This window comes from Excalfactoria chinensis, chromosome Z, assembly GCF_039878825.1.
Source record: "Excalfactoria chinensis isolate bCotChi1 chromosome Z, bCotChi1.hap2, whole genome shotgun sequence".
Classification (NCBI taxonomy): domain Eukaryota; kingdom Metazoa; phylum Chordata; class Aves; order Galliformes; family Phasianidae; genus Excalfactoria; species Excalfactoria chinensis.
This window is the reverse complement of record NC_092857.1, coordinates 25,883,990-26,166,109: the sequence shown is the minus strand read 5'-3', so window position 1 is coordinate 26,166,109 and position 282,120 is coordinate 25,883,990. Positions and strand designations below refer to the sequence as shown.

General features: G+C 38.5%; 4 protein-coding genes across 10 annotated transcripts; 2 read left to right on the top strand and 2 right to left on the bottom strand.

Moving 5' to 3' along the window:
• The first annotated feature begins 38,658 nt into the window (after positions 1-38,658).
• RFX3 (regulatory factor X3) lies at positions 38,659-157,105 on the top strand. 6 transcript variants are annotated; one of them, XM_072358975.1, is made up of 18 exons: positions 38,694-38,892; positions 71,335-71,446; positions 99,524-99,648; positions 108,171-108,268; positions 119,544-119,802; positions 128,353-128,427; positions 133,713-133,894; positions 134,441-134,560; positions 139,235-139,356; positions 140,002-140,114; positions 141,230-141,345; positions 141,847-142,001; positions 148,167-148,264; positions 148,566-148,715; positions 150,836-151,044; positions 151,998-152,151; positions 154,229-154,271; positions 155,074-157,105. In XM_072358975.1, exons 2-18 carry the CDS (start codon positions 71,425-71,427, stop codon positions 155,310-155,312), a joined length of 2,280 nt encoding a protein of 759 aa, XP_072215076.1. In that variant the 5' UTR covers positions 38,694-38,892; positions 71,335-71,424; the 3' UTR covers positions 155,313-157,105. The 6 variants fall into 6 exon arrangements, with proteins under 6 accessions (XP_072215082.1, XP_072215077.1, XP_072215076.1 ...); XM_072358976.1 differs by lacking the exon at positions 71,335-71,446 and having other exon boundaries at positions 38,661-38,892; XM_072358980.1 differs by lacking the exon at positions 128,353-128,427 and having other exon boundaries at positions 38,803-38,892.
• A 12,324-nt stretch (positions 157,106-169,429) lies between these two features.
• Positions 169,430-194,921, top strand: PUM3 (pumilio RNA binding family member 3). The gene is made up of 18 exons (XM_072359526.1): positions 169,430-169,557; positions 169,888-169,994; positions 172,225-172,407; positions 173,433-173,568; positions 174,270-174,345; positions 175,001-175,094; positions 175,290-175,356; positions 175,914-176,088; positions 177,630-177,733; positions 178,218-178,296; positions 179,466-179,564; positions 180,571-180,624; positions 184,243-184,323; positions 186,129-186,271; positions 186,886-187,108; positions 188,346-188,433; positions 190,282-190,372; positions 194,675-194,921. The coding sequence occupies exons 2-18, from the start codon at positions 169,898-169,900 to the stop codon at positions 194,802-194,804; spliced, it is 1,920 nt and encodes a 639-aa protein (XP_072215627.1). The 5' UTR covers positions 169,430-169,557; positions 169,888-169,897; the 3' UTR covers positions 194,805-194,921.
• Positions 194,922-212,848: 17,927 nt separating this feature from the next.
• KCNV2 (potassium voltage-gated channel modifier subfamily V member 2) lies at positions 212,849-218,328 on the bottom strand. Its single transcript, XM_072360393.1, has 2 exons — positions 216,886-218,328; positions 212,849-213,127 (listed from the first exon to the last, which is right to left on the bottom strand). The coding sequence occupies exons 1-2, from the start codon at positions 218,326-218,328 to the stop codon at positions 212,849-212,851; spliced, it is 1,722 nt and encodes a 573-aa protein (XP_072216494.1).
• Positions 218,329-262,773: 44,445 nt separating this feature from the next.
• Positions 262,774-277,245, bottom strand: VLDLR (very low density lipoprotein receptor). 2 transcript variants are annotated; one of them, XM_072359181.1, is made up of 19 exons: positions 277,007-277,240; positions 272,899-273,018; positions 271,824-271,946; positions 270,833-270,955; positions 269,128-269,499; positions 268,890-269,012; positions 268,687-268,809; positions 268,199-268,318; positions 267,998-268,123; positions 267,429-267,600; positions 266,859-267,083; positions 266,575-266,693; positions 266,030-266,169; positions 265,776-265,917; positions 265,317-265,463; positions 264,351-264,440; positions 263,882-263,956; positions 263,608-263,777; positions 262,774-263,131 (listed from the first exon to the last, which is right to left on the bottom strand). In XM_072359181.1, exons 1-19 carry the CDS (start codon positions 277,122-277,124, stop codon positions 263,096-263,098), a joined length of 2,664 nt encoding a protein of 887 aa, XP_072215282.1. In that variant the 5' UTR covers positions 277,125-277,240; the 3' UTR covers positions 262,774-263,095. The 2 variants fall into 2 exon arrangements, with proteins under 2 accessions (XP_072215282.1, XP_072215281.1); XM_072359180.1 differs by lacking the exon at positions 264,351-264,440 and having other exon boundaries at positions 277,007-277,245.
• Between the last annotated feature and the right edge of the window lie 4,875 nt (positions 277,246-282,120).

Here is a 282,120-nt window from a genome sequence, read left to right as displayed (position 1 = left end):
TAGAACGATGATAGCCCTATAGAATGAAAAATGTTAGATTTTTAACATTGCTGTGTCTTCTTTCAAAAGTTTTATTTATACTTTGTGTCTGTCTTCCCTCAAGTATAATGCTTTCAATTAGAAGGAAGGTATGAAAAATCGTTCTACCACATCTTCCCATGCCGTTAATAGATTTACAGCCAAAGTAAATTTACCCGGCAGTCAGTATCATTAATGATTCACAAATGAGATGGGCTAGTTCAGTGAACTGTAACAAAGAATGCCTTTCTGTGTCTAGTTAAAAGTTCCTACATACCTTTGTTATAACTAGAAAATACAAACCTCATGCATGGTTGCAAGTAGATACACAGGATAAAGCATTACCTCTAGGTAGACAGATGGAAATGCAACTATTTCCTCAATATTATACATTTTTTCTTTCCACCAAGAATGTACTTGGACCTGCCCATCACTGGGCCCCTGCAGGCTTGACTACACATGTAAATCGCCCAACTTCAGCTATTCCAGCTATGGAACCAGTGAGATTGATTAAACTGGAGGAAACAGAGGTGACCTGACCTTCTCATTTCCTTTAACATTCTCTGAAAATATCAGCACAAAACTATTGGGAGAATAATAATAATAATAATAATAAGAAGAAGAAGAAGAAGAATAGAATAGAAAAGAGAAAGGAGAAAGAGGAAGAATGGAGAAGAATAAACAAACAAACAAAAACAACACACCAAAACCATCAAAAATACATTAAAAAAATACCTCCTAGAATGTGACCCACATACATACGATCATGGCAAGACTGAAAGCACTGTTATTTTTCTTGCTAGCCCTCCACTCTGTGTCATGCACGGGTGTAGTTCTGCCATAGCTACCTGCAGTTGGAGGGAGAGGATATAGTACTTTAGTGCAAATTAAATTAATCTTACCTAAGTGATGATCCTTGGCAAAAGTTAGTTAAAGTAGCAAAAATGGAATGGCTTATTCTTCAGGGAATACTGTTAGATGGTGATATAATAGCACTAAACCTTTACTCAGGGTTAGTTTGATTTTTACCCAGTGAGGAATCAAAGAAGTCCTTTCAAGTGGGAATTTTAACCCCAGCAATTTCAAGTCTTTTGAAACTGCATTCTGCCAGACACACATTTTTCAGTCCTTCTCAGAGGCCAAGGTAAGAATGTCAAGCTTCAGCTGCAGTTTTCTGTTGCTACAGTGAGACAGTCAAGAAAAATATTACATATAATGATGATCTTTTGATCTGAGTACATATTTAATAGAAACCATATTAAAATTATTAAATTTATTTTAGAGAATCTGCTGAAATAGAATCTGAACAATATCAGTAATTTCTACTGTAAATACTCTGACCAAACCTGTACCAACATTTGCAACAAAGTCAGATTACCTCAGAAAGGGAAATACTGTTTGAAGTTGCTAACAAAAAGGAAAGGGTAGCGCTGTAATCCAGTGTTACTCTTAATTGTTTTTACACTTTTTTGTGCTATCTACAGTTGGTTTTAGATATTCTGCTGAAACTGTTAGATGCAGAATTTGCACTGGAAGTTGGGCTTTACAGCTTGGTAGGACTTCCTCATAGAAACCAAATGTTATACATATTCCTGAGTAAACACACCTTGGATGAAGAGGGGGAGATCGGATAATTTTAGCTAAATTCCACAATTATTCATTTTTTATTTTTTTTTTCAAATCCTTGTTGAACAAAGGGACATACATGAGTAAGTTTTGCCAAGACTAATTGACCTAATCCCTTTCCCATGCTTTACTGATGGAGCTGTGAAGTTTTTCACTAAATGAATTATAGCCATATGCAAGGCTATTGTTCTGTTGCTCAAGTCAGTATGCGTGTTGAAGACCGTTAGCTGAGAAAAAAAGAGATCCTTGGTTAAAATTATGACTAAATGTGATTTTTATGTTCCTTTGGACGAAGGAGTTGCCAGTGTTAGGCTTGCTGGCTGTTGTAAATGTAGATAAATGTACCTCCTCTCTGCTGGAAGGGAAGAGAAGGGAAGGGATATATAGGATAACTGAAGTTGTCCAAGGATGTATGCCCTGACTGAAAATAATACAACAGAATTTGCACTGAAGTTTGTGTTTAACCCAAAAGAAATAAAAATCACTCACATTTCATGTACTTTTTACTACTTTGCTCAAAAGATGCCATAGTCTAATCACCTGAAGGCAGGCAGGGAATCTATATCCAGTTTAATCTAATTGTGGCATCAAGATAGGAGTGTTGTTTGAAATCCAGAGCATAATGCATAGGGTTAGTCTGCTTTTCCTTAAACCTGTGCAACACTATGAGTGGAAAGTAAAAACTGTGGCTTGCTATGCTATGTAGGAGGTGTCACTGTTCTTGTAAACACAATTGCATTGTAATCACACACTCCTTTAAAAAATCAAAGGGCAAACAAAGGAAGCAACAGATCTAGAGCCTAGTTCACCACCTGAAAAGAGCATGAATGTTCAGCCTGGAATTAAAGGGTTCTAATCACTAGTTTTAAGCAGAAGCAGAATTGTAATTATTTCAAGCTAGCAGAAAAAGGGAATTGATTATAAACAACTGAAATTAGCTTTAAATGTTAGTTTGAAAGGCTCAGGAGCATGACTTCTTCAGGACAAATGACTCAGAATAAAAATGTTCTTAGTACAATATACCTAAAATACCTATGTGGTATGTATGTACAGACACACATTAAGGACACACAACAGTTGAAAAAAGCTTTTTCTTTTCAAAATTCTCACAGTTCTTTCCTAAAACAAAAGGAGAATGCAAAGTTAAACTTAATTTGGAGTTGCAGCTCCCAGCAATATCTGTAAGAAATTTATACAGTTTTTGCAACAATCATCCATTGCAAACATCATCAAAGCACAGAAGATCCTCCAGTGGTTGTTTGTTGCCTTCTCAGTTTGTTCTAGTCACAGTGATAAGCTCACAATGCCTGAGAGCCTTGTTCCCACTTGATCTAAGCTCTTAATAGATTCTCAATGGCACTGTACCGTATGTACCCATTTGCAGCAAGTTACCATGGACACTATTATTTTGACAAGGCAGAGTTGTATATCTTCTCTTCTCTGTCTTAACTGACTGTGACCATTATTTAATACACTGAGATTCACTGTGAAACTTATTCTTCATGAGAAACAGGGAAAACCCCACCACAAAGAGTCAGGAAGAACGTCATTCTCTCTTTCTTTCTTTTCTTTTTTTTTTTTTTTTTGCTGGAGTGCAGAATAATGGAAGTATATAAAAACATGGTGTAAAACTTAATTCAGGCCCATCTGTACTGAATTGAGCCAGGAATGATTATGCTAAGATCTGTATGGAAAGAACCTGGCACAAGCATGAATATCATGTGAATCCTAATATGTGTCACAGTAAAAGCTCATCTAAATTTAGTATACTTGTGCTAGGGTGAAAAGAAGATAAATGTGAGTAAACTAGTATTTTTCCTCTCAGTTCTGCTCCCTGCTACACTACATGTAAGACTACAAAATGTTGGACTTAATGCTATAGCCTTACCTCATGCTGCAGGCATTTAACAAAGCAGTATTACTGAGTGCTGAGTTTCAACTAATTATCAGAAGTGAGAGAAAAAGAACACCTGATATGATGCCATGTTAATAATCCACCCAGACATCTGTGATAACGTAAGATTTCTGTCCAACGGCATTTCATGGTCTCCCATAGTAAGTTGTTTTTCTTTGAGAGGCAAAGCACTTGATGAAAAGTGATAGCTAATAACTGTGTTAGAAATATATCACCTGTTTATACATCATTTAACCTGTGTAAGTATGTGATGCCCTATTACTGTGGCACTGTACTTTACAGTGCAAGAGTCAGGAGGTTATTTGCTTCACTGAATCTCCTTAGAGTCTCCAGTAATTAATTCTGAAAAGTGTACCCAGGAATTCCAAACATGCATCTTTTCATGATGACAAAATGTAACAGAGTGCAAGGGCATTCCAGAAACAGCAGGGTGAAAAATGATGCCAGACCACACCTCTCCAATAAGACACATTCTAAGTGAATTCTTTGCATAACTTAGAAATTATGACCTCCCAAAATATATGCATACCATAGCTTGAAAAATGCTTGAGAAACAGAATCAAGTTAAGTGCAATGTCTGAGTAAAAGCAAAGTTGATTTCCATTTGTGATGGTGAGGTTATTTGTTCCAATCCTCATGCTCAAGCAAGGACTTCTACAGAAGTAGTGTCCAGGAACCGGACACCTCAGAACAGAAAGGACAAAGATGTGCTGGAGCAGGTCCAAAGAAGGGCAACAAGGCATGTGAAGGGCTTGGAGAATCTGCCCTATGAGGAGCAATTCAAGGAAGTGGGGCTTTTTAGTCAGGGGAAAAGGAGGCTAAGAGGAGACATTATTGCTCTCTTCCAATATCTGAAAGGTGCTTACAGAGGGAGCAGAACTGGTCTCTTCTCACTGGTGGCAAGTGACAAGATGAAATGGCCTCAAGTTGTATCAGGGTAAACTTAGGTTGGATATCAGGAGAAACTTATTTAAGGAAAGGTTTTTTAAGCACTGGAATAGGCTCCTCAGGGAGGTGTTTGAGTCACCATCCCTGGATGTGTTTAAAAACTGTTTGGATGTGGTGCTGACGGACATGATTTAGTGGAGGGTTGTTGAGTTAGGATAGTATGGTTAGGTTGCGATTGGACTCAATAATCTTGAAGGCCTTTTTCAATCTGAGCAATTCTAAGATTCTGTGTTTCTAAGACCATGTCCAGATGGCTTTTGAACAGAGAATGGTAGAAAAGATAATTTAAATCCAACCTCCCTTCTGTGGGAGGAAGAGAGAAACACTGCCGCTACCTCCCTTTAGAAGTGATAGAAGTAACCAGAAGAAAGAGATAACACTGAAAGATGGTTTTAGATGGTAAAGAACCACTCTAGAGGCTTTACGTTGCATCCTAAATAGAATGGCAGCAACTTTTGTACATGCTGCAGTAATAAAAGCAAGGGATGTAGCAAGAATGTACTGAATACTTTGTCACTTCTTTTGATTTGCACATACAGTATTTTGTCTTCTATAAAGAAGCATCAACACAATTCAAAGCTGTGTAAGCAACTATCATTGATACCTATGGGACAGAAAACTTTGGGAATCATGGAGTCACACGATGACAGGGATCATCAAGTCCAGCCACCTGCTAAAGCTGTTTCCCTACAGCAGGTCACACAGGTAGGCATCCAGGCAGGTCTTGAATATATGCAGAGAAGGAGACTCCACAGAATTTCTGAGCAATTATACAGAATTGGGTACCAATTAGTACCAAGGTTTTAAAATGTTCTTTGGAAAGACAGAAAAGGCCACTTCATTCCATTTTGAACTCCAGGATTAATCTTTGTTTTACAAAACAACATTAGAAACTCATAACAATGAGATCAGGATGTCCCTCTGAACCAGTAGTGGCCACTGAGTTACTTCAGTAGCATCCTGGAAGTGAAAAGTGAAATTAGCAACCAGCATGTTTTTAGTAGCATTTCAAGCATTTGCTTGTTCTGCCATTCAAGGGATTTTTTTTATTTAAACAAAACCAAACAGTGGATAATGGCCGTAACTCATCGTTTCAGAGCAACAGTCTTAGAAACATGTGGCAGCTGCACAAAATGTGACAACATACAAATTCTTCAAAAATTCGACATTATGCCAGCCCAAATAACACTGCTGACTCATACGAGTGCAAGAAACTGTGCAGCAATTCCTGAAACTGTTAATGTGTTTCATCTTGTTGGTATGTGATCTTTACTATGTTTGCTGACCCTCTCAGTCTTGTGTGCTGCTCAACAATACTAAAGTTGTTTGCTGGCTTCCTCTTTTAGTATCTAATAATCCTGGTTTTGAACTAGCACACCCTTATTTATTTATTTATTTATTTAGGTATGTCATTATGCTTCCTTGGAATTTTTTCTCTGCTTACATGGGAAAGACATAAACTCACTGTGTTTAGCATAGCTGTGTTATGTTCTTTATTTATATTCAAAAGGTTGTAGTACCTGTGTGAACCAGTTGATTGAAATATCAGTTGTCTTCTTTGGAAATAACTTTTAGAAACAAGAAAAAGCATAGTTCAGGTTCAGAGGACTATTAAAGTAGTCTAATTTATTTATTTATTTATTTTCTTGTCAAACAGTTTTAGCAAGTCAGAATCAGGCACACAAACTCAAAGGGGGACTGTTGGAAAGTGTGTGCAGATATCCTCCTTTGGAGAACTGATTTCGAGAACTTAAATACTCTTTCTAGTGTAAAAATATTTGGATGAAATTCAATCTTTAAGATGTAGATAATTTTCTTTGAGAATCTTCTCAGTGTCACTAAGGAAAGCAACAATGAGGAAATGAACCAACTACAAATGGTCTTCAAACAGATGCTTAGAAATCTGACACCAGTGCCATGTTATTAACTTTCTAAACCAAACCTGCTGCAAGTACACGTGGCAGCATAAGGTGACCTCAAATATGAATGAACTGAGGAATTTATTGCATGATCATATTAAAGGTTGATTACATGAGGATAAAAAGGATTTCACAGTTTCATGTTTCCACAGTGAAGCTACAGTAGAGTCTGGACTGAGATTATAATGATAGAGGGAGCCCACAGTAACACTGATAGACAGTAATTCTTCACAGATGCAGGCACCGTTTACTGGTCCTTTATATGGATAGATAGACAGATAGACAGACAGACAGACAGACAGATAAATAGATAGATAGATAGATAGATAGATAGATAGATAGATAGATAGATAGATAGATAGATAGATAGATAGGAAAGTATATAGATACATATATTTATATAAGTACATATAACTTTATATAGAGGGAGATATAAATAAATTTAACAAATAGATTCTTACATTGATGATATTTATCTTTTATTTCTTCTCTTATGATGACCACTGGAAAAGGCTACTAAAGTAAATATCAGGAAAAAGTTTTGCACAACTCTCTGTTTTGAAGTATCTATTAACCCATGACAGAAGATTAGATTATGTCAGTGGTTACTCAAGAAATTACTTGCTAATCCATATTTTGTCATTTCTTGGTGATAGCTGACTTTATGGAGAAAAAAAGAAAATGCAAGAAAGCAATGAAGATTTGTTTGTTTGTAAGTTTTCATGTAGGAACAATTTGTTGATATATATGTTTCTAATGTATTTAAGGTCCCTTCCAACCTAAACCATTATGTGATTCTGTGATTCCACATACGTTCTCGATTCACAAACTGTACTACATCGGCTGTGAAAAACTAAGGCACACCCATCTGGATTAACTACACCATGAATGAAAAGCTGAACTAATCTTTCTTATTCAGAAGGAAGGTACGAAGATTAATCATACATAGATGTAATTTTATCACAGAAATGCACGTAATATTAAAAGTGTTTAACTTAGACCTACCTATAAAAGCCAAAATTATTTCCATTTCATATCTAAGTTTAGCAATTTGTTAGATTGAAACAACATAGTTGAATTCTGAAAAGTCCAAACTCAATTGTCTGATGCACAGTACAGGATGGTCATAGAGATTTTCCAACCAAGTAGCTCATATGTAGAAGACACGTGATTTACTGCTGTCTTTAAGCTGATGCAAAGGACTATTTTTGCACCAGAATGAATGGGGGAGCACTGAATCACCAGAGTTTAGTCATAAAGATTCTATTCACCAGTCGCATAATTAAACATTAAGATCAGTACAGGCACTGAGGCGCTTTTTAATGTCTCAGTGGTACCTTTCCTGACAATGCTGATTTTTGCATATAGTTTTAAATTCCTCCTCTCTATCTTCTTTCTTTTACACTCCAGTCAAAAATTTTGAATATCTAACTCATCAGAGCCAAATAAATGTAGTTCTGACTAGATCTATGTCTTTCAGAAATCTTGGAGAGATCTAAGGAACAATCTGTGTCATAATTTAATCAGATCAGGCAGGCAGGGAATTGGAAAGGGGAGAATTCACTGGTAAGTCCAGGTAACATTTTGAAACACATGGAAAATAGTTCTTCTTTCCAGGACTGCATCCACAAAACAGTAGTGCAAAAGCATACTCCCTTCCAAACCTGCTGAACCATGAGGACTGTGAAGACATGAGTTTCACACATCTGTAGAGAAATCTAGGCCTAACTTGGACCTTTCTGTTAAGTGAGCAGCAGTTCTAGGAGAACAACTCTAGGGATCACAGGAATACTTTATTTTTCTGTATTCATCCTATTTGCAAAGGGCTTCAGACTCAGAAAACCATGACTTTAAGAATGAAGCCATCATGAAGCACACAGAGAAGTCTTCTTCCATCTTGTGGATCTGTCCAGTTTGATAAACCATTGAATATTCAGCTTTGAGGGACAATTCAAAGAAAATATGCGACAGCATGTATTCGTAACTCAACACCAGCACTGGTATCTTAGGATACCCATTATCATGATCGAATATTATTGGAAAAAGCTTTGCAAGAAATTCCCATCTGTGTTCTGAAAACAGATCAGTAACATTATAAAGGTTATGAAGAAAAACATTATTGTTATATTTAATGGTATTACTAGAACTTTAACTTGTTATACTATGTGACTTAAAGCACTAACCTACCGACTTTGTTACTGTGGAGGGGACGGGCAATTGGAAAGTTAGAAAGTGTTTTTTATTGGTCCATTACACACCAGTATAACTAAAATGCAAATATAAGGGCCTTAGGAAAGAACCTCTACAGTTTAAACTGCACTATGATTCAGTCAGTGGATTTAGATATCAATCCACCACTGTCAAGATGTTTTCCACATTTACGGAGGTAGATATTGTCTCACCTGAGTATGACAACTAAATTTTGAGGTGAAAATGACTTTGCAGTTTTTCAGTATCTCTAGGAAAAAGGTAGGTCTTCCTTATATGTAAAATAGTGATCCCATCAAAACAGAATTATAGAATGGCTGGGAGTGGATGAAACTTTGAAGATCACTTACTTCCAACCTCCCTGACATAGGCAGGGACCTGATTATGTACCTCAGCCTTCTCCATGTCTGTTGTAACCAGTTGTCCCATCACATTATGAGTGGGTACACCCTTACCCTGCCTCTTCTGACCACTGAATCTGCAGAATCTTTTCTTGCTATTTTTTCACATCCCTTGCCATGTTCAGTTCCATCAGTGCCTTAGCTTTCCTGATTCCTCCACTGCCTGTCCAGACAGCATCCCTGTGTTCTTACCAGGCTACACATCCCTGCTTCCACTACCTGTGCATTTCCTTTTTATCCCTCAGCTTGACCATCAGGCTCATCCATGCTAGTTTCCTGCCTCCATTGCTTGATTTCCTGTACTGAGAGATGGAAAACTCTTGCGCACCTGAAAGGTGTCTTTCAAGAGCTGCCAGCTCTGTTCTATTCCTCTGTTCCTAAGAACAACTTCCAAGAGAATATCATCCAACGATTTCTTCCCTGAAGTTCACTCTTCTGAAGTCCAGAGACCTGACTTGGCTCTTTGCCAAGCCTGTATTCCTTAAAATAAGAGACTCAGTCAGGACATCACTGCAGTCCAATCTGCACCCAGTCTTAACCTTTTTAAATGACCTTTCTGCATTGGTGAGGTCCAGTAGCATGTCTCATCTTATTGGTTTGACTAAGACCTGGACCAGGAAGTTCTCTTCCATATGCTCCAGGAGTCTCCTGGATCACTTGCAGCCTTATGCGTTGTTTTCCCATCAGACATATGGATGGTTGAAATCCCTCATCAGTGTAGGATGAGTGCCTGCAAGGATGTTTCTTGCAGTTCATGCCAGACATCATCAGTATCATTAACAGCCACCCCTTGACCAGGCAGCTTGTAGTTGATTCTAGCAACCAGATGTCCTTTATTGTCGTGGTCTTAAAGTTTTACCCACAGTCTCTTAACTTGATTGTGTCTGTTTATCAGAGGCAGCTCTTTGCCATCTATCTATTTCTTAACATAGAAGGCAACACCCTCCCTTCCTATGTCTTCTAAAATGCCTATGGCCCTTACAGAATCATAGAATCAGAGAATTGCAGTGGTTGGAAGAGACATCTCTTGATGTCAAGTTGAACACCCATGCTAAAGTAGGTACCCTCCAATTGGTCACACAGGCAGGCTTCTAGATGGGCCTTGAATATCTCCAGAGAAGGAAACTCAACAGCCTCTCCGGGCACCTTGTTCCCATGTTCCATCACCCTTACAGTAAAAAAGTTCTTCTGCATTTTTGTGTGAAATTTCCTATGTTCAAGTTTTAGGCCATTACTCCTTGTCCTATTGCTATGTACCACTGAGAAGAGCCTGGCCTCATGCATTTGCCTCTCACTTCCCTTTAGATGTTTATAAACATTAATTAGATCCCCTCTCATTCTTCTTTTCTGCAGGCTGAACAGACACAGGTTACTCAGCTTTTCCTCATACAGGTGTTCTAGTCCCTTTATCATCCTTGTGGCCCTCTGCTAGACTCCTTCTGGGAGGTCCCTGTCTTTTTTGACTGGCCTTCTTGGCTGCAAGAAGTGCCCATGCCTATGATTACAGTGTTCCAGTTGTACAATTTGTAGGTCAAAGGTTTCTAATTGCACTGTGGTTTCCACCTCCTGCTGCTTATATCTCATGGTGTATGCAGTGATGTAGAGGCACTTCAGATGGGCTATTGACTGCATTACCTTTCTGGGAGAGCCCTCCCTAATTCCTCTGAGAAACTTCTGAGAATTTTCCTTGCTGCTGTGTTGGTGTTCCCAGGGTTTTCTTCACTCAGAAGTATATCCTTTGCCGCTGTAGAATGTGACTTAATGCTCTGCTATTCAACCTAGTCAGTTTGCTGCCCAGAACATTCTTGCTCCACCTGGTCAGTTGCATTTCACCTGACATCAACATACCTGGTTTCTCAAAGGTGTGACTGAGATCACAGAACTCAAAGACAAACCCAAACACTGAGCATGTTTGTGTACCAGTTATAAAAGGCTGATATTTCTGGAAGTTGAAGATACTGCCTGAAGTTTTGACTGTGAAGTTGTAAAATACTGGTTAGGAAAATTTTAATTAGCAAGCTTGTATATTCAGCACCACAGAAGGGAAATCTTGACAGACCTTAAGGAAAGAACTAACATGTATAAACTATGTATAAACAATGTCAAATGAACAAAAAATTTACAAGTGGTTTCCCCATAAAAGATCTTTGATGCTGGGAGTACATTATTTCATTATCAGAACTAACAAGGAATTAAATGTAGAAATAAAATGTTAAAAATTAGGAAATCTAACAGTGAAGATTAAGAATAGTGAAGAGTTAAGAAATTTGCTCAAAAAGAAGAACATGAATATCACTAATTCCTTACAAGTGTAGGCCTTCCTACAAGGACTTGAAAACTCCTTACAGCAGAGCTAAGGTAGCTGCTGAGGTGAAGAGAGGACTTGATTTTTGACCCTGAAGATCTTCATTCTTGCAATACAGATAACAGAGAATGTTGAAAAGAAAATTTGCATTTGAAGAAAGCATTTAGGAGACTCTATCACATGCTAAATACCCTATCCCAGAACACTTCCAAAAGAATACTGCATTCAAAATATTCTGGGACAGAACAGAAAAAAAAAAGTCAAGATTTTACATTCAGGTGCAGTGGGTTCTCTATAAATAAACAGAATAAGCTCACTTGTGGGGTTTGTACTGAACTTGCAGTTTTTCATTTCTCAGATTTGTGGCTGGATTCACCATGAAAAACTTAGAATTAACACGGACAGTATTGGTGTAACAGCAGCATATTAGAAAAGATTTTGAATTTCCCAATGAGCAGTTTTTTAAATTTAGACTCAGTCGTCTATAATGCAAATAAGGAAAGACGCTGGAAAGCTGCAAACAGCAGAGTTAATTGTTTATTTGAAAAAATCTTCAAACGGAATCTTCTGTAGATTCTAGCAGAAGCGCTATTTGGAAGCAAGGAATTGCTACTTCTATGTCTTTACATTGCACAAACAATAAAAGGAGATTTGGGAGAGAATGGCACAAACTCAGGTTCCAGCTACACTGACCATCTTAAATTACAGCTCTAGAAATGGGAGAATTTTGAAGGTGGCTGATGTCTTGTTATGAAGGTAGAAATTATAGATAGTTTAGAGATTACGTGGAAAGAGGCTAATCTATGTGACACAGGTGAAGAGTGGTGGTCACTAAATTTACATGTAATATACTACAAAGAGTCTCAAGGATTAGGGCAGCTTATGTTGAGGTGCTTGACATCAAGAAGAAAATGATTTTCAGTTCACATCTGAAAGTCTTTGAAGATTAGAGGAGAGTGCCCTTTACTTGATATTTCAGTGCTGACAAATCTGTCAACACTGTATGTCAAACACACTTCTAGTGACCTAAACCTAGAAATAGCAAGATCTCATTCACATTTTATTGTGTATTTTATCCACAGCAGCACACGTTAGCCAGCACTGAAATATAGGTACAGGAAGTGCATCATAAGGATGTATTCTTCATTTTTCTGGACTTTGCAAGAGGTTGCATGGACAAGAATTCTGATTTCTACTTTAAACTGCCTAGATTGCATAGAAAATCCAGATTTGGAATGAATTCAAGTTTTGCTTTTTAGCCCTCTGTTTGCTTTTACAAACGTCTGCAGGGAGCAAACAGCTCTGGCTGCACCTGTGTGTGCTGAGAGATTCTTTTAAATAGCACAGAAGGAATGTTTAAACTTGGGAAAATAATACTGCATAAAAAAGTGATTCTCAGACTATATTGTCTGCTGAAACAATTTCAGAATGGTGTTAAATGTTTGAAGTAAGTCTTCAGAGTGCTTTGTACTCTGAAGCTGAGTAATAGGGTTGTAGGAGGGATACAGGAACATTTCCAAATGCCATCCTGAAGAAAACTGTGAAATTTCATCATTCAGTACATCTCACTGAGCAAAGAAAATCCAGACCTTTGATGACCCCTGGTGAATAAACTAAGCACTGCATTGAAATGGTAACCAAAGATGTGCTTGGAAGAAGAGCCCAGTCAATTTTCACCATAAAAAGATATAAATAGGTTAAAAAAAAAAAAAAAAAAAAAAAGAGAGCAGCAATTCCTGCAAAAAAAGTAAGAGAAAAGAAGACAAGGATCTTTTATGTAATGATAAGGATAACAGCTTTACTGCAGCAGGAATATCACAAAGCCTAAGTCTGTTTTATGCAGATACGATGAATGTAACGAACTTTTATATTTCTGTATCTGCGTAAAAAAATAAAAAATAAATAAAAGGAGGATCAACTTATCACATAGATAATGATCTTACACTGAAAATATCGTGTTTCATTTATTGGCCACAGAATGGTAAGCTTTCAAACATATGGCAGTCACAAGGAGCACTGTGAATCTGGAGACTTCTTGTATCTCTGACTGTTCCTGCTCATCTATGTAAACATCTTTCTGTATAGATTTTGTCTTAAACTATTCCTTTTTGACTAGTGATGGTAAGACTCGCATTAGACTCCATGTCTGTATGTAAAGCTGTGAAACGCTCTACTGAGGAGTATCTTTGTATCTAAGCAAAGTGTAATAATAGACTTGATTATTTACTGTCAACTTTTTAAATAAACCAGTGACTAAAATAACAGAGAATATAATCTTCTCTTTAAAAGAAATGCATCATGCAGAATGTTGCTTTGGATCTGGAAAACTGTGATATGATTGTTGTTATGGAAAAATGGTGAGACAGCTTACAATACTTGAGTACTGCAGTGGATGGCTATGAACTGTTCAGAAAGGATACATGAGGAAGGAGAAGTGGTGAATGTGCCTTGCTTTGTGCTGTCACTGAAAAATAACAGAGAGAAGTTTGCGAACCTATGTATGGTAGGTATCTACTATAGGCTTCCTGGTCAAGATGAGAATGCTGATGATGAGTATCTCTTTCTCCAACTACAGCAAGCACGTCACTTATGGGCCCTGGTTCTGCTGAGGGACATCAGCAGCAAGAAAACAAGGTGACAGTTACAGGACAGTTTCTTAACTCAAGTGATTCCCAAAAGGAAAAAGCCAGTCAAGGAAGGCAGGTAACCATCAAGAATGTTCATCTATCTCTGTAATGAACTGAAGAGCAAGAAGAAACTGCAGAGGCAGTGAAAGCAGATGATTATTCCCCCATCCTCTGCTTTCATGGGGCCCCACATGAAATACTTAACACAGCTCTGGGGTCCCAGGTACAATAAAGACATCAACTTAGTAGTATCGACTTAGCTGCACCTAGGTTGGAGCCAGGAAAATAATCTGAGTTGAGGAGTACTGAAAAGAGGCAGAGAGACGGGCTTATTTAGCCAAGAGAAGAGTTGGCTACAGGAAGATCTTACTGCAGCCTTCCAGTTCTTAAAGGAAACTTATCCAAAACATGGTGTAAGGCTATTGTCAAAAGCATTTAATGATAGAATAAGGGGAAGCGGTTTCAGATTGAAAGAAGTTAGATTAGATGTTAGAAATAACTGTTTTACAGCAAGCACAGTTAGACACTGGAACTGATTGCTCAAAGAGGGTGAAGATGCCCCATCCTCAGAAATGCTGCTCCATCCCTAGAAGTTTTCAAGACCAAAGTGTTTGGGGGCTTTGGGCTATCTGGTCTAGTGGAAGGGGTCCCTGCTTCTGGCAGGTAAATTGCAACTAGGTGGTTTTTAAGGTCTCTTCCATCCTAAATCATTCTGTGATTCTATAATTATGTGATTCCACATAAGTTCTCGACTCACAAACATCGGCTGTGAAAAACTAAGGCACACCCATCTGGATTAACTACACCATGAATGAAAAGCTGAACTAATCTTTCTTATTCAGAAGGAAGGTACGAAGATTAATCATACATAGATGTAATTTTATCACAGAAATGCACGTAATATTAAAAGTTTTTAACTTAGATCTACCTATAAAAGCCAAAATTATTTCCATTTCATATCTAAGTTTAGCAATTTGTTAGATTGAAACAACATAGTTGAATTCTGAAAAGTCCAAACTCAATTGTCTGATGCACAGTACAGGATGGTCATAGAGATTTTCCAACCAAGTAGCTCATATGTAGAAGACACGTGATTTACTGCTGTCTTTAAGCTGATGCAAAGGACTATTTTTGCACCAGAATGAATGGGGGAGCACTGAATCACCAGAGTTTAGTCATAAAGATTCTATTCACCAGTCGCATAATTAAACATTAAGATCAGTACAGGCACTGAGGCGCTTTTTAATGTCTCAGTGGTATCTTTCCAGACAATGCTGATTTTTGCATATAGTTTTAAATTCCTCCTCTCTATCTTCTTTCTTTTACACTCCAGTCAAAAATTTTGAATATTCAACTCATCAGAGCTAAGGAAATGTAGTTCTGACTAGATCTATATCTTTCAGAAATTGTGGAGAGATCTAAGGAACAATCTGTGGCATTATTTAATCAGATCAGGCAGGCGGGGGATGAGAAAGGAGAGGTCCAAGATTTTGCACTTCGCTGAACTTCATGATGTTCACTTGAGTCCACTGCTCAATCCTGTCTAGGTCCCTCTGGATGCCATCCTGCCCCTCTGGGGTGCTGACCACATCCGACAGCTGGTGTCATCAGCAAACTCGCAAAGGGTGCACTTGACGCCCCTGTCAACATCATTGATGAAGATATTGAAGAGCATTGGTCCCAGCACTGACAGTCATTACTAATCTCCATCTAGACATTGAGCCACTGACCACTGCTCTCTGGACTTGACCCTGCAGCCAATTCTTCAGCCACTGAACAGTCCACTCCCCAGATCAATTTCTTTCCAGTTTGTAGAGAAAGATGTTGTGGGGTACCATGTCAAAGGCCTTGCTGGAATCCTGTTAGATGATGTCAGTGGCTATTCCCTTGTCTGTTGATCATAAAAGTCACAAGTTGTCCAGAGAGGATTTACCCCCAGTGAAGCCATGCTGGTTCTCTCTCTCTTGTTGTCCCTGGCCTTGTTGCAATACATCCTCAGACAGAGATATTCAAACAGACGTTTTTTATGTGTAGCATGCAAAATTCCAAGCCAAGACTCCGGATTATCTAATTTATTTTCAAAAATCAACTTCAAATTTCAAATTTTCTTCTGAGGCAAATGATTCTAGTGATGCAGAAAACTGCTTCAGACACAATTTTACTATTTAGTATAGAATCTGGTTTCAGCCACAAGCCTGTGTAAATATTCCAACACATATAAAATACTTTTAAAAGTCTCATTTCTTTATCTCTCATTTGCTATCATTCCAGTTTGCTTTCATGAAGTATAAACATCAAAACATGTACTAGAAGAGTGAGTGTACCTCTAAATCTGTTTTTCAAACTAGCGCAAAACTTTGTTCCATGTCGAAACCCTGGAACTGTCCATCATGGCTCAGGGGATTTCAGACTATATATTGTAAATATATATTATATGTATTATAAATAAAAGATGCAGTGAGTAAAATTGAGGGAGCTGGACTCCTCTCACTGAGATATATTTGAACTTGACTGGACACGGCCTCATGCAACCTTTTGTAGCTCACCCTGATCAGGACTGGGACAGTGCTGGGGGATCACCAGAAGTAACAAGCAAACTCAGCAGATCTATGGTTCTGTGATTTCATCACATTCGCCTGCTACACCAAGCTGTCTCTTCTCTTATTAGACTGTGAACAAGCTGAATAAACTGTCTATACATTCACTCGTGTTTTTGACCTTCAGTGTGATTAAGAAATACAATCTTCTCCTACCACTTCATGTAATGTAGACATGAAGACTTTGTGAAGAAAAGTTAGAAACAAACGAATGGGCCACTTACACTCTGAAAAGAACTTTCAGTGAAATGACTCTTGTTTACAGATTGCTGATTATAAAATCTAACTGGAAAATGGGTTAAAACCCAGAGTGAAGTCAAATGACATTTCTTGGATGATGCACATCCTCTAAGACTACGTTGTTGAACCAGTGCACCAAGTTTTGTGGGATCCAGCACAACTTTATAAGTTCCCTCTCCAGATACACCTAGAAAGTCACTCCCAGAAGGGTACATTTCTGAGGCTGTACTAGACCTCGACAAAAAAAAAAAAAAAAAAAAAAAAAGTATACAATTTTAACAGGAAAGTAATACAATTGTTGTCATTTTGTTCTTTAGAGAAGTTGAAAAATATCTTTACCCTAATTCATGAACTCTTATGTAATAACATAACTAAAAACTACTTTCATGTTTAAAATAGCCAGTGACCTCTGGGCTATTCAAAATGAATGACTTCCAAGTGAAGATTAGAAGAGGAAAAAAGCCTTCAAAATCACACAGAATTTTATTGAATAACTATGTTTTTAAACAAACAGCAACCTCCCTATATTGTTAAAAGTTCAAGAGAAAATGTTACAGATAAAACAGCAGATGACTTAGCAGACAAGATAATTACAGAGCATTAAGGCCTCAGATTTATTTTTAAGATGTTCAAGTTCTATTTAGAAAAGCTCTTTGGTAACTTTTGTGAATCTAAAAAGAATCTTCACATATTGATAATGTGACTAGTGATGTTAAAGCTTCATTGGACCCTGTTATAAAACAGGCCATAAAATTGCTGGCCACGGTATATTTCATCAGCACAAACAGGAGATAACAAGACTAAAGGGGTGATAGTTCAACAGAATCTCAGTATGCAACAACAACAACAACAACAAAAAAATAGATTTTTTTATGCTCTGTGCTTTCAATGAGGTGAAGTGAATGAAGTGACAATGGACTCCTAACTTTTATTAATTAGTTAACATGCATGTGATTCCTTGCACAGTCTGCTCACAAACTGCCATTTCACTGCTGTGGCACAAGAACAAGAATGCTAATTCAATTCAAGAGTTGAGAATGTGCAAGCTGAGCATACAGTTCTGTGAAATAGAGACGCACAGTGTGATGGGAGATGGAGGAAAGCAAACGTAAATTTTATGTTTATAGTTTTAGAGGCAAGAAAAGTGCCTGTAACTCAGTCAAGAAATAGACAACTGGACAGTGGAGAGCCAGACACTAATTTCTTAGGGGCCAAAGCAGGAAAGGGCCTTTGAGTGATGGTGCAGGATCAGGGCAGGAAATATCTGTAGTGACTCTGCATACTTGCACTGGTTTAGTTTCGAGTTTGCAGAGCTGTCTTGAGATAATCCTGGATTTGTTTCACCTGTCTACGAAAATGAGTACAGAAAACAAGCCTGCCTCTTTTTTCAAGTCATGCTTGAATAGCTTCTGTTACAATTACACTACTGCAATTCTACCTCCTTTTGAGAAACAAGTAGTCTTCTATTTAGGAATACTGCTCTATTTTATTCCTTGTATTTTTACTACCAAAAAAGGAAAAAATAAAATAAAATAAAATAATAATTAAAAAAACTTATTTTCCTTCTACAGTTTTTCTTTTCTTAGATTTTTTGTTTTTAAATTTATATATTATTTAAAACTGAACATAATTAAGAATAAATGTAGGTACGTATTTTAGATACGTGTATTTATATACATATATACTAACAATACTAGATAGAAACATGTATATATTTCATTAAAGTTAGATAAGACTCTTAAGATCAACAAGTCCAACCATCAGCCTCAGCAAGATCACCATTAAGCTGCATCCTGAAATGCCACATCTGCACATTTCTTAAAAACTTTCAGGTAGAAAAGCTTCACCTCTTCCTTGGGTAATGTATTCCAATGCTTAACTGTTCTACACATTAGGAAATTCTTCCTAATATCCAGTCTAAACCTCCACTGATGCAAATTAAAGCCATCTTTCCACCTGTAACCTGAGAAAAGACGGACACCCTCCTCAGTACAATTTGCTTTCAGGTGGCTGTAGAGAACTATGAGATTTCCCTTCAGTCTCCTCTTCTTCAGACAAAACAACCCCAGGTCCCTCAGCCACTCCCCATATATCTTGTTTTCTGGTCCCTTCACTTCCTTTGTTGCTGTCTTCTGAATGTATCTGCACCCCTTTTGTAGTGATGGGCTCACAACAGAATGCAGTATTTGAGATAAAGTCTCAATAGTGGTGTGCACAAGTGGGCAATCACTTCTAGAATCACACTCTAGAAGTTTCCTTACTTTCTTGAACTGTGGAGCTCAGGATTGGACACAGTACTCCAGATGTGACCTCACCAGGGCAGAGTAAAGGTGCAGGATTACCTCCTTTGACCTGCTGGACATGCCATTTTTAATGCATGCCAGGATACCATTGATCTTCTTGGCCACAAGGGCACTCTATTAATGCATGGCCAATCTTTTGTCCCTCAGGACACCTAGGTTCTTCTCTGCAGACCTCCTTTCTAGAATGTCATCCCCTGACATATATACTGATGTATGAAGTTATTGCTTATAAGGTTTAGAACTCTACACTTGCTCTTGTTGAAGGCTCTTCTCTACCCAGCTCTCTTGCCTGCCCAGGTCTTGCTGAAAGGCAGCAGAGCCTTCTGCTGTGTTAGCCACTCCTTCCTGCTTTGTTTCATCAGCAAATTACTGTTGGTGCATTCAGATCTATCAGTCTTGAACTTGAAATCACTATCCCAAGATTGCCTCCAATTAACAACACATCATCTGTGATACCTTCCCTGGTCAACTGTGACCAGGTGCCCCCTTGGTGTGCCCCCGGTGGCGCAGTGGTATAAAGTGCTGCTTGCAGCACCGGAGGCCCGGGGTTCAAATCCCCCCTGTGGCACAAGTGGTAGAAGTGCCGCTCTGCTACACAGAGGGCTCGAATCCCGGGAGTTGGACTCGATGATCTCTAAGAGATCATCTCACTGAGGCCTATGGTACCACAGTGCTGAGACTGGACTGAAAGTTCCAGTTCCCCATTTATTTCCTATGCTACGTAGATATGTATATAAAACACAATTTTACACAGAGATGGAATACTTGTACTTGACAAACCACAATAGGATTCAAAATATGGAGTGTAGTACAAACCATGAAATGATCTTTTTGCTTTCTGTTATTTGGTGCCTCAAATGACAACAAAATTAAAATATTAATGTTTAATAGTATTTTTTAAATGATGAATGAAGAACAGTTCCACACAGGTTCTTGAAGATGCCCTTGTTTTTGTGGTCACATTTGCAAAGGAGATGAGCCCTATGGATATTTACTGAAAGTTCTGTCTGAGCATAATCATAGAATCATAGAATCATAGAATTACTCAGGTTGGAAAAGACCTTGAAGATCATCAAGTCCAACCGCAGCCTAACCGGTAGCCTATCTCTTAAAAAACAACCATGAAACAATACCACAACAACAAACCTCTGCTAAATCATATCCCTGAGTACCACATCTAAACGGCTCTTAAACACATCCAGGGATGGCGATTCAACCACCTCCTTGGGGAGCCCATTCCAGTACCTAACCACCCTTTCTGTAAAGAAGTTCTTTCTAATATCCAACCTAAACTTGCCCTGGCACAACTTGAGGCCATTTCCCCTCGTCCTGTCACTTGTCACTAGTGAGAAGAGACCTGCCCCACTCTCACTGTAAGAACCTTTCAGGTACTGGAAGACGGCAATAAGGTCTCCCCTCAGCCTCCTCTTCCTCAGGCTAAACAGCCCCAGCTTCCTTAGCCTCTCCTCGTAGGGCTGATTCTCTAAGCCCTTAACGAGCCTCGTTGCCCTTCTCTGGACCTGCTCCAGTACCTCCATGTCTTTTCTGTGCTGAGGTGCCCAAAACTGGACACAGTACTCAAGGTGAGGCCTCACCAATGCCGAGTACAGGGGCAGGATGACTTCCTTAGTCCTGCTCACCACACCATTCTTAATACAAGCCAGGATGCCATTGGCCCTCTTGGCCACCTGGGCACACTGCTGGCTCATATTCAGCCGACTGTCCATCAGCACACCAAGGTCCCTTTCCGTCTGGGAGCTTTCCAGCCACACCTCCCCAAGCCTGTATGGTTGCCTGGGGTTGTTGTGACCAAAATGCAGGACCCAACACTTGGCCCTATTGAAACTCATTCCATTAACCTTGGCCCATCGATCAAGTCTATCCAGGTCCCTCTGTAGTGCCCTTCTCCCCTCAGGCAGATCAACACTCCCTCCCAACTTAGTGTCGTCTGCGAACTTACTGAGGGTGCACTCAATCCCCTCATCCAAATCATCAATGAAGATGTTAAACAGAAGCAGCCCAAGCACTGAGCCCTGGGGGACGCCGCTTGTGACCGGCCACCAACTGGATTCCACTCCGTTGACCACAACTTCTGGGCCCAGCCATCCAACCAGTTCTTCACCCAGCGGAGCGTGTGCCCATCCAAACCACGGGCAGCCAGCTTCTCTACCAGAATGTTATGGGGGACAGTGTCAAAGGCCTTACTGAAGTCCAGGTAGACCACGTCGACAGCCTTTCCTTCATCTACTAAGTGGGTCACCTTGTCATAGAATGAAATCAGGTTAGTCAGGCAGGATCTACCATTCATAAATCCATGCTGACTAGGTCCGATCCCTTGGCTGACCTTTAGTTCATCCATGATGATACCTGAGATTATCCTTTCCATAACCTTCCCAGGCACCGAGGTGAGACTGATGGGCCTGTAGCTGCCAGGATCATCTTTCCGGCCCTTTTTGAAGATAGGCGTCACATTCGCCAGCCTCCAATCCACCAGGACATCCCCAGTCAGAAGTAGTTGGAATGTATAGTATGTATAATGAAGTAGTTGGAAGTATTTATTTGTAAACTTGAAAAACATATAGCCAAGGTTACTACTATGGGCAAAGTAAAGGAAAGAGATGACTTTCAAAGGGTGAAAAATTAAAATATTGTGAAGTTAAAACTGAAAGGAGCCATGAATATTTTATGGTTGGTCAAAGAGAGATAGAAGTTTCCAGAGGACTGCACATCACAGGTAGGTTATTAACACCACAAGTTAGTAAAAGTGTATTTGCATCAGCACACTGAAGAAAGATTAATAGAAACAACATTTGCTTTGCTCAAGGAGAAGAAACTGTTGACATATTTACAGACAAAAATGATGATATCTCAGATACCAAAAATGCTCTTTACCTGTGTGAATAGCTAAGACAGGCCATGCCTCACAAATGTTACTCGGGAAGAACATGTAAGTATTAGTCCTAACAAAACTTCAGTCATCAAAAAAAACCCCACACTGTGTTGAAGATGATGCCACATTACAGTGCTGAACAGCAGTTAGTATGATCATTTGTTCTACTGTAATTAAAATGGTATAAAGAAGGGTTTCCCTCTGAAAGGCTGAAAAAACTGTAGAAAAGAATCAATTAGAATTTCCATGGCAACCACCAACAATCTTCTGTGCAAAATAATAATAATAATAATAATAATAATAATAATAATAATAATAAAAAAATAAAACAAGGAAACAAAACTGAAAATCAAATGAGATTTTAAATAATGATCGAGCACCCATTTTGGAAGGTTATTCTGTCACGTATTTAAAAATATTTCCATGTTGTGTCTGGTTTAAAGATGCTCAAGAATCCTGGTAAAGCAGGATTACAGAATAAATAATCAAATGTATGTCTTTTATTTATTTTTTTCTTGGGAGGGGGGAGGGGGGAGGGATGGGGGGGGGGGAGAAGGAGGGGAGTGGAAGGAGGATGGAACAGAATAAGATTTGTATAAGCTAATGCAGAAATGATTTTTGCCCACCCTGTTTTTGACATGTAAATGAATGTACTCATAGTTTAAGTTTTCATTATTTCTCTTCCCCAAATTTCCCCCAACTTCAAGAATTCTTCAACAGTTAGTGATATAATGCTGTGCTTTCTGAAACTTTCTGAAGCTGCTGAATTAAATTTTTGTGGAGAATAGACTGCTGTCCATTTTTACCACAGTCTGCACTGCAAAGGAGAAGGCAGTATCTTCTCTGAAGCACTATCTTCTGTGGGTCAGCGTACCTACAGTAGCTTATTCCACTCTGTGATTTAATAATAGCAGAATATAAACCAATAACAAAATTCAAATTGTAAATGGTCTCACTCAGATGGCAGAGGATATTGTAATATTTGACAACAGAGGAAGGGGACAATAAACTATAAGGTACACAGACTAACAGAATTATATGGATGTTAAATACATCTAATGTTTCTAAAATCACTGCTGCTCAGAAAGCATTTGCTAAGGTTCATACGCTTTATTCATGTAAGACAAAATCTTCAGAGATTCATAGGTGAGTCTGGTTTGCTCAGAAGCCAGTTAAAGAATTTTGTACACATTTGTGAAATTAAGATATTAAGATATGCAAAAATCCTATTTTGTTGAGCAGTGGTAGTAGTGGACTTAACACACATGAATTCTATGTATGGAGGAGTAACATTTCTTTTTTTAAAAATAGCTCTATAAATTTATTTTTTGCAAAATCTGCCTGTCATCTAGTTCTGTCTTCCAAAAGCAATTAATCCCTAGTTTCCTGACTTGATCCATGCTGAAATTGTTTTGAACATCAACCTTACCTCTATGAAACTGCTCAAAAATTGAAAAGAAAGCCAGCAGTGTTTTGCCCACCTGAATATAAGGGCTTTAATTGAATCAATAAACTCAACGCATTTATTGTACAGGGACACAGATCCTTTATAAAGGAGTTTCAGCATGGTTGTGTTTTATTATCTGACCCAAGGCGTACCTTCAGTAGCTTTGACTTGCTTTATGGCAACTGGAAGCAATTCTTGTGATGCTGAAAACCAAGTTTTGCTCAGAATTTGAGAGTCATTCACATACAAACCCTGATTCCATCCAAGTCAAGTGTGCTTCCTGAATGCGGTTGAGCACACATTAGGTACTGAATCAGAAAAAAGAAAGCCCAATGTACCAAGTATGTTAATGTTGCTTTGTGAACTAACATTACAAATTCTGTGCCATTTCTGGAAAAATGATTTGGAAAACATAATACGCTCTATGTAACATATCAAAATATTTGAGTATCTGCAACATAGAAAACATGATGATAAGAAGTGAACAGACACAACACTTTAGAACTGAGAAAGGCCAGAATCAAATTAATAACTCACTATAGCTGTAATTGAAGGTGCTTTTTTTAGTAGGCATTCTGATTGTAGACTTTCTGATGGCAGACCTTCAGATAAAAGTCTTGTTTTAAGGAATCTACAGAACGACTGAGAAATCCTAAAAAAGAAAATATACACTTCTCTCTTTCCTTCCCCATCCCAGACTCTACTCAAGTTGAACACAGGACGATTTGATCTTTAGTTTTTAAACTTAGAAATACCTTCTCAGTATTTCTGGTATTCACATTTCCACTGGGAATACGGAACTAGATGCCTCTTTTGAGTAATTCCTTCAAAGGTCTTTGAAGAACAGACAGACAGAAATGTCAGTAGGTGGAGCTGGCTTTTTCACAGTTGAGAGAGAAGTTTCTATGCAGGAAGAAGTTGTGTTTGTAGGCACTCAGCTCTCACCAGTCCCTGGCAGATGGTTCCTGAACAAAACATGAACATGCAAGAATGTGGCTTTTACATCTTGTTACCAAAGTGCTCAAGGGAGAAGAAGAAAGAACACAGAAATGACAGTGTTTGTCAGCGCAAGCTGTATGTTTCTTCTTCCCTGTTTTTTTTGTTTGTTTTTTTTTTGTTTGTTTGTTTGTTTTTTTTTTTCTCTCAGCCGTGAGGAATGGTATCATTCTGAAGTGATACACGTAGCTACAAAGTGTCGTGTATGCAACAGTAAAGCATCCTATTATTCATGCTTGGACTGAAGGTGGTGCTAATGTAAATATGTCTATTTCCATCATCTTTCATGCTGAGATATCTGAAGTACATCTTTGCAGATGACAATCAGGCTGACAGTTTTTTTTCTTTCATCATTGTTCTGGTGAAATAAATATGCAAATTATCTATTTAAGTGATGTGCTAAAGAGTACTTAAGCTTTGTCTCTCAACTTGAAGTTATAGAGGACATATAAGAAGGCTGCGATCAATCTATTGTCTTCATTATTTTAGAAAAGAAATTCATGAATATGATTAAAAGGAAAGTGCACGTGCCATAAAAAACTATGAGAACCACTCATATAAGTTGAAGAATTATCACAAGAAGAATTTACAACACATGCCTGAACTGCAGTTCACTTCCTATGAGCTGTGTCATGACTACTGTGTTGATTTGTTTTGTTTTGTTTTTCCTGATATTTTGGATAAGCATTTCAAGGAAACTTCTCTGAAGACTCTCTAACTTGCCACCTTAATGCTTGACTCTGGCTGAGTGACTGCAGCTCTCCATCTTTTCTCCTACACTGCAGGCCACAGACCAGACCTTTAATATTCAAGTGAACAACTTCAGCAGACTCTGCCCTGTGAGTGACGGACATCATAAAATCAGCTCTGCTGAGTTGTTAGTAGGCAACCAGAACATAAGTCTTCTTCTGACTTTATACAGATCCTGATATCTTTCCCAGCATCCCAATTTCTACTTTTTTCTCCAGTGTATCACAAATCCCAGAGAGGCTGATAATCACATATTCATTTCTCTTTCGTAGGCTATATGCCATACAGTTGACTGAATTTCTCAGACATCTAGGGGCCCAAGTTCCTGAGATGTTTTTGTTGTCTTTGTTTTAGGTAAAGTAGGAATTATACCTTCCATCCTTTCACGTAATCAAAGTTAAAAAATATCATTTCAATGACAGTCAAGCTTTTTAAGTCATTACATGATTGCAAGTGCAGAAACCATTGGAAAGCACTGCTGGAAAACACAACACATTACAAATTTAAAAAGCAATCAGTCAAAGTCTCTGAAGATTTCCTCATTGTTCCATGGAAAAATTCTTACTTTCATGATGGAGAGTGCTCAATCCTTGGCTATGAGAAGTAGAAATATGCATAGAATGCTTCTTTATTTCATTGTGCTTGTTACATGTTCAGTTCCTTTGGTTTGAAATCTTCTAATACCTTTTTTACTCTTCAGTTTCTAAAACAACCAAGAAAGACACTTTTATGAGGATCTGGCGTGCAGAATCATGCGACAACAGATGGTGCTTGAAAGCAGCTCTGAGCAGTTAGACCAGCACTCAAAAGACTGCAAAGGTGCACGGTTGATCATGCCAACTTCAGAGTGTTATTCATCTGCTTAGGCTTGGGAGACATAGTAAGACACCTTCTATTTGTTTTGCTGAACAATAACCCACAGCATTCCACACAGGACAGGGTTTACGAGGTACCTGTGTATGACTGTAAGACCTACAGGCAATACAACATCACTTACCTAAGGCCTGGTCCAACTGAAATCAGAAGTAATGAGAACTACATGGCTTTGCTATGAGAACTACATAGCTTTCCTATCATTTTTCTTATAGATATCCTCTTTGAAAGGAAAATAGACACTCCAGAGCAACAGCTCTGTCACAGCCAATGGACACTGCCTCTGATCATCTTTGCCATCTCTTTTAATCATAACAGTCATTCCAAGTTTTGGCTCTTCTTGTGAATCCTTCAGAACCAGAGGCATCAGCTTCTTTCAGCAGAGTTTCCAGCCAAAACAGATTTCACTAAACACCACAAAGATTAGTAACTGTACCACAGATGGTTCCTTTCAGCCCAGGAGACATACCTTTATTTTTGTTTTGGAGTACACTCTAAGAGTTGCTCACTTTTGAGAAGGAACTTCTGTTCCACATTTAACTTCAATCCAATTAGCAATTATTGAAAGTGTCATAAGGACAAGATGACAGCTCAAAGCCACTCTTTGAGGACACTGATTTACCACATTCAAATTGTTTAGCTGGTTATTTAGTCTACACAGACAGCATATGATTTCTCTTCTGTTTCAGAAGTTGTGTAGCAATTTGTTAAATGTATCTCTTTGAATCAAGAACCCCACAGTAACATCCTTTTAGTTATTAATCCAAACACAGGCAACACATCAGGGCAAAACAGAGACCATTTTCCATTATGTCTGTCAATTTCTTCTGCCAAGGAGATGCTGTGGCTGGCACCACAAGTTGCCAGTCAGTCATACCTAAAAAATATGGATAAATCCAACCACAGAATTACAAAATATCCCAGGTTGGAAGAAACCTACAAGGATTACGAAGTACAACATCTGGCTCTGAATAAGGCCAACCTGATTTGTTGGTAACAGAGTTTTTAGCAGCTAGAATGGGCAGAATAAGCAGAGGTTGATGGCTCTCTAAGTTTCAGTTTTAACTGGCAAGGTTAACTGCATTCATATGGAAGCTAATTGCCATATTGTTACCTCCTTATATCATGTTTCACAACAGAAGCTATTTTCCGTATTTAGTCTTGTTTGTGAACAGTTGTGTAAGGTTGGATACCAGTTAGCAGTGTGCTATGAACACTTCTGATAAGTGTGATGCTATACATTCCAGAGTTGCAGATCGTTATAAATTATATATATTATATCATTATAATATATGTATTATATCGTTATAAAAAAGCATACTTCTAGAATTAATTACAGACAACTAGAAATGAAAGTAGAAATTAAATATACTAGATGTATTTTCTGACTGCAATTAAAATACAATCTAATGTTACATTTTTACATGGAAGGGAAGGTAAAAATGCTGTCGGGCCAAAAAATGTGTTAGAAAAGGTTTAAGGATAAATTCCTTTATTTAAATGTGGAAGAAAAGACAAATATGTTTTTTTATATGGCTACAAAGCAGTCAACTGGGCTACATGCCTGGCTCAGCTGATGACCGTTTCCTTTACACATCATAAATAATAATGGATGACATGAATCAAGTGCTGAGGTAATCACAAAAACCCTAGAAAGCTGTAGAAGGGCTTCCTCCAACTCAAATTTCTGTTTCTTTTAGTATATACAAAAGAAAACTTTATTTTTTACTGCACAAGCACTGGTGTGCTCATTTTAGAATGCAACAGGCAACATTTCTTTCTTTTTCTTTTTTTTTTTTTTTTTTCATTTCTTTAGGTTTTCTGTCAAATGTTCACTCAGTCCCATTACACACTGAAGGGTTAAAGTCAACTGTATGGACTAGTTTTCTGTCTATTTCTCTAAAACTCATGCTTGCTTTCAGGTTGCCATATAAGCCAATCTAGCTCAGCTGAAAACTAAGAAACTGCAATAAATAAATAAATAAAATACAGAAGTTAAATATAAGAATTGCCCCGAAAATATCCCAACTCCAGATACCACATTATCTCAGCAACATTAATTATAGTCTCATAGAATAGACTGGGTTGGAAGAGATCTTAACAATCACTCAGTTCCATCACCCTGCTAGGATTGCCACCTACTAGATTACCAGCACTGGCTGTCACTCTATTTATGAGGAAAAACAGGAGGTATAAACATGGGCACTGTCAAATACTCTTACGGGTTATAAAGTGTGAGGAATAGAAGAAATGCTGGAAAATGTATGCTGGGAATCTAATTCAAAAGCAGAAGTTCTGTAAAAGGGATAAAAAAACACAAAAAAGACTGGAGCAGTAAATGAGGCAAGACAATGAAAATGTTGCAAAAAGGCAATGGCATTCAATAGAACACAAAAGCAGAGCCCTTATCTTGAAATGGCTGGGAATTAATACAACTATCTTTGAGCAACAACAGGAAATACTTTATACGTATTTAAGGCTGAAATTTGGCCTTTAAAAGTTACATTATGTTTGGGGTCATATGGCTCACATTTTTCTGTGGAAACAGACTAGTTATTTTCACTTGGCTAGGCTGGTTGAAGTCAGCACCAGTGCTACAGTTGGACTTGGTTCTGAAAGCATTTTCCAACCTAAATGACTCTCTAACTCTATGAAATCCATCATATTAAAAACTAGTGTTCAAAAGATGTGAAAAATCATTTCCTTATCATCTGTTTGTTTCACCTCACTTTTTCTCCACAGTTTGTGACATACTGCTACTCACATGAAAGAGGAGATATTACTACTGAATTAATATTTTCCTATATTGCACACATTCTGGTTGATTAACATGTCAAGAAAAACATGACGATGCACCATCATGTTGCTAACTGTTTCTTCCTACATTAGCTTTTCAACGGTAAAAATACATAAAAAGTTTCTAGCAGCACCAGGACTAAATGAAGTGTCTCAATTCATGTTTCTGGAAGTCTCATAAGCCCTCTGCCACTAGTCATTTATACTTCACTAAACAATGTAAAATATATTTTACATTGGCTCCCATGAATGCTGCTAGGAGGGTATAAAGAAACCAGGTGTGCTACATAAACACTAACCTGCCATGTAGCTGAAGCCTCATGGCCACTGGCCTTGCCAAACAGAAATGATTAGGAGTCGGTTTACCCTACTTCATCTTGGTGAAGAAAAGAATCTGTATATCAGATTTCCAAGGCTGACAGTCACTATCAGTCTACATCTTTTGATAAGTTCCCTACTCTGTCATTTGACAGACAGGTGCTTATCCTGGGTGCTGTTGCAGCATTATTTTGTCCAGTATAAAATAGATAATGAATATTTTTCTTGTATGTTTGTGTTGACAGACAGTCTTTGTCCTTAGGGATTGTTTTCCTTGGTTAAAGCTGCACATGCAATGGAAGCTTGATCCTGAAAGCCTGACAATTTTATGTTTATTTTGCTTTGGACTGATATAAAAACTCCAGTTTTCTCATATTTGAAGATCCACTCGTAAATGTCAGAACAGCTTTATTAGAAGTCCCATGGGGAGGCTTTGTGACACTTCTGAGCTGGCTCCCCTGTTCTCCTTTTATTGTTCCAACAACTAGAAATTAGAATATGACTGCTGGGTAGCAGTTACTGTCTGTACAGATTTATTCACAAAAACATACTTTATATAAAAAGAAAATTCATGTGTTATGCATTCAAAAGTTCTGTACATCTTGGATCTCAGGCACTGCAAGGTAGATTTAGTTGGGCAGTGGAAGATGTGAGAAGAACAGTGCCTTCCCTAAACTAGTACACAGCTGCTGCCACACTGACCACGTAACTGACCACCCCTGGAATAGTTTAAGTGCTGCTCAGCCACTGCTTTGCTGCTACTCATGCTTTGGTTGTCCTTGTCATTGTGTTTTCAAAGGAAGTGTAAATGCGTGCCAATGAGGACAAAAGGCCAAGGAGCACTGGAGAAAGTCAGTGCTTGGCAGACTACCTTCTGTAATGGGCAACTGCACTTGTTCTGGCCCCAAATCACTTGCTTCCTTCTGAAGCAGAAAAAGAAGCAAGCAAACACTAGAACCTCAGGCTCTGCCCTTAACTCTTTTATCTTTACGAGAAGCGATTTCTAGGCTCTAGTGTAGGACAAAAACTCCTACACTGCTTACACAAAACTGCTAAGGCTAGTTTTTCCTCATGTCTAATTTAATTCTTTCCCCACCTCCATACTGCTTATGAGATTTCCAGGGCTCACCCCATATCTTTATCTTGTCTGTACACACAGAGTCCTTGTCTAATAAAAAAGTAGTCACTTTTCAGGTAGGGTTGTACATTAATTATTAGTATAAACTGAAATTTTATTTGGTGTGCAGTGAAAAAATAATACTTTGAAATTAACTATGGTGCTAAGTAAACTAATAACTTCATAGATTTCCTAACAATGAAGCCTGGAGACTTAATCAAAAGGGCCAACACCAGTGATATTACTTTTTATATTTTTATTAAATCTATTTGAACATAGAAAAGGAAAGTGCAATATAAAAGGAGCGAAGAATCCAATAGAATAACAGTGATTTTGCATCATGTATTAAAACAGAAAATGTGGAAAAAATTATTTTCAGCTGAAAGTGGCCGAGATCTCTACGGAACTGACACACAGACCTCTCCAACAGAGAAAAAGGGAAAAAATGCAATCAAATTTTGTGAAACATTTTGTGAAAATTTGTAAAGTTTCTATTGCTGTAAACACATTTTTAAGAAAATACATACCAGCATTAATACATATATTTTTACAGTACTTACATTCAAGAATCCCATTCCTAAATATTTCCATTAACTACTCTCTCAACTATTAAGGAAGTACACAAACCATTACACTAAAGCTGTCTGAAAGCACTCTCCTGGCTCTGAGGGTTTGCAGACAAACAGATAAATACACATAATCATGAGTATGTGTCCTAAAAGTCAAAGGGAGTTTGATGTTTTATGAATATAAATGACAATAGAATTAGCTTTGATGCTTATTCTTTTGAAATTCCCTACCAAAGAACAGATTGAAAGAATATTAAATTTATGAAGTTATGCTTAGAATTCCAGAAATGCCATGATTAAACTTTCATTTGAAACACGGAGCTGTCTCTGAACTACACTTACTGTGCTGCAGTCTTTACATACAAAATGTGTGGCTGAGTATACTGGGACATCCCATCCCTAATCTTTGCACACTGCCACAAATCCTTCCTTTGCTGTACAACTCAATAGCAAGATGCAAGGAGAGGTAACACATAGTAAACTGGTTTCACATAACAAAAGAGGCAAGGTGTAACAAGATAGTTTGTAAAAATGTGTTATGTGTAACAAATATTTTATGATATTTTATTCTTTTATGATTCTTGCTTGAAGTTCTACTTACTACAATACTGTCTGCTAAGATGTTTAATATTAAAAAGCATCAGATGTGCAGCTGCTAAGACAACTTAGCTCTTAACAGGATTTTTTTAGGCATTTATTTAGAAAATACTATCTCCTTCTTACAGTGCTCTTCAATCTTATTTGTTGAAACATGCCTTCATGATGCTGCTACCACCTTTTCCCACAGTTTTGCTCTCAGTGACCCAAAGAATGACCATTACTAAGTGGAATCAGTCAAGTGCCTTGTGACTCTGATTGTCTGCACTGTGGATTTATCTGGAGAAAAAGTTTGAGTGCACAACACAAGCACAGGGAACATTCAGAGGGTTACAAGTGTTTCAGCCATCAAGTGGGACATTGAATCTATCCCACACCAAGTAAATCTTCCTGTAAGTTGTATGGACACTCTCCAATGTACAAGCCAGGATCACAGTTCTAGTTTTCAGTCAAATTCCTTCTCTTCCATCTATACTGAATCAATTTTATAGAGCTTTCAGAATACATGCTAAAATTGCTTATTGTCTCTCTGCCACTACTGAACATCAACCTGCAGATGGTTCTCTTTGAATGATAGTAAGGTGCCTGATCCCTGATAGCACAAAGCTCAGGATGCAATTCTGACATGAAACGCCTGCTTTAAAGAGATATAAGGTTGTGATACTTACCAAGTTACAGAAATCAAATATTCCAGTCACAGTTCAGAATACGAGGATGCAAATTTCTCATTCTTCTAATGGCTCAGTGTGCGATTCTACATAAAATCTTCACACTTGATGCTTCCATTCTCCTATTTTCAAACAAAGTATTTATTCTCCTTTGGATGATAATGTTGTACTTGAAGATACATAGAAGCTGGCAATGAGTAATACACACAATCTAGAATTTACAGTTCCCTCTATATCTTGCAAAAAATAAAAGACAAAACATGCTACAGTTACTTAAAATAATTCCAATTCATGATACATGCATTTAATCATGACGATTTTAAAATATGTTCATCTAAAACCTTGAACAAAATTCAGAAATTCAACTCATTTTTCTTAAAAGTGTTGAAAAGTAAGATTCAATTTATGCATATATTGCTTTTAATACCTTCTGAAATATAGACCAAGTTCTGAAGTGCAATAGGATTTCTGTGATTCACAACAAATTAAGGAAATACCTTAGCTGGCACATAGCAATTAATGCTCAGCCTGAAGGAACAGGACCTGAAATTTATGTTTACATTTAGAAAACAACAGCTCAATGGATATAGCAATATAAAAGTTTTATGGGAATCATCTGCTAAATTATCACACTTAGGTTTATAATTTATTTTTTCATTTCTCTGCGCTTAATATCACAAATTGATAAGTACGGGCATCCTGTTATTCTTCAGAATGCAGAAACGTGGTTAACACTGTAAAAATCTCTTGTCAACAATACATAGTTTATTCATAATCATATGAACATGAGCATCAATACCAAGTACATAATCTTCATCATTATTTCAACCATTTTCATCAATCATTAGTTCAAAAGAGGTGTTTGTTTTTTTTTCAGTTATTTCTTTTAAGCTACATTCTAATAAGACTACAATTAATATTGTATATCTTTATCTAAAAAAAATTCCTGTATGAGTAATCAAATGTTTAAACTTAATTCTAAGCACATTATTCCCTTCTTTGAGTAATTTAGTTATTTCAAGTAATTCCTAAGCATGATGAATTGAAAGGCCTTTTTTAAAATAAATTTTCTTTTTCTTTACTCTTTTCATAAAATCTTCAAGACTCGCAAATCCAAAATTAACTTTTATATTCCAGAGGCATTTTTTTCAATAACTCTCATTAGAAAGAAAAAGAAAGTGACTACCAGAAACTGGTAACATTTAAATTTTTCACATCCCTCAATTTTTGAAAAAAAGCTCTTCTTTATACTCTTCATAAAGTGTTGCATTGAATTATAGAACATGAGACAAAAATATTTTTTTTTACAATGTACAAAAATACAAAAGTGTTTAACAGATTTTAACACAGTAAAATTATATATAATTATACATATACATATAAACTATATTGCCTCTTAGTTCATAACAGAGAAATTTTAAAGCCTGATGTGAATCCAGACAGTTGGACACCTTCTCTGATGTCTGTACAAAACAGTGCTTAGACTAAGGAAGCTCTGGCTCTGCCACATCTACAAGGTCACATGTTTGCAATCTCATCCTGACGTATAGAGCAAAATTTTAATAGAAATTGTTTAAATGACCAACTCCAGGATCAGGGCTGGATATTTTAGGCATTTTCATATAGGAAAGTGGATTCTCAGTGGTAATGTAATCTCAAATTTCACCTTGCAACAACAACAACAACAACAACAACAAAAAATCTGTATTTGTTTCTTTACAATATTACGTAGTTTAACATACACCTACTCAGTGCTTTCACATTTGTTATATCAAATAGTGAAGAATGGTGAATGCCTTGTTATTACTGCTATTACTCAAGTGATGGAAAGAACTGCAGTGGGGATTTATCTTAATGTCATTATAAAAATCATTATTGATACTTCTGAGTTCTATACTGGTCCATAAGGAACTTAGTGTAACCAAACTGTAACAGACATTAAAAACTGATTAATGTGTCAGATTTCCAAACTAAGGATGTGACTGCTGTACCATTTTCTCTCATACCAGCAGTGCATGGCCAAGGCAAATCTCTTATTATCCCCGCTTGTGCTTTTATACTCTTCACAGCACAGTTTTGGTGCATGAAAATTTCACTTCCCTTTTCAATGTACCCTTCCAGTTCAAGAAAACTGGAAGTTGCATTCATTGACTGTGCATATTATGTTGTTAATACGGACCCAAGGGCCTAAGCAACTCTGTTAAATCCTCCCTTTAGTGTGTTGCAAGTACAAAGGTACCAGCAGAAAGATTTTAAAAGGTAGAGTATATCACACTTTTTGGAGTACTTCTCATGCACATAAAGCCAGCTGTCATCAGTTTTATGTTTGCCCATCACTGTGAGCCTGCAGTTCTTGCCATCTTGTTCCTTCCTCATCCCTGCAAATGATAGTACTGTCAATGTGTTCTGTCTTAGAATTGTCAACAGAGTGCCTTATGGGAAAACAAACAAACAAACAACAGGGATCCCAGGAAAGCACATTTCTTATAAAACCATGTGGAGAGAATATTAGCAAGATATCAAACTGACAGTCAGCTACTGATGGTCTCATCAATTGCTGATGAGAGGACAAGAAGCTAGGGTACAGTGAAAAGATACAAACTCATCTTCGTCAGAACCTAGGGCTTCCAGAGCAGTATTGCAATAGAGTCCAAATTATAGAGGGCCTGAGAAACCACAGGGTGGATATACCCGCTGATTCTTCTGACCATATAGGCAGTATGGCCAACAGCTTTCACCCTTAGGGCCAAATGTGCAATCTGTGCTGGCAGCTGATCTCCAAGCAACGAAGAAGTCCCCATTCCTCAGCAACCTGTTACAGACTGACACAGATATTAGTCCCAGACAAATGGCGAGGACTCTGTAGAAAAATTAGCACTAAAAAGGAAATGCTGTTCACATGAACAAAGAACTGAGATTATGGGCCAAGCTAATCCCATCTAAACCTATAAAAACCCAATATATTAACAGGCATTCAAAGAACTTCTGCTACACATAGCTGGACTACAGGCATCCAGAGCGCCAAGCCAAGAGGACATCATAAGGGAGACAAAATGCTCAAGGATCAGTGAGTGACTTGTTATGGCTATAAGAAGGCATAGTATAGGTGTTTAATAATATTTACTTATCAGGTAATAATAACAAATTTACCTAAGCTGAACTATGTTATTGTCTGCATACTTACATGCATAATCAAACAAACATGACAAGCAGCCAGACAGCATAGCCTATGCTTCTGTACTAAGCTGCCTAATTCTTTATTACATTTGGACATATCTTATTCACCTTCTCCCCATGGTATTCACTAGAACCAAGAAGACAGAAGACAATGTCAAGACTTCAGAGAATGCAAAATGTGTTGGTTTTTTTCATACACCTTTAACTATACTGCATTTATTCTTACAGCATAGCTCTTCTTGATAAAAGATAGCATGAATGCACATGTTTTACGGAAGATTTGACAAATTCAGAAGATTACAATAAAGACAGATCATGAAGGTTTTAGAAAATCCCAGAGACACAGAGTGGCAACAATACCTAATGAAATACATGTATGTGCCTGTTCTTGCTCTTCTTTAGGTATGCCCTTCTATGGACTGGGAAGAAGCATCCTTGGTCTGAAACCATGAATGCTCTTACCTACATAAGTATTCCATATTGCCTTTATACTATTTCATAAGAGACATAGGTAATTGTTCTGTACAATATGGCCGAGAGGAATGTGTTGTGGTACTTCATAGATATGCCACAAATGACAAAATACATCTGAAAACCATTTGGAAATATATATTAAAAAAAAAAAAAAAATGGATTTAAGAAAAAAAATTGACTTCTTCAAAGTACAGGGGACATGTGTCTAATCTTGTCTTAATTCACTAATTCACTATTGAAAAGATGTTAATTATTTTGATTATTACTTGCCTGTGTGCAAAGCCACAAAAATTACTTTGAGAAATACAGTGTATTTTGCATAAATAAAGATTACAAAGTTTTTAGCAGTACCTTTAATGAAAAGATTTTTTCATATTTTAATTTGAAAGGTTGTTTAATATTATTATTAGTTACAGTATCCATATGAAGTGATTCAATGTTTCTATTGATTATCTAGAAATACATAACTGTTGCTAAGAAAAAATGACACTTGTTCAAATATTAAGATGAGATGCGTGCACTTTGATAAAGACCAAAAATTGAAATTCTGAAGTTTGAGAAAAATCTATATATACATATTTGCAATGTTTTGAAGCAGAACTTTGGTTTCTGTTAGGCCCTGACTGAGTAATGCAGACAGTTCTGCAAACAAATTTCATAGATGAAAGGGTCAAAACATTGAAGTGATTCAGCGATTTCCCAGAAACAAAAGAAGCTATGGCCCTCCTTCTGACAAAGCAAGTGATTATGTATTTAAAGACTGAGATGTTAATACAGACTTAAGTATTCAGCAAACACATTAATTCAAAGATAGTAACAAATGTATATATATATATTACATTTATGCCAAGGCCTGACTAGGTTTGATATCATTTTTCAACAAGGATAGAAACATAAAGTTCCACAGTTTAAGAATGTAAATCAACAGCCAAGAGATTTTATCCTTCAGCTTTATGACAGGTCACCCTGTTCATCTTGCAAAGCAAATACACATGCAAGCAACAACCTGACATAAGAGAAAGGACAGAACAATATCAAATATTAAAATGCTTGAAATAAAAACTTTCTCTACCAGCATGGATAGGATGAAAGTTCCTAAAGCATTACCGTGGAATTAGTCACATTTTTCTGGCAACATTCTTTTTTTTCTGAAATTACTCAGTGTCCCCTCAGTCCTTCATATTGTTCACAAGAAACTGATTAGTCAATGAAAGCGCAAATCCTCCAAGCTTTCAGTGCATTGCCATCTAAATAAAACAACTTTTATTTGCTGGATAGATAGGGTGTGAGATGCCTACTGAAATACAGTTTGCCTTAAAATGAATATATATATATAAGACAACACTATTTTTATTAGACTTTCTAAGGCTGTATCTCAGTGTTTCTAACTGCCAATGCTACTGTCATAGATAAGTGAAGGTAAGCTTTTCAGTCACCCAGAGATTCAAAGGTTAAATATCCAAATGGAGTAGTTACTGCTATAGCATTTCAGATTAGCTTCCCCAGTAGAGGCAGAAAGATCTAGTTTCGTCTGTAAAACTGCACCATTCTACTATTCAAGATTGTTCTGTTGCAGACATAATGCTCTGTTGATTCAAGTTTGATTTTAACATACTTTCAGATTTCCCTGTAATTTTTTGTAGGCAGTTGTTGGAGCTACAATGGTTACACCAGGCCTGATCACAGTACAGCTATCCATGGGTTGAAAATACTTCAGTATTTAAGGGCAATTTCAGTCTCTAGGAACAGCTGTAACAGAGTAGTTGTAGGGTTTGTGAGGCAAATAGGAGGTAGTTACAGGGACTGGTATGAAAAATGTCAATTGTCAAGCTGTGCAAAGATAATAAGAAGATGAAGGGACATGGAGGGGTGCACAGAACGTGCAGTTCAGTTACGTGCCTTCCATGGCTAACAGGCAAGCACTGATGGCCATAGATTGCAGGCGCTTCGCAAAGACACTTCACAGGCTAGCAAACAGCTGCAGGTGGGGATTCACCAGGGCTACAAAGAAACACTACTCTTCCCACTGGATGTGCTGGAACTGTATACGGCCAGAAAACGGCCACAATCTCCATATCTCGCCTGTTCCCTAAACATACATCCCAACGCAGCAAAGGCGCGGGTTGTTGGCAGGGTGGATTCTCAACCGCTGTTCTGCACTCACGGCCACCCCGACCCCACCGGCTGCGCACAGCTTGAGGCCGGGACCGAGATAAGGTTGCTGGAGGGAGACCGAGGGTGCCCCAGGGAATCGGCCCCACCGTGGCCCGACGTTTTGCCAGAGACGCCCGGCTGGGGCCGTGACGGACGGTCGCAACCCGGCGGGCTCGGCCCGCGCCATCCTCCGCGCCTCAAGATGGCGGCAGCCGGGCAGCTCCCCTACCGCCGGCGTTGGCTTTTCTTTCTTTTCTTTTATTACTTTTTTCCCGAAGGAGGTGCGGGGTGCCGCGACAGGCGGCCGCAGGGGGCGGCGAGCAGCCGCCACCGGGCGTAACTTCCCGACGGTTCCTCCGGCAGCGGCCGCCTCTCGACCGGCAGCGGGCGCGGCACGACCCCCGCGGCGGGCAGCGCGCCGGGGCCGCGCTCCAACCCCCCGCCCGCCGGATGTGGCGTCAGGCAGCTCCCGCGGGGCCACGCCCCGGGCCCAGGTCCGGTACCGCCGTTGCCTTACCGGCCCGCGCGCTGCGCCGCCGGCACCGCGTGCCCCGCACAGGCGGTCCTGGCTCGTTGGATGAGCGGGGTCGCGGTGGACGGCGCCCGGCCCGGCGGACGGAGTAGGTAGCGCTCGGCCCCGCGCCGTCAGTCAGGGCAGGCCCCGCCTCTTCCGGGCCGCTCCGACTGGGCCGCCGCCTCCTCCTCCCTCGCTCGCTCTCCCTTTTGTGAGTTATAGCAACCGTTGCCTTGTGAATCAAGCGCCATAGTCACCGTAGTCCTGGCGACTGTTACCCATCAACAACAACCGCTCCTCTCCTGCTCCTCCTCCTCCTCCTGCTGCTCCTCACCCCCATCCTCACCCCCTTCCTCATCGTCACCCACAACAACAACAACAACAACAACAGCCGCCTCTAGCAGCAACGACAGCCGGAGCAGCACCGCAGCCCGCCTCAGCCCAGGTGAGTGCTCTCGCCGGGCGCACGCCGGCCCTCCCTCCGCGCTCCTTCCCACAGCTTCTGCCTCCCCCCTCCTCGCAGCATCCGGGCCGGGGACGCTCCGCTGCGCCGAGTGACGGCGGAGCGGCGGGGGAACGCGGGTCGCTCGGCCGGCCCCGCCGCCTTCTCCGTCGCCGTCCCTGTCGCCCGGCCCCGCTGCCTCGGCGTGGGAGCGCGCGGCGGGGGGCGACGGGATGGGGGTGTCCGCGGGGCCGAGGGGAGCGCGCGGCGGGGCCGGCTGAGCCGGGAGCGGGGCTCGGCCGTGCGGGGACGGAGGCGCTGCTGGGACCTCCGGGACAATCGCGTGGATGCGGTGGGTACGCGTCTTCCATCGTCTCCCGTTCGAGCGGATAGGGGTGGGGGTGGGGGAGGGCGAGGGAATTTTGGGGAACGAGACTTCGGACATAAGCTAAGATTGCGTTTAAAATAACAACAACAACAATAAAAATGCAACACCTTGGGGGTGGAGGTGGGAGGAAAGAAGCAGCGGAGATGGATCCCGTGGCACAGCGCGGAGCGAGGGGCCTTGTTCTGGTCCGTGTGGCTGCCGGAGGTGCAGGTGTTTGCCAACTTCCATAGCCTCCAGCGAGACTCTTGTGTATGCGATCGGACACTCTCTGTGTTTTTTTTTTAGCCAAACATTTCTTTTTCTTTCTTTCTTTCTTTCCTTTTTTCTTTCTTTCTTTTTTTTTTTTTATTTTATTTTCCTTTTTTTTTTCTTTTTTCTTTTTTCTTTTTTCTTTTTTCTTTTTTCTTTTTTCTTTTTTCTTTTTTCTTTTTTCTTTTTCTCCTTCATTTATTCATAATTAATGTCCTTTCTTGTTTTAGGGCAAACTGCATTTTCTGTGTACTGTGTTTTCCTGTTTATTTGGTACCCCCACCCATACACATAGTTGCAGGCTATTTTTTTCTTCTTGGAGTACTTCTAGGGATTATTTTTATTTTTATTACTATATTTTTATGTTGCCAGCATAGTGTGCTGTAGTGCACTTGTAGATGTAGCTCATGCACACTGAGTTACGTACATGTGGAGAGGATCCTTTTGGTGAGTTTCCTTAAACTCTCCATGATCAAAGAAATCTGAGACATTTCACTGTCACTGTGAGTTCGTGTGCTAGGCAGAAGGAAGAAATTAAAAATGTCTTTGTGATTTTTTGTTACTGCAGCTGCATTTCAAGAGGATGCTTGGGAAAGAAAGGAAGAGGCATCTTTTTACCTCACAAGAGGTTGAAGTAAAAATTATGTTATTAATGATGGTTTTTGTTTGTTTTTTTTAATCCAAAATACCTGTTTGTTTTTTTTGTTGGTTTTTGTTTGTTTGTTTGTTTGTTTTTGTTTTTGTTTTTGCAGTTGTTTATTAAGATCTAAAGACTTGCATTGCTGGAGGTAGGAAATCATACTTAATCTACCTTTTTAGGTTTTTTTTAGTTCCTTAGGGTAAAGTATGCTTCTGGTATCTATCTTGGCAATTAAAATTATCATTTAACATCTCTATCCAGTTGCACTCTTTTCCTTGACATGTCATATCATCTTTTGGTGTGGCAAGCTTTTTTTCTTTTTTTAAATGATGACTTACTTATTTCAATTATTTAATTAAATTGTTAAGGGAAAGCATAATCAAAAGATGTTCTTTTTTATTATTGAAAATCCTACAACTTATTTGTGTTTTCACCTTTTCTATTTGTGTACCTTTAGAGGAAATCTGTTCAAAATATCATCTGTTCTTTACCACTTCAACAAGGATATGTTGTTTTATCTCATGTTGGACTTGCCAATGAGTGTGACAGGGTCAGTTTTTCCTAGTGGCCATCAACTATGAGATGTCTTCCATTTATATTAATATTTCTTAAGGCAAGGCGGATTGGTTTTCTTTGTCATTTTTTGTTTGTTTTTATGTTTTAGAAACCAAGTATTTGAACTAAAATGATTTTATCTTTGGTAGCTACCAAAGATCTCTATGTTGTTATCATTTTATTCAAGACAAAACCATCAAGCGCTAATTTTGTATGTACTGCTATGAAATAATTTTGAAAGATATTAAGAATATTTAGAGTGACTATCAAGTCAGTTATATCTGTATGGGGTCAGAAGGTTATTTTACTTCATCAGTTATATGGCAGATTTAAATCTTAATTTCATTGTTATTACATTATGTATGTGATTCATCAGTCACTAAACCATTCCATGCATTTTTTGATGCTGAAAAGTTATCAGCTCTGTGCCATGCCTCAACTGAGTAGCTCTCTTTCAACAGGACAGAGCCCTGTCCAAGATGCCTTCCTTCCTGGATGTTGAGGTCTGTCCTTGAAGGACAAGCATCCAGATCTGTGATCTCAAAGGAAAGTGCACAGACCGTGAAACAAGTTTTATAATTTTCTTTTATTTTTTATTTTTCTGTACAAAGAGTTATTTGGAAGTGTTTTAAAAGTCACCTTAAAGTACATAATTGTATCTAAAATGAAGACTTCTTTTAATGTTACTTAGCTACATTTCTTTAAGCCCATGGCTTGAAAAACTGTAATAAGGCAACCGTAATCAACTCAGTTGATATTAGGGACCTGAAGGGGAAAACTTTTGAGTCTTTATCCTTTCTGAAATATTTTAGTGGTCACAGATGATATCTGCTTTACGCATTTTATTCCCTAATGCCCTCAGCTGTCAAAATAGTTGGTGTTTGTGATGCTAACCAGTATTTGAAAATGAACAGAGATTTATTTTATTTTACTCATTCATGTTTATGACTTACACTGTGTAACTGTCTGTGTAACATTGTTTTAAATTGTTTCAGCGTACCCTATTGAGTCTTCGTGGATCATAGGCTTTGTTGTGCTGCTAGCTAACTTACACTGTACTGTGGAGGAACCCTTCAATGATGCAGTGAAAGTAAATGAAATGGGAATTAAAGGTACAATGCTGTTACAAAGTTAGAAGTCAGGGTGCTTTATTTCATAATTAAGTTCAGCTTTGTTAGCTCTATCCAATTTCTTGTTTCCACCTGGTGCTGTAGTTGTGTGGTAGCTTGTTAATTGCAAAACTGTCTACAAAAATAAATGTTAGTTTAATTTAGCTTATTAAACTTTCCATTGAGAAGGAAGACTTTTTTTTCGTCTCTTTTCTTTTTACTTGAAACATAACTAAGTATCTAAAAAGTAGCAATCTGTTCTAGCTAGCATTTCTGGTCTGGCTTCATGCTTTACTTTGTCCACTTACAAAAAGTTTCCTTCTTAAAATATTCTCTACTAATTATGTCTGGTCTTCAAAAACTTACCAGCTGTAGTTACTGTTATGTGCAATACTCTCCCTTTTAGAAGTTTATTTTTTAACTTTTTCAATTATTTCAATTAATGATGTGTTGTGAATGTATCACAAATATAGGCAGTGGTGCTGTATTGTGCCTGTAGGTGAAGTTTTATTTTTAAAACAGGGTTGTTACCACATAAACACGTTAGAGCAAACAAAGTATATTTATTTTTTTTAATATGAATGAGTTTTTGTTTTTTTTTATGTTAAGGATTAGAAACGACAAATTAATGAAGATTTTGATATATAAGCTAATATTGAAGATGATACTTTTCTGTTAGCCACACGTTTGACATTTTTGTTTTTGCATTTCTGGTAAAGGTGTTTTTACTTCTCTGTGCTCACAGGTTAGCACCTGTATGCTTATATTTTGTAAATTTAAGGAGCAGTACATGCTCTGGTTTTAGCTAAATCTAGTTTGCTAGGGACAGATGGCTAGTTTAAACAGGTGTCACTTTCATTCCTTGTGCATTGTGTTGAGACTTCCAGAGGTTCACAAAAGAGCTGACTAAAGCAGGTGGTGTTTTCTGCTTTTGTGATTAGCAAGATTTACTTTGGTAGGAAATTTTTTTCCCAGTCACTGGATCTATTTTAATAGTTAACATATTGTATCAGAGTTTGAAGTGTTCAGTGTATATCACAGTTATATGATACTTCTAAAAATTATGTTATCATCAAACTGCTTGCAAGATGAAGAGCAGGAATATAGCTCAATGCAACATTTTGTTCACTAGATAACTTATTTTTACCTTTGTATCACTTAAGATTTTATTACTCCCCCCCCCCCCCCAATAAAAATGACGTATTAAAAATACAGAATTAGTTTCAAACTTTTTTGGTCTTACTACTTTTGCCACAAAAGTAATTTTGACAGACTTTTTCTTATTCTGTAACATTTGTAATTCTGCTGAGAGTAGGTTTCAGTAAACTAGACTCTTTCCTTTCTAACACTTCTTAGGCAGCTCATTTTTATTATTATTATTATTTATTTATTCATTTTTAACTTGGAGCTCCTTCTTTTTTCTTTCTTTGTTTACTAACCATGTGTTTTGTGTAACAATGACTGGCATTTATTCAGTTATTTTCTTTACAGTAGATGCACCAGAGGGTGCTATGCTATTTGAAATATAAAAAGAAAAATGAAACAAAAAAACAACAAAAAAACAGTGTTTTGTTATTGAAATACAATGATACTTTGTATAGATTTAAATAAAACTTACTGATATTTTTTTCTACTTTTTTTTCCTAAGGACTGTAATATAGCAGGCTCTTAATACAATCCTTTTGCTTTGTAGGACAAACAATCTAAATCTGCTGCAATGAATCATAGAATGGCTTATGTTAGAAGGGACATTAAGATCATCTAGTTCTAACCACCTGCTAAGGGCACGGCTGTTAACTAGGCAGGGCTGCCACTCAGATTGCCCAAAGCCCTATCCAACCTGGCCTTAAATGCTTCTAGGCATCCACAGCTTCTCAGGATGACTTGTGCTAGTGCCTCACCACCTTCTGAGTAAACAATGCCTGCCTAACATCTAACCTCTTCTAGTTTAAAGCCATTTTACATTTTTCTATCAGTATCAGGCTATGTAAAAGGTTGGTCTCCCTTTTGCTCATAAGTGCCCTTCAAGTACTAGAAGGCCACAGTGAGGTCTCCCCGGAGCCTACTCTTCTCTTAGCTGAACAAGCCCTCAACACTTCTTCAGAGGAGAGGTGCTTCAGCCCTCTGATAATCTTTGTAGCCTTCCTCTGAACCTGCTCCAGCAGCTCCATGTTTTGCATTGTGGACATCAGGCCTGTATGCAGTACTCCAGATGAGGCCTCACAAGGACAAAGAATGGTGCTCAGTCAGAGAACTTCTGTGCCCTCAGAAAGATGTTTTTAAAGATGAGCCAGCTCTGCTGTTTTCCTAAGGTCAGTTTCCCAGGGGATCCATGTGCTTTCCTGAAGTTCATGGTCTTGACTTGCTCTTTGCCAGTCCCATAATTCTCGGGGTTATGAACAGTGTCACAGTGTCACAGCCTGTCTCCAATCTCAGACTGTTTAATTACCTCCTCTGTGCTGTTGAGCACCAGGTTTGGTAATGCTTCACCTCTGGTTGTACTTGGACTGAGAAGTTTTCCCGAACTGACTTGAGGAATCTTCTGGGCAGTTTGTAGCCCACCACGTTATATATTGGATATATTTGGATATATATTGGATATATTATATTGCATATATTTGGATGATTGAAGTCCCCTGTCAGGATGAAAGCCTGGAGAATGTGTTTCTTCTTGTGGCTGAAGAAAGAAGGCGTTATCAGCAGCTCCTCTTGATCTGGCAGCCATGATGTCTTCCATTGGTCTGTCCTCCATTGGTCTGGTCCCTAATTGTAACCTGATTGTATCTGTTTCTGAGGTGCCAGTTCAAGATCTATCTCTTAGCAGAAGGCGACTCCTGCTACTTCTTCCCTGTCAGAATCTTCTAAAAAAACTTGTAGTCCTTGAGTGCAGTGTACCAGCCGTACAGTTTGTCCCACGTTTCTGTGATAGCAATTAGGTCACAGTTTTCTAATAGCATCGTGGTTTCCATCTTCTCTGGTTTATTTCCTGTGGTGCATGCACTGTTGTAGAGGCATTTCAGCTGGGCTTTCAGCTGTGTTGGCGTATTGATGGAGCTCTCCTGAATTCCTCTGGGGTAAATCTGAGGACTTTCCCCAGTGATTTCTAAATGAACAGTATTGTTTGTTTGTTTGTTTGTTTGTTTGTTTCTTTAAATGAATGTGTTGTTGGTTAGTTAGTTTGTTTTCATTCTTACTGAAACTTTCTGTGGATAAAATAGTTGTTAAAACTTTGCTGTTTACTTATCAACTGTAGAAGGGACAGAAGTATTAGTTTATTAGAGTCATTAATTCTAGAATAGGAGAACAGTAAAAAAAAGTAGTAGATTTCTGAGAACCACTGCTTTTGATTTCTGAAAATTCTCACTGCATATGAGACTAACGGATTAGAATTTCTTTGTTGTACGTTCTGTAGTTTAATAATATTTATTGTTTGTCTATATACTCTAAGACTAACGAAGCAGTGCTCTTTTTTATGCACATGGATAAATAATGGCATCTGGTTGAATGTAGTTTACTTTTAGAGGTGTGTAAAAAGCTTCAAGCTGAGCTGGGATGGTACATCTTAAGTTGATTGGTTTTGCACTGTACTTTTAGTTGTTTTTTGTTTTGTTTTGCTTTGTTTTGTTTTCCTGTTCTACTATGATAAGTTGTTTTTATTTGATCCCTTACCTTTAGATTTAGCTCCCCGAAATTGAGAGATGGTGGGTGGAATATGTTGTAAGTTGAAATTAATGTAGGAATTTTCTGTGTTGTAATAGAAATTTTAGTGAGAATTGGAGGTTTAAATTCTAGCAATTAAGAATTCTTCTTTAAATCCTAATTTATTTTTAATGTTTGTTTGTTTTAATTCTTACATTTTCATCCATAACAATGCTATGTGGATATCAAAGTTTGTATATTATCCACTAAATACTATGTAGTGTACTTGTAGCATTTTGTGACTTGTATTCATTGGTTAGCTAAAAGAAGGAAGTACCTGATGGTATGTTTAGAAGTAATTTCAGCCCCACATGAACCCAGTACACTGAGTATATTTTAGCTTATTTAGTCTCTGAGAAAACACGTAACACAACCATTCTCTAATGCATGTAGACTTTATGATAATGTAGCACTATTTCTTCAGTTTTTGTTTGTTCTTCTTATTGAAATATCTTATTTCAAATTTAACTTGTAAGCTCTTTAAGGTAAAACCATGTGTTTAGATTTCAATGTTGTTCAGGTTTTAGATGCTGCCACTACAAATAATAAATAACCAGAAGCTATCTTTATTGTTAATCTGCCAAGTAAACGGTTTCTATCTTCTGTTTTTTCATTTCATTATAATTTTCTCTTACCACCTCAGGGACATTTTCTAAGCACTTGAACAGTGGACATTTAAGTTAGTGATATAACATTGCTAAACAGAAATAGAGATGAGCAAATCCATGAGAGGTGAAAGATGTCATTTTGCAGGTGTTCAACATCAGTTAAGACCTTCTATTTTCATATTCTTTCTCTGTTAACCACACTTCCCTTAGAACGGATTGAAAAAATGGAATACAATTCTGAGCCATAACTATTTACATTACAGCTATCGAGGTTACAGTTAGTTGCTTATTATGATTCTGTAGAGCTAAAACTGTAAAATATATTTGTAGCTAATATGAGCTAACTCACATTTGCTGAATTTTCAGATGTGTACAGTTTTCTATATAGTTTTGGTCTGATTTTGTTTTCTTAATGTGTCTATATTTTCATGGAGAAGGGAGAGGAGTTATGCATATATTGCTCTGTTGCTCTGAAAATGATATTATATGTTTATGGACTGTATGAAGGTTTTACTTCCTAGTGGGGTAGATGATCAGGACAGTGAATTTGAGCTAATGCTTCTTGGTATGGCCTGCTGTACACTATCTGTGAAGCATTTAGAAGAATTGGCATTGTACTTTCTTTCTCTCCCTCCACCTTCTTCTTTTTCTGATAAGATCTGTGCTATACTGATACAACTTTATTGTTCTGCTGCTTGAACAAGCAGAAGAAGCAATCTCAGTGAAGAAAGGTTATTTCCTTCTCTATGTTCTTGTTGATGAGATTTACAGCATAGAAGAACCACAAGGAGTTGCTTGTGTGTGTGGCTGTACAAAAATAGGGTCACAAATTCATATTCTTAGTGAAGTTTTTACAAGCGAGTATTGGCATTTAGTGTCATTTTCATATTCTTAGGAAAGAAGTTGTTCAGTAATCACCACTTTGAAACTAAATGTGCTCAAATTTCCTGAATAAGATTCTAAAATAGTTTAGTGATTGAAACATACGTATTTTTGTGTAAAGTTGTAGAAAGTTAATCAATATTTGACTAAGTATATGTTGCTCTACAGGGTCTGTTAGAACTGTTATTATAATGAATAAATGGTATACAAGAAGTATTTAAATGTCATCTGTTGAAAGGTCTGAATGTATTTAAAGTTAGTCTAGCCTTTGCTAATGAGGAGCAGTTGAACTACAGGTGTAGTAACTGCTAGCTATGAGGTGAATTTAGCATGTTTATTAAGTAAAAGGAATTTAAGGTTATGTCAACATACAAGTGTCTGTTTAACATTCAGTTTACTATTTTATGTGGTCCACTCTGTATTAAACCACTTCATCTGAGTTGCAAGTTGCAAAAGAGTTGATAAATAATTCTTCCATATTTGTTTCATTGTTTCCTATCAGATTTAGTAAATGGAAGAATTTAGAATACAGTATGTTTTTAGCTTCTTAGAGTTGATTCTGATTAATAGCAATTCCCCATAACTTCTAGGAAATTTGTTATTTGGACTGTCTGAAATAATACTGTCCAGAGGAACTATTATGAAATTACTTCAAACAGTGTTCGAATTCAAAAGGAACAATAATGTGCAAGCAGATTTGTAGTGCACTGGATCTGTGGTGACAAGAGGTGAGAGAAGTATAGCATCTCCCAAATATTTGGCTACTTTGTAAAAGGAATTCAAAAGTTTTTATGACTAAAGTATGCTTTATGATCGAAGTTAAGTCAAAACAAGTGAAGGTGTGTGCTTGCAGCCAGGAAGGCCAACTGTATACTGGTCAGCATCAGATGATAGGTGATCCGTGGGGTGAGGAACATGATTGTTCTCCTCTATTCTGCCCTCATGAGGCCCCATCTGGAATATTGCATCCAGTCCTGGGGCCCTCAGCACAAGAAACATGTGGAGCTGTTGGATCACGTCCAGAGGACTCTGATGATAATCAAAGGGCTTGAGCACGTCTGTTGTGAAGAGAGATTGATAGAGCTGGGCTTGTTTAGCTTGGAGAAGAGAAAGCTCTGGGGAGAACTCATTGCAGCTTTCCAGTAATTAAAGGGAGCTTATGAGCAGGATGGGGACCTACTTTTTACATGATCTAATAGTGATTGGACAAGGGGTAGCAGCTTTAAACTAAAAGAGAGGAAATATAGGCTAGATTTTATGAAGAACTTCTTATTCAGAGGATGGTGAGGCTCTGGAATGCATTACCCTGCGAAGTCATGGATGCTGTATCTCTAAAGGTGTTCAAGGACAGATTCAGTAAGGCCTGGTCTATTGAGTGGCAACACATTCCACAGCATAGTGGTTGAAGCTTGATGATCTTGATGTCCCTTCTGACCTAAGCAATTCTATGATTTACTGCAGTAGATTTAGATTTAGTGTTAGTCCTGCAAAGAGAAAGTGTAGTTTATCATACAAGTAGTGATTTTAATTTGAATCACTACTAATATGGAATAAGGCTTCTAGTTTTTAAAAAATTGGGTTTTGTTTTGTTTTGTTTTTGCTGGTTCAGCTGCAGCTGGTATGTGTGTTTTAGAATTTTGCTGTTTCGAATCATCCAAATGGTTAGTAGTCAGATAATATAACTTTATAAACTCGTGTCGTCTGAAGTACTTCAGTTACCAAATTATATCAATAGTTTATGGGGGAACTGGATATTAGTAGGATTCAAATTTCAGATACTGAAATTACCTTCCATAATTCTGGTCCAAATCACTGAGTGAAGTTACCTGTCAGCATTGTAAGTACAAGCTGCATGTACTCTTGTGTCAGCGTAGTAATACTGCTCGATACATGCTATGATCCAAGGATGGTAGTTTCACTCCATGTTGAATGGCATAAGAGCCTAAAGTCAGTCAACATCAACATGCTGGCCATGTGTGATATACTGAAACAAGGTAAAGCTGAAGTCAGCACTTTTTTTGTTTGTTTTTGCTTTTTCCTAGTGTCATATAATTACCAATGTTCTGGATTAAGTATAAGATATTGTTCCCACATTTTGTAACATGAGAAAAGCTATAACATTCAAGGCAGATATATCTAGCAGATAGGAAATTATAAGCTATCTTTTGATTGTCTGGTAAAGGAAGGTGTGCATGAAAAAGAACCCCACTGCCTTCATCAACATAAACAACCAACAACTACAAAACACAAAGCTTTTGTCCAGGACTGCTGAAATAGAATCATATGATTGTTGAAGTTGGAAGGGACCTTTAAAGATCACCACGTTCTACTCCCCCGCAGTGGTCAGGGACAACTAGCTATAAGCTAGATGAAGTTGCTTAGAGCCCAGTCACAAAGTTTATTGTGTTTGAAGGGCAGTGTAGTTGGGTTCAGCCATTTAAAATTGGCTTGAAAGTGTAATTGGATGTTGTTAGTGGAGATTGAGAGGTTGACTGATAATATGTTAAGTCCTCTAATGTAATTAGCTTTGTCATCTCTGTAAACCAAGCTGCTTGGTCACAAGTAGAACTTTATTTTCCCCACAATCTGTTCTTATCAGCTAATGTTTATGTTTTGCGTTTTTTTTGTTGGCTTTTTTTTTTTTTTTTTTTTTTTTTTTAATTGAACTACTTCATATTGAACTACTTCATATAGAATAAGCTTGCCTTTCAAGTACTTACTGAAAAGCTTTTTTATGTACTTCGGTTACAGTATCTAACCTACTAGGATGACAACTATTAAGTTTTCTGTAAAACCAAAAGGAATGAAGATACTTGGAGCACTTGATGCTGTGCAGTGTCCTTGTGTTTGGAAAACATAAGTATTTTTTGAAAAGTAAAAGAAATTTGTAGCAGATAAAAATTATAACACATCTTTGTTTAATCAGAGTGGTTCAGCTGCTCCAATTGGATGTACGTGCATTACTGCAAGGAGTAATACTGATGGCTTTCATACCACTGGTTGTTCTCATTTAATTTCTATATGAAATGTATTTTCTCATAAGGCTTTCTCAATCGGTCTGTTAACCGTACTTCATGCAGTGTTAGGAAGTGCATCTTTTCTTACAACAAGTATACAGATTATCTGTTAGGAACATGGTGTTTTTGTGCTTTTTTTTGTGACATCTAGTGTAAGAGCAGAAATGGAAAACAGACCCTCTTTTGACCTACTTCTACATTACAATAATGTCCAAAAGGAAGAGGAATATCAGTCCTGTGCAGCTGTCTAAGGTCTTCACTGATCCCTAGCCAATAATCTGTAGTTTACATAGGATCTTCCTAGAGAAGTTATTTCTGTATGGGTTGGATAGGCAGACAGTAAGGACAGACTGGAGGGAGTCCAGTGAAGGATTGTAAAGATGATGGAGGGATTCATCCAGCAATTTTTAGATGATATCTACATCCTTAAGTTTTACTCTTGCCTTCACAGCACTACAGAAAAGACATTGATAATCTGGAGTAAGTTCCGAGGAGTGTCACTGAGACAGTCAGGACTGCATGTGTTCTTCTGAGAAGAAGTGGAAGGATTTTGACAATTTTGAGACAGTAAAGATTCAGTGGTCCTAACAGCAGCTTTCCCTAATATCTGCATTGAGGTCTCCTTGATGTAGCCAGGTTTTTCACAGCAGTGCATTGTGGGATAACTAGAGCTAATGTTCAGATATTGAAACAAGAGCAGTTTACACAGGAGATAATAAAAATCTTTTTTTCCTGTGACAGCATCCCAGCAGTGTAGCTGTGGCCAAGGGAGGCTTTGCATTCTCTGTCCTTGGAAATTCTTAGTCTCTGACAGGATGAAGCCCTGCAGATTTGTTCTGGCTGCAGAAGTGAGATGTTGAGCTTAGGTCCTTCTGAGATCACTGGCATCCTGAACTGCACAATGTTCAGATGGATCTTCTTGTGTTCAGTTTGTGCCTGTTGCTCCTTGTCCTGTCACTGTGCACCACTGGGGAAAACAAACAAACAAACAAACAGCCCTAAATGATCTAACATTGATTATTTCAAGTATTCAGTATTTGTGTTGTGTTTGTCATAGCTTTGATTTTGATGTTCTCATGTTACAAAGTGGATAGCTAGTGGTAGTTATTTAATAATGTTAATTTGCAGTTACTTGGTGTTTCTGAAAAATAAATGAAACAAATACATATTCATACATAGTAGTTGCATAGCCTTATGTCCTTTTAAGACTTGCCAATCAAATTCAATTTCTGCTCTTCATGGCATAGTCTTTTAGTGCATATTGTCAGTATGTATTCATAATGTTCTTTATGTGTTAGTTGTTTTCTGACATACGTCCTACATATGCACCATTATGGAGTCTAATGCAGCAGAAATTTTATTAGACAACTATAAAAATCAATTGCTATTAGCTTTCATTAATCTCTCTTTTAAAAGGAACAGTGTTTTTATTACCTAAGCACGAGGCTCAAGGTTGGTTTGTGTTTGTTTGTTTGTTTTGTTTTGTTTTGTTTTTGTCAGATTATATAAAAATTTGTCAGGAATGTTCTGTAACAAACCAGCCAACAAACCACGCTTTGGATCTAACTGCTCTGCAGTTCTGAATATTCTATTTGTTTTGTATTTATAGAACTGTTGTAAGTATAGGAGTTTGCTACCTACCTATTCACTACTTTATTGTGCTAGCTGAATTCATAGCATTCTTTTCTTTATTATAACTAATGGATTTCCCATAGTAATTTTTTTTTCCAGGTCTGTTTCCTGGTATGTTGATCAGTATTCATTACTTCACTTGGGTTTAGGGCTGTACTTTCTGTTTGTTCTACTCTCAGTGATTTTGGTTTTATAGATTAAAAAAGTATGCCAGATAATTTCCATTGTAAAGTGTATTATCCATATGTGCCTATTTGAAGCAAGATTTTAAATTTTTTAGTTAAAATTGATTTTTTTTATTTATTTTTTTTTTTTTAAACTTTGAGTATTTCTGCTGAAAGAATCATGAGTATTTTGTTTGTTTTTGCAGTGTTGTATTTTGACAGGATTCATTGAGTCATTCGTAGATAAGAGGCTGGAGAATTGTTTCTCTAAGGAATGCATTGATAAGCATTTAAGAATTCTAGAATATTGTCCATGTGTTATATTCTAAAATGAAACACATTGTAATGTTATTTTTAAGTCATACATAGAACAAAAAATATTGATATATATCCAAGAAATACTGTCTGAGATTGCCTTCTGAGGTGCTGAGTATTGTTGGGCTGGAAAAGCAGTCTAGAACACATTTAGGAACTCACTGCAAGGTGAGAAAAAACCATGTGGGAATTGCTATTGGGTTTTGCGTGCTGTTTTCTGGATTATTTGGCTTTTGGAGCTTTTTGTCTTTTTTGTTTCTGTATGCTTTTACATTAAGCATATGAGGGCTGCTCTGAAAATGATACCTTCTGTATCATAGCTCTAAGGTCATATCCAGTCCAACAGTCCACCTATCATCAATATTTCTCACTAAACCATATCCCTCAGTACAACATCTAAACTTTTGTTGAACACCTCCAGGGAAGGGGACTCCACCATCTCCCTGGACAGCCCATTCTAGCTCCTGACTGCTCTGTTAGAAAAATATTTTGTAACATCCATCCTGAATCTCTTCTGCCACAACTTAAGTCCATTCCCTCTAGTCCTATTGCTAGTTACATGGGAGAACAAGCTAATCCCCACCTCACCACAACTTTCCTTCAGATAGTTGTAGAGACTGATAATGTCACCCCTGAGTCTTCTCTTCTCCAGACCAGATAATCCCAGCTCCTTCAGCTGCTCCTCGTAAGACTTGTGCTCCAGAACCCTCACCAGCTTTGTTGCCCTTCTCTGGCCATGCTCCAGGGCCTCAGTGCCTTTCTTGTGGTGGGGAACTGAAAACTGAACACGCTACTCAAGATGCAACCTCACCACTGCTGAGTATAGAGGATTGATCACTACCCTGCTCATTCTGGCAACACTATTTCTGATGTAAGCCAGGATGCCATTGGCCTTCTTGGACCTATGGGCACAATGCTGGCTCATGTTCAGCCAAGTGTTGCCCAATAACTCCAGGTCCATTTCCTATACACATTCTTCCAGCCACTCTGCTACCAGCCACTCTTTTACCCCAATGGCCAGGTTGTGTTCAAGCTGGGCTTCTGCCTTTCCAGTTTTCTCCATCTGAATGATTTGCTCTCTCGAGTTGCCCAGCCCTTCTTCCGCAGGAGATACGTTCTCTTTTTCTCCTGGAGACACAGGAAAAGCTCCCTGTACATCCAGGCCAATCATCTTCCCTGCTGGCTGATCTTGCAGCACACGAGGCCAGCCTGCTTCTGCACCTTTAAGACTTCCTTCTTGAGGAGCGACTAGCCTTCCTGGACCCCTCTGCCCATCAGGACTAAATCCCAAGGAACCCTCCTTGCCAGTGTTCTAAGCATTTCAAAGTTCACCCTCTGGAGTCGAAGGTAGTGGTCTTGCTGGCCCCTCTCCTGACTTGACCAAGAATTGAGAACTGTACCAATTCATGGTCACTGTTGAGGCTGATCTCAACCTCCACATCTGCCATTAGTCATCTGTGAACAGCAGGTATAGAGGAGCACTTCTCATGGTTATGATTTTTGCCCATGACATCAAAAGTGTATGTTGGTGGTACAGCAGTAGAAGTTTAACCTTCCCACCAATATTATGTTCAGTTTTGTTGCTGTGTGACAGGTAGTGGCAGAGAGGCATATGGAGAGAATGGTGTCTGTCATGGGAAGTGTGGATGGAGTAAAGGTGTGGAATTAAATTCATAAGTGAGGAAAAAATGGCACCCCTCAACACTCACTGGTGCTTACTGATTATTTCTGGAGACCAAACAGTGGATATGAGAACAGTGAGGTGGTGATACATTTTGGCAGTAACAACTGTGGGTCTTCTCTGCTGGTGTAGACTTTCATGTTTACAGCATGCAGGCTCTTGTTCGTTCATGGTGAAAATGCACAGCTAGTGGTGGTGATTGTGTTTTAAAATGGGAAAATTCTCAAATTAAAACACTCTATCAATAGTGTTATTGTGCTCTTTGTTACAGTGTCCACAGAAATAAATAGGAGGCATTACTTTTGGAGCCACCTACTTGTCTCATACAGTATTGAGACACCAGAAATGATCTTTATTTTTTCAGTCTTTTATGGTAATAACAAGGTATTGTAAATAAATGTGTGCTTGTTAAAGATTATGTAATAGTGAAGAAGTCAGATGAGAAAGCCAACAAGGTTAAAACAAATGTTGTCTAGCATGATTCTGAATGTCAGGCATGTGTCGTAAAATATTTGTTGTCATCACATCTGGCATAATATATTTCTTAGATGTATAATTGCTAGCACTGATATTAATCTATTTTTTGATGTTACAATTCCCTTTTTAGGATATTTTGTACTAGTTTTCAGTTATTAAGCTCCTCAGTTCAGCATTTAGTTGTTTGTTCTTTTTCTTCTGTTCTTTGCTGTATGCTTAGCTTGTATGTGGTTTAATAATTAACACTTTACCTGAGATACTGGGCTGTGACAAGGCTGCTAAGCATCACACATGAAGTATTGCTGACATGCATCCAACTCTCTGGGCTGTGGGGATAGCCTACAGCTACTAATCTCCACTTCCAGATTTTGTATGATGCTTTCTTTGGCAACAGCTGCTTGTTTTCTTCTTTGACAATCTTCGTCTTTCTATCATAGAATCTTTGAGGTTGGGAAAGACCTCTAAAATTTTGAGTACACATTCTGAGGAAGACTTGGCTAAATTTATATAACTGCAAAGAATATGTGTTGTGAAGTTAAGGCTCTTTTTCTTACTAACAGTCAGAGAGTGTTTAATCTCTCCAAACTGGGGAGAAAGTGATATTTAGGAGTGGGAGGGTCTGAGGGCCCTCTCATCATTTTTCATTGTTGTTAATGATTACTTTGAACTTTAAGTGTGCTCATTTGACACCTGCTAAGATTTCTGCAGTACTCATTGGTAATTGCCACTTCCATGGCATCACAGTGTCAATCTTATGATACTTGTTGGGGATGGCTGGAGAACATGAGAGATTGTCAGAATGTTTCCTGAAAAAAAATGTGTGCTCTACTAAAGCAATAAGAGGCCAGCTTTTGAAAACCTTGTGCAAGTCATCACAAGATATGGGCTGTTTCACTGATTACAAACATAATTTTCATTACTAATTTCCATGTCTGTTTGTTTCTTAATCAAAGTTTAGACCAGTTCATTCAAAGTGATTTTTAAATATTTAAGTTGGTCTAAACAAGTTGATCAGCTTTAATGATTAGTGGCCCAGGTTTCCTTAACAGTTTTTCTGGATTTTCTCAATCCCTTATTTTCATATGAACATCAATAATCTGTTATAAGCGATAAATTCAGATCTGATTTTTCAGGTTTGATTTACGACAATAATTTTGTTTCCTGACAGTTTATTGCTTTGATAATATTATTAACATAGGTAGTTTAGACTATGATTTTCCTGCTAAAATGACAATTCAAGTTTTCAATGCAGTTTTTGTGAATGAAATTGAACTTTTTGGCAGTTGTCCTTTAGAGAATTTTCAGGTCATATTTCAGACCAGCCTTTTGTGCCTGGAGATTTAAAAAGGATAACATCTCCTTTCGTATAACTCAAAAGTATTCCTGAAAAACCTTTTTTAACTTTAATTTTGCTGCAATTTTTAACAGTTAGCTACCAGTGCATTAGTCTTACAGCCCATCATATGTTTACCTAAATAAATATGAAGTAGAAAGTACATTCTTTTTATTTCCCTGTTGTCAGTGTTCTTGTGTGTTCTTCATTCTTATCTACTCTTGCTATTTCTGAATATTAATTTTTTTAATCTATCATGATCTTAAGCATTAAATGTATTGGGAAAACAAGTGATGTGATTGAGCACAATAATGCGATTTTGAAAAAGGAAGATACTAAAAATGTTTATAAATTTCATTAAGGATTATAAACAATTTACTGAAGCATATCCAATCTTGTTTAAAATGAAGTGAAATATACTTTTTTGCTGAAAATTTTTATACTTCTGTTCTTTAAATATGATCATTTAATTCTTTGTATTAGGGTTGATCACATTTTTTTCCACAGTTCACGTGCTTTCTTCTTTACAGTGCACCAATTTTTGTTATCATGTACAGAATTTATGGATGGTGTTTTTAAAAGTGTTTTTGCTTCTCTCTACTTTAAAGCAGGATAAGTACAATTTTCAGAAAGCCTAGAACCATTAGTTTGTATGCATTATTTCCAGCTATCTTCCCTGCTTTTCACTACTAACTTTCGATCTTTTCTCAGCCTAATAGCAGGTCCTTTACATATCATTTCCATTTTGTCTCCTGATTATTCTCTTCTGTGCTTGGCCTTTTCCGATTACTCATCCATCTTCCCTTTGTTCCTTTCCTTGTCTACCACTTCTACTTGATGCTTTTTCAGAATTGTCTGTGGGAGTGCTGGAGATACAAGTGGAGCAATTTCTCAGTTGTTGACTTAAGGCTAAACACCTTAATAAATTTGTAGGGGAGCAGTTTTCAAGAAAATTTTAGTCACCTTCATCTTACAGATCTGAGGATGTAGTGTCAGTAATCTGTATACAGAAGATGATGATGTGAGCAATTCATGCATTGTTAACTACTGTCTCCTGAGAAATTTAGCACAGTCACAGTTAAAAAGCTTGATATTGCCAATTTCTGTTAATGAAGTTTCATGGCTGTGCCACATTTAAGATATTGTTCAAGTTTGTCCATTTACTAAAACTTGGTTTTGTTGTAATCACGTTTTTGGTATCACAAAATGTTTGTATTTCAATATGTTCAAGCAGAATCTTTTTTTCTGTGCCTTATTCTCAGAATTGCTGAAGTCCTTAATCTCTGAAGCTGCATATGGGTGAGAGGGTAAAAGCTACAGTGAAATGAAAACAAATTTGTAGTGGAAAATGTTTAGTAGTGTGAAGTATGGATAAAAACATGTATGCTGCTTAGTTTGAGTAGATGAGTAGCCGTTTCTGAGTTTATATATGTGTTTGTTGGAATATGTTTTCACATGCACGCATATGCAGAAAAACAGTATGTATGTAATATGTTTGTGTATATAGTCAGTTCCACTAGCATTCAATGATTTGACATCTAGAAAGCATGACAGAGAAACAGGAAACATGAGGGAGCAGTTCTATGTTCATTTGCTCTGGTATAATTGTGATAGTGAATTATATCCTAAGAATAGGAATTACAGAGTTCCAGAAGATAATATTAACTTCAGCTTGGTGATTTGGCACTGTCTCTTAGAGCCAACTTGCTACTTACAAAGGGAGAAGCCGGACCTACAGGTGTAAGATCTTCCATAGCAGAGGATGGAAGTTGAGGCCTTAGTCTCACTGGAACTGGATTCTAGATAAAATTATTTTATTGAGCTGTTAATGAGGACAGCTAGCATGTTTCACTGTCCTTAGTAAATAGAGGCCCTATCCTGTTCTATGTAAACAAACTTTGGCATCTGCAAGGTTCATCCGCTTCGGTGACATTGAGAGGAATATCATACAGTGCCTATGAAGGATTTTTTATTGAAAAATGAGAACTGGACATAGCTTCGGATACTTGTTCTTTCTGTCAGAGTGCTTCCTGTCTCTAATGTGTCCTTCTGCAATATGAAAGCACTTACCAAGCTCAGAATGATGATTATGAAACGTAGTTCAGATAATCAATATTTAGATTTTAATTACAAACAAGTAAATATTTCTACAGCAGAACATACTTAGTTTCTTTGTTGTTGTTGCTGCTTAATTCTATGTTTGTTGATGTTTAACAAGCTGCCTGCCGTCTTTGAGATTGCAGCCATTTATTTAACTTAACACTGCACGACCTTTTCTTTATAAAATTATTAAAACTGAAGTGCAGTGGTCATATTCAAGAGATCTTTAAAGTTTCAGTTGTAAAAGGTGATAAAACATGTTTGACTGCAGTATTTTAGTTGTGGTCTCCCTCAGAGTATTGACTATCTCCTTTTCTGGAGCTAAATCTTCTTGATAATGCAAACATAATACAAATTTTTTCTCTTAGAGATAAGGTAACTTTCTTGTGGTTTGGGTCTGCGGTTTCACACTGATGGCTAGTTAAACTCCACCACATTGTTTCACCACTTACACTCCTCAGAAGAACCAGGGGAGAAAATATGATGAAAAGGGACTTCAGGTTGAGATCTTGACAAGGAAATTGCTCACCAGGTACCATTATGGGCAAAACAGACTTGGTGCTTAATATAATTTATTGACTATTACTAAGAGACTAAAAGTGAGAAAGTATAAGTAAATGAAAAACACATTTCTTGCATCCACCACCCTTTTCTATCTCCTTTCCCCATGTGGTGCAGAGGAGTGAGGAATGGGGGTTGTGGTCTGTCTGCTTCTCTGCTGCTCCTTTGTGGTTACTCTCTGCTTCTGATCCATGTGGGTCCCTCTCATGGGATGCCATCCTTCTCAAATTGATCATGCATGGGCTTCCCACGGGCTGCAGTTCTTGAAGCACTGCTCCAATGTGGCTCATACCATGGGGCCCATCCTTCATGAGTGAAGTACTCCAGCATGAGTCCCCGCTATTTGCAGTTCCCCCAGCCCTTCTGACCCTCTGTGGACACCTGTCCACGGGATGCAGCTCCAGCCTTCAGGCTGTCCACAGGTTGTGGCCTCCTTCAGTCACTTCAGCTTTTTCAGCGTGGGCTCCACTATGGGTGCATGTGGAGATCTGCTCCTTGTGGTGCACCTGGGCTGCAGGAGGGCAGGCTGCTCCACCATGGACCTCTCCTGGACTGCTGAGAACTTTTGCTCTGCAACTGAAGTACATCCTGCCCTGCTTCTGCATGGACCTTAGTCCCTGCAGGTTATTTCTCCCATTCTCACTCTTCTTTCCTACCTGCTGTTGTGCAACAGATTTTCCCTTTCTTAAATCCGCTCTCCCAAAGGCACAAGCAGAGTTGTTCATGGCTCAGTTTGGCATAGGCAGGTCCCTTTTATAGTAGCTGTATCTGGCTCAGATTTTCTATGGAGCAGCTGCAGGACTCAGCTTACAGATGCCACCCCTGCCCCCTGCAGCCCTCTGCTGTCAAAACCTTGACATGTGTGCCTAGTTCAAGATCTTATCCCAATGTAGATAAAAAATTTGCTTTTTTATTTAGAAGAAGATATTGAAAGCTTATGAATTCTGGAGAACTCCTAAGTACACATTCCTAAGAAGAGTTCTTTATTTACCTATCCATGTGTGATATTTCTCTTCAGAACAGGCTTTATATTTGTCACTGTTTTAAAGTTGTTTTTTTTTTTTCTAGAAAATTTCAACCACTAAGTAGCACACAGCAGTTTGGGAAGAAAAAATATCTTTTCTAACTTCTGTGGTCTGTTTTATGGCTGACTCTGGCTGCTATGACTATTGTGTAGACTATTAGCATGTTGCTTTCTTAGCTCTGAACCATTAAAGAAATGTTGGTGGTGCTTTGTTTCTTGTTGATGTTATTTGGTTTTTGTTTTAATTTTTACCTGATTTGGCAATATCAGGGGTAGACATTCCAGGAAAACATATATCAACAACACAGTTTGTTTGCAATGATAAGTCAAAATGCGCCCTAGTATTGAAAGAAAGGCAGTTACTACTCAGTTTGTACTCTCAGAAGCCTTCTGAGTCAGTCAGCAAACATTTCTCACCCTGTAATAGAGTGCTGCAGTATGGGTCCACAAAAGTACCAATCTGGAGGAAACATGTCTTTCTTAGTTCTGCTACTGAAGAATGACTTGTTCTGCAGTACAGGCTGGAACAGCTTCAAGTCAGTAGAAACAGTGTAGAAAAGACACAATATTGAGTCCTTCTTGATATTATTTTTTAGGTGTTCTCCTGCAGATTTTGAAAAATTTTGTTGAAGGAACTGAATCTGCAGAGTTGTATGTAGACATCTAATTTGGCTTGCAGGATCTATGTAACTGAATATGATACTGAAGGGCAAAAGAGAGCTCAGTTTAGTAGTGACATTTTGGATACAACTTACAGGCCTTCTGGACATACTCCTAGAGAATTAATATTAAGCATTATTTCATCATCTTAAAGTATGAAACATAATGTACTGTTCTGTTGGAGTTCATTATAAAATATCTGTGAGAGCACATTGTGCAACTCCATTATATTAACAACTGAAACTTAAACTTGAAAGGTATTGGTGGAAGTTGTAGCCTTCTGCTTAAATTGATGAATGAAAGAAATTATTGTTTACTTTGCATTAGCATGCAGTGGAGAACAGATATATTGCTTTTGTGTAATTTTTCTGGTTTTGTGTTTGTTTATATTGTTGCAGCATGCTATTGTAACTTTTTTTTTTAAGGATATGCCTGGAGTTGGGGGTTGACTGAGAAGAGTGTTAATCTATTTAAACAAACTGTGTAGAACCATAGGAGGAGGCCTGCGGGGCTTTTAACGCTTCTTAGCCTGAAAGCACTGCATAACCCTTTTAGGTTGCATAGCAACAGACTCCTAGCAACAATAATAGACTGAATTTCCAATAGTGACCAGGCCGGATGTAATAATAAAGCAAGAGTACAAACAGTTGTCATGGTTTTCTTTTCATAATAAACCATTCTGAATTTAGGGAGATTCTGTTTCTCAAAGTGGTGAACCTTTTTGCGAAGTCAAGGTATTTCTGAAAAGTTCTGGTACCAAAGCCCTAACAAAGCTGCTTAGAGGGACTGACTTTGAAGTAGTAGTTTGAAACCTAAGAGGAAACAAAGGAACACTGAATGGATTATCAGGTGAAGAGGATATTTAATGCCTGCTTTAAATGGCTTTTAAATCTGAACATTTTCGTAGAAATTGATCTGTACAGAAACTTCATAGGAGACCTAGCTACTTGGGCACTTGTGTTTTGTGGGAGAAATAGAATGAGTCAGGATTGAATTAATGAAGTTGGAAGGCGGCTTTCCTAATGGAGGTTACACTATAACTGCCTGCTGTTTGGATTCTCCATCTGTATTTGGAGCGTGTGGTGTCAGCTACCACTAGAGCGTGGTTGCTAGTCATAGTCAGGCTTTTCTGAAGTTGGTATTTGCTCTGTTATCTTTTGATTCAGCTAACAGGTAGTATGCAGTGGTTCACCTATTTTATTATTATTATTATTATTATTTTAGTAGAGGCATATGTAGTTAAAAAAAAAACAAACAAAAAAACTTCATAAGATGAACAATAAAATGTGTTCCTTTGAATTGTTAGAAAACCTAACATTGTTTCTAGGCAATTATAAAAATGAATGATGAATAAAACGGTGAGAAGCTGGCAGTCAAGTTTATTTTGTGTCTTTCAGAATATCATGTTTTCAAGACCTGCGTTGTGTGAGGGGTAGAAATACGAGGGCAAGCAGGAGATTTGGAATTAGAGACAGAAATTTTCTCACAAAATAATAATTATATATGTTTGTGGATGATCACATCTAAGTGGACCTGGCTGAGTTGATTGCTGAGGTAAGACAGAGATCTATACTGTACACTAGATAAAAAAACTTTGTTTTCTGTCTCTATTTTAGGGAATGGCTGAACTGCCTTTATGATAAAGTCCAGTTACTGTAACTGAAAGCCCATGTTAGTTGTTAGCTGTTACATTCCATTAAAATTGAACTTTTTTTTTTTTTTTTGAATCACTGAAAGTTGTTCTAAAGATCTAGAGCATCTTTAGCTGCTGGAAAAAGTGCCCACAGTCTAGTGACTGCACATTACAGAATGAGAAATAATTAAATCTTTCACATTGTAATGTTACTGAGTTTTCGTGGGATATTGTACTGGATTCTGCTATTTCAGTGGATTCCAGTGCTGATCAAAAGTATTCTTGCTTTTGTCACAGGTATTTCATATATTGAATTCTGAATGAAAAAGCTGCTGTTGTGTTTTTGTTATTTGGTTGGTACTTCTTAGATATTGCTGCATAGAGTAGCCTTCAGCATAACTGTTCATCTCGGAATGTTTTTCTTTGACATCATTTAATACTGGAGTTCTCACCGCAAAGGGTATTAATATAGTGGCAGAGAGGTATTTTGAGATATATTCAATGAAAAATGATTTCTTCTATGATTGTATTTAAAAGTGATATTCAAATACTTCAGTCCCAAATCTAGAAAATGGTTTAAAAAACAAAAAAAAAAAAAAAAAAAAAAAAAAAACAAACCTTTTATTTATTCAGTAAAGTGTAGACATTTTTAGAGGAACCTGAACCATCTTCATCTTCCATAATAGGAAGCAGTATCCACTTTGCATTATGGTAAATGTGAATTCCCCTAATCATGTCAATTCCCTTATGATACTTTCAGAATGTATGGATGTAAGGATGTAAGGACTGCTTTCCAGAACTGCAGTCATTTTCTTTGTTCAACTACTCCCATGCCCTTTCTCAAGTAGCTAGATTCCTCTATTTTATTTATTTATTTATTTATTGGTACTTATCGTTATTTCTAGACCAGAAGGTGTTTCATAGAATCAGTTAATGTGTTATGGCATTACATGATATTCTTACTCCTGTTTTTTTAATCACTGTTGTTGATATACAAATTTATTTCCAGAGTTTTCTGTTATGTAAACGTGTTTTATTCTCGTGTTGTTTCAGTGTAAAAGCACGTGAATTGAAAGTTTAAAGTGTTATGTTTTTGTTTAATGTCCATTTACTGAAAAGCATAGGATAAAATAATCAGCTGGACACCAATTCTGACAAAAAACTTAGTCTCCATGAAGTTTAATTTATGTATTGAAATAGTCCTTTTTTCAATATACTAACCAGAACAGAAATAACAAATACAAACAATAAAGTTACTTTATTTGGTGCTACTGAAGTGCTTTTTAGAATTACAAGGTATTTAAGAGTTAAATTTATTTTATGAGTATAGAGTTTCCAGTAGTGAATGTTTTCAAGTGAAAACCAATATTGGTGTTAAATTTACATGTTTTGTGAATGACTGCAGGATGTAATTAATTTTCTGGGAACCAGCTGCTATTTGTGTGCTACTAGAGCATGTATAGTAGCATTCCTGAATGAATTTACCCATATACAATTTTCGCAGTGGGATCATATACTGTATTTATGGCACAATTATCTGCCAAGAAGAGTGAAGAACATAAATGCTTTTTTTTTTTTCTGCTTAATTAAATACTTAAGACCCAACTTAATGAGCCTGAATCACATAAACATAGTGTTTAATGGGATATAAGTACAGAATGTTCTTTGAACATTGATGCTATATTTGTGTATATTAGTGTGTCTCTTCCTTGTGTGCCCATGAACATTTTAAAGCTAAAGTGACCTGTGTGGAAAATTTAGGTGTAAAAGGCTACAATGCAGTTTCTGTGAATCAGTCTTACTTTTATCTGAACAGGATGAAAGTGTACAAAAATAATCTTTCCTGTTGACCCGTTGAAGAGATGGAAGAAACTGTGAAGCTGATAGATTAATATGTTATTTCAAAAATGATAGATAATGATATATACTATTACAAGAAATTGACTAAATTAAAATGAATTTCCTCATTCTTTATATTCTTCACATAATTTTCAAAATGCCATTGGAGATTTGTGCAACTAAAAATTTTGAAAAATGATTTGTGAAATTATTTTAATTTTCTTTTTTTAGGTTATAAACAAAAAAATGCATATAAAATGTGTTTCCAGTTCTCTGGAAGATAGCAATTGAGAAGCTGGAAATACTAAGAAATGACCACATATTTCAAAGACTAATGGAGACAAGAAGTTCTGTTGTAATATGTTACCCATAAAAAAACTAGTTTATAGTATAATGTGAATTTTGTGTTTACCGTGCTGACTTTAGAAGGGGAAAAGGTAGTTTTGTATGCCACTTCTGTGTTATCTGAAAAAGGAGCACCGTTTATAGCAGTGATTTCGTATTTCATTTTGTGCATGGTGATGTGAACACCTTGAAGGCTCATATCCCAAAGTCATGAGCTTTCCCTTGACTTTTCTATATTCTTGGGAATCTATGTTCAACCATCATAAGTTGTCTCAAAGTTTAGTTGTGAATTCTATTTATTCAGACATTAGGACACATTTTGAAAGTAGTGTTGGAGGTATATATTGTACTGGAAACAAACAAACAAAAACTCCTACTAATTAAATTAATCTCTATGTTTTCCCTGGTCACCAAAGATTGTATCATCCACAGAACAACATCTTATTAGATGTACTAACATTCTTGGTGTACATTGCAGTAAAAGGGAGAAGTTGTTCTGATTTTTGTCATTTGAAGTCCTTGTTTTGGTCTTTAGCAACATAAAGCTAAAACAGACAAGAATAGCTGCTATAAACTAGGAATTGCTATCTTAACCCATTTTCTTGATTTTTATGTTGAGGAGGGGTATCTGTATTTATGTGCATGCTTGCTTGTGATTCCTTTTCTTCTTGCTCTCCCTTCACTCATCCTTCAGGTACTTTTGACAGTGCTGCCCTCTGAGCTACTGTATGATCTAGTTCTTTCTTGTCAGCTTTTCTTTCCTCTTCCTTCATTTACGTTCTTTGAAAGGCATAATGTGCTTTATTTTTGTTACTGAGGTTTTCAATGCTGAAAAAACCTAAAATACCCAAGCTATATAGATTTTCTTTGGTATTTAGAGATTCCTTTATTTCTGGCAGTTGATAAGCTCAGGTTTCTTTAGATATCAGAAAGGAAAATGCTAAGTTAGATTGAAAACCAAATTGCAGAAGAATACTAGCAATTTTTGTAGTTACCTATTTTGTATCATCTTATTATTGATCAGTGAGGAAGTTGTCAATAGGGAGTTCTTTTTAAAGAATTCTTCAGATATTGTGTGTTAACTGCCATCTTTCAGAATTTGATTGTGAGGAATACTAGAACTAGGGGATCTGTGTTTAGAACTTGGGTTGTTTATAGATCTTCTGAGAATTACTAATATTTCCTGTAGTAATGATCAAAGGTGCTTACCTCTGGCAAATTTTATTCTCATTTTCCCTCAGTTTAAATAATGAAATATAAGTACCAAGCCAAAATCAGAATCAGTAACTAAGGATTATTCATGTCTTCAGAAAGTATGGTATGTCTGTGTGTTTGTCAGTAGCAGTGATACCATCTTACTGTCACTTACTTAGTTGAAATAGAATGAATTTATCTTGCAGTTATTAAACAGTACTGTAATTACTATTGTAATTGCAGTAGAAATACAGGTAACAAGGGCCATTCTTTCCTTTTCAGTAGAACACACGTGTTTTGAACTTGAAGGTTGTGTCAGTGCAGTTCCTTTCAGTAAGTAAACGGGTATTATGGCTCTCAAATAAGAAAGAATGAACACAGAAAGTATGTGATGCTATTTCAAAATAGTGTTAGCATGGAAATGCACATAAAGTAAATGTGGTGATGTCCAGTGAAATAGACTGACATTTGTCAGCTCTATATTACTTATTCTCTAAACTATCCAGCTGAGTTATTAAGTCAAAATTTATTAATATGCAAATTGTGATGTCTTTCTGTGGTGTTTTGGGAAAAAAAGAAAACAATGACAAAGAGGTTCAAATACTGATTCAGATTTCTTTGTTATTGCTGGCTTAATGCCTGAAATGAAACAACTGTAGTGTTGAAAACATATCTTATACTAGGTAATAATGCTCTAAATGGTAAGCATTTGGTTTCCAAATTGTACTTAGTCACTTTTGTCTTCGTGCTGCAGTCCTTTTGTATGCTTGTCAGTTTAGCTCTGTTTCTCTACTTAAATTGAATTGTTTAGGTTTGAACTATATAAGCAAAGTATCACTTGTACTGTAACTGCATGACTTAAACATTCATGGTTTTCACAAATCTATGCACTCCACTATAACTTTGATCATAAGTGAATAACAGATTCTTATGTGGACTAAGTTAACTTGAGCATACTCTTGAAGAACTATTTTAATATTTGAAATCTGTGGAAAAGAAAAGAGGGAATTAAATGCTCAGACAGTAATTGAATATAAGTTCTATGAGTGCATTCTGAGACAGTAGGTCTGGTGATAAAAAACATGAAAGAGGCCAAGGTACTCAATACATTCTTCACCTTGTTGTTGTTTGTTGTTGTTGTTGTTTTGTTTTCAATTTCTGGCCCCAGGAATCATAGTTCCCTGAATCTAGTAAGAGAGCCTGGAGTGAGTAAGACTTGTCATTCCTGGATAAGGGTCGGGTTATAACTGCTCACTGATGGACCATATGAAGGTTGTGATTATACTGTGGTGCAATTTAGAGCCATTAAATAGACTACATGTCCCTCAAAGCAGTGCTGAAAGGATTAGGTTTGCAGATGGTGGTCTCTTGTACTTTCCTAGTCACAAGGGATTCAAAGAGTAGGTGAGGGAGTAAATGCGTAGCTGGTGCCACTATTGAGGTTTTATGATCATAGATCTACCTTTGAAAAGCTTTTAGGAGATGATGAGATTCACTTGGTCAAGGTGGTCAAGAGCATCTTTGACAAGTGGTTGGCCAGACATAAAAGAGATTTTTAATGGATTTAGCAGCTGAATGGAATGGAGTTTCAAGCATCAGAGAAAAACCAAGAACTGCTGATGGTACCAACAGGACAATACCCCTACAATAGTGGGCTTGTTCCTCTGAAAAGGTGACATATTTAATAGTTCAACTGAAGTGCCTCTATATCAAGGCACATATCATTTGTAACAAGCAGGAGGAGTAGGAGTTAACAGCACAGCCAGAAAGCTACTATCTAGTCACTGCTACTGAAACTTGGTGGGATGAATCGCATGACTAGAGCAAATGTAATTAAAGGAAATGCTACATTTTGGTACCTCTGGAGAAATAACTACATGCATCAACATTTGCTGCAGGGTGACATGTTGGAAAGACGCTTTGCTAAAAAAGATAAGAGGTAATTCAATTGCAGAATCATGGGTATTGTAAGGAATCTTTGGAGATGGTCTTGTTCAACCCCCGGCCAAAGTGGTTTCCCTACAGTAGACAGTGCAGAAAAGAGTCCAGGTGAGTTTTGAATATCTCCATAGAAGGTGACTTGGCAACCTCTCTGGGCTGCCTGTTCCAGTGCTCTGTCACCCTCGAAGTAAAAACGTTTTTCCTCATGCTTGTATGGAACTTCCTGTGTTCCAATTTGGGCTCATTGCCTGTTGTCCTTTCACTGGACACATGAGCCTGGACTCATTTACTTAACACCTACCCTTTACAAGGCTGGATAAGATAACCTCCAAATCTCGTCTTCTCCAGGCTGAACTCCAGGTCTCCTGGACCATAACTTTTGCTCATAAGAGAGATGCTTCAAGCCCCTGGTCACCTTCTTGGCCTTTTGCTGGACTCTCTCTGGAAGTTCTCTTTCTTTCTTGAACCGAGGAGTCCAGGCCTGAACACAATATTCTAGATATTGCCTCACCAGGACAGTGTAGAGGGGGAGGAGAACTTCCCTCTACCTGCTGGCCATGCTTTTTCAAATCCATCTGGGATAACCTTGACCTTGTAGAGTATTGCCCAAGCATAGTCTTCTGAAGAAGGGGTGAGGTCATACAAGAGCAGAGAACTGGATGTGGAGTAGGTCCAGTAGCCAACTTCTGGTCAATAATGAGAACTGCCCATAGCCTTGAAGGTCAGATAAAAGACTGTAGCTATTTCTGTGTCACTCCACTTGCTTTTGTCTGCCTCCACTTACCTTATATATGCCTAACAACATGCAGTCTGGTACTCATTTCAAGGGCCTGAGCTACAACCAGAAATTGTCAGGGAAGTATGTGCTGAGTTTGCAGAAAACTCCGAGACCATAAAACCATGTCATAATTACCCATGGAACAATCCCTTACATTTTTGGAAACTGAAAACCAGGTCTTAAGGAACCAATGGAAGTTTATCTGCTTTTCTACTAAGTCATGTGTTTTTCATACCCCTGTTTGTATCTTAGTTTGCATACATTGTAACAGTTTGCCTCCCTCTTGTTTACCATGGCAAAACTCATGTAAAAAGGGTATAAAATCAGAACACTGAAGGACAGCTTTTGGAGCTCCCATCAGCCAGCCTGAGACCTCATCCCGTGTAACCATCCCCCCAACTCTCCAATTTCATACCTCAACTCATGACAGAAATGTTGACAGACTGTATAACCTTTTCTATTCGTATTTACTCCCCCCAGAATTTGTATAACCTACTCAATTTACCCTTACTTACCCTAATTTACCTTCCCCTCCCCCTGGTATACTGATTAATCATAGGCTAATACAATGCTGTGATTATGTTTTGTATGTGAAACAGCTTGCTTGGAATATATTTAATAAATTGCTTTGGTGCACCATAGTTACTGTCTTCTTGCCAAGCAAAATAAAGCAGGGAACAAGGTGGGACAGGTATCTTGGTTACAGAAGTACACTGCTGGCTCATGCTCAGCCGTGTCTACCAGGACACCTAGGTCCTTTTCTGCAGGGCGCCTTTTTGACAGTCTGCCCTTAACCTGTTCTGATGTGTGTATTCCTCCCCAGGTGTAGGATTCTGTGCTTGCACTTGTAGAACCTCATCAGGTTCTCCTCTTCAGAACTCTTCAGCCTGTTCAGGTTTTGCTGAGTGGCAGCCCGGCCTTCTGGCATCAGCTGTTCCTCTCAACTTTTGTATCATCATCAAGTCCTGATGGACAGTGAGTTGACCATGAGCCAGGAATATACAGTTGTTTCTGCTTCTTGCTTTTTTCTTTTTCTATCTTTTTATTGCTACCATCTCTAGAGCTGAAATGTGTAAGTCATTTTCTTATTGGCATGTTATCTGTATAGTAGTTATTTTATTTTTCTTATACTGTATCTCAATGAAATGGATATAGAGAAAAAAGAGTGAAAGAACGAATTATTTAGAATAGAGCAGTTAGCTGTCCCTGCTCTTTTTGAACTACCTTAGGCAAAAATATAGGAACATACATAACCTTGAACAAGGTATGTATGTGTTCTTTTGAAAACAGATCATTCCTGCAGCTAGTTCTTTGTTATATAATGGGAAAATATTGTTGTTGTTGTTTTTATTTGTTTGTTTGTTTGTTTTGTTTTCCTACTTTAGAATTAGAAACTTTGAAAGAATTTTCAGCCTTAATGTGTAGAAAGCTATTATATGTGTGCATAAGTAATACATGTGTATGCATGTATATACATCTGAAATCACTTGTCTTAAACATATTTTCATTTATTCAGTTTCTTTCCTTTGAAAGTCTACTGGAATCTCTAGGTCCTCTGCCTTTGACAGACAGTACTGATCTGTGGTCCTGCAAAATGGTTCGGACTTCTTGTTGGTTCACGGGATAGAAGGCAGAGTGGAATGTTTTATCAGTTTTCTTTCTTGATAAGTGGAGAAAAGAAATATTTATTTTCTAGATCCCTCAAGTTTTCTAGTAAGGTTTCCTGAAAATAATAGAAATATTAATACTTTCATGAACAAACAGTTTGTAATAGCAATACGAAATTTGTTTTGACATCTTTGTTGTACAGTGCAGAGCCTGTTAGCATCAGCAAATTCAGTGTCGAGTTGCATGGCCCAGAGAGACTTAATGCTACCAATCCAGATTATCTTTCAACTGTAAAACTTTGTATTAGCTTTTTAGTATTTCCGTGCTGGCCTGGATCTTTTAGAGATATTAAATGTTTTTACTACTGTTTTTAGTGGTTTTCTTTGCAGGATGTCAGAAATTATTGTATTCTACTTATTGTCTGTAGTTGCAATTTCTTCAGACTACTTCTTGGAGGTGTCTTTATGTACTAGTGTGAGGCTAACCTTTCAGTGGTAAGCCTTTATGACACTTTTGAAGATACATTGTTGTGGTTCAGCCCTGGTAGGCATCTAATTACCATGCAGCTGCTTGCTTACCCCAACCACCCCATCCCCTTTCCCAAATAGACTGGAGGGGAGGATCCTGAAGGTAGAAGTGAGAGAACTCATGGGCTGAGATAAAAAACAGTTTAACAGGTAAAGTAAAAGCTGCACTTGCAAGCAAAGCAAAATAAGGAATTCATTCACTACTTTCCCTTGTCAGGCAGATACACATGCTTTTCCAGAAAAGCAGGGCTCATCATGAATAAAAATCTCTTGGGAATATGTCATCGTTCCCAATGTGCCCCCATTTCTTCTTCTTTAGCCCAGCTGAGCATGAAATATGATGTGGAGTATCACCTTGATCACTTTGCACCAGGTATCCTGTCTGTGTCCCTTTCCAGCTTCACGTACAATCCCAGCTGGCAAGGCAGCATGAGTAGCAGAAAAGTCCTCACCTTTGTACAAGCACTGATCTGCAACAATTCCAGATATTGTAATTATAATCAGTGTGTTACCACAGCTATTTTCATCAGAAATGCAAAACACAGCATAGCACAATACTCTGAAGAAAATGAACACAGTCTCAACCAGTACCATGACTTATACATAGCACAAAAGAGAAGAATCAAAAGGAAAACAAATTCCCCTTGAACATCTTACTTTAGACTTAGTTGAATGTTATAATACTGTGGTTTCAGAAGCTTCATAGGCCTCTTAGAAATTTAATAGTCTGTGAGTTGTGAAGAACCATTGCATACATTTCAGGCTGTTGATAATGTTCATAAATATTACTCTGTAGACTAGATTCTAAAACAGATTCCATGGATTCCACTTTTGAATTTGCATTGATTCTGCTGAAAACAGAAACTAAATATTGAGTTTTCTCAGTAGGGACGCTTTTGAGTTTTCTAAATGAGTAAATAACATACAGTTATTTGAAGTAAAAAACTATTAGTTTTACATTAGAAATGTTTTGTCTACATCAATTCCGGTGTATCATTCTGCTGTCTTGCCTTAAAGAACTAAATTTTAATTGACAAAAAGACTGAAGGGACACCTCTGCATGAAGTTGTTCATGAGGGCATTTATAGCAATCAAAAAACATCATTTAGCCATCTTTTGTGTACAACACATTTTGAAAGATCAGGTCTTTGAAATGAAATTATAATGTAGCTCTTCCATTTCTGTGATTTCCACACACTTGCATGCATGCCTGGCTTACAAATGAAAACAGTACCAAAACAGTATTCTGTAGTTATTTTCAGTGGCCCTGTTTGTATACTGTTTCTGCTCCAAGAGCTTTCTGCTTGGCTTCCATACGATGTTGCAGCTAGCTCATTGTATTCTTCCATTGTTAATGAGAATTGCTAGTCTACTTAAATGCCTGTTCTGGATGATACTTGAATCAGTCAAGATCAAAGAAGTCTGCACTTTTCATTCACCTGCTTCCTGATATCGAATCTGAACATATTTCTTTTATGGCATTCAGACCTCCCTTATGGCTGGACAACTGAGGAATGCATCACATCCCATTACCAGCTGGAAACTTAGATGCATTTAGAAGAAATCTTGATATGGCATGACCACAAGGGACATGAGGGGTAGGTCGACTATGCACTTGCTGCAAGGTGATAAATTCTTCTGTGAAACTGTTGACCTGGCTGCTAATATTTCATAGTTAGGGGGTGGGGCAAGTTGGAGAGAGTGGTAGGAATCCTTAAATGGTGGTGATTCTTGCATCTCTGAGATAGTAGGTAATTTCATATCTTCGAACTACCATCTCTGATTTTTAAGTGTCAGACACCAAGTGCATCTCTTTATGATCATGGAAGAGTCTTAGAGGCGAGATCTGCTTGGACCTGATAGAGTCCACCTGTCTTGACTGTGGCCTTGTTTCTTGGCTCTTAAACTGGAAAGACTGCCTAAGAGGGCTTTATGCTAAGATCTTTGTGGGAAGGGGGTATTGTTAGGAACACTGACTATAAGCCAAGGAATGAAATAGCATGATCTGAAAGTGGTAAGACATCTGCAATGCTTCAGGGAGCACTGAGGATTTACAGGTACACATGAAATGCTTGTATACCAGTGCACTGAGTATGAAGAACAGTCAGGATGAACTGGAAGCTTTGGTCCTTTCCTGAAGATACTATATCATTGATATTAGTGAGACATGGTAGAATGGCAGCCTGGAGGGCTGGTATGGGGTGCTGTTGGTTATTCATGAGGGGTAAGCAGAAGAGTTTAGTAATCAATGAGAGATGACTGCTTAAAAGCTTAGCAGCAGGCAATCTCATTGTATTGCAAGCCAAGCAAGTGCCATAAAGGACTAGTTAGGCTGAGCAGGGAATTGCTCTTAGTACTAGGACAGAAAAAGAAAATATATGAACTCTGGAACAACGGCTGACTTCACAGAGAAATTGAAGATCTGCCTATGAAGATTAAAGGCAGATCTCTTGAATTTACATTAGCCAGTGTGGTGTATAAACAAGGCACTTTTAAATATGTCAGCAGCAAGAGAAATTCTAAGGAAAACACTGGACTGATACTGATGCAGACAGTCAGCTAGCAAGTATGGGTGAGGAAATTCAGAGATTTTTTGGGGTTTTTTTTGCCTCGGTTTTTAATAATAATGATAGACATTGGGATGCTTGGTGATCTCAAGTAGAGGACCATGATTTGGAGAGCACTGGCCTTCCATTTGCAGCCACCTAAAATGTAAGGGACCATCTGTATCAGTAGAATGTTCATAAGTCATTGTGCCTTGACAGGATTCACCCCAGACTGATGAAGAATTTAGTGTGTGTTGCAGATGGATCCCTCTCAACAATTTACCAAAGGAATATGAGGAGGTCCCAGCAGAAAGCTAGCTAATCTTATGTTGATCTAAAAGCACAAGGATAGACAAAGGAAACCCTAGAGACCTGTTAGTCTAATCTCAGTCCCTGGAATAAGTTATGGAGAAGACTACGCTGAGTACTAATGAAAGACATTTTAAGAACAAAGCTATTGTCAGTATCAGTCAACATGAGTCCATGCAGCCTAAGTCTTGCCTTAGTAATTTGATCTCCTTTTATGGTAAGACCACTCACTTAGTGGTGGTAGATGTAATTTTTTGGGATTTTGGTATGGCATTTGATATCATCCTTCATAGTTTCTTCTCAACAAATTGTCCAACTATGAGATGAATGGGTTCACACTATGCTGAATGAACTGGCTGAATGTTGGAGCTCAAAGGATCATATTGAATGGAGCTACATCTGGCTGGTGGCCAGTCACTAGTGGTATTCCCTACAGCTCAATTCTAGGGCAAGTAGTGTTCAGCATTTTTATCAGTGATCTGGATTCAGAAGTGGAATTTGTTGATGTTACTGAACTGGGAGATGTTGTTGACGCCCTGGGGGGGTAAGAGGTCTTGAAGAGGGATCTCGCTGGATTGGAGCATTGCACATGAAATTCAACAGGTGCTGCATATAGAATAGAATAATGTAGGACATGGGTACAAACTGGGAGATCAATGGCTGGAGTGCAGCTCAGCAGAAAGGGGTCTGGGAATGTTGATCAACAGGAAGCTTAATGTGCCCTGGCACCCAGTAAGGCAAACTGCATTTTGAGTACATTAAACACAGCATAGTCAGCCAGCCTAAAGAGGCAATTCTACTGCATTTATTGTTGGTGTGGCCTCAGCAAGAATATTGTGTGCAGTTATGTTCTCCATCGTATAGAAATGATTATATAATCCTTAAAAGTGTTCAGAGGAAGGCAACAAAGTAGATAAGAGGGCAGGAAGGCATGTACTGAGAGGAGACACTGGGGAACTCAGATTGCCCAGTCTGGAGAAGAGGAGGCCAAGAGGGTGACCTCAGTGCTCCCTGGAACTCCCTGAGGAGAGGAAGCAGAGGGAAGTGCCTGGCCGGTTCCTGGGAACTGGTGACATAACTGGAATGGCACAGAGCTGCCATCGGAGGGTCAGGGTGGGCTTTAACAAGCATTTATTTATCATAAGAGTTGTCAAATGCTGGAGCAGGTTTCCTGGAGCAATGATTGATGCCCCATGACCATCAGTGCTCAAGAGGCATTTGAATAATGCCCTTATTGTGCTGTAACTTTTGATTAGCCCTGAAGTGGTCAGGCAGCTGGACTTGATCTTTGCTGGTCTCTTCCAGTTAAAGTGCTCGCTTGTTTTTCTGCTCCTTTTTCCATTCATTTGTAGTTCTCCATAATCTTGAGAACTTAAATGTGTTTTTATAAATGAAAGTTGCTGTTTTGGAGAATGTTCTCTAATGTGTATAAGAGTCCTGCCTAAGTAAATGATTTAAGTATATGAAGCTCAAGAAGTGCATTTATAAGAAACTAATAGTTTCATCTGTACCTTCATGTGGATCAGTTTGTTAAATAGGTAGTGTGAAAATGGATGTGTGTATATTAGCTTCATTTTTAATGAATGCCATTTTCATATATATTTATTACAGGAGCATAATTGGTTTTCTTATATTCTCACTAAAAAAACTATACACTTCTTTCACATACGTTTATATTTTATGAACTTTTCTCCAATTAATAAGTATGTATCTAGCATTCACTTTTGCCTAGGATGGTATTTACTGTCTAAAGAGAGAGAGCAGCAATCTTGACTGTGATGTGTTTTATTTTCTTTCTTGCTGTTATAACATTGTATTGTTGAGTTATTCAATTATCAATTGAATTATCAATTAATTTATCAGGTGGCCCTGCCAGGCAGGGGGGTTGGAACTTCATGATCCTTGAGGTCCCTTCCAACCTGGATCATTCTGTGATACTGTGTGATATCAAAGTTTGACAATATTGAGGTTTGTTCGGAGTGTAACAAGATATGATTTAGAGTGTTTTCAGAGCTGTTTTGCTATTTGGTTTCTGTTTATTACAGCTGCTCTATGACAGTTTATCCATTGCTAGTAGAGGGTTAATTTAAATAAACCAAGCTGTAACATTGTCTATAGTATGCTGATTTTTAAGAATTTGGTAGGTTTTGAAATCTGTTGAACTGAATCTGGTTAAATGACAGAGCTTTAAAGCAGAGCACAGAGGTTGTCAGGATAGATTTTGTGAGGAATGCTTCTTTGCTTTTCATTTGTAGTAATTTGATGGGGGGAAAGAAATACAACAAAAATACAAAAACAAAAACAAACAAAAAACAAAACAAAAAACACCCCAAACAACAACAACTTCTCAACATGCTGAAGGCTCTATCATTAGATGCCTTACTAAGCAATCTGCTGCTCAGAAATAAGTTTATTCCTCTTGCCGATTAGATTTTTAAAAGGATATTCAAGTGTTACAGATTATATAATTGTATTTTTTGTCTGTCTAGGACTATTTGAATTTAAATAACAAGGTACTTGAGAATGGATTTATCAATCCACAGCATTAACCAAAGCATACTTCAATAGAAATCTGAGAATAATCTACTTCATGTGCTTTATACTGTCTTCTTATATTACTATTATTCCAGAGTCTCACTGTACTTCTTCAGACATGTCTATGAGAGAATTATACTTGTCTTCATTTCAGAGATGAGAAAGTAGAAACACAGGCAGGCTAAGTAATATTCTTCAAGTTGTGAAAGGAAGAACGTGGGAGATCAGGAGGCTGATTTTAAAGATCTCAAATCTTCTGCAGGAACCAGTGCTCATGGATTATCTAGCCCAGAGATAACACAGGGAATGAAATATGTTATCTACTGGATATATTTATAATTACCTTTCTGCCTTGAAACCAGTGAAATGCATAATGTTATATATTCCAATAAGTGATTTATGTAAATGAATGCTGGTTATTATTGCATATATTATTAAGAATATAGAGCTGACAAGTGGAGACTGCCTCCTGATACTAGTTCAGAGCTCAGAACCTGGAGATGAACATAGTCTCTTCTGTATCGTCCACTAGAAAGCTGAATTCTAAACTTTCTGATACCTAACTTTCTAGAAAGTGATCAGATAAACAAGTTGGTTAACATATGACTTGTATTTTAGCTAAGTTGATTAAAATAATATAAATCTTTGTAGGAGATTTAGGTATTTACTTTTATTATGCTGTAGGTGCACCCCTTTTAAAATTATTTTACAGCTCTGTAAACTAGGGATTCAGTTGGAACAGGAAGTAAGCGAACACATCTTGTCATAAAATGAAGTCAGTAAACAGACAAAATACAATTTCCATGGACTAGAACTTCCAGGATTATCTACAGCATGCAAGGTTCTTAGTGTATTTGTGTCTCTTTAATTCACATGCTGATAAAAGAATTTCAAAAGTTAACATTAATAATGAAATGCTTGAAAATTATATTTGCCCATGATCCCAACATGTTTTAGGAAGAGCTAAATCAGTTCACAGTCCTCAGTGATACTATTGGAGTTGACCTGTTGACATCTTTATTAGAATTGGGAGAAGTAACTTTCATCTGCTTAGCCCTGTGGGTGAACATGCAGTGTAGTGTTTTTTTCTTGATGGGTAGACAACCAATTTAGCAGTATGATCAAGTCTTGAGTGAATTACCTTCTCAAAAGCATTGGAAATAAAATTTGAATATGAAAGAGTGACTGGATTTTTTTGAAGACCAATGTTTAAGTACATTTTATTATGGAACACCTGTTCCGTGTATTTTAAGTAACTTCTGCATGCTGCCAAAAAAGAACTCAACAAAACAATCCGAATTAAATAAGTATTTGTCATATGATTCCATGTCCTGGGGTAGGTACAAATGTGTCCTTATTGGTAATCTTTAGAAGGTGAGAAAGTAGTGAAATGTTGAATAGATTTCATGCAGAATGCAGTTGAAACCATCAAAGTGCTAGGTGTATTAAGTGCTTCTAGAAGATGATAGTGTTAGAAACAAGGGGTTTCTAATCTAACCACTTGAGTGTAGAGGAGCCTGTGGGGAGCCTGTTTTCAAGTGAAATCTCTCCATTAGTCTATTATATTTTTCAGCACTTCATATTTATGGTTTGTGAGAGCATAAAGATTTCTGTCCTTTCTCACCACAGTTAGATTATAGATGCTTGTTTGAACAACTATCCTTCTATACTTAGATCACCTAGATACTATGAGGATATTGAGTTAATGTTAAGTTTTATGTTAATTTTTTTTTTTTTTTTCCCCCCTGTTTTGTTTGAAAACATTTCGACTCCAGTCCTGATGATTTTTTGAGGCTGAACTAACTGCACTATTATTGCTATGTCGGTACTAGTACTAGAAATAAATTTCTCATTGTAATGGAGATGTATCAGAAACCCTGGAACTCAGAAGTGTGTACCTTTATTGTAAATGCATCACAAAACACACTTATTTTAACAGCTGTACTTACTAAACTACATGTCTGGCTTCCTACTCTATGTAGAAACTGTACAGGGAGAATTCTTGCATTGTGTTAGTATGTTACAATGTACTTCCTCACAATTTTTCCTATGTGGATAATTTGGTACTTTCATTTTTTTTTCCCCTCATTTTCCCCTTTTTCAACCTACTACATCAAATGTTACTGAAGCTAGATTTTTTTTCTGCAAATATGATTCAGGTATATATTGGACTTCTTTTCTGTCTCTTTTCTGCCACCCTGTGGACTGATTTTACTTGTAGAATGAGTTCTTTGTTTCTTGAAAAAACAAACAACCCAATTTTTTTATTTTTTTTTTTTGGGGGGGGGGGTTGGGGGGTGGGGGTGGGGGGTGTTTGTTTTCTCTGACATGGATTGTTCTGCAATTATTTTCTGCACCTATTTTCAGATGTAACAAAACTCCTCCTGGCATTTTAAATCTTGGATACGTTTTCACAGAAAACTGATCAATCCAACTTCATCGGACTTCATCTCTGTCCTTTTGTTTTTGAATTCCTCTAAGCAGATCATCAGGAGAAACAGCTACATCTACACATTAAGATAGCGCAATGTATTCAGTTTAATTCATTTACAGTAATAACATTTAAAATGTTTCTTCACCCTTTACTTTTACTGAAAACCAACCTGAAATCTTTAAGTAACATAAACAGTTTTTAACAGAATAAGATGTAGATTAACTTAAGAATGAGTCTGAACTTCATACTGAAAATATTCTATAGTCATGAAATTGTTTCATAAAAAGGAAAACCTTTAATTTGCTGATGATATTTTACTCTTTTCCACCCACTGTGGAATGAAAAGTTTATGTTCCTCTTGGTTTCAGCGAAGACCAAGTGTTCCAGCAAGAATTAATCTTATCATTTTAAAGTACGTATATAAATTTAGAAAGTGAAAAAAAATGAGATTCTAGTTCAAACAGTCTGTTCTGGCATCAAGATATTGTCCTGCAGAAGTACTGAAGTGTCATTTCAATATAAGATCTAGTCAATCTTCAGACTCTTACATTTGCATTTGATGCAAGTTAATCTGTTCTTTATCTGCCAGTGTAGACTAATCTAAATTACAGTTAAAAATCACATGGTTGTTAGTTTTAGGTCTCCCTGATATTCTTTTTCCCCTAGACACATCAGGGTTTTAATTAACTTTTCCTTTAATGGAATTCAGCTTAAGAACATTTCACATACTTGATGTACAAAATAGCTCTGAATTTTGTGTGTAAATGTGCACACCATCAGAAGAGCAGCTGGGAGGTTTGGGAATCTCTTGCTGATGAGCTGTCTGAAAAAAATACATAGAAATAAATGATGAACATTTTAGCAAATCTGTCAAACAAAAGACCTTTAAGCCAACATTCCTTGACAGGAGAACTAGGGGAAAACTCTTTAAAAGAGGAATTTTACTGTATCTTTTAATCTTTTACTCCATCAGAAATGAAAGTATTAATGGAATTTCAAATAATTCCTGTTGGATTTTTTTTTTTTTTTCCATCTAACATTTAGTAAACACTATTGAATTAAAAACAAAATTTTAAAAATAGCAAGAGATTAACTGATCGACTGGCCTATTCATTTTTAGTACTGTATTTTGATAACATCATGTACTGAAGAAAATGACAGGGTTTTGAAAAGGGAAGATTCCTGTTAAAAATATAAGTTTTGTACAGAGGGATCAATAATGGTTGGTGGGAGCAGTGATCACAAGGGAAGGTGAAGCCAGTTGGCAGACTTTAAGCAAAGAGAACTGAGGAAGAATATATGTTAAACTATGTATTATAGATGAAAATGGAAAAGGGTAACAGGATTAAGACATTCCGGATAATAACAGAATGAAAGTTTGAGCATTGACTGGTGTAGCTTAGATGGATTCTTACAAACTTTGTTTTTGACAAAAAAATGTAGGAAAAATTAATGAGGTTTCTCTGGAGCTCTAAATTTGACATTTTCTGTAGCTTAACTTGTTAGAAAAATGAGAAGGAATAAACATAAACTTTTGCCCTTTGCCTATTACTTTGTTGGTTTTTTGTTTGTTTGTTTCCTTATCCTTTGCTGGGGAAGGGTTTTGATAAAAGAAGACAGTGAAGTAGCCATTCTTAAAAGCTCCCATTTTGTATGAGTGGCCTCTAAACTCTGTAAAATAAATATTCTTCATACATTTCATAGTTAATGAGAGTTCAGGATTTTCTTTGAGATTTGAATTTAAGTAAAAATTCTAATATTCTCTATTTTTGTGAGATTCACTGTCTTTCTAATTGAAAAATTGAACAGTCCCATGCAAAGTATAATTTTGCAAGAAGAACTATTTATGTAACTTTAGATTTTATTTTTACATAGAGGTTCTTTGACAGTTGTAAAATGCTAGGTAAAATAATGAAAAAATGAGTATTCTCTCTCAGTGTACCACATGCATCTTTAAAATAATATAGGAAATTATTTTTGAAAAAGGAAATGGTTACAATTTTTACCTTTGATGTGCCTTTATTCACTCATCTATATATAAATAAATAATACATATTAACATACATTTATTACATAATAAAACATATTGTTTTATAATAAAATCATACTTTCCAGGAATGGGAAAAAAAAAAAATAGGAAAAAAGAAAAAAAAAAAGAAAAAAGAAAAAAAAGAAAAAAAAAAAAAAAAAAGGAGTTTAAATGTGATAAATATTTTAGCTTGTCCAAGCCTAATGTTGATTTAAATAGGTCTAGGTCTTCATGGTTGACAGCTGCAGATAATTAGCTTTTTCTTCCTTAACAAAGAAAGCAAATGGAGCTGCAAGACATTTGTTGCCTTTTCTGTCATCATAATAATAACGTATATATTTAAATTCAGCAGTTTCTTAAATTGATTTAGTGCTAAGCTGCCTACATTACATGTAATGGGAGTGACAAGTAAAAGCTGCAAAGAATATTTGTATTGCAAGGGAAGGAATGATAGACATTAGCTGTTCTTCTTTACAAGAAAAAGCAGTATTACAGAGCCTAAAAAAATTGTTCTAAATATATAATCCTTAACATTTCAGACTGTGAAGCTTAATTTTGAAAAATGATTACCACTTTAGTTGCTTTTAGTATGGGAACAACAATGGCTAAATTATTTTTTGAAAAGTAGTTCTTTTTAGAAATTTGTTAGCATTATCAGTAGTAGAAATTATAGAGAAAAGTATGTGTATTTTACTTTCTAAGATAGTATTTTAACCCAAATTGAAAGAAATCACATAACAGTGTCACAACTAATCCAAATATATACCCTGGAATGAAAAGACTGGCATATTAAACTGGCATATTAAAGACATACCATTTTGATAGGAAATAATTTAAGATTTGTGGTTCTATATTGTGAAAGATTATTAAAATTTAAAAGTATAAATTATAAATTGGATGCTTATCACTAGTGTGTGCCATTTCTAGCTGAAAAGATTCAGAAAGAAATGTGTTAATCTAGAGTCTTAGTCTGTTCTGTGCTGTTGATTCTTTGTTTTGTCCAGACCAAGCTATTAATCCGTAATTACATTTTTCAAGTGTTAGTTTAATTATTTTTCTCAAGAGTATGTTTTTTGTTGTTGTTTTTGAAGTTTGTCAATGCACTTAAATGAATTCATATTCTGATTTAGCCTCCCAGGCATGTTCTTGCATTTGAATGGAAATAACTAGGAGTTAAGAGACATGAGTCTCACTGTCTCTTCTTCCATTAACTCTTATGCATGATATATATATATATTTATTATTAAATTGAATAAATGGTGTACTGGTAAAAAATTGAGAACAGGTTAGTTAACAAAGAATAGTGTTTAGAATATTTAGCTTAGAATAGCGTACAAGAAATATTTTGGAACTCAGACATCTTTATCTATTCCATCTATTTTACAAACATTGATCCTTTTCTGTTAGTCACAGAATCACAGAATTGTAGGGGTTGGAAGGGACCTCTAGAGATCATCAAGTCCAACCCCCCTGCCAAAGCAGGCTCCCTACAACAGGTCACACAGGTAGGCGTCCAGGCGAGTCTTGAATATCTCCAGAGAAGGAGACTCCACCACCTCCCTGGGCAGCCTGTTTCAGTGCTCCATCACCCTCACTGTAAAGAAGTTCTTGCGCACATTTGTGGGGAACTTCCTGTGCTGAAGTCAATGCAAGAAAGTGAAAATTTAAAACTCACTCAAAAAGCAGATCAGTCTGATCATATAACTTTCAACTGCCATCTGTAATCCACTTCTAGCAGTTTTGTATCAGCTTCAAGCTTGCTGAGGGTGCACTCTGTTCTGCTGTCTGGGTCATTAATGAAGACTCTAAACAATAATGAACCTAGTTTTCAGTCCTTTCAAATATTCAACTGGTAGACAGCGTACGCTTGGACTTTATGGCACTGATGACAAACCTTTGTTGTTAAAAGCTAGTCAGCTTTTCTTTTAAGGGATGTGTACCAGCAGTTTTGTTATCTTACAAATTATTCAGCTAGCAATGCGTAATGAATATATCTGATGTACAACTCAAAATTTAGTTTCCTCTTACCATGGGCTTCTTCTGTAACATATCTGTCTAAAATGATGCAGAGATTTGCATGCCTTATACTTCTTAACCTGTCTTACTCTTGATCCAAACAATTTTTATTAATATTAATTTCAACAAATCTTGCATTTAAACAGTTTGTTTTGTTTTGTTTTTAATTAATGACAGACAGCTGTGCTACTGTATTCCTGAACATGCAGTAATACCAAATTTTGGATGTTGCACTGAAAAGTTTGTCTGTGGGGCAGGAGGTCCTAAATCTTTGTGGGTTTTTTTGTTGATGCGCTAGACTGATATTATCCAAATCCATTTCCTAGCTAGATTAGACGCAATCCTTTCATTAACTTTCCCTTTCCTTACTTATTTTCTCATCTATAGCAGTATTTGCACCTTTGCTTTTATTGTTTTATTTATCTATTAGCTGTTATTCTTCTTACATAATTATAAATCAGATGTGAAAACTACTTTAATCTTTCCAAGCATTCTTTCCTCTTTTCTTATTTTGAAGCTGTTAATGCCTCACATTAGATCAAATCACAAACTCAGATAGAGTCTGATTTTTTAGAGGAGTGCTTAGATTCAATGAATTGCTCATATTGATCACACATAATAGAAACTTGATAGAACCATCTATTGTGTCTTATTGTACTATTCTTCTTCCTCTCCAAGCTGGAAGAATCTCAGTAAAATGTGCTTCCTATTGTTTAGAAACGAAAACATACTTCATGTGGTACAGTTGCGTTGCAAGACAGAGGCACTGCTGTCTGCAGAAGTGGAAACTGAACGAAATGCCAACTTTAGAAGAATGTGTTGAGGGGTTGAGGACAATAAGGAAAAGCCTCAGTGGAAATCCTAAAAAAGATGATGCAAAGACAAAGAATCATCTGATGGACCTGTGAATCAGAAACATTCAGTAAAGTTCCATAGCAAAAGAGCAAGTCCAAATGGGAGCTCCCTTTGCCCACTACTTTGGGGGAGTCGTAATTACAGCTCCCAACACCACATAGAGGCCTAGGCTTGTGTTACATATGTTTCCTTATCCTTTGGTCAGTGTCATTACTTAACCTTTTAAAAAGTTGCAGCTGTCTGGGAGGAGACACAAGTCAGATTTGTTCGCATCCAGGCCTGCAACAGTATAACGAAGAAATAGAGGACACTGGCTTCTAAGGAGAAGTAATCCGGAGATCTCATCTCCATCATAAGTAATTAATAAAGTTTATTTGTTCAAGAATTAAACCATGGCCAAATGTTCAGTTTCTCATATATTTGTAATATCACAACAGCAGGTATTTCCATGTCTCTACATCCATTCACTTTTCCTTTGCTCCTCAAGAGGTGGGAGGCTTTAGAGGTAAAAGACCAATTTTATCCAACTGTTGATACAAAGTAAAGCCAAAGTAAAGCCAAAGGACAGGTCGGCTTGCTAACTACAACACCTGAAATTTATTTAAGCTGCCAGGCAAGCATTTTAAAGGGAGCAAGGTAGTTGTTTTGGCGAGATTCATGCTCAGTATCAACAGACACAGTGCATGTGCATGATAGCATTCCAACTATGACAGTGCTGTTAATTACAACTAACGTACGGTGATAGGCACATTTTCCAAGCATGCTTCCACCATTAGTCTAAAAGGAAAATGGATTTTCAATAGCTGGGAGTTTTAAAGGAATTGTTTGGCAGGGATTGCACATGCCAAAAATTACAGACTGATGGGGAAACAAATTTTTAAACCAGCCTTTGAAAAAGCTGTTAGAGCAGCATAATGCACAGCATCTACTTACTAGTAAAGAACTAAAAGCCTTTGCTTCAGAGTGTTTTAATGGGATGCTTACAACTGAGAAATGGAGATATTTTGGTGTGCAACTGTTCTCACTGAACTCATGTATTATCAGAGTTTATAAAGGGCTATAACCATAGTTATAGCTGCAGAGCTATCAGTGCCATGCCTTTGAATACAATCCTTTTAAACTCTGTGAGGTCTGAGAAAATCAGATCCTGGGGCTCATTTAGTTAGTTGAAGATTATGCACTTTTACTCAAAATGCATATCACAATGTATATGACAAAAGTCTTTTGAGAGAGGTTATCAGCAGTTGTTCTTGGATGAAAGTTTCATGCTAGCTTGGGCTGTGGGAACAGGTACCCATGCATCTGTGAAGTTTAATGAGACCTGGTCATGAAACAACTGAGAAGACATTCTGAAGGACTTTAAAAAGTGAATTTTAGTGAGGACAATCTACCAAATGATTGCTGTGAAAATTAAAAGAAAGAAGGAGCAGCCCAAGTTCAGAATATGTAGTTATTAGAGTTCAAGTAAGGTGAAAATAAGGCTGGCAGATGCTACCTCATACTACCCAGCAAGGCCAGCTCCAGAATTTTCCCAACAGCATCTGCTTGATCTTCACCATAGACTTGGTGAGGATTCTGGAACTCTCTTTGAAATAGATGGTGAGACTGCCAAAAATACAATACCTGCACAGCAGGAATAACATCAGTGAAGACAATACATTTGCATGTAGCATGGTAGAACATGGCAGGGTAACATAAAACAGTATAGTTTGAATGAAATGTATTATTACAGTTCCTTGCTATGTTGATGAAATATAGGAACTGTTTTACTAACCCTTATGACAGAGTTTCAGCCATTGACTGTCTAACCATAGACATTGCTTATGTGCCTGTCATGAGGTAGATAAAAGGTAAAATGGGTAAAAATTCTTACTGCTATTCCTTATAATGATTTTCATAAGTGTGTTAAAAGACAAAACGAAAACATAGAATCCATCTGAAAGGTCATGTGTGTTTTTAACTAGCCCACTATTTATTTATTTTTTTTCAACCTTAAAGAGGCATCTGAAAGAAAGCTTCTTACTAAACTGAATAAACTGTCCCCTTAATAAAATCTTCTTTGTATAAAAATATAGAGGAAGAAATATGGTGGTTTTTTTTCCTAGTTTATGTAGGAGAGTTTATGCATTAATTTTATACCATTGGTTGCATATTATTCAAAAAAGAACAGTGTTAGGGGCCTCCAGAGTCTCAGGTATCTTTTCTACTTCTGTCTTGTTTTGCTCTATAGGAGTGAGTTATTTTCTGCTTTCTGATTGTTCTGTTTGCATTTACCACATTTTTTTGCAGAGCAGCATTAAACACTTCAGCTTTTTTTGTATGATACCTGCCATTTTTTTTGAGAGCTTCTGAGAACATATTTTGTTTCATCATCCAGACAGTGGGCCACAGAAGCCCTAATGCCTTCCCCAGATAATGGTGGCATCCTACCATTAATAGTTAGAACTGTATTTTGATCAGGTTAAGTAGCCCAGGATTACATTTGATTCAGTTTTAAACCTTGATTAATTTCACTAAATTGTTGTAATGAATGTTTTTTAGTATTTTCTATGTGTGTTTTTAAGGTTAGAGAATGATTTAATGTATGAAGCTTTACACTATATATGTTTTCTATATATAACTTTATGCAATCTATAGAGCCATTTATGTATAAACACATAAAAAGTATAATTAAATTTCTATGTATTTTCTGTGAGAGTTATGTCAAGATTTCATATGAATACATATGAATGCAAGAATCCATTCATATGAATACATGCTGGCTATTCCCACCAATGCTGAATCCAGGAGTTCTCCCGAAGGTACAGGATGTTGTTTCAAATGTAGTTAACCGTAAGCTTTGCCCTTGTGAGACTTTGTGGATCAAGCAATAACTAATTTCACTAATAAAATGGTATATTTGTAAACCTACTTGAATTTTCTTTGTTGCATATATTTCATTCAGAGAAGTAAAAGTGGAGCGTATTGAATTTGCAGTATACTGGATCTAAACAGGTTACTGTACTATGAGTGTGTGCACTGTTGCCTATGTAGATTTTGTTCTTTATGAGTCATTATAAAAGGGGCACTGCATAATTTTTTTGCAGTCAATCTCTCCTGACATAGTAAATTATTTTTATGGAATGGTTTATGTTGTGCAAATCTAACTGTTCTCTTTTGAGCTCAGGATAAAACTACTCACACAACCCCCTTCCAGCATAGTGTTTTCATTTACAAGGTTTTTCCTGATATGTGTAGACCTAAGATTAAAACTGCTACCATATCTTTGTAAATCTACTAGGGAACTAAGGATAGGGCTCCACACTGTATGGTCTTTTTGGTGTTGTAAGGTTAGTCACTTATTAATAAAAATTTTCAGCATAATTGTTCACATCTTTGAGTGAAAATACTGAATAAAATCTCATGGCTGTAGTTTATGGAATTTCACTGTCCATACATACTGATTTTATTTTATTTTTTTCCCCCTGTTGACTGAAACACCTGTCTTTTTGTAGTTGCAATTTTCCATAAAATAGTGTTAGTTTCAAGACAGTTTGTTCTGGATGTACTTCTTAGTATTTCATCCCTGCTAACAGCAGAGGGTTAAGAACTCATGGGTCTAAAAGGTCCTTCCAGCATAAGCCATTCTGTGATACTGGATTCTGTTATGCATAGCATCTGCATGCCTGTAGTTTAGATGTGGGAGTGTTCCCCTAGTACAATAAGGGTCCAGGTTCTGTGGTGTTCTACTGTATCAGTGTTTGGTTTAAGAATTCAGTGTTGTACAGATGAAGAAGGTACAGCTCAAAGTATCTGGGTTATCTTATTTTTTGTGTAAACATTAGTAGGATGCAGCTTACAAAATAACTCCATAAATTTGTTTTGGCTTACAATGTTGTACCTCAGTACATATATAACTGTTTATTTTACCTGTCCTACAGTGCAGAAACAAATTTTTACTATTTCTGCATAGAATTTTGTGTTACTTGTTTGTATATTAGCATGCTGTGTAACACCTGATGTTATTAATGGTACATAAAATAAGTTGGTGCAATGGGTTTATATTTTAAAGCAAAATATTTGTTCTACATAAAAGACTAAGACCTTAATTTTATGATATATTCTTTGGATTGAAGACTTCAAGTATTTTCTTTCACCTTAACATGCTGTGTCTGCTTAAGTGATAATTGTGCAGTAATTTCATTGCATGAACTATCTCTAAATGGAAACCAGGCAAATAATGATTTTTTAGTATTGATATGAAATATGACTCAGAATTAGCAATGTTTCTGATATTAAGAGGGAAAATATGAAATAGGTTGTGGGTTTTTTCATTTGTTTTTCAAAATGCAAAACTAATCTATTTTTAAAATTTGAGTTAGGCAGTGAGTAATGTACTGGTAGTTTTCCCTGGGATAGAGAACTTTTCTCCAGAAACTTGAAAATCCCGGGAAGGTGGGGAGGGAAGGAGGATGGGAAAGAAGAAAACACTGACTGTAGTAGGAAATCACAGAGTTACAATTAGTATACTACTGTGACTTTATCATTTTTAGGAAAAGCGTAGTGTTTCTCTTAGTAAATAATTTGAAAGTCAGGAAGAAAATGTCATTTGTATTTCACAGTGTATTTTCTTGCAGTATGTGTTAAAGCATACATCTCATTCTAGTGTTCTACAGTTGTATAATTTGCACTTCATAAAGAAATTTTGTTTTGCCTGATGTGCTTAAATACAGTAATTGAAGTAGCAAATATGACTGGCTGCACTGATTAATAAGCAGCTTTGACAGTTCAGTTGTGAATAAGCCATTTAGACTTGGCTTATCTGTAAACATGTTCATTATGGATATAAAATGGGTGCAACAGAAACCAGAGCATGAATATGTCCATTTTTAAATGCCTGTAGGTATTGTCATTGTGTTTATTTTATATCTCATCTCAGTTGAGCTACCTTTATTTTTCCTGCCTTTCCAAAGCAGTTGATATAATTGTGCATTATCTTGATTCACTTAAAATGAAGAACCACTTGGAAACATACTAGATGTTGACATTTTAGCTGACTGTGAGAATTTTAATTATGATGACAGAGTTTGTATCTTTTTTCTTTCTTGGTACAATGGGAATTATGTTTCCATGTTTTTTATTTTAATACAGGAAACTGTTTAATTTTTCACTTCCACAGTTACAACTAAAAGAAAATATGGAGCAGAAGGCCATAAAGTATTTGGCACAGGAGGGAGTATTTTTATACATCAGAAGAACATTATGAAATATATGAAATCAATGTTTAAAGAAAAAATATTTATGGAAAAAATAAATCTTACACTCAGTTCACGCATTATTGTACTCTGTAGCAGAAAGTTGAATTATAGAAATAAAGGAGAGCAAAATTACTGCAGTCCTCCTCGCCCTAATCAGCATTTATCTAGGCTTGATGTAGTCACTGCTCTACATATCAGTTGATCTCACATACTAAGACATAAATACCATATCTGGATTGATATTTACACTGGGAGAAGTGAATCTTCAGTAGGCTTTTTTAAAACATATAATTTTGCAGAGTCTGACTATTGGGTCAGTTTTCTTTTGCAGCTAAAATTTTCTCCATACAGTGGTTGAATTTTTGCATGTTTGTGTTGAAACTTGGCAGAACTACCTGTAGTATTTATCCACATATGCTAAATGAGTGAGTAGTTGAGAGCACTTGGTGCTTTTAGCTGTGTTCAAATGATTTGGCATGTTCCAGTTGCTGTCCTTAAATTATGATATAAAGTCCATAGTGATTTGTGTTACGGGTAAAGTAAGAACTAGATATTTCTAGAAAAGGTAAGTAGTAAGCTCTATGAAATAGTGGTGGAATTGCATGTTTGGTATATTGGTTCTGTAAGAATTAAACTGACTTCTGTACTGAAAGTTTGTATGTATTCCTTTATGTCAGTTAAGTCAGTTCTAAATAGTGACAGCAGTGTGTTCTTTCCGTATGAAAAGAAAGTATAGTATAATTTGTGTCATTTCTGCAATGTAAGGAAGACTCAAAGTAGTTGTAAAACGTTCTATGGAACAAAAGCTACAAGACAAAAAGTCTGTAGAAATCAAAAAGGACAGCAAGAACAACAGCCATGCTAGTGTAACCATGCAAGGTTCTTAGCAGAGAAAGAACAAGTAATTCCCTGTCTCTGTTAGCTGGAGTCAATAAGGTATCATGATGTAATCCAGTCAGGGTGAATGAACAAGATGGTGGTGAAATTCATTATTAATAAGAGGAAGTTACACGAAGTGTACTGAGTATGTTATTTCATATTTCCTACCTTTTTTGAACTAGTTCTCATTATTTCCACTTGTCAGGTGATGGAGAAATTTCAGACATATTTCTGTTTTTCTTTAAGAGTATTCTTTTCATCTTTCATTTGTTAAGACAACGTACAGATCCAAACTGTCTTTTTTCCTCTGTCTTGTTTATTGGAAATATTCTTACTTTAAAAACTCAACATCTTTGTCTTCTAAAGTTTTGTTTCAAACTTAACCTTCAGGTCTACTCCTCTTATTCTTTTGCATTTATCACACAACACAGTGTATCAAATGCAGAGGAACAGTTTTCACTCTCAACATCCCAGCAGTCAGTACCTTCTCTTAGTTTGATTTTCAATATGTACTCTCTTTACACAAACTTGTCAGCTGCTGCAGTTCATTAGTATGGTTCTTCACTTTGTCTGTACGTTCTCCTGAAATGTAAAGCTTAAATAAAGCCTAAGGAAAGAACTTGAACTGTCCAGATTTTCTGATTATATCAAAACCCTTTTGATACTGAGAAAGTAGCAATAACTAAGAGGCATAGTGGATGGTTAACCCAAGTGTAGATTAATATAACCATTGGTTTGGTATGTTTGTCTCCATTCAAGATGTTGGATGAGTTAAGAACAGGTAACTGAGATATGGAAAGGATATTGATAGGATTTCTTAGATTGACATACCTTTCTAAATGAAATTTTGTATTGTTTTAGACACACAGTGCTAGATTACTGGTGACTTTTGAGAATTTGAGTAACTGTGCTACAGGATAAACATCATCACTAGCATTTAGAAGACATATCCCATTAAAACAAAACCAAAAACAGTATGATTGCAAGTGAAGGTCTTCTCATAGTTTGTTAATTAGTAATTTTGAATTATAGCACACTGACTAGATGTGAAATTTGTTAGCACTGTGCTTAATCTGTTTTTTAGCAACACTACCCTACCATATCAACAAATGAGTGAAAAAATAGGAAATAATTTAATGCAGTTAATTTTTCTTTGGGGTGGACTGTGCATCTCGAAAATGCCCACTGGGATTTTTCTGCTCCTTGGAATCCTAATGTTTTAAGACTTCTGTAAGGAGGGGAAGTTGACTGGAGTGCCATGTGACTTAGAAAAGTCTTGCCTTTCTTCAATTCTGAAGGGTGAGGAGACATGGACAAGTGACTGTTTCTCCATTATGTATTATTTGCTACAACTGTCGTGTAGAAAATGCTGCTTCTGATTGCTGAGCTTGTGAGGAGTCTGTCCCATAGCAATAAACTCCAGTAACTAGAAAATAATCTTGTTTATCACAAGAAGTACTTTGATGCACTTTTTCTGAAGTTATCAAGGTATTTCATAGCATTCAGAAAGGAAGTAACTCACCTGTGCATCTTCTATTCAAGAGACTCTGTATTTAGTTCAGAGATGGACATGTTACCCAGAGAAATTGAAGGAAAATGTTTAACCCTAGAATTACAAGAGAATGAGAGTTTAGGAAAGGCTAAGATGGTCTAAATGATTTTTAAGTAGGCTAATTTTGTAAGCTGTTATATCTCCAATTTGATAGTGCTGGAGGCTCTGAAAACCTATAGGGCTTTAAATGACATCAGTTTTGAAGTATTTTATATTACTCAACATTGCTATTTATTTCAAAATTAAATGCAATAAAAATGTATTTTAACACTTCTGCTCTATTTCAACTACTGGGCTATAATCTTTAGAAATTGCATCACAAAATAACGTGGGCTGGATTGGACCATCTGGTCTATCCCCTGCTCAAAGCAGGGTTAAATAGATCAGGTTGCTCAAGGCATGTCCAGTTCAGTTTTCAGTACTTCCAAGAGTGGGAATGCCAGTTAAATCAGCTGTAGCATTGTTTCACTACTCTTCTAGCTTATTTGTTCTTTCCTTGCATAACAGTAGACTTCTCAAATCCAAACAAATCCATTTTGATTGATTCCTTTTCCCGACCTTCCCCTCCCCCCAGAAAAACAGATTTCCAGAGTATCTACAAAGATACTATACAAATTCTATTCTACTGTTAGCAAATGCTTGAATGCCAGGAACAATCTTAAGTGGCATTGAAAATTTGACAAGTATCATTGGTGCATCAGAACAAGGTCTTGGATCAAGCTAGGAATTATATCTGAATCTGATATTAAAGCAACTATACTGCATGGAAGTACTTAACCTAAAATGACCAGTTTTTGTTTTCAACTGCTTTTTCAGGATCTGTTAATGTTAACAAAAACATCCAATTGCAGTTTTTTAATTAAAGCTGTAGCCTATGTCCTTTGAGAAATCCAAGAAGATCTGTAAAAGAAGCATTATATAAAGAATTCTGTATATATGCAATACTGATGATAGCCCTGGAAATGCATACAGATGTTAAACTTCTTTTCATTGTTTCTCATGCTCTGAGCCTTCCTGTACAAGCCCTTCGGAGAAGCCACCCAGCCCTGAAGGGGTGTAGGTAGTTTATCCATTCTCATGACTTGTAGGACTTTCTTGCTTATGTGCAAATACTTGAGGCTGCACCACTTAAGCCCTGTTTCATTGATTACATATTGCCTTTCATTCATCTCACCCCAGGCCCTTTGTTCTGTCCACTATTCCCTTACAAAACTGCTGGTAACTCTGGCCCCACAATCCTTATAAAATGAGCTGTCCTGGTGGCAATGATACTTTTGCCCCACTTATTGAAATGGATGCTATCTCTAGTAAGCAGACAGTGATCCTTGGAGTCCAGTGGTCATAGAACCCAATACCTTGTTGTCACCGTCTGTTTTACAACCTACTGTTGACACACAGTATCAGCACCTTACTCCTCACACTTTTTCACATTGTTGTCAGAATCAAGAACATCAGCTGAGCTTTTCCACTTACAGAATCTCTGATCGAAAAATTAGTGTCTGGTAATAGAATTAAAATAACTGATGAGTTGGTAGATTTGTTTTCCATAACTGTTGTACTTGCTAATATCATTTCAGTAAAACACCTCTTCATGAGTTTTGTTTTGTCCTATTGATTGTGAAGGTAATCTTGTTGCTAATGTGTATTGATACGTTTTGAAGTGTTCGCAGATAAAATTAGTAGATAGATAAAAATGAAAGAATTATGACAAGTCACTCAGCTTGAGTGTCAGTGTGCTTGTGCAATATTATCTTCTGGAAACATGGAATTTCATTATGACAATTGTTGACTAGTATTTTTCTTAGATGCCTAATAATTGTCCTGACATAGTTTTTGATTTTTATTACTGTGCTTTTGGTGGAGTTAGTTAGCAACAGTAACCACTTCTACTGGTCCCTTCCTGTGTGTGTATGTGTTTCCTCTTGCTATTACTCTGCTATTGAAGCATTATGTTAATGTGAATCATATGTGAACACACAGTATCTCTTTATTTATTTTATTCTGTGCCATTCAGTTAATCACTGCCCATCCTATAGATCCTTAAAAAGATTAAAAGATTAACAAAATCTATGTTATTAACTGCAATATTTAGCAACCTACCCTTAAAGCAGCAGTGTTCATCTGCTTTCTTTGGTGTAAGAATCTTAAGGCAAATAATCAAATAGTGTTTATTAAGAACCTGATTATTAAGAACATGGAAATATATTAATAGATTATACAAGTACTTATAATATTACCTTTTGTCACTGTGAATAGCATGTATAAACTCCCTACTTTACTACTAATGACTACAGTTGGCTCCATTCAGCATCTCTTGTTTGAAGGCTGATATTCATAAAATATTTGTTTACACAAATATTAAAAAGGAATGCTTATCTAAAACTCTAGGATATTATTAGTACTTGTTTCAATTTATGCTGTTGGTCAAGAAACAAGTGTTCTGGGTTACTTATTGAAAGTTGATGTTCTAAGAAGCTTTCCTTTGCTCTGAAAACACATTAAATAGCCAGAAATTCTTTATCATATCATAGTATCATAGTATCGTGCGAGTTGGAAGGGACCTTAGAGATCATCGAGTCCAACTCCCGGGTTTCGAGCCCTCTGTGTTGCGAAGTGGCACTTCTACCCCCTGCGCCACAGGGGGGAATTCGAACCCGGGCCCTTCGGTGCCGCAAGCAGCACTTTATACCACTGCGCCACCGGGGGCACACGATGAGTGTGATTATGAGTGTGGTTATGAGTGAACTGATGATTCTTTATTGTAAATGCTTAAGATAGGAAGATTAACTTTTTATTCTGACCATTAAAAGCATATCATTACTGCATGTTATTACAAGGTCTTGGTCACTTTACCTTCTGATTTGTTTTATTTAGCCTTCAAGAGGAGAAAAAAGAAATTTCCTACCACACTTAAAAGTAAATAACACATTTCTATTTTCTGCTTTGCTGCATTACGTTTTGTAGACAATAAAGCATACGTAGCTGAACAAAACTTTTGAAAACTCTTTTTGGAAAAAAAAAAAAAAAGAAATAAAAAGTAAATTAGTTCAGCATAAAGTAGTCCAGTAGAAAAATAAACAGTAATCATTAATATGACACATTTTACCAATCTTGTTTGATTAGTAATTGATAAGAGTTAGACTCCTCAACCATTTAGACTTGATGTTTCAAGTCTAGAAAACAGAAGGAAATCCCATTAAATCGGAGTGCATAAAAAAATTGCTAGGGAACTTAACAGACAACATGAAATTATACAGAATGTGCAGGAAAGAGGTAATTTTCCTCATAAGAGCTTTGCTTGTGTTCTGTCTGCCAGACTGAAGAATTACTAATCTCATCACATTCAGCAGCTGGGCTTGGGCAATATATTTTTCCCACTCAGAGGGGTTAATTAGCTTTCTTTCAAAATGTGCCCTATGTAGCTTCCATTCTGGCTATACAAAGCAAAATCATTAACAGGTGGGGGTGTCCAACTCTTTAATTAGCCAAAATAAAAAGAATCCTTATCAAACAAGCATCTGTTACTTGTGATACACCTGACTGCCATTAGGCTAGGATGGTATCTTTTCTGATGAAATATTCAATACTGTTGCTTATATGTAGCAGAGGTGAGAAATGCAGAGACCTAATCTAGATAATCAAAATGTGTTTAAGGAACACTGAGGCAGTGTAAAAGAAATATGTTGACTGACTCAGGAACATTATGTTAGATAAATTAACAGTAAATAGGAAGACAGTAAAAGTTTACTTTCATACTTTCTGTGTGGTATCTGCAGGAATAAATCTGTAAGGTGTAATATGCCATAGTAAATAATTGCATTTATGATAAGAATTTAGAGCAGAAAGATGATTCAGTAAATGAATATTAAGTTGTTAGGTATATTTCTGCTAAAGAAAAACTGTCAGCAAAGTTTATCTTCCCCAGATAGTCAGTATCCATCCTGACCTACTTTCTGATAAATCTGAATATAGAGCTACCAATTAGCCTATCAGATTATTAGTCATAGAATCATAGAATTATTTTAGTTGGAAAAGACCCTTAGAGGTCATGCTGTCCAAATCCCCTCCAATGAACAGGACTCCTGCAGCTAGAGCAGGTTGCTTATAGCCCTGACCAGCCTGACCTTGAACATCTCTAAGGACAGGGCTTCCACCGCGTCTCCATGCAGTCTGTTGTAATGCCTCACCACCCTCACTGTAGAAGACTTTTTTCAGAAAATTCTACCCAAACTACATCTCATCTTTTTAGATTTGTAACCATTTCTCCTTGTCCTGTCACAACAGATCCTGTGAAAGTCTGTCCTCTTCTTTCCTGTAGCTTCAGTTTAGATACTGAAAGGCCATTATCAGGTCTCCCTAGCTCTCTCAGCCTGTCCTCATAAGGAAGGTGTTTCATTCCTTGGATCATTTTTGTGGCCCTCCTCTGGGTGTGTTCTAATGGGTCTTTGTCTCTCCTGGACCGATGACTCTGCACCTGGATGCAGATCTCCAGGTGTGATCTCAGCAGCACAGAGTAGAGGGATCACACTCTTGACCTTCTGGTCACGCTTCTTTTGGTGCCTCTCAGGATAAAGTTGGCTTTCTGGGCTGTGAGGGCACTTTATTAGATTGTGTCCAGCTTTCTGTCTGCCAGTACACCCAGGACCTTTTTGGTGGGTCTGTGCTCCATCCTTTTGTCTCGCTCCAATTTATAGGAGGGAGAAGAGGTTCTTTTAATATATGTATACTTGTCAGTGAGATTAAGACACAGTGGGTCAAATGTTAGCCCAACCAGTTTATTACAAATCCTGGTTGCTCAGGGATATGGGGAAGGGAAGATGGGTGATAGAAAGAAGATAAAAGCAAGGAGTTTTTGTAGAGCGCAAGAGAGAGATAGTCACCACTGTGGGTCCAGCATTGTTCATAGTAGGTCTGTTGATCTCAGGAACTCGTCCAGTCACCATGGGGGATGGAAGTAAGCCAGGAAGCTCTGCAGCAGGCAGGACCAGGGGGGTTCTCCCAAATCGGTTTTTCCTCTCTTTGGGAGTTCTTCTCCAAAGTCCTTAGTTTAGTGATGGCCTTTTATTCTCCATTTCTTAGTTGTTTTTTCTTATACTTTTCTCTCTGTTAGTGTGACATACCTGGCCCGACAAATAAGCCAGCAGGGAGTGGTGCCTTCATAACTATGCACAAGCATTATCTCCTTTTGCAGTGGTCAGATCCTTCAAGCTGCACCCCGGAAAAAAAACTGCTTGTCCCATTTCTGCTTATCTTTATAATCATAAGCAGAGGTACTGTGGCACAGTGACATCCGTCAGTTGCCCCCCTATATAATTCACAGTTGTCAGTTAAATCTTACTACCAGAAGGTCCTTAGAAAGCAAGCTTTGAGACAGAAAAGAAAAACAGTTTTGTCTTTCACACCTTTTCATACCTTGATAGAAGTGTGACTATGAGGTAGAGCAGCACATCACATTGTATGGGCTTAATGCTTAAATGCATAGCTGGCATTAGACTGGCAGTGTGAAGATTAAATGAACTCAGTCACCAGTGCATTATGATCACCTCCTCTGGCTCAACTTAAGGCCATTACCCCTTGTCCTATGACTGGTTAGGTGGAAGAAGAGGCCAAATCCCACGTCAGTACTACCTCCTTTCAGAGAGTTGTAGAGGGCAGTAAGGTCTTCCCTGAGCCTCCTCTTCTCCAGACTAAACAATCCCAGTTCTCTCAGCTGCTCCTAATAAGACTTGTGCTCCAGATACTTCACCAGCTTCACTGCCCTTCTTTAGATATATGCTCCAGGACCTCAGTGTCTTTCTTGTACTTCTGTCATCAAAACTGAACACAGTACTTGAGGGCAGCCTCACCAATGCTAAGTACAGACTGATGAGATGACAAAATCTGTCATCAAAAAAAAGTTTGTCAGATCAGTGTAGCAGTGCTGGCTGTACTGTGGGTTGTCTGAGGATAGGCCATGGGATTCCAAGAGGTGTCTTCAGTTCTTCATTGGAGTTCTCTCCCCAAAATCTCTGGATTTACTCTCATGTGTCCCTTTGATGTCTTATATATGATTACTGTGGACACTGCCTTTTATAGGACTGGGTTCAAAATACTGGATTCTTGACTACTGGCATTTGTGGTCTGCCCATCTCCACAGTAACTTATGACTGACTTACAATCTGGGTTTCCTCTGTTCTTGTCACAAAGCTATCATCTTTTTCTACACTAATGTCAACCAGACAATTGCCCTGACAAGTGCTGCAAAGACAGGAACGTATGATATTCCACTCTTAGACTGAAGAACCCCAGTCTGATATTTTGAGCATCTTGAATTGCAGTTGTAATGATCAAGTACTGTGTCTGCAATGTGTTGTGGTAATTAATGTAGATGTGGTAATATGGAAGAGATTCTTACCAGTCATAATGATATCTGACTATAGTTAGCACTCTTCCTCCCTTCCAGTGATTGACATGTTTGTACACTGTAACTGGGAAACAGCATGTAATTACAAATAATGCTAAAGGGTGTTAGGAAATAAAGCCTTTTAGTTCTTTTTGATTGCTCACTTTTTCTTCCTATCGGAGATGCAAAATAGTATATATATATATTTTTCCTAAATAATTTCAGTACAAAAAAGAGTTTTTGCTAATAGTCAACTTTGCTTTCTAAGTAGTAAGAATATTTCTTTACAAAAATATTTGACTTTAGTATTTAAAAGATGATCTGCAAGGAGATTAAATGCAAATTGAAGCTCACGGTTTCCTGTAACAGCCAGTTTCATTGCTTTTCTTCTTTTAAGAATTTCAAATTTCTTACCTAGTTTTTCTTATTTGCTGTGGCTAGATGCTGAGGAAGAAATGAGTAAAACTCAAACTGTTCAATTTAGAAAATTGTTACATTCTCTAAGTAAAAGTTAAGTAAAATGTTAAAGCAAAAATACTCATTAGTATTCCATTGGGAATGTTGTTATTGTTACGGCAATTTTTATGTTTTAGTACCCCCAGAAACACTCACTATCCCATTGTGCTGTGCTGTAATTCTCTTCAAAAGGTAATCAGTGCTATATATAATATTTCCATAGGTAACTGTAGGCATAGTTACATAAAACATAAATTCCCCATTTTGCCTTTGTTTGCAAAAAGTAGTTTTCTAACTCTCTAACTCCATTTATTCACAATGTGGAGAAGTCTGATTTTGTGCATCTACAACTCATGTTGAGTTCTATGATTGCACCAGAAAACAGAATTTTCTTCCAGGACTGTATTGCTGGAAGTTGACTGTTCTTGTTAATATTGTTCAGTTAAAATAGACTGATATGTGAAATGTGATGTTCCTCTTCAAATTAAATAATTTTATTTTGGAGTTTATGTTGTGTTTTCTATAAACACACAAAAAAGGGATGGAATTTGCTCTTTCACAGTAAATGCATTTATCCTGAGGACACCCATTTTCAATTAGAATTTTAAGTTCTTATTTAATTAGGATTTTTAACATTTCAGTAGTCATCTGTGAAATCTGGTTTCTTTCTGTGTTCTGATTTTTTCCAGGCATCCTATAAAGAAATATAGAGGTCAGACATCATAGTAACTTGATTTGCTTCAGACATGTTTGATCATCAGTTTTTCAGTCAGAATATTGCAAAAGCAGTTCAGTCATTCATGTACCATAGGCATGGATCCATGAAGTTTAAGCCAATGTTGTTCCCAGCAGACAAGGTCCTACCTCTGTCCCTTACCCCATTCCAAATTTATATGCCTATTTTCTGCACAAGCTAATTTGCATGCAAAGTGAGTCAGGGGGAGGAGAGACTGCAGAAACCTGGCCTTAAATCAGGTTAAACTACTATGGAACACAGCCTTTTAAGGAAGGTCTGTTATTTCAGATGGTTCAGTAGTCAATCAAGGAGAATATTGAATTTGCTGATCAATTTTCTAGGTTTAGTTATGCAATAACAAGTTCTTCCTTCTATGAATTAGTATATCCCCGAGTCATTACATTTTCAGTGGTGGTTTTCTTTCATAAAATACTGTAGATCTTCCTTTTTTTTTTGGAGGGGGTCCTTTGGTGGAGATTAAATGGTACTTTCTTCCCTGCTAGCCACCTGTATCTATACAGTTAAGCTAAAAAATCATGTAATGGTCTTGTAAATATTTGTAGACTTTTCATAGGAACTGTGGATTTAGTATGGATTGTAATAGTACTAATGTTTAGTGATACTGGTCCTCAGCTTGACAAAATACACTGGTACCAATATAGATGAATAGGGATTAAGGCAAGTCAGATTTTTGGATACCATTTAAGTTAGAGACTACTACTATGTATTTGTTCACTGTAATCCTTCACAGATGCACACGAGCTTCCATTTTGAATGTATTAGGCAATGAAGTAACTGCCTCATCTGGTTATTATTTATACTGGTTAATACAGTAATATTAACTGCAGTTATTATTAAGTTTTTAATCTACTTCCTGATTTTCATTTAATGTTGATTTGCCTTCCAGTCTGTTGTATAGCTGTTTCTGCTACACAAAATAGAGGGATCCCATAGTTCCCTGTATACTACCTGTAGAGCAAAAGTCTTCCTCAGTTGTCTTTTTTTAATAAATTTTCTTCATAAGGAATTTTCCTTATCACCATTTTTGTATTGAATCCAGATTCCAGTTGTTCCTTTTAAAATGTCAGTGTCACAATTCTTGCTGCTTTTCTACTACTTACATACCTCTGTGTGGCTTTGTTGGCAATGAACTTATTATTATTTACAACTACAGTGATTGATTTAATATTTTCTACTGAAGGTTATTTGATTTCTTTTTCACTGTGACTCATTACATGCTTTTCAGAATCTTTCCAGATTATATCCCTCCACTCTGTAGTCTGGTTTATCTTTGAATTTCATGCAGACTTTTTAATGTAATTCAAGAAGACAGACAAGGAAAATATTTGAATATTGACCAGTTATCTACAAGTCTAGAGAAGACTTTGCTTACTGCTGAGTTGTCCCCAAAGTGACAAAACTTAGGTATCTAAGTGAGATATTTCTGTTTTATATTCAAAAGACATTTTGAATGTAAGTAAGATAATGCTAAGATTAAAAATAAATAAATAAATAAATAAATAAATTGCAATATCTTGTATGCTATTAGGGGAAAAGCCTTTAAGCTAACATCAAACTTGTGTGAAAAACTGATTTTATGATCCAAACAGGGTAACAAAACCCCCAAATTGGTGTGTTATAGTAAGTGCCAAAGTAATAAAATAAATAGATGCACTAACCTTTTAATTTTGCTTCTTAATTTTCCTCAGAGACCACGATGCAGACATCAGAAGCTGGGTCGGATACAGGTTCAACTGTGACTTTACAGACATCTGTGGCTGGCCAGGCAGCAGTGCCCACACAGGTAGTACAGCAAGTTCCAGTTCAGCAACAGGTAGGTTGTGAGCCTTGGGAAGATTAAAAAAAGTCAGGAGGGGAGTGAAGAGCATGTTATTGTAGCAGACTGCTAAATGAATTGTTTTGCTTCACTTTAATGATTTTATTTTGTTGGAATTAAAATATCTATCTAAGGAGGAAAGCTGTTTTCAGAGTCTGTTCTTAAGCTAAGGCATCTGAAAAGCACCAGTAATACTCCATGTGATTCTGGCAGTGGTAGATTATTGTATTCTTTATGGAATAACTCATCAAAATTAAATTAATTTTACTGAATATTTACACTTACAGCTTTATATGAATAGATATGCTGCTTATATGATTCTTCTTTAATTTGTGGTTCCAAGCAAGTGCAATATAAATGTGAAAAATGCATCTATATGCTTGATTCACTGCAAATCTTTACATCATGAAAGTATTCATTATGTGCATGTGTCAGAAAAGTAGGAAGACTTGTGTAACAGCCAGCACAGTTCATGTCTCTCTCATATGAGTTGGTTACTCACACAGTGCCCAGAAGCCTGATGAAAACGGGAGGGAAAAAGGAAAATTGGAAGTTTGAAAATAGGAACTAAATATGAAAAACATGACTGTTGTCCAAGATTTTTCTCGATTACAGAGAAATTAGCTGTCCATGTGACAGGTAATCTGAGTGATATCTGATGCTGGTTTTCATCAAAAGTTGACTTGACAATTTCAAAATCACTAATATGGAAACAGGAAGTAATTTATAAAACAATGTAATCTATTCTCTAACTTGACTTTTCATCATTTTATCAAGTATGGTTCTAAAATCCTACTGGATTCAAATAGAGACCTTTTGGTAGATGTTAGTCTTTATTTGGTGCTCTCTGGATGTTTGAATTCAGTAATTTTTGCAGGAGATTTTGTCTGGTTAGTTATTTTTTAAATTCTGTAAAGTATCAGGAATTTTTTCCTTATGAAACATGATCTATATAATCTGTCATATTTTTATGTTCTTGTATTATGACAGATCTTAATGCAATTTATGTGATTTGCTGTTTGTTACTTCTGTACTTCAGCTTTTCAGATAAGAGATGGCTATACAGAGTGATACAGACTTGCCTATTTAATCAAATATGTTACCTTTATGGTCGTCTAATTCACATATCGAATTTGATCCATTTATAGGTCTGATAAGTGTGATGGAAGATCAGTAACCAGTTAGTGGCATATAGGGAACTTCCTTAGTTCTAATCATTACATTGATTGAGCTGTAAAGATGGGATCTTTTATGCATTTCTCTATTGTCAGATAAAGAATGAGCTTGGCTTTGTGCAAAATTACTACTTTTCTGAAAACCTATAGTATATATTTGGCTCTATATTTTTCCCACAGTATTAATGCATTTAGCTATATAATCTATTCTCTATTGGATGTTATTCCAATTTATCAATGTAAGAGTCATATCAAAACTTTGAAGTCAAGGAGTGGATGACTTTGTTTGTTTGTTTTTTCCTGGCTTGATTAGGCCTTAGATTTATTGTTATTGCAGTGTGCAAGTTTATAAAACAGTCATTTGCTACATCTCCCTCATTTAATACTACTGCTTCAAAGTATTCCCTTTTAATTCCATATTCCATTGGTATTTTGCATTGTTTGTGTTTATGTTACATTATATTTTTAGATGTTTCTAACAGTAAGAATCAACATAGTGTTCCAAAAAAGAAAGCTGAATGGATCAACTGAGACAAGAAAGAGAGTTTATTGAAAAATATTGCAGGGATCAAAGAATAAATGATTATGTGGAACAGTCAATGCAAACTGTATTGCAATAATTAAAACATGTCATGTGGGAGATATCTATTTAGAGAGAAGGAAACAAAATGGCTGATATTTTCTCAGTAAATCTGAAATCTAAAAGATATTTATACACATCAGCGAGGGTGAGGATAAAAGAAAGAGTGAAGGTATGGACATGGTGTGCCATTGGAAAATGTGAAGTTATAGGCTTACAATTAAAAAAAAAAAAAATTAAAAAAAAAAAATTAAAAAAAAAAATTAAAAAAAAAAAAAAGAACATCGAACACTGAAACAATCACTTTCAAATTGTAGATGTGATCTATGCTGAAGAATTTTCTACATGTGAGTTTTGTTTGCCAAAAAAATAGTCTTTGGCTTCATGTGTATTCTTTAAGAGCAAGCCAGTTTGCCTAAAGAAAATAAGGAGGAAAAATGCTGGTTTCAAAAATCATTTCACTAATGGGAGACAGAGGCTTCACTATTTCTACATGCTCAGTTACAAATGCTGAGAATGCAATGAAAGGTTTTGGTTGAATATCATATAAGCTGTATTTTTTTTCGTATGGCTTATTTAAGATATACTTGATAATAATGTTATCTGTATCCACAATATATGTACATGAATATTCACATTCAGATTATATTCTTAAATTAATATTATTTACTAAAACAATAGATCATATTTGGAATTTTACATGTTCTAGATACTGTAATGTGTACTTGTCTATCTAGAACAGCATGGTAGTTTCTGAAACTTCTGTATTTTCACTTGTATTTTTATTTATTAAATTCCTAGTTAATAGGGCCATTTTAGATATACTTTTTTTTTTTAAGTCAATGTTAAAGGCGTACCTAATACTTCGTTTTTTCCTGGTGAAGTTTTTCGTTTTAATGTTTGCATTCCCACTAATATACCATGCTTAAACGTCATCATAGAAATATGAAGTTCTTATCATGGTATCGGTGTCTTTTTTTTAAATGCTCAGAAGATATCACAAAACCATAGAATCATAGAATTATTTGAGTTGGATGGGATCCTAAAAGGCCATCTAGTACAACTCCTTTCCATGAAAAGGGCACCTACAGCTAGAGCATGTTGCTCAAAGCACTGTCCATCCTAACCTTGAGTGTCACCAAAGACAGGACGTGCACCACCTCTCTGAGCAATCTGACTCAATACGTCACAGCTTGTATCATCAAAACCTTTTTTTCTGTCCAACTCAAGTTGTCCTTCCAGCTTGAAACTATTTCCCCTCGTCACATCACAACAGACCCTACAAAAGAATCTGTTCCCTTCTTTTTTGTTGCTCCAATTTAGATACTGTTATCAGGTCTACCTGGAGTCTTCTCCAGGTATCAGACTGTCCTCATACAGAAGGTGTTTCATTCCTTGAATCATTTTTGTGGCCCTCCTCTGGGTGTGTTCCAATGGGTCTTTGTCTCTCCTGGACTGATGACTCCGCACCTGGTTGCAGATCTCCAGGTGTAATTTCAGCAGCACAGAGTAGAGGGATCACACCCCTGACCTGCCTGTCACGCTTCTTTTGGTGAATCTCAGGATAAAGTTGTCTTTCTGGACCTTGAGGGCACATTGCTGGTTTCTGTCCAGCTTTCCGTCTGCCAGTACCCCCAAGCCCTTTTTGGCAGGGATGTGATCCATTCTCACATCCTCCAGCTCGTACCAATAGTGTGAGTTACTGTGATCTGGGTTCAAGACCTTGCACTTTGTTGAACCTCATGAACTTCACCTGGGCTCACTGCTCAAGCCTGTCTATACCTGGATGGAATCCCATCCCTGACATATCAACCTTACCACACAGTTTGGTGTCATCTGCAAACCTGGTGAGGGTACGCCCAATCCCCCTGTTGATGTCATTGATGAAGATATTAAAGGTCATTGGTACTTACTCCTGAGGACACCACTCTTCAAATTATGCTGTTTATATATGCGCTATATCTTTTGCAAATATAAAATATTGGCCCAGAATAAGAGCTAACTGCATAAGGATGGAATAAGAGCATTTCTCCTCTTCAGCTGTATTGAAGCACTGTGTCTTTTGAGCAAAAGAGTGCCTCCTGATATTTTCAGCTAAAACAAATCCCTAATTTTCACATAGCTAGTATAAATGTGGATCTCATAAAACCCTACTAAAACAGAAAAAAAATTAAAATTCAATTACTGAAAATCTCAGATTACATTTTACTCAATACTGCAGTGTTGGCAGTTGGTTTTGTGCAGCACAGCTATAGTCACTGTTGAAATATGATGGAAGAGATTGGTGACAGGACAAAAATATATGCATGCAAGCAAAAAGCATCAATCACAGAATCACAGAATTTTAGGGGTTGGAAAGGACCTCTAGAGATCATCGAGTCCAACCCCCATGCCAAAGCAGGCTCCCTACAACAGGTCGCACAGGTAGGAGAGTCTTGAATATCTCCAGAGAAGGAGACTCCACCACCTCCCTGGGCAGCCTGTTCCAGTGCTCCGTCATCCTCACTGTAAAGAAGTTCTTGCGCACATTCGTGCGGAACTTCCTATGCTGAAGTTTCATCCCGTTTCCCCTAGTCCTGTCCCCACGCACTACTGAAAACAGACCAGCCTTGCCACTATGGCTCCTACACCTCAGGTATTTATAAACCTGGATCAATTCCCCTCTCAGCCTTCTTTTCTCAAGGCTAAACAGACCCAGTTCCCTAAGTCTCTCCTCGTAGGGGAGATGCTCCAGGCCCTTCACCATCTTTGTGGCCCTCCCTGTCTTTTTTGTACTGGGGAGATCAAGATTCAAGATATCAATATTAAGGCCAAAGTGCTGAGAGAGTAATTAAATTGTCTTAATAGTTGGAGGAATCTTTTCAGTTTACTTCCTCAAATATGAGAATTTTTTCATTAACATATCATTGCTTTTTCAACAGGCGCTTAAGCACAAAGCAGCAAACTTCTAAAGATTAAAAATTAACTGCACTTCGTATTTTATGCCATGAAAAGTAGAAGGACTGGAGAAATAAAAAAAATAATCATATATAATAATCAGTTTTATAAATATATATCAATGCATCTAAAGTAGGACAAAGCAATTACTGTAGTCAACATTCACCGTGGCCATCACCTCATGAAGTAATTGTTTCATTAAAGTAGAGATGTAGACTTCTGCTAATCAAAATTAGTCTTAATGCAAATTCATGCTCAGCATAAGAGAAACATAATCACAACCTCACATCAAACATTATATACATATGAATGTGCTTAAAATATTACAGCATATGCTATTTATATTTTGTTTGCCAAAAGAATTCCAGACTAATGAGAGTACAAAAATAATTTTTATAGCTAAGGACAGAAAATAATGCATATGTAAGTATTTGCATAGGCACTGTGAATATGTACTCTTTCAAATGAGGTTTACGATTCTTTATATATTTCACTCTGATTTTCTGTTCTTTGTTTACTAGTGACTGAGCATCAGCACTTAATCAAAATTCTCTCTTGAATTTCCTTTACTCTTAAAAGTATTTTCTGCATTTCAGTATGCTTTTATTCGCTTTCTTTTGTTGACAAATTCTCATAGATACAATATGTTAGTCACTCATTTGTTCCTTTCAGAATTCATAATTAAGAATATAATTTATTTTTCTTCAACTAGTGATTATAATTACACATGCATATTGAAGTAAGTTTTCATATTTCTCTTGTTCTCCTGGACCATTTTAGCTGCTTACTTCTAATCCTTTTCCAGTTATTTCGGGCTAGAATCACTGAAGCAAGAGGAATGAAAGATCCTCTGTTTGACCTTATTTAACCCATTACTTCCTATGCCAGACAGCTAATATTCTCTCCTCTAGCTTGTCAGTAACAACAACTCCCATGACCCGTCCACCACATGAACATACAGTTATTGAACTTAAGTATTGATACTTAGATACTTAGTAATAAATAATTCATAACTGCTTCATTATGTTTTCAATCTGGAAGAATTAACATTCTTGGAGGAGTTTTGTTGGGATGTGGTTGGGTTTTTTTTTGTTTGTTTGTTTGTTTTGTACAGTAAGGGCATTTTGGTTTAGGTAACAGTTAAATGTTTAAAAATAACAAATAGAGGAAAAAAAATATTTTTTTATTGTTTATATAAATACTGTTTTTTCCTGTGGTGTTTTCTTTCCCCCTAGCTAAATTCTTCTAAAATACTTTTCAACCCATGGAGAATATATGCATATATACATATATATATATATATATATATATATATATATATATATATATAGTAACAATCCAAAGGCACTTAAATTAATTTAACTTTCATGGACACGTTTTTCCCAAAATGAAGTAAAATAGGAAATAAAAGTGGAATTTAAAGCATTGTATAACAAAGCTCCATAGAACTTTTAACTTGAGCAGTACAAAGAAAGCTTATTTTATTAGTCTAAGCAGATAATATTAATAATGGTAGTGTTTGCATATTAGGCTAATAGATAGTGTATGTAAAAATTGGTGAAAGTTTGTAATTGCTGAATTATTATTATTATTTTTAATATATTTTCTTCTATAACTGTTTGAATAGTTGGGTTGTCTCCAAATCAGGAGTAAGACAAGTTTTGAAAATTTTCTGTTTCCTAATAGATACTGCTCATCTAACAGATGCTAAGCTTTAAAATCTTATACATATTCTAAACACTTCCTCCTTACAGTGGCCTCTCTTTACTTTGGTATTGGTTTTGCACAGTGCTGTATCCAAAGTTTTTGAAATGGTAGCAGGTTGCATCCAAGAGTATTATATTCTTGCTATAAGAAAATAATAGCTTGTACAGAATGGGAACATGACCTGCATTTGCTGACAGGAAGTGTGCAGGTTGTGGGGAGGAAATCAATTCATTTTATTAATAAAATACAGTTGTATTCTGTTGGTTTTTTTCATAAGGAGTAAGCCACATTCATTGCATACGAACAGGGAGTGAAGTGATTTTTGGGAGAGGCTGAATGGAAACATTTTAATAATGGCATAATTTCACATTTTCCCAGCCTTACTACTGGGACAGAAAATGGAACAAATCCATTACATAACAGGTTACAAATTACTGGTTCTAAGAACAAAGCCTGCTTTAAAGATATTTTCTCCACATATGGGTTAGGAAAATCAGTTCAGTGCTCTGATCACTATTCTATCAATTACAGGTCATTGTAGAACTAGAATCACCCAAAAAGAGAAGATACTTTTAGAGTCAGGCTTTGAAACCACTGTGATCTGTGGCATATGTTTCACAGTGAAGAAGATCAACATTTTACCTTAATATTTAGAAATATTCATAGAGCCTTCTTTTTTAGTGCAGAATTTGTATTTCAGATTTATATGCCAATTATGTAATGATTTATGTGACAAATCAGAAAGCTTTAACTTTTAACAGATAGTTTAACCATGGTATAATGCATCAGCATATCTATCATGCTAATGAAGCTGGATTCAAAATACTGTTAGTTTTCTGAATTTGGGTTTTAATACAGAACAAAGAAAAATTTCCTGTGAAAATCTAAATTTTCCTTTCGCATTCTCAGTCAATACTGTCATATGCTATGCAATTTATGACTATTTTAAAACTCTTCAGATTATTATGGAGTTAAGGTATTAAAATGAAGATATTCTTAATGAGCTCTGGGAGATGATCCATCAAGTGTTTGAGATTCAAATATATCTGATGTTTGCAATTCTCAGGAGCAACTGGATCATGATGAAGTTGCTTCCTAGCAAAACATCTGAGAAAAACAGCAGTCATTTACATATAGTTTACATTAAATCCATTGCATAAATGTACGCACTGGCTCTTCCTTTATTCAATTCGTACTGCAAGGTTTGCTAGTCTGTGAAGTCTTTCAGTCATTTTACTTCCTTTAGATTCTAGACTGCACTTGAGCTAAAATACAGCGTCTCTCAAAAACAGCTCATGTAAAATATGGATTTCTTAATCTCTGCTATAGCAAAAGACAAAAAATTAATACTGGACAGGAAATATGCATAACTTGAAACTGCTGTACATAACATATGAATCAAAGGAATTGTCTGATGATATGCTTAGCAAGGCAGACATGCTATCTTAGCAATGTAGATGAAAATAATAGTATCTTATTGCTTCTTTTTGTTTATCACATTAACATTAGAAGCAGGTTTCCTTGGAGTGTGTTGTAGCTTCTGATATTGTGGAAGAAGAGTTACTCAGAGTGGAGGTTTTGATCCATTGATGTACCTCTGAGTCAAAATACTACTCAAAAAAGCCTCTTACCACTGTAGTTTAACTCCAATTAAGCAAAATGCTGAACTGTTTTGATCTAAACCTTTATTCCTGAATTTAGTGGAGCACACTGTAGCTGTGTGGGTTTTTTTTTTGCACGTTAAGCTGTATATTAAGATTTGTATTATTCACATTTGAATGGAATAAGGAAAAGCAATGCGTGGGCAAAGGATACTTTTCTCTTTAGTAAATGTAATTCCTTCTTGCAAAGCATAATTATGCTTTACTTTATACTTTTATTTTTTTTAGTTAGTGCTGTCTTTAGTAGTGAAGCATGCATGCTGCATGTACACACATTTTGAATGCTAAGATTCTTTTTACTAGACTTGAAATGTAGATATCTTGTAAAAGCAATATTCTTCTGTACTATGTCACAGCTTAATAATTACGAGAACATTGACTTTTAGATGCCAGGAAATGCACTGAAGCTTTGGTTCTTTTTATTCTAGTATCTCTGTTTTATGATGTTCCTGTTTTCAGGTGCAGCAGGTGCAAACTGTACAGCAAGTACAGCATGTCTACCCAACCCAGGTTCAGTACGTTGAAGGAAGCGACACAGTCTATACTAATGGAGCTATGTAAGTTGGCAAATGATTAACATATGAATGTGTACTAAAATGTAAAGTTAAATATATATCATCAATGACATTCTTTCAACAACTGTATTTTAAGCTAGAAAGAAAAATGACTGAATCAAAACTATCATGATTTGAAAGCTGAATTCAGTTTATTATGATACAGTTGTTGTGTAAAAAGAATTCTTGTGATTGTTTTAGTTGGTCTCAAATGAAATTACACATCCAGCATAGTGCTGTTTGAAGAACCACCTTTTAGGTCTATGAGTAAGATTTGCTATTATAGCAATTACTGTCTTAGTAGAAAAGGTCTCTTCCCATAGGCTTTCTTCTTTCTGTCTTCTTGGCTGCAGTTCTAGCGGTAAATACATAAAATCCTGCAGTGGCTGGATTTTTATTTGTGAAAGTAAATAATGTAAATAATAATAATAATGTATAATAGTAATATAATTTAATTCCTTTATTTAATGAAACAATAAAAGTATTTTTTTCTGGAGGAATAAGAGGGGCAGAGGGAGGAGGATAAAGCCATTTTATTTTGCTGATTCTTTAGCCTCTTTTCTGGATATTACTTCCTGTCCACCTGAACATGCTTTTCTTCCATCAAGTTCTTTTCACCAATGTGCTAGTTTAGATACATAGAATGAATAATCTGTGGAACGATTGAAAGTTATCTAGTTTCATTCCTGGCTTGAAGCGGGACAACATGAGACAGGAGTGTGTGCTTGCAGCCCGGAAGGTAAACTTCATCCTAGGTTGCACTGAAAGAGGGGAGGCCAGCAGGAAGAGGGAGGTCATTGTCTCCCTCTGCTCATCCCCCATCCATGCCTGGAGCTTCCAACACAGAAAGGGTGTAGAGCTGTTTGAGACGGTCCAGAGGAGGGCCATGAGGATGATCAGAGGGCTGGAGCACCCCTCCTTGGAAGAAAAGTTGATTGAACTGGACTTGTTTAGCATGGAAGAGGCTCAGGGATGACCTCATTGCTGCTTTCCAGTACTTAAGAGAGATGATAATCAGAATTGGGACTGACTTTTTACACATTGTGGTAGTGATAGAACAAGGAGGAATGGTTTTAAAGAAGAGAGGTTAGATGTTAGGAGGAAATTTTTCACTCAGTAAGTGGTGAGGCATTGAAACAGGTTACCCAGAGAAGCTATAGATGTCCCATCCCTTGTAGTGTTTAAGGCCAGGTTGGATGAGGCCCTGGGCACCCTGATCTGGTGGGTGGCAAACCTGCTAACAGCAAGGGAGTTGGAACTGGATGATCTTTAAGGTCTCCTCCCACCTAAACCATTCAAACACATATCTAAGAAAATACAAGATAAGTGGGTGGCTGGGAAAAATAAATATTAAAAAGCTATGAAGGGACAAACAGCCCTAAAATACTGTTTGCATACAGGAGTCTATACATTTATACTGATGTTGATGATATAGCTAAAAAAAAAAAATAGGTAGAAATAGGTACTTGCTTGTATAACATAGCTTGTACTTCTTTAATGAGTGAATCATTTGTAAGTGATGATTGTAATGTTTCTGAACTTGTTACCATTTGTTTTCCATGAATTAAAGATAAACATTTTTCAACACTGGCAAGCTTTCATTAAGTTAATATTTAATGTAGAAAAGTTTTCTAAAAAATAAATGATGCCAACATTTCCTCTTTCCTAGATGACAAAGGGTAATTTGAAAACTAATTATCAATCTTGTATTGTGGGCCCTTTTGCTACATGCTTCCCTCCACTGAATGTCGTTGCCTCAGAATGCATCTTCCCCTGAAAATAATAAACCTTCAGAGGACAAAGTAATTATGGCCCTTGATAAGAATTTTTAAAAAGAATGAATCCTCTACATTCTTGCTCCTGTTTAAATAGAAGAGTTCAAACTTCTAGAATATCCTGAAAGTGAACCAAAAGCTTACCACATCCCTAAACAAAGCTGACACAGGCTGTGTTGAGTTCTGCTGTGACAGAAAACACAGAGGCCAACCTCTCTTAGACTAAAAATATTTAGGCAAGTGTTTAGATTGCAGTTCATCTTTTTCCGTCCATCATACTGAGATGTGTGAAAGACAAGTTTCGTGGATCCTGACAAATTCACAGAACTATGCTAGAGCCAATTTGTCAACATACTCCTACTCTAGAATGTCTGTTATACTTTCAGCAAACAGTTAAGTTTGTAGATGATGTGATTGACAGGAGTGATCACTAGTTTGTCTTTTAGGATGTTTTTCTATGATTATATATTTATTTTTTGACTTTGCTAAATCAAAATCTGAATTATAACTCAAATCAGATGTAGGATACATTACAAAATCTACCCTAGTAATGAAACTCATAATCTGCAGCTCATCGTTAATGTGAAGACATTAATTAAGTGTAGGGTTTTACTGGAACAAAATTTCCAGTCTGTCTGATGAGTTTCCCTTTATTGCAAAATAAATTACCTGTAAACTAGCGTGAACCTGTATACAATAGCAACAAAGGATGCACTTTATTTAGGAGAAATATCTGAATTAATTGATTCTTTATTCTAATGGTAGGAAGTTAGGTTTCATAGAATCATAGAATTATCCAGGTTGGAAAAGACCTTGAAGATCATCAAGTCCAACCGCAGCCTAACCAGTACCCCATCTCTAAGAAAAAAAAAAAAAAAAAAAAAAAAAAAAAAACCAACCTCTGCTAAATCATATCCCTGAGTACCACGTCCAAACGGCTCTTAAACACATCCAGGGATGGCGATTCAACCACCTCCCTGGGGAGCCCATTCCAGTACCTAACCACCCTTTCTGTAAAGAAGTTCTTCCTAATATCCAACCTAAACTTGCCCTGGCGCAACTTGAGGCCATTTCCCCTCGTCCTGTCACTTGTCACTAGTGAGAAGAGACCTGCCCCACTCTCACTGTAAGAACCTTTCAGGTACTGGAAGACGGCAATAAGGTCTCCCCTCAGCCTCCTCTTCCTCAGACTAAACAGCCCCAGCTTCCTTAGCCTCTCCTCATAGGGCTGATTCTCCAAGCCCTTCACGAGCCTCGTTGCCCTTCTCTGGACCTGCTCCAGTACCTCCATGTCCTTCTTGTGCTGAGGTGCCCAAAACTGGACACAGTACTCGAGGTGAGGCCTCACCAATGCCGAGTACAGGGGCAGGATGACTTCCTTAGTCCTGCTCAGCACACCATTCTTGATACAAGCCAGGATGCCGTTGGCCTTCTTGGCCACCCGGGCACACTGTCGGCTCATGTTCAGCCGTGCATCAATCAGTACCCCCAGGTCCATTTCCTCCACACAGTCCTCCAGCCACTCCGCCCCAAGCCTATAGCGCTGCCTGGGGTTGTTGTGGCCGAAGTGCAGGACTCGGCATTTGGCCTTGTTAAACCTCATTCCATTGGCTTCAGCCCAGCTCTCCAGCCTGTCCAGATCCCTCTGTAGGGCCTCGCTACCCCCAGGCAGATCCACACTCCCAGCCAATTTAGTGTCATCTGCGAACTTACTGAGAGCGCACTCAATGCCCCCATCGAGGTCATCAATAAAGATGTTGAAGAGGACAGGCCCCAGCACCGACCCCTGGGGAACACCACTTGTGACCGGTCGCCAGCTGGATTTAACTCCATTTACCACCACTCTCTGAGCCCGGCCCTCCAGCCAGCTCCTTACCCAGCCGAGAGTGTACCCATCCAAGCCACGGGCTGCCAGCTTCTGCAGGAGAAGTTTCAATTAACAATACTTGGTTTTACTGTATTTGTGGGCATCATGATATTACTGGGCTTGCACTGTGAAGCTTATCACATGCTTGAGAATATTTGATGATATCTACAGTTGTTTATGGTTCATAACACATTTGCTTGTCAAGCACATCACTTAAGCTTGAAGCTAAAATGAATTGTTGTTGCATTGACATGTGCAGATTTGTCTGAATTGATACAGATAAGGAATATAGTGGTTGCACGTGTATTAAGAAGCCGAGCAAGGCCCCTGATCTAGACATGAAATTTCATCTTACTAAAACTGTAGTGTTTAATAATGTATGTAATGTGATTATTCTCAAAATAGACATTTTTTTAACCAATTCTTGTATAACAAAGAAAGTTTACTTGTTGAAATTTCCTAAGAATTGATAATGCTGTTGAATCCAAATTGTAGCCTATATTCCTCACATTATTCACTATTTTGTGGTACTACAATTTTTATAGTTTATATGGGTAAACACACGATTTATGCAAAAAACAGTTAACTTTTTCTCTGATTGAAGTATTTTCTTTTATCTGTATGATAAAAAGAGTTATTATGAATACAGTTCAAATCGTTATCTTCCTGGAATCTTTCTGGTACTTGCTAGCATCTATCCCTTCTTCACTGATGGTCAATAGCTTCCATATGAGAAAGAATTACAGCAAGTTATCACTGTCACAGTTTCTATGCCTAGAGAAATATGATCAGTGATGGAGTCCTTCTACTTACACTGAATCCTCTGAATCCTCTTGCAGCAATTTTGTGTATGTTTTCTAACAGAAAAGCATTCATTTGTCTGTGGTTTCCATTTCTGTTCTGCACCTTAATTTACCAGATATGACGTTTTTTACATTTGCTGGATTCTCACTGAATACAGTTGTCTCATACACACAGTGCTCTTTGCTACATTTTGATTCTAGGGTCATGGATTGTTTATTCTGCACAGAATAGCTATTTTACATTACTGCTTGTTATTTAGAGAAATGCATCAGCACTGGTATAACAATAGCTTCCATACTGCATAACAGTGCCAAGCTAAACTAAAACTGAAACAGGTTACATAGCATTTACCTGATTGCAAATGTTACAGCAAAGATAGAACAAAGGTCTAGGCCACTGTGGATATGTCCAGACAAAGGATGCCTGACAAGCTGAAGTTTTGAGGTCTACTAGATTTAGTACAAACCTTGTAATATTGTATATTGAATAATGCAGCCCTATTTTAGGTAAATTTTATGAATCTAGCTGATACATTTTAAATTTCCAAACACATAAAAAATAAATGTGTAAAGAGAGTCAAGTTTTTATCGTTATGGAGCAAATTGCATACTTTAAATTTTTGTTCTTTGGTTACAGATGCGTCACTTAGGACTTCACAATGTAGGTTTTGATCTTTGTAAAAGGAGGATTGGTGGAAAGAAACACTGTTTTATTAGTACTTCTATCTATGGCTGTCATTAGTCCCACTGAGGAGGCTTTTGTAGAAGAAATTTATTATTTCATTGTATTTGATCTGTTGTGAAAAACCCCCGAATTAATAGTCTGGTTACAAGAGGGGACTTTTTTTTTTTTTTTTTTTTTTTTTTTTTTTTTTTTTTGTGGGGAGGCAGAAGACAGAGTGAAATTGATGACTTAGCCCACCCCACTGTCATTTGATTGCTATGTCATGTTCCATTGTATAAGGTGTTAGGGTGTACAGAACTTTCCCTTCTTCACATGCCGTATCACACACAGCCTTCAGAGGCTGCAGCATTCATTGGCTTCATTGAGGCCTTCTCTCCATGTTAGGGAAAAAAAAAAAAAAATCTGTTCTCTGTAGTTTTCATGAAACTCACTATCAGCTTTGGGACCACAGGAATAAGCTAACATGTTAAAGAATACAGTATTTTTTCTGATTGGAAATTGCCTTTCTTGTTGTTTTTGTTTTTGTTTTTTGTTTTTTTGTGTTTGTTTCTGTGGGCAATCCATCCCAAAACTCAACTGAGTTTATTAGTAGATTAATAAGATTATTATTATAGCATTCATTTGAAATAGAATTAGGGAAAAATCAAACATTTGACACTGAGAAGTTGTACAGTCTCTGTGGAGATCTGCTAATATTTCAAGTTGTACAGTATAAAGGTATACATCTTCAGCATCTTCAGCTAAAAAAAAAGTGCATTTTATGCAGTCCTTTTTTTTTTTTTTCCTAGTTGGTGCCTGTAATAGATAATGAATGCAATTCCTAAGGACTTATCTTGCAAGACACTGAAGTTACTGGTATATATTTTCAAATTGAAACCTAATTAAATACACTGAGTACACTTGAGTTAACTTACCTGATATCCTAACCAAATCCTGGTAAATGAAATAAATGTGTTTTTTTTTGTTGTTGTTATTGTTGTTGTTGTTTTTACTAAGAAGAAGAGTAACGAAAATATCCTTCAGCAAGGTAGACATCTCTAAGACATAAACTGGCATAACAGTGTAGGTGATGCTTTCTAGGCAAAGATGGTAAAGGTCTCATCAATTATTTGCTCTAAGACAATCTGGAGCTGTGATCAGTTCTTGTAAATACTGAGACACAATGGGATGGCAGAAGCACATATTTATAGTAGTAAATAAATCAGAGTCTTGACATATACATAGATCCAAATAAGAGATGCAGCTTGGAAGAAATTATTTCCCATGTGCATGTGTACAATGAAACCTAGAGAAGAGTGAAACTAGAGAAGATAACTACATTTACTCCTTCACTGTTGTTTTTAATTCTTTTCTCAAAGTGAGAGAATTTTTGAAGGGACAGAATTGTCCTTAAAAATTAAATTTAATAGTAGTATGTCTGTGTCTGTAGAAAATGCAGGACACATATTTCAAAGGTCAGTGCAGAGACACGCGTTTTATTTCTAGCATTTCATTTTACAAGACATGATAAAGAGGGAGGTGATTCTGGCCCTCTACTCTGCTCTCGTGAAGCCCAAACTGGAGTACTGCATCCAGTTCTGGGGTCCTCCAATAAGAAGGACATTGAGCTGTTGGAGCAGGTCCAGAGGAGGGCCAGAAAGAGGATCAGAGAGCTGAAGCACCTCTTCTGTAAAGACGGGCTTCAGAGAGCTCGGGCTGTTCAGCCTGGAGAAGACTCCAGGGAGACCTGGTAGTGGGCTTTCAGTGTCTAAAAGGAAATTATAGGAAGGAGGGGGAAAGACTCTTTAGCAGGATCTGTTGTGAGAGTCAAGGGGAAATGATTTCAAACTAAAAGATGGGAGATTTAGAATGGATATAAGAAAAAAGTTCTTTGTGTTAAAGGTAGTGAAGCAGTGGAACAAGCTGTGAGAGGTGGTGAATGCCCCATCCCCAGGAGCTCTGAGCAAACTGACCTAGCTGTAGGTGTTTATTCCAGGGGAGATGGACTATATGAGCCTTAAGGGTCTCTTCCAACTCAACCAGTACCATGATTTCAGCCCAGAAGGCCAATTTTATGCTGGGTTGCATCAAGAGAAGTGTTACCAGCAGGTTAAGGGAAGTGATTCCGTCCCTCTACTCTGCACTTGTGAGACCCCACCTGGAATGTTGCATCCAGTTCTGGAGCCTCCAACACAAAAGGACACTGAGTTGTTGGAGCAGATCCAGAGGAGGGGTCACAAAGAAGATCACGGAGCTGAAGCACCTCTCCTGCAGGGGCAGGCTGAGAGAGATGGAGCTTTTCTGTTTGGAGAAGAGAAAGCTTGGGGAACTGTATAGCAGCCTTCCCATACCAGAAAGGTGGAGAGGGACTTTTTATAAGGGCATGTAGCAACATTATGAGGGAAAATGGTTTTCAACTGGAAGAGGGTGGATTTAAATTAGACAGTAGGAATAAATTCTTTTTTGTGAGGGTGGTGAGACACTGGGAAATGTTGCCCAGTGAGGTTGTTGGTGCTTGAAGGTGCTAAAGGCCAGACTGGATGGGGCTTTGAGCAACTTGATCTAAGGGAGGTGTCCTTGCCTGTAGCAGCGGGTTGGAACTAGATGATCTTAAAGGTTCCTTCCAGCCCAAACCATTCTGTGATTCTATAATAAAATCTATGAAATAAGGTAGGATGGGTGAATTATAATACCTTGCAATCCTATTCCAGCCCATGGTAGTGTCATTAACTTCCAGTGTGGAATCTTGACTAAGTGTGACGTACTCTCTATTTAAATACTGTCTGGTTTGCACAACTGTTTGGAAGCTAGGATGTTGTAGCCTTATGTATTTGGAACTCTGATGAACATTCTGATGCCGCTTTTTAATAAATACTGAATTTCACAGTCTTTCTGTACGATTAACTGTTAGATTCTCTTTCCTAATGTGTATTTCAAGCCATGGTGAATCACCAAGGTAATCTCCATAAAGATCCAGAAGATTTTACTTCTGCTGAGTTTAAATATGCAACAGTACAAGAGAATAAGAGATGGTGCTGTGGCAACATTTGCAATGGGAAGGAAATGACTGTATTCCAGATTATTTGGGGATGTATTACATTTTTGTGCTGCAAGTGCTGTGGAGAAGTAGGATGTGACTTCCTTATTTCAGTTTATCCTTTGTGTGTATCTAAGGAGTATAACATCATATTTTTCTCTTTGCACAGTTTTATGTTGAAAGCTCACGTTGTATTCAATGACGTTAAAACCTATGAGTTACTGGTTTCCATAGCATCATCTCATCCGGTTGGTATAGCCTGCCTTTTTGGTTTCCAGATTAATTCATTTTTACTATAGTTAGTTAAAAAGCTCTTTGCTGAGTTGCAATTATCATTGCATGTAATAATAACACTTTTATCTCACTTTTAATTACATCATTGATCTCTGTTGCTGAAGATTTGCTTTATCATCTCCAACAATCAGGTGTATTTGAAGAACCTGATGTAAACCTGGTTGTTGGAACAAAGATGTTTATCTCAAAATCCAACCCATCTGTCTACCCCAAAGATTACTCTTGGTCCAGTCATAAGAAGTAGTTAGAAACTGATTTAGATGTTGTAATACAACCAGTCCTTACTTAGACACTGTACATGATTTGTAGATTGGAACAAGGTAAAAGAAAACAGGTATTTCCTTTTCCCTACCCTTTCCACTCAGAGTAGACTTTTCATATGAAACATTGAGTACTTTCTAGACTTTGCATTTGTCCACAGTACTACTTCTTTCATTTCATTTCTACAAGTGTGGTATGTTTTGCTCATGTCCTTTGGAAAGTCTGTTTCTTCTAACTATATCTGCTTTTACCATCAACAATGTCTTCTACTTCTAATATACTTCTATTTATTGCCATACTGTACTGGTATCTCATAGAATATTTCTCTTTTGGGAGAAATTACAGTTCTCCCTTCCCTCGAAAATACTTTGCTGAAGTGTTTATTCTGCGCTTCCACTACTGTCTTTTCCCAAATTGACCTGTACTCCATAGAGGTAATTTCTGTAAATTCAGTATGTTTCCAAGGCAGATGCAACACCAGCTCTGCTAGCAGTTACCTTTCTCATTACAAGGTAAGCAATATTTCAGTGCCATCACAAGGTATCACAGTGATACCTTGGCTTGATAAAATAGGTGAATAAGGACCTGCATGGTACCTAAATACATGAAAAGGCTACTACAATGCAAAGAACAACTGATTTTACTTTTCTAAATAAATATTAATAGATTAGCTGTCTACTTTAGCATTGTTCCCAAATGAACTGTTTTGCTGTTTTCAAGAGACTGCAAGCCATTTCTTGTAGATTAACTTCCAAGTTTCTTAATGCTGATTTTGAAGCTTTTGAAATAACTCAAAATAAAGAAAAAATTGATTAAGTAGCTTAAAGAGGGGTTAGAAGAAATAATATATTATGAAGCTTAAGAAACTTTCAGTATTTGAAATCTAAAGTTTTGAAATTTTTCAGTCTCTGAAGTCTGCAGCAATAGTAAAAATTCTGACTTTGGTTTTTGATAAGGTGCCATATGTTCTTCACTTGTTCTAAAAGTGATGATTAGCTGAAGCTAAAGAAGGAATCGTTATCTCTGTGTCTACTGTTTACGGATTGATCTTATGTAAGCTTTCATAATCTAAAAAAAAAAAAAAATCAGAACAACAAGCAGTAATTTTCTATCCCCTTTTCTCTGTTTTGATAAGAAACCAATCCTTGTCTAGGTAAATGGGAAAAAAAACACACTGTCTTCTAAGCCTTGGACAGATGCATTAACGACCTGCCAACTGCATAAATACTGAATGCTGCTTCCTTCTGTAATCTTGGATAGAAATGTCAGAATTTTTTTGTCGTACTTACTTAGTTGCATGGTTTTGCATGATTTTGTGCTTTGTACAATTATAATAAACTGTAGGCTTATGCAGAAATTTGGCAACCCTTTTCTTTTCTCAGACTTGTATTAGAGTTAAAGTGTGTTTATTTGAACAGACTGTATCACAGTTAATGAGGAACTCTGACATTCAAAATAGTGTTGTCAGTTGATAACAAGCAACGTTACAGATTTTTATACTTAAGGAATCAAATTAATGGTTAGGTAAACTGATTATTTCTATCCTTTAACATTGTTATTGTCTTGCGTGCCAAAATACAAATCTTAGCTGTTGTGAAACAAGGTAAAATTTTCAGGCAGACCTCAAAAATAAGGAATTTTGCTTTGAAGTAATGAATTTTAAAATAATAATAACTAATTTCATAATTTTAAAATATATTTTGGTGAACAAAGCTAGTACACAGGAGAGAGTACATATTCAATAACTATGAATAGATTACAACCCGTGACAGGTAATGATAAGTGATTAAGAATTTGAAACATGATAAAAAGTTTCAGGAATTGAATAGCTTTAGAGTATACTCATTAATGGGTCATGAATGTTTCATGTTCAAAAGTAATTTTTAAAATGTTATTGCAGCATACCTTTTCTTTCATCTTTGTAAGATTTTTACATGTCATAGTTCTAATTTGGTTTTATTTTTTCAATGCACTTTTTCATCATAGTACAAATACATGTCAGATTTTAAATTCACCCTGTAAAAATAAACACATTGAAATGCCATAGATATTTGAATTTCAAGCTTTAACCAGGAGGTATTAAACATTTAAAATCAATAGCTAACGTGGAATTCCCGAACACTAGACTCTCTTGGCTGAAATTTATATTTGTTTGCAATTTTGCAGCTTATAACACAGTATGACAAGTATAAACATATGATCGAAATTCTAAATTTTAGTGCAGGATTTTAAAAAGTTGAAACAGGTGGAGCCTTACAAATTTTTTTTGCAGTATGTTAATTACCATATGAGCTCTTCCTGTCCATCTTCTCAATTGTTGTCATACTTCTTTCTCTGCTCCTCTTCAGGTAAGGCTGACAAACTTTTCTGCAAGGTTTGGTGAATACTGGGTTTAATATTTTTACTGGATTAGTTATTTGTTTCATTTATTTGCAGAAATATTCTCTGACAAGGGATTCCTTGCTAATCTTTTTAATTTGGTTATAGGAGTTGCACACACATTACTAGAAATACATTTCCCTCAGCTAAATGAACAATACAAATAATTTCTTTTCCTTTTGTTTTCTTTTCTTGAAGCCGATCAACAACTTACCCTTACACAGAAACCCAGATGTACAGCCAAAACACTGGGGGAAATTATTTTGATACTCAAGGAAGTTCTGCGCAGGTGACAACAGTGGTCTCCTCTCATAGCATGGTGGGCACTGGAGGGATTCAGATGGGTGTCACAGGAGGACAACTCATTAGCAGCTCAGGAGGGACCTATTTGATTGGCAATTCAATGGAAAATTCTGGTCATTCAGTGACTCATACAACACGGACTTCCCCAGCTACAGTAAGTATTTCAGACTGATGTGAAATCTTTGGGACTTAGTCATTAAGATGTTCTTTCAGACTGATATGTTTGTTTTGGTAAATACAGCAAAGTTATGCTAGCAGAGTAAGTACTACACAGTACTTTTTGGTGAAATAAGAAATAAATATATGTATAAACAAGATACAATCATGAAACTTAAACACGAAGACAGAACATTCCCAAGATGGGTTGCAGATATTTACATTTTATAGGTGAAATTTTTGCACGCAGGTAATACCTATGAATATTTTGGGAAGGCTTGCGTAATAGCTTTACTGAGCTTAGTATTTTTCAAAAAGAAGCAGCTTTTCTTTGTTTGTTTGTTTGTTTGTTTGTTTGTTTTTGTTTTGTTTTTTTAAATAAAGAAACATGTTGAGAATATTCATGTTAATATCAAATGTATGTAAATATCAAATAATCTAGCTTACAATTAGTTGATTATAACTTCCTGCATTTTATTTTACTTCAGTGTATGTGTGGCAGCATTTTTCAAAACATTATCATACTTTCAGAATTTTGGCTTATTTTTTCCTTTTAACATTTGTTACTCATACATGGTACTTTCCAAAAGTCTGCTGAGGAAGTATCTTATAATTCTGTGGGAAGGTGCATGCTATTAGAATTATGATAAATACTGTTCTGAACACTTAAATGTGAATGTTAACTATTCTCTTAAGTGCTTACTCAATTATTTCATATTCCAGTTTAGAAAATCGGTTTATACATAGTCTAGCTTTACTGCGTAGCCATAATGAATGCTTTTACTCAGTTCTTCTGTGTATTTTGATGCAGTTGTAGAGATTTGAAAGTAATGGGGAAGAGAACTGGGATACATAGAGTAAAAAGGCATAATAAATATATACTTTAATCATTACTCTGAGTGACTATTAAATTAAGAGACTTTATTTTTGGGAACCAGTGTAACAAGTAGAGTGTAGTATTCTTTTAAATTTTATTTGGAATAATTATGAATATTTACAGTAGCACTTAAATGATCCAATAAAGTATCTTGATTTTGATTCTTAAGGCAGTTATATTATATATAAAATTTTTGTACAATGTATAGATGCATTATTTCATAAAAACTTGCAGACTACCTTACTATGTAGTATTATTTTCTGAGAATAAAAATTGCAAGGACTCATAGTGAATGAACTGTATACCTATCAGTAGCATAGCAGAAGTCTTCAGCTGGCAATAGAGTGTTTTGTTTCTATTTAATGATTAAATAAAAAAGAGTGGGTGTTGACATTTATATATGTTTAAAATGATTTTAATCAGAAAAAAAAAATCATTTCTGAATTTTAATTTAAATATAATCAAGCCTTTTTTTCTTTAAAATAGTCATTAAAGATATTTCTTGACAGTTTTGAACATGAGTTGTAATTACCAAGCAGAGATAGAACAACAGTAGTTTTCTGTGGTCACAAGTAAGAAGCAGATTTAGATCAAATAAATTTTGAAAAGTTGTATTACTTTAAATATTTAGGTACTGATGATATTTTCACGCTTTTATACTTCTTTTAAGTTGTTCTGTGTTTAAATACAAATATTACCTCTGTAATGCTAATTTTCCACTTATACACTTACGAACACATGAAGTTTAATGTTTTGCTTATCATGTAATAAATTCAAATTTTTGCTATAGCAGCAAAAGTCAATCATGAAATGTTTATCTGAATTTGAAATCAAATGAAATTTGAATTTGTCCAGTAAACCGAAGTGTTTAGTTTGAAGTTGAATATCCTGAAATTACTTGAGTGATACCAAAATTCTATGGTATATTTTATAAATTAAAAACAATTTAGATTTTGTTGTCAAATTGACAGAATTTAACAAAATCTGAAGTTTGTTCTTTAAGCAACAACTTTGTCTTGCTTCATGTATCAAAAAACCAGCCTCTTAGTTTGAGTATCTTCTGTACTTCCATATCAACTTACTTTTAGGAATATTAAAAATACTGCTAATCAAATCACAGTGATTAAATTGTATTTTTGTCAGTAAAATATTTTCTTCTGTTTTTTTATTTTTTTATTTGTTAATTTTAAGTTACTGATTATTTTGCATAGTATAGTTCTATATGCAAGACATTTAGAATATATCAGAAGTGGATTTCTTGCTGTTTAAGTGGGCCACAAGTATTAGATTTTATCATTTTAGGATCTGGATACTTATCATGACCTGAAATATTCGGGGATCAGTTGAAATGTAAAAGATTAATAAATATTAATCACAGTCTAAGCTGAATCTTTTATGTTTCAACATGATCTAATGTAAAACACCAGGTATGTTTGAATTTCACTATGCGAAATAGACCAATGTAATATTTTATTTGGATTGACCCTTAGAAAGCTGGATCTCATTTCTCTCATGATCCTCATTTGATCTTAACCTTTATAGCATTTTTCATTCTTATATAGGGCATTTATAGGAGATATTGAAATAGCATATATCTTGACTGGTTTGCTATTAAAATTTTCAGCAAATATTTCCTAACATTGAATTAGGAGAATTTTCACATAGAGATTCACAAAGGATTTACAAATAAGCGAGGCATTACTTATTGCCACATATGGCCATCATTCACGTTGTTTACTCTTGCCATAAAAGGTAACAGTTTTGTGTACTGTTTACAAGAGAAAACTTCATTTGTTTTGTTGTTATTCACCATCACTGATGAAGTCATGACCTTTCAATAGTAGGTTTTATGTTAGACTTTCCTGATGTATTTGGCTACAGGTTAAAAACAAACAAGCAACAACAACAACAAAAAAAACATTTTGGGTTAAAAGTTCAGTGTGTGAAATTAGTACATATTATTAACCGTGTCTTAGATGAATGAAATATAAAAATTCAATTTTATTTTGACCACTTAAAAAGAACTCTTCTATACATTGATCAATAAATATACTTATTGTGTATGAAGAAAAATTGTTAACATTTTATCCAGTTATTTCATTTCTACTGATTTAATCATTTGTTCCTGTGGTGTCCTTGGCTCGTGTATTAAGTTACTCCTCTACTTCCTAAAAATGATTTTTTTTTTCTCCCAAAGTAGAAAGTCCTTCTGACGATAAGACTTGCCTGTATCAGATTTTAGGGAGATAAGCAAATTTGGAAAGACAAACAACATAAAAAATATGTTTGGATGTGAATACATGTTGACTGAGATTGTGTTGAACAAGAAGTGATTCAGCTTAGCTGGTTATCTATCTGAAATTAATTTAGATGTTGCAACTTGTACGAAAGGTGAATCTCCTTAGTTTACTGGTAGTCATCATTCATGAAGGTGCATCTATGCTTAGGGGTCTAACAAGAGAAATTAATTTCATTAATAGTGAAATTTAAATCGTCTTTCAATCTTTTTTTTTTCTTTTTTTTTTTTCTTTTTTTTTTTTTCCCTGTATATATCTGCAGGTTGTTACTCTAATTAAACAGAATGACCTAGTCTACATATTACGTATTATTTTAAGTAAATACAGTTTTTAGTAGTAAAGATATTGTTATGCTTGCCAACCAGTGACAGGCTCCTGTTTGTTAGTGAAGATTTTTGTAACAAGCTTTAGTACTGACCTGTAATTACAGCTGTCACTTATCAGTCATCAGCAACTATGGGAAGTCTCCACTTTTGCTGTTGCAGAAGTTTATCCTCTTTCAGGGTACATATAAGTGTATATGAAAATAAAAGCAGAATTTTTATTGATTGTTTGTACCACCACAAATTATTACTTCTCTTAGTAAGTACAGTATCAAAATATGCTCCTAACTTTAAAGTAAGGATGATACCTACCCAAAATGTGCAATTAATTGAGAGAGAAGAAGTGACGAAGTTAGGAAGCCTAGTGTAAATGTCATACTTTGATAATATAATCTTAGTAGAGCTACTGTAATTATTTTAAGAACAATAAACAACAAATGTTCTGACAGGGTTATAAGTTGGAAAGTAGTTGAGATTGTATTAATTACTCTCTTTCCCACTAGAGAAACTCCTTCCAACTCCATTCCTCATTTTTTCTGATAATCTGCTGTAGAACTTTTAGTTAGCTGGATCCGCTTTATATTTTTTAGCATAAAACAAACCATTTCTGATAAAATTAAAGATGCATAGACATTTATGCTGCAAAGGAATACTAGATCAAATACTCGGACCTCTTGCATTGTAATGTGTCTTGTGGAAAAAGAAGCATCCATTTCTAGATGAGAGAAGGCAGATAAACTCTTTTCTTTCTCCTTTTAAATTAATTGTATTAATGGTTAATCACTACCATTGATTAAAAAAAAAAAAAAAAAAAAAAGAAAAAGATTAAGTGGTATGAGTTAGCTCAAGGGTGAGAAAACTAGAGGATCTGATGACCTTGTGCCTATATGTACTCCCTTCTCTAAGACTTTTTCTTCTTTGATTTCTCCTTGAGAACTCTGGAGCATCACAACTCTCTTCCAGAACAAGAGATAGGTTTTTGTGATGCAGTGTGACTATAGTAATTATTATTTCTCTACCCCTATGAGTCATTTGCTGCTCCACTGTATTTCTTGAATTGATGCTGGGCCCCTGGCCCCCTCCACAAGAGCAGGATAATGGCGAATGACCTGACAAACCTGTCTTATATCTGGCTTCACCTTGTTTCTGTTCTGAGTCAATTTCACTTCATTTTTCAGTGATTGTCTCTTGTGTTTTCTATCTAAAAAGCCTTGTAGCATCTCATGGTTTGTTTCCACCAGATATTTACTCTTCTATCTTTACATAAAAATTGGAGTGTTGTTTGAAACAAAATTTTGGTCAATGTAGCATTCCAATTATTGATTAAAAAAAACTGCATAAGATAGTTTTTTTGTTTTGTTTTGTTTTTAATTATGAAATATTTTATATAGATGTCTTTGAATCCAGGAGAATAATTTTTATTAATTCATTTTCTTTCACTTTAAATGCTTAAACTGGGTGCAAGATGACTTGTCACTCATGTTATTTTAACAGTCATTATCTCTGGAGTGCAGGCATCATTTTTTTATTCTGATTAATTACCTGTTTATTCTAAAATAGTCAGTACACCTGTCTCTGACTCTGTTTTGCCATAAATGCTTTCAAATTTAATTTCAGTATGTTAATAATAATTGTAATCTGAACGCAGTTTTTCTTTTAGCTACTCACTTTTTATTTTCTTATGTGAGAAATGCGAAGAATATATATGTGACATTTCCACATGTTTTTTAGACTTAAATAGAGGACTTTTTTTGTTTTGCATGAAAGCATTTGTATCAAGTATGGGGAAACTACCAGAAAGAAAACCAGCTTAGAATATGTTTGGAGCTATATATAATAAAGATTATATGTACGAAGAACTGGATGATCATGGGGAGAGAAAGTGGAATCGGTCAGTTGGTCTGACTGTGTATGTCTGAGAACCATGAACAAAGAAGATGGACAGCATTTTCTCATTGTCAGCTTTAGGAAGGAAAATGTCATCTGATCTGAAAACCATACCTTTTGGATTTTTACTAGCCTGTGGCTATTCTGCGTGCTTTTTCAGATCAATCAAGTCAGGTCTTAAACTTCTGCTAATTGTCTTAATATCCTTACCACCTCAGAACAACGTATTATAAATTCTGTTCATTAGTTGAATCATGAAAAAATCCTGATACTTTTGCCATTGGCTCTTAGGTAGTTATTATACCTATCTGGAGCCATTATGTATATTATGTTTATCTATTAACATGCTAATGAAAACTAAGGCATAAAATAACAAGAACATTTAATTACTTCTGAATCAGTAGATCACATAAAGACTGAACAGTGTGGATTTCTGGATGCCCGCATTGTGATCAAAGTATTGAATTTATTATCTCAAGGGAAATACCCTTAATCATTAACAACTGTGTCCAAATATAAGGCAAATAATCTAATTGAGGAAGATGTCTTGAATCACGGTTTTCATGATCATGCTCTAATTTAATCCATCAATCCTCCTCCTTCCCATTGCTTATGTTACTATGAAAGGTGATCATCATGCAATATTTATCATGGTAATATTGAAGTTATTGTGAGAATGATAGAATTATAGTGTACATCTCAGTTAGTAGTCAAAACATTTTAATAAAGAATTTTTTAGTCTTGTGCCTGGACTCTCTCAATGTAAATTGTTAAAAATGAAAAGATATTAGTCTTTTATTTGTATTCATGCAAAGAAGTTGAGATAACTCTCACATTCTAAACATAATAAAATAAAAATGAATACATTACCTGTGTAATTAATGTCCATGTATGTTTGAATGCTGTGTCTTAAAAATCTTCCTTCAAATTAAACTAATTTATGCTCAAAACTACTGAAGATGTGATTGTATGGCCTACATAGGAAGGTTCATTTTATTTAAAAGAGAGGTGTCTGTCAGATAAAGACAGAAGTTCACCTTAAGAAAATTTAGATTTGATACAGTTATCAAAATATTTTTTGTTGTGAAACATGACTCCCTAGAGTGTGATGATGACTTATTTTAAATACAGAACAGGTATCTTTCTGAGCCTGATGAATTAACTAACATTTTAGTAGTGGCCCCTGCTGCTTGGCTTAGATTATGCAGAAAGCGTGGTCTAGATGATTCTAGCACTGTAAAAATCTTGTTTTAAAATCTGATCATCTCCAAGGACAGAGTCACTATCCTCAGTGGCAATACAGGTGAAAACTACTTTAAAAAATAACCTCAGCTTTAAATTCTCACTGATGACATATTTGGTTAATTTCACTGCTCCACAAGACATTGAAGAAATATAGTAGTGAGGAACGAGTGTCATCTATAATGACTCTTTTCTTTATAAGAACAATAATTACTACTTTTAACCAGTTGGTTATCTGAGCAAACAGGACCACATGCTGCAGCAGCATAATGAAAGTATTGCAGTAGCAGGAATGAGGTGTAACTTTAGTGTTGTAGTACTGTTGTCAACCAAGCACTGTTGAACAAGTGACTTGAAGATTAAAAATTAGGACTTATGTATGTATGCATACTTTGGTTGTAGAATTGCATTAGGAAGGCAAATTCTTACCATATGTAGCAAATTGATCATGCTGTAATAATGTTTAAACCTGTAGTTTTTATCATGCTACATGCGTTTAAAATTTGATTTTTTCTATGTGAATGAGTACTCTAATCTCATAGTATTTTCCATTGAAGCAAGAAGAAATCAGAATATTCAGGAAAGTTGTTGTCATGTCAGAGTTCATTTTCTTACATAGTAATCATATGCTCAACACACTTCTATGAAAGTTTTATATATAGCTGATATTAAGCAGTTATAGGAAAGAAACAAGAAATGATCTCTCTTAACTGTTGGAATAAAAATACTGGTCAGTTACAGTGTAAAGAAGGGAGAAGCTAATTTATTATGTGCAGTAAATTTGAATATCAAATAAAGTATGTTTCTTTCTCTGGTATTCCAAGAACAAATTAGTTTGTCACTGATGAATTATATGACTAAAATCTTTAGATAATACTGTGATATTTGAAGTAGAATGGGGAAGACTAATTTTAAATGGTCTACAGGGAAAATGATAAATGGTTTTAAAAATCTGAGTGGCATTTTCCATTGCTTTTGTTTTGGCCATTTAATGTAGCTAATTATATGCCTTTTCTTACTGCACATCCCATTGTCTCTTGTCATTTTCAGTGTTGTTCTTGCTTGGTTAAACTACAGTTAGGTTCCAATTTTACACTTTAATGCTGTTGTTATAGAACATGAAAAGATCCATTGATATTCAAGTGAAAAAATTGGGAATTAATGTGTGCTTACACATTTGCACTTGGAAAATACAGTATATTTAATTAGCAGTGTGTTGTTCTTTTCCATTTTAAACACTGAATTATGAAAAAATAAGCTATTTTTCTGAAGGCTGGATCCTGCTGTCTGTGTGACTCCTGACTTTCTATTTACTTTGTCAGCTGGGGGTACTTAGTGCTGTAGTAGTCAGTGATGTCTTGTGCTATTGAAGCTAATGTCAGAAAAACTATTAAATTATTTGGGGTTGAGATTTGCTCATTGTTGCAGAAAGAGGAAGTTTTGTTTCTAACTCAATTGCTTTTTCAATATGGAAACAGTTCTTCCTGTTGAAGGGAGAATGTCTGGATGCCTGTCTTAAGATTCTGCTTGGAATAATTTTCTTGGTTATTTGTGATACTTTTGTTCAGTCATGCATTACTTCATCAGTTGTCTTTACTTAGGTTTATTTTGTTGGGGTTTTCTTATGTTTCAGTGTAGCTCTCCAGCAAATCTGCTCTCATTTCCTGAGCAAGGAGGAAGGTAAATTGAATTTTGAGGCTGTGATCCTGCAGTATGTATGCAAGCAATGTGCTTTCTGACCTCACTGGCGAGGTTTATGTTCACTGAGATTCTAGAATGACACCATTTAATAGAATATATGTCCTAGCCAGGAAAAAAACTGGGCATTTCTATTGATCTGTAAGCAACCTGTCAAAACTTCTCTGATCAGGCTTTTTTACTATCTTGTCTTGAGTCCTTTTTTTAATGACATCTATTATCAGATTGAAATGGCGATTGAGACACTGCAAAAGTCTGATGGTCTGTCCACTCACAGAAGCTCTCTTCTCAACAGCCATGTAAGTTGTCTCTTCTTCACATACACTCTCTTTTGCTTGTTCTGCATGCTTTGCCTGCCTCTGAATGTTTGTTTTATTTTATTACTACTTTGTGCTCTTAATCTTCCCATCTTAGTTGCTTGTAATTTTATACTGCGTCTCTCATGGCTTTATTTTGTAAGACTGAATGTCTTGATGGTATCTTGCAGTGTATTATCTGTTTCTAAGGTTTAAAACCTGTGTTAACCCAAGTTATTGCTTTTGTCTGTTTTGCAAACTATAGTGTAAATGGTGAGGTATTGTTCAAAATTATGCTTAATTAGCTGGCTTTTGACATTTCAGTAAATTTGTCTACAAAGAACAGTCTCTGTACCTTATAGTATATATACATATAGTATATATACATATAACCATAGTAACTTATGGTTATATGAAAAGGAAGAGGCAAGCAGCATAACTAAACAGTGTCTCTAGATTATTTTTAGATGTTTCTTCATTCTTTTGGAGTAGTGAGCTGATTATGTAATAACTTTGGGATCCTAAAGATTCTTATGACAGCATGGAAAAGAATATAATATTAATCTAAGGTACACATTTATGTCTTAATTAACTTAATCTTACTCTTTGTTCACACTGTGCAAATCTTAACAGATAAGAATTTTCCATACAGAAGGTTTGAAGATACATGTGTAAGAACACGATCTCCAGACACAGTGATAAAAACAATAAGTATATCTGTGAAATGAAAGGAAAAGGGCGCAAAGTTAATTTGAAAATTATTATATGAATAATATTATTTTGTTTGTGTCTAGTCTTTCTTGAAATGTTTGGTTTTATTTTTCAGTTTATATTAGTCATTTTATATTTGATATTTTTTCCATGTTGACTAGTTTCTATTCTCCTTGTCTCTTTTTAATCTTTCCAGTGTTACTAATGTAGTTACATACAAATTATTTTACTGTTTTACAGTAAAAATTTACTTTTGCTTTGTGATTTTAATGTAAAAATACAAGGCTGTCACTCAGAAATCAAATTAAAAATCTATGTATTAATTGGTTTTGGATTTTTTTCTGTATGTTCCTGATAACCTCAAAATCATAGCCCAGATTGTTCTGGGTTTTGTGGTTTTGTTTGGTTGGTTTTGGTTTGTGTGTTTTTTTTCATTTGAGGCTGTCTTTGTTTCTTTTTTAAGAAAATGCCAATATTTAATGAGGAAAATCATACTACATTGTTATGCAAAATATTGTACAGAACATACTTATATATTTTAATATTTCAGATTTTAATTCTTTTGTGAACATCTTTGATGTTTTTAGAATAATCACTTTGAAGACAGGACAACTGAGCAATAATAAAATTACTTAAATATCATAGTAAAAGGGACCATAGCTGCTTTTGACCAAGTGTTAGAAATTTCTCTTAGCATTTGAGCTTATCCATTAGTTGATAAGTTTGTCTTTAATCCTACTTCCAGGTCTAGAATTTTGGTACAAGACCAAAAAGAATTATAAAATAATATCCCATGCCCTCTGAGATATTCCATGCATTCCTGTTCCACTGTCTTACTTATAGTATGTAAATAATATCTCTGTAGATTATTACAGAGATGTAATCATGAGATTTATACCCATGTGTCACTGCATTTTCATCATGCTATTTCTTTCTTGATTGTGAAGATTTGCAGAATTATTTGATAGGAATATATCTTTGATTCTGAGAAGAAAAAGAAAAACGATCCCTCTGCATATTTTTGTGGCAGTCACATTTTTCTTTCACTTCATTCAGTTTGGAAGAAGTTGCTACAATCTACATCAAACTTACTGAATATTGTACCTATTTAGAAAGCAATGTTTATTGACATTGAACTCGAGTAAGGACATTATGGAGAGTATTTAAGTTCAGATTTGCTCTAAGTCTCTTGAGTTGTTCTTAAATTTGTCATTTAATCGTCTAGTTGGCATTTTTAAAAGAATTATCCTTAAAAGTTTTTAAAATAGAATTCTAAATTGAGTTAATTTCAGCTTTGCATGTGATATTAATTTGTGGAAAATACTTGGAATTTCACACTATGATATCTATATTAGATTTTCTGGGATTTTATTGTTATTGTTATTATTTTCCTAGATGTGCACTTATCTTAAGGAATTTCCCATCTCTATTTCATTTCTTTTTTCTTTTATGATTGATTTCAACATTCACACTTTTGTTTTTAAAGCATTGCAGCTTAGTTGCAAATATTTCATACTTTTAATCATCTTAGCCATACGGTATAGTCTATATTAAAGCCATGATTTGAAGCTGAATAGCTCAGTTTTAGAATTATATAATTTAAAACTTGTTTAGAGTACTTTTATAGTATTTGTAAATAATGATCCTTTAACAATAATGTACTAACTTCACTTTTCCTTCCATGCTATTATCTAAAAAATCACATAAAACCATTATTACTGAAGTAACTCCTGCAGCAAAAAAAATAAAAAAAATAAAAAAAATAAAAATAAAAAAAAAATCTGATAATGCACATATCTTTATGTCAGATAAGGTGTTTGTTTTGTTTTTGGTTTTTGTCCAGTAGTTCGGTTTTTTTTAACAGACATTTTATGGTTGCAATAAGATATATTAGAAATCCATAGAATTAATTAAGTACACTTAAATTGAATCATCACAGGTTAGAAGCCATCTGGAAGAAAATATCTGTGATAGTATATAGTGAACTCAATTGGAAAAGGTTTTTTTTGTCAGTCAGATTTTCCATTTGGGTAAAGTAATTGTACTTAACATTCCATATCTGTTCTGATTTAACTGCAGATCTAATAGTATATAACCTATTATATACATATGTGTAAATAAATATAAATATGGTCATAGATTTAAAATAGAGATTAATTGCAGTCAGTAAAGAGACAGTTACCCTATCTCTAAGTTCAGATGATGGGGCCAGGCTATTGTTAGTGGTGCCCACTGGCAGAACAAGATGCAATGAACGCAAGCTGAAACACAGTAAGATCCATCTGAAAATGAGCAAATAATTCTTTCTTGTGAGGGTGACAAAGCACTGGAACAGGATGCCCAGAGAGATTGTGGACACTCCTCTGGAGCTATGCAGAACCTACCTGGGCACTTTACTCTGCACTTACTCTAGGTAACCTGCTTTAGGAGAAGGGTTGGAGTTGATGATCGGGGAGGTTACCTTTAACCCCTATACTTCTGTGATTCTGTGTAAAATTATGTTATATCAGTTCATTAGTGAAATAATACATCCAGACTTAGTTTTATGTTTACAGTTATATTTTCCTTCATTTCTGTTTCCAAATGACAGATGCTATATGCGGAAGACATCTGTGGTTTGTGAGACTTCTAAAATAGTTTCCTATCAGCTGATAAAAAGATGATGAATTACTTTTTCATTTTGTCTATTTGAAATGCAATATTATCTGCAGACATAGCAAAGCATTTTTTGTCTTGGAAGCATTTATATATTTACATTTTTCTAGAGCTTATGCTCAAGAAATATGGACATAGGCAAAAATAGGACTGGTGTTTAAATGTTCTAGAGTAAATTTAAATAAAGTTTTTTCATTTGCTTTTATAAGTTGCTCAAAGTGATTAAAGCAGGGGTAAATGCACTATCTTTGTTGTAATCTACATTTTAGTACAAAATGGTTTTGTGATGATGAAAAAGTCAGAACTGAAACATTGCATAGCTGCTGCACGCTAAAATACCATATTTTTAACGTGATCAATAATTACACTGGATGGAACAGAGTTTCTGCAGTGCTCTAGCAGGAAATTATTCTGCAAAGTACCAAATAACACATGGACTTCATAGATCTTTTAATGTAACTTTTATTTTAGTTATTCTATTTACAAATTTTAAAATTAGAGTGGCTGGAAGAAAGAATGGGACAGACTCTTTAGCAGGATCTGCTGTGCTAGGAGAAGGGGAAATGATTTCAGACAAACAGAGGGGAGATTTGGGATGGATATAAGAAAAAGTTTTTTATTACAAGGGTGGTGAGGTGCTGGCACAGGTTGTACAGAGAGGTGGTGGATGTCCTGTTCCTGGGACATTCAAGGTCAAGCTGGATGGGACTCTGAGCAACATGATCTAGCAATAGGTGTCCCTGTTCATTATAGGGTAGCTAGACTAAATCACCTTTAAGTGTCTCTTCCAAATGAAATGATTCTTCGGTAAGATCCAGTGTCCTTGATCTGAGGTTTCACTGGATGATCAGATTAAATCCAGAGTTCTGATTAGTTCTGTGACCCTATCAGTTTTAAATGTTCACACAGAATTACTTTGGTTTAAGCAGAAGAAAACAAGAAAACAGAAGTTGAAAACAAATTAATCATCCAAGGTAAATCTAAAGAAAATTTCAAGGAACAGAAAACAGAGCAATTACTGGAGAAAGATTTTAGCAAGCACAAAAACTAAAATAGTGGAATTTAGGTGTGTCCTCAAGCTCTACTATTTGTAATTTCTTTCCTTGTTCTCCTGTAATGCAAATCTAGCAGTACTAAATTGTCATTTTCACTTGTTTTATATATTACAAACAGCTAGAGATGTTTTGTGTTTGTATACCGTGAAGTCTAGTGATGTGACATGAAAAGTCTTATATTGCAATTTTCCAAAAATATCTAACTTGGTTAGATGAAAAGATTCTTTTTATTCTTTCCTCCCCTGCATTTTCAAAGGCAAGAAAGCCAGAACTTACTACTTTAGCCCTAGTGCTATACAGTTATTGCCATTATTTTCAATGTTAGCTAGGTTGTTCTTTGGCTTATATGCAATAGTCTTTTTAACTTTTGTATTTGAGAGAAAAAAAAAAATAAAAAAAAATCCCATTCAGTTTAATTTTATAATGTCTTCTAGTGCCTGACAAAGAAAAGCAGTAAATTCTTACATTTTCTAATGTGTTACCTAACTCTTGTTAATCCAAGGAGTTTGTTTTGTGAAATTATCTGAATTGCATTCTCAGTAATTTCTTTGTAGTGCTAACAATTGTTTCAAAAGCATAGATGGTATGTGGTACTGAATCAAAATATTTTTAAGAAGTGGACACTTACCTGAGATCTAAGTCTAATAAGTTCCAGTATTTCCTGGTAATTCTGAAGTTCCTAAAGCAATATGGTATAGCTATCTCTGTTCAGTAGACCCAAAAAGTGACTTCTACACTGTCATAAGTTAATGTTAAGATTTTCTTAATAAAGTAATAATTAAAATTAATTTTCTTTATCTTTTTCCTTTTTTGTTTGTTTGTTTGTTTGTTGGTTTGTTTTGGTTTTTTGTTTTACATATGATATAGCTTCAGTGGCTTTTGGACAATTATGAAACTGCAGAAGGAGTAAGCCTCCCTAGAAGTACCCTTTACAACCACTACTTACGACACTGTCAGGAGCACAAGTTGGATCCAGTCAATGCAGCATCCTTTGGAAAACTCATACGGTCAATCTTCATGGGGTTACGGACAAGAAGACTTGGAACTAGGTACGTGTTAGTGATATCTTCAACTATAATAGGAAGTGCAAGCAATAATTATGAGTATGAAACTTTTCTGATATTAAAAACTATATATAAATCTGTATGTAAAACTACATAGGTTCTATGATAGTTATGTTTATTAATTTCAAACATGTTAATGCTTTTCCAGATGTTGTTATTATTTTTACTTTTCCTGATTTTGACTGCTTACATTTTGATAAATACACTGCAACATAAATAAAATGAAGTCTGTTTTTTGGAAATTAGGAAGGATTGTGTTTCTTCACGACTTTGATAATATATAGAGAGAATCTTGTTTTGTTTTGTTTTCATTACAAAGTATAAAATATTTGGTAATATTTAAGAGAGTTAATTAGTTTCCAAAAGGTGCTAAAATGATACCCATTTATCATTATGATACCCATGGCATGTATGAAAGGAGAATTAGACCTAGTTTGTACATAATCTTTTCCAGTCAACATAAACTGTAAATGTAATGAATTTGCATAAAACTAATGTGATTTTTCTTTCAATGCTTGCTCTTTCAAAAAGGGGGAACTCCAAATACCATTACTATGGGATTCGTGTCAAGCCAGATTCTCCTCTTAATCGACTACAAGAGGACATGCAATATATGGCTATGAGACAGCAGCCCATGCAGCAGAAACAGAGGTAAAGACATGAAATGAAGATGAGTACTTATTAATATTTCTAGTTCATAAGTCTTTCCCCTGAAAAGATGAAATTCTCATGTGAATTATGTTCAGCTTCCCTACTGTGAAAAATAAAGTGTGCCAAATATGCAGTTAATGTCACTGAAGTCACATACCAGTCAACATGAAAGAGTATTTACCTAGGAATGTAAATAAGTTTGCAAAGGGCAGCAAAACTGGTGGGGGTTCTGGAGCACAAGTTTTATGAGGAGCAGCTGAGGGAGCTGGGATTGTTTAGTCTGGAGAAGAAGATCTTCAGGAGAGACCACACTGCACTCTACAACTTCCTGAAGGGAGGTTGTGATGAGTAAGGGTCTGGCCTCTTCTCCCAGGCAACAAACAGGACCCGAGGAAATGGCCACAAGTTGTACCAGAGAGGATTTAGATTAGACATAAGGAAAAATCTTTTCTCTCAGAGTGTGGTCAGGCACTGGAATGGTTGCCCAGGGAGCTGGTCCCTGGCAGTGTTCAAGAGGCATCTGGATGAGGAGCTACAAGATATGGTTTAATGGCTTGTGGTAGCAATGGTAATGGGAGGATGGTTGGACTAGATGGTCTTCTAAGTCCTTTCTAGCCTTGTGATTCTATGAAAATTAATAATAAAGAGCGAGATGTTGTATGAACGAACTCTTACTATCTTGAGTTATTTTACCACAGTCTGAAGAAAATAATTAAGAACTTTAATTTCAAATGTTGATATTATAACCACATTACAGTTTTATGGATAATCTGCATATAGCGAGCTTATGATTGATGTTTATTTCCTCTCCTTGAAAGAACTAGTATGACCATAATAGTTTTCCCATAGGCTGGTTGAAGTATTTGCTCTCAGCATCTGTTTTTGCTGAAGATCTGTGTAATGGCAGAAGTATTTGGAAGCAGTGGTATTTTCTGGGAAGAGAGAAGGATATATATTTTTTTTTTCCACAAAGGTGAAAGAGATGACAGAGGCACATGCTTTTGGTGAAAGAATGTGATTTGCATATAGAGAAAACTACAAACAGACATTTTTAGGGGGAGAAAGGGGGAAGTAGGTACACTTCCTTGAAATTACTTTGTACTTGAATTTTATCATTATCCTTCCATATTATACCAAAGAGAAATATCGAAGATGTCTGATTTTATAAAACATATTTGTGGAAGGGGAGCATATCAAGCAAGGCATCTTTAAAGCTGTTAAAAAAATTAAAGTTCAGTCTTACTGTGAAATCTTTCTCATGATCTATATGTCTATTTCAGACAGCTGGCACAGGCATTCTTGTATTTTCCCTAGGGCATTCTTCACCTGTTTTCAGTTTTATTTCCATAAGCAGTTTTCCAGTTTTCCAAGTTAATTTTAAATATATCTCTCAGTTCTTGTACACACTAGCCATGTGTTTGTGCATTCATTGGTGAGAGCTGAACATGAATTAAGATATTTTTTTAATAAATTCGATAACTGATAAAGATGCTTTTTTTTTTTATCTTGTGACTTTGTCAGTACAATTGTTCTGTCATAGATTGTTGGGTGTTTTGCATTTTGTTTCTTGTACTTCACACTAAACAGATACATTATGATTCTTTCTGCCTCACCTTACTACTTAACATAAATTGTTTGAAGTGCATGAATTTGAGTTAGGAAGTTATTAATCCTTTCTGCAGTGGAAGATGATGTTTCTGTTAGTAATGTTTGATCAGAGTTAGACAGTGGTAACCAATTAAGTTGTATTATGAATTAGTTACCTCAAGAGGCCAGCATCTCACTCTGTGTCATTTCTGAATTCCATGGTCCAATTTCAGTGTTGAAGATTTCTGGATTTTCATGGCTTTTCACGGACTGATAAAATTTATGTTGTTGACCAAAAACCTCACAAAATTTTGCAGTTTATCTTAACTGATATAAATATTTGGACAGTGTCATTTCTGTGTCAAACACATTGAAAATCTGAGTGTTAATCTAAAGTGTATTGTTCTCAGCCCCCAACCTTCTGGCACCTTATAGTTTAAAAGTAAAAAAAAAAAAAAGAAAAAAAGTGAAAGATGAAACAAGTTGTAAGTCAGTAGTGAGTAGTTTTGTTCGTTCGTTTGTTTGTTTGTTTGTTTTTTTAAAAGTGAATTTTACCTGTTAGGAAATTATAACCACTTTTTTGTTTGTTTGTTTGTTTTCAATGCATAGAAAATATTTGTCATATAACTAAAGATTTTTGGAGAATTTTTTCTCATCTAAAGATGAGATGTCCACCTGCACTTTAACAACTGCAGATCTTAAGTTGTTAACTGCTCTTTGCTTATGTTTCATGTGAAGCTTCTGAAAATAATATTTTCTTTTCTTTTACATTCATTGGTTTAAGTGATTTTCTAATGGTGTTGGCAAGTGTTAATTTCTATGACAAGGTACAGAATCACAGAATCATCTGGGTTGGAAAACATCTTCAAGGTCATGAAGTCCAACTATCAACCTGATCTACAGAGTTCCTTCACTAAACTGTGTTTCTTACTGACATATCCCTATGTCTCTTATTTTCTACCAGGTACAGGAATTCCCTGGGCAACCCATTCCAGTGCTTAAATTATTTAACATCTTGAGTGAAGATTCTATCTAGCATGCTAAATTTCACTGAAGTTTAATTGAACATCTACATTGCTTGGCACTACGCACTTGTATCTGTCATAAAAGTAAATGAACCTAAACATTGAAAATGGAGTTGCATCTAGCATTTTAAATTCTGCACTTCATGACTACAGGATTTTACACACAAACATTTGTCATGAAGTTACGTGATAAATATAATATCATTATTAGACTACCTTAACTGACAGTCACTAGCCTATGTTAGGAATGGACCTAAATACTTTATTGGAATGAGAAGTCTCATCTCGAAAACAGAGTTACATATAGCCCAGACTTTATTTTTGAAAAGATTCATCAAGGTTGGGTTCTTCATGGCTAAAATACTATGGAAATATTTCTGATACAGTAATTTAGAAAATGAATTTTGAATGCTTTCATGATCCGTGGATTATTTTTTATAGCCAGCACTGTCTCTGCTGTGTGGCAAAACTGTACATCAATATGCCAACTCTATCAGAGAAGCTGTTGCTGACAACTCTTTATTTTTAATATTGATGAAGCTTTATTCTCTGGCATAAAAATGAGTGAAAAATTCACCCCCTTCTGTCTGGTACCAGTTCAAGTGTACAAATCAATCCTGTATTTGTAATACAATACTAAGCTTAGCCCAGATTTAATCATATTCTACTTCTACCCCAACCAGGTTTAGAGTTACTCTGTTGTTGATGCAGAACAGACTTCACGCTAATAACAGTCATCTTGAGATAGGGGGAAGAGTCTTTCTTCTCTCCTCCTCTTGAATATGGCTTGTAAGACAAAATCAAACAAGTGCATTAATTCTTAACAAGACAAGACTATCTAACATCACAATCTTAACACAAGCAGTAACACTAAAACATAGAAGCTACAGTGCAACACGTCTGCTTCTCCCATAAATACACAAGAAGTTAGTTATTTCTCCTCAACAGATAGATTATCTCCTACAAGACATTCGTACTCTCTGTACACACTGACTAGACTGGGGAAGCCAGAGTCAGACTCTTTAATACTATTCAGCATTTTCTGTTCTTTCAAAACCTTTCAAGAACTTAATTAAGGTCTAGTGTCACACCATTTTGCCGTAATGATGGCAATAAGAAACAAGTTTCAGATACAAAGTTGTCTAAAAATACTCATCTGAGTGGAGGTTATATGGTAGATTATGTGGTAGGTTACAATCCTTAATCTTGGCTAGAGACATCAACCTCTTTTTGTACATGCATCACAGTTAAAGGCAAGCATGATATAGTTTAAGGGAAAACAAAAACACAGCACTGCACTAGCAGTTATATAATGTACTATATATATTATAGTATATATATTGCAACGAAAGTAATGCCTAATACATATTTCCATGAAAACTACAACAGGTACAAATAGCACAATAGCGCTTTTTGATACAGAAAATTCTCAACAATGAAACACTGTTTGATGACATTTTGTTCATTTTTGGTGTTCCTCTTCCGCTGACTACAATTCTTTTTCAAAAGTGCAAAGTAGCCAAATTGTTGCTACTAAGAGCTGAGAATAAACTCTCAGATGTTTTTCAAGTAATGAGCATGACCTGTTGCCCATCAGATGTCTTACATTTGACCATCCAGTCTAACACTCCTGTTTGAAACATTGTGACTTTTCTTTTTAACTATACCAAAGATTATAAGAAGGATTTAGAAGGATTTATGTGTTCAAAGTCTTTCATTTTCATTGTCCCCAGATAGCAGCGTTATCTTTCTTATTTTTCTCAAAATGGTGTAAATTAACCAGTCTAATGATTATATTGTTCCTACGCTAAACTCCAGAAGAAATTAGTAGTGGTACTTTAATATCACTTTCATAAAATTTTAATTAGTAATGTACTGGCTGCCCTTTCTAATTGTGTTTCTTCTGTTATTTGCAAAGAAAATAAAAAATTGTAAATTATTTTTGTACTTATCTGTAAATTTTTTATTTTGAAATGGAGAAATCAGGGTAAACATAGCCTGTATGAGCTCATCTATGAAGAAGTTAACAAAAGGGATAATTTTGAAATTGATATTTTTGTAGGTATAAGCCTATGCAGAAAGTGGATGGAGTTGCAGATGGCTTCACAGGAAGTGGTCAACAGACAGGCACATCTGTTGAACAAACTGTAATTGCCCAAAGTCAACATCATCAGCAGTTTTTAGGTATTAAAACATGTTTGTTTTATTCTACTGTAAAAATAAACAAGATGAACTCCACTGCAAATATCGAGTCACACAAGTACAAAAATTGTTTCTGAACTTTTAATGGCTTCTTTAAAATTTCTACTGACAACAGAACAAAAAGACACTTGAACTACAGCTTTGTTTGGCAGGTTTTATGAAATATTTAATCTGCATCATGTAAGTGTAAAAAGAATATGCAAATTCTTTGTGTGGTATATCTGATATTATGTAAATCACAACACAGTTGCTGTGCAAAGTTATATATAGACATGCTTATTGATATTTTGTGATGACATTGCCTGCTTACACATTTGTTAAAGTACATTTTGTTGATTAACAATGTCGGTTAACCATCTAGTGTTCTTTGAAAGAGTACTGTAGTTTCGTTAAGTGGGAAGAAACAAATAGTTGCAACTGTTTTGTTGTGTTGTTTTTTTCCTTTTAAAAATGCTGTCAGAATTTCTTCATGATTTTAACATAGAACAAGTGTGAACGAATCTTCACTTTGAGCGTTGTGACATTCTAGAATTTATTTATTTGTATCATCCTTAAGTCTTTCCCTGATCATAAGGTAGTAGGCACTGTTCATAACTGTGTTTTCTCATTATGTTCTTACGGAAACAGATGCATCTCGAGTACTTCCAGAGTTTGGTGAAGTTGAAATATCTTCTCTACCAGATGGTACTACCTTTGAGGACATCAAATCACTGCAGAGTCTTTATCGAGAGCACTGTGAGGTATTTCCTATAATTCCTACAAATCTGCTCTTTGGGGTTATTTTTAGGTTCATTATTTCTAGTGAGCGAGAATTGGTGCAGGATAGTACTGTTGGATATGTTGCAGCCATACCACTGACTTCAGGATATTTTGCTTATTTCATTGGAAGGGACAGTATCTTGCTAACTTTACTGGAATACTCACTAGGAAAAATGAGTCCTTCATCAGGACAAAAATATATTCTAAAAAGCAATAGTCTTTAGAATGTAATTATATGTATGCCAGATTTTTTAGAGAAGCTGGACTTAAGATTGTGTATGCAGATCTTTGGCTTTCTCAGTAGTGTTGCCGTGCGCAATTATAATCCAAACCCCAACTTGCCCAGGTACTAGCAAAACTCTTCGCTAGGGCCAAAAAGACCACCGTGACTCATCAAGAAAGGTGGCAAAATGGCGTTTATTAGGAGTAATCAACACCTTATATACCTTACTACTTCGTCTACGCCCCCTAGGGCGCCACTGTCATGTGACATCTCGAAAAGCCCCGCTACCGCCTATATGTTTACAACATCTCCCCCCCTCCGAATACTGCAAGGTTCAGCCTCGTTAGCATCTACAACAAGTAGGAAATGTAAAAAACAAAAAAAGTTAAAATACCATTTAATTGTTTACATTTAAAAAGAAAAACAAAAACAAAAGCATCTTTTTTTCCCATTTTGAAGAAACATTGGGAAGGTTAAAATAAATTTAATATTGAAAAAAATATATTTTAAAACGTTATAAAAAGTGTTTTCAAAACTATATTGAATAACCAAACTGAATAAAATGGTGAGTTTGGAGTGGTGTTAACTATCTGTTAATTTCTGTGATATTTTTACATAATTTGTGTTCCTTTCTGGAGTCTCCTGTGCATGTACACTTGGTCTTACTCTCTATGCACAGCAGCTTATACTGCTGGATAATACATCGATATTGTAAAAATAGTATTTATCATTTCAGAAACGATAAGTTTGCCCTTAATCCATTACATAATGAAAAAAAAAAAAAAAAAAAAAAAAAGGCATTTCTTTATTTGGACTTGGGACTAGACGGGGACTATGTAAAAGACAATCTGTATTTATGTTTTATTTTCTCAGGCAATTCTGGATGTGGTAGTGAATCTTCAATTCAGCCTGATAGAAAAGTTGTGGCAAACTTTCTGGCGCTATTCTCCCTCTACTCCACCTGATGGTACTACTGTTAATGAACCAAGGTCAGTGAAAGTATTGTCTTTGTTTACTGATTATTATAACAACACAATAGAAGTGTCAAACAACAGCACAAAATTTACTGATTTTAAAAGAAAAAAAATCTTTTTTTCCTATGATACATTTTAAAAATTAATTGGTATTGTCTGGCATATTAATATTCAGTGTGTGTATGGCAAATTGCAGTCTTGAAAGAATTTTGTCTTTTTTCTTTTTCTTCTTTTTTTGATTAGATAACTATCATAAAGGTATATTTTAACAGTATCCTATCCATTTTTTTTAAGATTATAGGATTCATACATCTATATAATTCATGGGCTATACTATATCTGTGCAAGCTTTCTAGTCCAGTTTCATGTGACACAAAGTGAAAATAATTTCTGTTGGCTGTAGTTGAGATATCCACAACTTATTTATTAAATAATGAATTTTAACACCAATTGCTATTTTTTATAAATGCATTTTCATTTATTCATTTATTCCTTTGCTGCATTTGTTCACTCCAGCAATCTGAGTGAAATAGAAAGTCGACTTCCAAAAGCAAAACTGATTACTCTGTGCAAAAATGAATCTATTCTGAAATGGATGTGTAACTGTGATCATGTGATGTACCAGGCTTTGGTGGAGATTCTCATTCCTGACGTCCTTAGACCTATTCCTAGTAAGTTGAACACAAAATGTTTTGTAAGGATTATTTTTATTTTTTTTCATATGTGTGTGGTCTTACGGCTCATGGGGAAGTTTTAGGCATTATTTTTAAGGCTAGAGTACTATTTTGGATCATTTTTCCCTAAGACTTCTGGGTAGAAAGTTGTCCTGAAAGTTGATGTATAAATGCCATATCTTTTAAAATGAGGATCTTGCTGCAGTTGAAAGATCTGGTTTTTAAGATCAAGTTTTGAATGAAAAGTACTTGACAGGTACTGGGACCCCCAACCCAATGTAAGCTAATGTCAGTGAGTATTTACATTAAAACAGGTAGTTTCTGATTTATAAACATTACAAATTAATATTTAATCAGTCCAGAAAAATATATATATGTGCGCCTTAAGCTTTCATTTTTGGACATTTTGGTTTTTGTTCCTTATTTAAAAGAATTAACTTTAAAGGCTGTTATGGCAATGAAGAGTTAATTCTGAATTTTTTAGACCAATTCAGTATTTTGATCTACTGTTTGCTCTTCATATGTCCTACAAGAAAGAATCATTAACTGTCTATTCAACCATTATCATGATATAGCTTTCTATTGTATGTTAATTTTACTAGAATCCATCATTGCTCCAGGAATGTATGTATATGGCTATTCTTGGCTGAAAATCAATTTATCTAAAGAAAGTTAGCTCCTTTATAAAGCATCTGCTGTCTAACATATATTGTGCAAACTACTGAAATGAAATAGTTTTAGTAATGAAGTATAATTCTTCTAATGCTTAAGTATCACATCCTTTCCATGAAGTAATCCAGTCACCATATAAAATTGGATTAATGTATTTTTAAAAAGTGGGGCTTGAAGTAGCTTTGCAACTGACAAAGCTATTTTTTCCTACTGTAAAGCCACGTTCCTGTATAGTAATTCCAGCAGTGATAAGCAATTCATATAAATATTTGGAGGTATTGCCTTCTAGAGAAGTTTTATTGACTTCTTGCTTGTCAGTGAAACAAAATTAGTTTTCAGTAAACTATGTATGATAGAAAAAAATTGAAACAGGAAGTGTGTAGAAGATCAGCCATTACAAGGGTAGAGGGGACTGAAGGAAAGAGTGAGGTATGACAGAGACAGACATAGTTTGCCTATTCATCTGTTTAGCGGAATGAAGGAAAAATATTTTGTAGTGTATGTGCAATTATTGACAACCATTACTTGTGTCAATTATTTCATGTTTAAATTTCATGTTTTACTTCTCTATCTAATGAAAGTGTAAGTTGATGGGATATTAGAGTATAATCTATCTCTAGCAAATAAGCAACAATTTAAAAACTCATAAATCTGTTTATAACATTTAACAGGTTGAATTAAATTTCTCACACACTAAAATGGTGGAACAGCCATTAAAAATTTAAGTATTTATAACTCTATAAGGCTTTTTTGTCAAACCTGCTTTTCTCATTGTCTTTCACCTTCTTCTGCAAAGCCCAAGTGATCTCTAAGCAAGTTTTTATATGGTGTCTCTTTAGTTTTTCTTTTTGATCAGATTCATTGGGCATTACCAATAAAAGATATCAAGAAGATGGGTTGCAATCATCTCATGTTAGTAACAACAGACAACAGGTCCCTCTCAGGCTGTTTTTTTTTTTTTTTTTCTTGCCTGAATTAGCTGTCATATTTTAAAAATTGTTACTTACTCTGTTTGAAATTATCTCTTTTGGGATTGCACATCAGGTTTATTCATACATAGCACACCTCTGTTCCCGGGACAAAATCTTCCCAACAGATTTCTGCTCTTATTTTGTGACATTCCAGTGATTTCTTGCTCAGAAAGCAATCACAGAGTTGGAGTCATTTAATACTTTACAGCTGATCCAAAAGTAATGTCTCCTATTTTATTATCTTGGCCCATGACGTCACTGGCAGATGTTGCTGGTATGACAGTAGAGGTTGAATGCTCTCACCAGTATTCTATTACATGTTGTTGCCATGTGAAAAAATGGCCCCCACGGTATTCACTGGTGTTTGTTGAACCTGTGTGGAGACCAAGGAGCAGAATAGTTTCAGGAATAGTGGCAGCAATGGTGGGTCATCTCTGCTGGTGCAGATATACAGGAGTGCACCATGCAGGCTCTTATTCATCTCCATGAAAATGCACAGTAAATGGTGATGACAGTGTTGACAAATAGAGTTTTGTTGCTGGGTTTTTTTTCTATCAAAGTGTTATCATGCTTTTTGTATCTGTTGTAGTTACTATGGAAATAAATAGAAGGCATTGCGTTTGGATCAGCCTTTCTTGGTTTTATCTTCAGGACCAACTGCTTTTTTAGTCAGCTTTCCTGTAACAGTGATACATAAACATTCTCTCTTTACTATTTAAAGTATTAGTAGTACTTTAACTCGTACTTTTGAATTGGAATATCTACAACCATTCCAAGAGGATGAAAGAAAACTTAGAGATTGTGCATTATGATTGAAATGACAGGAATGGAGCAGGGTAAAGTATAGAAATTGAATATTTTCTGTGGGAAAATATTAGTTTATAGGAAAGTTTGAGAAAGTGTAGAGAAAAGGACTATAAATGCTTTATTAAAAAAAAAAAAAAAAAAAAAGTTCATTACTTTTTTTCAGAGTAAATGAAAAAATAACTGCAGCTGCTGAAAACATGGGGGGGAAAAAGCCAACAAACAAAAAAAACTTAGTGCTTAAAATAAACATGATTCTTTAAATTTTTTATTTATTGATTGGTTGATAGATTTTTTGTGCTTTTATTCCAGAAAAAAATTTCATGCTACTCATCTCTGTAATATATACTACTGGAGTAGAAAATATAATTGAGAAAAATATTGCTTATTTAGACTTATTCTCTGTGTTAAATTTGTTAGCTGAAATGTTCAGTACCCACAAAGTGAATGAAAAATGTGCTTAAAATGTTTGAATTCCTTTTCTTAAGAAAAACAGAATGCTGTCTGAATCAGGAATAAAATGAATTACCTATCTAATGACCTTGTTAACATACTTGAGTTCTGTATTTTACTGGCAGTGGATCTTTTTTTCTGCATGGTAGACTTTTTGCACCTGCATCTGTGACAGAATGGGCAGTAATAAAGTTGCCTGGGAGTTTCTGTCATAGGAAAATAATTTATGTTCAATGTATTTCCAAATGATATTACACAAATTCAGGCAGACAGAAATCTAAAGTACTGGAGAGACTGTAAAGCTTTGCAGAAAAGGACTGGGTTTTTTGTGTATGGTTTTTTTGTTCATTTGTTTTTGTTTTGGGGTTTTTGTTTGTTTGGTTGGTTGGTTTTTTTTTAGATTTACATGTTAGAGGGCTTTCAGCTGAGATTCAGACTATGGATTCTTAGGTTCTTATGCAAATCAAACTTTCTATCAGTAACTCCTATTGCAAAATCAGTTTGTGTGTATGTAGTAACATATGACTTAATTCAAGCCCTTTACTTTGAAGTGAACTCACTGTATAATTCATTGAAAAGTTTTTGTTCATTGTTTTTTCTTGGTAACACGAAGAAGGCTTTGAGGATGCAGGTACATGAGTTTTTGAGAATGGCTGGATGCACATTTAAAGATGTAGTGCAAGAAAAATTCTGTATTTAACACAATATCTCAAAAATTCATTAGAAATTCACCATGCAATACTGACACCTGATTATCTAATATAGCTATAAAGAAGGAACATTTATTCAAAACTTAGAATTCTTTCTATTCCACTATATTTAATCCTTCTATTCCTTCTATATCCACTTCCTTCCTAGCTAAAGCTCATGTAACTGAGATGCATTTCTGTATTTATTTTTAAGGGAGATTAACCTTGCAATGGTGAAAGCAATTTCATAATATGTAGCTAGGTGAAAAAGAATAGTAAGAGAATTAGAAGTGGTAACTGTAATTTAAGTTACTAAATACAATTCATACAGTATTGATATTATTCTTTCCACTTTGCATTTTCTTTCTCTGTAGGTAAGAAATAAAAGAAATGAAATCATAGTTAATTAGTAAGAGCTGAGAAAGAATTTACAAAGTAGCAGAGGTTTGCAGAATAACTGATAGGACTGAAGAGCCTGTTTTGTATGTGAAAGCTTCAAGGGAAAACAGACAATCATTTAAGCACTGGAATAGCCTCCCTGGGGAGGTGGTTGAGTCACCATCTCTGGATGTGTTTAAACCTGTTTGGACATGGTGCTCAGGGACATGATTTAGCTGAGGATTGTTAATTAGGGTAGTATGGTTAGGTTGTGATTGGACTTGATCTTTAAGGTCTTTTCCAACCTGAGCAATTCTGTCATACTGCAGTTCTAAACACATATTACCATAGAATATTTACCTTATTGAGATACTTTGTAAAACCAAATTATATTCAACTAAGCATCCAAATCTGTGGGCATTTGTATAAGTTACTAATAGGATTTCTATGTGCTAATAGTATAAATTCAAAGAAATTTGAAAAAGATCTAATGAAGTACTTATTTTTAGTGAACTGATCTAATCTTCTAGTAATAGTTTCCCTAAATAGAGGGATCATCAGTAATTCAAGAAGTAAAAAAGAGTATTTCTCAAAGACAAATTCTTTCAGCCTTAGTCTACCAGAAAGTATTCTGCCCTATAAACAGAACCTAGGCTTTAGTTGTACAGTCTTTTCTCCATGTAGCTGAAATAATTTGGAAGTAAGTGTAGTTTCTTTTTTTCTAGTGTTCTTACTCTTCATTTTTGCAGCTGCAGTGGTTCTCCCTTCATTTTTAGGAAACTGCAGTTTTTATTTTTGTCTCCTTTCCCAACTGTTTGGGTGGACACTGTTAGGTCTGTGAGCAAGTGGTAAGTATTAGGAAGCAATATTTTTACTACTCAAGAGAAGGTTTTTTGTGGTTTTTGTTTGTTTGTTTGTTTTGTTTTGTTTTGTTTTGTTTTCCATTTGCAGTTCCTTATGTAAAAATTTTGTTTCCTCTTTCTTTAATAACTGCATAGGTTGATCTGAAAATAATGCCTTCTGGTTATTTTTCATGGACACTTCAACAGCTATGAAGACCACAGTAGCACTACTTGGTAGAGAAAATTTTAAGCTACCGAAACTTTTTCAACTTAGTCACCACCATTAGCTGTGCATTTTCACCAGCAATGAACAAGAGCCTGCATGTCGCACTCATAAATGCATGACTTGAACATAGCTTGTCTTTCACATCGCTGTCAGCACTGCTGCAGCATACCATCCCCCACCTCACATTGCTCACATCCACTGCTTGATATCCAAAAAGGTTCAGCAATTATTCGTGAGTGTCAGTAGGTGTAATTTTTTACACATGGAGGAATTCAGAGACACACCTTCACGTCATCCACACTTCCACATCAGACTATGTTTTGTCAGACTTCCCCTCTGCTGCCATCTGCCACACAACCATGACATGTAATAGATTGTTGATGTGAATTTTCAGCCTCTACTGTCATATCACCAATGTCTGCCACTGATGTCATGAGCCAACATCATAAAATCAAAGGCATTACTTCCAGAGTAACCCGCAAAAATCTTTTTGATTGCATTACTGATTCTTGCAAAAGCTTCAATTTCTCTCAAAATCCTTGTCATCCATCCAAGCAGTTCTATGGGTGCTGTAAAAAAAGGAAGATGTTACAGCTGTTTGAATGATATTCTTATATTTTGCTTTTTGATTATATCCTTAAGCACTACTTACCGGGTTTTGTTCCAGTGGACATAATCAGCATCATGACAGTGGTTCACACTTCTTCAGGTCTATTTGAGAAAACTGCAGTTTTCCAATAATAGGAATTTTTCAGAGATTTGCCCTTTAAAAAGAAGTATTTAACTGAAATAGAACACTGAGAGTTCGTGATAGAAATTTTCAGTGTATAGGAAACAACTGCTGCAATTACAGATGTTCTTGTAAGGAATGCACAAAGCAATACTGTTTGTCATCAGCTTCCTGAAAGATTAGGTGAGGAAGTTCAAACTATTCATTGAAACAAAACTAAATCCATTATTGCATAATCTGAATTTGAATTAGGCATTTTGAACCCTAGTTTGTTTCGTCTTCCAGTAAGTAAAAGTGGTGGATCCAAATTACTGAGCACAGAGGTACTGAAGATGTGAAACATTTCCAAACAGGTACTTTGCTTTCTTTTCATTGCTTTTCCTTCTTCATTGTGCAGGTGCCTTGACCCAAGCCATTCGCAATTTTGCAAAAAGCCTTGAAGGTTGGCTTTCAAATGCCATGAACAATATTCCACAGAGGATGATACAAACCAAGGTAGACAAAACTATTGTGGCTTTATTCTTGCAATGACAAGCCCAGTGTGCAGTAGTATATAATAGCAGTAGTATTTTAACTTGAATGCTAAATTTCATGTTTAGCATCACATCAAATAATGGAAGAGGAATTCAGTTTTGTCAAAAGATTAAAAGGAAACTGCTTTTGACCTGTTACATGAATGTAATTCACATATTATGGGTCATTAATATGGAATATTAAAATGAAAGTAAACAATCAAAGGTGCATTAATCTACAGATAGAGAGTACAAGATTTTAAAAGAAATTAATTTCTTCATAGGTTGCCGCTGTAAGTGCCTTTGCCCAGACTCTGCGAAGATACACATCTCTAAACCACCTGGCTCAAGCAGCTCGTGCTGTTCTTCAAAACACTTCTCAAATCAACCAGATGCTCAATGATCTTAACCGTGTTGATTTTGCCAATGTTCAGGTAAAATTTAGCTTTAAGCAACAGGCTTTGAAAATTAATCCAAACATTTTGAACTTTTGCATTTTCTGTCATTATTCTTTCAGGAAGAAACAAACAAACAAAAAAAACAAAGAACACAATAATGTTTTGAGGATTCACTCAAACCTACTTTAGGAAAGTAAGAACTTGGAGCCATTTTCCATTTCCAAGTGCTTATTTATTTCAAGTACTCATATGTTTCCAGATTCTCTGAAAACATAGAGCCTGTGCATTCTTTGAATGGTCATATCACAAATAACGTCTTATTAATAGCATCAGTGATATTGCACAATTAGGTCTTAGAAAGGAACACAACTCCTGAATGTCTCTGAAAGCAAATAAATGTGCAACATTGTTTTTAGAAGAGACTGTTTAGTTCGTTCAAATGCAATTAAATTAGCATGCTTTATCCAAGTATCTGTGCTTTAGTGCATGAGATCTCCGGAGTAGTTATTAGATTAGTAAAGATTAGAATTGGTTTCTAGTTAAACTTCAAAAAAGGTTTCTCACATGATTCTACACCTTTGCTGAAGTGTTGTTTTCCTTTTGCCCAACAAACTGAAATATTCTGGATGACTGGCAGTTCTGTGTCAGAATCTTTTTGTGAGGAAATAATTTTACATATAAAAATCAGTTTGCTAGTGACAGTTTTATTCTTTATGCTTTTCTCATATACTTTTTAATAAATATATTTTAATATATGTAGTTATATTATGCAACAATATGTAAGCTAGAAATGGTGGCATTCGAATTAAAATAACTTGTTATAAGGATCAAGTCATGCTGATTGCTTCAGGACAAACTGAAAGTTAAGGTGTATTTTTTAAGGCATTGTCCAAATGCCTCTTGAACACTGGCATGCAGAGTGTATCAGCCACCTCTCTAGGAAGACTGTTCCAGTGTTTAGACTACATCTCATGGCACAGCTTTTTCCCATCCATCCTCTCACTGATGACCAGTGAACAGAGCCCAGTACTTTTCTCGGTACTTTTCCTCCTCAAGGAGCTGCAAGGAGCGCTAATGTCCTCTCAGCCTCCTATTCTCCAGGCTGGGCAACCTGAATGTCCTCAGTCTCTCCTCATAGGAATGCCCTCCAGCCCTGTTACTAGCTGTGTTGCCCCCTGCACACATTCAAGTATCTTAACATTCACTGACAACCTGTTTATTTCCATCACTCTTCCCATTACTGGGAGGACTGCAGAAAACAGTATCTGTGATTGTGAATCCTTCAGATATCTTCCAAGAACCTTCAAATCTCTTCCAGTTTACCTCAGACTACTTTTTGGAACTTCACTGGTATCAACATGAAAGAACAGGAGTGGGTAGTGTACTTGACCAAAGATGCAGAATGTTAATTATGCTAACATGTTAATGTAGACACAGCCTGCTAATGTTGAGGTATTAACATGGCACAAGGTAGCTAAAGCTTAAGAGCATGGCTTGAGTGAGTCTCCATGTTATCTCTTAGTTTTTGAAGTGTCCTATTAAATTCATTTAATCTTGATATTGCTGATTAAACTGTTCATTGTTATATGCAAGCATGTTTCTCCATTTCTTTGCAGTTAATTTTGTACTCATTGTAACATACAGTCAGCAGATAAAGCAATTCTTGCTTATATACAAAACTTTCTTTTATAAGATGGTATAACTAAAATTGTCTTTCTCACACCCAAAGGAACCTTGCACTTCATTTCTTGTTTGTTCTTTTATTATTTTAGACCCCCACTTAACTGGTATTTCTGATTGGCATGCCAGCAGTCCCATCAAAAACTGACAATTCCCAAATATTTCAGTAGAAACATTATCAACAAAGAAAGTAAGAGATATCTTCTGAAAACAAATGGGGCAAACTAAAACATGCTTGTGTCATTTCCACTGTTCTTTCTTATTTCTGAATTTGACATTTAAGTGCTGCATTTTTCCCAGCCACTTTCTTTGAACAAAATTGTGACAGACATAAAAACAAAAACTACGTTTTAGTTTGTCCTATAAGCATTTTTTATCCTTTTCCTCCACAGAATTGCTTAACCTTTAAGAATGAATTGCATTCTGTGCTTTGGTCTATGTACTGTTACTTAAAGGGTCGCTATTTGCTTTAACAGGAGCAGGCTTCCTGGGTGTGCCAGTGTGACGACAACATGGTTCAGAGGCTAGAAACAGATTTCAAAATGACTCTTCAACAGCAAAGCACTCTGGAGCAGTGGGCTGCCTGGCTTGATAATGTAATGATGCAAGCATTGAAACCATATGAAGGAAGACCCAGCTTTCCTAAAGCAGCACGGCAATTTCTGTTAAAATGGTCTTTCTACAGGTAGTATTTAATACTTATAAAACATTTTAACTGTTCTGTTATTTGCTGAATTGTTCACTGTAGTGAAGTTGACAGATGCAACATCAAACTGTGAGTCATCAAGTCACCGAAAGTATGTGGGTGGTTTTTTTTCCAGAAAATTACTGTTAACATCAAACTTGGGGACACTTACAACTTTGTAGGGACTTAACTAATACTCTTGCTGTCTGGAAGGCCATATGAATGTATCATGAGTTAGAAAAAGAACTTGGAATCATTGGGTTGAATAACCAACCATACAAGCCACTGTTTTTAATTTTATTTATTAAAACACTATAGTATCTGTGATCATTAGGTAAGGTAAACTCTTTTTACAGTATATAAAGTGGATTAAAGCAAGCTAACACTCCCTGCCTGCTGTTTATTGAATCAGTTGTGAGTGTAAAGTTGGCTCTTTGAAAACAATTATGTCAGCTACTTGGTGAAGATACCAGAATTTGCCAATCTAATACATACACGGAAGTCTTTTTCTGATCTAGTTTGGACTTAGAATTATTAGAATCATGGTAATTAAAACCTTTCTATGGGGAAGTGGGCTCAACAGAATTTATTTAAGCATTAGTTTATCTAAAATGAAAGTTTGAGTGTAGTTTTTGTTTGTGTTTTTAGCAGTTTTCCTTCAGGTTAGGTTTTACATATGCACAAATCTTGGTGGTTATGCAGTTAGGAAAGCAAAGGGAAACAGGAAAACAAAACAGTTATTTCTTGGTGGCCTGCAACACCTTCTGCAAAGAGTGAGAAGCAAATAATTGCTTTTCCTGAACTCCTCTTTCCAAAGACATCATTAGTCAGACACTGTGGATAATGTTGTTTTTAGGACTATTGGTTTTGAGCTGAAATGTCTATATGGATAAGCATTAATGTGACAATGACATATAACACAGTGTTGTTTTTTTTTTTCCATTTTTGAGTAGCTCAATGGTGATTCGAGATCTAACCTTGCGCAGTGCTGCTAGCTTTGGCTCTTTTCATCTGATCCGCTTGCTTTATGATGAATACATGTTTTACTTAGTAGAACATCGTGTTGCTCAGGCCACAGGAGAGACACCTATTGCAGTTATGGGAGAGGTAAGATCATATGTGAGAGACTAGATTTGGTAGATGTAGTGATGAATTTGAGTATGTACCTTTGCAAATTCTGTAAACTTTGATGTGTATCTGTAGGATGTTCTACAGTGTAAGAATAGACTGGGTTATGAATACATTAATAGTTTCACATTTGTTTCATTGATTGTCAGAGTTCTAAAATCAAACTGAATTCTAACAACCAATGATTTGCAAACAAACTTGCTCCTTTTCAGATCTGTTCACATACATGTACAGGTATACTGAAGAGATCTGTGACACAGTCTGTTTTCATATGTTTCAAAAGTTACAGGCTTAAAAAACACAAAGAGCCTCAGATGAGAACTATCTTTGTACTTGACTGTGGCATCTGCAAGGCGAGGTTTATTTCATCCCTCTTTTCTCCAGTACTTCATCTAACCTTTTGAGTGAGATACTGAAGAATGCATACATTTTCATCATGAAAGTGATGGAAAATGGATACATTTGAAAATGCAGTAGATGTTTAAAGGCACAGCTTTATTACATTTTCATATTTGGGAGTCACTGTATGATGTTTGTTACAGATAACTTGCAAGTTACTTTGCATGTTGATTTGACATCAGGTTTCGTTCTTCCTTCAAGATACACTAATGGTATCAGTAAATACTGTAAACTGACTTTCAAGAGAAATGGGACATGTCTCACTATATTTGTCAAATGATTTCCTACCATGTGGCATGAGGTTTTAGACAAATTAAATTTCAGTGTTTTCTCTTAGAGACCCACTAATAGTATATTTCCTTTGTCTGCCCTACATACGCAGTAAGATACTCAAAATTATACAGTTATTTCATTCTTGCCTTCTTAATGCACATCCTATGTTTATGCATCAGTTTTTAGGGGCTGTGTAGTTGTTTATTTGATGTAAACTGAAGGTGGAGATATTATTGGAAAAAAATAACAAAACTTTTGGAGGTGGGAGATACAGGAGAAAAGGTGCAAATGGTTGTTCCAAGCTCAGCTACAAGATCTCGTTTAGTGGTTTGCTGTAGCTACAGTAATGGGAGGATGGTTGGACTAGGTGATCTCGAAGGTCCTTTCCAACCTTGTGATTCTATGATTTTATGATTAAATGTATGCTTGTTAATGGGTTTCTGTATTCAATGGCTGTGACAGAAATAACAAGAGGAAATCTAAGACCACAGTCTGACAAACATTGCAGGACAGTAAGCTAGTGTTGCAGCTGAGATTAGCATGTTCATTTTCCTGCCTTCCTCTTCTCCCAGCTTTGGGCACAGGTGTTAGCAAAAGTACTGCCAAGTACTGCAGCTAACTGGATCAGATTTATTCAAATAAAAAGCTGTGAACAAATAATAGCTGTGTGAACACTTCATGCACAAAGCCAAAGTAGCATAAGGATAAGCATGAGGACATGAAATGATGGCATTGTTGCTCATTGCATTACTGTTCCTTAAGTTACTGTTTTATTTTACTATGTTTCTGAAAAAGGCTGGTATCGTTACTTATTGTCAGAACTGTATAACTGAAGTAAAACTCCTTTGGGATTCATTGATGACATTCTTCTCTGCTAATTTCATTTAAGAGAGTTAGAGGATTCAGGAAAGGAAAGGAAGGAATGATATATATCTAGAATATGAACAACGTTTTTGCAAATATATCTTTTTAATACAAGTAAATTGGTTACCATGTCGTAAACTTTTCCTCAGAAATGCATTTCATCTGCCTTCCAGGTAAATCTGCAGTGTTATAGCTGCACTTAGAGATACACCTTCATTTTTCTTCTGGCTTCTCTGAGAAATTCTAGAAAGACCTTTTGGATAAAATACTGATAGTTCAAAATGTCTGTCGCATTTTCTGACTTACTCAACACAGAAGTAGCTCACTTCTTAGTGATAACTGTCTTACTAAGTACAAGATGGAATGGAAAATGAATTGATGCATGATGGATGTGGCTGAAGCCTAGGCCATGTGTTTGCATGCCAGCCTCAAACCACTGGAGCACAGTCTGGCTCCATCACAGACACTACATAACTATTTGCATAGACTGTGCTCAGTTTTTTCACTGTTTGTTTTGCAGTTTGGTGATTTAAATGCTGTGTCCCCTGGAAATATGGACAAAGGTAAGTGTTTCAATCTTTCCAGTATATAAATCAGTGTAGTGTATAAATCATGTGTCTTTGAGCAAAATAAGTAGAATTTAGAGCTGTATCATGCTATAAAATGCATGTGTTTGTTTTGTGTATACATTGATTTGCAGCATATAATAATTTCTAGAATATCATAGGTATGTTTGCTAACAACAATTTATTTTAAAGATATTTAGCATTTACGCAGGAAATATTCCCGTTTGAGCCTGGAATTTGTGTCTGGTAGTACAGAGAAGGGGGACCAGCAGTGGGAAGAAAGACAGGAGTAGTCTTATGTAACTTTATCACTGCTAAATGAAGATGTTAGAATTGCATGCAGTTGCTAAATAGCATGCCAGAGAAGATGGTAGGACAAAATAAGGTCCTTATGAGCTCTTCATGCCATATTTTGTCATACATTTTACACTGTCAGACTGTACAATTTCATGTCACATCTCAACCACCTTTCACTCATTTCCCCATCTGTAACAATTCTTCAAAAGGTTTATCCGGTCTTGAAGATGAAAAGGATTTTGCAGTAGGAAGTTATTGTTGCTTGTTAGATACTGTTTCTGAGATTGGTAATTGCTTTTCCTTCTTATTTTATCAATAGTACGTAACTGGTGTGATCAAAACAATGGGAGTCTATTAAATCTATTTGATATAATCATTAGCTTTTTCCACTAATGTTTTAAGTTTTCAGTTTGTGCTTTATCAGATTGCTAATCATCACAATAACTTTGTATTTCAAACATTATTTGCAAAATAAAGGGAATTTTTTTCCCCCTTTCTGCAGATGAAGGCAGCGAAGTTGAAAGTGAAATAGATGAGGAAATGGATGAAAATGGAGAGCCGCAAGCAAAGAGAGAGAAAACAGAGCTAAACCAAGCATTTCAGGTGGGCTGCATGCAGCCAGTGCTTGAGAGTGGAGTGCAGCAGAACCTCCTGAACCCAATTCATAACGAGCACATCGTTGCAACTACTCAGACTATCAGACAGTGCAGTGCTACTGGAAATACATATACTGCAGTCTAATGTGAAACTTCTCCCCTTTCCCCATCTTTACATTAGCCCTTTGGGTTTAATAGGAAAAAAAAAAAAATAAAAGAGAAAAAAGGTCTGAAAATCGACTGTTGTCAAATTTCAGCTGTACTGAACATTATTTTATTGGAGTCATTAAATGGTGTGGGTGTAAGCATTTTGCCAGGCCTGTTTAAAAAAAGATTTTTTTTGTAAACAGGATCATTTTACCTTGGCCACTTAATGTGAAGAGTTTTCTTATAATCAAATGCAAGAAAGATTTTTGCAAAGCTTGATGTTAATGTTTTTGTCCTCTTAATAATAATTTAATTTTTTTCATAGTTTTTTAAAAATATTTTAATGTTCATTATTGGTTATAGTGATGATTTCATATACATAGGTTTTTAAATAGATGCACTTCTGTGAAATATCAAAAGAACTATTTTCTTTGATTTACACTGGAGGCATACTTATTTGACAACAGATGTATCAAGTTTGTTATAAAAGGTGCTTTTCCGTGGACAACTAAAAGACACTATTTTGATAAAATTGTGAGTATTCAGGGGGATTTTTTGTAATAATGTTGAAGAGTTGAGAAGATATACCAGTTTCTTTCTGTGAGAAAGAAGAAAGTTTAAATGGCGGAATTGTAACAATGTGATAATGTGTACGTAACAAACGTACCTAATTATCTGACCATCATATTAAGAATGCAAGGTTCATTAAAAATCAACAGTTCCAGATATTATTTACATACCAGTTCCTCTGTTTTGAAGACTACTGATACTAAACGTGGTGCCACTGAACAGGTGCTTTTGGCTGTTGAGTGGTACTATAGTTGTTAGAAGCTGAAGCTGAAAAAGAAGTGACTTAATTATTACTGTTAATTTTTAAGTGTACGTGCTACTTAAGCTGGACTGGACATACAGGAAAATATTCCATTTGGATGACTTTCTTCTATTCCAGGTCTTTTCATATTAGTGGTTCAATCTGCTGCTCTTAGAAAAGAAAATTTATAGAATGCAAGGAATGTAGCAACCTGCATCATTTTCCTTTCAAAAATATTTCCTTGTTGTTACAGTGGATTTAAATTTTTACAAAAAATTAGGTAAGGCAGTGTAACTGGCACACCTCACTTTTACTTATTCCCAGTTGTGTAGAATTTGAATAGGTGGCTAGATGGACCATTGCCATTTAAGAATGTACATCAGGGATCATTGTACCTCGGCTATTACATGGTGCCTTAAACAGAACTGAAGCTAAGACTTAGTACTTTTTGTTATTCTTAACTCTTAAATTAATTCAACAAGGTGTGCCTGTCATTTTCAAATTCCCTAAGAAGTAAGGACAGGTTACATAGCCTTCAAAATAATAAAATGATTTTTTATTATTAAATGATTTTAATATCCCTCTTAGAATGACAATAAACCTATTTTTTCTCGTTTCTAGCTGGATTTCACTTTATTACAAATAAAAGTTGCTTGGGAATCTGGAAGGCAAAACTAGCTTTAATACCACATTCAGATGTCAAGATAGATTGACCGTAGTCCCAAGCATGATTATATATATTTTTAGACCCATGTCTACTTCTAATTTTGAAAAGTAAAAATGAATAAATGAGCAGGTACATAATGCAGTGCATGTTTTCAATTTGTATGTTTTGTGGGGTATCAGCCTGATTTTACATTTCAACAGCTTGATCTTATGTTGACAGTTTATATAGCATACATTAATTGCCATCTTTATTCTTAAACATTTCATTATGCAGACACATGAATTTGTTACATTAAATAGGGAATTGAATAAGCAAAAAAAAAAAAAAAAAAAAAAAGTCAAAAAGTGAAGGAGAGCACAAAAAAATCAACTTTATACAAATGACTGTGTAAACAAATTAGGGGTTCTTTTATTTTGGCTTACCTACTGTGTCTGTAAAATGACTTTAATGTAATATATACCAAATGGGAGAAGAATAGCGAAGAAACGGTGTATTTGTAGCAAAGGAGTTTGATGCTATGGATTACACGTGCTCCAAATATATCTACATATCATCTGAAACATCCTAACATTATTGGTGCACAAAATTAAACTTAAGTTCCTTTGCAGAGTGGGGGGGGGTGAGCCCATTCTGCATAATTCCTACTTGATGCTAGCAAATGGCTTTCACCTCAGTAAAAAGTGAACGTGAGGTTTATATTCATTATTTCTACACTCATAAATGCACTGAATCTCATAGATTTTGCTCTCACATACATTGCTCAGTGTGTCCTGATTTTTCCTTGGAAATCAGAATAGCTGTACCCTTCACCAAAAATCCTAAAACTAAGCTGTGATAAATATTTTCTCCCTTCATTGTGCATTATAAGATGTTTACAGTTAAAATAAAGTGAAATAATTCTTTTTTTTTTCCTTCATTTTTAACTTCTTTAATACTGTAGTACTACTTTCAGTTTTTGTGTTGGCGAACGTGATAGCGTTCTCTTATTGTGTTACTGATTTTAGTGTTGTATTTGTTGTTGCTGAGAAAAGAGAATGATTGTAATAGGTAAATTTAGATCGCTGAAAGACGTGGGACCTGAGAATCTTTAATTTCCCACTCCCATCCAGTTGTTCACTGTTCACAAAGTGCAAAAAAGAAAAAAAAAAAGAAAAAAAAAAAAAAAAAGAAAAAAAAGAAAAAAGAAAAAAAGAAAGAAAAAGGAAAATTAGAAAAATTAATACAAAGATAGAATGTATTTCATAGCTTCTACAAAACGATGAGTTATCAAAACAAACTGGAACTATCCCAGATGGAGAAAATTAAACGGCGTCTGTATTCCTATGCTTATCAATGGATTACCGTTCGGAATTTTAACATGTTTTTGTTTTTCTCATCCTTCTTTTCTTACAAGATTTTTAGAAGAACTAAGTTGCTGTAAGCTAGTTTGTATAGTTGCAGGTTTGGAGGTCTTGTGTTTTTACATTTAATGAAATCTTAATCAAACACAGGTAAAACATTTTGCACACTTCTGCTATCTTTAATAGTTGTGTTTTTAGTAATGATTAAACTACAGAGATATGAATACCTCAGTCCAGAATCTATGATGCGCAGCACGTGGTTGCCACACCAGCTCTGAAGTCTGTTGTCAGTACTCTGGAGAGGTTTAGCATTTATCCACAGGGTAGACGTTATGAGGGCTGATAGTGGTTTATGTGAAATGGAATACAAAATAATGATTTAAAGGCATTTTCCCTGTTAGCACAAATATCACAGTGAACAGTGTAGGGGAATGGGTATTGTTAAACTACCTTTTCAAAGCACAGGGCCCAATTTTCAAAAGTTTTATATTTGTGATGATTTGTTGGTACATTTCCATCTTTTTCATGGTAAATCAGTTTTGAAGCTTTTGTTTTTCTTTTCTGTTCTCAGTTATTATTTTTGTGTTCTTCTCATGTACTGTAGCATGCTATAAGCACCTTCTTTTAAAAGAGACTTCCCTAAAAAGCTGGAAAATAGATTTTAAATTATTTTCCCATAGAATAATGATTTACAGAATCACAGCCTTTAGTTCATAAATAACAAAATAGATAATGTTCTGGTGTATTGTCATTCAGGAATGTATAGGCATATATACAAGTTTAATTTAAAGCGAGGTATTTTGAAATATCTAAAGCCTCTTTTTTCACCTTTTTTTTTTTTTTTCATTTTCTTTCTGAATATCACTAATTGATATTTGCACTGTTTAGAAAAACCTTTTAGATCTAGAGTCACACTGGATTCAGTTCAGAATGGCTTTACAAAAAGAAAGTAATCATTTTAGCTATAAAAGTAGGGAAGGAAAACGAGATTTATCAGTAACGTAAGTATGGCCTACAACAGTACTTTTGGAGTTTAAAACATTCATTTGAGAGAACTGCGTGAATTTCTGAAAATTGGGCCCTTGTCTCTCTAACAGAACATCCTCTGTGTGTGTGGTTTAAAATCAGTAAATGGAATTGTAGTATCTCTGATAATTTGCTTAGTGATTTAAGAGAAACAACAAACAAACAAAAAACTGGAATAGGAGCATAAACATGCAGTGCTTATTTCTAGTGTTAGAGAATTAATTAATTTAATGTAATGCCTTGCATTAACCCTTTGAGCATTGTAAATCATATGATGGGAATAAAGCATTTTTAGATCATTTATCATACACTTCAAAATAGCTGATGGATAGCATTGTAGTTTGTTGTGGTTTTTTGTTTTTTTTTTTAATAGTTCTAAAGTAAATACTTGCATACTATACAGGATTGGTTTTGTGATAGGTTTGATAGATTTAGCCAAATATTCACTGCCATTGATGTGTACTGTATAATGGAAAATAGTTCTTCATCTCCCTTGTTTTCATACATGCAGAAATACGTGAGGAAAATCCAATGTGTTTCTATAGACATGAAATTGTCTAATATGATGCCTTTAGAAGATGAAGGTTTAGGGAAAAAAATATTTATCCTTCTTTGAGAATCTCCATAGGTAGGCTAGCATTGGAATATTCCAATACTGTAAAAGAGAATCATTAGGAATACAAGAAGGCTTAGAGAAAAAGAAAAAAAGTGACAGAATATTTGGTATGTTTACACTACAGTTTTCTGCCGTCTTTTTCATAAACCAGAACACAGTTGATTATACTCCTCCTACCATTCAGTCACTGCAATAATAACTAATGCTAAGATGAAGGTATTTTGCTCAGCTTCATCTTCAGGGGTACAAGGGATGGCCCTTGTTGAATGTGAGAATTTTAAAAGCAACCTAGAAAGTGCACCAGCCGTTTACCATGTTAAAAAGCCCCTTAGTTCGTACAAGTACTGCTCATAAGAGCAAGGCAATGACTGTAGTAGCAAGTACAGATTCTTTGACATTAAAGAGAGAAATACCATCTTACTAAGTGACAGTACTGTAAATTTTCTACTGGTTTCTTGCAGTATCAATCAGTCGGCAAACACTGAAGTGCAGCTGTACTTATTTAAGTCTATCTGAGGGCAAAAAACAAAAGGTCTCATTTTAAGTTATTTAATGCAATTACGTCATTAGTATAGTGCAAGTAAGCTGTAAACATTTTTAGTCAGTTATTGCAAATTCATGCAGAATTAATTATCATAAATGCAATACTCAAAGGGTTTTAATTTAACAACTTTTTTATTCATAATTTAATGTAAATGCTTCTGAGTTTGCATGCCTTGATCATTGCTGCTAGTGATTTTATGTGCCGGTAGACCTGAGTTTAATTTACCAGTTTAACTTGAGAAATAGTAAAAGCCACTTACAAAGTGACTGCCTAGTGTTTGTTTTTGAAGTAAAATATGCCTTAGTTTGAAAATGATCATGTTTTATTAATTTTTTTTTTTTTTTCCTTTTAAAAAAATAAATTAACATTTTGGGATTGGAAGCCCTGAGTAGTTAAATATTCGGTAAGAATTGTTCTTGAAGATTTCTCACTAAGGGTAAAATTTACTGTAGAAAATAAGGCCCAGAACAAGACTACTAGCATCAAATGAGCCTCACTTAAATCTAAATCGGGATCTTTCTATCCTTACGCGCTTTTCTTGATTCGGGTGCAAACATCTTAACAAGAGTTTTCAGTTCTGGATGAATTTTACTCTGAAACAACAAATGTCTCTGTTAGAGGAGTTTAGGCTTTGGAGGGACAGACAACCTCACATGGATTGGTATTTAGCAGGAACTCACTTTGGTTCTTTTTGACTCGCTGATGTCACCAAGAGCTTTAAGAATACTAAAGGGTTCCCCAAACGAATTCTTCTTCAATACAATATTAACGTGTTTGCCTTGCATTGAAACATTATATCCATCTTAACGCAACCCAATTAAGCAATTTAAAGGATGCCAGAAATATATCACTTTGTACCAAAGCAAGTTGCCCATCTCCACTCATCATCACTCAAAATTTGGATTTACAGTGAATAACCAATGAGGCTGTTAAAGAAACTTTGAGTGCCTTTCAAAAACTTGGAAAATTGTGCCTGAGGTGGTAAACTTTAATTAGGTTAATTCTAGAGCTACCAATCAGTAATTTTGTCATCGCTCAGGGCTTTCTTACCTTCTAGGAAACTTCCATCGTTGCATTTATTTTATAGTGTATTTTTTTAAGTGCCATCATTTGAATTTCACTTAGTAAGTGGCAGATTACATTATTCAGTCCCACAGCACAGAAACATCATAACACTAGGATAGATTCAAACTTTTATTTTCCAGTTGACTGAATATATTATGTAAATGAGGTAAGCAACTTTTTGTAGATTGTATGTGTGAGATAATGTAATGTTCTTTTCCAGTTTTTGGACTACAGTTGAATATACTTTTTAATTATTTAAAGAAGACATCTTTACAGAATAACGTGATGGTTTTTTTGTATAATGTATTTGATTTTGTAAATACGTATTTCCTGATGTGATTTTTGTGAGAAATGCTAAATCTTTTAGTATATCATGTCCTCTCAAAACTGGCAGGAGCTAAATAATAGTTTGTGGGCAATTTGTATTGTGTACTGTACAATAACTGGGGAACTTTTATAATTATAAAAATATATATTAACTTTTAGTGTGTTGTTTAAAAAAATGACTGGAACATACTAAAGACAGTAGGATTTTTCTGAATATTTCAGACTTGAACTCAGGCTAGCTTTTTGTGTTTTTCAAAACAAAATTGTGTCTTGTCTTTTAAAATCAATAAATTTGTTTTCTTGTTACAAACATACCTGAATTGCTTCCATTTTTGTATAAACAGCTATTTTGAACCGTGACGCCATTGGTTTTGAGGAAGATTATTTGCACTTGTGTGGATTTTAAATGAGATTACACATATTTAGAGCAACAGAAATAAGCAACGAGTGTGTCTCAGCCTCGCAGTGAACACAGATTGTAAGATACTTAATAACTTAAATCTCAACAATGCTTTCCCATTACCAATTTTTTCAGTTTCACAAATCTTCACTAATGTTATCAGGTCGTGTTTCTCATGGATCTCAAGCACCTGTTCCGGGCACTCTTCCACGTAAGGTGCAAAACACTACTTTAATGAGGAGGACCCACCAGGTAATGGATGCTAAAATATCAAAATGATTACTGGATATCAATTTTAAAACAGGTATTTCTCATGTAAATATGGTAAAGATAGAAAAGTTTATTGGTCCCAAGAAGTTGAGCTGTAAGCTTTTGTCCAGACATGAGTATAATTTCAATACAGTACTGGTTCCTGCAATGCATCCTAGCAAAACGGACTCCAAATTTTCAGCAATATCTACATTTTTGACACAGCTATGTTTACAGAATAGTCCTAATTCACCCCTAATGAAGACAAAGAATTCGTTGCTAGTTGGTGTCTTATTGACACTGACAAAGTCTTGCCCCAGTACACACACAGGAGAAAAGAATACGTAGAGAGAGATTTCTCACATCAAATACCATTTGATACAGCCAACAGGCTGCAGTTTTCAGTTCATTTCCAGTGTTAACAGGAAGACCCTGCAGAATCCATCTTTTGCTGCTGTTGGTATCAACTGGCTTCATTAATTAACCAGTGTAAGTTTAGTGCAGCATCCCAAAGTACCACAATCCAGAGCTCAAAGAATGGAGCACAGCAGAAGTATAGGAGGAATTCAGACACTCTAGTACCAAAGGAGACACTAGAATGACAAGGGTTAAAAATGAAACTTATTACTTCCATATTTTTTTTGCACAATGTTAATGATCAAAATAAGTAAGATAGATTCCATATCAAGTTATTTAAGTGTCTTTAATTTGACTTATCTAAAGCACTAGCTCCAATTACATAAAAAGTAATAGAGTCTGCAGCTATAGCTTAAGTGCATATCAAGGTCTAGACCAAACATCAACTGAAATGCAAAGTCAGCCATTCCACAAAGACATCTGACCAAGGCAGGTCAGAAACCTTGATCCATTTACAGCATACTGACAGTACACCAGAGAGGATTTTTGTGTTTACTTGATTCTGCTGTTCTGATTTCATTCTAAACTTTGCTAAATCCCACTTCCTTAATACCTGAATTAATATAACCAGTAGGACAATTCTATTTAAAAACTAGAACTACTTGCTGTCCTTGAGCACAACATGCTGATTAGGACAGTTTACTCTTAGTGATTTTATGAGCAGAACTGTTGCACTAAAAATCTCTCTGCGTGCTGATATTTTTTCACTGGCACACTGCACACAAAATCTGCTCTGCTTTCATTATCAGAGTTGAGGGGAGGCATAGTAGGTCAGTGCTCATTTAGTAATTAGCAGTTAATAAATCAGACGTGCTTTTACAGATGTAGCTGGAAGTGGCATAAAAACTGCTGCCTCGAGCTGCTCCCTTTGCAGCTGAATGTAACTGCTGCACACAGTGGAGCCACACTAATGGATGCTGTCCGGACACAACAAGAGCTGATGCCTGAAGCAGCCACACCTCTTCCGTGGAATACTGTGAACTTCCGATGGAGCTGAGAAGTAGCAATTCTGCTGGTCAGTATTGCATCTTTCAGCTGACAAGGCTGCAGTCCATTAAAGATACACATAAGGAAAAATATTATTGAGTCAACATGTGCAAATTTAAACAATTAACCCCTCCGAACTACCCTTCCTACCTTGTTTTCTAGAACATTATGAAGAGCAGCAACATCCCAATCCTCACTACATTGTGTTACTTGTGTGTCATCAACTCAGTGTTCTTCAGGCTCTTGAGCTTAGGAGAGGCAGAACTGCTCTGTTAACACTTCCATGCTTATCACTGGACAGATAAAACTGGAACAGAGGAGAGACTTGGAAAAGAAAAAAAGTAAAACTGTTTCTGGATCCACCTATGTTTGCTAAAACAGAAAAAGAAGAGAGAAGTAAGAATAATAACTAAATACATGATTGTATACATATATATATAGCCACACACACACACACATATACATACATATGTTTATATAATCATATAAGCTCAACTATTTTCAACCCCCTGCTATAGGCAAGGACATCTCCCTCTGCACCAGGTTGCTCAAAGCCCCATTCAGCCTGGCCTTGTGCACCTTCAGGGAGGGGGCATCCACAGCCTCACTGGGCAACCTATTCCAGTGTCTCACCACCCTCAGAGTAAAAAATTTCTTCCTGATATCTAGCCTAAATATACCTTCTTCCAGTTTAAAGACATTTCCCCTCACCCTGTCACTACACACCCTTACGAAAAGCCTCTCCCAAGATTTCTTGTGGGTCCCCTTCAGCTACTGGAAGGCTGCTATAATGTCCCCGTGGAGCCTTCTCTTTTCCAGGCTGAAGAGCCCCAGCTCTCTCAGCCTCTCCCGATAAGGGAGATACTCCAGTCTTCTGGTTCTAAATCTATCCTCTTCATGTTTAAAAACATTTCCATTCACCCTGTCAGTACATGCCCTTACAAAATGTCCCTCCCCAGCTTTCTTGTGGGCCCCCTTCAGGTACTGGAATGCTGCTACAAGGTCCCCCTGGAGCCTTCTTTTCTCCAGGCTGAACAGCCACAACTCCCTCAACCTGTTCTCATAGGGCAGGTGCTCCAGCCCTCTGCTCCTCTTCATGGCCCTCCTCTAAACCTGCTTCAACAGCTCAATATCCTTCTTGTGTTGGAGCTCCAGAACTGGGCACAGTTCTCCAGGTGGGGTCTCATGAGAACAGAGTAGAGGGACAGAATCACCTCCCTTAACCTGCTGGTAACACTTCTCTTGATGCAACCCAGCATAAAATTGGCCTTCTAGACTTAAATCACAGTATCGGTTGAGCTGGAAGAGTCCCTTAAAGCTCATATAGTCCATCTCCCTGGAAGAAACACCTACAGCTATATCAGTTTCCTCAGAGCCTGACCTTGAATGTCTCCAGGAATGGGGCATCCACCACCTCTCACAACTTGTTCCACTGCTTCACTACCTATATCATAAAGAACTGTTTTCTTATATCCATTCTAAATCTCCCATCTTTTAGTTTGAAATCATTTCCCCTTGTCCTCTCAAAACAGATCCCCCCAGTCTTTCTCCCTCCTTCCTGTAACTTCCTTTTAGATACTGAAAGCCCACTACCAGGTCTCCCTGGAGTCTTCTCTAGGCTAAACAGCCCCAGCTCCTGTCCTCAGAGAAGTGTTCCATCCCTTCGATCATTTCTGTGGTCCTCCTCTGGGTGTTTTCCAGCAGGTCCATGTCCCTCCTGTACTGAGGCAGCACTCCAGCTGAGGTCTCACCACCAATGAGTAGAGTGGCAGGGTCACCTCGCTCACCATGCTGGCCACAATTCTTTTCATGTAGCCCAGGATATGACTGTCTTTCTAGGCTGCAAGGGCATATTGCTGGCTCAAGTCCCATTTGCCATCCACCAGTACCCCTACATCCTTTTCAGTAGGGCTGTGCTCTCTTCTTATATCCCTCAGTTTGTACTGACAGATTCGCAGACGTGCTGACAGCGCACTCAATCCCACTGTCGATATCATTGATGAAGGTATTAAAGACCACAGGTCTCATTACTGACTCCTGAAGGATACCGTTTGTAATCATTCTCCATCTGGACACTGTGTCATTGACCACCACTCTCTGAGAATAATCCCGCAACCTGTTCCTCACCTACTGAACAGTACACCAAACTCAGTCAAACCCACATGGTCCCAATTTAGGGAGAAGGATACTGTGGAGGACTGTGTATAAGGCCTCACTGAAGTCCAGATAGGTAACATCAGTGGCTCTTCCCTTGTCCACTGACACTATTACATCATCATAAAAGGCCACTAGTTCGCTTAGGCAGGACCTGCCCTTGGTGAAACCCTGGTTATCCCATATCACTTCTCTCTTTTCCATGTTCCTTATCTGTCATGGGTTACCCTTAAATCTACCTGCACCCATGACAAGGGGGCAGTCGGCCCACAGGCCGCTGGCCCAGAAGGAAAAGAAAACAGGGAAAAAGGAAATACATACAGTGGCAACGATCTAAGAAGGCACACTTATTTACTAAATACTATATCAGAATGCAGAATAACACAATATAATAGGAATTAAGGCTAACGAATTAAAGTAAAATAAGAGAGAGTGAGTCCCGAAACCGAGAGGCCTACTGTAACTCTAGGCGAAACGGCTGGAACGCTCCCACACGGCTCCCCCCTGGCTGGCAGGATCCAAGAGAGCGAGTCCTGCACTGAAGTGAGATTATATAGTCCTGGTCATATGACTGACCGTGGTGTTCCCCGGGACATTCAGTCTTCTTTTGTGAGCAGCAGATTCATCAAAATTATCTATGCTTAACATGATGTTATGATGTGGAATACTGAGAGCAAAATTACAACATTGCAAAACCATGACATTATCAGAGCTTCCTGGAAGATCTGCTTAATGACATTTCCTAGCACTGAGGTGAGACTAACAGTCTGGAAGCTTTCCAGGTTGTCCTTGCTATCCTCCTGAAAAATGGGTGCTATGATGTCTTTTTTCCAATTACCAGGACTTCAACTGGCCTCCATCACTTTTCAAATATCAAAGAAAGTGGCAACTATGTCAGCCAATTCCCTCAGGATTCCGGAATGCATCTTATTGGAACCCATAGTCTTATGGATGTACAGATTCCTCAGGTGGTTGCAAATCTGATTTCTGCTTACTGCAGGAGGAACATTACCTTCCCTGTTCTCATCCCCCAGTCCATCTGCCCAAGGGCTGTGTGTGAAGAGCAGTCACTAGTGAAGACTGAAGCAAAAAAGGTGCTAAGTACCTCAGCCTTCTCTTTGTCTTTTGTTACCAGACTGCCTGTGTTGCTTCACGGACTTCCCTTTTTGGTTTGTGTACCTGTAGAAACCTGTATCTTCTTTTCTTTCTCAGAAGGGTTAATTAAATCCGGGCTGACAACCATGCTATTGCTGTGACACAACTGTGTTGCTTTTGAGAGGACATCCCAGCTATCAGTGCAAACAAATGCTCAACTGTATGTGTGCAACTTTGCCACATTTTCATAGAATCACTAAGATAGGAAAAGACCTCTAAGAACATCCAGTCCAACCACCACCTCCTCCCCTCCATGCCCGCTAACCACAAACTAAATCTCACATCCGCACATTTCTTGAACCCTTCCAGGGACGGTGACTCCACCACCTCCCTGAGCAGCCTGTTCCAATGCCTCACCACTCCTTCCGAGAAGAATTTCCTAATATCCAACCTGAACCTTCTCTGGCACAACATAAGGCCATTAACTTTCATCCTATTGCCGTTGCGTGGGAGAAGAGGCCAACACCCACCTCACCACAACCTCCTTTCAGGCAGTTGTAGAGATTAATAAGGTCACCCTGGAGCCTCCTCTTCTCCAGACTGAACAATCCCAGCCCCCTTAGTCACTCCTCATAAAGCCCATGCTCCAGACTTTGTAGCTTAAGGGGCTCAGTAGAGGGGTATTTAGGAAACGGACCGTCTATGGACCTCAGGTCACAGTGCAGAAATATAAAAGACATTCATATTGCAGTAATGTCTGGCAAATGAGCTGAGGCTCATTTAAGCTTTCAACGGCATTTTACACTGAGAGCACTTCTCAAGCATTCATTAATCAAACCTCGCAGTGTTTCCTCAACACGGAGGCAAACAAACAGGAACAACCAGGCGGTTCTTCCCCCACCTCGGCGCTTCAGAACAAAACAAACCCAAACCGTTGCCAGAAAAATCTTTGATGGGGAAAGAGCGACACCTACTGCTTAATGCTGCACCCAACACCATTCGGCTTTCGGGAAATAAAGCGGAGGGCGGAAAACCAACCAAACAATAAAAACAATCAAACAAATGAAATAACAGCCGAACAGCCCAACTCATTAAGGAACTAACGCCGAACTGTCTGCGTCTCAGCAGAAATCCCCTAAACATCACCGCCGCACAGCTCGCCCAACACGAGGCTGGATACGAGCAGGAGATCGCCCTGTATGCACACCAGGCACGCTGCGCTTCCTCCGTGCCCGCAGCCGCCAACCAGTCGCTCCGGACGAGCCGGCCCAGCCGGCGGGGCTGTGGTCACAGCGGCTCCTCCCTCCGCAAAGCCTGCCCCGCTCCCGGAGCTCCCCCGTCCCGACCGCAGCGGCCCGGCACAGGCACAAAGACCGCAAGGTGGCGCTGTGGGACCGTGAATGCCGCGGCCGGGACCGACTTGGGGGGGGAGGGGATGCGGAGCAGCGCCGGTGTGGGTGAGCGGAGTGGATGAGCTGCTGCAGGCAACGCGAGGTTCAGCGCCCCGTGCTTCTCGTCGGAAGGCTCCGTGTCGCCACGCTTTGGAGATACGGAAGGGCAGCTGTCGCAGTGCATGAATGGGCTGCACCAGGGGAACTGCGCACCTGTACCGAAGTGCAAGCTGCTTTCTTGCATCTCCTTCCCATTGTCTGTGCTCACTATTCAGGTTTCTGGGTTTGCCATTGACTCGCCCCATGATTCTCCGTGGCGTTTCTTTTCCAAACCCAATTAGAGGCAGCCCTCTGAAAGTTCGGTAGTACTTGGAGCTGCATCACTCACTGTTATCGTGATGGTGGGATCTAAAGGGTTACTTAAGGCTTGAGTTCCCAGTACTGCCTTCAGTACTTTGTGTTTCTCTATACTTTTATTGAGCATTTCTATGGGAATGGTGGGGCTTTTTTAGCATTAGCAGTTTAAAATACTGACAGGTACTGATTCCTGGGAGGGCAAATCAAAGGAGGCTGGAAGAAGACCAAAGCTTCCTGTTTTTTGAGCAACCTGTAATGTGTCAGTGTTCTAGATGAGTGAACCTGGGCTGTTTTCTTTCTAGTTAGAATCAACGCTCAACTGTTTAGATATGATCTGCTAAGTTTGTTTCCTTACGTGGGCGAGTAATTGAACATGACGTGGGGAATTTGACATCTCTCAGTCTCTACACTCCGGTCTGCCGGCTCAGATGTGTTCAGCTCCTGTTCCAAATGGAAAGGCGTATCCCACTTAAACAACAGGAGGCGGGTGGACCTGTCTGTTCGCCCGATGTGGCCTTCTGGTTAGTCACGGCCTGGCCTACCGTCACTTGGACAGCTGAAAGGAGGCACGAAAACATCCCCCCCCCAACTCCGAACACACGTGTCGGCACATCCGCGTGGCGCTTTACGGCGGGGCGCCTCCTGTTACGACACTGTCGCGCGACATCGGCCTGGAGAGCCAATGCGGGTGGCGCGCACTGCCTTAAAGCACGGCGGCGGCAATAGCGAGGGGCGCACGTGAAGTTAGCGGCTGCGGACGGGACCGGGCAGTACAGTACAGTACGGGGAAGAGCCAGGTGAGTAAGGAGGCACAAGCTGTCTACAGTCCTCGATACAGCCCTCGGGAGTTGGGTACCGACGCGGATGTTTGCTGTGTGGGAGCAGAGCCGAGGGTGTGCGGGCCTAGCCAGATACGGCCTTGTCTGTCCGAGCCCGGCGCTGCCCTGCGGGCATCTGCCGCGGTCCGGCGGGGGCCAGAGGGGAACCGGCTCAGCCCCGTGGCCGCTGCCCCGTGCGGGGTCAGGGCCGCCGCGAGGGAGGGCTCGGCGCTGTGTCTTCCGGGGTCGTGATTCATCTCTTCCCTCGGTGTAGGCTCGGCGTATCACTGTTTATTTCTCTGTTTCCAGTATCGTCACGATGAAAGCCTGGAATAAAAGGAAGTTTCCAGGGAAGAGTGGGAAGGTATCTCGTGGAAAACAGCTGCATGGGAAAAAAAGGTTTAAGAAAGATGACGGTGAGGAGACAGAGGTTCTTTCTAAGTGATTATGGTCTTGTACGTGGGAACTTTATTTCTGTCTTGACCAAATTGGTGAGCTTTTGTGATGAAAGAGTTGGCCTGGTAGACAAGGGGAAAGCAGGGCCTGTGTTATGTTTGGGCTTAGTAAGGCACCCTCTTCCATGAGATCCTCACAGATGATCAGAGTACTGGACGAGCAGTGAGGCGCGTTGAAATGTAGCTCAGTGCTGAGAGCAAAAAGTGGTGATCATTACAGAATCACAGAATGACCCGGGTTGGAAGGGACCTCAAGGATCATAAAGCTCCAAACCCCCTGCCTGGCAGGGTCACCAAACTTCCATGTTTACTAGATCAGGTTGCCCAGGGCCCCATCCAACCTGGCCTTGAACACTTCCAAGGACAGGGCATCCACAACCTCCCTGGCAGCCTGTGGACCTCACCACTCTCCTAGTAAAGAACTTCCCCCTAACATCCAACCTAAATCTTCCCTCTTTCAATTTAAAACCATTTCCCCTAGTCCTGCTATTATCAGCCCTTTTAAAGAGTTTGCTCCCCTCCTGGATATACGTTCCCTTCAGGTACTGAAAGGCTGCAATGAGGTCACCCCGCAGCCTTCTTTTCTCCAGGCTGAACAAGCCCAGCTCCCTCCGCCTGTCTTCATAGTCTGGTTGGAAATGGAGTGCCCTAATGTCTATATTGAGTCTGGGCCTGTTCAGCATTTTTGTTAATGTGGATGATGTGCTAGAGTGCACTCCCAGACTTCGCAGGTAACACAAAGTCAGGGGGAGTCACTGATTACTAGCAAGCTGTGCTGCCATCCAGAGGGACCTGAACAGACTGGAGAAGGGAACTGACAGGAACCTCGTGAAAGGGGTGCAGACTTCTGCAGATGCTGAGGGACAACATGGGAATGTGCTGGGGCCACACTATTGGAAGGCTGTGCTGTATGGAGGAAGTACTGCTGTTCCATTTGGCAGTAAGTTAAACTATGAGCCAGCTGTGTGCTCTTGCAGCAAAACAAGTGAATGATATACTGTGCTTTGTTAAGCAAAGTGTTGTCAGCATGTCAGGAGACATGCTTCTTCAGCTGCTGTCTTAGAAACTCTGAGAAGTTCTTTGTCTACTTCTAGCCTCCCATTAGAAGTGAGATGTAGGCACACTGAAAAGAATCCAGTGAGGGACCACCACAATGGCAAAGACTGGAGTACTTCTACTGTGAGGAGAAGCTTGGAGGGCTAGGACTGTTTAGCCTGGAGAATAAGAGGCTTGGAAGGGGTCTTTTCAGCACCCATAAATACCTAAGGGGACAGTGCAAAGACGAAGAGCCATGGTATTTTCAGTAGTGCCTGTACAAGAGGTAGCAGGCAAAAACTGGATCACAGGAGGTTCCATCTGAACATTGGGAAGCAGTTCTTTACTGTCAAGTGACAGCACTAGCACAGGCTTCCCAGAGAGGTTGTGGGGTTTCTTCCTTGGGCATCTTCAGGAACTAGCTGGACTTTGTGCTGGGCACTGTGCTCTGGATCACTCTATGTGAGCAGATAGGGCAGATGACCCAGAGGCTCCTTCCAAGCTTAGCCATGCTATGATTCTGTGTTGCATTCAAAACTGTACTAATGGTAAGATCAGACAAACAGCTTGGAAAAAATAAAGCTGAAGGATTGTAAGCCCTTCAGCTGTATTTGGTTGAGCTGAAATACTCTTGCTAAAAATAAGAAGTAAGTTGTTGGTTTTTTTCTTATTCTGTTCTATGCTTGCCTCCATTTAAAAAGCAAGAATTACTAGTGAGTTGAAGCTAGGGTGTGCAAAGTACTATGGATCAGTGTTGAGATGGTATCTATTCAACTAACTATCATATTCAGATATGGTCAGAACTGATGTCCAAACAGCTGTGATTGTAAACTGTGAAGAAGAAATTCTGGCACTCGTGATTTTTGATATCTTTAATTCAGATTCATCCTTTTTAGGCTTGGGCCATTATGCTGTAGACTGAAAATAATGCTTGGGCAAGGCAGATCTTTCTGGGATAAATGGAAGGGGGGGTAGAAATGGGACATCTCAGGAACTGCCAAAAAACAACAACTAAACACTGGCTTTGAGAAGCCAAAAACACTGTGGTATGACATATTTTAAGGTAGTGTGATTCCTGTTTTAATAACTGTTTGTTACTTTGAAGCAACAGTGGTTCTGGGGTAATATTTTAATTTGTGGACTTTCTTTAAATTAGATTCAGTTCCTTCAAAGACTTTTCACAGCAAAGGAGATGAGGAGGAAAAGCCTAAATTCATTTCCAAAAAGCCTCTGAAAGGAAATTTAAGACCTGGAAGGGCTGGTGTCAAACAAGTCAAGAATAAACAGCAATCAGAAAAGCTTGCAAGGAAGAGGAAATACCAGGATAGTGCACAAGGAGGTGAGTAGATGGCCTTTTTTTTTTTTAAGCCTGACTTAAATGGAAATGAGATTTTGATATTCAGTTTATTCACTTTCGGTGTGTCTTCCTCAGCCAACATCTTGTAATTACCTTTTCTAATTGACTCAGTGACTCCAAGTTTACTTTTAGTCCCTCCTGTGTAATCGTTTATTTCTCCTCATTAAATGTGGGGCCAAAGTTGTGAAAACCAACAGTTATGAGCTTTCTTGAAATCAAACAGAAAGGCGCAGTATTGAGTTTAAGTAATTGGTATGATATCAGAAAGCAGAGAATGACCTGGGGGTCCTGGAGGATGACAGGTTGGTGATAAGCCAGCAGTGTGCCCTGGTGGCCAGGAAAGCCAATGGGACCCTGAGGTGCATTAAAAGGAGTATGGCCAGTAGGTCAAGGGAGGTGATCCTCCCCTCTACTCTGCCCAGTTCAGGCCTCACCTGGCTTACTACGCCCATTTCTCTGCTCCCCGGTACAAAAAGTATACATGCATTAATTAATAAATTTGTTACTCACAGAGTTGTGAGGCCCTATCACAGGCTGCCTAGAGAAGCTGTGGATGCCCCATCCCTGATGAAGTTCAGGGCTTGGTTAGATGGGACCTTGGACAGCCTGGTCTGCTGGTCAGCAGCCCTATCCATGTCTGGGGGTTGGTCTTTAGGGTTCTTTCCAATGTGAAGAGTTGCATGGAAGAGCCAAAGTGAGAATTAAGTGGGCCCATACAGTCACAGAGTGGAAGGCACATGTAGGGTCAATGTTCAAGCTGTGAAGAGGTTTGTAATGTATCCTTTGAGTGACTTTGAAGGGAAAATCATTGTTTGCCATGTTCTTCTGGCATTCTAAAACTAGAAACTACTTGGTTAGCATGTGTATGAAATATTTGTGCTGGGAAAATGCAGACAGAACACCTGGTGTATTAGGAATTGAAGTCAAAGAGCTACCAGAGCTCACATGTGAAGGGTTCCCTTGCCCCTCTTTTTTTAACTGTAGAAAATAAATGTTTTTGTTTTCAGAGTCAGATTCTAAGAAGCCTAAATGGGATGATTTCAAAAAGAAAAAGAAGGAATTAAAGCAAAGCAGACAACTCAATGATAAAAGTAATTATGACATAATTGTAAAATCAAAGCAAATATGGGAGAGTGTGAGAAGGTAATGTTGTTTTCTTGTGTGCTTTTTTTTGTCTTTCATTGTCATAAGTTGCAGTACTGTCTTTTGGTAACTTTTATGCAGCTATGTTTTTGCTGTGAAACTGTCACTGAATGACACCATTACATGCAAGTCTTAAGTAAAGTGTGACCTTCCACAATTATAGGAATATCTAGATTTTTCACCTTCATCTTAGGTGAAGATGTTTAAGGATTTGTCTTATTTTCTGAGTTATAAACCACAGGTTTCCTTGCAGTTGGATCACTGCAAGCTTACTGAGGTTTTTAGTGTTTTGTGGAGGTTAGTGTTCTTTGGGCACGTGTAATTCTGGACCGTGGCCTCATGACAGAAAGAAGAGTTAATTTTGCTGTGCTCTAATTGCTTGTTTTCTAGATTTGGCTATAATGTAGTTAGGGATCTTCTGTATCTTAGGGACACTAACAGTTGTGACTGTAGAGTTGAGTTTCCAGGCTACTTATGTTGTTACTAAGAAAATGACTTTAAAGTTTGAGTATCTGGTTTGGTTTCTAGGCGCTGAGACCACTTAATTATGCCTCAGCTTTAATTAATGGCAGTGTAAATGTGGATTAGCAGGAGTTCATCTCATACCATGTTTAATGCCTTCCTTTTTAATTTAGAGATAGAATTGAGTCAAACTATGAAAATGTGGTTTCCTTAGGATTGCTTCACTTCTCTTCTTGTAGGAAGAAATGTGATAAGGAGAAGCGGGAAAAGCTGATGAATGAGCTACAAAAACTACTTCATGGAAAAATAAAAAATGTAAGGAAAGCCAATGCCATTTAACAAATGCCATGTGAGTCTTCCAAAAAACAAACAAACAAACAAAAACACAACAAAATCAACCCAGGATTTAAAGGCTGCATTTGGCTCTTAGATCTCTTAGATTTGAGGACAGTAGTGCAGGGATGCTTTGTCAAGTCTAATGAAACTCATTTAAAGTGGAGTTTGCAGTCAGCCGCTCAGTGTTCTCGTTGTTGCTTTATGATAGTGCCTTGCAGAAGTATTGTCTTGATCTTTAGCAAGAAAGTTAATTCACAGAATATGTAATTTTGCCTGGAAATGTATGATGCTGGCTTCTAAAGTGGTTCTTGGTATGCCATGCAGAATTGGATCAGTATGGTAACCTGAAATTCCATAGGACAGAAGAGAAAATGAGTTTTTATTTGGTATTAAATATTTCATATGTGTATCAGGTGTTCTTAATTGTCAGCAACTGCAAACATTCTATAGTTCCATAGAATATTTTTAAAGCAATAAAAACGCCTTAAAATTAGTATGCTTTAACAGGTAATCATTGTAACTGGCATTACGTGCTGCATGTGGCATAAAGCTCTGTTGGAGATAAAATGTTAAAATAAATTTGATGCATAGTCATACAAATGCTCCAGAGTAATGGGACGTTTCTGTCCTGCAGCTAGCGTTCGCGCATGATTCAACTCGAGTGATCCAGTGCTTTATTCAGTATGGTAATGACAAGCAAAGGCAAGAGACGTTTGAAGAGTTAAAAGGTATTTTTTCCCATCCGCCTTTTACCTGTATGATATTGTGCTGTTTTCTTATAAATACTGCTAACTTTATGGTGACATAATGTGTTATTCCCACTGAGGGCTTGGAAGGTACTATAAAACCCAAAGTCATTACTTAAGCGTTGATATAAAGAATAAATCAAAGTGATCCTGAATGTTTTTTTTCCCTTCTCCTAGATAGCCTAGTGGAGCTGAGTAAGTCAAAATATTCCAGGAATATTGTGAAAAAGTTTCTTATGTATGGGTGAGTATGAAGTGAATTTGCTTGTTTGTCTTGCATTTTTTATTTCCAGTATGAGTGCTCCTCCTCATCTGTAGTGCATCAGTGATTTTTTAAAAAGCCATGTCTCTGGAAATGCGTTTGTAACAGTGATAAGAAAGGAGTATTTGGTAATTCTTATGGCTCTTTCCTTCTTGCCAAGAAGTAAAGGTACAGCTATACATATCACTGAGGAAAACATGCCAGTAAAGCCCTCAAATATGTGCTCTTTGCCCTCTACAAGTAACAATTGGACTGTAAAGACTGTTTACTGAAATGTTGTGTTTCAGGAAGGTATCCTTCTGTAGAGTTATCCACAGGTTTCTTATGTATCCTTCATCATCTTTTATAACTTTTGTGGATGCCTACCTTTCTCTATACATTTTCATTAATATCATAAAGGTTATCCATTCTGTTCTTGTATTTCTTCGTTTGACTGCTAATACTTTTTACCTGCTTAAGCTTCCAGAAATGAAGCTATTGCTAAGTCCTATCTTCCCTAATGTTTCAACTCCTGCTATCAATCTTTCCCTGTGAAACAGGACAAAACAACAAATTGCTGAAATCATAAAAAGTTTCAAAGGTCATGTTAAAAAAATGCTGCGTCATGCTGAAGCATCTGCTGTGGTGGAATACGCGTATAATGACAAAGCCATTCTAGAACAGAGAAATATGCTGACAGAAGAACTATATGGAAATACTTTTCAGGTTTACAAGGTGATTTATTCCTTACTTTTGTTATAAGGTGTTCTGTCATCTAATGCCCTGTGTTACTGGTACCTTATTTATCCACAGTATTCTCCAGTAAAATTCCTTTGTATGTCCTGATGCATTCTAATTTATCATATGTAAATGCATGAGTAAATTGCACGTTTCTGCTCTAGGTTAAGGTTGTGTTTTTCAGCTGGAGCTATGTGAAATTCATTCATGTATGAGCTTTTTCTGCAGTCCAGTGTTTATCATAGAATCATAGGATGGTCTGAATTGGAAGGGGACCTCAAGGGTCATCAAGCTCCAACCCCACTGCTGCATGCAGGGCAGCCAACCTCCATATCTGCCCAGTGCCCCAACTTGGGCATCCAACTTGGCCCTGAACACCTCCAAGGATGGGGCATCCACAACCACTGGGCAGCCTGTGCCAGCACCTCACCACTGTCTTGGTTTTGTTGGAGTTATTACAGTGTCTAGCCTGAAGTAGTCATCCTTACTGAGATAAGATTTGGATTTAATTCCCCATTAATGCTGTAGATGGCTTCTACATTAAAACTATCTTATACTGTGAGAACTGATTGTGAGTAAGATGCACTGCATACAGCATGCAGTTTTGGCTTGTTTTCTTTTTCCAATGAAGACAATTGGATTTGAATCCAAACTCTTGAAACCATTTAGATGCGTATGCCTAGCAAATAGTGGCAAATAGTTTAAAAAGAACTGCTTCCTTACTTCTCACCTAGTATTTCTTTTTCCTTGCTGACTTATAGAATTTTGTTTCCTATTAATGGATAAATAAGTATTTCCTACTAAGTACAGAATTGTTTTCCCCACTTATTAACAACTTTTGAGTGACTTTTGTATCTCACTGTGTGTGTGTGTGTGTGTGTTTTGTTGTTAAAAAATTCAGGGGATTTTAACAACAACTTCTGAACTGTATTATCTTTTTTATTTCAGGTTATTTTGAGTTTAATTAAAACACTTAACAACACTTTAGCACAAAAGGCTTACTTTCTCTGTTTATGAACTGTAATTTTTCTGGGAGCATACAGTCTTAGAAATTATGGCTTGCAGTGTAAATGTTTAGACTAGATACTGGGAAACTAGTACATAGAAGACATATGTAGTATTTCTTTCCCGTGCTGTTCTTGGTCTGGAACTTCTTGGACCTCTAATTTAGTTCCTTGATGCATTGCCCTCTGACATCTGTGTCTGCTATCCTGCATTTTTTTTCCTTGGAGAAACACTGCCAGTCTAGTGTGATTTTTACCAGGTACCTGCCAGCCTCATGAAGACCTGGCTGTAGTTGTCAGAAAACAGTTCAGACCATAGAAGTAGCTTTGTTTGCTAATAACAATTACACAGATCTGTAAATGTATTTTTGTGTATAGTTTGACATACACAAAGTAGCTACACTGATAGTTTGCAGACAATTGCTTGTGATATTGTTAATGAATTGCTGATTAACAGGGAACCTGAAGTATTTTCTATGAACTCTTAACATTGGGGAGGGTATGATTAAAACTCTGAATGAACATTCATTTCAGACACCGATTGTCTCAACTCTGGATAAAGTATTAGAAGCTCAGCCTGAGAAGAGAGAGGCCATCCTGGATGAAATGAAGCAGATACTTACACCAATGGCACAAAAGTAAGAACCAAAACTGACTCACAGTGTCAGTCTAGCATGTGTCTGTTCCTGAGGCGGAGATACTTGTATATGCCTGCTGATGTAGAAGAATAACACTAACACTGCTGCTTTTTCATGTGTAATATTTCTGCATTGGGTAGTCAGAAACAATTTTGTCCTTAGCGCTTTGATGCGTATCTTAAGTTCTGTGAAGTACCTGCCCAGATTTATTGGTCAAACTCTAAAGAATGTGTGCCTTTCTATTTTGATACTGAATAAGCTTCTTGAGTGGTCTTTAAAAGAAAATATCTTGCTAGGTTTTTGGATTTATTACTATTGGTAGAATTTACCACATGTTGTCAATACTAAACATCGTACACATCACCTATTTTTTCTGCACACCGTGCTTTTTCTTTTTTTGGAAATACAGAGAAAGTAGCATTAACTTGTGTTAGGACTGTTGCTCTCGGAGGACGTTTATTTATTTTCCTCTTCCCAAATACAGAGAGGCTGTGATAAAACACTCACTGGTACATAAAGTATTTTTGGACTTCTTCACTCATGCTCTTCCAAAGCAAAGATCTGTAAGTATTTTTTCAATAGTTTGTTTTCTTTTGCCTTTCAATGAAATGTTTTTAATTATGTTGTGAAAGCATTGCTACTAAAAGAAAACACCTTGAAATGCCAGCCTTGTACATCTGATGATTCCAGATATGTGACTGGGGAGTGTTGTTGTACAAAGGCTTAGTTACAGTGAGCTTTCACACTAATGCAATAGTATCTCACTTAGTTTGGCCCATCTCCAAGCGTAGTCTGTCCTTGTTCTGCAGCTCAGTGTTATCCAAATCCAGGCTTTTTGGAGCTTTCCATGCTTGCTGTGTGTCTTCGATTTTCTCCTAGACCGAACTCCTTGTTATCATGAACAAAGCCAAAGATAAGAGTAGTGAGGTAGATTATTTGTGGCCTTGTCTAAATCAAGATTTCATCTAATTCAGGATTCTTGAATACAGTTTCCTATGGTAATTCAATAGAAAATAGTTCTGAATTAACAGTGCTTTTTTATTCCAAAAAGTATGAATGTGTCTCTTCATCTTTGTTTTTATTTTTGTGCAGTCCTGGTACCACTTGAATAATCTCTTAATGCAAAGTTTGTTGAATTTAATTCTGTTTTTCCACAAATGTCATCGTTTGGAAACTCCTTTTGTAGAGCTGCCCATGCCTTTGCACATAGCTCATGATGCCAGTTATGTGAATGAGCACTTTCTAGGGAGCTAGCAGCTGCTACGGCTAGCAGGACAGATGGATGGAAGTTTTGATAGTTAAATGACCTTTAGTTCTTCATATTCTTTAACTGATGTCCTTTGTGCATTAATAAACCGTATGCCCTTGTGGTTGTTTTTTTTCCCCTAAATTCATAGTTGTATGTAGATGTCTCTTTTAATTTCCGTCAGTTCTGAGCACCATTCTGAGAAATTTCACTAATAGGACAACTGACAAGCTTCAATATGGTTCTAGTTCAACACAGCAAGTAGTGTAGTTTTGGAGGGGCAGGCTTGTGTCATTAATCCTGTGCTTATTTGTGCTTGGTGCTCTTTTGGAGGCTGCTTTTCATAAGTCAAGTCAGTGAGTGGTTCTGCAGGCCTAGTGATATTCTTTCTAGTGTTGTGGGCAGAAATTGATTTGATGTCTCCTCATGAAAAATTCCTCAGATTGTTCTTTTTCCTTTTTTATTTAATCACATTTTCTTCCTCAGGAAATGATAGAAGCTATCAGGGAGGCTGTTATCTACCTGGCACACACTCACGATGGAGCCAGAGTAGCAATGCACTGTTTATGGCACGGTACCCCCAAGGTAATGTTCAGTTCTTTTCTGCCTAACTGTATTTGATAGTAATCTGATCTTAGATCCGGTCTGCATTACTGTTCGCATAGGTTCTTCTATTTACAAGTAGCCCTGTTTCATATACACAAGCAAGTGTATGCAGTAAAACTTGAGAATTGGATGCTATTGTGAGAATTCATAAAAGGGAAGCATCTACTTTTCTTTTCAGAAGTGTTTTTTGGATTAACACATAAAACTCTTATTAGCCATTCATTCATCCTGCAGACTTCTTAATGCAGGTGGAACTGGCAGTAGGGAAATGGTTGTAAGGAAGAAACAATACTTGGTTTTAGAATGTCAAGACTTTTTTAATTAAAAATAAAAATTAAGAGGAACTGTTTCTGATGACACAGTCTCTTCAAGTTCCTCAAGGTGTGTCCCATCAGTTGTTGAAAATGCTGTGACATCTCCATCTTTCTGCTTAACAAAGAAAGCATGTACTTTATAAAAAGACAGTTAAAAAAAATTGCTAGATACTGGAGATTAGCGATGACTGAGCAATGATCATAATAGCTGACAGAAGAAACACAGAGGAATCTTCCTCCAAAAATAAATCTTGCTCTGAGGGGTTTTGCAACTAGAATCTCTGCTTCAGAGTTTCTGGTCATATTGATTAGGCTTCTTTCCAAAGAGTTGAAGGGCATTCCTATTCTGTAAGTAACTGACAGAAAATAAGTGGTTGTATGTAGATTTTTTATGAAGTTGTTTCCTTGTGGGATCTCCCCATTCCTGGGCTAATCATGTAGACACCTCACAGAATGCCTGTGAGACTGTAGTGTGAAATAAAGCCTCATATTTAACCCTTTACATTGTTTTTTGGGTGCTGACTTATATTACAAATGTTAGACTTTGGTGACTATTCATTGTTTTAGGAAGCAAAGTGGAAGTTGTCTTTTTTGAAGGAGTAAATAACAGTACACTTGTTCAGAGTTACTGGCATTATGGACTCACTTGAATTTCTTTCTTTTTTGGATAGGACAGAAAAGTTATTGTAAAAACTATGAAGACATACATTGAAAAAATAGCTACGGTGAGTGTTAATTAGTTGTAAATAAAAAATGTATCAGAAACAAATATTGTATGGTTAAAGGCTAGTTTTTGTGTACTCTGCTATTGGAAGCAGCTGTGATGTCCCAGAATTACATTTGCAATACTGATGTTGTACTAAATAGTCTGAAATAATCAACAGCTTATACTAATACATTTGAAGACACGAAGAAGCTTCATTGTGTGCACGGAATTATTCCTTCAGGCAGCAGAGTTAATTGTAATTATTCTTCAATTCTTTTTTCTTTAATTCATGTATAGGAGAATTAGTTGTTTGAAACAGAAAGAAAACAAGTATCTTCAAGTTTATCTTTATACTGTGTCTTTATACTGCTCCTTGGTCAGTTGGTTGCGACTAAAATAGTTCCTCTTCTGTATACAGATTAAAATTAAGATGTGCTGTGGGGATGTAATTGGTAAGGTTATTTGAGCATATTATTTTAAAGAAAAAGCGTTACAGATTTTTATGTTTGGGAGCTTCAAAACGAACTAATCTTGAACTGATATACAATGGAGAAGGTCTGTATTTACTTTGTGTAAGAGTCATAAAATCAGAAAATAGTTTGGGTTGGAAGAAACCTTTCACAGAATCATAGGGATAGAAAGGGACCTCTAGAGATCATCGAGTCCAACCCCCCTGCCAAAGCAGGTTCCCTACACCAGGTCACACAGGCTGGTGTCCAGGCGGGTCTTGAATATCTCCAGAGAAGGAGACTCCACAACCGCCCTGGGCAGCCTATTCCAGTGCTCCGTCATCCTGACTGTAAAGAAGTTCTTGTGCACATTCATGCAGAACTTCCTATGCTCCAGCTTCTGGCTATTTCCCCTTGTCCTGTCTCCACACACTGCTGAAAAGAGTCTGGCCTTGCCACTTTGCTCCCCACATTTTAGATATTTATAGACCTGGATCAGGTCCCCTTTCAGTCTTCCTTCCTCAAGGCTAAACATACCCAGTTCACTTAACCTTTCTTCATAGGGTAGATGGTCCAGGCCCCTCACCATTTTTGTGGCCCTCCGCTGGACTCTTTCCAAGAGATCCCTGTCTTTTTTGTACTGGGGAGCCCAGAACTGGACACAGTATTCTAGATGAGGCCTCACCAGGGGCAGATTAGAGGGGGAGGAACAGCTCCCTCAACCTGCTGGCCATGCTCTTTTTAATGTACCCCAGTATGCCATTGGCCTTTTTGCATGAGGGCACACTGCTGGCTCATGGCCAACCTGTCATACACCAGGACAGCCAGGTCCCTCTCTGCAGAGCTCCACTCCAAATGATCTTTGAAGATCATTTGGTTTCAGGCCCCTTGCTGTGGACAGGAACGCCTTCTACTAGACCAGATTCCTCAGTGCCCCATCCAGCCTGGCCTTGAGCTCCTTCAGGAATGGGATGTGACTGGAAGTTGTGGCACAGAATACATTTGTAGTTTTGCACAGCACTATTGCTACACCTGCAAAAAATAAAAAATAAAAAAATCAGATTTCTTCCCTTACGGATACTGTAGTGTTCTCTTTACTAATGGCATAGTCAGTATGTCTCCAGCCTTTTTTGGTCGTGCAACCCTATCTTCACTGTGTGCATTTATTTCTTAATAATATACAGTATAACTGTAGTGATATAACAGATACATAATAATGTACACATTTAAAAACTAAAAAAGATGAGAAATGCCATTTCAAAAGTATCTCTTACTTTCAAATGGTACAAGAACATTTCTCATATCCCAGTGGATTGTCTTGAGCACCCCACTTTGAAGACCACGGGCCTAAGTAATCTGATTTTTCACATATAAAAAATATGTGTATAGAAATCAGAAACTGGTTGAATATCAGCTGAAGCAGTTTCGGAGTAGTGAAGGTTTAATGTCACCCTCATATAATCTCACTGACATGCAAATGAATTGGGTTATGCCTATGCTGTGTAGATTTGACTTTGTTAGATACGTGCTCTACAGAACTATATTATGTACTTCTTTTCAGTTTTAAGCAAATGCAGTGTAGAAGACTTTTCAGTCTCTTCAAGGATCTGGTTGTAAGGCATGTTGGGATAAGTTAGGAAGTTAGACAGAAAATGTCAGGATGCCCTTTCCAAAAGAGAACAGACCTCTTTACCTGGCATACAGAGAAAGCTGGAGTGCTGAACTGCTTTTTGCCTCAGTCTTCACCAGCAAGTGCCCTAGCCACACTCCTCAAATCCCAGCAAGCAAAGGCAGGGACTAGGAGAATAAACTATGGAAAAGGATCAGCTTTGGAACCATCTGTGGAACCTAAGTGCTCACAAATCCATGGGACCTGATGGTTTGCATCCCAGAGTCCTGAGGAACCTGGTGAATAAGCTGTATGCATCATATTTGAGAAGTTCTGGCACTCCAGTTAAGTTTCTCGTGACTTGAAACGAGAAACATAGCCCTATTTTTAGAAAGGGGAAAGAAGGAATATGTGAGGAACTAAAGACTCATTAGTCTCAGCCCTCTGCCTCCTGGAAGCTGTGCTATGGCATGTAGGATAGAGTGATAATTGGTAACAACCAGTGTGGCTTCACTAAGGGCAAAACAGTTTCCTGAAAATTTTTACTGTCTATGACAGAGCTTACAATGTCGGTTGATAAGCAGATGGTGTCATCTGCCTGTACTTGTGCAAAGCATCCTTATCTTCAAATTGGAGAGACATGAATTTGATGGATGATCCACTGGGTGAATGAGGAGTTAACTAGATGGTTACACACATTCAAAAGGTGTGGTTATCATCTCAGTGTCCAAGTGGAAAGCAGGGCTAATTGCATTAATTACTGGGACCACTGGTACATATCATGTTTGATGGCAACCTTGACAATGGAAGTGAGTGCTCTGTCAGCACCTTTGCCAACAGTACTAAACCAAGAGGTACAGTTGATGTATTGGAGGGAAAGAGGTGCTAACTAGTGGAATATTTTCAGGTTCAAGAGATGAGCATAAGTGAATGTGATTCAGCAGTATAAGTGCAAGGACATACACCTGTGCTTGGACAACCCCAGATGTGGGCAATGAGTGGGCAGATATTCACCTTGCAGAGGAGTCCTTCGTGTATGGGTGGATGAAAAGCTTGATGTCACCTGGAAATAAGAACTTGGTAGCCTAGAAAGCCATTGATGACCTTGGTTGAATCAATTCAGGACGGGTTCTCTGGGGCTCTGGGCATGCTTGTCTAGGTGGGAAGCATCTTTACCTATGACAGGGGGACTGGAACGATTCCAACCCAAACTATTCTGTATTTCTGTGAAAGAAAATCTGTATACAATGTTCCAACAAAGCGAATCCTATGATTTCAGATGATGATTATACAGTCAGATCAAGTTAATAGCTAGCATGTGATAAGGCAATATACCAGTGTATAATGCAGATCAAATTAATCTACATTTTCAGAAACAGGCTTCTCTTAAACCTGGATTTCAGCTTTCTGAAATCTGAAAGCTTTCTGGCTTCTCATTCTGTGTCAGTAGAAAGAATTTGCTTGTATGCTCAGATCATGTTGAACGGTCTTAAGTGTTGGTTCAAAATGAATTATTACAAAATGAAATATTCACAGAAAGCAACTGTGTCATCGAAGTTTTCTATTCCCATATTTGCAGGGTGAATTTTCTCATTTGGTCTTGTTGGCAGCATTTGATTGCATTGATGACACTAAACTTGTGAAACAGTTAATTATAACCGTAAGTAATTATTTTTTCCTAAATCATTGTATTGTCTCATTTTTCATTGTACAAGAGTATGACAGTAAGAATCCATCTACTTTTTAGAAATCATTTAAGCCCTTTCCAACTTTATTTCTTTGTGTGTCACTTTTTTCTTGTCATAAAAGAACTCAGTTCTCTTCATAACTCTCTTCAGTTACTTATTGAATTTGAATTAATTTGGATTCGTTACTTGCTAAGAATTGTACATGTTCATCCAGGCTAGTGAATGACCCAAATCTCTTTAAATTAAGATGTCGTTGTCATAAGTTTAAGCATAAGTATGAATGCTGCTCTGAAAGTAATGCCTCCTTTTTATTATGTTAATTAACTGTGTCATAACTTGATTTCAAAGCTTTTTGCATTTAGTTGTACTGAACTAAATATTTTCTTTACCCATTCTGAGTTTTGAAATACTCGACCATCGGTCACCCTTGGAACATTAAGTACACATGGATCTAAATCTCAGTGTCACTTTCCACTAAGTGTGTAATGTGAAGATTTAGTTAAAACTAAAACCTACATGAAGTGCTGCATCCAACTTATGATCATTACAGTTTATGAGGATTTTTATCATTTTCTGCTAGCTTCTAACCACTTGTCTCTTTCTCTTCCCTCTCAAAGGAGCTGTGTCAGGGGAGGGTCAGGTTAGACAGTAGGAAACCATTCCTGATGGAATTCAAGAATGGTCTGCAAAATATGGCCAGTCCTGTGTGAGCCACAGGTTGGACTTGGTGGTCCTTGTGGGTCCCTTCCAACTCAGGATATGTTATGATTCCAAGGCAACTAACCAGGCCTGGTGTTTGTTAGGGGGCGGGGGTGAAAGTGATTTAAACCATTGTTATTCAGTTTCTTTTACTAGCTGTTGCTGAAAGAATTTTCAAAATGGCGAGGGCAGAGTGGTGAAGGGGTTTGTAGGGGCAGTGGCACATAGAATGTGCTTGAAGTGCCTAAAGCCATGTAGAGTCCTCCAATTTTTAAAGTCGTAACATTTATGTATACTTCAAAAAGGAATGGATTATTGTAATCATCAGGAATAAATTGATAGTATTCAGAGGTCTCACAAGTCTCAGAGTACTTGTGTAAAATAATGTTGTATGAAGGCATCTTTGTCAAGAAGATGATAAAAATGAAAGTACATACAGACTAATAGAGATGCTCATTCTGAGGTTTACAAAATGGTTATTCCTACCCATCAGCTGCTCTTTGGGGAAAGTTGTTTTCTGCTAATGCTTACATAAACTACAAGTAATACTGATGGTGCTGCCAGCAGAAGTTGGATTTGTTCTATTAATGGATTCTTTTTTGCTATTGGATGTTTGATCAATGTAGGATTGAATTTCCCTTCTCACTGACTGTCATCACTGACTATAAGCTATTTGAAAGTGTGGTGTCAGTGATCACTCCTGGGTGATGTGATAGATGATCTTCTGTACGTTTGGTCTGCTGAGGTTATTATTTCTCAAATTCTGTCTGTACACCATTATGACATACCAGATTATGCACTGTTGTTTGTACATGTATGTATTGACAAGCTTGTTCTTTTGTAGTGTTTTCTAATCAGTGATGTTGAAGAACTTGTTTTAAACATTAACATTTCCTCCATTTCTTTCACTTCTACAAACTTATGAATTATTATTTTTCTAAATTTCACAAGTAGATATGAATTTTATGGTATGCAGCTTTCCTTTCCTAAGCTTTGCATTTGAAAAAATACATAATTGCTGGTGATTCAAAACTGTTATTCCATTAACATTGTAATTGTTGTTTGTTCACTGCTACAGGAATTAAATGCTTCCTTGTCCAGTTTAATTTCCAACAAACATGGAAAAAAGGTCCTGCTGTACTTGCTAAGTCCTAGAGACCCTGCGCATTTTGTTCCAGAAATCATCACACTTTTGCAACAGGGTGATGGAAATGCCTACAGGTAACTGAGATGAGGGTTTCTTTTCCGAGTCCAAAGGAGTTCATGCAGCTTTCTCTAATGATAAATTTAATTTTGCTGAAATATAAACAGTAATATGTTATTTATGGTGTAAAAGTACTACTATTATATGCCAACCTTGCTTTTCTGTTTTTGGTTTAAAGTTTGTGTATGATGATTGTTTGATTTAGGTTGTTGGCAAGATCTTCAGATACAGCAATAAAAATTAAAAAAATTTTGAAGTCACTTATCTTGTACTGATATTGATGCTTGTCAGCTTTTGAAGCTGCTACAACTATAAAGTGAACTGTTTAATCAGTCTCTCTCAGTAGCTGCAATTATAGAATGAATAGACAATAGATGGAGGTTAAATTACCATTGTTAATGAAAAACTCCCTCTTGTGAAGTTTACTGACAGTTTGAGGCTTTATACAATCTTGCCACGTGTTCTTAAAATGTGTGCAACATTTAACTGAATGACAAACAGGGAAGAATAATTATTTTTATTTTTCAGTAATTTTTAGCTGTCTCAAAGAGTGTCTGTGTTTTGAATCACTTTTTATTTGATGCACGTACAGAGCAAGTATTCTGCATTAATTTGCTGTCTCTTTCATCAGTAAGAAGAATACTGAACTCCGCCGCCATGAACTCCTGGAAGCCATTTCCCCACCTTTGCTTGAGTATTTGCAAGAACATACCCAAGAAGTAGTAATGGACAAAGCTACCTTTGTCTTGGTTGCTGATATCTTAAGAACAGCTACTGGTGACATTCAGCCCACACTAAACGCAATTGCTAATTTAGCAGCAGAAGAGCTGGTTCCAGGTGGCCGTGATGGGCAGGTAGTGTAACAGGACATATGACATTGACCTTGCAGTTCATTTGCTTATGCTTTGTTACTAACATGAAGTCTGCACATTATTTCCTTAATGTAAGAATCCAATGAACTTCCACAATAAACCTGTACACTAGAAGTGTTCCCACTTGGTTTTCTGATATGTTCCTATAATAGCTTATTATTGTGTCTGTAATAGTGAAAGACTGAGATATAATTTCATCTGAAGTGGGAAGCAAGATACTTCATGGTCTTCCAGAACTAATTTAAATGTTTTGAGGGAAAGTAGCTGACAGTCATGTAACATGGGCTCTCTTTTAACATTAACACTATGGAATCAAGCAGTTAGTAACTTCTTACAGTTCATTTACACTGAGACTGACAGGACCTCTTAGCTTTCAGGAATGAATATATTCATGCAGTGGAAGATTGTAGCTAATAGTTGTCTCTGAAGTATGACCTTCTCTTCAAAATATTCGTGGGACATTTTCCCCAGTTTTGTTGAGTTAATGTCAGTGACGAAGGTCTCTGTAGACTAGAAGATGGAAAATGTTATGTAAATGAGGTACCCTCCAGATTTATGTTGTTTTGCTGAACTGTCTCAACCTTCCCGAGTTTTGTAGTGTCCCATCCTCCAAAATGCCTATGGAATATGGCAATATAGTACTTCAGGTAGGAACAGAACTATCAAGACAGTTAAGAGATGAAGGAGGAATGTTGAAAATAACACCCATTCTTAACAAGTTAACTAGATTTATTGCGTCTCTGCCACCCCTACGAAATGTGGGCATTATACCCAGACATTCTAGGAGCATCAGTCTTCAAGGTCCTGTATCCAAAACCACTTACCTCTGGTTTTTAAGATAAACACATGGTATAACTTCACAGGAGCTTATGCTTTCTCTTATTTTTCTGTAAGCTGTACTGTGGTGACTTTTGAGGTCTATGAAAATACAGAAAGTCTAGATCTTCTTGGAGAAGAACTAGAGATTCTGCTAAGTAAGCATGAAGCCCTAAGAGCAGTGGATGAGATACTATCTGATGAGGAGCAGCAAATACAGTTAAATACTACTGAAAGTTAGGTGCTACAAGACAGAATAAAAACAAACAGCTAACTTTTTAAAAAACATATTCATATATTTGCAAAGGAAAATATAGGTAAAGCATGCAGGCATTATAAAATAACTGGATTTTGAAATGTCACTAAATAATTTATTTGTGTGGGTTTTTTTCCCCTCTTAAAGCTTCACATTGCAGAGCATCCAGCAGGTCATTTAGTGCTGAAATGGTTAATAGAGCAAGATGAAAAAATGAGAGAGAATGGAAAAGAAGGTATGTTGGAAATTCGGCCTTATTTGATAAAATTTGTGCTTTTGCATTGTCTGTAATATAGCCTAAATAAGATTGCTCTCTTTATTTTTACAAACATATTAATGAAAATTTAATATCTTCTAAGATCACTGGTTTTGTCTTTTTTTGCTGTTGCCAGTTGTTTCATGGGAAGAACATAAGTACATTTTTCTTCTACAAAGCAAGTACTGATGTGTAGTTTGCACATTTGAGTTTACTGTGTATTTGGGCAGTTTTAGTTTCTGTGCTTAAAATATTTTTATCTTTGCTCAGACTCACAGCAATTTAAGGATAATAATAGAGAAAGTAAAGCCTTTCTGACAGAAAGACTTGTTTCATTGCTGCTTGTGAGCCAAGCTGTAATCCATACTGTGTTCATTAGAGCTGCTGAGGTACTGCTTTATAACTGTTGCTACAATAATTCAGACACAAAAATAGGACATCTTTGCTATTTTATATCCCAGAAGGCAGAGATTGGGCACAGATGTTCTCATCTTAATTTAGCTTTTTGGAATTCATTTTATTATATAACTACAAAATCTTTGTGTGTGTATCACCATATCCTACTAGAGATTACTTCTTCCCCTATATAAAAACCTTGAAAAATGAATGGAGGTGGATGGTGTAGGGTAAACTAGAGAGAACTTCTCTTGTGTGTGGAGGCCTCTTTGTTGTAGAATTATCAGACCTGAAATACCTATTAATAATTACTATGTTCAGCCTTTTGCTTTTTCCTTTAAAAATGAGAGAACACTGAGCTTTATTAAGCATTTCAGAAAGGAGGCTGTTTTGCTACTTCATTTTGCAAGTGAATTACTGGATATGTTCAAAGATGTATCTTATTTGAACATCTTTTAGAGACTACACTAATTGAGATTATGATGGTTACATGACTTTATTCATGCTAACAGTATATGTAATTCCCACTTGAAACGCAGGCTTTTACTTTTTTTATGTCTTTCACTGAAACATGTGCCGTTGACTATTAGTGGCGTGATTTTTATGGCATTAACATTAAAAAACAACCAGAATATTATAATGCATGGAAGAGTGGAATAAAAACTAACCAAAACTGTTTAAATAGGTATTCAACCTGGTTACTTCCTCTTAAATTTGCTCATCTTACAGATTGTAAGCTCAATTAATTCACCCTCAAGTTCAGTTGTTCAAATTCAGCTGTGTACCTGTGATCAGCTCTGGTTCTATTCTTTTTTTCTTTTTTTTTTTTTTCTTTCTTTTTTTTTTTTTTTTTGTACATGTATCATTAGTGTAATGGATCTGTAAGTAAGATTAGGCTTGTAAGCTTAGTGCCCTGTAGCATCAGTATAGTTGAAGGAAACATACAAACATACTCTACTTGTGTCAGTAGAGTATTTGCTCCGGAGTTTTAAATAACTTTGTACAGATTCTGTTTCTTCATTTGTAGAGTTGAAAGCCTGAAAACAGCATTTCTCAGCAGATATGTGTATGCAATATTGCATGTAATTGCCTCTTGTATTTGAGGTGCTCTTACTTCAGGGTGTATGCCTTAAGATATAGATTGCCTTTGAAATCATTGGAAAAAAGAAGAAAAATAGATAATACTTTATACTAATAAGCTGTCGCCCATTGTCGCAACTGGCTAAATTTTAAGCAATACTTGGAACTAGTCAAAAAACTATGAACATGTCAGTGCATTGAATTATTCTGAAGGATAATAACTTCATGAATGCAGGGTGGCTAAAAACTATTAGCTTAAATTGTAGTTGAAAGTACTTTTAACTTTTTAGCTTCATTGCATAAGAGTACTGTCTTAATTTTACTTTTTTTCTCCCCATCTGTGTTTTAAAGGCTGCTTTGGAAGAACATTGGTGGAATGTGTTGGTATTGAGAATTTGAAGACCTGGGCAGAAGTAAATCGAGGTGCCATTATTCTTTGTTGGTATGTAAGGCTCATGTCTGTTTGTTATTAGCTCATAGTATAATTTCTTCAGCAACTATCAGTTGGCATTATGCTGGCAGAAATTTCATTTTTTGCTACTGGTAAGCCTGCAGTGGAAAAAGATGCTGGAAAAATTAAAAGCTGCATTTCCAAGGGTTTTTCTTTGAGCTTGGGCATTTACAGTTCTGGGAAGCTGCTCAATATTGTAAAAATAATAAGATTAAAAAATTAATTTTAAGTGTACCTGTCATGTATTGACAAACACAAAAGGCGTAAAGGAAGATGCCATGAATAGCTACATTGAAATAGCTTGTCCTGAAGTACTCGTGACTGGGGTCAGCATGCACAAAATGCAGGTTCTTTTTTTATGTAATTCGCTGTTTTGTCTTGATGCCCTAATTATGGAGGCCAGATATGTTTCCATAAAAAGATAAGTGTTCAGAATAGGCCATTATGAATGATGAGCTGACTGGCCTGCAACTTGGAGTTAGTTAATGATGCAACTCTGGAGATAAAAAAGAGTGCACATGAGTCAGATTGCTAACACAATCACTTTATCATATGCCAGCAGTGGCATTAATTATTTCTGTTTTCACACTCTAACTAAATGTTAGTGTCAGGTCATGGAAACCAAAGGTTTTGCCCTAAGGTCTCCTGATAGAGTCTTACTCTGAGCCAAAATTGGCAAACAATTCGAACAGACAACATGAATCTGAAAATGAAAACATCATCTCCACTTTTCCACAGTTACTCCCTCTCCTACAGTTACTTTAGTTTCCTTGATGTTTGCTTCACATCCTTGCTTCTTATTATCTTTGAGTGAGGCTACTTTGACATTTGTACACTTCAGCAAGGTGAATCAAAAGGTGTTTTACTAATATGAGTCCTACTGCTGAAATCTGAGTTTAATACTAACTTTGTCGTTGCCATTCAGATTATTACTGAGAAGAATTGGTGTAAGAACAGTAGTTGCAATCCAGATTAAAAACCAGTTTAAACAATATCACAATAGTCTTATAGATCTGGCTGTAAAGATAAAAATCTGTTTATAAAATTGTAATGCTTTTTGCCTCTTGCAAGTTCAATAAATGCATCTAGAGCCTATAAGTAATCTAATCCCCTGCACAGATGTTCAGTAGAGATTTTTATAAAGTCCTGTGCACTGACAGTGTATTAATGCTTGACTTTTTTCTCAAACCTAAGACTGAGGACAGTCATTTAACATGTGATGTTGCTGCTTTATGTCAATCAAGATAGATATATTTTGATTGTCCAAGTAATATTTTAAAGTAAGTTAGTGGAATTTTTTCCATGAATCACACTTGAAGAGCTGTTCAGCTGTCTGTGTGACAACAGGTTTTCAGTAGCTTTTAAACACTTCTGCTAATACATAAATATTAGTTTTCTATTTATTCTAGAAGACAGCACAGGAACATACCCACGTATGTTAATTTATGCAAATTTCTGTTAGGAATGTGAACTTTTACCTCTCTCTGGTATTACACATGCTTCTATAGGGTGAGGATTTGACAAGAGTGCCCTGTTACCAAGTAAGGGAACTTATCCCCTGGACTATCAGTCAGTTTTCAGAAAAAGTGAACCTCACCTAACTGAATGAAGAGAAACTATTTGTGAGGTGTGGCTTTGATTTGGTGTACGGAGTTTTTATTCTATTTTGGAATTTTATTTTCATCTGAATCCTTTGTAGTTTGGAGATCTTTTAAAGACTGTTAAGGCAGGATACCCTTCAGTTTAGTCTGCCTTGGGTGCATGATCATAACCAGCTGTTTATTCAGTTTCATGTGACACTTAACACAAGAATACGTAGTAATTAGTCCTGTTGTTTTTTTTACTCTGTAAGTAGAGGTAAAGAGTAGCTACCTTAATCCTACTGCAAAGATATTTCTAGTTCAGTCAGCATTTTTAATAAAACCACTACTTTCTAATATTAAAAAAAAAACAAAAAACCTCAAGTCCTTTTATCATAAAGAAGCTCAGATCCCTCTTATAGAGCTAATTTGCAGATGCTGCAAATTCTTGAAACTACAGTTATTTTTTGTTCAGTCTTTGGCTTTTTTGCTTATCAGAATTTCAGAACTGCCCATTCGGTCCATATGAAGCTTTTGGCTTCCCGGTCATTTAAGCACACTGATTAATTAATGTGCAGCTTGTTGAGCGCAGGAACCTGCTTAGATACCTGGTACACTTTAGACACCATCCTTCCAGTGCCGTATTTGCTTTTGACTTTTGTAAGAGAATTTGGCACCCGATTCTGACCTAGGACAAGCATGAAACATGGGAAGCATCATAAGGCTGTACCAGAGCTCTGCAGAGTGCTTATTGTACATGAGGTTTTATGCCCAAAATGTCATAGGTGCTGTTTTATTTACAGTTCTATCTTATATTTCCTCATTATTTTTGAATTTGTGAGTGATATGTTTTAGGGTAGGTACACAAAATTATTCATTCTCACATGTCACTTTTTTTAAATTGTGAGGTCATATTTTCTGTCTATAGAATACATAAGACATCTGCTTACCAGAAGACCTTTGGGGGAAAATAAGACTATATTGTCTTCTGGGAGCTCTGTGAGACATGTAGATGTTTCATATAAAAAATAATGTCTTGAAATATCTGTAGATACTAGCGGTTTGAAAGCAGCTTTACTTGTATTCATACAGGTATTATCAGATGAAATTCACTTCTCAGAATATGAAAATATGAGTGATTTGCTAAGGAGACAATACATAAATCTCTCCTTAAGCACCAGCAATTTTTTTGCTTTATTCAGTTCAGCTTGCTATATCTACTGCTTGGAATCATAGAAGGATGTGGGTTGGATGGGACCTTAAAGATCGTCTAGTTCCAATACACCTGTCATGGGCAGGGACACCTTCCCCTAGACTAAGTTGCCCAAAGCACCACCCCGCCTGGCTTTGAAGATCTCCAGAGCTGGGACATCCACAGCTTCTCTGGGCAACCTGTTTCAGTGCCTCATTGCCCTCTAAATAAAGAATTTCTTCCTCATGTCTAACCTAAATCTGCTCTTTTAGTTTAAAGCCATTACCCTTGTCCTGTTCCTGCTTTCCATGATAAAATGTCCCCAGCTTTCTTGCAGGCCCCCTTTAGGTAGTGAAGGGCTACTAAAGTCACGTTTAAAGAGTATGCAATAGACAAGGTTTTAGGTATCTGCAGATCTGAGTCAAGTAGAATAACTGCAAGGCTTGTAAAGACTAATAGCATCATGCAGCCTATTTGGTACAACTACACAGGTGTTACAGTTTGTTTTCAGTCTCACTTTATTTAATGCATGTTCAGCATGTTGGCTTGTCCAGGCTGCATCAAATAAAAAAGAATTAATTGTCTTGGGCTGCTTTGAAAGTAATGCCTCCTATTCGTTTTGGAAACTACAACAGATACAATGAGCACAATAACTTTTTGATAGAGGAAATTCTCAGCAACAAAATGCTATTTTTCAACATAACCTCCACCAATTGCTACATATACATTTTTTATTTTTCTGGGCAATGGTGTGGGATAGAGAGTGAGCCACAGCTTAGACATGCCTGGTTTATTTGGTTGCTGTTGCAACTTCTAATGCTGCTCTCAACTGCCTACATGGATTGAATAAGATAATGAGCTTTTTAGGCAGTGTTCACTCACCATTTTGAACTGGCAAACTAAGTGTACCATTCACTCTACTACTTCATATTATAATAAAACATTTCAAGACTATATTAAAACACTTCCTACTACCTCGAAAGAAGGAGAAAGATGACCTCAGCCTAGGTTGAGTTGGAGACAAAGACTATTATGCAATTCTAATTATGTTCTATATCTTATGATGGATTTCCTCATTTGTTATGAGGAATAGTTATCTAGGAAGGATTACCTTTTTTTCCCCAAAGTTAATGTCTAGTAAAGAATGGACCTACTGAGTTTCTGAGTCTTTCAATAAAGGACATGCAGAAGTAGAATACTTAAAAGTACTTGATCTGTATTATACATAGTTCACTGCATCCATTTTTAGCATCCCCATTGCAAGAAAGACAGCAACCGTGAGCTTGACACTGACTGACCCAGACACGGGCTGACAGCCCTGCCTGGTTCAGCTGAGAGAAAACTGAGTAATTACGTTCATGCATTCTGAAAGTTTTACACTTATCTCTAATAGGTCAGGGCAAACTGTTATATTCTGTTGGCACTTGAAGTAGTTAGTATCTGTATGTGGATAGTTTTTCATATGAACTACATGTTGACTTTTGTTATCTTGTTTTTTTTCCCTGCCACCTCTTCTGGAAGCCTTCTCCGAAGCACTGATCAAAAAGTGACAAATGCAGTCAAAAAAGGACTGAAAAAAATTGTTCCAAAGTTGAAGCTTAATAAAAATGTAAAAGGAATAGAAGCACTGCTGGAGAAACTGACTTCTTAGTGCACACAAAGCTAAGAAGATCAGTTACAACTATGCAATTAACTGCCATTTGGTAAGATTTTGGTCCATGTCTGTGTTCTAAGAAGCATTTGTGAATTAAATCATTTTGGGAGCAGTTTGTCTCTTGTTTTCATTGTGCTGTGTGTGGCAAATGGTTGCTTCTGGAGATAGAAGTCTCAGGATCTAAGTGTTTGTGGAACCTTGTGGACATTCCTGATGAGGTTAAATCCCAGTATCTTGCACAAAATTGTTTCCATACCTGTTAAAATCTGTGTGCTTGTTATTTCCTAGTTACCATAGAAATGGAAGCATCTGTTTTTGAGCTACTGTTGCATACAAGGTAAATACACATGTTCATAATACCCTTCCCTCTTTTGTTTTCCATAAACAAAGCAGGAAAAGAATTCTTAGCCTGTGAAGGAGTGATGGAAGCTTTCATCCTTCATGAGCTGACAAAAATAGAAAGAAAACGCTGTCTGTTACCTTTTTTAGACAAAGTCTAAAATGAGAGGCTTGCTCTCACTGGATCATACAGTTCTTTTTTTCTTCAGTCTTCTGAAAATTACAGACTTCTAAACCGTAGTAAGCCAGTCTACTTTTTTGGTACCTTCCTTGTAATAAGAAGGATGAGTTTATGTCTGCATAATATCCAATAAGTGTTTACTGTACTTTATCTAGAAAAATGTAATCCTTATTTTATTTTCTCATCTTAGGCAACTTTCCTGGTGAGGCATTCATATTACAACGTGTTGGTGCTTAATGCCATACTGCTAGATTGATCCAGACAGAAAATAAAACAATTCCTAATAGTAGGAGTCATTTGCTCCTGTCGCTTATCCTGGTAAGGTGCCTCAATTATTAGTAGTGGGTAGTCTGCCATTATTTCTCCTGAACTACATCTTCCTTAACATAGAATGCACTGCAACTAATTGGAAGTGGCTAGTGGACACTCCACTGGTATACAAGGGTGATTATTATTATCCTCAGACAACGCTGTTTCCCTGAACAGCATCAGAAACTTGGACTGCCTTCTGGTCTGCAAGTATTTTTATTCTTCAACAAAGCTTTCTTAGAATCATTTAGGAAAATGGTAAGGAAAAGGTCCCAGAATCATACGAAAAAGAATTTCAGATCATAAAATCCAACCAGGGTGTAGCAGTAAACCCCAGTTCCTTCACCAACCCTTGTATGTTTTGTTTTCTAGTCCTTTCACCATTTTCACACTCATCTCTGGATACGTTCCAGCAACTCAATATTCTTCTCATAGCAAGCGGCATGAATGTGATACTAAAGGTTCAGTCTCTACGTGCAAGTGGAAAATCACTTCTCCAACTGCTGCTGGTAATGCATTTCTGATACAAACCAGTAATGCTATTGGCCTCAGCTACCAAGGCACATTTCTGGATGGTGTTCAGCTGGTTGTCAACCAACACCCTCATGTTCTTTTCTGCCATGCAACTTCCCAGCCCCACTTGTGTGCAAGCCTTTATCACTGCATGATTTTGTTACAACCTGGGTGTGGCATTCACCATTAACCACCATACAAGTGGATCCAGCCCATCAATCATCTGCAGAGGCCTTCTTACTCTCAGACAAATTAATGGTTCCACTAAACTTGGTGTGGTCTGTGAACTTAGCGTGGGTGCATGTGATTCTCTCATCAAGACCAGTGGTAAGAAAGTTAAAACTGACCCCAGTACTGAGTTGTGGGGAATATGTTATGGATACTTAAGGGAGCATTGCTGAGCTAAAATATATCAATAATAGTATGGTACAGCTTCTGACAAAAACATTAGCATTTCTGGGTTTCAAATGTTAGTGTCTAGACAATAATGAAACATTGTAGTGTTTCTGATGCGTTGCATTATAAGGACCCCTCATTTGGAAGACACCCAAGTGTGCCAATAGTACTAGTATAATATCTGTATTTCACATTCGGTCTGCCTCCTAAATTACCACAATTGCTTTATAGTCCATGAGGAACAGCAGTGCTCAGCACCCAAGAAAATCAGATTATCTGTTTTGAGACTCAGACCTCACAAAATCACAGGGGTTGGAAGGGACCTCTAGAGATCATCGAGTCCAACCCCCCTGCCAAAGCAGGTTCCCTACACCATGTCACACAGGTAGATGTCCAGGGAGGTCTTGAATATTTCCAGAGAAGGAGACTCCACAACCCCCCTGGGCAGCCTGTTCCAGTGCTCCGTCACCCTCACCGTAAAGAAGTTCTTGAGCGCATTCATGCAGAACTTCCTGTGCTCCAGTTTCTGGCTGTTTCCCCTTTCAGCAATGTGTGTTCTCCACTCACAGCTGAAGACTCTGGCCTTGTCACTTTGCCCCCCACACCTTAGATATTTATAAGCCTGGATCAGGCCCCCTTTCAGTCTTTTCTCAAGGCTAAACAGACCCAGTTCACTTAGCCTTTCTTCATAGGGGAGATGCTCCAAACTCTTCACCATCTTCTTGAACCTCCCTCGACCTGCTGGCCACGCTCTTTTTAATGCACCCCAGAATGCCATTGGCCTTTTTGCACGTGAGGGCACACTGCTGGCTCATGACCAACCTGTCATCCACTAGGACACCCAGGTCCCTCTCAGCAGAGCTCCTCTCCAGCAGATCATCCCCCAGCCTGTACTGGTACATGCAATTATTCCTCCCTAGGTGCAAGACTCTACACTTGATTTTGTTAAATCTTATCCGGTAGACTTGTATGCGTAGCATGTGATAAAGTATTCTGCTTCTCTAGAGAACACCTATTTACAGGTTTTGGAATTGTCAAGTGTATTTTCAAGGTTGTATGTATAAACTATTAGTAGTTTATACAAAACAAAGAAACACATTTTTTCGTCTTAATAAGAGGCAACCTCCTTCTTCTCATTGGTCCTGTGCTGCAGTTCCCTCTCCATGGGGAGAGTGTTTTTTAGTGTGAGAAATGCCACGCTGTCTGAGTAAGCAGATTTTTAAAACAGTAAACCTAATTTTAATTACTTAATGTTAGACTAATTTAATTAATATATGAGCATTACAGTTTGAAGCAGTTCCATCATTTGTTTCTGTTTGCATCTGTTCATTTACTGGTACTTTGCTGACTGTGCTTCCATCTAATTCCACCTAAGCTTTTGAGTAATAGTGAATATTTAAAGGTTAATCCCAATTAGACCTCACTGTCACTGGCATAAAACCTTCATGCTTGTAAGCAGATATCCTCTCTAGGATCAGTTACTGAAGGTTGCACCTCATTAGTTTCTGTAACAGGATTTTCTCCTGTGACAATGAAACAGACAAGTTTAATTAGCAACAGATAAGGAATTTAAGATGTAGTAAACAGCTTCTAAATAAGTCTTATTTACTAACCAAAAAAATAAAGAAATATGGAACAAACGTGTGGGAGTATAAGACAAATATCTAGGAAGAAGTATGATATGCCTTTCCAATTTTCAGGTTACTGAGAAGAATAAACTAAAGCTTGAAATCTGGCTCAGACATATTTCCATTTCAGAGAAATAAACATTGCAGTGAAACTAAGTCGTACCTAAAGATTATTTCAATAAACAGATCAGGAAAAAGCTCTGTGAGAGCATCTACTTGGGTGAATCTGATTGGATGTTTTGTGTTCCTTCTCTGAATTTTTAGATGTGTAGTAAGTTGGAGTGACTGCTGATTTTTCTTACCGAATTTAAGAAATGTTGCTTTTGATGAATTAAGTAGACATTCGTTATAGCTATGCTGAAGATGACACTATTTTTCTGCCAGAGATAGAACTTAAATACATACTTGGTGCTGAACTAATGCCTTCCATTTATTTCCACAACAGAAGAAGAGCACAATAACACTATTTGGTAAATTCTCAACTATGAAAAGCTGTTTTTCAATATAGGGACCACTATTTTCTGTGCATTTTTACCAGCAATAAACAAGAACCCACATGCCACACTTGAAAACATCTGCAACAGTGAAGGTGCAGCTGGTAGGATGGCACACTTGCTATGGAAAATGTTGCCCATGCAGTCCTTCTTTCACTGGCCCTAACATATGGAAGTCAGAAGTCTCCAAATCTGTGCTGTACAGAGGGTGCGGTTGGACAGTCCAGCCACAACTGGCAGTATGCTCCATGGTCTTCAAACGTGTGGGGCCTGGCATTATTGTGTTGCAAGAGAAAGGTGCCTTCTTTTCTGGCCTGACTCTGGAAGTTCAAGCCTTCAGCTTGGTCAGCATTGTGATGTAGTGATCAGATCTGATGGTTTGTCCAGGCTCCAGGAAATCTGGAAGGTCTGCCTCTTTTCTAACCCAAAGACAGTGCACAACTCTTTATCCACTGAGGCCTGCATCCTGAACTTTTTCTTTGATGGGAAATTCACATCCCTGCTCCATGGTCTTCCACTTTAACTTAGCTCATGTTGTTGACACCACATCTCATTACTGGTAATAATGTGATCCAAGAAACTGTCACCTTTAACCTCATATTAGTGCAGTAGGTCCTGACAAACTTTCATACAGTGTTCTTTGTTCCTGTGTATTTGTGGGACTAACCAAGTGCAAACTTCGTGATATTCCAACATTGCTTTTATTGTTTCCAGTGCATTGAAGCTGGTATCAAACTCTGTACTCAGTTCCATGGCCATAATCCACCACTTTGCACAGATAAGCTGACAGAGACGCTCTTAATTTTGCAGTGTGACAACTGTGTGTGGCCATCTGGAATGTGGCTCATCTTTCCTGCTGCTGTTGCCACTGCTGAAATGCACCACCCAATGGCTCACTGTGCTCACATCCAGACAATTTTTGTTTGTTTTTTTTAATGAAGGAATTTGGTGGAAAAACTTCTCTTCACACACATTAATGTCAGTGGAAGCCAAATTCTGAAAAGCACTGCTAGAAGAGGAGAAAAAAAGGAGGAGATGGAGAGGTGCATAAGGTTACCTCACTGAGTAGACTCTTCTTCCCAGCCACAGTGAGTGTGACGATACAGTGCTGTTTCTTTCATATCAAGTGGCTATGAATGTAAAGGATGCGGGACAGATTTTCTGGAAGTTTTTTTCTGTTCTCTTTTTCTTTTGTCTAAAAGGCACTTAACAAGGACCTCCTTACTATCTAAACTACTACCACCTTCTTACTATCTAAACTGTTTAAATTACTGTCAGCATCTTAATGGAGCTAGTAGTATTTTTTTTTCTTGCCAAGAAGAAAATGGAACTACATGTACAGCAAGTATATCTGCTACTTGCTCAGAAGAGAACATCTTCCAGAAATTACAGGGCACCTATTTTAAAGCTGTTGTCTTGGAAAGTGACAGTCTCCACTGTACTCCAAGCCAACACTTCCATCTGGTGCTCTGTGTGGCAGACATTGGAGTGTGAGCAGCCAATGTTTGATCATTACAAGGGCTAGGGCAATCTAGCAAAGAAAAGGTGGGGAAGGTCATTATTTTTTGTTTTCAGAGGTCAGATGACCTTGGTGTACCATTCTTTGGAAACAGAGATATCCAGACAGGTGTTACTGCATCTTAGCGTCCCATAATTTAAGGTACAAAAGGAACATTTTCCCCCTTCTTGCTGATGGGTGCTGGTACCAGTAACAAAAAATATTTCAGTTTTCCACAGACTCTCCACCAGTTTACGTTTCTTCAAAAAGCAGAAAAAAATGTACAGAGTGAGTCTGACTTTGCTTCTCAGTACTCTGAATGTCCTCCTGGGATCTGAGAACAAAGTGTGGTCATTAGAATTGTCAAGTAATAGGAGTAGCTGGAAAAGAAGGGGAGGATGAATTGATACATGCTGCAGTTAAACCTATCAGTTGTGATATTTTGCTTCTTAATCCCTCTATCTTTTGTCTAGTTCAGACTTGTCAGACTGGACACAGCCATCTCTACATGGGTACACCACATGGCATGCAAGGGCTTTCTGCATAAGTGTTCTCACTATTCCTATGGCAGTTCTAAAAAAAATGGTACTAATCTAGTAATTTAGTACTAATATTCTTTACAGACATTTTTTTTGCCTTTCAGTTTTCTTTCTTTCACTTTAAAAGTTGACTCATTTAAATGTTGCTGTGTTAGTCAGGGCACATTTCCTTCTAAGTTCTTTGAAGAAATCTGTAAAGTTTATAAGACCATTCACAAATTCAAGTTGAAAATCATTGTCAACACCAGTCCTTCATTAATGCATATGGCATTCCTCAACTGCTATGTGAAAGCACAGAAGTTTATTTATTCTAAACATAGCCCTTCCAACAGCTTTAATGATCAGGTTAGAGGCAACAAGGCTGACATCCTGGTAGGGGTCTTTTACAGACCTCTTACCCAAGATGAAGGGACAGATGAGGTGTTCTAGATGGATGAAGCTATGCTATCATAAGCCTTTGTTCTCATGGGAGACTTCAACTTCCTTGATATGTACTGGAGATATAATACAATGTAGAAGATGCAGTCTAGAAGGTTTCTAGAGTGTGTGGAAGATTACTTTCAGATGCAGATGATAAGCAAGCCTACCAGGGAAGTCCCCCGCTAGACCTGCTGTTCGCAAACAGAGAAGGACTAGTGGGAGATGTGGAGGTCAAGAGCTGTCTTGCACAGAGTGACCACAAAATGGTACAGGTCTCAGATCTTGGTGAAGTCAGGAGGGGTCCAGCAAAACTGATACCATGGACTTCTGGAGGGCAGACTCTGAACTGTTCAGGATGCTGGTAGGGAGGGTCCCTCAGGATTCAGTCCTGCAGGGTAAAAGGGTCCAGGAAGACTGGTCACTCCTCAAGAAGAAAGTATTAAAGGCACAGGAACCAGCTGTCCCCCTGTGCTGCAAGATGAATCAGAGAAGACTGATGGGAACTTTTTCTGAGGCTCCAAGAGAAAAAGAGAATCTACTTCTAGTAGAAGTAGGGATGAACAACTCGGGGAGAGTACAAAGAAGCTGTTCAGGAATCCAGAGAGAAAACTAGAAAGGCAAAAGCCCAGCTTGAACTCAACCTTACCACTGTAGTAAAAGAGAATAAAGGTTTCTTACAAATATATTAACAGTAAGAGAAGGGCTAAGGAGAAACTCTGTCCCTTACTGGATACAGTGGGGAGTGTGACTACTCACGATAAAAAAAAGGCTGAAGTTCTCACTGCCCTCTTTATGTCTGTCTTTAAAAGTCAGACCTATTATTCTCAGGGTACTCTACCTCCTGACCTGGAAGTCTGGGAAGAGGCGCAGAATAGGTGGAAACAGTTAGAAACCTACTGTGGGAGATGGAGAGGTCAGCTTGGCCTCATTGAATGTCGACTCTGATAATGAGGCTCTGGATGGGAGACAGACGGTCTGAATAAACAGAGGTGTTTTGTACCTATACATAAGAAAAGCTCTGTGCTTGTTATGGAACTTGCTTGCTTTCTAGCCAATGGATTGTTAGTGCAAGTGTACTGAATGCATGTCATAGAATGTAAAAGGCTTGTTTAGAAGAAGCATGGGATACACAGGATGACTGGGTTACACAAGATGAAGCAGATACACATCATGATCATCACATCACGAGAACATTGTGTCGTGTTGCTGGCTCGCGACAACTGGCGCCTGAACAGGTACCATGCACTAGGACCACAAACAGGAACTCAACCAGAGACCTGGCATAACTTGAAGCCTGACCGGTCCAGACTTAAATGATCTGCAGTAGTTATTAGATGCCATAAATTGGGTGTGACCCCCAGTGGGAATTCCTACAGAAGATCTTCACCACCTCTTCAGATTAGTGGAAGAAGACCTGGACTTGTCCTCACCATGACATTTGACACCAGCAGCAGCAACAGCACCAAATCTTGCCATCTCAAAGATGACCCAGCAACTGTTGTTAAACTGCTTGGTTTGGTTAAAATGGATTGTTGTTTGTATTTTAACCATAGTGGAAAGAATCAGTCATTAGTTCAGTGTGTTAATTCAGTTCAGCTGCTTACAGAAATCACTCGCTCTGCTTTGTGTAATTAAGCCTGGGAGATAGAGAATGTGTTAAAAATAGCGTTAGTTTTTGCTTTTCTTTGTGCTTTTAGTTTGCATTCCTTGCTTATTACAGTGTACAGTACAGTATTTAGAAGTGGTACAAGATTCTTTAAATCGTGCTTTTTTCATTAGTAAAGAAGGGTGAGATGTGGGAGATGGAGAGGTCAGCTCAGCTTCATTGAATGTCGACTCTGATAATGAGGCTCTGGAAAGGAGACAGATGGTCTAAATAAACAGGGGTGTTTTGTACCTACACATAAGAAAAGCTCTGTGCTTGTTATGGAACTTGCTTGCTTTCTAGCCTGATGGGTGAGAGAAGGGCCCCACAGCAAGGGAGAGAAGTAAACTGTCACAGAAACTGGAACAGGGGGGAGTGAAAAGATAGTTTATGAAAAAGTTGTTAAAAGAATGGGGAGTGCAGACACTGGGACTGGAATAACAAGAGGGATGAAGACCATGAAGATAGGGGTGGCACAGCCCAAGAACAGTATGGTGATTAGATGTCCGCGGGGCAAGCTGGAACCAGTTTGGGAGGTGCCCCTCCCTCAGGGTCAGAAGTTTACAGCAAGGAAGATGATGAGCCTTCATCCCACCACCACCCCCACGACTCACTACACACGCACAAGGGGGGAAGGACTGCATGCTAATGGAGTCTCAGGAATGCGATGAATATGTATCCAAATTCCTGCAAACTATTGATTATGCATTAGTTCAGCCTACATCTGTCACATGCTTTCTCCTAACGGTGTGCAAGTGAGGTGGAGCTATCACCCTTGCACCAGGGTGTATGTGCATCACTCATTAAACATACCTGCTTTATAATTACTTTGTGGTTATGGAGTTTGATTCTGCAAGTCAAGCCGATGGATTATTAGTGCAAGTGTACTGAATGCATGTCATAGAATATAAAAGGCTTCTTTAGAAGAAGAAGCATGGGATGCCCAAGATGACTGGGAGACACAAGATGATGCAGATACACATCATGATCATCACAGCAGTAAAGAAATCTTCCTGGCATGAGAACCCTGTGAGAACCCTCGCAACACGAGAACCCCACAAGAACCCTCGCAACAACCTACTGCTCCATCTGGACTGTCAAAAGCCCATGGGGCTGGATGGGATCCACCCCAGGGTACTGGGGGAGCTGTCAGAGGTGACTACCAAGCAGTTTTCTGCCATCAACCACTATTCCTGGTCAACCAGAGATGTCCCAGAGGATTGGAGACTTACCACTATGATTTCAGTCCTGAAGAAGGAAGATCCAGGGAACTACAGGCCCATCAGTTTGACTTCAGTACCAGGAGAAGTTGTGAAGCAGATCATCTTAAGAGAGATCACACCATGTGTGCAGGACAACTGGGAGATCAAGCCCAGCCAGAATGGGTCCATGAAGGCAGTTCTCCTGCTTGACTAAGTGAGGTACCTGGTGGATGAGGGAAAGGCTGTTGACATACTATACCTGGACTTCAGCAAAGCCTTTGACACTGTATCCCACCGCATTCCCCAGGAGAAGCTGGCAGGCCATGCCTTGGACAGGTACACTCTTTGCTGGGTAAAGAACTCACTGAGGGGCTTGGGCCAGAGAGTGGTGGTGAGTGGAGTTAAATGCAGCTGGTGTTGGGTCACAAGTAGTTTTCCTCAAGAGTCAGAATTGGGACCTGTCCTGTTCAATACCTTTATTGATGACCTGGATGAGGGCAGTGAGTGTACCCTCACTAAGTCTGCAGATGGCAACCAGGTGGGAGGAAGTGTGGATCTGCCTGGGGTAGGAGGGCCGTACAGATGGTTCTGGGCAGCCTGGATAGCTGGGTTGAGGGCAATGGGAGAAAGTTCAAGGCCAAGTGCTGGATCCTGGACTTTGGCCACAATAACGCAGTGCCCCAGGCTTGGGGCAGAGTGGCTGGAAGACTGTGTGGAAGAAATGGACATGGGTGTGCTGGTTGACACTTGGCTAAACATGAGCCAGCAGTGTGCCCAGGTGGTCAAGAAAGCCCATGGTGTCCTGGCTTGTATCAGAAATCATGTTGCCAGCAGAAGCAGAGAAGTGATCATTCTCCTGTACTTAACGCTGGTGGGGCCGCACCTCAACTATAGAGCTCAGTTTGGGCCCCCCACCACAAGAAAGCATGTCCACAGTGGATGCACTTTGAGTGTTTGCCCTTGATCTTGTTTTGTTCTGTAATTTTACAGTGCACTAAAGCAGAAAAAATGTCTGCTTCAAGACAGTAAGATGCTGCTCAGACTGCCCTTGCTTCAGTGCATAGGCTATTGCTTTCTGTCAAGTATTCTTACAGTACCTAGCATACCTATTTTCCTTCTTCTCCTGCTTCTTTTCTCTCATTCCTTTTTAACTGGTTTCCCATTTAGAGTTTTTTATTGTGTGGTTGGGTTTTGTTTGTTTGCTTTGTTTTTTGGGGGGTTTGTTTTTTGTTTGCTTGTTTGTTTTGTTGTTGTTTGTTGAGGAAGATAAACACTCCAACTGTTTCATTTACCCAACTTGATTTTCAGATTTTTTTTTTAAGGTCAATTTTCTTTTGATCACCTCAGTGCTCTTAAGAACAAAGAAGAGGCTGGGAGTAGAGTCCAAAGGGTATGAATGAAGATGGAAGTATTTTCACAAAGGAAACTGCATTAATGCTGGACTGACCACTGTTCTGGTCAAGATTTTGTGTGACTGACCACAATTAGAAACCATATTAATACATGAAAGCTCTTTTTCAGACAGTAAAGCAAAGTGTCTATGGATAACATAGTGAATTTGAACTTTTAATGGTGAGTTTCATATGGTGGGTCTGATTTGTTTTGAAGGTGGATTTTGTGGGAGAATTTGAATACCAAGTGGAGGTGATGGTTTGTGTGGAAAGAGAAACATATGAGGATTTGGCCTCCCTCACCAACAAATCAAAGCTATAAGCCAACAGGCAATTTCCAGAAGGGGAGAAACTGGGGAAAATCACCTGGTACAGAAGGAAAAATTCCAAAGGATTTTGCGTTAGGACAGTGCTAGTGCAGTGGCGCTATTACAGCTGCACAAGAGCAGGGGAGGCTTGTGACAAGAGACAAAGCAGGAGCTGGGTGCTTAGAAGCTTGTGTGTCTTTCTTTCCCAGTCCCTCTGGCGTCAGTTGATCTGGTAACTGTTACTTTCAGTCCAGCAGTACCCTTGCTGCAACATAAACCACAAGGATTTTTCTTTCTGCCTCCCCTAGAGGCTCTGGCATTTCTCAGGTTATTCACTCGGCTGAATCACTTTGCATACCCATTAGAGATTTGTGTGGTGCTGTTGAATTAATTTCTATTAATGATCTGATAACATTTGCTAAACAAATGGAGCATGCGTGAACAACAGAGCATGAGCTAAGCAGCAGAGTTGCATGAGTGGGCAGCAGAAAGCTTGGTAACAGCCAGGAACACACCTTCCCTTCACAGGTTGTTCCCATTATTCTTCTGGGTTGGCTTTGCTTCACAGTCAAATTGTTCTCCAAATCTGTGTACAAAATGGCCCCATCACAGCCTGGCAGTGAAGCAAAGCATGCACTGTGTTGTATGGGTACAAGAAAATCAGCATTATTTTAAACTCACCGTGCCCCCTAAAGTGGAATGAAAACTGGTTGGGACCAATTCTTTGATTGTTTATGTTTCATTTTGCTAATAATATCTTCAGTACTAATCTAAAATAGAATCACAAAGTCACTGAGGTTGTAAAGAGCACTAAGATCATCTAGTCCAACTATCAACCCATGCCTGTGACTGCCCTAAGCCATGTCCCTCAGTGCCATAAACCATTTCCCTCAGTGCCATATTTACATGTTTCTGGAACACTTCCAGGGACAGTGATTCCACAGCCTCCCTGGGCAGCCTGTGCCAATGTCTCACCACTCTTTTGGAAAAGAAATTTTTCCTAATACCAAAACTTGAACCTCCCCCTGAAGCTACTTGAGGCCATTCCCTCTTTCCCTATCACCGTTACCTGGCTGAAGAGACCGATCTCCACCTTTCCACAGCCTCCTTTCAAGCAGTTGTAGTCAGTGATGAGGTCTCTGATGAGGCTCCTCTTCTCCAGAAACGATCAATTCAGCATGAAGATAAGGGAACTTAGTCCTCAATGGCTAATTTTCTGGTGTAAATGATGATATTTTTGTTTGCTTAAACTGTCTTGGACACAGGTGTACTGAGTATTAACCATACATCCCCTAGATCTGCCCAGAATCAGTTCCCTTCCTGCATAGTGACTTTGTGGAAAGCACTTCAAACTTTGGAGATATCTTTTTGAGATTAAATTTAGCAAAATGAATCACCAGCAGCTGAGGTGTCATTAGATTGAAGATCCATTTAGCCTCGAGTGGCATTAACACCAGTTTTACAATTTTATTAAAATACCCCTTTCTTGTCTGTGTTCTTGCTGGCAGTGCTTCGTGGAGGCTCAGGCTTTCAGCATGCTCGGTGCCTGAAGATGCCTTACATGAAGCTCACGCAGCACGCAGTGTGCATGCAGGGACCTTGGCAGCCTCGGCCCTGCGGGCGGCAGCAGCGAACAATTTTCCACGCAAGGACGGCGCTCCCCGGGAGCCCCCCTCTCTCTCCACATCGCGGCGGAACAGCCCTCACATCTTGTGTGTGATGAAGGCGTGTGCCTGAACTCCTAGAGCGTGCTGTTTCTGGTTTTTGCTTGCTTGTTTGCTTGTATCCTGACTGCTTACCCAAATAAAATATTTGGATGTTAAGAAGTTCGGATGTCAGGCCATTCAGACCCTCAGGAGTTGCCTGGAGCAGCCTGAGCTGATGTGTGAGCAGATGTAGGTCAGCTTGTCAAGCAGAACTGCTCTTCAGTGTCCATCCTTGCTACTGCAGGTGGGCTGCTCTATATTTCTGTACTCTCTGCCTTTGCCTTCATTTGTTGGCTTTGGTGAGGAAATAAGAAGTCCATGACTTTCCTGTTGAGCAAGGCTGTTACAGATATGGATAGGTTCCTCTGCACAGTTGTTCTCAGTGACTATCTAGTCTTTGCCAGGCGGTAGTGTTTCAGGCAGTCTGTTCTGCCAGAACCAGTGGGCTGTATGAGTGTTTGAGGGCTTGATGAACTGTTATTAGTGATGGTGAAAGGCTGACTCTCAGACGTGTTAGTAGTTTATCTTGTTCTTAATTGGGGAAAATGATTTGCTTGTAAATGGATCAAACTGGGTTCAGAATTTAGAATGACAATACAGACTCATTTGACAGAGTTAAAATGAGCTCTGATCATCTTTATTTTGAAAGCTTTCATAATCTCTGTCTCAGAAAATTGCTGGAGGACACTTTAATTTTTCTCAGCATATTTCCATTAAATTACCTAAGTACATAAAAAACTAATACCTCTGACCTTTCCATTTTTAAATCCAAGATAAAGAGCTGGATTACAGTCAAGTGCCTTGTAATTTCTCTACTACTGAATAAAGAAGTTGGGAGAAGTTTTGTCAATAGCAGATAAGCTTGAATCAAGTACTTTTACGCAACATAAAAATGGAACACTCTAAGCAGTCAAAGCTACTTTTTAGCAAGTAGATTCTTTTTCTTCCTCCTAGGTTTCTTGTTCGTCATTATTTTTGTCCAGAAACCTTAAAGCATAACTAGTTTATAATCATTACAATTATATGTATTGATAGACTGAATATTGCCATTTGCCTTAGAAGCCTGGGAATAGCACCAGATGCATATTAATCTATGGCTGTGCACCAGCTACCCCTTTAATTGCTATCTTTGTGAATGAGAAAAGCAAACAGCTGCTGATTTGCATTTTAAAAGTGATGTTCTTCTGAGACATGGATTTGTGCGAAATCATATTCTAATTGGAATTCTTTCCACTGTCTCATGTAGGAACAGTCTCTCCAGATTTCCAGCATCCCTGCCTGCTGCGGTGTTTGTTTGTTTGCTTCTTGTTTTGTTTTGTTTTGTTTTACTACAATCGTTTGAAGGCCTAAAATGAGTAGAATAAGCAAGACTGAGCTTGAAAAGGAAGCCAGGCCATCCAGATAAAGGGTCTGTTTCTTTGTGTACTAGGGACAACATTTGCTAAGTATGAGTGAAACATAATGACAGAACATATTTTCCTTCTCCTTCTATGACTCATTAATATCTGTAGTTACTTAAAATGAAAGACGTGAATATGGACGCATTCTAAGATTTTTGCTTTGTGGTTTGAGAAAAACTTCCACCCTGCTTCACCAAAACCTTAGTTATACCAAATTAACATTGCATAAAACAAGCCCTGTTTGTTAATCCTTAATGGTATTACCCATCTTTGTTGTGTCTAAGCATATTTTCCCTTGAAGTGGTTATTCTGGAATCTTTTGATTGTCAAAGCCCTATGGCATTTAAGTAATCAAATTATCAAAGCTATCTTGTGTAATTTTTGAATATCATCGTGTAGCACTTGGCTGTTTCATTTTGCTATAATCTGGGGACACTTTTGATGCCACTTACAGTCTTATTGGATGTGGCAGGATAAATTAACTTAAGGTCTTTCTCAGAAGGAACTGTTATGTTAGCAGCAATAACACCACAACCACAATGGCAAAAATACAGTGCCCAGTTTCAGAATCAGCTGATACAGGCACACACAGCCCACTGTGGGTGGTCAGGAGTTTGCTCCATGTGAGGATGAACTCTTTCCTTCCTCTGAGCTGGCTAGACCATCTAAGCCAATTTGTATGGTAAAAGCCTGAGGCAGGAGCTGAGCAGGTGGGAGAACCATACCAATCTTCTACAGAAATTGCTGGTACTGACAATAGGCATTCAGAGTAGGTTGCCACTGAGGGACCTCTGTTTTAAGCATAATCTATTGGAATTCACAGACTCCAACTCATCACACCTGCAATAAAATGAGACAAGCCACAAGGCAGAAAGCTGCAGGGGGTAGTCTGGAAAATGAAACTATGAGTTGTTAAAGAAAACACCAAACTCTAACTTCCGGTTTGCTGGAAAACACCTTACTCCACCAAGAACCTCCTTCCCAGATGCACACAACAGGGCAAGCATCAGATTATTACAAAAACAGTCAAAATTTTAACCCTCCCCTAATTAGTCACATTTGGGCTTTAAATGAGTTGACAGAGGAATCACAAGGGCACCAAAGCTGCCATCAGCAAGATGGGATTGGGTTTTGGAGAGAGGAGTGAATAATTTGCTGGGGAAGAAGAGTATGCTGTGGGTGTTAGTGGTAAGGTAGCTTTAGTATTCAAAGTAGCTAGGTGAGATTTGGCAGTATGGTCTGAAAACATGCCTGAAAACATTTTAGTCTTTAACCATTATTCCATGGGGCACTGTAAGTCCTGCCTTATGTAGCTGTAGTATGTGGGGACTTATTGGCTCTTGAGGCCCAACAGACTATATCCTTCATCCAAAGATTCCTTCTGTCAGTGAAGAGAGAGTGTTTGGGAATATTCTGCTGCCTAGTCACTGTTTGCATGGGTCTTTTTTGAGTCAAAGCCTGTGACACATGCCTTTGTGCCTGCTGAATGCTGCAAACACTAACCTAAAGCTGCACAGACTTTCTGTCAGTAGTTGGTCACTATTTGCTCAATACACAGTGGGACAGATTCAGCTGAAGAGGTGAGAAAGATCCTTCAAGCTGTATTTGAACAGTTAGAGCAGCAGTATGGGACGTGCATGTAAAAATCTTGCTGAACTGGTAAAAAAGCACTTACTGAGGACATTCAATTGTAACTCTTGCTTAAAAGAGAGAACTGTCCCTTTCCTCCTGCTCATGTTTTGTGCAGAAAGTCTATTCCAGTACTCATCTACTTGAATGTGTCCTGCATGTGAGGAAGGTGGGTGGAAAATAGGGCTGGCAGTCTATCTGGGGCATGAGGCCATAAGAAAGACCAGTCTCAGCAGAGGAGGTGCTCGTGTTCTGGATTTCTCTATGTGGCAGAAAGTTGCTGAGCTGCATGCATGAGCATCTCATCTGTGTGGCACATGCAAGTGTCACCTTCAGACAGGGAAATTAGGATGCTCCATATTCTGAAATGTTGGGTGGTCACCAACATTTAAATATTTTAATGGATCTAACTGAATGGATGTACGAACTAAGAAGCATATTGTGAATGAAGCACAGTTCTTTCTCTATTTTTTTTCCTGCCACCACCTCACTGAAAGGCAGTGGGGGTCTGAGAGAGTGACTTCCTTTGGTTGCAGGATGCTCCTGGTTCCGGCATTGCTTGCAGAAGGATGATGTAAATTCTTGCCACCTTACAACCGAAAAATAAATCTTCTTCTTCTCAGTGAGTGCCAGGATTGTGTCTGCTGCATTGTGTTCAGTCCACAACAGTAAACATCTATTGCATTCAACTCATAGGGCTCAGCTGTGCCTTAAAGTCATGGTTTAGTTTTTAACAGCTGATCAGTGCACAGCATGCTGACTGCCATTCCTACAGAACAAATTAACAGATGGGCGTATGATACCTTTGTCTGGAGATAGAGAATGAGAAGAGCAACTTGGTTACTAATTACCTTCTCGTCATTGAAAGGAAGAATGGTCCCATGCTTGACACACTGTGCATGGACATGGTAAAATTAATGAACTTTTTTACCCTAAGCTGTTCCAGGAGTGAGCTTCAAACACCATTGTCTCCAGCATGACTGACCTTTGAATATGGACATTTACATTCAGCAGGCCAGCACAGAGACAACATGGGTATTCAGAAATACTAAAATGCACCTCTGCTGTTAGGCTGTTTCAAAGTGAGGGTGATGTGCTGCTGAACAGGAGTAATTTCCATTGCTTTTTTTTACTGTGTTTTACTCTATGTGGATCTGAGTATCAATTAAATAACTAATAGATGTACTGTTCAGATTCCTGATCTTTAACTGCTAGAGCTGCTGTTATGTAGAAAGAATATTCCTGATATGCAGCCACCTCATATCTGAAATGCTGATCCTGTTCAGTAGTTTTCTTGTTGCTATTTATTTTTTAGTTCCAGGGAGGAGATTCTGACATGTGCAAAAGCCCAGCCATGTGAGAAGTCTCAGTACTTACAGGAAATATGGAGCCCCTGGAGGTGAACCAAGGTGTCAGATGTGTGTCCTTATAGTGGCTTGTCTTTAGTATTTAAATTTGGCTGCAGTTAAGCTCTGATAAGATCCTTTGCATGAAAAGTCTTTATGAGATATTATCTTTTACACATTTCATTTGAGGGTTTTTACAGAATGTTTCTCTGTCATTTATGTCCTCTGACAGACCCATTATTATTTTAACAATTCAATAAACAGATACATTAGATGCTGTATAATAAAGTAGTTTATCACTTAATCCTATACCTAGAGAAGCTTTTGGTTTGGAAGTGTCTGCAAAACTGATGGCATTTATCAGCTCAAACTCCAGATATCCCCACTAATTCTTGACATAATGGAAGATGATTACAGAGATGATAGAGGGGGAAATAGTAAAACCAGCATGTTGCTTACCTGGTTGTGAAAACAAGAGTTCTTTGCAGTGCTACATTTAGAAAATACAATTGGGACACTGAAGCATAGGTATCAGTGCAAGTGGAAACTGAAAGCTTAAGGAGTACAGAAGAAAGCATTGTAGGCTATTTCCCTTATTTTCAAAGCTGATGCAAAACTGATTTCAGCAATGCAGTCAATGTAGTGAGTATTCTACAGGAAGTTTGATTTTTAAGGCTGCCCTGGCAGCAGAGAAGTGGCCAACCCTTAATTACAGTATTTTTTTGTTTGTTTCCCTTTGGTCTGGTTTGTTTTCAGCAAGGGTCTGGCCAGTCACAGGGGTCACATCTTCTTGGGGGTCTAATTCAGATTTTCTGGGCAGTATGTCTGAAGAACATCATTTAGATATCTCATGAGCACATGAGATCATGAACTTAATATTACCAATAATATATATATACATATATGTATGTATACATATATATACATACATATATGTATGTTGGAATCTGAGCCTTTTAAAACAGCTTCTTTGCAGACATATTTCACTGACTACTTTTTGTTACTTTCAGCCTTTTCAGTTCTTCTCTAGTTAGCTTTGCTGATTCATTTCTTTTCCTCCAGCTTCCTAATTTCAGCCTCTTATCCAAAGGCGGCTCTTATCGGTGTTGCGGCATGGAGCGAGCTCCACCTTCTCCACAGCATTCGGAGATTTTCTTCATGGCTCTCCTCGTGAAGTCCACCTTCCCCCTCTCTTTCTTGAGAGCAGTGTACTCGTAGGCTTTCAGCTTGCTATAGTAGTCTGAGAACTTGTTGTAGAGGATGGAGATGGGCATGCCGTTCAGGATTATCCCAAAAGCAATGCACAGGAATGCAAACAGGCGGCCGAGGTGAGTTTCTGGACACATGTCTCCATATCCCACAGTGGAGATGCTGACCTATGGGCAAACCAGCATTCAGCTTATTAGCAGGGGGAGGCATACAGGCACTTATCTCCTCAGCATTTACCTGGATATGCATAGTGAGCAGGTGCAATTCTGAAGTTGATGAGAACAGATGTTCTCTATGTCTAAATCTGGTATGCTTATAGAAGCCAGTATTTTGGGACTTACTGTGTAGGTTTTATTTTGAGTATTAATTTTGATTATCAAATATATACATATACTATGTACAGTAAAAAACACATGAAAAGCTGTTTGTGAGATGTATTTCTGTAATGCTAGCACTACTAGAAGGAGTGACTCAGGAGAACAGCGTGTATATAATGATACAATTGACTGAATCTTTGAATGATATGAGGAGCTGTGGAATAAAGATCTTACTCAATTGCCTTGAAGGCACTGCACACTTACAATATGTATATGTTTATAGTGATAAGTTGTTTGATCTGCCTCATCCTCTTTATGTCAGAGGTTAAACAAGTGTAGTCTGTGCATACCTCCAGTAGGGAATGTTCCTGTTTGTTTCAACTGATGGATATACAAGAAACTTATCCTGAATTCACTCCTTTGAAGAAATTTTGGGTGTTGTTAAAAATTTTATTTTATTTTATTTTATTTTATTTTATTTTGTGGGAGGGGTGGTATTTAATATATCTACTTTACATGAATATACTTCGTAGAGGTTTTTGTATTTTTTTCCTTAGCCTTCAAGATTTTCTCTTTTTAGATCACATATGCATGAAGAAGCTTTGATGCATGTGGGCCCAGTACTGTATGAAGTACTGAAATAAAATTTGAAAACTCTGTAAACAAATTTTGTTTTCAGATTTCCTGGATGTTTCTTTATGAGGCTGTTAAAAGAATAAAGAATGACGTACTACCAACCAGCCAACATGCAATCACTCCTAAGTTTTATTCTCCCACACAACACAACTTGATTTTCTACGGTGTTTACGTTTAGCAAAACATGTGTTTTTTTTTTTGTTGTTTTGTTTTTTTTTTGTCAGCTAAAACTCACAGGCTTCTGCTATGTGTCACTTCTTTGTATTATTCCTATTCAAGAGGTGTTTTTCAGCCAATGAACTTTATTTAATCTTTTTTTGCAGTATCTGAAGAGAATGTATCTGAAAAAATAGTAATATAAAACTTCTGTAGAAATATACCACTGGAAATAGGAGTTTCACTATAATGCCCTTGTGGCTTTAGCTCTGAATAAAAGTCTTTAGAAGGTCATGAGGTGCAGCCTTCCATCTTCTAACATGCTAAAAAAAATGATATTTCAAATGAAGTAAGCATTAGGGTACATGAGACAGCACTGGATAAGCGTATTTGTAGGATGCACCTTGTGCTTCCTGCAGAATAAAAAGGATTAGTCATTTGGTTTAATGGAAATTAAGTCACTGGATTTGAATGATAATACAGGATAAATATCTCCAAAAATAAATACTGAGATGAAGGCAAGATGTTTATCTCTAGCAGCCAGGACAAAACCATTATCCTGTGATAAGGTCTGTTCCACTGGCACAGTCTTCTATCTATTCACTGTGGCAGCTCAGAGGAATACTTGTTCTCTCCTGTGGGTCAGACTGCAGACGCTGTTGGATTTTGATGAAATTTAAGTGATTTGGATATCTCAGTTTTTACTCTTAATGAATGAATAGGCTCAAAAAAAAAAAAAAAAAAATGCCATAGAACTTTGATTTGCAAGCTACAGCATCCCTTTTGGAGGCACTTTCTTTGCTAAGTAGGAATTTCTTAAGTAGTCATTGTTAAATGGGTTTCAGAGCAGTACCTAAATAATCATGGTGTTACCAGCTTGCAGATGTGATGTACGTACCCTGCATGTTCAGAAAATCACAGCAAACATGTGGGAAACTTCCACATTTCATCAGCCACTGTTGAAACAGAACTTTTGGCCATGTTCTCCCCAGATGCTGCCTAGGAAAAATGTTCTCAGATAGGTTGGTGTTGCTGTCCTGGATGCCCTGTGCCGATCTGATCATCCAGGATGAGGAGGTCTCCTGACTCCTTTCAAGTTCTTTTGCCTGGGCTTCCTTTTCTGGAAGGAATCTGGGGCCAAGTGTGCCCCAGAGCCATGCCATAAATGTGGATTATGCAGGCCAGGATCAGTTGCCATGAGATGAAATTGCAGATGGCAATGGGATAAAACAAGCTGTAGAGCAATGGGAAGCCAAGACACACCCCAGCTTCCCTCTGACTTGACTTTTTTTTTTTTTTTTTACATTGCTGGTTGAGGGATTTCCTCTCTCCCCCCCCCCCCCCGCCCTAACCTCAGCACCACAGATAAAACCACCTTCCTTTCACTGCAAAAACGGTGCTGTAGAGACGATAACTGAGAAACTGCCATACCTGAGCATAAAGATTATCTGTTAAGCATTTACTCACAGCCCCTGGCTCCCTCTCCCAGCCTTCACTTTTTGTTAGTCCTGATAAACCCACAGGTGTTTCTTTTGTATTTGCAACTCATCTTGAAAGATATAACTATCATTTTAATTGTCCAGTACACTGAGAAAATAGGGTTAAACTGTTGTAAGTAAATGCATGGCCATCTTTGATGACAGGCACTTCTGAGGTGAGCTTGGGAAGCTGAATCATTCTGCAATAGCCAGGAAGCATTTAAGCAAGGGAGAGGGCATTAAGCTCTCACAGTTCTGTGTTCCTGGCTATATCTTCATGCCCCCACAAGATGTGAACTTACCAGCCTGGAAGACACTGCCTTAGAAACATCTCTCTTCATAACACAGTGTATTACAGGTCAGTGATATTTCAGACCTCAAGGTGATGTGCTCAGATGTGCATCACCCCAGTGGCAGACTCTAGAAATGAGGTCATTCTGCATTTTTTTCTGAGGCTTGTCAGCAGAAGCTCAGTCAGTTACCGCCAACCCAATTGTTTCGGGAGGGACTAAGATTGCACTCTTTCTTGCAGAGGCTGCAAAAAATATCCAAGATGACATTAACCAACCACCAATCAGTCCTCACTACTGACTGATGTGGGGTGCAGACATGAACTAGAAGTATAGAGCAGTTTATCTCAGCTCGCTGAGCCATTCTGTCTTCTTTGAATTCATTCCTCTGCAAGGCTGACAGACACGAAATAGCCACCAATGTGTCTACATGTACAAATGTATCATGAAAGTGGTACTTAAGGAGCAGAATGCAACAGCTTCTGGTCCTAATGAATTTTAATAGCCAGAGCTCAGGGTTGGTTTGAACTTTTCAGACAGTCCAGAGTTTTGTGAAAAACAAAAGGCATGTCTTGTCCTCTTGCAGTTACATGATGGATCACAGTATGTCTTCAAAAACAGCAAGAATGAAAGTCTCACATCAACCTGCAATCAGATAGACTGATATGCACTGTTTGGTTTGTTTGTTTTGGTAACACTGACAACAGAATTTAGTGGAAAAATGCTTTTCTTTGTTATTTTGTCCACTTCTTTGAAAGGCAAGTGCTGCCTGTGTTTGGTCAGATGGGAATGCCAGTGCCGACAGCCTGATTAAGTCTTGATTAAAGCTTACAACGGGGTGAATGAGTGCATGCATGTGTATGCGTGAGTGAGTGCATATGTCCTGTAAGCTCAGAATTCAGAGCAGATGTTCACTGATCTGGGTCTTCTGTCAGCATCTCTATCATGGGAGGGGTGGGGAGGAAAAGCTAAAGAGGAGGGAGGAGAGGAAAGAGGAAGAAAGGGAAAAATCTCTGGCTACCCAGCAAGGCGAGTTGAGTTTACTTACGGCAGCCCACCACCAAGCATGGGGGATGCTGGTGAAGTTGGTACTTGAGACATCATGCTCCACTGTGTAGACCATGGCAGAGAAGGCGAAGATGCCCATGGCAATGAACAACAAAAGGCAGCCCACCTGCTGGTAGCACTGGCGCAAGGTAAAGCCAAAGGCACGCAGCCCTGTGGAGTGGCGGGCCAGCTTGAGTATGCGGAAGATGCGCATGAGACGCATGATGCGAAGCACTTGTCCCACTTTGCCCACCCGTCCCACCTTCTCGATATCGTACTCATGCTGAGAGCCCCGACCTCGGGGCTGGTCGTCATCAGTGAAGCATTCGAGCAGCAGCTGCAGGTAGAGGGGCAGGATAGCAATGAGGTCTACAGCATTGAGGGCGCTGCTGGCAAAACGACGCAGGTCTGGGGTGGAGACCAAGCGCAGCAAGTACTCCAGTGTGAAGAACACAATGCACAGGGTCTCAATGTGCTCCAGGACAGGACGGCTCTCTCCACTCTTTCTGTCTACCTGCTGCATCTCCTCCACTGTATTGAGTGCCAGAGCCACCACAGAGATGAGCACAAAGAAGCTTGAGGCCACTGCCATCACCTTGGCAGTGACAGAGGAGAAGGGCTTCTCCATGAGGTTCCAGAGGCGCCAGCGCTGGGGCCCATAGTAGCGCATGTGGTGGAAGAGCTGCTCATTCTCCTGAGCTTCTGCCTGGGAGCGTAGCTCACGCTGTACCTTCAGCTGCTCACTCAGCTCATCACGACGCTCCTCAAAGCAGATGCGGCAGCAGCGGGGTGTGTATTTAAGCCGCACACCCCAATAGCTCAGCTCCTCCAAGAAGCTGCGTGGGCACAGCTCATCCCGCACACGGAGCACCCCTGAGGCATAGAAATTGTATACCAGCTGAAAGACAGCCGGGTCACGGTCAAAGAAATACTCATCCACCTGGGCGGCGTAGTCATCGCAAAGGCCCAACTGGCAGCGACGGTCAGTGGAAGTGGCCAGGCGGCCCAGACGGGTCTTGGGATAGGTGGCCACTGCCTGGTAGGTGAGACGGTAGCTTTGGCCGCCAACGTTAATGTTCAGCACGGATGAAGTGGAAGGTCTGGGTGGGGCCCCAGTTGAAAAGGCTGGAGAGAAAGGAATGGATGATGAGAGCTTGTTTTCTCCTTCAAATGGGTCCCCTGTTTGCCATTTTCCTTGGTCTTTTTCTTCCTCTTCTTCCTCATCCTCATCATCCACATAATAGTTGTAGTTTCCCTCTGGTCCAAGGAGCAACAGGGGCTGAGAGCTCAGTGAAGCAGTACCAGAAAAATCACTCTGCTTGTTTAAACACACACCTTCATTATCCTTCCCCATGTTGGGCTGTGTGAGTACACTTGACAGTTCTCTTTCTCTTCCTTTATGTTTAAGGAAAGGAATTTGTCTCCTCATATTAAACTGCAACATAACTATTTTTCCTTGCTTTTCTCCCTTGTTTTCATCCACCTGGTTGAGAAATTAGCATCAGTCCTTTCTGGCTCTAATAGGACAGAGAGTACCTCTTTCTTTTCTCTTTGCTGGTATCAAGCACAGCAGCAGTTCTGCATTTTTCCTCTTGCCAGTTGCCACTCCAGTCGCTATGAAAGCTGAGTGTGGGATATAGACACATGAAGACTGCTGTTGACCGTTTTAATCTTGCTGACAGGGAAGATTTGAGTGCTTAGAGAAGGGGATTTAAGGGCTATTATCCTGTTTCAGCCTCATCTCCCTCAGGCTGTGACGTGAATGATTATGGATCCATAAACCTATGAAAAATCAGTATGGTGAAACAGAATCCTAAAATTCTATTGATAATAAAAAACATACATTTCCCTAATTCAAGATTATAGGGATTAAGAATAATCTGAAAATGAAAATATCGGAGGAGCAGATAGAAGAGAGGAAGGGAACATTCATCTACATGAGTATATGGGGGTCTTAGTTCTCCTTAATGAAAATTATGAATAATTAAAACACAGATATTGTGTGGTAATTCATTATCATAGGTCTTAAAATGCTTTCCAAAGGTTAGAAAATAAATATAAACTCTATTCATTCTTGGTTAGCATGCCTGCAGTCTACCTGGTTGTGGGCTGAGGAAAGCTGCATCTGCTCAAGCCCTGGGCTGTGCTGTGACGCTGTGTCCCATGCTCTTCCGGATACAGCTTAAGTGAAGGAGGGCACGTGAATGAGTTTCTAGCATGCTGCTTTACTCCAGACTCTTCTTGAGATGCTGCAAAACAGAGCAGGGTGTAAAGCCATTCTCCTTGCAATTCATGTTTGTCAGCGGAAAGCCTAGATGAAGTACCTAATAGGGCAGTAGTGATGCTTTCTCTCTCTCTCTTTTTTTTTTTTTTTTTTTTCTGGTGGAAGCTTCAACCTCAGCCCTGGCAGAACTGACTCAAACATCTCCAGTAACAATGAGCATCCTGAAAACCAGGTTGCTTTCCATGATGCTTTAAGCAATCCATCTGAGCTAGTGCTCCTCCAAAGCAGAGTATGCACAGGGGAAATCTGTGTTTTAGCCCCTGAGGTACATTGTCCCAATACCACCTTGTTACTTTCTGTGTACACAGGCCGACACAGAACAGGAGAAGGCACTACAAAACTGCTAGATTTGGCAGCACCCTCACTGGTACAGAAGGCTGAAGAGAATGCCTGGAGCACCTGAAAACTCAGTTTTGTTTTTATTGCTTCTAAGTCAGGAGAAAATCTTTTTGAATCTTGAACTATCATGTTAACAATCCCAGCAATCCTGCAACAGCAGCTTTATTAAAACATTGACACAATTTGAAGCCTAAGCTGAGGCACCAAAAATAAAGGAAGATATCCTGGTTTCAGTCCTTGCTCCTCAAGCATATATGCCTTTTCCCAAGTATCTCAATGAAAAAGCAGTCCCTACAGTGCAGAAGTCTCTCAATCTTGTAGAGTGACATCCAAGTTTCTGTTACACATTTTTTTCATCTTTGGTAACATTAGCATTGTGTTTCTTTCTTTTCCATGTCACAGCTTCAACATGCCTGGCTTCCCTGTCAGTAAGAGGCCTACCAGCAGCTAATTCAGTCTCAGTTTCCCATGCTGATGAGTGCTTGACAAAAAGGCAGGTAAATGTGGACTGCACCAGCGTTGTGATGTGGCCCACAGTGCTGCTATGGTCAGACCACTGCCAACAGCAAGAACCTTCTGTCTTTGCACCTGGGACAGACATAACCAGAGCAAATTTGGATGTTTATCATAAGGCCCTAGGAGAAAGGTGTGGTCTGGAAATGGACCAGCTGCTGCAATTTAGAGATTTCTCAGACATAGGCAGCAGGTGCTCCAAGAAGCTGTTCTAAAAAGCGAAAATTTTGAGGCTTATTAATTTAACTGATACAAGTAGGAAAAAAAAAAAAAAAAAAAGAGCTGTTTTCAAGCAAATGTTCCTTCAGGGTCTGATTTTTGTCAGCTGTTGAGTAGAAAATGTTACTTTTGCCATATCTCACCTCATTAATATCCTTAGTGGTACTGTAACCGTGAAAGTCTGCCCCTTGGAAGTAATGCATACACATAGCTTGCCATCTGTAAAAGCAAGTGTTGCACAGTGCCTGAACCTGTATGTTGCTAAGGGCTTTCCATCTGCAGTCCTTTAGCCTGTCTTCTCTGACAGCTTCTGTTCCTTTCTCACAAGCTGTCAGGATATTCTATCCCAGCCCACCTGCAGCAGTGTTTTTCCTTTGTTGTTCTTCACTCTTGCTGTTGTGTTGTTAACCTCAAGTATTTTCCTGCGAACTCCAGTTATTTTGTTTTGGTGGCATTCTGTTATGCAATCACATTTACTGTGAGACTTATTCACTACTTCCCCCCCTGCCCCCCTTTTCCCTTCCTCCTGGTTGTAGCTTTAGTGTTTACTTGGTCCTGATGAACAGAAAGACATAATAGCTAAGAATTTTTGCACTACATCTGTTCTCAGGCTGTATCCTGATGGATCAGTGGATCACACTGGATAGACTAAGCTTTCTTCAGGTTATGCTGTTTACAGCATGCATGATTATCAATTCATATTCAAGTGTGCTTGGAGATGTTTTGCTTCACGAGTTCTTCTCCATTGCCCATCCTCTTCCTTCATTCAAAAAAATGTAATGCTCATATTAATTAGGAATGTCAGTGCCTTATTATCACAGACTCTCATCTGCTCTGCAGTTTGCTTTGAACATTAAAACATGCCATGATTAGTCCTTTGTTAACAGTCTTAATACAAATGAACATTTCAACGCTGTTTCTTTCTCCTTCTCAAATTACTTCAGACATAAGAAGAACACTAATCAGAAATGACATTTCACTACCAAAAATTCTTGAATATTTCATAATTAAGATTCAGGTAAGAGTATATTAGTACTGCTTTTCCCAGCCTTTGCTGTAACATTTTGTTTTGCTTTTTGCCAGACTGCATGGTCCCAGTTCTGAGAAGTCTCTGGCAAGGTTCGTTGCTCACTACTCACACTGCAGCAGCATCAGTTTCTAGCATATGGAACTGATGGCTCTCAGATGCCAGCACCTTGTGACATTCCTACTAGGAGAACAAGAAAGGCCACAAGCAGGCTAATGACTCTAACCTAGATATTCTTGGGAGGAAAACTCAGACACCTCATGATCTCTGCTTGAACTTGCCCAAATAAACAAAACAGGTAAAATAAGGTTTTGCAGTCACTTATCCCCAGTCTACTTAGTTGGAACATTTTTTCTCCTTCACTTTTTTTTTTTTTTTTTTTTTTTTTTTTCCCCCCTTGGCTACCTTATTATTTATTTATTTATTTTTGCAGGTGGGATGATGAGTAGCAAATTAGGAGATATAAAATGGAAGGACTAGCCACTATTTTTTGTATTGCATATTGCCAGGCTTTCCACTGCTCACTGTCGCTTGTAGTGGCTAATATTAGTGTTTTTTCATACATGGCCAGTTGGTACCAGCCCTGCAGTGAACACAAGCAAACTTTAAAAAGACAGAAAATGGCATCGACAAGAACAAATTGTACTCACTGTGTGGGAATGAATATCAGTTCTATGTATGGAAGACAGAGATACTATGGAAGCAGAGACCACACAGTGATGCTCACATACCTCCAAGTGGGTTTTGGGCAGTGGGCTGTGTTTTCTCAGGGCTAGGGATTTCAGTGTAATGCCACAAAGGGAAAACTGAAGGTGAAACTCTGCAGTGAGGAAGGACAGTCACTACACAGCCATTGGAGGCAGAACAGTGATCCCAAGTGATGGGCCAGTGGTGAGTTGTGCTGGTTTCAGTTACAATGTGATATGATATGTACAAGCTTCACAGCATTGGGACAGCCATTTCTCCTGATTTATGTGCTCTCTCACAGCATCAGTAGAAATGGTGATACATTATGTAGGATTTACTGAAAACAGCTAGCAGCTGGAAAATGTGAGTTCATGCACTTTGCATGCAAGAGACTGGAAAGGGCTTAATGTGAAACTTGGTTCTGGAAGTATTTTTCAAGAATTTGGACAGGCTTCTCCAAGTTCCTTCCTTTAACAAATATGCCCATTCCAGTAGCTTTGTTCTTAGTTTCTTATTCTCCTTTCCTTGGGCAAGACAGCCCCTCCTGAGCCTTTCCTCACCCAGCACTCCAAGTGATCTCCAAGTAATAGTATGCTAGCACAGCTCACTAATTTTATGAACCTCTGCTTTCTATTTGCACCTACATTTCCCTTGCATGCACGTCACATGCTGCATCCCAAATCTGAAAGAACATCCTGTGATCAGCCAGGTCTGTGGGGGATGAAGATGTACCTCCTCCTCATCACAAGCACATCCAGCTTCACACCTGAGCTTGAGCACTGTCTTGGAGGAGAGGAGGAGGCAGTACCACATGACTTGGACTGATTTACTGAACCTACATTTTAAAGTTCATAATCTATGGTGGATCTCAGAAGGGTGTACCACTGTAAAATCATTTCTCTCTGCATCATATTCTCCTTGTCCAGTCTGTCCCCATGCTCCACAGCAGCAGTCCTTGGCAAAGACACTTTTCAGTCCTGACTCAGCCACATACTTACCCCAGAGATGCTCCCAACTGCAGAGTGCTGGAGACCTTCCGTCTCAGGTCTGTTAAGAGAGTAGTACAATGTGCTCAGTGAGTATGTAGTCCACTGTGTGCTCTGCTTTTGGTGTACAAATTGAAATGTTTTGCTGCAAAATTACTAGCATTTCTTTACAGATAGGAAAGGCTGGTTAAAAACAAGCAAACTACTCCTGCGACTTTTTGATGAAATTAAATAACTTTGAAGTGGAAGAAGAGATTTTGCTGAGTTACATCTCTGTCTCCGCTAACTTCACATTCCAGGAGGCATTTGCATAACACAAGCAGAGTTTTGTACTAAAATCTTATCTACAGTATTGCATACCAAAGAACATATCAATTCAGGGGCAGACAAAGACTTTGCTGCTTGGATTTTAGCCAGATTTTCTGCATGTGTTTGTTTGTATACACATATATTTATGCATATGCGTGAAAATCTGTCAACAAGATTGCTGTCCTTATCACAACCATGTACCATTTGTAAATCACTTTAATAGAGTGAGCTTGTCAGGCATTTCATGAGTATAGGGTTGAGCAGTTTTAACGGGTTATTAGCATTATCTTCTGTTCTGCTCTCTCCACAGGCTGCACAGCACTGGCTTGATTTACAGGTTAAACTTTCTGTGTTCCTCTGCTCAGAGCAATGCAATGCCCAAAACTTCTTTTTCTTTGGTGTTCTCAGGATTTTTCTTTGTCTCCACTGTTTGGAGAGCTGAAGAAGACACAGAAAAGTCCTTTTACTGCTACTATCTCTTAAGAGATAATGAATTTACCTTTGAAAAATCTTCCTTTGGTTTTGACTTCTGGCAGAACATCAGTGCCTCCCTTCTGCTTCCTCACCCAAATAAAGGAACAGGGAAAGCTTCTGAACTGCGGAAGTGTTTTGAAGGTAACAGATCACCCAGTGTCACTTAAACCTAACCGCAGCCTCTGTCAGACACTATATCTGGAAAATCTTCCTAAAGATTAGTTATTTTATAAAATGCATTGTATTCTGCTGTTGTAAAAGCGGGTCAGAAATCCCTGTTTAGCAGCTTTCAGGTGAGGATATAACAACAGGTTAGTTACATGATGTTTTATGCAAAATGAGGGTTTCCATGTGTTTTACAACCTCTGTATGTACAGGATTATTAGGTTATTGTCAGATCTGTGTGGAAGATGGTATTTTGCAAATATTTATTCAGCAGGAACTTGATGATGTTGACATAATGGGTAACTGGATTACCTCAATAGACCTGAAGGTGAAGAAAAAACAAATACTTATGTAGTTAGCTGAGTTTCCCCACCTGTTTTCATTAAACGCTTATGTTTGTCTTCCTTGCTCTTTGCAGGTGTTTAAAGGCAAAAACCTCCAAAAGAGCCATGCTGTAGTTCACAGAATCACAGAAATTTTCAGGTTGGAAAAGACCTAGAAGATCATCTAGTCCAACCATTAGCAATACTTCCCAGCTAAATCATATTCCTCAATGCAACATCCAAACGTTTCTTGAACACTCCCATGGTCGGTGACTCTACCACCTCCCTGGGCAGTGCATTCCAATGCCTGACTACCCTTTCCGAGAAGTAATACTTCCTAATGTCCAGCCTGAACCTCCCCTGTCACAGCTTGAAACCATTCCCTCTAGTTCTATCACTAATTACATGAGAGAAGAGGCCGACCCCCAGCTCAGCACAACCTCCCTTCAGGAAGTTATAGAGAGCTATAAGGTCTCCCCTGAGCCTCCTCTTCTCCAGGCTGAACAATCCCAGTTCCCTCAGCCACTCCTCATAAGGCCTGTGCTCCAGACCCCTCACCAGCTTTGTAGCCCTCCTCTGAATGCGTTCCAGGGCTTCAGTGTCTTTCTTGCAGTGAGAGGCCCAAAACTGAACACAGTACTCTAGGTGCAGCCGCACCAATGCCGAGTACAGGGGGACAATTACCTCCCTGTTCCTGCTAGTAACACTGTTTTTGATGCAAGCCAGGCTGCCGTTGGCCTTCTTGGCCACCTGGGCACACTGTCGGCTCATGTTCAGCCATGCATCAATCAGTACTCCCAGGTCCCCTCAACACAGTCCTCCAGTCACTCCACCCCAAGCCTATAACGCTGCCTGGGGTTGTTGTGGCCAAAGTGCAGGACCCAGCATTTGGTCTTGTTGAACCTCATCCCATCGGCTTCAGTCCAGCTCTCCAGCCTGTCCAGATCCCTCTGTAGGGCCTCACTACCCTCAGGCAGATCGACACTCCCTGCCAATTTAGTGTCATCTGCGAACTTACTGAGGGAGCACTGAATATCCTCATCAAGGTCATCAGTAAAGATGTTGGAGAGGACAGGCCCTAGCACTGACCCCTGGGGAACACCACTCATGACCGGTCTCCAACTGGATTTAACTCCATTTACCACCACTTTCTGAGCCTGGCCCTCCAGCCAGCTCCTTACCCAGCCGAGAGTGTACCCATCCAAGCCACGGGCTGCCAGCTTTTGCAGGAGAATAGCATGGGAGACAGCGTCGAAGGCTTTGCTGAAGTCTAAGTAGACCACATCAACAGCCTTTCCTTCATCCATCAGACGAGTCACAGGGTCATAGAAGGAGATCAGATTGGTCATGCAGGACCTGCCCTTCACGAACCCATGCTGGCTGGGTCTGATCTCCTGGTCATCCCACACCTGCCGCGTGATCTCCCTCAAGACAATCCATTCCATTACCTTCCCTGGCACCGAGATCAGGCTAACAGGCCTGTAGTTCCCCGGATCCTCCTTACAACCTTTCTTGTAAATGGGAGTCATGTTGACAAGCCTCCAGTCTTCCAGGATCTCACCCGTTAACAAGGAGCGCTGAAAGATAACGGAAAGAGGCTCAGCGATCACCTCCGCCAGTTCCTTCAGCACTCTTGGGTGAATCTCATCTGGACCCATGGACTTGTGGCAGTCCAGTTGGAGTAGTAATTCCCTGACCGCTTCTTCAAGAATCACAGGGGGTTCAGTCTGCTTCCCAGCCGAGGCTACCAAGCCAGAGCGTGGGGAGCCCTGGGAATAACCGAGATTACTTTTAAAGACAGATGTAAAGAAGGCATTCAGAACCTCTGCCTTTTCCTTATCCTCTGTGATCACATTCCCAGCCTCGTCCAGTAAAGAATGGAGATTCCCCTTTGTCTTCCTCTTACAGTTGATGTATTTGTAAAAGAGTTTCTTGTTTGTTTTTACCCCAGCTGCCAGCCTAGATTCAAGCTGGGCTTTTGCCTCTCTGATTTTCCCTCTACACATCTTAACAGCTTCTTTGTAGTCATTCTGAGTTACTCTTTCCTCCTTCCACAGGCTGTAGATTCTCTTTTTCTCCCGCAACCTTAAGAACAGCTCCCTATTCATCCACACTGGTCTTCTTCCCCGCCGGCTCATTTTGCAGCTCAGGGGGACTGCCTGCTCTTGCACCTTTAAGACTTCCATCTTCAAGAGAGACCAGCCATCTTGGACCCCTTTGTTCACTAAAACTGAATGCCAGGGGACTGCCCCTATTAGTCTTCTGAACAAATCAAAGTCTGCCCTCCGGAAGTCTAAGGTGGCAGTTTTGCTATTCTCCCTCCAGGCTCCACCTAGAATCGAGAACTCTACCATTTTGTGGTCACTCTGTCCAAGGCAGCCCCCAACCTCCACATCTCCCACTAGACCTTCCCTGTTTGTGAACAGCAGGCCTAGCAGAGCAGCTCCTCTCGTGGGCTCTCTCACCAGCTGCATTAGGAAGTTATCCTCTATGCATTCCAGGAACTTCCTAGACTGCTTCTTTTCCGCCATGCCGTACTCCCAGCATATGTAGGGAAGTTAAAGCCACCCATGAGGACAAGGGCTGGTGACTGCGCAGCTCCTGCCAGCTGCTTATAGAACAGCTCATCTGCCTCTTCATCCTGGTTTGGCGGTCTATAACAGACGCCCACCAGGATGTTGGCTTTATCAGCCCTTCCCCCGATCTTTACCCATAGGGATTCAACCACATCGTCCCCAGTTGCAAGCTCTGCAGCATGAAAGCAATCCCTGACATAGAGAGCCACGCCGCCACCCCTCCTTCCTCACCTATCCTTCCTGCTATCTTCCTCATGGACAGAATAGGATGAAGGGGGGAACGAAAGAAAAAGCTTTCCAGAACAAGATATCATGGTGTGGCCAGAGGCAGAGAATAGGAGGACGAGAAATGCAACTGTTTCCCAGCTTATTCAGAACTGGCAGAGATTTAGAAGAAACAAGCCAAACGTGACTAACTGATAATAGCTAATCTTGACAGTGTAGCAAACAGAGTGATTTGCCTAAGTTGTCAGCACCTCTGAAACCTATGTGGGAAGCTGCAAAGCTCAGAAAAAGTGTAGTTATGCTGCATGTTATATTCTTTGATATGGTTTCTGGTGATGCATGCAGGATCAGTGGTCTGGGACCATGAGGTCCCTTCCAGTACAATACATAACTTAGGGTTATTCAGCCATTTGTAGGTGGCCAGGAGCTTTCCAGAATGTGTGACATTTTTCTGCCTCAAAGACCATATAGCCCAATAAGCATTTTCATGTCTCGTCTCTTAGTGATTTCCACAGTATGTGCAAAACAGTTTTCATTCCCAGTAACTTGCTAAAATCCCCCACAGGGCAAGTGGGTCCTGAAGGACAGTCTTCTGCCACCATTCTGCTTCACTAACTGTATTGTGCCATGTCTTACTTCATTATCTGTCATCTCTTTTTATTTAGTTACTATCTAAATTCTCCACTAGCTTGTCAGTATAGCTCCTATGTGATTATATGGCTCATCAACACAAAAGTTGACACTGTGGGGTCAAAGCATTCAGCAACCTGTCAGACATAATTTAGATGTAGAAGGTGTGGGATGCCACGCACCAGGTAACTGTAGAGGGAAATGAGCGTGAAGGAGAAGCAGCAGGGGGCAGTGGCTGTGGGTCAGAGGGATGGAGGTAGCAGGAAAATAAGCACTGAAGTAAGACAACAGATGCAGTAATAAGCATGCAGTTTTGTTTAATTGTTTTGTGGGGAGCCTGGCAGGCAGGAGAATAGGGAGTGATCATACTGATTTGCCCTAAGACCTGAGAGAATGATAAGAGTGTGTATAAGCACAGTGCTCCTTTCCTTATGTGAAGAAATGTCCTTGCTGAAAGAAGAAATGATCTATTTTGTGTTTTGACGCTACTCTTGTATAAAGACAAGGCACTGCGCACAGTATTTCAATTCCTGCTGGGTGTAATGCAAGCAGACACATCACCAGAAACACAAACGCATCACCACAGGTGGCACCTTCCAAAGGTTTGAAATAGAGTCAATCCAGGGATGAAATCTTCCTGGGTTGTTCTCTTTCCTGGCTGAAAGCAGTAGGGAGGCCCAGGCGTTGTGGCAAGAGGCTCCTCAGGTGCTGTGTGCCAGAGGCAGAATGGTGGGAGGTAACAAGAAACACTTGAATAGTCATTTACATATAAGAGATACTGATGGACTAAAAACTGTACAACTGGTGATGATGAAGAGTAACCAAAGAAATCCTTGTTTCAGGTGAATGGGAAGGCAGTGTGACTCATCCAAAATGAATTAAGATTGCAGTTTATGGCAAGAGATAATGTAAACAAAGCAAACACAGGAGAAAACAAGGTGAGAGTGAAACGATCATGACAGTACCGCAAGCAGTACCCACAGCTTGTAAGCAGCCTCCCATTAACTGAGATTTAGCACTGTAGGCTGAGAAAGAAAGCTTAATTTAATAGGAAGGACAGTGTTTCAGGCTAAGGTATTTCCCTGAACTCTCTGTTCCCATCTCTTTCCTTGTGAGCAGCTTCTCAGAGGCCTGGCACTTCCTCCACATGTCCTCAGGAGTCAAACCAATGTGTGCATACAGTCTGCTGAAGGCAGGGTAGCACATGACACTCACAAGGTATCCCAGGGCAGCTCCAAACTTGCCATGCACACACTGCAGAGGCATACTTTACTTCAAATAAAGTACATTTTTAGAATTAGATCACCAGCTGACAGTGCCCATTGGGGTTCTGGCAGTTCAGATGTTCTTGCTACTTGGCCATATGCTGAACTTCTTGCTGCTGTCCACCCACTGAGGTTACAGCCCTTCCTGGAGCCTGTAATGCCCAACCATGCAGACTTCCAGGGGGCATGTGCTAAGCCTTGGTTATGCTGGAGAATGGAAGGGAGCCTGGACACACCTTACAGCATCTTGACCTGCTGTTTCTCTTGTGTTCACAGAGATACAGACTTCAATATGTTCTGTTTTACTGTGAATTATGCTTTAAATTAAATCTTGAACTTAAATTAACCCTATGGAAAGCTTTCAGCTTTGAGGCTCCAGCCACTTTTTACTTCTCTCTTTCTGATGTTTTTTTCTCCTCAGAAATAAGCAATTGAATACTAGCCCTAGGTTGGCATAGGTCCAGAGCAGCTAAATGGTAATGATTACAGAAGAGACATTATAGTCAGTTTGGTAAGTGAAACAGCATGTAAGGAATACCACCTACTTGACTGTAGCCTAATTTATAACTTGAAGAAACACACACAGGCACACACAAATAATGTGTTTAACAACAGATGGTAAAAATCAGTCCACTTAATTTAAGTACCTAATTTATAAGGCGCTGCCTTCTGGGAAGAAGTTAACATGCTTACCCAGATTGTCCATGGGACAATGGAGATTTGCTCTTATGCTTACAGCCCTCTTTCTGACCCTACATGCTGGCAGCACCTGATGACAAGCAGCCAGAAGCTCTGGGAATCCTGTCCCTCCAGTCTTCAGACAGTGTTGTCACTGTGGTTGGTGTATTGTCCCCAGCCAGCGGTACCACCACAGCACCATCATGGCTGCACCACCACCTCCATGCATCCCTGGCAGGCTGGTGAGGAGATGGGTGGCTATTCCTGTGTCCCCAAATACCCTCTGGGTCGTTAGGGTGTGCTCAGTCCCTAATCCTGGTTGCAAGAGGAGGACCAGCAGCACAGTCAGGTTAGCACAGGGGCAGTAGGCTAATGGGTTGAGGTGTTGTGTTAGGTAGTAAAGAAAAGCAGATAGGTTAGACTGCTCGCTGAAATTCAGCTGAATTTTAAGTACATGCATTACAGATCTGATAGGATTTGGGTGGTAATTGTGGTAATAGGAGAAAAAATTTGGCTAATTCAACCATCCAAATAAACCAAAGTAAATCAGGCTATTTTTTACACTAGAAGACAATACAGCCTTTGTTGTATCTCTAACTGCTCACATTGTTGGAGAGTCTGGCATGACAGATTTTTTTTGTTTAAGCCAAGCTGATGCCATGAAACTCAGAAAATGTAAGATGTACATCAGTAGGTGTTAATATGTCACTGGCAGACAGATCCCTCTTTGACCTTTTGCCCATGCAAACTGCCAGGGGAGCTCCACCTTAATCCATGATAACAAACACACTCGGTGGAGGAAGGATTTAAGCATTCAGTGTTGCATGGTGTCTCTAGTTTGAAGTGAGTGCTGCACGTTCAGACTGCAGATGCAGCTCCCAGGGAGCTGTGAAGGCTATGAGCAGTGCAAACAGAATCTGATAGCTCATACGTGCTGATAGTGACTGCTGATGAAGAAGTGTTCTTTTTGTTTTGTTTTTCCCTGTTGTGACTGAATGCCAGGGTGATCCGAGGTATAAGTAGGCAGACAGATTGGATGGATAGAAATGTTGGTTCTTTATGGTAAAAAAGTGTCAGTTTGGATGAAGAGTTTTCTGCATTTCAGTATGATGCTTGAACAACACATTTATCTACTACATGAGGTAACAAAATTTTATTTTTAATGAACTGGAATCAGTCTTAGGAGGAGTGCCATACCTTGTAGGTTTCAGAACATTTCCAGAGATTGACTCATGTCAGAACCCCAAAATGTGTTAGGCGAGAAAGAGCTCCTAACAAGAGCAATGAAAGAGAAAATCTCTCTCAGTATAGTTTGGAAGTGCAAGGTTTGGGAATTTGCTGACAGAATCTCTGCAAAGTGCTGATAGAAATATTCTACTTGTCATTTTTCATAAGTAATGCCCTAAAGGGAGATCCCATTTGTCAGGCGTGTTCACAGGAGATTTTATATCCTGTCTAACGAAATGAAAAAAATGGATTTGTTTCTGTATTTTAATTTGTTATGTTAGCTGTAAAGTTAAATTATATTAATTGTTTACTGCATTTCTTAGCACTGGAGTATCTTAGGTAATTAAACACCCTGGAGTTACTCCTGCTCTCTGTGAGATAAGTGATATTCAGTATGCTGATGAGACCTAACACAATCTTTCTCACTATCTCAGAGCATTTAGTGGCATGGTTTAAAAGCAAGAACTTGCAGTTTCCTGGTGGTGAGCACCATGTGGAAACACAAAAAAAGATGCAGTGGTGTTATGAGACAGAACCAAATTTCAGGGAAGGTCAGCAGTGTGGTTCAGCTTGCTTTGTTGTTATTCCCTTCCTTCACCTTCCACAGAGAAACTCACTTTCATCCCAGACCTTGTTAAGTGCTCTGCTCATCACTGTCCCTGAGGCCCTGCTGTTCACTGAATGCCAAAATGCTGCTGGGTTGGATGAAGGCTGTTTTCACTGCCAATGGCTGCACTCACCAACATGTGCATTTTCCCTGGGAATAATTCAACCTGAGCAAAATCAGCCTGATGTTCCCCAGGCTGGTTAAATTTGGGGCTAGGCAACTGGTGTGCCATCCTGTGGACCTTGTTGTCTGTGTGAAAGAATACTGCATTTCTTCATCCTGAGGAGTGGCTGCATAAAAAATGATTCTCAGCCTGGAGAGGAGAGAAGAAAAGAAGTGGACTGCAGTTGTAGAGTCATTACAAGATTGTGCATGGTGTAGTGATGATGAGTGTGGGATGCTCTTGAGTTCAGGGCACCAAGGAAACCAGAGAGATTCTCCTTTTGCACAACAGCTTGTTAGGCTCTGTGGCTGCTAAAATTTTAATGGCTAACAAATGGGACTACACTAATTCTTAGAAGAAAACATGAAGGGCTGTTTAGGTGAAGGCACTGACTTTGTATAGGGAGGTGCAAGGTCCTGCACCTATGTTGTGGCAACTCCCACTATCAGTACAAGTTGGGAGATGTAAGGGTGAAGCACCGTCCTGCTAAAAGCCAGTTGTATCTTGGGCTGCATCAAATTAAGTCTGGCCAGCAGGGTGAAGGAAGAAGTTTTTTACCACAAGAGTGATGAGGCAGTGGAGCAGAAGAGTGGATGCACTGTCCATGGATACATTCATGGTCAGCCTGCATGGGGCTCTGTGCAACCTGATCTAGCTGGACATGTCTCCCTTCACTGCAGGGAAGTTGTACTATATGGCCTTTAGTGGTGTCTTCAAGTGATTCTATGATTCTGTGTTTTAAAGTCTTTGACCTGCCAATCAGCGGAGATAGGTTGAGTGTTCTGGCAAAGTATTGCTGTATTGTATCCTTAAATTCTTCCTAAGCACCTGCAGGTGGCCACTGCCAGGGACCAGACAGTAGGTTAGGTGGAGCTCTGATGTGCTCCTGCGCAGCTGATATTTCCTTCTGTTATGAACTTGTCCATCTGTTGTCTCCAATCTGCACAAAGACAGGAAGTTATGAGGGGAGGAACAGTTTTATTGTTCTGCATTTATAAAATCAGAGATTTTAGCAATTTTTTGGGGTTCCTATGTATGGCACAAAACAAATAACAATGCTGACAGCATTGCTGATAGCTAGATGTTGCAGAGCATGTGTTCTTCTGTGGCTGGAAATAATGACAGATCCATTTGGGCCCTAATGACTTTTAAATGGATGGTATCATGCAATTCCTTGCTCAGCAAGTGTGTTGTGAAGTTTTATTAAAAAAAAAAAAAAAAAAAAAAAAAAAAAAAAAAAAAAGTAGTTTAAACAGAAAAGGGAGTCTCTCTCTTTTGAGGACGTATTTTATAGCTTGCACTTGCTAAAACTGTCCAACAACTTTTAATGGTTATGAAATGGGAAGATAAAAGAACCCCTCTGCCTTTGTCTTTGCCTTTACCATTGCCTTCACCTGGTAAAACTGATTTACACCTGAGGATGGCTCATTGGCTGAGAGGGTATATTTTATAGGTTCACCTGGAATAAGTACTACATACTGTAGTTGAGAGAAGGGGGTATGTCCCTGTTACAGCATTTTTCAGTTGTTGCACTAAGAACACAGAGTTCTCCCAAATGGTTTTAAAACACTTATATAATGAGGTAAAACATCTGCAGGTGTGTAAAACCTAAGCCATGTGGCAGTTCAGAAAAATGAAGCACATATCTTGCAATATGCAAGTGTGCCACCTTGTCGGTTACTATGCATACCATGAATTCAACAGCCAAGATGAAGTACTCTCATAGGAGCTGGCTACCAGGAGATTCCAGATGGCCCTTCCTCCTTCTTGCAGCATGTAACCTAGATATGTAACAACTCATTCACCATCATACTGAGGATCTGTTACTGGAATGACACAATGAAATGAACTGCTGGAGAAACAAAAGACACATTGGGGACTTTTGCATAATGTTCCCATCTGAATTTCACACTTAAGAGCAACAACAGCAAAGAAAGTATTTCACTTCAGCATGCATCATGGTATGAAATAAACAATTCACGGGAGGATGTACATTCATTGTTTTATATCTGAGAAATAACTGAGGCCATTGTCCAGAAGTAAGATTTGCTCCTAAGCAAAGAGCCAGTCTACAAGCCTGCACTCCTACCATAAAGGGGTCTTTATCCACCTAATCTGTTCAAATTATGGCTTGAGGAAAATGCAATTCCAGCTTTTTAGACTGTTGAGATATGCAGTGAAAGCACAAGCTATTTCAAAAAACACAACTAGAAAAACGGTGATCAGTGCTTCCTATCACAGGTGCAGACTTGCCATTCATGTGCCTCAGGGTAAGAGGGAATCAGAAGCACTTTCAATTCACTGTATTTGATTTTGTTTCTGAGAGTAACAATCTGCTCAGGGACTCAAACTGTGACTGTGAGAGTATGCCTGATTTTGCATTTGCATTCATGAAGGATATGGAGAAGAGAACAATACAATATTCACTCCAGCAGTCTACTCACAATATGCTGCTGCAATTATCTGCTTGGCACAGAACTGCAAAGGCATGAACTCTTGAGGTAAAATGTTTCCCAATCAATCATAACCTTTCTTCTTTCTTTCAGCCAAAATGTAAAATTCTTCAAATGCAATTTGGAAACAGACAAGTGAATACCAATAGGACATAAGATAACCTGACAAATGTTATGGCTGGTATTACAGTGAGCAAACTCTGAATAAACTGTGGGGAAAAAAAAAAAAAAAAAAAAAAAAAAAAAAAAAAAAAAAAAAAAAAAAAAAAAGAATAATAAGAGAAATTGAAGAGAATAAGAATTCCAGTAAATGCTGATTCACCAGCTGTAGAATCTCAGCTGACATCTTTGCCTCAGTTCCCCTGTCCTCTGAGAACAGAATTTTTGGCTGTGAACAGTGTGGTGTAGAGTCTTTGAATGTGTGTGCATTTATTTAGCTCCCTTGAGAACTGGATTAATGTGCAGAGTCTGACATCATTGGTCTTTCTTCATCTACCAAGTCTGAATCAACAGTTCCACGGACAAGAAGACACTATAGGAATTATGGCACACATTGCATCTCTATTTTATTTTTTTATTTCTTTTTTTTATTTTTTATTTTTTATTTTTAAACAAGGTTGCTAAATGAGTGTGAGTCATTCAAATCCGGATTCTGTAAGGTATAAAGATATGATGACATTAGATCCCACTAGTGAACTGGTGAGAGCCTTCCTGCTCTAAACTGTCTCTGTTTGTCCAGGGAATAAATCAGTACTCCATTAACTTTAATGGGCTCAAGCTAATTCACACTGACTAAGGATACAACCAAGGAAACTCACACTCCCACAGTGTAGAGATTGTTTCATTCATCACAGAGTCACAGCTGTCTCTAGCTGGCCAGGTGCACCTCTTCAGCTCCGTGACACTGCGCAACAAAGCAGAGTGAAGCAGGAAATGAAAAAGAACATGAGACTCCCGTGGGACTCTGTGGTGCAAGTATGTCTTTGGAATACTGTGTGGAGTTTGGCCAGGATGCTCTGTGGCTCAGCCACTGGTCTTGGGATTGGAGAAAAGTAGTTTAAGCAAGTCTCTGCAGGATCTTGATATATAAAGCAATGATAATGTGACTATAAGGCATATTATCTTTGAGATCTTGGAGGAATTTAGCATAGAATATGATATTTTTAAATGTGTTATTACAAATATTCTGCCAGTCATAAACCTTAGATGAAGGATAACTATAGCATTCCAAATGAGTGAGGCTGGCATTTCTTATTGGTCTTTTTGTTCTCTTGTAAGTTTTTACTGTTTTCTAGTCCATGATTATAATTCAGTAATATTTACACTCTATAGAACAGAATCAAAGAGTAGTGTGAAATTGTCATGAACAGCAATAATTAAAACTGAATTGGGTATTTCTACTCTACATAGCAAATATTTCTGCCTCTAAACCTGTTGCTGGACTCCAGCTTTAAAGTTCAGGAGCACTGTCCTGAAGGAGGGTCCCTTAAGGATGTCAAGAGCCTTTGAATAGACCTCATAAAGATCAGTAGACGTATGCATATGTATGAACATTGACCATCCAGTAATACTCTCATTCTGTGTGTTTGTCATTTTCTATCAAGATCTTCTAGTCTTTGTAAGGTACAGAAATCAGATTCTGGTAGTGCTGCCAAACATTTCTACACCCATTTCCACATTCCCAGGACAGGTGGTACTTAATGCTTTTCACATTGTCAGTAACAGGAGGGTACTGCCTGGTTACAGCACACCGAGCAGGAAGAAATGAACAAAACAAGTCTCATTCCCTGTGTTCCTAGCATTGGCTTCACAGAATATGTATGAGATAACCTTTTGGAAACTTTTAAAGAATGTGGAGATGGATTCAGTCAGTGAGGGGAGAGAATGGATATGTTTCGTTACCTCAGTTAGGAATATTAACATTAATATTAATATTAATATTAATATTAATATTAATATTAATAATATAATTAATATTAATAATAATAAATGTTTTTTCAGTTGATGGAGGAGCTTTGGAGGCTGAAATTTTCAATCAGAAAGAAAAGGTCATCCCACAAGAGGTGGCGTGGACATGTGATGTGTTTATGTGTTTGCTTGTGGAGTTTTCTCTTACTTGACTTGAGGAACAAAGTGTGGAGCAGATGGTGCCTACAAAACCACCTTCTTCCAACTGAGACCTAAAAGTTCTTTCAATAGTAGTGAGAAAGGCAGAAAGTGTATAAGGATCAATGCAGTAAATATAACCCATGAAGAAAATACTATATAGTGCAGAATGTCTATGACCTTACTATATCCCCTTAAAGCTTAATAACAGATTCTACATGCTTAAGTCTAAGTAACACCCAGGCGTAGTCCTCAAAGGACAGATCTATTCTAAGCTTTGGAGACTTCATCAGAAAAGAGAGTGTCTTGCTGTACCTGTAAGTTGGAGGAACAGGAGATTACTGTGAGATGCATCCTCAAGAAAGTACCTTAGCTTACTATCAGTTCAGCTTACTAAAACACAATTGCATCAATACATTTAGGGCAAAAAAAGTTATCTGGTTGTGCTCCATTGTTGTCAGATTTCAGAACATTTTGGTCTGGCACTGAAAAATTCTCCCAACTCCACTTTCCAATGTTTCCTCCCATTTGAAGGCTTTCTGGTTTCTGTTTCCTCTGTTACCTTTTGACCGAACATATACTGACTTACACCTATGGACTGCTCAAAATCATAGAATCATAGAATTACCCAGGTTGGAAAAGACCTTGAAGATCATCAAGTCCAACTGCAACCTAACCAGTACCCCATCTCTAAAAAAACCTCTGCTAAATCATATCCCTGAGTACCACATCCAAACGGCTCTTAAACACATCCAGGGATGGCGATTCAACCACCTCCCTGGGGAGCCTATTCCAGTACCTAACCACCCTTTCTGTAAAGAAGTTCTTCCTAATATCCAACCTGAACTTGCCCTGGCGCAACTTGAGGCCATTTCCCCTCGTCCTGTCACTTGTCACTAGTGAGAAGAGACCTGCCCCACTCTCACTGTAAGAACCTTTCAGGTACTGGAAGAGCGCGATAAGGTCTCCCCTCAGCCTCCTTTCCCCCAGACTAAACAGCCCCAGCTTCCTTAGCCTCTCCTCGTAGGGCTGATTCTCCAAGCCCTTCACGAGCCTCGTTGCCCTTCTCTGGACCTGCTCCAGTACTTCCATATCTTTCTTGTGCTGAGGTGCCCAAAACTGGACACAGTACTTGAGGTGAGGCCTCACCAATGCCGAGTATAGGGGCAGGATGACTTCCTTAGTCCTGCTCACCACACCATTCTTGATACAAGCCAGGATGCCGTTGGCCTTCTTGGCCACCCGGGCACACTGTCGGCTCATGTTCAGCCATGCATCAATCAGTACCCCCAGGTCCATTTCCTCCACACAGTCCTCCAGCCACTCCACCCCAAGCCTATAGCACTGCCTGGGGTTGTTGTGGCCAAAGTGCAGGACCCAGCATTTGGTCTTGTTGAACCTCATCCCATTGGCTTCAGCCCAGCTCTCCAGCCTGTCTAGATCCCTCTGTAGGGCCTCGCTACCCCCAGGCAGATCGACACTCCCTGCCAATTTAGTGTCATCTGCGAACTTACTGAGGGAGCACTGAATACCCTCATCAAGGTCATCAGTAAAGATATTGAAGAGGACAGGCCCTAGCACCGACCCCTGGGGAACACCACTCATGACCAGTCGCCAGCTGGATTTAACTCCATTTACCACCACTCTCTGGGCCCAGCCCTCCAGCCAGCTCCTTACCCAGCCGAGAGTGTACCCATCCAAGCCATGGGCTGCCAGCTTCTGCAGGAGAATACCATGGGAGACAGTGTCAAAGGCTTTGCTGAAGTCTAAGTAGACCACAGGAAGGAAGGAAGGAAGGAAGGAAGGAAGGAAGGAAGGAAGGAAGGAAGGAAGGAAGGAAGGAAGGAAGGAAGGAAGGAAGGAAGGAAGGAAGGAAGGAAGGAAGGAAGGAAGGAAGGAAGGAAGGAAGGAAGGAAGGAAGGAAGGAAGGAAGGAAGGAAGGAAGGAAGGAAGGAAGGAAGGAAGGAAGGAAGGAAGGAAGGAAGGAAGGAAGGAAGGAAGGAAGGAAGGAAGGAAGGAAGGAAGGAAGGAAGGAAGGAAGGAAGGAAGGAAGGAAGGAAGGAAGGAAGGAAGGAAGGAAGGAAGGAAGGAAGGAAGGAAGGAAGGAAGGAAGGAAGGAAGGAAGGAAGGAAGGAAGGAAGGAAGGAAGGAAGGAAGGAAGGAAGGAAGGAAGGAAGGAAGGAAGGAAGGAAGGAAGGAAGGAAGAAAGAAAGAAAAAGAAAGAAAGAAAGAAAGAAAGAAAGAAAGAAAGAAAGAAAGAAAGAAAGAAAGAAAGAAAGAAAGAAAGAAAGAAAGAAAGAAAGAAAGAAAGAAAGAAAGAAAGAAAGAAAGAAAGAAAGAAAGAAAGAAAGAAAAAAAAAGAAAGGAGAGAGAGAGATTACATTCTTGTATGTGGCTTCCCTGTTGCAAGACAGGTACTGTGTTGTCAGCCTGCCATTGTTTAATGCCCTGGAGAGTGGCCCTTCAAACTTACAGACTTCAAACATGCCCTACATAAGTTCATACAATAGCCACAAAGGAACCAGCAATATTCAACTGGCAGGATGTGACTATAACCAATTAAATAAGCACCTATCATTTTTATTGAGGAGGATTGTAATGATTAATACAGAACTAGAAAGAAAAATGTTCCACTTTAAAGCACCCTGGAACATAAATGCATTTTATAACCACAGAAACCCTGGTGTGATTTCTTACCTCAGGCTTGTAATTCCTTTTCTTGACTTTTGACCTTCAGCACTGGGAAGGTAGCTTGCTGCTGATTTGCCTTCTCTATGTCATATTGAAATGTGAAGTTCTCGTGTGAACTTTCCCAACCATGAGCTTTCTGGGACATCACTTTGATGATTAAAATATAAAAGGACTGTCAGGATAGGGAAATGAAAGAAAAAAAAGCACATCCTCTGTTTTCCCCTCCTATGTGAGTTGTTAGAATGGAAACAGCCACCAGCTCCTCAGTGGTTAGCCAGTACCCAATACAGACAGATTTTACAGCCCACATCTTATTTTATGTTGTGTCACTAAAGCAGGTGTATCTCAACCCATGACACCAGTACCTAAGATTTCATGTGAGCTCTCTTGCTGCTGCTCTCACTGCTATTTCCACCTTCTTGCACAAGTGTGTTCCATGCCCATCTCCCGCACCACCACCTTTGCAGGAAACAAGCAGCACACGAATACACTGCCTATTGCCTCTACAAGGACTAAGCACGTTGGATGAACATAGACAGGTGATGCAGTTTTATGTGTAGTTTTTATTTTTTATTTTCACAGGGTAGCAAAAGGCTAAACTCAAAATGGCACATGAAACATTTTATGTACGTATAGATGAGATGGGCTGATAGTATGAATGGTTTTGGCAAGAAAAATTAGGTACTGACTTCAATAGCTACGTGTTTTGTTTACATGTGGTAAACCAAACAGTTCAATAACCTTAAAAATAGAGCTATACAAATGCTGGATAGTATTTATTTGCTTTCTTTGGCAATCACTCACATCAGAGTGAGTGCCCAATGGTTTGATTGCTGGAGACTATTGAAAGTAGCAAATCACATGACTGGATTAAGTTTGTGTCAAAAGAAGTTACTTCATTTTTTACAGCTACCACTTGAATTCTTTGTTTTTAACCAGTGTTAAATTCTCTTCTGTGGAAAAAGTTTTTCTAGATAAAAAATTACAAACATTTGCTAAGAAGTTGCATAATGAAAGACATGATTCCCTGAAAGAAGCTGTACAGTTCGTCTGAGGTAAGAATATGGAAGGTATGTCTGAAAGGCTGAGGGAGAATAGGTATAGTTAACAGTCATAATGCTTTGTTTAGGGCCTGGACTTGTGTGGATGAACCATGGCTTAGCAATAAGCCAAAGAATTTAGAGGCTCAACATTCTTATTAACCCAAGGAAGTTTAATTCATCGAGACACAAAGACCATAAAGGTTGTCCTGGGTGCAGTAGTGTGTCAAACTTGCTGTAATTTTCCCCAGCTGACTACATGCCAGATAGAAAGACCGAAGACCAAAGAGCCACTAGTGGCAAGTTTATTGCTTCTCTGCCCACAAAGTGCGACGCATGTTGGGTCTAATTCAAAAAGCCATAGCAGAGGTTTTAAATCATACCACTTGCATTGTTCTTTCCCTGGGGACTTTTGGTTTTCTCTTAGCAGTCAAGTGAAACAGACATAGAAATTCCTCTTAGTTCCCATGCTTATGGCACAAAGAGACCTAAATCATATTATTGTAAATGTATGCAGTCAAGTAACCTAAAATTATACTTGTATGGAATCAATTACAAAAAGACAGGAATCTCCTAGGAGAGACATGAAGGTGAGAAAGGGCCTGGAGTATCACTTGTATGAGGAAAGGCTGAGTAACCTGGGTCTGTCAGCCTGGGGAAAGGAAAACCCAGAGGGGATCAGATAAAAGTTTATAAATATCTGAAGGGAGGTGGGAGGCAAATGGATGAGGCCAGGCTCTTCTCAATGGTGCATAGCAGTAGGACAAGGAGTAATGGCCTAAAATTTGAACATAGGAAGTTCCATAGTGACATGTGGAAGAAATAATTTATGATCAGGGTGATGGAGCACTGGAACAGGTTGCTCAGAGAGGTTGTGGAATCTCCTTCTATGGAGGTATATCAAGACCCATCTGGACACCTATTTGTATGGCCTTTTGTAGGGCTACCTGCTTTCACCTCTCTTCCACAGCAAAATTAAGCTTGCAGGTTCATATTACAGTGAAAATATTAGTTGTTTAGTAGGACTATTATAGACTGCCCTATAGCAAAAGGTAGAGCCCTGAACCTGTGAAAAGTCATTAATATGAAAGTGAGTGAAAAAAATGCAAGGTGGGAATATATTAGTTCATTATTTACTCCCCCTTTCATTCTTGAGAAGGAAGAAAGGATATTAATGCCATATAACAAACAATTTTAAACGGCCAGCATAAGGAAACCTGGTTGCAGCTGACCTAAATACACTAATTCACTTGCTTGTATAATTGGTTCCCCTTAAATGGAAAACTTAACAGTTTTGAGTTTGATACAACCTGTGTGTGTGTGTGTGTACATGGAATGGGCAAAATGTTAACAATTTGGAAGAAGCATAAAACTGCAGTTTCTTGGTTTTTTTGTGTTTGTTTTTTTTTTTTTTGGTTGTTCTTTTTTCTTTTTCTTTTTCTTCTTTTTTGTTTTGTTTTGTTTTGTTTTGTTTTGTTCTGTTTTTGTTTTTGTTTTGGGAGGTCATTTTCTTTGGGGGGGGAAGGGGACCTGGAACATATCATCACCTTTCAAGTGGATTTTCATTCAATTTCTTGGATTACTGCACGTAAAAAGGTGGTCATAGGTCAGAAAAAATTTCCCCTCAGTCTTTTTACATCTTTACTTGTTTGCCTTCTGGTGCCGTTATATTTCAGTGTCCTCTGTCAGCTGGGTGACAGACTCACTGATGGAGCTTTGTCATGTTGCCCTCTCGTGGGTGGACACAACAACGTGTCATAAGCAAAACATCTGAGGGGTCATCATTTCAGACTCTGATATACGGATGGCACAGAAAAATAAAAGCTGTAAAACTTCTTCTTAATGAAAGTTTAATGGCTTGCACTATTAGGTTTATTATTTTTCTTCCATTTAATGCTTGTACTGATTTATTACAAAAAATGATTATATGATTTCCTTAAATCAATTGCATCATCTTGTGTTTTACATGTTTTGATATGCTGGCTTGGGTTTTTTTTATTGCTGTTGCTTTTGTTTTTTGGAACCCTGAAACTTACACAGTTCTTTCTGCTTGTGTGGCCAAAACATCCTCAAAATGCTGGACAGAGAGACATGTTTCTGAATAAGTCAGAGGATAAAAATTTGCTTCCTACAACTTAATTGTTTCTTTGTTTGCTTTATTTTATTTTATTATTTATTTTAAGTAAAATGGATATTTCTAATCAAATATTTTAAACCATAGATGTCTTCTTTCCCTGGAGGCAGGCGGAATGTTAGAATGTCGCTATGAAAACACTTTATGTGTAGGTACATTTTCTTCACATAGTTTCAAGTAAAAGCCTCACTTCTGTAGGATGGAAAATTGCCATCTGGCTGAGGCATATCCTGGTCTCAGGTTGTGACCTTAAAGCTTCACAGGTTTCTTAAGCTCATGTAACTGTGGCAAAGCCCATCAAATCAAGAAGATTAAACTGTTATGCAATAGATACACACTCCAGGCTCTCACTGTAATGTTGAAGCTTCCCACTTGTATCCCACATACAGCAGTCAACAAGCTACCTGACAAATTAAAACTGAAAACTTTCACTGTCAAATTTAGCTGATCCATCTTAACTAACTTTTCACTCTCATTAACATTCAGACTATCTCAGTCCTGGAGACTTCTCTTCTGTAATTTGTGTTGACCCGAACTTGGCAGGCAGTTACTTTCTATTACTGTTTCTGTGAAACTGTTTGTTTGAGGAAATGGGGTTGCAGTCCCAGCTCCAGATTCCCCACAGACATTCGAGGAAAGGCTGTTCTCCAAACTCTAGGCAAACCTATCAGAAGTATACAGTCTCAGTCAAGGAGTATTATATTCTTATGCTGTTACATCTCTGTAATGAAAATGAAACCCAACTTTAAAGGCATGAAACAAATATTCCAAATGTGTGACATTTTTAGTCATTTGTGGTGCTCTATTATTTCCCCCTTTATCCAGAACAAATAGCTTTGCTTTGAATTTGTTGAAGGCAGAGTAAGATCTGGAAATTTTAGCAAGTTTTGTTTGTGCCAGTGAAAGTATTTCTTAAAAATACCTTTTCCTGTTCAGCATGATGCTACACATAATGTTGGATTTTGTATGTCTAGTTACAATCACAAATATATCTGAGTGTTCACCTCTTCATTTTAATTGCACAAAGGGACTTTTTAATTAATTGTAGCTACAATGGAAAAGGCGGTGATATGGCTAAATCTGCAGTTGGTTCTGCAGCAAGTAAGCTATTTTCACTGTGAAATGACTGCGCTCTTCAGAGGATGGATTTTATTCTGTTTTGCCTCTTGTGCAATCACTTGACTGCACACAAAAGCCAGACAAAATGCTGGTCAGCGTGTAGAGCTGTTTGACTGCTGTTTGGCATGCCCACTGAATTACTGCACAGTCAACAGCAATGCGGATTCAGGCTCTGAGTCCCATGTTAACTTGATGGCACAACTGGGTCTCCATGTGCAAAAGCAGCTAAGCAAAAGATCCACCATGGAGTGATGAAGATTTATTTGGGTGCTGCAGCATGCAGCTGCTGTGGGAGGAGGGTGGGAGGCTGCACACATTCTCAGGGCTCTCCTGTGCTTGGCTCATGTCCCAGATGTGAGCCACAGAACCCAGTGACTGTGCAAGCTTTGTCCTCCATGCTTCATCAGGACTGGCCTGGTCCCCCAGCGTCAGCCAGATCAGTATCACAAAAGCATCACTCAGCCCCTTTGTGAAATGTGTGAAATTCTGCACTGGATAGCTTGATGTTCCTTCTGCATTTTGGAAGCAAAGGGGTGGAGGCTGTGTGGAGGGGCTGCACTCTGGTCTCTCCCAGCTTTCCAGCAAGACAGATTTCCTCACAATGGGAATGCCTAGAAATGTTTTCCAAAGTGGAATAAATAATAATAATAAAGAAAGAGCTTCTAACCACTTTGCTGACATCTTGAACAGTATGGCATGACCTAGCCTCCAGCAGAAGGCTGTCTCTTGCTTCCTGCATTGCTGATTATCCTGAACTGCTCATGATTACTAATGACCCAAGGAGCCTGCTGAAAAGGCTAGCAGTAGAGAATTTAAAAATAAAAGATTGATGAGGGCAATATTAGCATAGAAGCAAAACTTGTAATTGTGACTAGTTTAATAATGACCAAATATAGTCATATAGAAGCATGCCCACTTTCAGGGAGCAAGCAGTGCAGGATTTGATTTAAGATCTGCAGAATGAAAATTCTTCTCAAATCAGGGAGCCATTTATATGTTCATCAGTGTGGTTTTAGTAAAGACCAGACAAGTTTCTGGCTTTTATTTTTGATGCCATCAGACAGCTTTCTAACAGTAAGTTTTACTCAGTTGACCACTTTTAATGTAGTAACAGCTAAGCAGGCTGGTAGAGTGCATACAGGGTTTAAGGCAGTATATTTTGCCATTAAGGAAAAGCAGTATAGTGATATAAGTTGCATTAGTTTGATTTTTATTTGTGATATTTGGAATGAGTGAGATCATCAGGTCTTTGTTTCTTTCTGTACTTTTTCTCTTTTACTTTACACTTTTGATAAAATCTGCACTCATATAGGGCAAAGAAGTTTTAATACTGTAATAATGTACTGCATAACAATGTATTATGATTCTGCTAAATTTAAGAGGAATCTCTCCTAAGGATGTTCTTGGTGGTATAGACTTACAGTAGTGAACAGAGGCACCTGAAAGTCAGCAATGCTATCTGCTTAAGGCTTTTGTTCATGCTATTAGCCTGTCACCTCTGAAAGTGAGCTTATGCTGAATATATTAATGCATGACAGATGCAGCAAACATGTATGAGATATCCAAGCAACATAAAGCAAATCTGAATTATTCTTGAGCTTCCCATGTAGCCTGAGCAGTTTCAGATCTACTGACTATAGCTGTTGAATGGAAAGCTTAGATATCTATATATTTACTCAAAAAATTGATTTAGATCCCTAAGTACATTTACTTTCACTAAAAGCACTATGTTAGCCATGCTAAAGAGGAATACTTGCCTACTTGTCTTAACATCTGGCATCTGCAATTCAGATCCCTTACTGTTTTCAAAGAACAAGACCATGGCTTTTGGCCCTGTATCAGTTTTACTCACTCTGCTCTAAAAGAAATTAACGTCTTAATGACATGTTGGTCAACAATGGATTAATAAATACTAGCCTAATTTAAGAATTTTAGGTTAAATATTTAGATATTACCATAAAGTAGCAAAGGGCATGCAAGGACTGGGGTGTATGGATTGACAGAGCTGGATCAGCAGCATACACACTGGACCATGATCAGCCGCTGCCCCCAGGCAGAGGCAGTATCACAGTATCACAGTATCACAGTATCGTGTGAGTTGGAAGGGACCTTAGAGATCATCGAGTCCAACTCCCGGGATTTGAGCCTTTCTGTGTAGCAGAGCAGCATTTCTACCACTTGTGCCACAGGGGGGATTAGAACCCCGGGCCTCCGGTGTTGCAAGCAGCACCTCATACCACTGCACCACCAGGGGCACACACAGTATGTCAGTGTGTGCTGTTTTGTGCCCTCCTGTGCTGGGCCCTGGGTACTAAAGTGGGCAAAAGAACAAGAAACAACTGTCATCAAGTGCAACAAGAAAATGTAGATTGACTGTATCACAGGAAACAGTTCCTCAGAAGACTTCTGGGCATGAGCAATGCAGCCTTGTAGCAAGCTCCCTCAAGGCAGTGGCAACTCCATTCCCTGAAAGTTCAAAACTTGCCCAGATAAGGCCCTGAGCGACACAATTTAGCTTTGAAACTGGTTCTGCTCTGAGAGTGGATTAGATGATTTCCAGGGAGTTATATGTGGTTCTGCATTTAAAATCCAGTTAATGACACACCTTTTTCTCTTTGTTTGTCTGGTAACATTCAGACTCGCTGTTTACCTCTCAGACACTACAACTCACAGACAATTTAAGTGTTTGCATTATAATTTCCCTATGTAATTTTGGTTTTCTCTCTCCTTAGGCACAGCATGCTGAAAGACAAGTTTTACAACAGTGAAGTAAACATTTTTGTGATGCACACCAGGGTACACGACCTAGTGAGAAAGCCAAAGCAGCAGAACAGTAGAAATCAGCTTAAGTCTTTGTGTAAATCTGGTTAAGAAAGAGGTATCATTGGTCATCCATAAATGAAATCTGCTTATATATGTTTCCTTATATTTACGAGTGTCCATACATGCACTTCCATCCCCTCTATAGTCTGCTAGAGCTTTACAAGCTCTAGTTAATATTCACCAATCTTTTGTGGCAGTTACAGGTAGAAAAAAATGATAAATAGAAAAGAGATTTGCCATAAATGAAATGGGAGACAAATAGCAGAATGGCTGGAACATACTTTCCATTTGCTTACCACGAGCTATTTAATGGCCTTTCATGTCTACCTAAGCCAAAAGCAGCTGTGACTTGTTATGCAGCACGGGACCATGTTGTCATGCCATGCCTCTAAGGTCCATGAACCATAAACAATAGAACATGATGGACTTGAGCACAGAAACTCTAACAAGCCAAAGGACCCAGTGACAATACCTCTTTGTATCTAGCTGTGTCAGCTTGTCCGCTTAAGAAGACAAATTGCTGAGCGAGGCATTTTGTTCTGTGCCAGGCAGAGAATTTCTGTGAATTTTGCACAGTTATTTCCCTCTTTCAAGCACATTGTACAGAGCAAACTGGACTGTTTCCTGATACACTTATCTGTGTATTTCTTTTAAAAGCACACAATTAAGTTTTAAGCAAGTTAAGCAATAAATTTGTCAAACTGAAAACAGTCACTGATTTAGTTTCCTTCCAAATTGCACCAAATGAAAAGCACCAAAGTGAATTAAAGCACTGAAAAATATACTCCTTGCTTCTGACTTGTGCTGTACTCACCTTCTGGATTTTCATTCATATTTAAACTAGGGACTGGGAATCTTTTTTCCCTCTCTTCTCTGTACTCACTGTAGCTCATAAAGTAACAGTCTGATCCAAGAGTGATTCCACACAAGAGAGGTTATTGTGGCCAGTTTAACCTCTGTCTCTAATTGATTTTTAAATTCTTCTCTGTAATCAAATGCTCCGATATTTTTATTTGCTTCTGAAAATCAGAATAATACAGGATATACTTCTGTTTGCTTATCCTTGCTCCTTTGTCTCAGGAGAAGTGAATGCTGTATCCCACCCTGGTTCAGGGATTGGGATTTTCCTGTTTTCTTTTTGAATTCATGATCAGGCTGGATGCATTACTTCCTCCCATTCCAAAATAATTTAAAGGTACGTTCATTTTCTGTTGTCCCTATAGCACCATGTAGAAAAGTGCTACACTGTTTTTTGTTAAATTAGCTGCATGCTACTGAAGTGTCAGACAGTGAATAGAAGAACAACAACAACAACAACAAATCATTAGGAGTACTGATTATTTTTTTATTAGTGTTGATTTATTTCACAGTTGCTTGCAGTGGCCGTTCTCCAGAGTGAATATTTGTAAGTGATGAGCATCAGGTGAAAGCATTGAGACAGTTCCTACTGAAAGTCATGTCAGAGTAAACTACCTTCATGCATGAAGCACTGACCAGCCTCCTCACACAACAGCAAGGGATTTTTGCTCATCAATAAAGGACCTTCAGATGGTATCCAATGAGTGATGACTGCAAGTGATCTTTGAATTACTGAAATGGCCAACAAAATGATAGTCATCACCAATATTTTTATTTGCTTCTGAAAATCAGAAGTTGTTGGTGATTTGCATTCAGGTTGTCAGCTTAAAAAATTGCTTTTAGCATGTGTTGTTTTTTTGTTGGTGACGGTGGTGGTGGTTTTCTTTTCTTTTCTTTTCTTTTCTTTTCTTTTCTTTTCTTTTCTTTTCTTTTCTTTTCTTTTCTTTTCTTTTCTTTTCTTTTCTTTTCTTTTCTTTTCTTTTCTTTTCTTTTCTTTTCTTTTCTTTTCTTTTCTTTTCTTTTCTTTTCTTTTCTTTTCTTTTTTCTTTTCTCTCATTAAACCATTTCAATCCTGCTCCCTGTAAATAAGCAGCTTTCAGCTTTTCCTTCTCTGTGTTCACTTAACATAATTTATATCAGCAATGAAGATGTCCAAGGAATAAAAAGGTTTATACAAAGCTAACTATTCCTCTATTGGCAGCTCATTTAATAATCTGTCCACTACCTACTTCATTCCAAGCAGTTGTGCAAATTCTATTATTTGGCAAGATTTACCTGGTAGTAGGAACTTTTTAATTTGAAGGGGTCAAAACAAATATTTCAGATATAAATTCAATGAGAACACTCCCTCCCTCCCTCATTCCCTTTGTCCTATTCTTCAGTCAAAAACAAACAAGTAGCCTAACAAAAAAACCCACAAAACTAACAAAAAACAAACAAAACAAACAAACAAAAAACAACCTACCAAAATATCCCTACTACTGCTTCTTAATGAAAAAGAAGAGTATTTTCTTCACAGAAAACTAGCGTGACTAAGTTATTCTTGCATTAGTAATTGCACAGCTAATCTGAATTTTTGTACTGAGATTTCAGTAAATGTCATTATTTGAAAAAGGTTCCTGAGGGAACTTCTTCTAGCACTTGAGGAACAAGCTGAAATTTAGAAAATCACTATTTCCTAGACAGTGAGAATACTCTCTAGAGGGAGTAAATAAGTTTCAAGCTTCATTTGACCTGCAGACTACAAGAGCTTGAAGCAGTAATATATTTTGAAGTGTAAAATTATTGAGCTATTCATTCAAGGTGGAACTGGCGAATAAAATTATGCTTTTCCCAGCAGAAGTGGCCTCTTTCTGCAGCCTGTTCTCTCAGGGCAAGACCTCTCTCCTAGAGCCACTTTGCTGGCTGCTCGCTGAATAAGGCTGTGTTTATCAATATCCTTCCTCTGTTGGTGGCCCCGAACCAGATGCAGTACGCAGATGAGTTGTGATGAGCTCTGAGCAGAGGAGACAGCCTCTGACCTCCCTTGGTTCTCATGGCTGCATCCTGCCATCGCTCTGGGTGCTGCTGTTCATGGGGTCTCTACCAAGCTCCCTCCTCCCACATGTTCAGTTCTCAACAGACAGCACTACAGCTCTTGAGCATAAACAGTGTTCTGCCTCTCCACCAATTTGTTGTCCTCTGCAAACCCAATAACTGCATCCGCTATGCACTTCTCAGAATTCCTGACAAAGATGTTGATCAGGTCTCATCCCTGAATAGAGGGAATGAAGGATAGAGGGAAGTCTTCCAGGCTGGAAGACTGTGTAGAGGAAATGGATGTGGGAGTTTTGGTCGGTGCTCAGCTGAACATGAGCCAACAGTGTGCCCAGGTGGCCAAGAAGGCCAATGGCATCCTGGCTTGCATCACAAATAGTGCTGCTAGCAAGAGCTCAGATCTGGTGAGGCTGCACCTCAAGTACTGTGTTCAGTTTTGGGCCCCTCACTACAAGAAAGATGCTGAGGTCCTGGAGTGTATTCAGACAAGGGCAATGAAGCTGGTGAGTGGTTCAGAGCACAAGACTAATAAGGAGAGGCTGAAAAAACAGGGATTGCTCAGTCTGAAGAGGAGGCTCAGGAGAGACCTTATTGCTCTCTACAACTGCCTGAAAGGAGAGGTGGCCAGCTAGCAATAGGACTAGAGGGAACAGCCTTAAGTTGCAGAGATTCTGGGTCCGTGTTAGGAAATACTTCTCTGAGAGAGTAGTCAGGCACTGAAATGGGCTGCCCACTGTCCCTGGAGGAGTTCAAGAAGTGTTTAAATGCTGCAGTGAGGGATGTGGTTTAGTGGGGAAATATTGGTGGTAGATAGACGGTTGGATTGGAGGTCTTTTCCAACTTCGATGATTCTATGATTCTATGGTTCCCTTCACGAGCAGTTAATCACTTTTTTTCCCCTTCCTTTTGTTCTCCCCTTCAAGCTGCAATGTATCCCACTTTGTACACAAGAATGTTGTGGAAGACAGTGTAGAAAGCCTGAAAGCAGGCAAGTTAATAAGGTGCAGTCAACACTTGATAACTCCATGCAAATTGATTCTCATGATCTTTCCCTTCACGTGCCCATCAAATTTTATCATTGAGACTAATAGGAGTACCTGGGTCTAGGGGACAAGTGTAATTAAAATATCAATTTTTGAAAAGTGTAATTAAAATATCAGTTTTTTTTTTTCCTTTACCTCCCCTCTTTTATGCTGAGTTTACAAATTCAAAACCCCAACCATGACCTGTTACCTGCTAACTTTCTTGAATTAGAACAGTTAAGCGACGGGTATAAATGTATAAATTAGTTTTCATACATTAAATACCTAAGAAATTATGAACTAGCCCAAATAAAACCACAATTTATCACTTGCATGCAGCTGCAAGAAGGACGTCACAGGAGGCAACACTACTTCTATGTAGTTATGGCAATCTCTGTATTCATTGATCAGGGGCCATTTCCAAGGGACCTTTTAACAATGAATACCTCCCACTGGAGGGAAATTGCTGTTCAGAACATTAATCTAACTCTCTCAAGTTGCTATCCAACAAATTGAGCTTGAAATCTATGGACTGATAGAATAATAAAACATTTTCATTTATGAATAATCTGAAGTTTGTGCTACAAAAACTCATGTCTGTAGAAGGTAGGGGAAAAGTACCTGAAAACCACTAAATTTTCTACAGTAGTTATGTTGTGACAGTGTGCTTCTTCTTCTTCCCCAACCTCCTTCTCCAGCCTGGCTATTATGCTTAAGGCTTGCCCAGAACTGCTAACACTGTACTGATAAACACAATTAACATTTTATTCCACAAACAGTGAGCAGCCTGAGAGCCTCTTGAACTCTAATCCTCAGAACAAGACTGCTCGTGACCTCCCCAGTTCCTTCTAAATATTGTGAAGCTCAAGTGACTATAGTTTCAGGGTAGATTATGTGGAATTATTACTGGAAGTAACTTACTGAGGTATTCCCCTCTTAAAAGAAGAAAAGCTTTGAAGAAACCTCCAGGGCACAACACAGTGAACATCCACAGAATGTGTTCCATGGCAGTTCCATAAGCAACACAAGATCTGCAAACATCAGCTTCTTAGCAGAACCAGAGGAGCTTGGAATACATGGTGAGTAGAGTGGAGCGTAAAACTTCAGAGCCAAATTTCTTAAGGGTAATCATACAAGTCCAATCAGATGGAGCTAGATGAAGGTGCTCCATGCTATCAGTGAATTCATAATAGTAATAGTTCTCATCAGGCATGGCCAAACTTCTTGGGGAATAAACATACAGTTCCATTCCACACAACGGCACCTGTAGCACTGAATTGGGTATTAACTCTTTAGCATGACCATATGTCTAGAGAAAACGAACAAAACCTACTAAAACTGTTTTTCCAAATATTTTAACTTGACTTTGTGCTCACTGTTTCCTGTGTTCAAAAATTCATTATACACCAGGGACTGTCTTAGTTACTTTAGTTTCCTGTAGTCTGTTTACAGTTTGTGGAATTTAGATTCTTTTTTCCATAGAATTGGTCCAATACAGAACAAGTTTTCACAGCTTGGTAGAGGTAGGTACATATCTGGAATAGGTCTGTGCAAGGGAGACCGGTATCATTCAACATGCAACCTACTTTTTAGATTTTCAACTGCCTAGGTATGCAGCAGCCCACTGTATGATTTAATTGTCTCTCTCATTCTCCTTCTTAAAGGCTTTTTTATTCAATAGGGAAAATGTGAGATTTTTTTTTCAAGAAAATATAAGTGAAAAACAGTAAATCAGGGATGTATTTTATTTTGTACTTAAGCAGAGCAGATCACTTCAGGCCTCTTCTTCCGATAATTGGTAATAACAAACATTTACATGAATCAAGGCAAGATGAAGAGGAGTGTGTTTCTTTGTAGACATCTTGTAGCATGCTGGAAGGTCTTCACTCGCACCCAAGGCTATTGAGGGAAGGGTGCTGCTACATCTGCAAGCTTTTTCTCCTTTATCTGAGGCCTCCCACTACATCTCTTCCAGTCTGATCCTAGCAAGACTCAGCGCTCATGTAAAAATAGACAAGTGTAACTTCACTGGATTTCAACAAAGATTTGATGAAAAAGAAAAATAGGTACTTTCATTAGGAATGTAAAAAAATACAGGTTGGTTTGGAGAAAAGTACATAGCAGCTATTCTTAGAGGAATGGAATAGAGGAGGGGAAGAAGTGAGGCACTGAGCAACTTCAATTCCCTTTATATTCATCTTTGTCAGCTTTTGCTGGCATTATAGATATTTATATTATTGCTCAAAGGCAAATCAAATAGTAGGCAGAAAAGTATGTGGGAGCAGAGGGACACTATTAAAAGAAATGTGAGTATTTGTAAGGGAAAGAAAAAAAAAAAAAAAAAAAAAAAAAAAAAAAAAAAAAGCCTAGTAGTTAGTTCTGCATTCACAATGGCTAGCAGACACTGAACATAAATAAAGCATTCAGAACCAGAGGGCTTTGAGTTCAGATAGGAAACAAGAATTATACCATTTAAACACTACTTCAATAACCAACTGAAGTCATATTTATGCATCTGCTGGCAACACATTCTTCAGGAGCCACAGGAAGCCAAGTTACCCATGAAACCTGACCAAAGACATTGTTAATATCACATTGCTCTGGGAACCCTTGAGACCACAGCTGAGGAGCTCAGGCAAGGATGAGCTCTGAGAATCCATTTAGCAGCGATTAACACAGACACAGACTGCTGCAGAGGCAGTGCTCAGTGCAGCAACACCACCTTCATTAGGTGCCAAAAGAGTCACATGACAAAGCAATAAAACAGAGTCAAAGACTTGCAGATGGCAGGGGAAAAAAATTGTTCAAAGATAGTAAGGCATTTGTCTCTGCAAGTTGGAGTGGTTTATAAAGAAGAAATCCCTGACTACTTTCCAAGCCTGCAGTAGAAATAAACAATTTCAGAACACAAAAAATAAATACGAAGAGGGCAGGGCAGAAGAACCTGCGTGAGAGAAAGAGCCAAACACCATCTGTAACTAAGAGCAGACCATTTTATGTACCCTCAGACCATGTTATGTAACTGGCTGTTACAGCCCTTTCCCTCCACCCTCCAGCTATTTGAAAGTATAAAGCATTAGGCCTCACATGGACTACAAAAATAACTTGTGTGTCGAAGTACTATCCTGACAACTTTGGTCAATGCACTGAAATAAAATCAGAAAATAAATCCCTAGAGCTTACAATTTCTGTTTCAGGTTCTGGGGAAAAAAAAAAAAAAAAAAAAAAAAAAAGATTTAAGTTTCAATTTCCACTGAATGTTAACATAACATCAGGAAGAGGTGCCTTTACTGATTATTCCATGTGGCATTTGGCATGATACCGGTGACAGCAAGGAATTTTAGCCAAAAGTGGAGCTGAACATATTCTGTACAAAGACCGTAAAGGCAAAGCTTTTTCTTGCATTTAGCTATTTAGCTGCTGGATGAGAATTCATCTTTAGATTTTGTCACATTTTATCACACCTACTTCATAGCATTCTGAGTTATACAGCTTACAGGAAAAAACAAAAACAAAACAAACAAACAATAAAAAAACAGAAAAAATAAAAAACCACCAACAACAAAAGCCAAACTCTAAGTAATAATTCTCACATTTTAGGCTGAAATTAAAGGCACTTTATCTTGATGAGTACTTTCTGGGATAAAGAGTATTCTTAACCAAAAAACTTCAGAGGTTTCCTAGCACTCTATTATTTGCAAGTTATTTTACATGCATTCCAGATACAGGAAACATCTAGAGGCACACAAGAGTTGCCAGGGATAGCTGGCTAAGGCTTCAACTCCCCAAAGAGTAGTGAGTTTCCTAAATCTGCAGAAGTTGGAAACTATTCTCATCTGTCAAGACATACACAGAACAACATCAAGAGACCATAAATGTAAGTGCAGTGAGAATAGGCATTAAAACCAAGTCCAGGAACTAATCCAATTCCTGTCTTGATTTTTATGGTTATTATTTTAGAGTGTAATTGATGGAGAATGCTTAACAAGTCATTAGTAAAGCATGACCAAGAGCTGGCAACCTGTTACAAGTGGTGTTCCCCAGGGGTCAGCACTGGGGCCCATTTTGTTTCTGATGACCTAGATGAGGGTGAAAAGTGAGAAAAAAACCCAGAATAAAGGAAAAGGTAACACATTGCTGTAGAAAGGGAAAGGGGGACTTCACAGAAACCAAGACAAAGGGTAACTGCAGATAGTTTACATTAAAAAGGGCAGAGAGAGGGGGAATTACAGACACTTAGTCTAAAGAAAACCAGGGAAGAAGGCAATAAAGATAAGAGGGAACTGCCCGGAGGCATCCGACGAGAAGAGGGATTAGATACCCCCGGGCAAGATGACGCCAATGTGTGAGGGCGATAACGGCAAGAACGACAGAAAACATCAAAAGAAAACAGAAGAAGGATTTCACCCGAAAACAATGGCAAAGGGAATGGGGTCGTGGGGAATGGGGTCACGGGGAATGTAATGAATATGTAACCAAACTGGGGAGAAGACTATTGATTATGTATTAGTTTGACCTATATCTGTAACGCGCTTTTCTCCTTACGGTGTGCATGTTTGAAGTGTTAACCCCTTGCCCCTTTCACCAAGGCTGTGTGCACATCTCTTTATTAAACATACCTGCTTTATATCCTAACAGGCTATAGAGTTTGTTTCCGCAAATCAATTTGGCGACCCAGATGGGACACCCTCTGTTTAGCTGCAGGACCAGCTGAGAAGGGGGACAGCTTCGGTGTGCCCCGAGATTTCTCAGAAGGACTCCCCTCCCTCATCTGATCACTGCAGGAGCAGACAAGAACCACCTATCGGCGGACCAGGTATGTGAAATGGGGGACCCATAAGTCGTGAGGAGACATCCTATGTGGGGCACAGAGGAGTCAGCCTGCTCCTCCCTGAGGGACGTGAGCTTACGGGTTAGGTTGCCAGCTGGGTTAGGAGAACTTCCTAGGGAGTGCCTACGAAGGGGCCAGTAAGTCATACGCATGGTAAAAGAGCTATTGCTCACCCTCAGATGATTGCTAATAGGGCAGAGCTTGTCTGCTCTCTCCTACAGGGTGATTTGGGTAATCCTGAGATAATTGGTATTGTACAGCGCTGTCTATATAGTTGACCTAAGTCAGCAACTAGCACCAGTGTTCTTAACATCTTCAGTTAAACTTAACAGATGATATATTGTAATTCTGTTTGAATTGTCGTGTGAGTGTGGTGTGAGTGAGACACAGCGCAGCGGGGCGAGTGCGGAGTCCTGACCCGCGGTTCTGTCCTCCCGTGAGCAGGGACAAATGAAGTGAAAGTTGTCCCTCCAATACTTGTTTGTCTTCGTTTTAATACGTTTATTCTCGCATTATAAATTACTGGTTATTGTAAAATACATAGTCGTAAAATGCATATGAGGTTAGCTGGGAGAAGGTATTACTACTTGTAAAATAGTACGGTGGTTTAGATTAAGTTACGATGGGGGGATCACAGGGAAAAGAAGTCCCTAAGTGCACACCCCTGGGGTGTATACTGGCACACTGGTGAGATATTGCTGGGGAAGTAGGAGGAACCCTGAGCCAGAAAACCCTGATTAAATATTGTAATCAGTGGTGGTTGGTGTACAAGCTGGAGGATGGGTACAATGAACATATAGAGGGATGTCCGTGTGGAATGAGTATCAACCCATTTAAGTGATATTGTGTTCTGCCTGCGAAGAGGTGTAAGGGAGGTGGATCAATCAGTGCTGGTTCTGTGGTGAGATGTTTATAACCAAACAATACAGATTGCTAAGGGAAAGTTATAAGGTATTAAGGGTGTTTACAGGAACCGAAGAACTGTGTTGTTTGATTTGTGGGTTTTGAAGGGAATGGGACAAACTGTTTTGATGGTTTAAAAAGTGTAGTTGTTAATGGTATACGGAAGTATAATTGAGGGTATGTGGAAGTGTAACTGAGGGTACAAATAGTGGAACAGTATACAAAGGAAAAAGGGTTAAAGAGAAAGTGAGTTTATCTGTGCAGGCATGAGAGCAACCCCCCACACCTTCCCCTGCAAGCAGAACTCTCAGAGTGGGAGAGAGAGCCAAGGTCAGAGACTGCTGCTGTAAACAATGAAGGGGGAGGTGGAGAGGATGGGGCAGTAGAAGTGCACAGATCTAGAAAACCTGAAATCCCAGTGTTAGCACTGGATGGCTCTGGAGAGAAGGTGAAATGTAATGATGAGGGTTTGGAAAATGAGAAAGTCTGGGAAGGACACAGGCTGAGGAAGGCAAAGATAATAACAGGGATGCCAGGTCTGAAGAGAGGTGTACGATATGAAGAAAACAAACAAACAAACAAAACAAAACACCTGATTGAAAAACAGAAATGTTCAGGGAACTGAGAATAATAACAGCTGTTACTGTTGTGCTAGAGGCTAGAGTAGGGCTGTAGGACCCAGGGCCCCCACCACCCCTGACCCCCTAGTCAGAGGGCTGGGGGAGGGGGGCATTGGAAGAGTCCAGGGAGGGCTCTGGCCCACTGGAATGAAAGCAGTGTGCAAACTGCAATGGGACACTGGTAGAGAAATCCTGCCAAGCTGAGTGAGAAGGAACTGCCTCTGCCTGCAAAGCTGAATGATGAGAACTTGGGAAGTTTACCCTAGCAGATACACTAATGAAACTGCAGCTAGTGAAGCAGGATAAAGTAGTTCATTTTCTGATGGATATGGGAGCTTTTTGTAACAGTAGTAGAGGCTGCTGCCCAACAAGAAAAGGCTTACTTTTGGTATTAATTAAATATAAGCTAAGGAAACAAGTAAGAATACAGGAATTCTTGTACCTGCCAGGTTACTCTGGCAAGAAATTTAATAAAACTGGAATTAAGGGTCAAACAACATTGACTGATTAAAAATTGTAAGTCTGGCTTTAACACTAACTGGGAAAAACAATGTTGTACCCCCAGGAGATACAGCAATCTCAAATAAGACACACTTAGAGGTGTGGGCATCAGGGCCAAAAATGAAGCCCTAAATAGAAGTTAAAAGCAAGAGCTCATCCAGTCAGGGTACAGCGGTGCGCTTTGAGGATACGTGACTGTAGGAGGATAAAAGAAAATAGATAATTTTATGGAGTTTGAATTACTAATTGAATGGGAATCCAAGTACAAAACTCCAATTTTGCCAATTCTGCCAAATTTTTGGATAGCAAGTGCTTTAGTTTGGTACAAGACTTGAAGGCAAGTAATAGAATCATTGAATGGATATGAATAGGTGGAGTTTACCTTCTGGATTTGAAAGATGTCTCTTCATAGAATCATAGAATCATAGAATTACTCAGGTTGGAAAAGACCTTGAAGATCATCAAGTCCAACCGCAGCCTAACCAGTAGCCTATCTCTTAAAAAAAAAAAAAAACAATCACAAAACAATACCACAACAACAAACCTCTTCTAAATCATATCCCTGAGTACCACATCCAAGCGGCTCTTAAACACATCCAGGGATGGCGATTCAACCACCTCCTTGGGGAGCCCATTCCAGTACCTAACCACCCTTTCTGTAAAGAAGTTCTTTCTAATATCCAACCTAAACTTGCCCTGGCGCAACTTGAGGCCATTTCCCCTCGTCCTGTCACAAGTCAGTAGTGAGAAGAGACCTGCCCCACTCTCACTGTAAGAACCTTTCAGGTACTGGAAGACGGCAATAAGGTCTCCCCTCAGCCTCCTCTTCCTCAGACTAAACAGCCCCAGCTTCCTTAGTCTCTCCTCATAGGGCTGATTCTCCAAGCCCTTAATGAGCCTCGTTGCCCTTCTCTGGACCTGCTCCAGTACCTCCATGTCCTTCTTGTGCTGAGGTGCCCAAAACTGGACACAGTACTCGAGGTGAGGCCTCACCAATGCTGAGTACAGGGGCAGGATGACTTCCTTAGTCCTGCTCACCACACCACTCCTGATACAAGCCAGGATGCCATTGGCCTTCTTGGCCACCTGGGCACACTGCTGGCTCATATTCAGCCGACTGTCCATCAGCACACCAAGGTCCCTTTCCATCAGGCAGCTTTCCAGCCACACCTCCCCAAGCCTGTAGGGTTGCCTGGGGTTGTTATGACCAAAATGCAGGACCCGACACTTGGCCCTGTTGAAACTCATTCCATTAACCTTGGCCCATCGATCAACTCTTCTGCCTGGTTTGGCCAAAGGAAGCCTAAGGTATTCTGCCTTTGAATAGAAAAGTGCTAATGTAGGAAGAAGAGACTCAGTTAACCTGGACAGTGTTACCCAGGGTTGTGAGAACAGCTTAATGAATTTTGAGAACTGGTCAACTTGTGAACCTGAGACCTGGGATCCTCCATTCCAGGGTGGAACTTTACTGCAACATGTGGATGCCACAGCAACAAAAGGACCATATACAATAGACTGAGAGTTTGCTGAGTTTCTTGGTTTACAGAAAGCTCAAATAACTCAGCAGCATGTGACATATTTGGGATATGAGATTACAGCTGGACATTGAACCTTAAGGACTGCCAGGAAAGAAGCCATCTGCCAAACCCCTGAGCCACAAACTGCCAAGGAACTCCATACATTCCCAGGAATGACAGGAGGGTGCCGACCATGGATACGCAGCTACAGACTGATGGCAAACTTTAAACAGATTGAAGTGAGTAAGGACTGGCCAGGGTGCCTGAGGGCAGTGGCTGTCCTGGTGCTCAATATTCAAGAAGCCTATAAATATACACTGGGCCAAAGGATACCAGTTGTAATATCTCATGTAGTGTTTACTGTATTGGTGACAAAAAGGGGACATTGGCTCTCACCCCAAAGATTCCCAAAGTACCAGGCCATCCTGGTAGAACATGATGATGTAGAAATGATTGTAACTGATATTGTTTACCCAGTATCTTTCCTTAGTGGAACTCCTGGAGAATCAGGATTACATAACTGCTTTGAAACAACTGAAGCTGTGCATTCCAGCTGGTTGGTCGGACCTGAAGGATGAACCCTTAGAAGATGCAGAAGATGCCTGGTTTAATGACAGCTGCAGTTTTGTGAGACAAGGAGGCTGTAAGGCAGGATATGCAGTAACTGCTACTGAGCAGGTAATCGGAACACAACCATCAGCTGTGGGAACTTCCCCTCAGAAGGCTGAAATAACTGCCTTGACAAGAGCCTTAATTATATGGACAGATGCTAAATATGTATTTGGGGTGCCACACGCTCATAGTACCATCTGAAAAGAGCAAGGATTGCTCACATACAAGGAAAACATCATGATGTAAATCTACCAATGGCTATTATATGTTGTAAAGGACATCAGAAATGTAACACTGTACAGGAAACAGAAAATAAGATGATAGATCAAGTGGCAGAACAGGCAGTTGAAGAAGGCTTCAGTTCCAGACAGTTAACTTAAAATCTCTGAACCCAAGTCAAAAACTTCAAAATATTCTAAAGAGGACAGGAGTCCAATTAATGATTTAGAAGGGAAGAGAGCAAGCTGACAGATGGGTGCATGCCCAGATGGACACATTGTCATGCCCTTTAGTATTTTATGGAAATTGGTTATGAGGGAAGATAAGAGAATATATTGGGCAAACCAACACTACAAAGTATGATCCCAGTACCAGGAACAGGACACAAGTGGGCCTCATGGGAAAGGGCCTTCCAGGGCAACAATAGCAAATTGATTTCACAGAACTCCCAAGAAAAGGTAGTTATTGCTGTATGAAAATTTCTGTAACCTTAGAAACAGTAGAAAATGCCACAACAGATGCATTACAAGCAATCCAAGAGGAGGTATCCTCCTTATCCAAGGTGGTAATTCAAAATAGGATAGCACTGGATATATTAATGGCTAAAGAAGGAGGGATATGCACAATAATAAATCAGAGTTGCTGTGTATACCCAAACAAAGACCTAGGAATTGAAACAGGCTTGAGGAAAATCTGGGAACAGACAAAGGTATTGCACAAGGCAAGTCAGGATAACACAGGTTGGGAAGAGGAGTTATGGAATGCACTCACTAGCTGGCTACCAAATCTAGGATGGATAAAGCAGCTCTTCCTGGTCGGCATCATTATAGCCATCTTAGTATTGTTAATAAGTTTTACCTGTATAATAATAAGATGCTTTATGTGCCTGTACCAAGGTACCGGAAGGGAGTACGAGGTCTGGAAGGAACATGAGCTAAGACAAAAGGCAGAGAGCAGAGCCGATTTTGAGACCCATTAAGAATCTAGCAGGTGAAAACCTGATAGATTAAAGGGGGAAATTGAAGAGTGAGAAAAACCTCAGAATAAAGGAAAAGGTAACACGTTGCTATAGAAAGGGAAAGGGGGACTTCACAGAAACCAAGACAAAGGGTAACTGCAGATAGTTTACATTAAAAAGGGCAGAAGAAGAGGGAATTACGGACACTTGGTCTAAAGAAAACCAGGGAAGAAGGCAGTAAAGATAAGAGGGATCTGCCCGGAGACATCTGACAAGAAGAGGGGTTAGATATCCCCGGGCAAGATGACACCGGGAGATAACAGCAAGAACAACAGACAACAACAAAAGAAAACAGAAGAAGGTTTTCACCCCAGAACAACGGCAAAGGGAATGGGGTCACAGGGAATGTAATGAATATGTAACCAAACTTGGGAGGAGACTATTGATTATGTATTAGTTTGACCTATATCTGTAACGTGCTTTTCTCCTTATGGTGTGCAAGTTTGGAGTGTTAACCCCTTGCACCAGGGCTGTGTGCACATCTCTTTATTAAACACACCTGCCTTATATCCTAACAGGCTATAGAGCTTGTTTCTGCAAATCAAGGGGATTGAGTGTACCCTCAGTAAATCTACAGATGACACCACGCTGGCAGGTGGTGTCGATCTGCCTGAGGATAGGGAGGCCCTTCAGAGGGATCTGATAAGCTGGATCGCTGGGCTGAGGTGAATGGGATGAGGTTCAACAAAGCCAAGTGCCAGGTCCTGCACTTCAGCCACAAATAACCCCATGCAGCACTACAGGTTTGGGGATGAGTGGCTGGATGACTGTGAAGAGTAAAGGGACCTGAGGGTGTTGGTCTATGCTTGGCTGAGCATGAGCCAACAGTGTGCCCAGGTGGCTGCTAAGAGGGCCAACAGTATCCTGGCCTGCATTAGAAATAGTATGACCAGCAGGAGCAGAGAGGCAATCATCCCACAGAACTCAGTACTGGTGAGGCTGCACCTCAAGTACTGTGTTCAGTTTGGGGCGCCTCACTACAAGAAAGACATCGAGGCACTGTTTGAGAGGTATCTGGATGAAAAGCTACAAGATATGGTTTAGTACCTTGTAGTAATGATAATGGGAGGTCAGTTGGACTAGATGACCTTGTAGGCCCTTTCCAACCTTGTGATTCTATGTTAGCTTTCTTCCAGACCATGCCAGCCTCAGAACTTAATCCAAGCAGAAATAATTACTTCACCTTGGGAGAGAAATTAACCATTTTATCACATCTGCAATAGAATCAGTGACAATGAAGTATAGCATAGTTCATGGGAGTGACAATTCAAGACCATGATCCAAAAAATGATTTTAGTGTTATAAAAATGACTGAGCAGAAGGTAGCTTCCCTAGCCAAAAGTTGGAGACTACTAAAGTAGTCATACCACAAACATCAATATCTCTTTATTTCTTGACTCCATACTTAATCATAGAACAAAATACTTGAACCACATAACCTGCAAGGTAATTCGATTGTAGTTCTTTATTGCACCAGTGTACAAGGAATAGATTCGGTGCTACTAAATTAAACACTCAAAACAGGATGCACTAGACAGCTACTAGGGGAGTGAATTCCACCTTCTAAGGAGTCAGAACAGTTGTACAATTTATTATTCATTCTTGTGGTCACCCAGGAGAAAGGCTCCAGCAGTAAAGGTGACCAGAATCCTAGAGTCACTACTATAAACTGACAATCTAAAGTTAATTTCTAACTCAGCTTGCATTTTAATTTCCCAAGGTACAAGATAGCAAGCAGTAAAAGCTCAGCATATCCACCTACTTCATCTGTTGAAGGCAGAGCACCAGAAGTCATAAAGCACAAGGATCAGCATCACTCACACAATGGTTCAATTCCCTCCTACTACAAATCAGATGGTGCACTTGCTCCAAAAGGGAAGGGAACACAACCTCACAGATGTAGCAATGTGGGTTTTTTGGCCTTGAGAGTCCCAGAGCAGGCTGCCATGGAGAACAATGAAGCTACATCTCTGCTATTCCTCCACACAAGTGTAGGCACTAAGATGCCACCTGCACTGCAGCTGCCATCAATAATAAGGGCTAACAACTTGCATCACTGCTAGCCTGCACTACACAAAGCATTTACATTTACCTGACTGACACTGCACATGGCTTCTGTCAGTACTACTTCTTGTGCATGGAATTGTAGTTGAGGAGTGATAGTGGCTAAAACAAACAAACAAAAAACCAAACTCTAGTTGTCCAGCTGGACTCTTACAAAAGACACTGCCAGACCCCTCCTCAGTCAGCTGGCAGGTCAGTACTTCCTTAACAGTCCTAGGGTACTGCTGAAATAACTTCAGCCAGCACTTCACACTCTGACTGGCAGTAGCAGTATAGCCCAGTGACCAACTCTGGAAATATGCTCCATTTCAGTGGGAGGAGAATAATAGAGACCCATACTTTAAGTGCTTGTTCTTTTATTTCCCCCCCTTCTCTGCATTTCAGATTTACAGTGGTTCCCTCAAAGAGCATTCATACCTGTAGAGCTCTAAGAGATAACAGATAAGATTGTTTCAGTCATACATACAAAATTACTTAGCTTACAAATTTTTGGCAATCAATAGTAACCCGTTTTCTCCTATTGCCATTGCCCCAACACCATTGAAAAAGACAGTGTACAATAATTTACATTAAGTATTTCAAAGTGCTTGGTAGTGATTTCCAGGAATAATATTTACAAGTGGCATATACAGATATGTACAGCTGTTGTGGCTGGAATATGGCTTTCTATGGAAAGTGCTTTGTATTTGGCCACTGGTGTTACTGACTGACCAATTCAAGGGTTACTGATAAAATAGTAACCACTAAAAGCTGAATTGTCGTGGACAGGTATTTACAGAGTTGGTTGTTAAGCTGTATAAAACAGCTAATTATGTAGGAGTTCCATACACAGAGAAAGTTTCTTCATTCTTCCAAGAATGGAGGAAGTCTTTCAGCCACAAGCATGTTTATCATCCCCGTAAGTGTAAAACGCAAAGTAAACTGAAAGTGATTGCTGATCCAGTGCTCACAGCATATCATCATCTGTGCTTACAACAGATATCTGTAAAGAGAAAAAATGTTTGTTAACTACAATTTTACCAATAAAGGACAACAACGCAAGTCCTCACTACAGGGCAGTCTGAAGTAGGTTCTAGTTCTGCAGGCTAGAAACTATACTCAACACTGGTTTACTCCATCCCAGTCATACAGCAGCAGTTGCAAACTATGACATAAATCTTGATTAAAAGTATGTGCTCTGAATTGATTCAGCCCAGTAGTTTCAGTGCAGTCAGTATGTCTCTGCTTTCCAGAACTGACACCTCTCCCATTTTACAGAATCATAGAATCCTTGGAGTTGGAAGGGGCCTTTAAATGTCATCTAGTCCAGCTGTCCTGCAATGAACAGGGACATGCACAGCTAGATCAAGTTGTTCAGGGCCCAAGCCAGCCTCATCTTGAAAGTCACTTGGCAGGTCTTTGCTACAACAACTCTGAGGACTAGCCTGAAATCTCAGACATATCAATCAGTTTACTTACTGCAGGGTAGGTGTGTCCCACTGAAGCACTGTGTCTGCCAATATCAATTGTGAGGTCCTCTTCTGTAGTTTTCAGATAGACGGGATTATCAAAATTCATGCTTTTCATGTTCTTGTGCTGCCAATTACGCCATATAAAGTAGCCAGCCACTGCAGCCATCACCAGCAATACTTCAGGGAGAGACATACATTTTAAGTATAGAGTAGCATCAAGTCAAACTTATGAACAAGAAGAGCTTAGCCCACCAAAAAGGATCTAAACACGTGGTACTCACAGACAGGAAGAACAGCCCAAGCTCCTGATGCTCCTGTTGCAGCTACTTCAGACATCACACTACTGATGTTGAATCCTGCACAAGAATTCATAAGGTAGTAAGGTTGTTTAATCACAAGCTAGCGTTTTTTTTTTTTTTTTCATATTTCTTAAGACATTAAACCTAAAAGTTGCTCCAACATTAAATTAATAATGTTATACAAGAACAGTGCTAAGAGGCTTCATCTTAGCAGTAAGCTTTTTTGCTACCCTTCTTTGAGCAATCTTGGCATTTCATGGAACCTATAGGTTCCATACAGTCATAAAAGAACAAATTATGTTTATCACATACTCCAGCTGCTGTACTTCTACTACATACATGAAGTAGTTTTTCTTCTACTTGCATGCAAAGAAGATTTCAAGTATGCTAGTGGGTTAGTCTGCATTTCTCTTATCTTTTGTTTAGCAGTCTGAGTTAATGGGACCAGTACCTCCAGGAACTAGTCCAATTGTTGGAGATTTTTCAGTTGTGCTGGTATCTTTAGCCTCAGTGTAAGCCACAGTTGTTCCAGTACCTGAAACTAATTATAGACCAAGAACCCAGTTAATCCTGAAGTTCTGCAATGGCTTAACTATGACAGCCATGGCAGCGAATGTTTTGCAGATGGCAGAATGGTCATGCAGCTTGTTAGCTTTATTGGAAAAACCGACATGTTACTTTACTAAGTACAGCTTTCAATCAAAGTGTTGATAACAAAAATGATTCCATGATCCCTGAAGTAATTGAAAATATAAGCCACCCTACTCATTTCAGGCTTTCTGTAGAATATTTGATTCCATAAAGCCTGCAGGTCAAATACAGCCTTGGACATCCATCCTATAGAGCAGCCACTACCTTCAGCCAACGGAGAACCATGTCCTCACATTCACTGCTTTGACTGTAGCAGGCAATCAACATGCAACTTATTAAGTGACACCTTGGAGATCTACTCTCGCTAGACTGGACACACAAGCCTGCCATACAGCCAGAGCTCAGTGTACTAGCAGCAGCAGGTTTGCTTGGAACTGGAGATACACAAACTTGCAAGATTAACCCATGACCATTTCAAGACAATGGATTGAATCTCTGTACAGCAACTTTAGTTTATACCCCTGGTTTCTAACAAAGGGACCAGGTAGGCTTCGTGCACATGCCTGCTGTCTGCAGAAAGCTGTGGAAGCACAAGGTCTTATCGCAAATGATGATGATACAGAAGCCAGGCATGAACTCTGAACAATATCTGCAGGTTTAGAGGGTAGCTCAATGCATGCCAGAAGACCACCCTCACTAAGAGAAGTTGCGTAAGATTTACTCATGCAAAGTTGTCAGCCTGTACTATCATTTTTGCCTCTTACAGGCTTAGTGTCATGATTCCAATTCTCTTACCATCTATCCTGAAAGAAGTTTTTAATCATACCTTCACATCTCAGACCATCCTCCTGTAAGAAATATCCAGCAGGACATGCACAAGTATACTTCGGAGAGTGTTCATTTATCTGAGGAGCAGGCAGGCACAGGTAACTACAGCCTCCATTTACCATGTTCTCTTCACACCAGTTCCTGCCTGTTGGTACAGGTTCATTTTAAGTGATTGACAGGAATGAGTTTTCATGCTCCAAAGGTACAGCATAATTTTTTGCTCAGTAGTTGCTCTAGTTGAGTTGTTTATCTCTGCAGGTTATATCTGATCTGCCCAAGCAAGAAAAATTGCAACTAGACTCTCTCTCTCATACCCAGTGGGTGTGCTAGACTAAAAGCTTCAAGTACCAAAATGAATTAGATAGTTATACAGGGGGAAGATACCATTTGCTAACACACAATCACAACAGGCTTCATGCAAGTATATGCTGATAGAACTATGAACTCTAGAAGTTACCTGAAGGCTGAACAAGTTCATGATAAACAATGATGTCCTGTGCATCATTGAGGTTGTTTACTAGGGTAACCAATTCAGTTCCAGTAAATTTGTTGGCACCATAGACTGCCTCATTCTCTCCATCAATCCAGAATACACGATCCTAGAAAATAATCATTACCTCCCATCATCTCTGTACTTCTTTTAGCACCATAATTGCTAGCCACATACTTGGAAGAAGATCTCTGATGAGTACTGCAGCAAGCCATTCTTACCTCAAATATTGTTAGAGCAAGAGGATGAGGAAGGAACATATGAGACTTCAGCACAAGTCTACGATCCTGGCCATTCAGATCCACACTTGACAGCATATGTAGTTTAGAATCAAGCCAATACAGACGGCTTTTTACAAGATCTAGGATGGAAAAAAAACCAAACAAACAAAAACAAAACAAAACAACCAAACACCAATTACTGGCTATGCACATAAGATCTCTAGAGTTTCCTGCAAAAGCTGCAACACCCACATGCTCAAGAATCGTTGCAGTGTTACCATATAGTTTCTTAATACATGGGAATACAGAAAACTGCTGTAGTGCTGCCTAATTGCTCTGTGCCTCAGGTAGGATACAGAACAGTGCAGGGAAAGTTACCATTTCAGCATCTGAAGTGCTGTGCCTGTTGTAGTGTCTCTAGGCATGCAAAAACTTCCCAATATCAAAAGCTGAAAATAGTTATCTGAAGGATGACCTTGGCTTCTGTAGCAAACAAACTGCTAAAGCTCCAGAATACCCCTGGCACAGAGACAAACTCAACATACCTAGAGCAATGCCATTAGGCCACTGGATTTCTGTTGTCACAAGCTGCTGTCTGTCAAATCCATTCATTCCTGCTTTTTCAATTTTGGCTGGCTCACCCCAGTCTGACCAGTACATAAAGCTGTGGAGCAGAATTTATGTTACATAACACTATAGATACTTTAGTATCACTCTTAATTATTACATTTGCTAACAAGTAGCTAGACAAAGGCTGTGTAAACTGACTATCAAAACATAGAGTAGATAGCAGATTTGTTCTTTCCAGAGAACTAGGACAAACACTCACCCAGAGAGAGGGTCTACAGCAATAGAAGCTGGCTCTTTCAGATCAGAAAGAAATAAGACCTTTCTCTTCTTGCCATTCAGGCTGGCCACTGAAATGGTCTTTGCAGATGAGTCAGTCCAGTAGATGTTCTTATAAATCCAGTCAACAGCAATTCCTGCAGGGCTGTGTATGTTGTCTAGGATTCTAGTGTGTGTTCCAACTTTATCACGGGTATCAATAGAGGCACTGAAAAACAAAAATTACTTGCTTTTACCCCTCTTTGTTCTGACAGACTACAGCTCTGCACACCTCAGCAAATGCTGCCTGCCCAGGAGCTGCATGAAATCTAGAAGATGTACTTGGAAAAAAATAAATAAATAAAAAAAATCAGTCACCTTATAAAAAGGTCACAGTTGAAACAGATACAAAGTGCAACAAGTACACACACGCTAGTTCCAGGAGATTGTACCTGCTGTGCTTAGTCTTGGTCATCAGTAATCTAGTTCTCAGCACAAGAGCCTACAGAAGAATCTTGGGTAAAATACTGGATGCTTAAGGAAGAACTAAGAGTGAGAGGATAAGTCCATTTACCTGAAAATTGCTTTTTGGCTGAAGTCAGCCCAATAAAGCTTTTGCTCAGCAATATCAGCATCTAGAGCAACTGTGTTTCTTAGCTGCTCTACTAGCTGAATGTATTCTTTTCTCTCAAGGCCAATCTTCCTGATATCCCGTCGGTTGGTGAAAATCAGACACGGTTCTTTCCCTGCAGAAAAAGTAATTATTAAACTATGTTTCTAGACATCAAGTCACATACCAATGGCCTTTAAGACAGCTTTTTAGGAGTCATATTTAGTATCTGCTATTTCACACTTGGAAATGGATACTGACAAACAGCTGTACCATACCCCTTTCTTTTCTCCCTTCATGGTGAGCACCCTCCTCCCTGGGAAAAAAAAGCCTGTCACGTAAACATGATAGCTTTAAGTGGCATGTCATAGCATTATTCAGAATGTTAGGACTGTTCAGGCCTGTACAAGTTATGCTGTTAAGAGCACAGCTGGGATCATAACTACAGCAGCATGAAAGTGTACATCACTTACTGTCTCACTTCAAAGCAATGACTTTCAGGCTTATGATTACTGTCTCACGTCAATACTTACCCACAGCCTTGCACACTCCTGTAGCAAGATCCATCTGATAGCCACGGCTACATTCACACTTGTATCCTCCTTTCAGGTTGATACAGATTTGGCTACAGATACCAGGATTTTGGCATTCATCAATATCTGTAAAGACAAATTCATTTTGTTTTCATCTACAGTACAACTCATAGGATCACTATTAACTTATTTGATACTTGCCTCCACAGGTCCTCCTGTCTACAAGCTCAAATCCAGCTGGACAGTCACATTCATAGCCAATAACAAGATCTCTGCAGATGTGAGAGCATCCACCATTGTTGACTAAACATTCATTTATGTCTGGAAGAGAAGAAATGGTCATTTCTTAAACAGCATACATACTTAGTCCTGAAATCTTAGTCACTGAGTGCTGTACCAGATGCTCAAGACCACATTTGCCTAGCTATCAACATGCCTGTGTTCTAAGTGAGCAGCAGCAGAATACGACTGAGGCTCCTCTGACCTTCAGAGTTTAATGGCCTCAAGTACCTTCAGGTCACAAAGTCATCCCAATAGACAGTTTGACTATGATAACAACGGCCCTATTAACTGGGTTACTCTTGTTTATTTTTGCTACTAAGTAAATACAGATAAGTATTTCAGCCCAACAACTGACAGCTCAGGAAGTGTTTAGTAGTCAACACTGCATAAGGAGTAAGTTCACTTACTACATTCCTTGAGAGGCTCATCACTCCAGTCCTTGCAGTCTCCCTGATGGTTACACACTTTGTTAACATCTATGCATTCTCCACTTCTGCACTTGAATTTGCCAGGTCCAGAACACTGAATAACTGAGATAATGAAGACTATGAGGAGGCTGCCAGCTTCAACAACTATGCAAGTTTTCAGTCTCATTTAGCTGCACACTTACCACTGTTACAGTTTGCTTCATCAGTGCCATCCAGACAGTCTCTCACACCATTGCACTGCCTACTTCCATGGATGCAGTTCCCATCTTCACACCTGAACTGGTCTGGTCTGCAGGTCCGAGAAGCTGTGGGGACAGCCATTAGACAATTTGACTCCTGAAGTCTGCAAAAAGGAAAAAAAAAAAAAAAAAAAAAAAAAAGAGGGGCCAAGGAGCACCTCCTATAGAAGAGTTAACTTACGGCAGTTGATTTCATCACTTCCATCTTTGCAGTCAGGATCTCCATCACAGCGCCACTTCTTGTGGATACATTCACCTGAGCCACACTGCACCTCACTGGTAGAACACTTTGCAGGAGGTACAGGCTGTCGGCCACATTGTTCCAAAGATTCATCAGAGTGGTCAGGGCAGTCAGCATCATCATCACACACCCAGCTGGCAGAGATGCAAGTGGAGCTCTTGCACTGGAACTCATGAATACCACATGTTGGAGGGGCACACTCCAACTCATCACTACCATCACTGCAGTCATCTTGACCATTGCAGACAAAGCTCTTGGAAATACATTGCCCACTAGTGCATGTGAACTCTGCTGCACTACAAGTCACGTTGCCTGGAGTAACAGGAGTGAAAAAATACTAGCAGGTTATCACAAGGAAGACTTTGAATGAACATATTTTGCTTTTCAGTTTCTTTGCTCCATCAGATGTGAGTTGACAGTAGGTCAACATCCTGCACAGAGAAGGCTTTAGGATAATCTAACTGACCACCTACAACACACGTGACATATGAATGGTTCTCCTTGCCTTAAGCATTAAGAGTGAGAAACATCAGTCCTGAGCTACTGAGTGAAAATAACCTCCTGTTTGTTCTGCTTTAGCATGCTAGCCCTTAGGAAAACAGGCTCAGAACCTGTGAACCAGAGACAGAAGGTAAGAGAATTGCTAACTCTGGAGTATGGTCTAAGACATTGGCAGCCAGATGGTCAGCATGCTCTGTAGTTTGAAATTGAAGTGTTTTGTACAGATCCTCAGGACAGCAGTGGCCCATTTACCTGAAGATAAGCTGATTGAGATCTTGCAAAAGTCGGTCCTGTGTCATTAAGCAGTCACAGAACTTATGCTGATACAGATAACAGTGGTTTTATAGCACTGTAGCTATCTGCTCAGTATACCTACGCTGATAGCCCTATCAACTTCATTAGAAATGCTGTCTGTAAATTTACTTGTCAGATTAAATCATTTGCTTGCTAAAAAAGATGCTTGCCCACAGATGCAGAGCACAAGTCCAAAGATCTGTAACTCATTAAGCCATCCAGGCAAGGTAGCTGTGTTAGAAGACAGCCCTGTAACTCTACTTACAGCAAATTTGTCTCAGAACACCTCAGGCAACTCATCTGCACTAAAAACATTAGAACAAGCCAGGAACACTGCGCTCTAACTGGCAGCTTCAGCTTCACTTGTGGACGGACTTGAATTTGCTCCTTAACACTTGAAACCCAGCTTCCCTAGTCTATACTTTCAAATAGGTGCAAAATACTGTAGAACACAGCTATGTAGTAGATTAGCTGCCTCCTTGGCCACAAATCCCAGCTACATCTTTAGGAGACAAACTTAATATAGACAGCAACTAGAGTTACCTGTTAAGAAACACTGAAGAGAACAAGTTCTGATGATTTGTCTGATATGTAACTAAGTCTACAGCTATTTCCAAAACTAGCCAGAGATCAAAATAGATACTGAATAACTTATACTGTTTTACTTCTTAGCTTCAAAGCATAGAGGACTGTTAGAACAGGTCAGCTTTGTCAAGTGGGCTGCAAAACAAATCAGTTTAAGGAAATACTAATAAAAGGAATTTATCTTCCCAGGTATACTGTCCAGCTAGCTCCTTTTCAGACAAGTCAATTTCAAATAGAGTTATGCAGCCACCATTTCATCCCTTACCACAATTCTCTTCATCTTCTCCACTGTCACAGTCTTTTTCACCATCACATTTCCAGGACACTGGGATACACTGGGTTGACTGAGGACCACAGCTGATCTCATTTACCCGGCATGTTCTCATATCTATTGAAAAAAGTTTAAGTTCAATTTAAGAGTCCTGAAATTTAAGAGCTACTTATTTTGGATTTTAGCAGTTGCCCTGAAAGTTGAGTCTGAAAGGTTTCTGCTCTTATCACAGTCAGAATTAGATGCCAGCATTCAATGAAATCACTGGCTCATCCATGGAAGAGGTTATACTAGTCTGTAGAATCCATTAAAAAAATAAAGAACTGGAAGCATCTTTTACAATCATCTCTGTCAAAGCAGCTTTTGTGATTGAACATCACAAACTGTTAAACTGTAGAACTCTGTGCAATACACAGTAGTAAGCAAGAGTGAATACAAAGTGAAGTTAAACTCCAGGCTGAAATACAGTGATTGCTCCTTAGCATAGGCCCTACTGATAAAGAAAGAAACTCCAGAGATCCCATAAACCTGTACCCCTTGATTAGGACTGTACTTAGGACCAAGGTTACTAACCTCGCAATCAGAGATTAGTACTGCTTCTGTCTCCCCAGCTCAAAATCAGTCACTTAGTTCCTATGGCTAATCCTGGTCAACTTACAAAGTATCTGTCTTGCAGGATGGTGATCACTCTGAACAAGACGCAGGCCTACAATTCTGTGCTTAGTGACTCTAACTGTAACAGAAACCTTATATTTGCTATCTTTAACCAGGTACATGTGCAGATTTCCCAGTTCATAATCTTTTTAATAAGCAGTAAATCTTGTCAAGACCCTGATGTGGCCAAAGCCTAGCTAGCGCTTAAGGTGCATTTCCAAGACAACTGAAACTTTTTTTTTTTTGGAGGAGAGCCAGGTGGCAAGCAGGCAAGAAGTCAAATGGCTATAACCTGCTGGCTTGCCCACACTGATGGAAAAGGCGTACTTACGGCACAGCTCAGCACTCTCGTCAGAACCATCCTCACAGTCAGGATCCCCATCACACTGCCATCTGTTCGGCACACACTGACCACTATTACATACAAAGTCAGATTCAGCACATGTCTTCTTCACTGAAAGGGAAAAGGACAGGCTCTTTTTTTAATACCAGATCTCAGTTTTTCTGTTAGTAACTAGAGATAAGCTGCCTCACTCTCAGGAAACCACTGCAACCACCTTAGTTCTTGGATGTCTGGTGCCTTCTTTCACCAGTCTAACAATAACACTATTTAACACTTCCCAGAGAGTTAGCAGCACACAAACACTTATCTTCCCATAAGCAGATACTAATGGACTGCTAATGTTAAAGGAAAGTAGCTAGGTAGATAGAAGAGCTGTGACTTTGTTTACACATGAGTTAAATTAAGGTCTGTTAACAGCTATTTTCAGATTTTGAACTTCATGCTCATTACCAAGGCATTTGATTTGTGGTGTCATTACAGAAGCTTGGTACTATGTAACCCAATTGCGTAACTCAAGCAGACCAGCAGTCCAACCACACCAGTGCTGGATATGAAGCCTGTTCTGCCTTGTCTCCAAGTATGCCTAGTCATCCGTCCTGGCCTCCACGTCTGCAAAAAACATCGAGTTGGCAGCCAGAGCTAGAATCAGTGTTTATATGAAATGCAGCAGAACCACTTTCATACGTAACAGGACATCTAACCTTGCAACAGCCATGAGTTGCATACTAACGACAACAAGCTTCTACCATTTTTTCAAGCAAAAACTGAAGAGAGATCTGTTCTAGGCAATCACCACTGCAGCAAATAAAGTTTTAGTCATGAGCCTTTCTCTCAGTTCCAGAAGACTCCCAGGAACTAGGAAATTCAACCATATCATATTGATACAGAGCACCCAGATAGTCCCCCAGCTTTTTCTAGGTGATTTGTCCTCTACTCTGTATGAGAGATGTAAGAAGAGCTGGTCAGAATAAGCATCTCCCCAGCTATCTGCTTCCTGCTGTTAACCCCTACTGCAAACTACTGAGTACAGCTGCAGAGACATTACTGCTGCTTGAGTACTTACCACAAGCACTTTCATCACTGCCGTCTGAACAGTCTTCATCACCATCACATTTCCAGAGTAAAGGAATACAGCGTCCATTACTACATGCAAACTGGGATTCTTCACATTTTGTTTTTGCACCTTCAAAGAAAAGAAGAATCTGAGCCCCTGTGCTGCTTGCACTACTTCCTTTGTTTCATCCCACACTCAATAAACAGATGTTTTCACGCTGATGCCAAGTTCTGAATTATTTTACTGTTGTCACCTTTGTGAATCACAACAGTAGAACTAGAAGCTTTCCTTCACTGTACAACTGCAGCGATTAAGCAGTTCAACAGTTTACCTGCCAGACAGCAGTAAACAAGTCTCAGTGTTCACAATATTGAGCTTTTATTTTCAAGGCAGGGTCAAGTTTGCAAAGCAAAGGGATACTCATGAACAGGCTCCTACTGCCTACCGCCTATCACTACATTCTAAAAACTCCTCAGACTTTGAGCAAGCTGCTTTTAAACATGACTGAATTTCAAACTGGACTGGCGTTCCAGTACTCCAAAGCTAATGTGCTACAACCCCAAGACATTTGTAGAGGTGGCTTAGATATCTGCTCTGTAACTGAACAACATTTTTTCATCATGTAAGTTACTCCAGTGGTAGTAGCCCCAAAGTCTGTAAAATTACAATAATAGACAGAGTTAGTTCCTACCACCTGACTGCTAACAGTCCCCACAAGGCATTCCTTAGTAGACGCAAAAGGAAGTCCGATGACATACCCAGATTTTTTCTCATTATTAAAGCTAGGTCAAGCGTAATGCTAAGAAAGCACAGTAATTTATCACTTCCTTCTGGAATTAAGCCTCTCATCTCCAAACTGTTACATCTGATTATTAATATGCTTCAGTCAGGTACTCTTTTGTGCATGATGCTTGAAGCACACTTTCCAGAATATCTGCCATTCTGAAATGGTATGTCCCTGTCCCTCAAGGGAATATGCTTTGTCTTGAAGCCCTGCTACAACTATCAGTAAAAGCAGCAGCATGCCTCTTCAGCACAGAAGCCAGAACTGTTCCATTTAATGCTTGCAGGCAAGCATGTGAGTATATGCAAGAATTCTGGCTGCACACATCCATGGCATGATGCAAAACTTCTGCTCCTCCTTGATCTACTGTAACTCTGGTGCTCTGTTTCAGCCTGCCACAGCTTTGAGAGGGCAACTAATTTTAGTAAAACCCAACTTGCTATTTTATATCTTCTGTGTACGACATACAATATGCAAGACTGTTTCCAAATAAAGGGAAGCCATTCCACTTTCTGAAACAGATCCATTTCACATTGTATCTTTAGCTCTCAGGCACTAGATAACAGCAAGCACTGGACATAGCATAAGCAAGGAGAACAAGGGCAGTTTTACTTGCCAATTGTATAATGTAAATTCATGCTGTAAGAAAATGATTTGAAACAGCAGCTTATTGAGTTCTGCTGATGTTTCAGCAGTTTTACTGGTTGAGTAAAACACTGACAGAGTCAAGCTGTAACAATTTGTTTTGTGGGAACTGTTTAAGGAGTGCCAGAGCAATCAGACATCAGCACATGCGCTCTGTACTTCCATCACTCCTTTTCAGGGTAGGGATTGCACCAGCAGGCAGTTTCCAACAGCACTGTTTTTCAACATTAACACTGCTTGGTCAACAGCTGTCAAAAAAGCAGCTCGCCTAGTAGTGCCAGAGGGGAGACCTCAGCCAGCTGAGTGGGTACAGAGGACACAGCTATCAGCTTGCTATTGCTGGCATCACTCTGCTGTCCAATTGCCTCTAACAGAAGTAGACATCTGCTTGCCTGGTCACACAGCATTCCAGTTATTTTCGTATTACTAGCTAAAACACAAAGTGACTGACTCCCGCTAGTTTTGAGATGTTCTTATCCAGGCTTTCAGAGTGGGAACAGCCAGCCCTTCCCAAAATAGCATGCTAGAGCTATTAGACTAAGCCTGCCACTCAGGAGATACCAAAATAACTCCCACAGTCTTTAGTTATGCTATTTCAACCTAGAATAACTTAGTAAAGGCTTGCTCAGTATATTGTGGCTTACAGAGTAACACCACTTTGACCAAATACAGCAGGGAAACTACCCACAAAGCTAAGTGGAACAAAGCTGGGAGTTAAAGCTATAACTTCACAGTCACTACAAGGAGGCATTCCAAAAAGGTGCTGCTTTTCTTGCAGCTGATCTACCAAAGCAACTACTTTTGTCAGCCAGTGAACAAATAAGGAACTGTTAGCACCAAACACTCACCCACCTAGGTTATAATCTGTTGCTGCTCTTTTAAGCTCTCAGGCTCTGAAGGCCACATGAAGCAAGCTCCAGCAAATCACTACCTACAGTCCCATCCTGCACTAAGCGCAGTTCTGCAATGCCAGGCAGACATTTAGGCAAGATGCTACCACTAGTGATTTTTAGATTGATATCAATCATTAATTCAAAAGCTTTCCTGCATGTGCTGGTCATGCATCAGAAGCATGTTTACACCTTTTGTCCACTTCAGGGTAAGTCTCCGGTGGAAGAGGTAGAAGACAAGTAACTACACAGGCCAAGTGTAAGAAACATCACTGTACTGTTTCCCAGGTTACCCACTCAAAACTGCAACAAACTTACAAGCAAGGCAAAGGAACAGTCACCATTACCAACCAAGTTAAAGCACACAAAACTTTTTCCCTTAGCTCTGCCATCACCACTTGTCTCCACTCCTTAAGTAGATCATCAGTTTACTTTGCTAGGGCCAGCTAGACATGTGACACTGCATGCTGTCATATGACGCCAACTACCAGAAAAAAAGCTTGCAGTAATGATTGGGAAACCACACAGAGGAACAAGCAGAGCCAGCTGCTCTGAGAGGCCACTGCCTCAAACTGAATGAAGAAACTCAGAGGACTAGAGCTACCTTCAATGCTTGACTCCTCATATGATTTCTAACTACTGTGCACCAGTGGTTTTAGTGCAGGCAAGTTCCAGCCTTCATGTTACAGATGCATAACCATGGGGCCTGAGCCTACTGTAGACAAGGCAAGGGAGCAGTCTACAGGACAGGAAATGGAGACATGGCCTGAAAATATACTTCTTTCTTATTGTTGCTGGGAGGACTAGGAGGCAGTCTCCTGCTGGGTCCTACTCAGCAAACCTCATGTTTGAACTGCAGCACACTGCTGGGACTACACAGACTAACTCTCTATAAGCAAACGTTGAGAGCACAACCAAAGCCAAAAAGTTCAGAGTGCTTGTCAGGACATTACGGCACACAGCTCCCAGACTCAAATGAGGCACAACAGCACACATTAACTGCCCACCTCCCACCTAGCAGACCTCAGCTCCTGGAGAAAGAGAGAAGTCCCATTCATTGATTATCCCCTCCAGTCAAAGGGAAAATTTTTTTAACTGACCACGCAACTAGCTTAACGTTCAAGTTCCACTGCTGCAGGGGTAACCACATCTACATCGACGACAATCACCATCTGAACTACCTGCGAGGGCCCGCTTCGCGAGGGATTCTGCGCGGGCGAGGCTCAACCTCGCCGCCAGGTGGAGATCCCCCATGGTGGCTACAGCTGGCCCGAAACGAGCCACGCCAGCGCCGCTGGATGCCACAAAGCCAAAGTTGCCGAGTAGTTTGACAACCCCTCCGACACGGCGGGCCGTCCCGAAGCTGCGCTCCCCGCCGCCCAGCGCGCAGACCCTCCCTCATCGACAGGCATCTCCAAACCTCCCTCAGCAGCGGCGGCACCGCGGCGCTCCCAGCAGAGCGGCTCTGGGGCAGGGAGGGGCGAGCCGGCCGCGGGCTCAGGCCCACCCGCAGCGCCCCGTGCGTGCTCCGTCCGCCCGTGGAAGCGGTGCCTCGCGGCGGGGGTGACGGTAGCAGGCAGAGCCCGGAGGCCCCACGCTTCGCCTCCCCTCCGCGGAGCCCCAATCTCCCCGCACAAAAGAAAAAGCACACCCCAACCAAACAACACGCATACGTGCGCACACGCACAGAAACACGCACAAAAACAACCGAAAGGGGTAGAGGGGAAGAAGTGATCCCAGGGAGCCGCGGAAGCAGCCCCGGCGGTGCGCGCCCCAGCCCCCCACGTCCCTCACTCACCGTCCGTGGCAGTACGCAGGCAGCCGAGGGCGAGCAGCAGGCAGAGCGCCCACCGCCGCGCCCTACACCCGCCGCCGGCCGCCGCGCTCCGGTCTCCGAGCTGCCGGCTCGACCGCATCGCCGCGCCGAGGGGACAGAGAGAGGGAGAGAGGGAGGGCGCGCAGACGCCGCGGTCAGAGAGGCGATGAAGAGAGCAGGGAGCCGGAGACAGGCACGGGAAGAGGGTGTCCCCGCGGCGCTCTTATACCAGCTGCCCGGCCGCCCTGCGCGGCCGTGGTGACTCACGGCGCCGCGCCGGGCCCCGGTTGGCTCGCCAGCGCCGCCCGCCCCCGCTTCCTCCTCCGCGGCACCTGCGGCCGCCTCGGCACGCCCGCACACCGGCTCGGATCGGCGCGGTGAGTGGCGGCGGGCTGCGTGCCGCGGGCTGAGACACCCCCCCTCCCCTCCCCGGGCTTCCTTCTGCTGGCAGAGGCGTGCGGCTGTGCTGCCAGCCCCTGCGCGTGGCCGGCGGTGGGGGCAGCCCCGGTGGGAGCGGGCCGTGCCGGGCAGCGGGTTGCAGCGGCTTTGTTCCTGCACGCGCCGATCCCGCGCCCCGCCGCGGGGAGGGGGTGTTGCTGGGCCCTCCGTCCTGGGCAGCACCGCGAGGCGTGCCGGAACACACGCCGAGGGATGGCTCTTGCCAAAGGAGCATTACTTGAGTTCGCTGTCCCTTCCCCGCGTGCTCGCGCTCGTTATCCTCCCTCCCGTAGCAGAAGTTGGCTTAAACGAAGCGGGTGCTGCTTTTTGAGGAGGAAAATCGCTACTTCTGCATTCTCAGATCAGGGATTGTAGTTGGTTAGTAATTGCAAGAAATGGTATGCCCGAGGTCGTGCAATTACAAGCTTAACCTTTTATTTTAGGAAGGACAATTGGTGGTTTTGTTATGCACGTGTAGCCTTTAAAACATACAGTTCTATCTTGGTGAATTAAAGAAAGAAAGGATGGATCCTTAAAAAGCAAATGTGATTTTGTTCACAGCACTCTTAAAATTTACAATTGAGTCCCTGTGATTGTGTTCCATATTTACTTTTGTAGTCCCACTATTTCACATTAATAGTGTGTGCTGTGCTTTTAATATCTTGGTGGCAACAGAAGCTTCAGTGAGCTTCTCCATCCAAAAATGACTGAGGAGCAGGGTGTGCTTTTGTTCCTTGGAAGTGAAGCCTTGAATTAAACTGGTATTAGTGTGGCAATATTGGTCACTTTGGGTTATGGGATGATTCCTCGAATATTCCATGCTGCTTAAATGTCATAACATGTTTCTTTATATGTTATTTGCAGAGTGGAGCCCTTTTTGAATCGTATCCAGTTGTGTCGTGATTCCACTAGAGTCAAATCACACCACTGCATTAATGACTTCGGAGTGGATTATTTCACGTTGGCATGTAACGAAGGATCATCCAGGCCATCCAAATGGTTGATGTTACAGAAACTTGTTTAAAAAGGGCAAGATTTAATTTCATGTAAATGGAGTCCACCTGGAAATAGTATTTCTGATGCATAGGTAAATTTGAAGAGAACACTTCCTTATGTTTGCCTCCCTACAACCCTTCTTCCTCGTGGCCTCAGGCAGGGTGGAAGATGCTCTGCTTTCTCATTCTGCTTTGGATGTGGCATTGGCTTCTACAGCCATGTCTTCACAAACATACGCTGCTTCAAACAAGAAAAATCTATTATGTAGAAGAGGGTTGACTGGGGTCCTCAGGAAGATGGCTTGGTACTCTGAAAACATAGTTCTATTTGCAGAACTTCTGCCTGACAAATTGCCTTCAGTTGGTTGCTCACTGTTGCATGGTCTGCTGTACTCTAGACTGAACTTCATTTTCACAAATGGCCTGTTACCGTTATAGAAATATTTCATGAGCTGAGTGCAGCAACACACAGCAAGACCCCAGTTCCACTGCAGTACATGGTTAGACATAACTTAGTATATGCTAGTAATTGATGGTCTTTTCTATTTGTCCATGGGAGGTATAGATTCACTTGAGGAGAGATGAGTGTCACCTGCATTATCCATTGCTTTCCACATCTAACATCTAACCATTATTTATTTATTTATTTATTTTTAATGTTTCATTTAAGTTAAAATGCAGCTGGTTGTGCTTGAGTCTGAATATCTGGTGTTGTCTTTAGAAGAGGATCTTGGACTGAAGAGGTCTCTCCCTTCCTTAGCATCCTAAGGAGGATTCCTGCCTCTTTAAGGAGAGGTATGGAGCCAGCCACTTGTTATATGGTGATCTCTGTGCCCATCAGAGCCAGGAAACATCTGCACAGAGGTTCTATGCCTTGGCATAGCCATAGCCTTGCAGAGGCAGTGTGGCAGCAGAAGGGTCTGTGGTGCATTCTGTGAGTGATGTGTGGCTTTGGCCATGCATGAGTATTCAAGCCCAGATAGATCTATATAAGAGGAGCAGAATAAAACAGTGAGTTTCTGTTGAGAACACACACACCTATGAGAAAAGCAGCCCTACTGTGCTAGTGATAATGGAGGGGTGTAGCACCCAGAGGAGCCTGGGGTTCAGTGAGATGCTGAAGCTTGTGGCAAGTGTGAGATGGCTTTTGTAGAACTTAGACCTTTCATCATGTGCTCGGGAAATGCATGAATATTGCTTTGTTTCTACATGTGGCTCTGAGTCTTTTTCAGATCTTGCTGTGTCTTGAGTGGAACTTCTTCAGCTATCAGGAGGTTGGGCAGTTGCAGGTACAAGTTGGTTGAAAAGGTAAAAGCGCAGGATGGCATCAGGATGGAGTGTTGGCATTATCACTACTGTTCTGCAAGGTTCTGTGGCCAAGAGTGTTCTCAGAGAGTGCTCCCCTTGCTCACTTAGCCAGCATATGTCCACCAGCTGTTGCTCATATTACAACATATCTGCTATGATGCTATTAATTGTGCACTGTGATGTGCGGAGCACAGGGCTAATGTTTCCAAAAGCTTTTAGGCATTATCCAGGGCTAAGATCAGACTGTCTGAATGACCAGAGAAGAGCATTCAGAAAATTTATTTCTAGCAGTAGCAATACTGAGCAGGTAGTTTCAGTGGGGCTTCATCAGATAGGGAATTTTTTGTTGCAGGTTTCATCATTTGGGATGAGAAGAGCTGCTGTTTTTGTGGAGTGTTCTGCAAATAATCTGTTCATATGTTCAAAGAACTGTAAAGACTCAAGTGGTACATGGTATTAAATATTATGCATAATAGTTTTATATTTGCTCATTCTTTTAGACAGGTCTCCACATCTTCATTTTGTTTCGTGTGCTATAACCAGTAAACACTTATGAATATTTGGTGATGTCCCTTTGAAAAAAGAGCTGGAAAAGATTGCCAAGAAGCTTAGCGAACCAGCTGGGCATTTCCTTTGCCTTGCAAAGTGACCCTAGTAAATGGAAATGGCATCACATTAACTTTCCTTTTGGGAATTCTGATGGATATAAGGACCTAGAAACTTTGCAACATCAATTCACCTGAAAATGCCTTTGGATTTACAATAGGCCTGGATTCTTTGGGATAGTTGGCTGTTTTTATTATAGAGTGTAAAGTCAAAAGAGAAAATAAAAGACATGAAAGGGCCTTCTGGAGTTCATATAATCTGTGTGAACTCAGTGTGTTTGGTGTTCCGTTATCTTTTTGCCTTAAAGACCTTATAGCCTCCCTTCCAAGCGAGTTCCTGAAGCACTGGGATTACTAGTTCACCCTCAGGTCTTAAATCAGACTTTTGCCTCCAGTTCCTTTGGTGAAGGACACAAAGTGAGAATATGTCTACAGCAGTAACTTAATCTAATAAAGAAAAGGAAAGCCTCACGGGTAGAGAAAGCAACAGCTACGTATCACAGGATAGCATCCTGCCTTGGGATCACTTGCAAAAATTTTGTCTTCAGAATGTTCTGCTACCAAAGATTTCACTTGCTCATAAAATCCTTGAATGCCTGAACTGACAGTAATTAAAGGAGCTGTTCTTATGGCTGTGTTTTTGAACTGCAGAGACAGGATCTATATAACTGACCTCAATGGAGCTGTTCACAGCCCAAGAGAGACAGAATGCATCCTTTGGGAATAATACAAAATAGGTATGTGTATGAATCTCTCTGACCCATGTCATTTCATACCTGTGTCTGAGGACAAATTGGCTTTGTTTGTTTGTTTGTTTGTTTGTTATTGCTGCAAGGTTTCTCAGCAAATTATGGGGAAACTAATATTATCATTAAAAATGCTACTGAGGTCTGTGTTATGTGTTTTCCATGCAGCTTGAAAAAATATAGTGATAATAACAAAACTTCATACTTACAATACACCTTTCCCATGTTGTTCTTTGGATAACTAATGAATAAGAATATAAGACTCACAAGCGTGTTCCCCTGCCCTTGCCATTAACATCATCTGAGGTATAAAGATAAAGCAGACAACTGGTATGTTGCTCTTGATTTTAATACAACTTCTTATAGTGCTTTGTTATCATTAGGGGTACAAGAAAGTCACCTGTTGGATCCAAATTTTCCTTTTTCTTTTGTTTGTTTGTTTGTTGTTTGTTTGTTTGTTTTGTTTTTTTGTTTTTTATCTCTCACTAGAGCATGGTAAAATTTCAGCTGTGGGAAAAGGGGATGTGTGATAGAGTGTGGCTTCAAAATACAGCCCAGCTCATTTGGCAACTATGTCAGCACTTCAAGTTTTTATATTTATCTTTGGAAATAAGATATTCTTTAAAAACATCATTTCCTCATGTGACATGCAATGCAGATTCCAGTAATAAGCTAAATAGCTGATACCTCAGAATTTATTTTCAATATACATAAGTTGCTCTGAAAGCAACGCCTCCTATTTATTTCTGTTGACACTACAACAAAGAGCCAACACTATTTGATAGAGAAAATTCTCAGCTACAAATCACTGGTTTTCAGCACTCACCACAATGAGCTGTGCGTTTTCATCAGCTATGAGCAAGAGCCTGCATGCTACTTTTGTAACAATCTGCACCAGCAGAAGTGACCCACAGCTGCCAAATGCACCACTCACCACCTCGCTGCTCAGCAAGCCTCAATGAATGTCAGTAGGTGCCATTTTTTCTGTGTTGAGGAATTCAGTG

Excerpts from the sequence above, each read along its gene's own strand:
- RFX3 (XM_072358975.1), top strand. The coding sequence starts at position 71,425 with ATGACCACAAGGGACATGAGGG. Across the intron at positions 141,346-141,846 it reads ACTACTGTTAATGAACCAAG|CAATCTGAGTGAAATAGAAA; the intron begins GTCAGTGAAAGT and ends TGTTCACTCCAG. Across the intron at positions 148,716-150,835 it reads TTGATTTTGCCAATGTTCAG|GAGCAGGCTTCCTGGGTGTG; the intron begins GTAAAATTTAGC and ends TTGCTTTAACAG.
- PUM3 (XM_072359526.1), top strand. The coding sequence starts at position 169,898 with ATGAAAGCCTGGAATAAAAGGAAGTTTCCAGGGAAGAGTGGGAAGGTA. Across the intron at positions 174,346-175,000 it reads TTCATGGAAAAATAAAAAAT|CTAGCGTTCGCGCATGATTC; the intron begins GTAAGGAAAGCC and ends TCTGTCCTGCAG. Across the intron at positions 175,095-175,289 it reads GACGTTTGAAGAGTTAAAAG|ATAGCCTAGTGGAGCTGAGT; the intron begins GTATTTTTTCCC and ends CCCTTCTCCTAG.
- KCNV2 (XM_072360393.1), bottom strand. The coding sequence starts at position 218,328 with ATGTTGCAGTTTAATATGAGGAGACAAATTCCTTTCCTTAAACATAAA. Across the intron at positions 213,128-216,885 it reads ATGCTTGGTGGTGGGCTGCC|GTCAGCATCTCCACTGTGGG; the intron begins GTAAGTAAACTC and ends GTTTGCCCATAG.
- VLDLR (XM_072359181.1), bottom strand. The coding sequence starts at position 277,124 with ATGCGGTCGAGCCGGCAGCTCGGAGACCGGAGCGCGGCGGCCGGCGGC. Across the intron at positions 268,124-268,198 it reads AGACAGGAGGACCTGTGGAG|ATATTGATGAATGCCAAAAT; the intron begins GCAAGTATCAAA and ends TTGTCTTTACAG. Across the intron at positions 263,132-263,607 it reads TGGGACACACCTACCCTGCA|ATATCTGTTGTAAGCACAGA; the intron begins GTAAGTAAACTG and ends TTCTCTTTACAG.